Raw genomic sequence first — 288,358 nt, 5'->3', positions numbered from 1 at the left:
TGTTCCAAGCTGCTGAAGTGATATGTATATCCTGTTTAAAAAACAGCACAGACATTTAGAGGTTTTGAGTGGAAACTGATGTGCTGGTCAGTGGTCACCAACAACTCCAGCAAGTCTACTGAGTACCAGTCACAAGCGCTACAGTGTTTTTCGTGACTAGCTAAAACAACATTAGACTAGCATAAGCCAGTTACAGGCTATTTTTCAGAATACACTTAATACAAATTTAAAGCAGTATCTCAACCTAGTATCAGATAAAAACTTGACTAGACAAGGTGTGAAGGAAAGGTGTTCATTTAACTAACTTGCTAATTAGTGCAGCTATATTAGCTTCCACTGCTTGTATGCTAAACTAGCTTTGTAGCTCCAGTGTAAAACTAAATAAACAAACTTGATATGAAGCATGTCTTGGCTGACCAACTACATTTTAAGTAAAGGGAAACAATTATATTAATTTCACAACTTTTGCAGTTACTTTAGCTGTTTTTAATAACTCAAAGGCAAGCACACTAAAGTAGTAGCCCACAGTTAGCATGTGAGAGAAGGTTTCAGAGACATTCCAAACTGATGCACACACCGTTTTGATCTGATCATCATTTATTGTTCAAACTACATTGACTGGAAACCTTAACGTGTACGGATGCTTCCATTCTGACCAAATGAACACAAGTATCACCACTACCATGAGTGTCAGAACTGCCCTGGTAAAGGTTTAATCACTAGTCACTGCCATGCTGTGGGTTATTGCGATAATGAGTTACTGATGTTATATCTTGTAGATATATAGAGGCTTACTGAATATGATACTGAGGGTAGTAAAACACCTACATGAGTTATCATACAGCATCTTTCAACAGGACCTCTCTATAGTTACACTGCTGTACTTTACTGTAAATCCTCAAGTAGTGCTAAGCGCTTCTATTAGACCTAATAGGTTCCACCTAGTCAGGAGGAAAGGTGGACTAGGTCTGATACATATGCTCATATAAAAAAAAATCAAATCATAGTGATGCAACATTTCAGGTATTTTTAAAATTAAAAAAGGAAAACAAATCTTTTTTCAAATTTTTGATGCATTTTTTTATATAGGTTCAGAAGTTATGTAATACTTGCAGATTGTAATAGTAAAATAAGTGGCCATGTAGTGTATGAATCTAGGTCTAAACAACTACAGTGGCTACACTGCGTATTTTGAGACGATGAGCATTTTATGAATTCCTGAATCTACTGTACTCGATAGTATTTGAAGTCTTAAAAAACTACAGTAGAGTTACTTAGCACTGTACATGTAGGGCTTGTTTCCTTTTGTATGTCTCTCTTTCACATTACTACTGTAAGTGATGTTTCAAGGCTGACAAACTATGTTGCTCCTTTGGCAGTCATAAAATGTTTTGTTTTTGTAATTGGCATTTCAGTAACTTCTACCGTCCATGGACTCAGTTCCTGTTGAATGACACTGTGACTTTTGCGCTGCAGTGTAAAAAAAAGGAACTGTGCGTTTCAGACCAGATCACAGTCGCTGTCGATTCATGGGTCTTTTTCTCCTTGTCTTCTAGGTTCACAAACCTCTTTGATATTCAAACAGTGTATTCCTAACCACAGTACATGTTTCCAGCCAGTTTCAGTGCTTGAAAAGTCTGCTCTAGCTGCGTTCCATTGAAAGGCCATTTCACAGTTTATTGCTCCTTCTTTGTCTACGGAAGTTCCATTTCACAGTTTAACGCTCCTTCTCCGTAGGCTTCCCGGTCCTGGTCTTGGATAAGCGAGTTGTGTCCAGGGTTTTGGCTCCAGCCTGGGATTAAACACCTGATTCAGCAGATCAAAATCAGCTCCTGCCTTAATACTAGACGCCAATCAAGAGGTTTAGTGCCAGGCAGCAGTCAGACCGAGAGCACGGTGCAGTCATCCAGAATCAGGAGAGGCAACCCTCTGTCCTCTAGTCCTTCCTGGTCTTTCGCAGGTCCGTGGCTGACCCATAGGTGGCACCGCCATTTGCCTCCCCTACAGACTGTTCTTGTCAGGCAGCTCGGCCTCGGGTGTGCGTGGAAAGTAGACAGTAGTCTTGTGCTCCTCGTAACGGTCGATGTGCTTCAGATGGACCACCATGTGCAGGGCGTAGGCCAGCACCAGCAGCAGAATGAGAGATGTGATGAGTCCCATCAGGATGGCTGGTGTGAAGAAGGTGGCACAGTCACTAGCTGAGGCAAATTTGTTAGACTGCACGTTGAAGGCCTGAATCTGAGGACAAGAGATAGAGAGTTCTATTTTTAGCTCAATCACATTTAGTCACACATATCCTGTACAAAAAAAATCTTTCAGCAAGACATTTTTCCCAAATTCCAAATAAAAATATTGTCATTTAGAGCATTTATTTGCAGAAAATGAGAAATGGCTGAAATAACAAAAAGATACAGAACCTTCAGACCTCAAATAAAGCAAAGAAAACAAGTACATATATAAGAGTTCAGAAATCAATATTTGGTGGAATAACCCTGGCAAAAATTCAAGCAGTTCAGTTTGGTTTTATGGCTTGTGATCATCAATCATCCTCTTAATTATATTCCAGAGGTTTTGAATTTGGTAAACTCAAAGAAACTCATTTTTTCACAGAATTGTATATATATATATATATATATATATATATATATATATATATATATATATATATATATATATATATATATATATACACATATATATATATATGTGTATATACACATAATTGCCAGGTTTCTGCCAATACACAACCCTACTATTCAGTGCACTCAATAATGATTAATTCAATTCTCAATTCTCAAACTTAACACATTTGAATCATCTTTACCTCAAACAAATCAATGCCACAATAAATTTGTGTGTTTTGACATCCCTGTTCAACTCCTCTGAAATGTCTTTTCTTAGAACCCTGTAGCACGCAATAGCCAGTTCAGCACTTACCTGGAAGTCAGTAAAAGTGATGTGCCAGTTTGCAGAGCTGTCGGTGTGCGAGCTGGGCACCAGTAGGGTGTCATATTTCTGTAAGCTGCTGACATGCTGGCAGTGATAAGAATAGGTGGCAGGGGCGTACACCTCTGTGGCATTGAACGTGGCTTCGTGGGACCAGTTGTAGTGGATGTGAACGCTGTCGAGTGTGAACCAGTTTTGGCCTGCCGACTCGTAGAACGTGTTGGACATCTGGAGCCTGTGGGAAAGATATGGGATGTGGGTGGACATGAGAAGGAGTGAGTGAGTGAGTGAATGAGTGACATTCAGTGAGATTCAGCCTTTAGCTTTGTCAAGATATGAGACAAACAACACAAACATTCACCTGATGACAAGTCCCTTGATATCCTCTACATCTCCCAAACGTAGAGAAAGGCTATTGAGAAGAAACAACATTTCAATACAGTTTTCATTGTGTAAAAAAGGCTAAACACAGAATCACACCGTGTTACATAATATGAAGCACATTATCTAATGTAGGCTAAGTCATCAAAAGCGGCTGAGACATAATTTCCATAAAAATCTCTAAATAAAAAAGTGCCAAACAAGGTTTTTGGAGGGAACATAATGCTGTACATTGTACCAACTCTGGATATGGATTCTAATTCAAATATATATAAATCAAATACGATACAGACAATGCCTATCCTTCTATCCTCTTATCCTAAAACTGTACATCCAAGAACCTCAGAGGAACCCTTCACCTTCTTCCACTACGCCCACTTTTAAGATTTGAACCCCTTCACTCCCTTCCAAAGAAGAGGTCCTGAGCCAATGGTCAAAGGCGTTAAATTAAAACTTAAAAAAGCTAATTTAAAACATGCACACAAACACCCACATGTCTTAGAAGCGTCTGCTTCAGCAGAGCTGAATGCCACCCTTTTGTGGGGAGGACACTCTGTAATGAAGCTCTGCTGAAGCAGATGTTTGTGAGGTTGTCAGATACAACATTAGCCTAAGAGCACTTAAGCTCCCGATGCGTCTACATCATTAGAGCTTTATAACTGAGACATTTCTCTAGGTAAGGTTTCCCTTCCACAAAATTATAAGAACACGTGTATGTACATTTGATAGGGTATTTTACATTTAATGCATTCAGCCACAGCTGCAGCTCTTTCTTTAAAAGGGAGTGGATATAAGCATTTATAATTGCTGTGGTTTGAATCTATATCAACACATCTTCTGTCTCAGCAGACTTTCTAACACAAAGTAGATAAAAATGGTTTCATACTTGTTGCCATGTTATATATGCTGAATATTTTGAAACTTAAATGTAAAATATAAAAAGTTTATGGTCTATTTATTGTAGGAAAAGAAGAACTCAACATACGTGGCTTTCTCTTTGGTGCATACTGATCCTTTGGTGTCCACAGGGGCATTGGGTCCGAACACCCTTTCAGTGAGGTCCAGAAAGGTGTTGTTTCTGTAGCGAATGGCCAGCCTCTTGGCCTTGAATAGGATGCATATCTTGCCATTGTAAGCTACATTCAGAGGAGAGTATGGCCCCGAGCTTGTAGACTGAAGTAGCTTCCTTTTAGTTCTGGGCTGAGCGTGCAAATGCCATCCATAGGGCTGTTTGCAATAAAGTCCAGGAAAGAAGAAGTAGTAGTGATTAATATTGAATAGAACATTAACTGCATATATTATTCATATGATGTTCCATCCTGTGTGGCTTTTTTTCCTTGCAAAACAGGGCAGTCACATGAACACATTACACTCGTTCACCTTTTCTCTACTTTGCCTGCTATTTTTAAACCTGCATGTGTGTTGGATGAGTGTCTAGTAGGATGGTGCTGGATGGATTTTGGGCAGAGATAGTATTCTTGGTGCGCAAGGTCACTTTGGCGATCAGAGAAAATGCAATACCTGCAGTATTCTTCGGAGTGGATTTTCAGCTGCAGGCGAGTAACTCTCCTCGTGTGAGGCACTTGGACTCTCAACGCCTACTCCATCTGCATCACAAAATGTGGAAACAGAACGAGAGGGGAGATAATACGGTGAGGTCATCCAGCAGTTCCAATCACTGCCTACTTTGTTTTATTTTTTCTATTTTGATCAGGTAATCTACAGGCACTAAAAAAAAACATTGCACCGGCTTACATCATGCACTTATACAGTATATGGAGCTGTTAATGGTAAAAAAAAAAAAAAAAAACTATAAGTTATACAGCTGCATTTTGCATGAGAGCAGCTTCAACTCAATAAACACTGAATCTGAAATTCAATAAACGGTGCATTTGCATCTGTGCAAAAAATCTATTGTCCTTAGGGAGATTTTTAAATGAAAGCAGCAAATATTTCTAATTAGACATGTGCATTATGATTATAATGTTTGTTACAAGCTCACTGTTTCAGTAACAAACCTAATCAAATGAAAGCTTCCGATCAATACTGACCTGATCTAATTCTGATGGCTGGATATGGGGGGACCTCCGAGCTTTAGTTGGCACAAGAAAGAAGAATAGAAGGAAAAAGAAAAAAATTAAGTAACAGATCATGCCTTAGTCAGAGTTAGAAGAAAGAAATGGAAAATAATATATATTTATTGAGGAAAAAATTGCCCAATACTAGATACAGCTCTGGAAATAAATAAGAAACCATCTCAGTTTCTCAGATTTTGCTATTTATAGGTATATTTTTGAATAAAATGAACATTGTTGTTTTATTCTATAAACAACGGACAACATTTTTCCTAAATTCCAAATAAAAATATTGTCATTTAGAGAATTTATTAGCAGAAAATGAAAAATGGCCTTCAGACCTCCAATAATTCAAAGAAAACAAGTTCATATTCATAAAGTTTTAAGAGTCCGGAGATCAATATTTGGTGGAATAACCACAGTTTTCCTCCACCAGTCTTACACACTGCTTTTGGATAACTTTATGCCACTCCTGGTGCAAACATTCAAGCAGTTTAGCTTGGTTTGATGGCTTGTGATCATCCATCTTCCTCTTGATAATATTCCAGAGGTTTTCTTTGGTAAAATAAAAAAAAATCATCATTTTTAAGTAGTCTCTTATTTTTTGCAGAGCTGTATCTGCAAGTGCCAAACATATATGAACCTTTAGGATTATCAGATAATTTGAGAGTGAAATCAGAATCTGATTTTTTTCATTTAGTGTGATCAGAATCACAAGTGTGTAGGATGAGCCATGTTTTATTAAAAGAAAGTTGACCATTTAAGATCAATACTACCCTCTCCAGGCGTGTCCGACCAACATCATTCCAGGAACAAGGTGTGTAATAGCACATGAGATCAAAAAAGGATCACAAGGTAACTTCTAAGCAACTAAAGGCCTTTCTGCCATTGGCTAATGTTAATGTTCGCCAGGTTCAACAATGGTGTGCATGGCAGGACAACACGTACAAAGCATTTGCTCACCTAAAAGAATGGACAATCCAATAAAGGCTATTGGAACAATGCTATTAGAACAAAATAGATCTTTTTGGTTTAATGAGAAACATTGTATTTTGAGAAAGGACAACAATGAAATGTTTAATTGCAGTTATTGCTCACAGCAAATGCTGAAATTTTATGCAAAAGTATGTAGAAAACTAAAAAAATCCAGCAGCACTGAAAGCAGTAGCTCACATATCAATCTTGACTGCAAATCCAGTGAAAGAAATCCAATTGATCCAGTCCGCTAGATCCAACAGCGATTTCTCAGAAGTCTAGATTAGAGCGTCTGATAGGACGCCGCACTTTTTCTGTTGTTCTTCAGCCACCACATGCTTAACACCTCACCTCTGTCAGGGTGAGAATGGCTTTAAGCTTGTCTTGGGTTGGTGTGAGCGCGAGTCTCTTCCTAGCGCCACCTTGTCCCTTTCTGACCGTCCCTGCAGCACTGCTACCTGCAGGATTATCCTAAGACGAACCATATAAACATCTAATCACCGCTATAATGAGCTTGGCGGAGGATCTTCTTAAACCCTATTAGGAATCTGCTGCCCTACATGGCGGGAATCTTTCCCTGTATGTGGGTAAGTAGGGGACTCCAGGGTCTGTTTCAAAATAACAAAAGGTCTGATAGCAAATAATGAAATTCTTATGTACAAACACACAGTATAAATGTAATCTTATATGTGTCTTTATATTTGTCTTTATTCTTATATTTGTCTAATCTTACATTGTGTGGATAAAAAAGTACTAGTACAAATGGTCTAAAATAGCTTGGAAATGAAACGTTGCTACAAAAGCCTTAAGACAAAAGCCCTATCTGGATGGGATTAGTTTCTCAGGAGGATGTCTGTAAAAAATATTTCTCACTTCTACTCAGTGATAAAACTCTTGCATATGGACTACAAATGAGAAAACAGGAGGACTAGTGAGTTTTTTGGCTTTCTCTGTCACATGACATCGCGTTCAGTAGCTCCTCCATTTCCACTCTCTGTTGGGTTTACATGGATCTCTGTGGAAACGTGGGCCTGAAGTGTAATTACAGTGAGTGTCAGTGCACAAATAGCTATTTTTTAAACACGAGGTGACGAAACTCAGATATGTGCATCCAGACGGGACTAAAATGATCGGAAGACCACAGAGTTACAGGCAATTCATCCTGTAATTTTCTCAGAGCACATCTGAGAAAAACACGTACATGGTCCTTCTGGACGGGAATAAAATAACAGAGGACTAATGCCGTCCGGATAGGGCTAAGGACAACCAAAATCTGATTTGGAGAAAGCAGTGGGCAGCCTTCACTGTGGCACTCTGGGAGCAGAGAGGGTTTGGGTCCTCAATCAAGGATCTAACATTGACAGCTTGATAAAGGTGGGTTTCAAACCCACAACCCTGTCATTAATAATCTAATGATTTAAAGGATCTACTGCTTTTTTGCAAAAGATAGATGCATCTATATGCATTTTTTAAAAGTCTTGTTTTCTGGACAATAATGGTTATCTGAGCCATATTTACCGCATGTAAGGAGGTGTGTTTCTCTGAAGCTCAAGTTGTTCACCTCATTGGTTGCACTTATATGGTTTGTGTGGGAAATAAAAAAAATAATTTATTTTTTGCTTAATAACATATGTTGTTTGTAGATGTTTAAAAATTGTATAGAAAGTAGGACTGCAACTATTTGTCGACATATTCAACAGTGCTGATTATAAAAATGAGCAAACTCCAAATTTCAGCATCAACTAATCATTCATTTGTAATAGCACTGCACTACACACAGTGATGGGGACAGAAACTTACTTATTTACTTACTTGAGAATGTCTTCTAAGCATTTATAGGGCATTTAAATCCCACGTTCAGCTATATTTATCTATTCTATCGTTTTGAAGCAATAGAGAAAATTAGGAACAGGAGCTACTGACTAAAAGTAATCAGTTTAGTTGACTACAAAACAAATCATTCGTTGCAGCTCTAATAAAAAGTACATTATATTTGATATTTACATTCATATTTATAATATAACGGTTATTATTGTTTACATGTTCAGCCATGTTGAAAAGCATTTTAATCACAACTTGTTCAGTTCGTGCTGCATCCAAATGTTTGATGCGTCTGACATGAGGATCATACTTTAGAGGGTGTTCAGGTGGTGCTTTGAGGTGGGAAACTCGTTTTTTCTGATAAAACCAACACCATGTAAATGCAGCATTAGTAACATAAGTACAAAGGTTTAGGTTTTAGACCTCAAACCCTTTTAACATGTTTACATTAACCTACATAAAGCAGGTACTAATGGGCTGCCAGAAGGAGTTGGGAAACTTCTTGAGTTAGGATAGCTGGATGAGGCAGCGGTGGCTCAGTGGTTAAGTTCTTGCACGTTGTGACGTGGATCTTCATGGATTACAACAATGAGATCTAGGTGCCAATGACCCTGTCGGGAGTTCACGGTTTCCTTTCTTGGACAACGTTTGGTAGATACTGACCACTAAATACAATAAAAATCCCACAAGATCTCCATGAATTTATTTGCCTGATATTTTGACCCCTGTCGTCTGAAAATAACAGTTTGGCCCTAGCGATTCAGATACTAATACTTGCTCATTTTTCTAGCTTCCAACAAATCACTTTTTGAAATACTGACTGTTTACTCGCTGCCTAATATATAGATTCCCCTTAAGATTTTTCATTCTTCTCTTTGTTTTTCTCTGCCTGTCTTCCTCTGCCTGGACCAAACCTGGGTTAAATTACAACAAATCCGGCAGAGATGAAGTCACCGGACTGTGCGTGTGAGTGTGCGACGTGAATGAGAGCACTGAGTGACCCTGGGTTTCTATTCGGCACTGTGGGATTCATCCTCAATCGCCTCTTATCTTGTGGAGGTGGAATGTAAACAGTACTCTTAGCTTTCTCAACCAGACTGTGTACTGTGTGCCTCAGTGTGACAGAGTTCCACAACATACCAGAACATACACTTTTTTCAGAAAATAAAGCACATCTGTATGTCACAGTTCATCTCCTGAGAGAGAGAGAGAGAGAGAGAGAGAGAGAGAGAGACTGAACCAGTGACCACGCAGCAACTTGATTCAGTAAATAAACTGAAGTGAAACAAGGCATCTGTGAAATACATGGATCACATCTGTAAATGTACAAAAAAGGACTGAAGGCGTTATATAAAATTACTTTTAAAACTATTGAGGTAGCAGTCTTATATATATATATATATATATATATATATATATATATATATAATTGAAACAATAGGGCTATGACTAATTACTGTATTAGGCATTGAGTAACTTAATGGTTATTTAATGAATCAGAGTTTAAAATGAATCAAAACTATTAAAACATACTTTACTAAACACTAATAAAACTGTTTCAAAGACTTTACAAGTATCTCCATTTGTGTTGATTTGTAGGTTACTACATCATTTAAACCCAGCAGCTGTCCTTCACATTGTGTCAGAATTTTATGATGACTCGACCAATAGAAATGCTCCAAAATGGCTTATTGTGAATAATTAACTTCCACTGAAAGTTAAGAAAGACTGTAACTTCTACTGCAAGACATTTTTGCTTTGGACAGCTACAATATTAAAATAAAAGTATAGAAAACCTAAAAAATGCATTTAAATGCATTAAATCGTCACAAAATCAGTAATTCATGTAATTGTGGTCAATTACCAACAAGTTACATTTTAAACAATGTGTTTTATAGCCCAGTAATCATGTTTCATTAAGCCTTATACACTTATATGTAGACTGAATTTGTGTGAGGGTGTGTGGGTTGTGTGTGTTTGTGTGCGTGAAGAAGCTCCTGCCTTTGTTCTAATGCCAGTTTACCGAGGTCAGCAGCTGAGCGCTGTGCTGCTGTCATTGGTTATGGCTGGACAGAGTGGCCTAAGTGCTGAACTGGGCATTTATGTAATGAAAAGCAGCGTTCCCCACCACATCTTCACCTCACCGCTCACAAACATGTCAGCCTATTTTTCTCTCCCTCTCCTTCTGTCCCTCTCTCTCTCTCTCTCTAAGGATGCAGCATTGCACCAACTCATGATATCTAATAATAGATTACTTCATTAGATCGGATTAAGATTAAAGGTTCCAGTTTAGTTCCTCTCGCTGCCATTCTGGTCCATCTGTTTTGGTGGTGATGCGCTCGCTCTGAGTAACCTGAGGAGAGCTGCGCACTAGTGAACCAGTTTTACTCCCAAGACATATTCCTGCTCTAATAAATGCCAGAGCAGTGCTTACAGGGCCACGCAGTGACGCTCTATCCCATGCGGGTGGAGATCCAGTGACATCACTCCTTACTGATGTTGTTTTGGAGTTGCATGGTCTAGTCCACAGTAAAAAAAAAAAAAAATCTCGGACACAAGCTGCTTTAAAAACGCTAACGCTAATGCAAATAACGTATTTAAATCTGACAGCATTACAGTATGTCTGTTGAGTTGTGATGTTATCAGAGGCATATCGTCATTGTCAAATTTGACTTTTTTGAATAATTTAAATCACTGCTTGTTTCTCTGGTGAGAGAGAGGATCTAGTATTAAAGGTATTATATCAAAAAAAGTAAGAAATATGTCCCAATCTCTTTATTCTTAGACTTATATAAAGCAAATGCTATTCAAAGGATTCTCATGAACATCTTCTGTCTTCTGGAAAAAACTATGACTGCATTTAATTGGGGAAAAAAAGTGTTGTGACTACTTTACAGTAGCTGGGAAACTTTTATATATTTTAGGCATAGGAAACAAATCAATGATAACTAATTTAAGTAAGTAATTGAAGTATTTGTAATTATTGTATATATTAATTGTGCTTTTTAATCATCTTTTATTTTTTGTGTAGCGAAATGCAGACAGAGGTCTGTTGACTGTGTTTTGCAGTCTAAGTCAGAGGTCTTAACAAACATTCTATTTCTCCAGGCTGCTGCAGGAGGATGTAGTGCCAATTTGTTACACTGAATAAATCTTTATTTAATTGGGATCTACACAAACATAAATAAAGGGCATTTGCCTACAATTCTCATTTTATCAATGACTAAAACACTGTAGTAATATCTTGTTTTAATAGGAGTTGGAACTCCTGATGGTTTATCGCTGCATAATTAAATACCACCATCATGCTCTACATCCCAAATGGTGATTCTTTTAGTTACGAAACAAAGCACTGAAACGCACCTGGACCCTGAGCCCAGTTTCATCAAAACACTTGTCCCATGAGACCTCATGCTCTCAAAAACAACTCAAAAATAACACTGATTGCAAATGGCAAAAGGTAAGCCTGTCATGATAATTATGTTATACATTTATTGTACAATATTTGAACATGACCTCATCACCACCATCATCATTGTTGTTTTCATTTATTGTTTTCCTTAATATTGTCAATTGTATTTTTCTTTTCTTTGGATATTGCGTTTAAAAAAATGTTGTAAAGAGTTTAATTGACAAGTTGCTCTTTAAAATGTTGCCACTATATTTTTAGGGATAATATATAGTCTAATTAAACCAGATAATGTGACAAGACTGCAAAAGTGTGGATGGGTTTGCCTGAAACTTCTCACTAGTCAGGTACTTTAACCAAATCAAACTAAGTCTATATTCTAGGCCTATATCTGACTTACTGTTTCACACTGTTTTCATTTTTAGAATTTTGTATATTTATTAAATATACATTATTCAACTTCCAGTTTTAAAATTAGGCAATATTGTACAACACAATGTGCCAGTTCAACAGTGTGAATTAATGTTGACGTTCAAAACTGTGTGCTAATCAGTTTTGTTGAGTAAAGGAATGCTAGGCAAACATGTAAACAATGCCGCAGTAGAAGTCTATGGAGGAGGCTCTGATTCAGTGTGTTTATATGGCTGCTTGTCCTGCCTGGCCTGCCTTATAGTCTGGGCCCCTTTCTCCCCAGCACAGCTCCACACAGTCCTTCAGCATCTGTAGACTGATCCCTTCAGACATAACACTAGACTGGGTCTGCCTCATGCCCCGTTTAGTCATGGCCATGTTTGAATATCTTGCTGTTATTAGTGAGAGTGAGAGAGAGAGAGAGAGAGAGAGAGAGAGATGGATGGGGGACCAGAAAAAGAGGGGGAAAGCTGCACCGCAGTGAGGAGAGGAAGCAGACCCTGAGCACAGGCTACTCCTCTTCACTGTTACACAGAGCTGCATTATTAGCTCAGGCAGAAAAGCCTCCAGAAAAGCTGCTCCAACAATTTCTCCTTATTACAGAGGGGAGGTAGGTAGAGCATCAGCTGCACAGCATCACCCCCCACCCCGCACACAGTACCTACACCCACCCACCCCACACAGCACTGCCCAGCACAGCACGCTGAAGCTCAAAACCCTGCCCGCACTCTTACCTCCTGTCCAGGATGGCAGGCACTTGGTTGAAGGGCGAGGACGGCTGCACGAGCGCAAACACAAACAGCGAGAAAAGCGTGGAGAGCCTGCGTTCAGCCATGGAGACGAGCAGAGCGGGACCGCCGGAGACGAGGCTTGCTTCATAATCTGCCCCTGATGGCATATCCCTAAACCTGAGCTCAGTGACGGGCGGGCCCGCCAGCCAATGACCGAGCAGAGAGGAGACAATCGTGCGTCACTATCCTCGCAGCAGCCTTCATTCTTGCAGCCTTGCTCTGCCACCACACACACTATCTCTCTCTCTCTCTCTCTCTCTCTCTCTCTCTCTCACTCTGTCCCACACCTCTCTCCCTCTTTCACCATTGTTTCTCTCCCACACCTCTCTCTCTCTTCCCCCCTCTCTCTTCCTCTTCTCTCTCTCCTCCACCACTCTCTCTCTCTCACCTCTTTCTCTCTCTGTCTCCCACCTTTCTATTACTCTCTCTTTTTTCCCCACTCTCTCTTCTATCTCCCTTATTCTCTCTGTCCATCTTCCAACTCTCTCTCTCTCTTTCTCCTCATCTTTCTCTCTTACTCTCTCCTACCCCTCCTCTCTCTCTGTCCCACACTTCACTGTCTCTCTCCTCCACCTTCCACTGTTTCTCTCCCACACCTATCTCTCTCTTCCACTTCTCCCTTTTCTCTTTCACTCTGTTCTTTCCTCTCTTTCTCTCTATTATCTATCTCTTGTTTCTTTATTTTTTCTCATGCCTTTCTTTTATTTATATGTTTTATGTTGTCTGTCTTTATCACTTCCCTCTCTTTCTCTCCTTTCTCTTTATTTTCCCTTAATATCTTTCCCTCTCCGTCTATTTCCTTCTCTTCTCTTCTCTTCTCTTCTCTTTCTATCTTTCTTTCTTCTCTGTTTCCATAAGTCAATGTTTTTCTCTCATTGTTTTGCTTTACTTGTATTTTTTATTCTTTACCTTTCTTCTTTTAATTGCCTTTCCCTCCATCTCTTCTTTCTTCCCCTCTCTCTCTCTCTCCCTCTCTCTCTCTCTCTCTTTCACCCTCTCAAACAAAGCTGCCCTGGTAAATCTGAAACACATGGGGCTTATGCATTTAAACCCTTATCCCAAGAACACAGCTTTACTCTATAAGCACTTCAGATGTGTAATAATCTGCAGATCTGTTTATGGGCTGGGAAAATTGACAGAAAAAAACTAGGTCTAAAAGCCATCACAGGCCTAACAACATGACCTAGATTTACACTGTGTAATCTTGTCATTTAGTGTGTACACTCATGAGATGTGCGTGTCACATATAGGAAAACCCCCTAAGCACACAGAACCGTTTAATGAAGCTAAATCGTGAATGAGGTCAAGAATATATTATGTAAAATGTCTTCCAGTGTATCCCACTTAATGAAAATACAGAAGCACATACATGATTATGATAATATTCAAAGCCCTAATCTGCAAAACAATAATTATAACTTTAAAGTATAGGTAGCATTAAATGGGTAATAGAAAAAAACATTTTTTGAAAGATATAAAATACAGAGTCCAGGGTATCTTCATAACATAAGCTGTGAGTGTGTATAAACAGGAATATGAAGAGCACGTCAGTAAAAATTTTACACATCAACTAAAACCTCATTAGTGTGACCCAATCTGCAGATAAAAGTGCAGTAAATTGCCATAATCCAGGTTCAGACAGCACTAATGTGCAGCTGTACTGTGAATTTGGTGAGCCAAGTAGGTCAGTGCCTCTTGCCAAGAACTTGCTTGCTGTGAATGACTGACAAGCTGGGTGACAGCTATCATTCAGCTGGTTACGGCAGTTTTATTATGATGTACAGTAGCTTATATTTCCATTAATATTAAAACAAATAAACAATATGGTCTTATCCTTACACTAACAATACAGAAAATATCTGAATGCTGTAATAAGATCTGATCGTGTTTGCCACCCCTTCAACTAATGGCAGAACTAAAACATACATTGGTTGAAACATTATTTTTAAGATGAGTATAGTGTATATTATAATTGTAAGGGTTTTCTTTTATTTTTAATATTTGTATTTGTATATTGTTTCTAGATTTTCAGTACTCGTTCCATGACAAACACTGCTCTTTGGCTCTTTGTCCCCCATAACTTTTTTACATTTAAATAATATGTAAAAAGAAAAAAAAAACACAACTTGAACTGAAAACAAGAAAAAACGTGGGCTGTCTGGTTAAAAAATATATATATAAAAAAAACTACTTCACCTTTAATAAATATTTTAATGAAATATCTCCCCCTCGTGGCTTCTTACATGCACAACATTAAACATCTACCCCTGTACCTGCGCTTTACACATAAAAAAATAGGGAAGATAATAAATAGAAGTTTGTTTGTTTGTTTACTTGCCTAACTAATAAAATATATATACTAAAAATATATATAATGATAACAACATAGATTATAGTAATTCATTTTATGGTAGGAAAATATATTTTTTTTTAATCCAAAAATGAAGAATGTTTCTAGTTTAGCTGAAGTTATCTTAACATTTCAGATTTTTTGCGTGGTTGATTCTAGAGCCATTTATTTGCCAGTATTTTCAAGTGTTACATCAGCAAGCAGCAAAAACAAATACGATGTATTCAACGTGTTATTATCACAGAGGAACTCCAAATAAATGTTTAAAACTTAATGAAAAGTTTTAGAAAAGTTCACATTACAAAAAATAATAATAAGAAGAAAACATCAATCATCTTTGTCATGTATATCATTTATAATGCATGTGTGTAATATAAGTATGATACACATTTTGTCTGTACTACAAAACCATGCATCCTTACAGGTAATGTTAAATTGTTGTAAAACATTAAGGTTTCTGCATCATCATATGTTGTTAAGTGTGTAATGTTATTAAAGCAGTGCGTTACATTTGGTGTACCAAATAATGAAAAAGCAGTTGAAAAGCAGTAGATGAGGTCTAAAGTGTGGAGGCCACATCTAACCTACTGTATGTAAGTGTGTGTTCCTGTGAAATGGCTTGTAGGTGGTACTTAAAAGTTGTAATTTTATTTTGGGTGGTACATTGCATCTAAAGTTTAAAAAACATTGGATTAAACGATTTAAAGTAGAGTGAGTATTTTTTTTACATTATTTCTGTTTTTTATTGTTTCCTTTTTTCTGTTTGTACTTCCTATTACTGTTTAACGTTAATAATAAATTATTAATAACAAAAAAAAAAAAAAAAACACACAACAATAAACTAAAAAATCCATAAGAGTGTAAACAGCGCCCCCATCAGTATCAGGTGCTGTTCCTCTACTACCGCCTCTTTCTGTTTCTAATGGCAACCAACAGTGTTAGTGTTAACTTCAGCCGGGGAGACATGTAGCGCTGACTGTCAAAACAAACGGTAAGAAGACATGTATTTCACACACTTATTTACAATATGACTAAAGTGGTTATCCAGCGTTAGCTAATTTAGTTTGCTAGGTTTGTTGTGCTTGTTGTCAAGAGGCGAGCAGTTTATACAGTTAGTTTATTACTTAACCTAGCTACTTTTACCTGAGGTATTACCCTTACACCCCTTTTAGCTCGCTGGAATTGCAACTGTCTTAGCTGTCTTAGCTGGAATTGTAATTGTCTTAGCTAGCTAACTAGCTAACTTATTAGCTAACCTAGCTAATGCTAATTCATTAATTGGCCAACTTAATTATACATTTAAAGTAACTTATAAAACTTATAAATACAGTATACATGTAACAATGTTTAGCATTTAGAAATATAATTAGGTTATATAAAAAATACAACTGAAGCCCTTTAAATGCATCCAAAATTCAAATAATGCTACAGCGTTCTTGTGAATCCTTGTTGATGAGAATTTGAGTAGGAGAGAACAAATACTACACTGGGTTAGTAGAAAAATAGCTAATAGCCTAAATCAGCTTACTCTTTCCATATCTTTCTGACTTTTACGGAGTTTGAGAATGTGTAGTCACACTATTTAGTAACCTAGTTAACTAGTTTTCACAACATCTTGGTTCTCCAGAAAAGTTTGTTAACTAACATTGTAACCCAATCGATCAGATTTACACACTCTGTCTGCACTGTATATTCATTAACCTGCCCATTCTTTTGTTGCTGACAAGCTACCAAGCTAGCCACAAAGCACACTGCTAATTGTAACTGCCAGACAAACACAATGAAAAAACAATACTCTCTTTTTTCTTTAGCTAGAAGTCTCCAATGGAAGACGCATTGAAAAAGTACAGGGCTCTGCCCCCGATACCAAGTTTACCAGTTCAGGCCAGTGACTCCAGCCTACCTGAACACATACGAACAGTGCGGAGAAAACTTCTGAATCATAGAAGGAGCAAACTGCAGCAGAAGGAGGTGCAAAATATCATGTGAGTGTTTGTCTTTGCTTCAAGCTTTTTTTTTAGGTTTTTGGTTAAGGAGGTTTGATCTTTTAAGCAAGACCCTTAATTGTATTTGCTCTAGTGGTTCTATAGCATGACAGAGGCTAGCTATCTAAGTTGGGATATATAAATAATACAATTTCATTGTACTGTACATATATTGTATAAATGACAATAAAAGCAAAAAAGTTACTGCAGACAACTATTACAGTAATTACTGCACTCTCATTAAGGTGACCATAATTACCTTGTTTAATCAAAAAGTCAATCATTAAAATCACTGGCTTTCACAATCTTTCCTACCTTGAATTTACACGCATGATCTTTGTGTCTTATGTTACTAAGCTGCAGTGCTCTTTCAAGTTATCTCCTTTAAGTCATCACTCTTTTTGCCCATTTTTAGTATCTCTAGAGCTTTGCAAGCTCACAAGAAGGCCAAGGATGCAACCCCAGTGGCTCCTCCATTTCCTGAAACTGAACAACCCTCTATGGTATTAACTCCTAATAAATGTTAAATGTCTTAACAATATTGCATGCTTATGAAGTTTTACCAGTATATTTTAATTTCTGCAAATATTGTTATACCTAGCTTTGCACTTCAGTTGATTTCAGTGCTGTCTAACCAAGCGTTTTTTTAACCTGTTCTTCACAGAGTGAAGAAAGGAAACGGCATGTAAGTGCTTTTTCCCCCTTTAAAAATCACACACCACACTACCTTGCTTTCATCACATGTTAACAGTTCTCTCTGTGCTGTTCTGTATAGATGAACTACATGTTTCTGAAGGAATGTGTAGAAAGGAGACCCATCGTTCCTATTCAGCAGAGTTGGCTGGATGACATGTTGACTCGTGTGTCACCACAGCTCCGACAGGGCAGGCAGGAACTGCTGGAGAATCTGTGTGATGAGGTCAGGGAGAGCTTCCATAGTTGCATACTCAAACACACAGGTAAGCACACTGTCAGTCCAGCTTTTTGCTGAAAAGTAAGCAAACACACCTATCACACCTTGTTTTAACTTTAACAAGTATGTTTTGTCCAAGGAAACCCAGCCCAGCTCATTTACATCAAATAGCCCATAACTGAATTTGGTTTATCCCAGCAATACAGCTATTTGTAGATTAACTGCACTGTATTAAAAACTATACTAGTCTAGAGACAATAAAATGTGGAGATCTGGGCATTCTCGAAACATTAACATGGCATCTGTTTACTGAGAAACTCTCATCCCTTAATAAGAAGCAACTACAAATGGAGAAAAGGACAATTGAGCCAAACTGATTATAATGCTTTTGTCATATTTTACCAAAATGACCAAAAATATTTTATGAAATTATAATTTGACCTTTATTTTGATTGTTTTGGTCAGTCCGCATTCATACAATAGAAACCTGTTCTGTATGACTAGAAATAACTGGCCAGTGGTATTGCAAAGATGACCAGTGAAAAAAAAGACCAAAAACACCCGAATTCAGCTTATTCACGTCTTGCACCACACTTATCCCAACTCCCAGCTCATTAGTACAGTTCTGAATATTGACATCATTTTTTCTTTGCTCAAACATTGTTAAAAAAAAAGCATGAGAAAATCTAAATGTTTATCAAATATCATGAATCAAATAAAATTGCTACACCCCTCTGCCTAGAATTCCCTTAAATGACAGAAAATAAAGTAAGAAGTGCCTAAATAAGAGGCTGCATGACATGTGGGTTTATGAAGGACAAAAGCAAATGGTGTGATTTGTTTTGTTTAGCTTTTAAACATTTTTTACTGTAATTTATAAATCAGGCATTAATCTTCTAATGCATTTGATAAAACACAATACTAAACCAAAATGGTTTTTTTTAGTTAACAGTTTTCTCAGAAATCCAGAAATGGAGCACACGCTTCCCGTCCCACGAGGGTCGTCTTCTGCAAAGTGAGTGCACAGTGAGCCTACAGTTCCTCCAGACTCATAATACCTGAATATAGAGTGTAGATTTTATATCACCCCGAGTTTTCTCTCTTGTCAGGACTCTTGACTTCGCCAGGCCTTGGCATGACAGTTTCATCAGGAGTCGCAAGCTGATAAAAAAGAATTTGCACATCTTGCATCCAGTGATGAAAATCATTTTGGATATCTGTTACGTCACATTCTCAGATCTGCTCCTGGTTGATCTCTCTGCATGCAGGTACTGACTTTTTACTTTTCTGTGATTCATTGGCATGGTATTTTGTATTAAGTAATGGTCATAAGTACCATGTTAATTAGTGTATTTATGATCAGGTTACTGTAGGTTGAATGCCATCGGATACTGTGTGAATGATTCCGTATTTGCCAATCTAAGTTTTCTAGCCTGTTTTGAACTATAGCGCCAGAGTTTGTCTATTCAGTGTTTATTCCTATGTTTGTCCCTGAATTGTTTCTACTTTTTTATGTGACTCAATGTGACTGAATCCATGACATGAAGATCCTCTGGGCCTGTGTCCTGCGGGAGCTTGAAGAACAAAGTGGCTTTGGAGTGTGAGAGAGTCGAGACAAAGCTCATGAACACATGGTTCCCAAAAGTCATTCACCTGCTCACCAGCAAGGACACTGTGCAAGGAATCACTACAGAAAAACTAGACGCCTTTTACAACTGTGCCTCCACACTTCTCTCTAATCAGGTGGGCCTGATATCCTGAAGAGGGTTTGAACAGCAGACTGATTTCTGGGAGCTACAGATTCTGGTCTCCTACAGATTATCTACAGATTACAGAGTTCCCAGAGTTAAGGTTAACTAGGTTTAGGTTTGTGGTTAAAGTTAAGGTACAAATTAGATTGAAGGAAAGATTTTATTAAAATATATTTAATTCTTTTTTTTATTAGTTTAGTGGCATTCAATAGATATTTAAGCAAATTGTAATTTCAGATCTAACTTTCTGAACATTGGCTACTGTCTGCTTGTGTGTCCTGTAGCTAAAGGCTGTGGTTGAAAGGAGTGTAGTGGCGTTTGTCAACCTGTTTGATCCACTCAGTACACACAAGCTCCCCCTATTCAGGATGAATCTGACTTTTGAGGAAGAAAAGATGGACTTCTATCCTAGCTTTCAGGATATGGAAGAAGCTGTGCTGGAAATTTTTACCTCAATCTCCAATACCATGCAGGTGAGAAGAGGTTAACTGTAGTCTGGTTAGTCTTATTCATTCATCTTACAATATAGAGATTGTTTACACTTTGCATCAAAACACATTTAATGTTGCTTTGTACCTGGACATATTTTATATTTTGGCTAAATGGACCAAATTAGGTAATTAACATTTCTTTTAAAGGTCTAGTAGAGATTAAAAACAAATGTGAATATGAAATAAATCACTCAAGGACACATTTTGTAACATATATTATGCAAAAACAGAAAAACCCTAAGATACAGAACCTATTTAATGAGTTTTGCCATTCCACAGAAAGTGCAAACTGTTCAATCCTGGCTCTCAGAGACCAACAACTCAGTAATCGATGCTAAACTTGTCGATCATGTACGAGCATGGGCTGAGACCACTCTGAAAAATGCTGTCTGGAAAAACCTGGAGGCACCAAATCAACACTTTCAGAATTACTGTGAGTTTCACTTGTTGGTGAGATAAATAAAGCTCAATTTAATAAATACTTTATTCATTATAATCCCGATTTATTCACACTTGTTATTTCTGTAGCAAACAACTATGACTGGCTAGTGAATAGGACAGCACAGGACCTGGTAGAGAAATTTATCCAAGAGGAGCACAGTTTTGATCAGTATACTCAAGTAAGTTCCAGCATATAGTATCATTTTTAGAATGTGCAGTTCAGTTGTGTTTGTTTTATTATTGTACTGTTTCATTTTAGCAAGTAGAGAAATTCCAGGCTCTGTCTCGAGAGATCTCCAGCCTCCCCTCAGTGGCTCACTTTGACATGATCCGCTTGGACTGTGAGGAGCTGAAACAAGGACTGGCGAAGAAAGCTGAGACCTTCGCTCAGATCCTTTTGGAACAACTGATCAACACACAGCGCCAGCAATGTCTTGAGTAAGCCAAGCTGTACATGATCTCAGTGTTTTCTTTTTTTGGAATACATTTTTTTAGCATTCCACCAAAAGACAAACACATCCCCTGTCACTCGTGAAACCAGACACATACAAGTAAAGGCAGACCTTAATAAAATATGAAAAACTAAATAAAATAAGTAAATAAACAAATAAATAAAAAGCACCAATAAATAAATACATTGTAAAGGTTACCTCAACAAAAGTTTAAAAAGTGATTGCCAAATATCATTCAACTTTTCAGTTCCTCAAGGTTTATCTAATCTTTTCCAATTTAAGATAGTACAGGACGACCCTATTCCAGTGACTGTATGTATTCCAAAATATCTATTGTTTTGAACACATCTAGTGAAGTGGGATCCAATCAAAATCAGTGGTCATGGATGCAGTTAGGGGGGAAACTATGGACGTGCAGTATCAGTCAAAAGTTCGGACACCTTTATTCTGTGGACTTTTTTTTTTTCATTATTTTAAACAATCTGCATTGTAGATTAATGGAGAAACATATGGAACTATTTATTAAACAAAAAAAGTGCTAAACAACCCAGAATATATTTTAGATTTTATATTCTTCAAAGTAGGCATCTCTTGCTTAATTGACAGTTTTGAACATCTTAGCGTTTTCTTCAGTTAACAGCTGTGTCTTTTTAAGAATAAAACAAATAGAGCAAAGGCAAATACAGGATCTGGCATGAAAAGGGAAAAGCAGGACAAAAGTGTGACATGTCAGATTTAGGGTGCTAAACAACCTTGAACTAAATTTGGATTTGTGCTACATTGAAACATTGAAAAAATTATATTTAAGTCACTTTATCCTGGCAATATGAAAATAGCCTAAGCGTGCTGTAAAATTAAAGTGAAATAATGTTTTTTTTTTAAGAATCTGTGAAGAGTTTGAGACAATTCAGAAAAAGGCTATGAAAAAACCTGAGACAACTGAGGACATGATAGAGATGATTGCTTACATCAGCCATGCAAGAACCAAGGGACTAGAAGAGCTCCACAGTAAGATAATGGTAAGCCCTTAACAAGTGAGAACAACATTCAAGCTATATAACTCCATAACAGTGACATAAAAAAAATGAATGATATGTTCTTTCAGGAAACACATCAACGATTCACTTACCTGCTGCATGTGCACACATTCAGTGCAGAGGATTTGGAGCTTAATTCCAAAATGGTGCTGTGGCCACAAAATATCAATCCAATATTTGATCTCAACAATGAGGTAAGATCTGCCAGGCAAGGACAATCTAAGCATTATTCCCTATATATACTGTACATATCAAGCCCCTAAAGTGTGTTAAATCCTTTTTGGTCTTTTACAGTTGTTGGAACAAGCTAAGCAGAAAGGAGAGCAGGAGTTGCAGGGCAAGAGGGAGAAACTAATGCTGAAACTGGTGAAACTTGGCAGAAGGATGGAGGAATTTGCAGAGTGTTCAGAGCTGGATATGATGCAACAGGTAAAGAAAGAACACAAGCTGACGTGTGTCACAGACTCTTTAAAATACGGCTCTGGAAAAAAATATGAGACCATTTAAAAATGATGAGTTTCTTTGATTTTACATTCTTTGAGTTTCTTTGTTAATCACAAGCCATCAAATCAAGCTGAACTGTTTGAATTTTTGCACCAGGAGTGCTGTAAAGTTATCCAAAAGCAGTGTGTAAGACTGGTGGAGGAGATCAAGTCAAGATGCATAAATTTTGATAAAAAAAAAACACAGGGTTATTCCACCAAATATTGATTTCTGAACCCTTAAAACTTTATGAATATAACCTTGTTTTCTTTGCACTTTTTGAGGTCTGAAAGCTTTGCATCTTTTTTGTTCATTCCCATTTTTTACAAATAAATGCTCTAAATTACAATATTTTTATTCGGAATTTGGGAGAAATGTTGTCTGTAGTTTATGGAAAACAACAATGTTCTTTTTACTCAAACGTATAACTATTAATAGGAAAATGGGAGAAACTGATTTAGAAACTGAAGTGGTCTCTTAATTTTTTCCGGAGATGTATATGGAAAGTTCCATACAGCACTTAAGTGACATTATTTAGAGAATATTTATGTGTAGGGTAAGTGGATGAAAGAGCTTCTTTTATAAGTGTATTTCTGCTTCTACAGGTCTGTGGCAACATATTTTAGCAATTTAAATGAATTTGTGTTACAATATTTAGTCAGTTGTCCTCTCTATTGCAATAAAAAACATGAATGAGCTGCCCAATTAATTGAACTTTTTTCCCATTTCCCCGTTGCCTGTTCTCTGTGCAGTATGTGACAGAAATAAAAACTGTGCAGAAGTGGCTTCAGGAGTTTGAGGACTCCATTTCCTTCATCAACAAAGAAGAAGCTCTTTACAAATGGGATCAAACTGTTTATCCAGAGATTGATGTTATGAAGGAAAACATTGAGCCTTATCAGAAGGTTTTTGGGCTGGTGCTGAAATGGCAGCGCACTGAGAAGAGGTTTGTGGGATCCCTAGTATGCCTTCAAACGACATTCCTTGGTGTTTTATTGTTAAGAAGATATGAAATAAAGTAAAAACAATGTAAAAACAATTAATGATTGTAAAGCGTTGTCTTTCGTGTTTAGATGGATGGACGGGTCCTTCTTAGATTTGAATGGTGAGAGCATGGAAGCTGAGCTGGACGAGTTCTTTCGAGAAATCTACAAGATGCTGAAGTCCTTTCAGCAGAAACAGAAGAAGGCAGAGCAGGGGAGAGAGAGACAAGTAGCAATGAAGCGAAGACCTGGAGAAGGAGATGATGACCATCTAGAAAGTCCCACTGCTCTTATGTGTATCAAAGTCATAGAACAAATCAAGGAGTTTAAGGTACCTCATTAAGATTTAAGATTTACTTTCTATTCAGATAATTCAGATTCTAACAGATCAATAAAATGCTGCAATCATTGTGCTTGTCCAAGCACTAATTAGTTTTCTGAGACCTGTATAAGAATGAGATATTTTAAAGTGATTGTTTTTTTTCTGTTCACAGGAACATATCCCGATGGTGTCTATACTGTGTAATCCAGGTATCAGGGCGCGGCATTGGGAACAGATGTCTGAAATTGTGAACCACGACCTGACGCCTAACTCGGGCACAACTCTACGCAAAGTCCTCAAACAGAATCTCAGCGCTTATATGGAGCATTTTGAAACAATAAGTGCTGCTGCCAGCAAAGTAAGAAAACCTCAATAAAGCATTATAGCATAAATTGGAGCTAAGTTATAATTTGACATTGTTGGGTGAAATGCTTCCTGTTCATAAATGTGAACTGAAGGGGGCAATATAACAGTGCTGTAATTGTACTGTAACATGCTCATTTACAATAAGTGCCAACATTCAGCAATAAGAATTAATTTTCAACATGTTTTAAAGTAATTGCATTTTATTCAAGTTGCAGTTCACAATAATCCTTTTGTATATGCATTTTTATTTTCTTCAGAGAGTAAATACTCTTTTAGAAAGGCTCATTTACAGGGACTGGTCAAGTTATGTGTGCATTTGCACATCTGTATCAGGAATGGTTGCTTTGTAATCAAATGCATTTATTAGGAGTGTCAACAAACTTAGTTTGTGCAGTTGCACAACTTAAATGTTTGGGAATTAAGCCTCTCTTCCTAATGTAACATCTTAGAAATTTGATCTAACTCACTTTTGTGTTTCAATGAGTCTTTGCAAGCCTCCATCTCCCTGTCTCCTTTCTTTTACATCTTCTTTCCTTTGTCACGCCGTTCATGAGAGAGGTGGGACTGGCTTAAAAAAAAAAAGCTGCCCAAAATCTAGTTCACTGTTCTCTCCCTTCTATTCTGTCTCCTCCCAAATAATCACAAGATGATGGCATGTTCCAAACAAATCCATATTAAGCTTTTAATGCATCATGGTATAATCAATGTTTTTTGTGCTGTATCTGTTTTTGGTGTAATGAGATTGCTGATAAATTCCTCATCTTCATATGCAGGAATTCTCTCTGGAGAAAGCTTTGCAGAACATGGTGGAGACCTGGGATATCATATCATTCAGTCATCATGCGCACAGAGAGTCTGGCGTGTCCATACTGACAGCAGTGGATGAGATTCAGACTATGCTGGATGACCAGATAGTGAAGACCCAGACCATGAGGGGTTCCCCTTTTATCAAGCCTTTTGAAAAGGAGATCAAGGTCAGCCTTTTTACGTTGTTGATGACGATGCACTGTAAACAAATATGTCAGCATTTTGCTACTAGTTTTTGGGAATTTATTCATTGTCTGTATGCATTTTGTATATAATTAGTTATGTGCTAATAATAATAATTGGAGGTAATGATAATATGCTCAGGCCTGGGAGGAGCGTCTGATCCGTATCCAGGACACCATAGACGAGTGGCTAAAGGTGCAGGCCCAGTGGCTTTACCTGGAGCCCATCTTTAGCTCACAAGACATAATGCAGCAAATGCCTGAAGAGGGCCAACTATTTCAGACAGTGGACAAGCACTGGAGAGAAGTCATGAGACACTGTGTGAAAGACCCAAAGGTATGAACAACATGAATAATTAACTTTTTGTTTTTTAATATCTGAATTAAGCTCCGTTTTAAAACAAAAGTCTTTTTTGTATATTACAGGTTTTACCTGCAACTTCTCTGACTGGCTTACTTGAAAAGCTTCAGGAGTCAAATAACCTTCTGGAGCAAATCATGAAAGGACTTAATGCTTACCTTGAGAAGAAAAGACTATTCTTTCCACGGTAAAAAAAAGTTTTGTATTTTGTCTTATCTTGTCTTTATCTGTGTACTTATCTAATGGTCAAATAATCACCCTGATATTTACTGCCATTTGTTTCAGCTTCTTCTTCCTCTCGAATGATGAGATGCTGGAGATCCTCTCTGAAACCAAGGATCCTCTACGAGTGCAGCCCCACCTGAAGAAGTGTTTTGAGGGCATTGCCAAGCTGGACTTTCTGCCCAACCTGGACATCCAGGCCATGTACAGCAGCGAGGGGGAGCGAGTGGAACTGATCCAGCTGATCTCCACCTCGGAGGCACGGGGAGCTGTAGAGAAGTGGCTTGTGCAGGTGGAGGACGTGATGCTAAGCAGCATTAGAGATGTGATTAATCGCTCCAGACTGGTGAGACCATATTTTTTAGGTTAGGTTACAAAAAATACGTATATTTCAGTTGTACATATTAATGTTGAGTAGAATGCTTATTGTCTTGTATTATACTTACATTTTGTTTACTGTTATTAAGAGTATACGTTAACAGTTGTGGCAGACTACAATAACCATAGTAATACAAGGTATCTTAGAAAACTAAGTGACAGTATTAAACTTAATACTGAATTTTAAATACTAGTTTTAAAGGAGGATTAGTGTTTCCTGTGCACATCTGCATGTCTGAGAAAATGAAATTTGAGACGTTTTAAGACTTTTCATACGACTCGGAGACCAAACTCTGAAGACACTTTCGCAATAACACAATAGAAAAATCAATTCCTTTATTTTCTGACAAAGTGATATTCTAAACAAACATAAATATTTTTGCAGTTTTGCACACAAAAAAGTATAGGGTTCTAGTCCGTAGGATCTAACCTTTAAACTTACAGAGTACTGTCTATGCTAGCTAAAAACAAGTAATGAAAGTACCTGACAATAGTTTCCTTTAGAGCCATAAATAATGCTGCTAATCACATGTGGACCAGCTAGCCTTGTTTCCTGTTTCTTTCACAGGCCTACCCAGAGACCAAGAGGAGTCAGTGGGTTCGTGAGTGGCCTGGCCAGGTGGTTCTCTGTACCTCTCAAATGTACTGGACTCAAGAAGTACATGAAGCTATCAGGAGTGGAGTTGGTGTAAGGAAGTACTCGCAGTATCAGATATGATCATTACTAGTCTTACATTATTGGTTTTCTCTAGCAGCAGTTATGAAAACAGGGATTTGGTTTGATTGGCAGGGTCTGAAGAACTACTACAATCAGCTGCAGAGCCAGCTGAAGGACATCGTTGAGCTGGTCAGAGGAAAACTGCCCAAACAGACTCGCACTACTCTAGGAGCGCTGGTCACTATAGATGTACATGCCCGTGATGTGGTGATGGAGATGATTGAGAAAGGTCTTTTGATTGAGTTATAGAGTTTTCTCATAGTCATTTTTTGGTACTTTTCCATTTAATGCATTTAGTATGGTCCTAATGCTATAAGTTTCCTTAGGTTAACTTTTAAGTCATAATGCAGCAATATGGTCTGTTTGGATGGTTTATTGTCTTGTCTTTTACTCTCAGGTGTTTCTCATGAGACTGATTTCCAGTGGCTGGCCCAACTGCGTTATTACTGGAACAATGACAATGTTCGTGTCTGCATAATAAACTGTGATGTCAAGTACGCTTATGAGTACTTGGGGAATTCTCCTCGCCTGGTCATCACACCTTTAACAGATCGATGCTATCGAACTTTGGTAAACAGACATGCCTAGACTGATTTTACTTCTCTAGTATTACACTGACATGCCACATGTCATGGGACAAAAAATAATATTATGTCCCATGGGAGCTAAATAATGCTGCACTGACCTTTGAGATATGTGGGGTCTCATGCACTGAATGTGTATAATCATGATCATTATGCTCACTGCACTGTACACTATGTGTGGTACGGTAATTCTGTTTACAGTGTATTCGCAGTACACACGTGACATAGTGGATTAAGGAATGTTAAATATGTCTGCACAACTTTGGAAATAGAATGTTACGTTTATATAACATCTGGCATACTGTCATATCTCGCGTAATAACTAACATCAACTTTCCATGAGCACACTGGCCGGTGTTCAGCCTAACTTAAAAGATAACACCTCACAACTTATATCATGGCCATTCATGATCAGTTTTCATACTGCTACCACATGACTTTTGGCGTGTCAGTGTACTTTGTCAAAAACTGACCACAAGCAGTAATATAACCTTTTGATTACATTTATTATGTCCATCTCCATCACAGATTGGAGCATTTTATCTGAATTTAGGTGGCGCTCCTGAAGGACCTGCAGGAACTGGCAAGACGGAGACCACTAAAGACCTGGCCAAAGCCCTTGCTGTGCAGTGTGTAGTGTTCAACTGTTCTGATGGACTTGACTACCTAGCCATGGGGAAGGTAAAGAGACTAACCCTTAAAATGAACCCTTTACGGCCCAAAGGGAATTTTTTTTTGAGTCAGGTTTAGTGATATGATATGAAACAAATATGAACAAATCATTAAACTAAACCAGATTTGGACTCATTTCTAAAGTGACTTCTCGGAGATGGTTAATTAACATTAACAGGTTGGTTAATGTGCTCAGAGATATCGTCAAATAAGCACATGAAATGGATTCCATTGATCTGGTCAAAACATCACTAGTGCAAGACCAAGCTTTTCAGAAAAAAAACTGTAGTTCTTACATCATATGCTACATTTTCAACTGTCCCCAGCAAACTAAATTTTAAAAACAGTTGCAAAATGAGGAAAGAGAAAACATGTGCCTTAAAGGGTTAAAACATAAGAAGAGTAGTTATTAAGATGGTTATCATTGCAGGCACTTTGATTTATCTCATCATATCATGTCTGTTATCTGTATCAGTTCTTTAAGGGCCTGGCCTCTTCCGGTGCGTGGGCGTGCTTTGATGAATTCAACCGCATTGAGCTGGAGGTGCTGTCTGTGGTGGCCCAGCAAATCCTGTGCATTCAGAGAGCCATTGAGATGAAGCTGGAGTTTTTCGACTTTGAGGGTACTGAGCTTCGCCTCAACCCAAACTGCTTTGTAGCCATCACCATGAACCCTGGATATGCTGGCAGATCTGAGCTTCCTGATAATCTTAAGGTGACAATAAATTAGATTAATTTACAGTATGGCTTTAAATACACCCATCGTCCAAGAAATACACTGCTTGAATTTTTGCACCAGGCGTGGCATAAATTATCTGAAAGCAGTGTGCAAGACTGGTGGAGGACAACATGCCAAGATGCATGAAAACTGTGATTAAAAACTATGGTTATTTCACTAAATATTGATTTCTGAACACTTAAAACTTTATGTATATGAACTTGTTTTGTTTGCATTATTTAAGGTCTGAAGTCTCTGCATCTTTTTTGTTATTTCAGCCATTCCTCATTTTCTGCAAATAAACGCTCTAAATGACAATATTTTTATTTGTAATTTGGGAGAAGTTTCCGTAGTTTATAAAATAAAACAACAAAGTTTATTTTACTCAAACATTTACCTATCAATCCATCCATGTATAAATGTATCCATCCATCTATCTATGGAGCTGTAGAGGTTCCTAATGGTGTCCTGCAATCCTTTCTCTTTTGCAGCTTAAATATTTACATAGTTCTGCACATTTTGTGCAATTGGTGGATTGTTAATAGCACGCCAAATAGCATTGTCCTGTTGGAACAGCGCATCAGAGTGTGGCAGTTACCCACTAAGTTTAATTTCTGTCGGTTGATTATTTCTGGGTGCAACTATTGTTTAATGATTAATGAAAGGGCACACTTCAAATAATGTTCTTAATTTATTTTATGATCACTATTATGTGTTCAAATAAGAATGAATCTGCAAACTTCTAAATATTTTATGTTGTATGTTTTTTTTTTTTAGGTTTTGTTCAGAACTGTTGCAATGATGGTCCCCAACTATGCTCTGATCGCAGAGATCTCCCTGTATTCTTATGGCTTCTTGAACGCCAAGCCACTTTCAGTGAAGATAGTGATGACCTACAGGCTTTGCTCTGAGCAGTTGTCCTCCCAGTTCCACTATGACTATGGCATGAGAGCTGTCAAAGCTGTACTAGTAGCAGCAGGAAACCTCAAGCTCAAGTTCCCAGATGAGAATGAAGATATTCTTGTAAGGGAAACGAACATTTTTTTATCTTCAAGCATTTTAATTGTGAATTTGTGTTATTTTTGACACTCATACTTTCGTCTTATCATTTTAGCTTCTCCGGTCCATCAAGGATGTGAATGAGCCCAAGTTTCTCTCACACGACATCCCTCTCTTTAATGGAATTACTAGTGATCTCTTCCCTGGCATCTCTCTCCCTGCAGCTGACTATCAGGTGAGGACTCAATCGTTTGGTTTGCTAATATATAATTGAAGTATAACACTATAAAAATACTATAAAAACACATTGTTATGTTTTTTTGTTGTTTTATTTTGTTTTGTGTAGCTTTTCCTGGACTGTGCTCAAGAATGCTGTAAGAAACACAATGTTCAGCCTGTGAAGGTTTTCTTGGACAAAATGATCCAGACCTATGAGATGATGATTGTGCGTCATGGGTAGGTGTACATTCTCTCACAAAACAGATACAGATTCATTTACATTTAATCTTTCACTAAATGATGCTTATACTACTCAACTTGTATATGCTCAACTTTATTGCTTTTAACCTGGAACTAGGTACTTTTAAGTACTTATTCACGTATGGTTTCAAGTAGAGTCTAATTTGTAATGTGCAAACCTTGCAGAGCACTGATTGGCCTGAGAGAAAACATCACTTATGCAGTGCAATGTTGACATTTAGCAAGAATTAGCCATTTGTAAAATTTTAAGCTACAGTAGCGATCATTGATACAGTGGTCTTTTAAAGAGGTACAAACTTTCCTTGGATTGGTGACCAACAAAAGAATTCAGAATAAGATAGCTGGATGGTGCAACTAAGCACAAAAAACTGTGTGAGAATGAGAACTATGGTGTGCTGTCATAGTGAAAAATTAACTAGGTAACAAAAGGTGAGTAGAGATGAGTACACAGCTCTGGAAAAAATTAAGACCACTTCAGTTTCTAAATCAGTTTCTCTGATTTTGCTATTTATAGGTATATGTTTGAGTAAAATTAACATTTTTGTTTTAATCTATAAACTATGCACAGTATTTCTCCCAAATTCCAAATAAGAATATTGTCATTTAGAGCATTTATTTGCAGAAAGTGAGAATTGGCTGAAATAACAAAAAAAATGTAGAGCTTTCAGACCTCAAATAATGCAAAGAAATTGCATTGGTGGAATAACCCTGGTTTTTAATCACAGCTTTAATGCATCTTGGCATGTTCTCCTCCGCCAGTCTTACACACTGCTTTTGGATAACTTTATGCCCCTCCTGTTGCAAAATTTCAAGCAGTTCAGCTTGATTTGAAAGCTTGTAATCATCCATCTTCCTCTTGGTTATATTCCAGAGGTTTTCAATTTGGTAAAATCAAAGAAACTTCAGAGCTGTAGATAGAACTGAGCAGAACTACGTTAACATTCCTTTGGACGGAAAAGACAAAACACATAAAAGCTTTTATCCCTGGTTTTACAGCTGCTGTGTCGTGTTGAGTAACCTTGCTATTCCTATTGCACTTTCTTTAGGTTTATGCTTGTTGGTGAACCATTTGCTGGAAAGACGAAAGTGCTCCATGTTTTAGCTGACACCCTCACACTCATGAATGAGAGAGGATATAACGATGAGGAGAAAGTGCAGTACCGCACTGTCAACCCCAAATCCATAACCATGGGCCAGCTTTTTGGCCAATTTGACCCTGTATCACATGAGGTGGGTGTAAGCAGGCTGTTCCAGTGCCAGACTTGTTAATTTCCTGCATGCAGCATGTGTTACTTGATGGTTGCTAGTTTGTAAGTGAACAGTTCAAATGTTTCTTCTACCTAAGTGGACCGACGGAATTGTGGCGAACACTTTTCGGGAGTTTGCCTCAGCAGAGACACCAGACAGGAAGTGGGTGGTGTTTGATGGACCCATTGACACACTCTGGATTGAGAGCATGAACACTGTGCTTGATGATAACAAAAAGGTAAGCTTCAGACCTGTCTACAGTTCATTTGTTTGAAGTATTCTGGTGTTTTCTTACAATTTATTAGTGTAAAGATGACTGTTTGTTAAGTTTACAAATAGAAAAGTTTCTACATCTGTTTTTTTTATACCTATCACTGTGTTTCTTTCACAGCTGTGCCTAATGAGTGGAGAAATTATCCAGATGTCCAATCAGATGAGTTTGATTTTTGAGGCCATGGACCTGTCACAGGCCTCAGTAAGACAATTAGTCTGTGAATCTAATCTTACTCTTTAGTAAAAACACGTATTTCCCCTACCCCTATACCCTAATTGTTTTTCATATGCCCATGGTTTGGCATATATGGACAGCAGTACTAGGACAACTACATGTTACGCCTACATCTGCTCTATAATGTTATGTGGTCTTTCATGTGATCTGTAGTTTGTAAATGCTTTAATTTTTCAGTATTACCACAAGAGAAAAGAAAATTACAGTTTTTACTGTGATAATACACTATTACAGTACCACGATTAAATTCAAATTCAGTAAGCTCTTTAGAACCACCCGTTCTTTCACTAATGCAAGTAAATCGTAAACTGTATCTCTAGGTTCTCAGTTTTATACATCTGTGGCAATAGGACTGAAAGAAAGTGTGTATTATATATGTAAATGTTCTGCTGTAATAGTGCTTTTCTTTTTTTTTAGCCAGCAACAGTGAGCCGCTGTGGAATGATCTACATGGAGCCTTCTCAACTTGGGTGGCTTCCTCTCGTGACGTCCTGGTTAAACACTCTACCTCAACCTCTTCAGACGCAGGAGAATTCCACATTACTGTTGGAGCTGTTTAATTGGCTAATCCCGCCGGCACTCAGAATGTTACGAAAAAACTGTAGAGTAGGTATATCTCTACTGACCTGCCTGCTTTTGGAAACATGTATCAAATACTCACAATTGTATTTATTGTTAGCGGGGTTTTCATTCATATGTTACAAAAATTATGTAAAGAAATTTACAGAACAAGAACAAGCATCTTTACTGCAATTTGTCATCTTTTTATGGCAGTCCACCATACATGTGGGAGTGCAAACACACTAGACAGTGAGAAGAGCTATTTAGAGCCATTTTTTCAGACAAACGTTGGATTCTCCATTTAATTTCACCAACCACCTGTGCCAACTTTTGAAGGAATCAGTATTGCTTTATACAAGCTGGACACTTGTGAGTAGTATATGGTAGTCGGGACATGGTTGAATTAATTCGAACAACATTCAACATATGTCATTAAGAGCAATAATATTGAGACAACTAAAAGGTGTGTTGATGCCTACTGAATATGCCAGAGACTTCATCCTCGAAAACAAATGTTTTCCATCACTTTCTTACAATTTCATATATAAATTCCAATATTTTAAATTTCTCATCTCCTCCTTGTATAAAAATCTGTTTTGTGATGTTTACATGTTTTTTTTTTACAATTTACAATTTAAAAAAAAAAACACAAAACTGATGGAAAACCAGCTAGAATTAATACTGATACAAATTTGTAGATGTTGATTTTAATAGCAGGTGCTTAAAGAAATGCTGGATAACATAAAAAAAACATATTCTGCTTTCAGCATTACTTACCTTCTTCTGTCACAGGAAGTTGTCTCCACCACCAACAGCAATACAGTCGTGTCTCTGACTCGACTGTTTGAAATGCTGCTCACTGAACCCGTAACTGAAGAACCTGGAAACAAGAATATACGCACATGGATCATGGTAAGTGTACTGTATTTAGAATTCATTTTTTTTATATATTGTAAACTTTACACATAGCACAAACACCTTTTTATTTGAGTTGAGTTCTTAAAAGTAATTGTAATTTGAATATTGGTTTCCCAAACTTATCTTTGATTACATTTAGATTGTTTGTATCTGAAATGTGTTTTTTTTCCATTATTCAGGCTGCTTTCGCCTTTTCCTTGGTGTGGTCTATTGGTGGGAGCTGTGATAGAGACAGTCGTGAAAGATTTGATCAGTTTCTGAGGGAAATATTGTCTGGAAAATTAGAGGAGCACCCCATTCCTGCTGCTGTTTCAAAGTGGGAATGTCCTTTTAATGACAAGGGTCTCGTTTATGACTACTCTTATGAGGTTAATACTTCAATAATATGTCATATACATTCTGTTTTTGATATCACCCTCTATTCTGTTTTAAACACTGTAATGATAAATGAATTAATTGTGCTTTCAGTGAATTAATTATGAATTAATTGTGTGATTTTCAGTTCAAAGGAAAAGGCTGTTGGATTCACTGGAATGAATCAATAAAGAACGTCACTTTAGGAGATAAGAACACCAAAGTGCAGGACATTATTGTTCCTACAATAGACACAGTGCGCTACACCTACCTTATGGATCTTTGTATCAGTTATGGAGTGTAAGTTATTATAATCCTGAAAGAAAAATGGTAGTTTGTTATATATAAGTGACAAAAATGCATTCATTTAGTGTTTTTTTTTTTGTTTTTTTTTTTTTTTTTACAGTGTTTTGAATTGTTTCTTGAAGTAGAAAATAGCTCGTAGGCAACTTAGGTTGGGGTGAAAAATTCTCTAAAGCTGTTTAACAACATTAATAACAACATTATTTAAATATTTTACCTCAGATTGATACTTGCATTTATGGCTATGTAGCATAGCAAAGTTCTCACACAGCATAGCTTATTGTCGCTGTCCAGTAAAAAACATGTATCTTCAAAACATCAACATTACAGGAGAGAGACAACATCTGCTTTATTTTTAATGGAAGAATTTCTAATACTCATCAAGAAAATTTGGAACTGTTGTACTGTTGGAAAGAAGAGATGGTAAAAGCCAGTCTGTTAACACTAGCTTTTAGCCTAGAACAGAAACCTGCTAGCTTCCTTAGCTTTCTATTTGTCGCAAGTCTGTCGGTAATGCGCTGCTCTTCAGTGTCAACTATCAACAATATCCTGTTCTCCTAAATTGCTGTTCATTTTACAGCATTTAAGCTTCAGTTGTGAAAAGCGTTTTGCTAATGGGCTGGGTTTATGTAAATGTGTGCAGAATCATAGAATAAGGCAAGACTGTTTGCATTTACAGCTCAGTTTGGAACATACTTTATTTTTATTTCAATAAAAAAAGAGAACAGTGTTTGACACATCCAGTATTTCACCTTCATGTACTAAATTAATTTAAGGTAAAATACAGTTTTCCCATTCTGTGGCACCTTTAAATGGAATTTTATAGATAGTCTTTCATAGATCTTTTGTACACTTTTCACTACCTTGATCATATTTGTCTCTCCATTTAGGCCTCTCCTTTTTGTTGGTCCGACTGGCACTGGCAAATCTGTTTATGTGAAGGAGAAACTCATGAACAATCTTAACAAGGAGCGCTACCTTCCCTTCTTTATCAACTTCTCTGCTCGAACAAGCGCCAACCAGAGCCAGGTCATTAAAGAGATACACTTTTTAAAAAAGCTTCTTCCAGATATTCCAGAGCCCAGTTTGGTGAAAATCTGCTGTAAATATAGAAAAGAATAGTTCTCTAACAATTTGTTGTTGTCTCCTGTGTAGAACATTATTATGGCCAGGCTGGACAAGCGAAGAAAGGGGGTATTTGGACCTCCAATGGGAAAGAAATGCATCATTTTTGTGGATGACATGAACATGCCAGCAATGGAAGTGTTTGGTGCTCAGCCTCCCATTGAGCTGCTTCGTCAGTACTTCGACCATGGGAACTGGTAAGTTTTTGAAATGTATGCATTTCTGTATATCGTTACTGTCCAATCAAAAACAAAGCATTTTGACAGGAGAGAGATAAAACCTTCTTAACTTTTGAAGAAAAGGTCCATTTATTAAGTAATGTTGACACACTGAAGGGGCAGTTTGTGCCTTTTTTAATTATGTAGTAAACTAAAAATGGAGATGATTTCAATGTATTTCATTGGACAGTGACGATATGTTTATTAACATTTACCTATCCAAGCTATTAATCTATTCTCATTTGGCTCTAATCGAATTATTGCTAAATAATCTGGGTATTGTAAACATTTTTCTAGGTATGACCTAAAAGACACATCCAAAATCACTCTGGTTGACGTGCAACTGATCTCAGCCATGGGACCCCCTGGTGGTGGGAGGAATGCAGTGACCCCTCGGTTCCTGCGGCACTTTAACATCTGTAGTATGAATGCGTTCAGTGATGACACCATGTCACGAATCTTCTCTAATGTGGTAGCCTTTTACCTTCGCAACAATGACTTCCCAAACGACTGCTTCTCCATTGGCAACCAGATAGTTGCTGCTACTTTGGAGGTAAGCCATAAATGAGAGGCTCCTCAGTTATGGCAGTTATATATCTCAATTGTTCCAAATCAAAACTGCATTTTATTATTATTAATTATTTATATTTTTTGATAACATTCTACGTATGTGTCTGTGATGCAATTAGGTTTATAAAAAGGCTATGGAGAACCTACTTCCCACACCGGCTAAGTCTCACTACACGTTCAACCTGCGGGATTTTTCTCGAGTGGTGCAGGGATGCCTACTTTTAAAGAAGGAATCTCTGGAGAACAAGCGCACCATGATCCGACTGTTTGTTCACGAAGTGTTCAGAGTCTTCTACGATCGTCTGGTGGATGACCAAGACCGAGACTGGCTTTACAAACTCATGAAGAACATTGTGAAGGAGCATTTCAAGGAGAGTTTTGACACTGTCTTTGAGCATTTAAAAGCTGGGAAAAATAGTGTAAGTACCCAAATATAATAAAGAATACATAAGAATTTACAGTTTAAAAAACATCCCTAGAAACCTTTCTTCTTCTGTCTCAGCTCTGTGAAGAAGACATGAGGAGCCTGTTGTTTGGAGACTACATGACCCCTGATGTGGAAGCCAGTGAGAGGTTGTATGCAGAGGTTCCTAGCATGGAAAGCTTCAGTCAGGTGGTGGAGTCTTATTTGACGGAGTACAACCAGACACACAAGAACCGCATGAACCTGGTCATCTTTCGGTAACTACTACTGTGCTTCTGTGCTCATTGCCATGTGTGTTGCCTCAGACAACATTATACACAAATGCACTGTTGTAGTCTTAAAAGAGCTTTATTGTCTGTGGCAGCTATGTCCTGGAGCACCTGTCCAGGATCAGCCGTGTTCTGAAGCAGCCGGGGGGAAATGCTCTGCTGGTGGGTGTTGGGGGAAGTGGTCGTCAGTCCATCACCAGGCTGGCTACGTTCATGGCTGACATGACTCTGTTCCAGCCTGAGATTTCCAAGAATTATGGCATGAACGAGTGGAGAGAAGACCTAAAGGTACAAGGCAAAGGCAAACACAGAGAGAAATAATACTGTATTGTTATTGATTGGTTGATTGGTTGGTTGCTTGGTTTTACTCAATGAATGTAGAATATATGGAATATGGATGACATGGTTTGATTCTCTTCTAGTCTATAGATATAGAACCTGTGTTGTTCATGTTGTCAAATTTGCAATCAGAGTCTGCACAGTACAGATGACCCCCTTCTCATCAAACAAGGATCTTTTACATATTATTGGCTTAAAGGACCAGAAGCAAATCAGATTTCTTTCAGTGAGGTCTATTTTTTCTACTGTATTAAAAATGTATTAAATTCCTAAATGGTTAAATAGTTTGATACAAATATATTTTTAAACTACTGAATTAAAATAAAAAGTCTAAATTTCAATGACAAATTGATTGCTTTTTTCATATCTGATATTGTGCTGAACAGACTCAAAATTCCCCCAAAAAATTTACTGTCCAAATACTCATTTACCTGACTATGTAGACTTCCATTACATTTTGCATAGCTCCAGTTAAAAAACAAGCTAGCTTTAAACTGATTGAAAATGGGAAAAGAGTTGTATGTAGGCCTACTCTTCGTTACTGTTATAATTTGTGTATAATTTCCACTTTAATAAGCACTAAAATTGAACTCTGAGGCACTCCACATAGTCTGGTAAACTTTAATGATGTACAGTAGTATTCCCTTTAGAATTAACATAATGTTTAAATGGTTAAGGCAACTGAAATAAACAACAGAGCATGGCGTTTAAACAAGGTCTGTTTATCCCTTCTTCAGCTTCTGTTGAAGAAAGCAGGTGTGAAGGGCCAGAAGACAGTTTTCCTCCTCACAGATGCTCAGATAAAAGAAGAGGCCTTCTTAGAGGACGTAGACAGTGTCTTAAACACAGGGGAGGTCCCAAACCTGTTTGCTGTGGATGAAAAGCAAGAGATCATGGAGGTAATGCATGTTAAATGATATTGTTTTACTATTTACAGATACATATGTTATAATGTATTATTAAGTAGTAATAATAATTGTTTTGTCTTTCTTTTATCTTAGTGGCACATTAAGTAATTATATCAGTGTGGTGAAACCCTTTCTTACTTTCTGTCTCTTTCCTAGGCGGTGCGACCCATAGCTCAGGCTGGTAATAAGAGTTTGGAGTTCAGTCCACTGGCTTTGTTTGCCTTCTTTGTGAATCGCTGTAGAGAGAACCTGCACGTCGTAGTCGCTTTCAGCCCTATTGGAGACGCCTTCAGAAACCGTCTGAGGCAGTTCCCCTCTCTGATCAACTGCTGCACCATCAACTGGTTCCAGGTAAAACTGGCAATGTCTGGACAATTAAAAAATATACAGAATGTAAATCTTGGATACATTAACACAGCAAGTGAAAGTGGCCCAATCCGATTTTATCACCAGATCCTATGTTTATTTTATAGGCATATATCTTCCATATACAGCTCTACAATACAAATGAAGTGACCACAGACCATTTCTGAATCAGTTTCTCAGATTTTGCTATTTATAGGTATAAGTTTGAGTAAAATGACAACATTTCTCCCGAGTTCCAAATAAAAATATTTTCATTTAGAGCATTTATTTGCAGAAAATGAAAAATGGCTGAAATAACAAAAAAGATGCAGAGCTTTCAGACCTCAAATAGTGCAAAGAAAACAAGTTCATATTCATAAGAGTTTTAATATTTGGTGGAATAACCCTAGTTTCTCACAGTTTTCATGCATCTTGGCATATTCTCCTCCACCAGTCTTACACACTGCTTTTGGATAACTTTATGCCACTCCTGGTGCAAAAATTCAAGCAGTTAAGCTTGGGTTAATGGCTTGTGATCATGCATCTTCCTCTTAATTATATTCCAGATGTTTTCAATTTGGTAAAATCAAAGAAACTAATAATTTTTAGGTGGTCTCTAATTTTTTTTCAGAGCTGTATCTGAACTGTTTGATCTGTGTGATAAACACTTAACTTGAAGTTTTGGTTTCATCCTTGCCAGAATCACATGAGCTGTCAGTGTTTAAGTCTTCTGTTAAAAGGGCACATTTTTCACCCGTGAACACTGCTTTGTTTTTCTCAATTCTTAAGATTTTTTTAATCTTCTTTTAATGCTGTGACTCCATCCTGTCACACAGAATTGTATATGTATCAGATTTCAATTCCGCATATTGAAGTGTGGATTCAAATCTAAATAAAAAAAATCAGATTCAATGTTTTGTTTTTTGTTGTTTACACTGCCACACAAACAAAATATCTTAGACCAAAATAATACTTTGACCTTCTGTGTGAACATAGTCTACGTGAATCCGAATTGCTACAACCAGTCAGTCAGAACAGGTCAGAAACATGCTGTGTTTTGTGTTTTGACTGTCTGTCAATTTGTTGTTCTTCTCAGCCTTGGCCTGAAGAGGCACTGGAGCGAGTAGCCAACAAGTTTTTAGAGACGCTGGAGATGAGCGATCACGAGCGGCAAGAAGTTATGCTGATCTGCAAGACTTTCCACACGTCTGCAATTCATCTGTCCGAAAAGTATCAGATATAATATTTCTAAAGGCCATACTAATAAAACACTCGTGTATGAATCTACATCTGTGAAATATGAGGCATGCTGGAAACACATGTTGCTATTAATTCAATTGTGATCCTGTTCCAGGTTTCTGTCGGAGCTCGGTCGCCACAACTATGTGACTCCTACTTCCTATTTGGAGCTCATAGCTGCTTTTCGACTGCTGCTTACTAATAAACGAGACACAGTCATGAATGCTAAGAAAAGATATACAAATGGTCTGGACAAACTGGCTTTTGCTGAATCTCAGGTCCGTCTTCTCTATGCTTTTATCTTTTATGCCTAAATATGTCCAAGATAAGATTCTCTTGGTTTTTTGTTTGTTTTTTTGGTTACATTGTAAAGCGTACACTATATGGCTAAAGGTCTGTGGACACCTTTCTCATCCTCCATTTATTGTGAGATCAAGAGAATTTCTTGAAATTGCAGCCTCTTTGGCTGCATTAACAGTCCATACTCTGTGTAAAGGCTTTCCACTAAATTAAGGAACATTACTGTCAGGATTGGATTGCTGTTGTTTGCTGATTGCATTGTTGAGGCCAGGTTCTGACGTGTTTTAATTAGTTCTGAACCACGAGCAAACACTATACTGGAAAGAGCTGTATCACTCATGAGAACACAAATACACTGCACATAAAAACAGATATACCACCCCACCCCACCCCTTCCACCCCTCTTCTGATGCTTGGGATTGTGCATATTGACTATAAACTCATGTGTGGCTTCTCTACATTAGGGTATCCCCAAACTTAAAAACATAAAATGTATGGTAATGTTATTGTTTTTTTTTTTTTGTGAACATGGTAAATGATTTGCTGTCTTTGTCAAGGTGGGTGAAATGAAGAAGGAGCTTGTGGACCTGCAGCCCAAACTAGAGCAGGCCAAGATAGACAACATAAAAATGGTGCAGGTGAGAAATGCTAGTGATTGGATGTAGTAAAGGTAGGGCTGGACGATATGGTAAAAATTTATATCACAATATATTTCTTAATTTTGGTTGATATAGTACACTGAAAAAAATGATGCTTAAAATTTACTTTAAAAAAGTTTTGCAACTTTCTGCATTTGCTTTTTCAGTGTAATATATGTATATAGGTAATATAGGTAATATTGTATGCAGAAATTAAGTAAAGCTTACTAAAATAAAGGATTGACTGAAGTTTAGTTCACTTATTTACTCGATGTAATATTTAAGTCTCGAAACCGAGTTGAAGTTACTTAAATTTATCTGAAATTAAATTTACTTTAAAAAAGCAAGTTGCGAAACTTTTTTAAAGTAAGTTTTACTTCATTTTTTTCAGTGTATCAATAAGAGCAATATATAAGCTAGAAAACACTGACAAGGATGCCCACAGTGGATGTACTGTATGTACTACAAACGCTTAAGTAATTAGTCAGCCAGTAATAGATTCTGTAAATAATGTATACTGCAAAATATAGTACACAGGAAATTTGGTTAAATCAACACTGTTGGTGTTAAACTTTACACTCTCAGTGTTAAATCAACACTAACAGTGTTGATTTAACACTGCCAAATTGTTGAATTATTTAACCCTAAAAATACCCTAAAACTGTTGCTATATTTTGTAGGTAATAGAGGTGGAGTCAGTACAGGTTGAAGCTAAGAGTAAAGTAGTCCGTGTGGAGGAGGAGGCTGCCTCCCAGAAAGCAGCCGAAGCTCAGGCTCTGAAGAACGAGTGTGAGAGTGACCTTGCTGAAGCCATCCCTGCTCTGGAGGCTGCTCTTTCTGCTCTTGACACACTGAAGGTCAGAATTAAGGAGCTCCTGCTGAGCTCCGTCTGCATTATTTTGTATAATCTTAGCTGCACTTCCAGGTTTAAACCTTGTTTGCTATTGTTCTTTTCAGCCCTCTGATGTTACCATCGTAAAGTCTATGAAAAATCCCCCATCCGGAGTTAAACTAGTGATGGCAGCAGTATGCGTAATGAAGGACATTAAACCTGAGAAGATAAATGACCCTGCAGGAACTGGACAGAAGGTGAGACGATCAGTTCTGCGCATTAAATGGCTAAGCAAGTCCGTCACACACACTCACACAACTGCTAACTATATTGACTATCAACCCCATACCTACAGATTCTGGACTATTGGGGTCCAAGCAAGAAGCTGCTGGGGGACATGAATTTCCTGAGGGACTTGAAGGTTTATGACAAGGACAACATTCCCGTAAGTGTCTTTTACAGGTTAAGGTGGAGCCACTTGTCACGATGACTGAGATTTCATTATGAGCTGTTGCTAATCCATCATACTAATGTCTCTCTGTGACAGGCACCAGTCATGCACAAAATCCGTAGCGAGTATATGACCAACCCTGACTTTGACCCCACCAAAGTGGCCAAGGCCTCTTCTGCAGCTGAGGGTCTGTGCAAATGGATCACTGCCATGGAGGTTTATGACAGAGTGGCCAAGGTGGGCAGAGTTACATCATTTAATGAATCTTTCTTTTATTCCAACTGCCCAGTTTAAGTACTTGCCATACTTTATTAGAATTACAAATTAAGTTGATGAAGCTAAATCAAAAGAAAAGAGTCATGATATGCAGATACATTTATTTATTTATTTATTTATTTATTTATTTATTGATTGATTGATTGATTGATTGATTGATTGATTGGCAATTTGGCAAATTGGTTAATTTTTGTATAGTAAAAGTATATATAAAAGGCCATTACAGGTAATTTATCTTATATCAAACCGTAACAAAAACAGCCTGTTTAATTCTAAGGGATGATGATTATTGTATAAATTAATTTAAAAAAATAATTGAAGCATATATTCTTACAAAGTTAGTGGGCCACCAAAAATGATATAATGAGGTAAATCTGATGTAAGGACTACCCTAAAAAACAACCTTTTTTTTTTATTATTTTGACATCAAGTTTGATACAAATGCACCAGGAAAATAGTAGTGCCATATTTAAAATGTTAATAAAAAACAATATATAGAGTACAATATATTTGTATTTTTATTTAGATTTGCAATTGTTTAAATTTAAACAGTTTAAAAGGTACAAAACTAAACACCCAAACATGTACTCACATCCAGCGAGCTACCTGTTATTTTTTGTTGTTTTATTTTTAGTTTACAGGCTCTTTTTGATTGATGTAAATCTGTATTTTATACCTATTTTATTGCATAGAAGTCATTGTTTTTACGTACTGATGGCATGCACAATACAGTAAAAAAAACATATGGGGACTTCTAATCCTTACGTAACAGTGTTAACTTTAATTTGTGTCCTTCCTTTAGGTGGTGGCTCCTAAGAAGGCTAACCTGATTGTGGCGCAGCAGTCACTGGCTGCAACTATGGCTCTGCTGAACCAGAAAAGAGCTGAGCTGAAAGAAGTGGAGGACCGGCTGGCCGCCCTGAAAAAGACACTGGAGGAGAAAACTGAGGAGCAGGCTCAGTTACAATTCCAGGTGGACCTCTGTGCTCGCAAGCTGGAGAGAGCCGAGAAACTCATCGGGGGATTAGGAGGAGAAAAGACTAGGTCAGGATGATGATGATGAGATTTAGGGGAATTATTATGGGAGAATATGTTTTGTTCTTTTTATTTATGATCATATATTTGTATCCTACAGGTGGTCTAAAGCAGCAGATGACCTTCAGAATACGTATGACAATTTGACAGGTGACGTGCTGATATCTGCTGGTGTAATTGCTTACCTTGGAGCTTTCACTGCTGGCTTCCGTCAAAACTGCACTAAAGAATGGACCAAACTCTGCAAGGTACCTCTTTCCTTAATCGTTTTTTAAAACAATTTTCTTGTATTCTTGTGTGCAGTAAAGTATTTAACCATAACAGTAATATTATTATACTAATAATAATCATAATAATACAATTTATTATCATTTTAGTCCAAGAACATCCCTTCTTCAGATGATTTCTCTCTGAGTAAAACCCTTGGCGATCCAATCAAGATCAGGGCCTGGAATATCTCTGGCCTGCCCACTGACAGTTTCTCCATTGATAATGGTGTCATTGTGAGCAACTCCAGAAGATGGTACGTCTCCATAACCACAGCTTCATACACATCAGCTTTTCTGTTTCATTTGATCTGTATTACTGTAATGCTTTAACATCAGTGCATATTAAAATATATTTGCAGGCCTCTGATGATTGACCCCCAGGGTCAGGCCAACAAGTGGGTGAAAAACTCAGAAAGAGAGAATAACCTGAACGTGATAAAGCTTACTGATGCAGATTATATGAGGACCCTGGAGAACTGCATTCAGTTTGGCACTCCTCTACTGCTGGAGAATGTGGGAGAAGAACTGGACCCTTCCTTAGAGCCTCTACTGCTCAAACAGATATTTAAACAAGGTACAAGACAAGATTAAAAGGGTTCACTGATCTAAGTGTTGTAAATACTGCACATATTAGGCTGATTTCTCAGATATTAATCATGTTTAATCTAAGGTTTTTCTCTTTTACATTATATTCTGTGTGGCCAAAACCTTGCTAGCTGTCTTGGTATTTCTATTAATATCTTTGCAATATTTATTGATTGCACCTAATTGATTGCCTGACCAAAAAAGTCAGTTAAATTAGTTGCAATTAAAGTTCCACAAACGGTAACTTTTGCAATTTTCTGAATATACAGCTCTGGAAACCACTTCAGTTAGTTTCTGAATCAGTTTTTCATGTTATTTGCTATTTATAGGTATATATTTGAGTGAAATGAACATAGTTGTTTAATTCTATAAACTATAAATTTATAAACTACAGACATTTCTGATAAATTCCAAAAAATAAAATAATTAATTTAAATAAATTTAAAGCATTTATTTGCAGAAAATGAGAAATGGCTGAAATAAAAAAAAAAAAAAGATGCAGAGCTTTTAGACATCAAATAATGCAAAGAAAGTTCATATTCATAAAGTTTTAAGTCCAAATATCAATATTTGGTGGCATAACCCTGGTTTTTAATCACAGTTTTCATGCTCTTTCATGCTGTTCTCCTCCACCAGTCTTACACACTGCTTTTGGATAACTTTATGCCACTCCTGCTGCAAAAATTCAAGCAGTTCAGCTTGATTTGATCATCCATCTTCCTCTTAATTATATTCCAGAGGTTTTGGTAAAACAAAGAAACTCATCATTTTTTCCCCCCAGGGCTGTATATACATATATAGGAGGCAGATGATGAACACACACATCCACTAATTAGAGGCATGAGGCAGGATGCAAACTTTTCAACTGCTCTATATCATCGTAGTGGTAATAATAGGAACATATGGACACACTGAATTTGACATACCGGCGAGTTTGTGGACACAAAAGAGTTAAATATGTTTTTTACGAAACAAGATAATATGTGTAAACCAGCTTGAGTTCTTCTTAAAGGAAGAAGCCAATACAATGTTAAAATAATCTAAAAAAAAAAAAACAGAAAAGAATATGATTGTACATATTATTGTACTAAAGTACTACTTTTGAACATATATAAACATATATAACTTTCATTTATTGTGACTGATGCCTTACGTGAAAATTCATTTCTATTAATGACATATACTACATGAGTGTATTTTATTTGTTTAGTTATATTACCATATTACCCATCTTACAGTATTGTTTAAATAATGATAAAATGTCTATTTATTTAAATGTGGTTTTCATAGGGTGGCCTACATCTTTCACATGACTGTATATGTAGGCTTCTTTACATTTTAAAATAACAGAAAAATGTCCTCTTGCATTTTATATACTGCATTTATGTGTTGATTTGGTATCCAACTCAAGTCCTAAATAGTAACATAAGATTACAGGTCCAGTCCTCAGTTTAAGCTCTTATAAAGAGCTAATCATTTGTAGAGAAATTGAGGCCAGTAATTATATGAATGATTTCTGCTCTCTGTGTGTAGGAGGTATGGACTGTATCCGGCTGGGGGAGAGTGTGATTGAGTTCTCGAGTGATTTCCGCTTTTATATCACCACTAAGCTCAGAAACCCTCATTATCTGCCTGAGCTGGCCACTAAAGTGTCCCTGCTCAACTTCATGATCACCCCGGAGGGTCTGGAGGACCAGCTGTTGGGCATTGTGGTGGCAAAGGAGAGGTGATGACAGATACGCACACACGCACACTCACTTACACGCACACTCATACACTCATTCATGCAGGGGTGTGTCTGAAGCCTACCAGCATCAAGGCACCAAGCCCAGATTTGTGAAATAACAGGAATGACATTTTAGTCAATTCAATTTAATGTCCAAATGTTTGTGGACACCCCTTGTAATGAATCCCCTCAGCTACTTTAATTTAATGCACCCATTGCTGCTGACACATGTAGTCACTGTTTACCAGTTACTGGACAGTTAAACATGGCCCTCCTGGCACCGTGACTAACGCCAAGCAAGGTGTAGAGTGGGATAAAGCCCCCCAGCATTGAGCTTTAAACAATAGAACTAATGGTTCTCCAGCCAAAGCATTTTAGGAGATGGTAATGAAGTGAGGTGACATAATATGAGGTAAATATATAGTATATAATATATAATATAGCAAACAAACTCAGTGATATTTGAGAAGTAAAATGAAGTTTAAAGGGTTTACAGAAAGAGTGCAATAATTCTTTCAATTTAGGATTCTTTAAAATTAATTACTTACCTGATACTGTTACTGGAAGCATAAGATGCTAAAATGATCAAATGATAATTATATACAGTGTAATCAGTGCAGCCTCTAATAAAAGTGAGCCAACCCACCTTTAGCTTGGTTTAAAGCAGAAGTTTATACTTGTGCCTCATCTTCTAATTTTTTATTTTCGATTTTTTTTAGATGTTCCTTTGTCTTCTTACACGGTTTAAACACGAAGCTGATGAATAAGAAGCCAACTTTAACCTTATAAGCCAGGGGTGTCCAAACTTTTTTTGTTGGCGGCCAGAAGGAGAAATATATTTGAAGTTACAGGCCACAGACTCTGTAATAAAACAAATAATGAAATGTACCACTTTAAATAATACTTTTTTCCTGATTATTTCATTTACACACCATTTTACTTGACTTACTATCTTTATCTTTGACAGTGTTGTGTAAACTAAGATTTTAGTTTTTCTGCGCTAGAAATGCGCACTCTCTCCGCTTTTAGACTCTTTTGCTCCGTTTTTCTGCGCTAGAAATGCGCACCCTCTCCGCTTATAGACTCTTTTGCTCCGTTTTTCTGCGCTAGAAATGCGCACTCTCTCCTCTTTTAGACTCTTTGCCCCGTTTTTCTGCGCTAGAAATGCGCACTCTCTCCGCTTTTAGACTCTTTGGCCCGTTTCTGACACCTAGCGTTCAAACTGCGGGCCAACTTCCATTCTATTTCTAAAATACCTTGCCGCTCCAAAAAAGGAAACGGGCTGCAAATGGCCCGCGGGCCGTAGTTTAGACACCCCTGTTATAAGCCTAAAAGTTCAATAATAAGATTCCAAGCATTATTGTTCACATTTTCATTCTTCTTCTTTATATTCTTTTCCTCCGGTAAAACAAAAACGCAGACACCAAACCAAGTTATACAGACTTGGCACATTGTAAGCCTGGATGTCCCAGCCTATTACCTTTACCTGTTGCATGTTCTGACAGAAACTAGACTACTTTTCTGCTACTCACTACAGCGTATTATTGCAGTTGTATGTAGACACTTTTAAAAGTTAATTAAAACTTTTATGTATCCATATAAAGCATAGTAAATACTAAATATGGATACACTATCCCCCTGTTAAAAGCACTGTTGCCTAAACCTAGTTCTACCTCTTTGATAAGAAAATTAGTATAATAGTATAATAGTAAGTTTATTAGTATTTAAAGGTAATTCAAGATACATTTAATATGGAAATAAATGGGACCACTGCTCATTATTGTTTCTCCCAAAATCAAGGCTATAATAAGATTCATTCTGACCTCATTGGAATTGGAATAACTTTAATTATACCACAGGACTTGATTACAATGGGTGTAACTTAAAGTAGCTAAATGCATTCATTAGAATAACTCTAGTTATTTTATATAAAAATATATGTAGAAGTAGGTATTTGACATTGAAAGGCTGTTTTAAGAACCTCTAAAGAAAACCATTGTATCACCATTTTCCTCTTGCGTTCTTAAGCATCATTTGTGTGCTTAACATTTGTGTCCTGTGTTTAATAGGCCAGAGTTAGAAGAGGAGAGGAATGCCCTGATACTGCAATCTGCTGCCAATAAGAAGCAGCTGAAAGAAATTGAAGACAAAATTCTGGAGACTCTGCAATCCTCAGAGGGGAATATCCTGGAGGATGAGAGTGCTATCCAGATTCTGGACTCCGCCAAGATAATGTCTAATGAGATCTCCAAGAAACAGCAGGTCTGATGCTTGGAACAACTATTTTACAGTAAAGACAACAAGACACTGCAACAGAGTTGCACAAAGCATTACATTTTAAATGCTATAAATTGTTAATTCAGTATTCTGAACTCTGAACGTTCAGTAATTTTCAAAGTCTTTATTTAATGAGCTACAACAAAAAGAGAAAATAGGGAAATAGAATATAAGGGTACTTTTACACCTGACATTCTGGGCAACAGTCTGCACCAAGGATTATGTTTTTGTTAATTTATTGTACTTATACTTGTACATTGCTCTCTCTCTGAATCTGAGTCAGTTGGGCGAGTTTTTTTTTTAGGTATTGTGTTAAATTCTTCCTCTCTGCACAATTCAACTCCTCTTCGTGGACACAGACAGACTGTAACAGATTACCCTGAGATAATCTATAAATGTCTATAAATTAGGGTACAGTATGTACAGGAATCACCAGTGTAAGCATGTAAGCACATACACAGCAAGGGGATTCAGATTTCAGCACAGCACCTGTTCCTTTTCTTCTGTATAATTTTAATACGAATGATAGCTTGCCTTAAATTTCTGTAATTGGCCCAAACCATTGAGAAAAGTTTTTTATTTAATATATAAATTTAATAGATTTTTTGCCCATTTCCTTCCCAATTTACACGGTCAATTACCCAACCCACTCATTAGGACTCCCCCTATCACTATTGCCCCAACACCAGGAGGGTAAATATTAGCACATGCCTCCTCTGATACATGTAGAGTCAGCCACCACCTATTTTTCAACCTGCTGATGCAGCATTGCCGCGTAGCATCACAGCGCGCTCGGAGAAAAGCCCAGCGACTCAGTTCCAATACATCAGCTTACAGATGCCTTGTGCTGCGGACATCACCCTTTGGAGTGATGTGGGGAGAGAACTTCATCTACCCACCCAGAGAGAGCAAGAGGCCAATTGTGCTATCTCAGGGCTCCAGTAGCCGATGGCAAGCTACATGAACAGGATTTGAACCGAGGAAAGTGTTTTTTACATTGCTGATGAACCAGACCATGGTTCAGAAGGCCCTTTGGTCATACCAAACTGAAACTATGCCAAACAAGGTGTGAAAGCACCCTGAAACTGATGAAAGTGTGTTTTATTATTTGTCCTCTACAAAGTTTTTAGTTGAGTATTGTGATACTACACTTATCTGTATCTGTATTAAAACAAACTGTTCCTCTCTTTGAACTTTTAGATTGCAGAGAAGACTGAACTTAAGATAGCAGAATCAAGAGAAGGTTATAGACCCATCGCTAAACACTCCTCCATCTTGTTCTTCAGCATCGCAGACCTGGCCAATATTGACCCTATGTACCAGTACTCGCTCAACTGGTTTGTCAACCTGTACATCAACTCCATACAAGACAGGTAAAGATATATATGTATATATATGTGAATATATATACCCATTTATCAATGTACCTCCAGTGAATAGTCAAATGTTTTAAAAAGGAATGTTCCTTTTGTTTGCTGTGTAAGATGCTCATCACAGCATTTCATATGTTTCAGTAACAAGTCAAAGATTCTAGAGAAGAGACTGAGATATCTGATTAACCATTTTACCTACAACCTGTACTGCAATGTGTGCCGCTCTCTCTTTGAGAAGGACAAACTGCTGTTCTCCTTCCTCCTCTGCTCCAATTTACTGCTGTAAGTCTGCTCTATTTAAAACATTATGATCTGTTTTAATACACTATTCGTGTGGGATTGTTACCTCCTTTGGGAGTACTGCCATTTAATTGATTACTGATGATTGATTTCACTGAGAATTACCTGACAGTAAATTACCTTCTGTCGTGGTAGCTAGTGTGTTATATAATATAATTATTGTAATTGTTATTGTGTGTGCCACTTGATATGAACACCCAGGCTAGGACACATGCTGTCTTTCCGTGCTAATTTTGAAAAAAAAAAAAAAACTCAGATCACTTTATCTCATACCAATTAGGTACTCAAATTCCTTACAAATTACATTACAAAACCTCCCCTGATAAAACCAATCCAGAGCCAGTATGGCTTAGTTTTCACAGCATTAGGTTTCACTTCAAACTTGAATGAGACAAAAGCAGTTTCCCCACAAAACCACAATGTCTAACTGTTTCTTTTTTCCCTTTAGGGCTAAGAAAGAGATTGAGTACGCAGAGTTCATGTTCCTGCTCACAGGTGGAGTGGGTCTGCAGAATAACGTCCCCAATCCTGACCCTAACTGGCTACAAGACAAAAGCTGGGATGAGATCTGTCGAGCCAGTGACCTGCCTGGCCTACAGGGCCTCAGGTATCCTCCTTTTTGCCAGCCTGTATAAATTTAGTCACAATTGTGGCTTTCATATTTTTAATTTCATACACAAATAATAGTACAGATTCAATTCAGTACCCCTGTATGTAACAGTCTGTCCTATTTTGTCCTGTTCTCTTTTTGTAAGATGATATTAATCCTGTTGTTTTTTGTTATTCATCAGTTTTGCTATTAAATGTATTTTTTTGTTTGTCTGAGTATAGGCAAAGTTTCATCAAGAACCCTGAGAGCTTCCTGCCTATTTATGACAGTAAGGAGCCGTATAACACTCCACTCCCGAAACCCTGGTGTGACAAGCTCAGCGACTTTCAGAAAATGATCATTTACCGCTGCCTTAGGCCAGACAAAGTGAGCTGTCATTCATTTCTGCTCTTCTGCATGTCACAATGATAGTTGCTCAGATTTATTCATCTTTAAATGCACTGTTAACTTTTTTCTATTCTGTTATTTAAAAGATTGAACCAGCCATTAGTAATTACATTACTGGCAAACTGGGCAAAAAGTTTGTCGAACCACCACCGTTTGATCTGAGTAAGAGCTACAACGATTCCAACTCCACAATCCCACTAGTCTTTGTGCTCTCTCCTGGAGCAGACCCTATGGCTAGTAAGTTCTGTCCTCTATATTAAACTTCACAAATTTTTGTTTTAACTTATATCCATTTTTACACAAACCTGTTTTTTGTAAACCGCAGGTTTGCTGAAGTTTGCCAACGATAAGAACATGGGCGGTGCCAATTTCAAGTCAATCTCTCTGGGTCAGGGCCAGGGTCCTATAGCTGTGAAGATGATCCAATCAGCCATGAAAGAGGGCACCTGGGTGTGTCTGCAGAACTGCCATCTGGCCGTATCCTGGATGTCCACTTTGGAGAAGATCTGTGAGGATTTTAGCCCAGAAACCTGCCACCCAGATTTCCGTCTGTGGCTCACTAGCTACCCCTCCCCCATGGTATATATGCACAATGAAAAAAAACAAATCATATTCTAATTTAATTTACTTGATTGAAATGTGTACATGATCTATACATTTTTATATAAATGCATCACATTAACTAAATGCTGCAGAAAGCAAGTAAACAGTAGTAGGAATGTAAGAAATGTGAAAATGGTGTAAGCAAATTATCTAAATTAAGTACATTTACAGTGCTGACATTTCCTATAAATTAAATTTTAAGCTAAAAACATCTCTTTAGAACACATTTATGAAATATTTGACTAACTAGACTAACATATCTCGCTTAATAGCTGCCATTCTGTGCTCTATCAATGTGTTTACAGTTCATGATGTAATTTGTTTACAATGTCAGTTCCCAGTGACCATCCTGCAGAATGGGGTGAAGATGACGAATGAGCCGCCCACAGGCCTCAGGCTAAACCTGCTGCAGTCCTACCTCTCTGACCCTGTTTCTGATCCTCAGTTCTTCTCAGCATGCTCAAACAAAGAGCTGGTGAGTAAAAAATGCTTTTCTCTTAACTACACACCCCTTGTGTTTCAGCTTTCTGTTTCAGATGTGGTGATTTGCTGATGTCTTTATAGGTCTGGGAAAAGCTCCTGTATGGGGTTTGCTTCTTCCATGCCCTAGTCCAGGAGAGAAAGAAGTTTGGACCGCTGGGCTGGAACATTCCATATGGGTTCAATGAATCGGATTTGCGCATTAGCATCAGGCAGTTGCAGGTGAAGGTTCTGACATAATGTTTCTGTCAAAGCAAATGGCTATAGTTTAACCGTATAACTTCTACAATAAATCCATATATTGTATCTTTTTTGGAGCATTACCTTGAAACCACCAGCTAGCTGACTTTTACACAGTGTTAACATTTCGTGACACATGGACCAACAAAAGTGGTGTAATATTTCTTTCAGCTTCTATAAAGTCTCAGTTTTGGAGTTATACATAAAGAGAATAGCTGCAAAGTACAGGCCATGAAAAACATTCTTTATTGACATTTAAAAAACATTTTGGTGGGAATCTGTTTAAAAGTGGTCTGGTTAAAAGTAATGTGATGATGAATAACATCAGTATTATATATACTAGTGCACTGCCAAAACTACCAATTGGTCTTATATAATATTCTACTTTTCTGAGACACTGATTTTTGGAATTTTATAATCATCTATATATTAGTTTCACATTTTGAACTGAATTACTGAAATAAAGCAACTTTTCCATCATATTTACATTTTTTGAGATGCTATCTTTAATTCCGGTTGATATAGTCCCACTTTATATATTTTATACATACTAATGAATCTGTATTGGCAGATATAAAAAAAAAAAGATATTTGCCTACAACTCTGAAATCAGTGCATCCCTTCTAACTCTAACTCTATCACAGTCAACTCTAGTTCATTATTATATTGTTTTCTTAGAACAGTTTTGTAAAATATAATTTATACTATATAGTAATCCATTTGAAGCTATCTAAAATATTATAAACCAGTAGTTCTACATCTTGTTTCTGCTGTAAGGTAGAGTTTAACCTGCAGTGTTGTCATGTAGATGATCAAACATCCTGTTCTGACTGTTATTTATTGATATTTAATCCTGCTTGCAGCTGTTTGTGAACAGCTATGAAGAAGTCCCATTTGAGGCCATCACTTATCTGACAGGAGAGTGTAACTACGGTGGGCGAGTGACAGATGACTGGGACCGCCGTCTTCTATTGACAATCCTAGCAGACTTCTACAATAAAGACATTATAGAGAACCCTCGATACATGTTCTCTCCCAGCGGCAAATACTACTCACCTCCAAAGTCCATTTACGAAGACTATGTGGAGTTTATCAGGGTAAGACTTCATAATAATAATAGATGCTCAACAATAATACATCATACAAGTTTCAAGTTTTAGTGTTTAATTGTCTTTTGCATAACATGTCAAGACATTTGTGCATTAAAATGCTTGAGGTGAGGCTCAAGTAGGGTTACAGGGTTACACTAATATACATAACCAACTTTAAATCATCTGAGATTTAAAGTAAACTGAACATAATTTGTGTATTTATTCTATGCAGAACCTTCCTGCTACCCAACATCCAGAAGTGTTTGGTATGCACGAGAACGTGGACATCTCTAAAGACCTGCAGCAAACCAAACTTCTGTTTGATTCCCTGATTCTGACTCAGGGGGGAGGTTCAAAGGGAGGAGCTAGTTCTGGAGGAGATAGCACTCTGATGGATATTGCCAACAACATCCGTACTAAAGTAAATCCTACTATGCGTATACAGTGATTAAATGTAAATTAATCTATCTATCTATCATCTAAATTGTTTTGGTTTTAAACTCATTTCATGTGTTTAGCTTCCAGAAAACTTCAACATCGACTCTGCCCTCAACAAATTCCCAGTGCTGTATGAAGAGAGCATGAACACTGTGCTTGTGCAGGAGATGGAACGTTATAATAAGTGAGTTTAAAGATCAGATCGGGATCATATAAGAGCAAAAACATCAGATAGAGGCTTTGTATATAGATACAGTAGGTGTGCTATGCTACACAATATATTAATTCTCAATAAATGAATATAGCCACTGCCCATTTATAGGCATGTATCTGCAATTTTGTGCATTTTTAGTTTTCTCCACCATATTAACACTAGAAAGTGTAAATAATTATATATATATATAAATTATATATATTATATAAATTATATATATATATATATATAAATATACATATAAATATTACTAAAGTACTTAAAATAAACTTTAAAATAACATTCTATTTATTAAATATTTTTTTTTAGTATGGAAATCAGCTTTCATTGGACAGCGACAATATGGTGTAGCATTATTTACTATCAAAAAAACGTATATTTATGTCATAAAAAACAAAATTACTGGTAAACCAATTAAAACAAATTCAAGTGCAATAGTTCTCGTCCTGTTCTCTCTTCTGTCTTTCTGTATTTTTTCTGCACTTCTGTTTGTTGATTTACATTGCTCCTTAGCATATGGCCCTCTCTGTCTTCTCCTTGTCTCCGCCCTTGTCTTCAGTGCTCCCATCTGTGTTCATTTGTAACTCTGCCCCCTCGTTACCTGTCCCCAGGTGTTTTCTGTTTCCTGTTACTTCCGTGTATATAAATAGTCCCTTTGTTTCAGTGTCCCGTGTTGGTTTTTGTACATTTGTACGTCAGAATTTGTTGTCCTGTTATATTTTCATGTAGATGGATTTGCACTATTTGTTCTTATCCATGATCTTAGAAAACCCAATCCTTTCTTTATGTGCAATTTTCCCCTTGCAGCTAAACACCCATCTAATCAGCTACTTATTAAGCTTCTCCCAAGTTAAAGTGGGTTAAAGTTTCAGAGCTGGAAAACAGTAAACTATCCAATATATGCATTCCAATAAATATCATGCGTGTACTAGTATAAGTCTGTGTTTTTGTACAGTATTTATATATTATCTAAAGCTTATGTTTATATAGTTATAAATGTAATGTGTAATAGTGTGTATGTGTACAGTATAATGTTTATAATGTGTACATTCCTTCACTGCAGTTTGTGTAACACCATCCGAGTGAGCCTGCAGAATCTGCTGAAGGCCATTAAGGGGCTGGTGGTGATGGATGCAGAACTGGAGGCTATAGCAGGCAGTCTGCTAGTGGGGAAAGTGCCAGAGAAGTGGGCCAAGCGCTCCTACCCCAGCCTCAAGCCCCTGGGCAGCTACATCACTGACTTCCTCACCAGGCTCAAATTTCTCCAGGTTAGAGCTAAAAAAAAAAAACAACAAAAAAAAAAAAAAAACAGGATCTTTTGTTAATAATTACTGTTCAGCAATGTTTTCTGAGTTGTTTAACAATACGCTGGATTTGCACTTAATTTACTCATTATGTAAAATATGTGAGAAATGCTGCGAGGGAGCATTAGATGATATTAATGTCAGCTGCATCTGTTGTGAGGATGGTTTTTATTGCATTCTTTCAGGACTGGTATGACACCACGAAGCCCAACGTGTTCTGGCTGTCTGGCTTCTTCTTCACCCAAGCTTTCCTGACAGGAGCCATGCAGAACTATGCCAGGAAATACTCCATTCCAATTGATCTGCTCAGCTTCGACTATGAGGTATCCAGTACCGTTAGAGAAACTTATGAAAAGATCAATATGTGAAACAATACAGACAGTATCCACAGTATTCTCCAGTTTCTACATTGCTCTTCTGTTTAAGCTTGCTTGTACTTGATTTGTTGCCCTGAAATGCCATATAGTAAGTCATGGGACAGAAACAAGTAATGTGTCCCATGATAAAAACACTAAAAACACTGTGCTGACCTGCAGGATATGTGTGTGGGACCTGCTGGATTGAACATGGATGTGATTTCTGTCACTTGACTTTTTGTCAGGACAATTCTAGTAGACGTAGCTGGTTACTATCATTGCAAACCACTGTGCTGTCCACTGTGAATGGTAATGTCTTCTATAATGTATTCCTGTACACACAGTACCCACCTCACAACTTATTTTTTTATCATTTTATGTCCCATTTTTTCCTATTTTCTTCCCAATTTACACGACTAATTACCCAACCCACTCATTAGGGGTCCCCTATTACTTGTGTTGCCCAAACACCAGGAGAGTGAAAACTTACTCAAGCCTCCTCCGATACATGTGAAGTCAGCCACCGCCTCTTTTCCAACTGCTGCTGATGCAGCATTGCTGAGTAGCATCACAGCGCACTCGGAGGAAAGCACAGCGACTCTGTTCAGATACATAAGCTCACAGATGCCTCTTGCTGCAGACATCACCTTTTAGAGTGATGAGGGGAGGGAGTGCAATCTACCTACCCAGAGAGAGCAAGGGCAGTTGTGCTCCCCCAGGGCTCCAGTAGCTGATGGCAAGCAACAAAAACAGGATTCGAACCGGTGATCTCCTAATCATATTGGCAGCGCTTAGCCCGCTGGACCACTCAGAGCCACACAACACCTCACAACCTATCTTATGTGGTGAATCATTCTCATTCTCTGGCATGTGTGTTGTGCTGGTATGAGTGGATGTGACGCAGCAGTGCTGCTGGAGTTTTTAAACCCCTTATTGTCACTGCTGGACTGAGATGAGTGTTTGTCCACTCACTGGCTAACAAAGTAAGCAGAGAAACAGATGGACTATAGTCAGTAATTAAAGAACTACAACATGCTCCTAAATGCTCAGTGGAGGTAAAAAAAATTGATAAAAATGTAAATTTTTTGGCTAATCATAACATAAACAAAGTGCATCCGGTGGATCTTGATTTTGCTATGATTATATTACTTAGGTTCTGCCTTTTGACACTTCAGCCACTTCTCCTGAGGATGGAGTATACGTTCATGGCCTCTTTCTGGATGGAGCGAGATGGGATAAGAAAAGGTTTGTTCTGTGTGAAAAACAACTTGCACAGTAATGTATTCTGAAAAAATGTCTTTGTTTTTATTTTATTTAAATAAACATGACTTTTCCTAATGCAGTGGCGTCTTAGCTGAACAGCATCCCAAAGTCCTTTTCGATTCAGTCCCCATCATTTGGATAAAACCAAGTGAGTGAACATCAGAGCTTTACAGCACAGAGCATTGCTGTACATTTCTTTTACTGTCATGTGCCTCATGCTATTCTTCATTTACCTCTTAGCGGATAAACGGGCTGTGAAGGAATCCCAGAACATCTACGTGTGTCCTCTCTATAAGACCAGTGAGAGAAAAGGTACTCTGTCCACCACAGGCCACTCCACGAACTTCGTCATCTCCATTATGCTGCCCACCAGCAAGCGCCCACAACACTGGATCAAGAGAGGGGTGGCCATGCTCTGCCAGCTGGATAATTAATAACGGACTCCTTAGCAGCTTCTAAGGCTTGACATATAAATCACTATTGTTGAATCAGTTCTTTATTATATGATGATGCCCCAAATGTGAAATCTGCAGTTATTGAATGTAATTTAAAATAAATAAATATGGGCCATGCAAACAGCTCTTTTGCATTTTTTGTTGAAATGTTATGTAGGAGACCTTTTGGGTTAGTTCATCAATGTATTTTTTTGTTTTAACAAAATATACAGTGCCTATATAAAGTATTCACCCCCACCCTGAAAGTTTTTCCCTTTATAGCTTTAATAAATGCAATGATGGTTCTAAAACTGTTCAGTTAAGAAGTCTCTCCAGTTAAGGGGGAACAGGACCCCTTAATAAAAAAATAATAAAAGTAAAGCCAGTAAAACATACCACTTTGTGCATTTTATGTATTTAACCACATTATTGGTAACCACACCAGAACACCACAACAGATAATAACAAGCATGTAATGCAGAGCTCTCACAAAATTACCTGAATATTTTTATTACCAAAAACCTGTATTTATTTTTTTTTGTCCTGCACAGATTTAGCTTCTTTTATGTTTAAAAATTTATCAGCATTTTATCAGCTCAGTATGTTTAAAAAAATCAAACATCCTGATGGAACAATCAAATTAAAGTACAAATTGCAGAAACTACAGCACAAGTGAAAAGATTTCAGTGGTATTTTTTTGTAGTATTTTTACAAAATTAAACTTGCCTTTTGAGGGCAGGGGGCATGACAATTCCTGTGTATTTTACAGCTTTTCCTGCGGTTCCTGCATCCCTGCTACAGCTCTGAAAAGGCTTGCTAATGAAACTGAAAGGATTAAGTAACAAGAACCACTAAAATCAAACACAGACAGCTTTACATTCAACTGACATTGTTCTGAATTCCCCACAAATGTCCATAATCTCTCAAAGCAGTTCCTTTTGCACTAACTGAGTGTGAATCTGATCTTCAGTTCTCATTTAAAGTATGATCAGGGCTGTTATTCATTACGACTGTTTCCTGTTACCAGCTTTGACACTCTAAATCTCCAATAGTGTGTTAACTGGGTTGTTGAGTAGCAGAGTTGAGATCTGAAGAGTGATCCAGGTTGGTGGGGGGTCGACTGGGCCTGTCCCATGATTGGATATTTATATCCCTCAGGATATTAATAGCTGTGTGGCTGGTAAGAGCCTGAAACACTCTGAGGTTACAAGTGCAACCAAAACAGCAGCTCCTGTTGCCTGAAGGTAAAGGGAAGATTTGCGTATGGGTTCTGCATATTTCAAAAGATTATACTTCCTTGATGAGCTTCAGAAAACAATGGAATGCTGCATGGAATGGAGTGGTGCATGTTTACCATGAAGCCAACTTAATCCAAGGCTCTCCATGCCATCAGTGGCGGTGTTGGTAAACACAGGCTCTTATACTCTTATACTAGCCAACATGTGTTTTAACCCTTTAATGCTAGAGCTGTGAGATGTGTTTTTTTCTCCTGTAATTGGAGATATTAATACACGCAGAAAGTGTAGAAGTTATTTTTAGCATTATTATTATTAGTGTATACTAACTGCATCCCATATATAACTTCAAGGTGAATACCAGTAAGACTTGCTGCATGAGTCATAATGAGTATCAAATATATTATTACACATCATTAAACTGTTAGCTATGATCTAAACGGCCCAATTACTGCCACCAGCTGTGTGTTTAGTGTGGAGAGTTCACTGCTTAACCTCTGGTGTTCCTCACTCATATTACTTCAGAATTACTAAGTCAGTTTCTATTGTTTTTCTGTGCTAATACAACCTACTATTGGGGTATATAATATTTAATAAATTCAGCTCAATTATTTATGTAATATTATATCTGTTATAATGTTACTTCCATGATACACAGCCAATAAAGTATTAACTCTTTAAATTGTACTTTAGAACAGGATGTTTTTAATTTTAGTAATTTTAGCAAATTATTAGTATTTACACACGTGGATATGGTAATTGGAAATTGTTGTTACCCCTTGGTTAATGAAAGAAAAACCCACAATAAATCTGACAAAAATACAAATGCTATGAAAATGAACAAATGTATGAACAACATTGCTTCAACAGAATTATTTAAAAATAAAAATGAATTGTACAGGCATGGACAGAAATGTTTCAGCTCCTTCCTCAGATGCTCAGTAGGATTTAGGTCAGGGCTCATAGAAGGCCACTTCAGAGTAGTCTAATGTTTTACTCTTAGCCATTCTTTGGTGTTTTTAGCTGTATGTTTTGGGTCATTATCCTGTTGCAAGATCCATGACTTGTGTCTTAGACCAAGCTTTCTGACACAGGGCAGCACAGTTTTCTATAGAATCCCTTAATAGTCTTGAGATTTCATTGTACTCGGCACAGATTCAAGACAGTGCCAGATGTAGCAAAGCAGCCGCTTCCTCAGGTCCATATTAAGCGTGGTTAACACCATGTCACCAAACAGCACAGTGACTACCTGTAGCTCTATATATAGGCCCACTGACTGATTACAAGATTGTAGACACCTGTGATTCTAATTAGTGGACATACCTTGATTTAACATGTCGCTTTGGTCACATTATTTTCAGGGGTAACATCATTTTTGTCCAGGCCTGTTTAATGAGTTTACTTTTTAAAATAATTATGTTGAACCATTATTCAAAATCAATGTCAGATTTTTATTTATTATTAAAAGTCTTCCAATTGTATACCCAGGCTAAATAGCTACCAGATATATTGGCAATGTCAGGATATATTTTTTATTTTGATTGGATACAGAGCCCTTTGTTCTTGACACAAAATTTCTTGTGTTTCAGACACATAAATTAGTAACTAACAGATGTCTTGGATGTCTAGCATTATCCTGAATGATAGAAAAGGTTAATGAATGATAAAAAAACAGGTTAGCACATTACTATTTTGTGTACTAACCTTCCAAACCTGCACAATTAAGATAAGTGCAGTACCTTAATATATATATATATATATATATATATATATATATATGTATATATATATATATATATGTATATATATATATACATATATATATATATATATACATATATATATATATATATATATATATATATATATATATATATATATATATATATATATATTAAGGTATATATATATATCTGTCTAGAACTAGTGGCTAGTTGGTTTCTATCTTTGAATCACTTTTAGAAAATGCTTTAAACATCAAAGCACAAAACAAGTAAATTAAGAAAAAAGTGAATCTATTCTAAACAAAATCACTGGAATTCCTCTTTAAACAACATTCAGTTTTTGTGATTTACTGGATAACAAAAACAAAACTGACAACGATGGAAGAAGTGTATGACACTCTGGAGGAAGACTGGGATGATGAAGATGAGGCCACACAATACATGATTGAGCAGAGTCTACTGGAATGTGGCAAGTGCAGCAGTCAAACCCCCAGGTATGAGTCTAGAGTCTGTCTGTCTGTCTGAACAAGATTACTATTTATTCACAAGATAGATATACTCACTTGTGTTTTTTTTTCATAGTGATCCTGCACTGGAAAATATTGACCATGAGGAGATTTTTACAGCCATACAGGCGGGTAAGAGTCACTGAGTCACTGTCACTGTTCTATTAGCACAGCTCTGAATCCTGTGTGCTGATCTGCTCATCCACACGTTTGGCCACAGGAAATGAAGATGCCCTGCGGTTGCTGGTGCAGCACAGGGAAGCGATGTCCATGGCTGACAGCAGGGGCTGGATCCCACTGCACGAGGCGGCCATACAGCAGAAGAGGAGCATTCTGGAGATCACTTTCTCAGGTCTGCTTTAGTTCTAGACCTAGATTTTTTATTCTAACCCTAGTCTAGTCTTAGACTTTACTTTACTACTTGTTTCTGAAAACCCCTGATTCATACACTTTACATTGACTTTACATTGACAGAAGCCACTAGGCAGTTGCTAAATCCTGTGAATAAATATTCAAAATAGATTGATTATACACTGACATGCCAGATTATAAAACACATTAGCATGTTTAACCTTACTCTTCAATTTAGCAATTCAAGCAACTGTGAATTTTTCATTGTCTAAATGGTGGCCATGTCCCAGGCATAGCCTAAAACACTGATTCTCAACTGGTGATTAGGGACACAAAAGTGGCTGACACCTTCTGGGTGGGTCACGGACAGCTTGTAAAAAATAAATACAGCTCTGGAAAAAAAAAAGACCATTTCAAAATGTTAATTTTCTTTGATTTTACCAAATTAAAAACCTCTGGAATATAATCAAGAGGAAGATGGATTATCACAAGCCACCAAACCAAGTTGAACAGCTTGATTTTTTTTTACCAGCAGTGGCATAAATTTATCCAAAAACAGTGTGTAAGACTGGTGGAGGAGAACATGCCAAGGTGCACAAAAACTGTGATTAAAACAAGGATTATTCCACCAAATATTGATTTCTGAACTCGTAAAACTTTATGAATATGAACTTTTCTTTGCATTATTTGAGGTCTGAAAGCTCTGCATCTAATTTTTTTTAATTCAGCCATTTCTCACTGCAAATAAATGCTCTAAATGGCAATATTTTATTTGGAATTTGGGACAAATGTTGTTCGTAGTTTATAGAATAAAACAACAATGTTCATTTTACTCAAACATATATCTATAAATAATATTTTAAAAAATCTGAGAAACTTATTCAGAAACTGAAGTGGTCATTTAATTTTTTCCAGAGCTGTACATTTGGAAAAAAAAAGAAAATAAATAATGCTCATCTGAGTGTATGCTCAACTTTTATATTGGAAAAAAGACAGGGTTTGTTACTAATGTATTCTGAATGCAAAGATATGCAGAGAGGTTTTGTGGACTTATATATTTTGTACATTTTTTAAATTAAATTTTATTGTAGTAACTTTTATACATGCAGTTGTTTTTTTCCTCCTGAGTTTCTTAAAATAATTGCTCTTAAATTCACTTTGCATGCATGTGTGTTTTAACTGGGTTTTTAAAGGCTTTTTCTTTTCAAAAATACATTTGTTTGAATTGTATTCTATAAAAGTGGGTCGTGACTTAATGAACATAAGAAACCTGTTGTCCCCGGTCCGAGACCAGTTGAGAACCCCTGGCCTAAAAGAGAGGACTTACTCCCATTACTTACTGTGGGTTCAGATTCAGTCATTTTCCCTTCTGTTTTGTTTCTTGCTTTTGTTTCTGAAATAAAAGGGTGTTCTGCGACTTTTGACTGGATTATAATGTATACATTTTATATTTCTAAGATTGGGGAACTTCTAGAGCCTTAATACTTGTGAATTAAAAACAGAACAGAGTTTTCAGAGTGTCAGAGCTTGAACATGTGTTGGATGTTCAGCATCTCCTCAGGGCTCGGGTCAGTGCCGCACTCTGAAAGGGGAGACTCCTCTCTTTCTTGCTGTTGTGAATGGTCTCAGGGAAAACGCTACATTCCTGCTCCAGAACGGCTGCAGCCCCGACTGTACAAACGAGGACGAGGACTCTCCATTACTTGCAGGTGTGTAATAACACAGTGGATGATATGGTTGGATTGAAGTTAATTAAAACTGTTTGGAGAGAGAAAACATTTTGTTTTAAGAATGGTAGTTAAAGACTGCAAGTGCATTTATACTGTAAAATTATATATACAGCTCTGGAAAAAATTAAGAGACCACTTCAGTTTCTGAATCAGTTTATCTGATTTTGCTATTTATAGGTTTATGTTTGAGTAAAATGAACATTGTTATTTTATTCTATAAACTACGGACAACATTCCTCCCAAATTCCAAATAAAAATATTGTCATTTAGAGCATTTATTTGCAGAAAATGAGAAATGGCTGGTTGAAATTGAGTTTTCAGACCTCAAATAATGCAAAGAAAACAAGTTTATATTCATAGGATTTAGGAGTTCAAAAATCAATATTTGGTGGAATAACCATGTTTTTTATCACAGTTTTGGCATGTTCCCCTCCACCAGTCTTATACACTGCTTTTGGATAACTTTATGCCACTCCTGGTGCAAAAATTCAAGCAGTTCAGCTTGAATTGATGGCTTGTGATCATTCATCTTTTTCTTCTTTATATTCCAGAGGTTTTTTTAATCTGGCAAAATCAAATAAATGTTTTAGGGGTCTCTTGTTTTTTTCAGAGCTGTACACTACCTGCACTGTAAACCCAGAAGTTGTTTGAACTCAAATAAATTAAGTCTGTTTTACATAAAATTGGAGATTTCTAAACATTCGTGGGCACATATACACTTAAACTGAGATATTTGAGTTGAATCAACTTATAATAACTGAGTTTAGTCTGTTGCCATTAACAGCTTATTTTCCATTGGCTTCTGTCACAATCTATTTGCATACTGGGTGTGTCCAACAGTTTCTGACTAACACTCACCATCAGTGTGTAGTGATTCACCCGGGGCTACCTTAGGTAAACTTGTAGATCACATATTATGATTAAATACTTGGCCTCCGTGATGTAGGCTGTAGAACAAGCATCAATTACTGAGCTGCAGTAACTCTGTGTTCTCGCTGTGCTCTCAGTACTTTTAATTCTTTACTGTTTTTTACTGTTTCTTTTTCATCTACTTTTCTATGAGTATTTAAAAAAATAGTTGAATGAAACCAGAAAGAAGACTAAATACAAGTTCAGGAAAATATTAATTTTAAATATATGTATATGTATATGTTAAGTTCACTGTACTTAAAAATTATATTACATGAACTTAAAATTTATTAGGTAATCGGTTACAACAAAAGTTTTGAGTTTAGTCAACTTATTGGGTTTTACAGTGTGTAACTTTGTAATTACGAGAATTTACAGTATTCATCCTTATGATATACCTTCTTTTGGACTGGTGTCCATGCATGATTCATCTAACACAGTAAATGGATCTTCTGTGTTTCTTTTCTTTCCAAACAGCCATAAAGAATGACCAGTATGACCTGGCTTCTCTCCTGCTGCGCTTTAATGCTACTGTGGACCAAACAGGCAGTCTTCAGAGAACTGCTCTGCATGAAGCTTCTCTGCTTGGTTTGGAAGACTATGTGTACCTGCTCCTTCAGTCTGGTGCCAACCCAAACGCCTGTGATGCTAGTCACCATACTCCTTTGGGATTGGCAGCCCAAGCTGGGCATTTGAATGTTGTGGAAGTTCTACTACAGAAAGGTGATTTTAACTGTTATTCGCTTGGGATTTCTTTGCATTGAATCTGACTTAATATTGTGCCCTGTTAGTAATCTCAATTTGATTATAGTTGGAAAGAAAGCTCTAGCAACTTATGGTAACCATAATTCTCTCCTGGGCTTTTCTAGGAGCCCACCCACACACACAAAAATATGCCTTCTGAAGGTCTTTAGGAACACAAGTGACCCTTGAAGCATGGCTCTTAGGCATCTCAAGGCAGTCGACACTTGAGCTGTGTAGCTGGAAGTTTGAAAAGATTCCAAGCTTGGTGGAAGTCTTTCCTCACTCATGCTGAAGGATGGAAAGTGCTTGATTAATTGCCTCCCATTTCTGTGTTTAAAAAATATTGTGTACTTTACTTTTGCAATGTATTTATTAGATTAAATCACTGCATTAGTAATTAGTACCGTATACTAGTCATCTAACATTGTGGGACTCAAGGGTTAATTTCCCAAACAGCCTAGTTGTTGACAATATTCTTCTTTCAATGGACAATCTCCATTCAAAACTAGGCATAGTTCCTGTCTGGAAAACTGCCCCATAGAGTTGTAACAGCTTAACTAAACTGGCATATAATTTGTTAGACTTGCATTAATGTTCAAGCTTTATGCATAATCACATCCTCCTCACTCTTAGGTGCCAGGATATGGTCAAACCCTCAAAGTCCAGAAGCTCCATCAGTGTTATTCGAGGCAGCAGCGTCTGGAAACCCTGACATCATCTCTGTGCTGTTAGAATATGGAGCTGACCCCAACGCGCCAACACATACAGGCCATCTACCCATCCACCGTGCAGCTTACCGTGGACATCTTCTGTGAGTAATGGACAGTCAAATCTATAGCATAGATAATGCTATAGTCTGAATATTGTGGACAGCCTACACAGAGTCAACCGCTCAGATCAAAATGATAACTTGATTATTTTACAGCTATGATATCAAGGCCAGGTAGCTAATCATAATATATATATATATATGGTCTACAAGTTTACCTAGGATAGCCTGTGGGGAATGACTACACACTGATGGTAAGTGTCAGAAACTGGTGCTAGTAGTCAAACGAAAGAAAATGGTTCCCATTTGAATGTATATGTGGCCACAAATGTTCAGACGTGTTTTACAAACCAGATTTAATTTAGTTCAAAAACTAATTGTAGGTTTACAGTATAGGGTTACCACCATGACAGTGGACTGGAGAAAAGACAACCTGGCTTTTGCTGTAGCTCCCCTTGCGGCAGTGCTTATACTGCAGCTTATACTTCTGTTGTGTATGAAATGTGTTGTGACACATTTCTGAACACAACTATGCACAAAGCCCAGTCTGCGTAGCTCACAGCGTCTGCATTCCCATCCATGCATGAAATGTGTTTCTGGTCTAATTTGTCTCATTTGTTCATAGCTAGCTAAAGTTTACTTCACCTTGAGTTCATTTCCTTCACTCACTCTCTCTCTCTCTCTCTCTCTCTGTCTCTCATGCACTATTCTCCATTCTGTGCTTGCTCTTGATCTTTTCTTTGTAGAGCACTAGAGAATCTGATTCCAGTAACCAAAAAAGAGGCAATAAAAGAGAGTGGGATGAGCCCTCTGCATTCTGCGGCTGCAGGCGGTCACTTCCAGTGCTTGGAGCTGCTCCTGGATGCCGGTTTTGACCCCAATTTCATGCTGCACCCGCGCGTCCGCCGCAACTACGATGATGAACGCAGGTCAGCTCTCTACTTTGCGGTGTCCAACAACGACGTGCAGTCTGCACGCATGCTGCTGGAGGCCGGAGCCATGGCCAACCAGGACCCGGTCAGCTGCCTGCAGGTTGCTGTTCGCTTGGGCAACTATGAGCTCATCCACACACTGCTGCGTTATGGCGCCAATGTCAACTACTACTCCCGCGTAAACACCACACACTTCCCATCGGCCCTGCAGTACGCGCTTAAAGATGAAGTAATGCTGCGCATGCTCCTCAACCATGGCTACGATGTGCAGCGCTGCTTCGAGTGCCCTTACGGTCAGGGCTTGCACTTGCCAGCAGGCTACGAGGGCTGGAGCCCCTCAGTCATTAAGGATGTGGTGGTAAGTATGAAGGCCCAGTAATTACCAAGGGGTCTGTTTTATAGTCTTATAAGTTTTTATTCATATGATCTATTGTCCCTGAAACACATCTTTAAACAGTTTATACATTTCTGCCTGCAGTTCTGTGAAGTGATCACAGTGTCTTGGCTCCAGCACATCGCAGGCCATGTGGTGAGAATCATGCTGGATTATGTTGACCATGTCACCTTCTGCTCCAAACTGAAGAGCATCCTGGTACAACAGAAACAATGGCCAGATATCTGCAGTATTCAAGGTGAGGAAACAGTATTAACAAATAGCGGATGGATGCTGTGATCTTTAATATAGTATGTTGTACTGTTGCTGTATTTGATTGTTTTATTATCAGCAGTATGGATAGTTACATAAATGCAGGTTTGCGTAGCTAAAAAAGTTTTGACATATTCATCAGAAAACATTGTTGAAGAGCAAATATTAAACAAGTTTTATGTTAACTGATATATAATTATAATTTTGCAATTCCTGTCTCTGCAGAAAACACTCGGAGCCTGAAGCATTTGTGTCGACTTAAGATCCGGGAGAGCCTCGGTCGCTTGCGTCTGAGGGCTCCAGTTTTTATCAGTTTCTTGCCACTACCAAACAGCCTGAAGGACTATATCCGCTTCAAAGAGTACGACATTTACAGCCGAGGAAGTGGTGGAGAGTTTGAGTAAAATTAGATGTATTTTTTGTATTAAATTGATTGTACTTTTGTATTCTTTTTTTATTTTTTTAATTGACAGGATTACAGTTTCCAAATGAGCTGTCTTTAGTTACTCTGGCTTTGTTTACACCTGGTCATTTCATTCGTTAAAAACAAGCCACATAAAACAAATGTGAATGCATCCAAGCCACATAGCTCAGGAGGTTTAAAAGCATTTGAGCCACATTATAGCAGTGTAAATGCATCCACTTCTCTAGATGCATTCCACAACTAAAACTCCTTTCAATACCACATATGTTATGCTGCAAAAAAGCTTCTAATTTTTTTTTATCCTGATGGCAAAAGTAAGGAAATGATTGACACACTAACAACAAAGATGATAAAGTACTTTTTTTTGTGGCTTGTGTGGCTCTTTGTTTTTGGTGTGTGAGTCATTTGCTTTTTGACAAACTATTTGATATAGTTTTTTTGACCTAAGCCCACAAAAAGACTTTTTGCATTTAAGGTTATGTAATGTTCATTTTTATACAATATAATATTAAATGTATTAATTATGTTCATTTCACTTTGTAGTGTGTGATTTTATTTGTGTGTTTAATCATGGTTTTCATAACTTTTGATATATCTAACCCTGTTGTCGTAAAGTTTAGAAAGTTAAATAGAATTTGATCGTATAACACTGTGCTTTATTAAAAGAGAACTTGACTAATGTGGATTTAACCTGAGAGATTAACCTGAGGCAAACTGTAAATGTAGCAAATATTGAGACCTTAAACCAATGCTATTCAAGGCTGTTGAATCTCCACAGTCATGCTCTAGTGTTTTATTAACACTTATTTACAGTCTGATATTCCCCTCCACAACAATCTGCATATATGTACTTGACTACTGATGAAGCTTTCTAAAGCTGCTGTTTCTGGGTTTTATAGATTAAAATTGTGTTTAAAACTGCGGATTAATAAAATACTAGATATAATACACATTCCTTACAGTATTAAAATATCGCAAAGGGGTAGTTTGGGAGGGGCACTGGGTGATGTATGGGTTTAGAGAGGCAGGGCAGGAGGGAGAGCTGATTGGCTGTGTGCCTCTGACAGCTGTGAGGCACAGATGGTTGGACGTCAGCAGGGAGGCGCTGCAGAGGCGGACATTACCACAATAAAAAGTTTTTTTAAAGGTTAGGAAATTTTTATTAAAAAACATTAAGTAAGACTGGTATGTTTCATCATACTTCAAATGAATACATTTCAGATATTAATGAACAAAATATGGTTTAGGCCTTAGTGGTTCTTTAAACCATTGCTCTTTCATTTTTATGTTTTTTTTTCATATGTTTCCTAAAAAATTATATTTTTATGTTTTGTATTTTAGAACGGTGTTGAAAATCCTAAATGAAAAAAATAATTAGAATGAAGGTTTACACTCAATTTGTTTTTGTTGTTTTGTTTCGGATTTAATGTTAAATTATAATATAATGATAAGCCTCTGAACCCTGAATTGAACGGATTACAGTGAAAAGTAGCGGGAGCTGCTGAGACGCTCTGGCCGCTGAGAGACCCCGCGTGCGGCCTTTGGGTGGCGCGCGGCCGCCTGTAAACAGTGTCGGTAGTTGTTTTTTTTTTTTTTTTGCAGCGGTTGGGGAAGCATTACGTCAGAGGCATAATGGCGGAGGAGGCTGGTTGAGAAGGAGAATTACTCCGTGAAGCGGCGCTGAAACCAACTTCATCGCCCGTGGACGAGGAGATCGGCGGTCCCCTCCCCCCACCTCCCCCCTCCCCGGAAAAAAATGGCCTGCAATTTCAACGAAGACAGAAAACTCGACAAGGACGGCGTGAAAGCGGCGGGCGGCGGCGGCTTGTCCGCGGACAGCGGCGGCGGAGAGAGCCAGAAACTATTGTCAGCCTCCGCCGCGACCACATCCAGGCAAAATGGCGATCAGGCTGGATGTGAAGACGAGCAAATGTCTGAACAAGACGCTGCTGAGCGGCGGAGGAGCTCGCTGTCAGACGCCAGGCACGGCGGCGGCTCTCCCTCCACCCTGCAGAAGCCCGCCGAGGAACTGCCACGGAAGAATTTCCAGATTCCTCGGAAGATTAAAGAACGGAAAGGTTGTGTCCCCTTTTTACTGGCGTTCCTCGGGCTCTCTAGCCTGTCCGTTCGGCATGTCTGCTGTCCCGCCTTCCACATGAACCACAGTAACCTGTCTGTTTGCTCCCGGCTGTGTGTTTAGCTAGCTAGCCGGGCTCTTCGTGGGTCAGGAGGGGCCGTGGTTTTCCGTGGGTTCTGGGGCTTGTGGAAAGCAGTATGTTGTGTTATTTAGTTACGTTAGCCGCCACATGAACGGCATTTAGCTTGCCAAACGTTAGTGAGCGTTTAGCTGGCTAACGCTGGCTAAGCTAACTAGCTAAGTAACTGGCTGGCTAATGTAGCTAGTTAACATATCGAGAACCACTTAAAACGCTGAGCTTTGGGCGATGAGGTCTTACATCTATGCATAAATACTGGTGTTAATGTGTCTGCCTACAAGTTAACGTGTCAATACTGTTCAGTGTTTTGATCCTGGAGCTAGCTAGCTTAGCTTACCTAACTAGCTGAGTGGTTGCTATGCTGCAAGCTAGCTAGAGGTTACCTGTTAACTAGCAAAGCTAAGATAGCTAGCTAGCTAACTAGCTCCCAGAGTTCACCACTACAGTGCTGTCTTCACATGACACATATTTGCTGCCTCTTTCCTCATTCCCTGAAAAATGCAGTTAGCTAACCTAGCTAGCCACATCAACACACAAACACTGTTCAAGCTAGCTAACGCCAAATGTCTAACGTCCTCAGGCACAGTAGCTAGCGTTAGCTTAGCTTTAGAACTTTGTAAGACACTTCAATTCAAAACACTTCAGAGGCCCTGTGAACTCTCAGTTTCACGTCAAGTGACCATTCAGTCCAGTTTTACATCCTAAATAAACCCAGTTTAAGATAGTTAATCTACAATATCTTTACTGTCCAGCTAGTAACTTGCCCTGTACTCTAACTTAGCCAATTTCCCCTGTTTCTCAAGCATACACTACAGTCAAACTCAGTGAGAATTCCTCACTATTTTTAAACTGATGCATTGCCCACACAAGTTTTTAATAAGCTTTTACTATTTTGCCATATAAGACAATGTCTGTCTTAATGCCACTCCACCTGTAAACAGACCTGAAGCTTCAAATTAGAGTTACACTGAGCTTCATGGTGCTGTCCTGTACGCTGCCTCATACATCATACAAGCTGTTGATTTTCAGACGCTTGTCTTCTGATGCATTTGTGAATTGGAGACCTTTTGAGAACAGACCTTTTCAGTTTCTCCAGTTTTCTTTTAGAGTGATTTAATGGTATAGGAAACTGTACTCACTACACTTTAGCTTTAACTTTGTGTAATTTATTTAAAAAGAACTCCACTTTTAAAAGCTATAATTAGGGTTCATACAGTTATGAAAAACCTGGTAAAGTCATGGAATTTGAAAATAGAAATTTCCAGGCCTGGATAAGTTTTGGAAAAAATACCCAGAAAGTTTTGGTAAAGTCATGGAAACACGCAATTCATAAACATGTGTTTCTATTTATCGACTGAGAAAAGCTATTTTGAGTTAACAAATACATCAGCTCAGAGTTACTTCAGTAATATAATTAGTAATATAGCCCTACGTAATGGAGCTCTCAGAATCTGACACACATTTTATTATTGAATATTGTCAGCATTGTATATGCAGATTATATATTTAAGTATTCTAGATATTTTTCATGTCTGCACTGATGTTTTAAAGATTGTATGGTCATGAAAATTTGCACAGATTATTAACTATTGCTTATGGTCTGTACAGTGTGCCTACTGAGACACCTGAGAAAACATGATACCGAGGAAAATAACAGGATTGCAACCAATTGAACCCCAGGTTAATTAATCAGCTACTGTGTTAATTCTAATGCAGGGACTATTGGGAATTAGGGAGTTCCACATGGTTCTATGGTAAGGTGTGTGAAGCTGATGATAATTATAGAAGTGTACTTATTCACCCTGTAATTAAGAGGGAAGAACTGAAGTGTGGTCTTACATACTAAACACAAATAAATCTGAAATGATAAAAACAACAGATGAAAGCTTAATAGACCTAATGCTTATTAGTTTTGTGGAGTACCAACCTGGAATGTTTTGGGTACCACCAGTGAAACATGTACCGGAGTTTGAGAAACACTGTTCTAGAAAAATAGTAATTATTGTATTGGTATTTATCTTGACTTGTTCTTTAAAATGCCCACTCCTTTCTTTTCTATGCAGTTTGCAATATTACATTTTGATTTAGTAGTATGTCCTCAAAAGCTCTGTCTTTATTGCTTACTTATATTCATCTGGCAGTCAGTGGATTTTGTACCACTTCAGATCATTTACTAGAGTAGAAGTGAAGCATAAAAGTCAACAAAAACTGGAAAGATTGTTGTTCTAAATCTTTTGACTGGTAGTGTGTAGCTAGCTATTTGTCGGCTTGTATGTTATACCGTCAGTAGGGTTGTTATGTGCCTAATAATCAAGCACTGCATTGTCTTTTTTATTAATAGTTTATGGAATGATTATATTTGTTATATGCCTGTGGATGGGATGTAGTTATTGTTACATGTGCAAGTAATTTTCAGACAATTCTGTAGGCTGTAGTTATGCCTCACAAGCTTGTTGAACAGCCCACCATAGTAACTGTGATAGAGTTGGACAGTGACTTTTCTCTGCTGCTGCTTTCTCCTTCACTAAAGAGCTCTTCAAAGCTTTTATTTTTAAATAGCTGCTCATGTAGCTGTAGTGCCTCATGGTTCACCTGTCAGGAAATGCTATATTTAATTTGCCAGCTTTGCTTACACTGATTTGGATGTTACTAGCATTTTTAGTTGAGTTGTGTTTGTATGTGTGTGTGTGTGTGTGTGCTCATTCTTCTAACACCACTTTTCTTGCTTTGTTTCTCCAGGACTCCTCCAGATGTTGCCTCCAGATTCACGGGAGTTTGAGGAGCTTGTAAAGGTCCTCTCATCCTTCTATCTGGATGCACCTTCTCGAGGAGCTTTCACCTACACCAAAGCATGTCTCATTCATAATGAGCTCCTGGAAAAAGAGGTATGTTTGTTGCAATTGTTTTGTGATACTAAGACTTTAGACTAAATGTAGGTGTACTTTTGCATTGAAGAATAAGGTGTGGACATTAATAGTATTAATCATGATATCTAATGTATCTGCATGTTTTTGAACACCAGAAGTTTGCAAACAGCCAGCTCCGATTAATACCCCTGTCCAACATGCTCCTCACACTACCACACTCTAGACCCATGAGTATATTATACAATGGTTCATAGTTTTTAAATTCAACATTTGGATTAGGTTGTGTAAGTACACACCTAATTTACATCTGGAATAAAAAATGATCTGTGCCTTTTCATCAAAATGTATTGTAAATTTTTCAGTTTGTCATCATGTTGTTACAGTAGTGTTTTCTGATAATAGTTAATGATTTTACACAAATATAAGTATTAAATTAAGATACGATAAGAGATACATTACTGATCATGTCCTCAAAGCCTCACTCCTGCTTAATGTGCTTGTGTTTGTTGTTGCAGTTTGTTGAGAAGAAAAGGGAACTCAAACAGGCTGGACGGACCGAAGCTGAGCTCACAGAATCCTATGCCTTTCTGCTGCCTGATACAAACAAGGTAAGACTCACAGCTGTATGTGTTTCTCAACTGATAATTTGTTTATTTTCTTGTCTGGGAGGTTCTGTGACACTGTTTGAATCAGAGTAGCATAATGCTTTCTCAGATTCTCACAAAACTGTGGGACTGTGGTGTAGGGAAAATGAGCAAGATAACACTGTGTTTCTGTTGTTGCAGACTCACTGGATCTGTGAAAAGGGCCTGTCAGTGGGACATGCACGGCTTAGCAATTTGGGAAATCCTGCTAAAGGTGAACATATAATTTCCCTTTAAAATAAGTGATACTCCACATTATCAAATTTATTCTGACGTTGTCTGTAAATGTAAATGTCATAGGCTCAGCATGTTACAGTGTGTCAAAACACTCCTAACACTCATGACAAATGACCCCCTAGTACTGATGGGTGTTAATTTGTGATACGAATATCGAATAGGATCAGATTGCATTCATTACATTTATAAACCTGAGTTTCCTGCTTTGCCAAAACAGCATCTTTTCAGAAGAAATAGTTCAAACAGGACACTATATGTATTTCTAGAGGTTAACAAACATTTTGCATTTTTTCAAATTTCCTTTCACCACAGTGTTAAGGGGACATGTAGATCAATCCCTTTTGTATTTTAACTTTACACTGTAAACAAAAATTTTTAGGTAATGTTTTGCATTCAGAGTTATTTGAGCTCATTATTTTAGTTACTTTTTGCATTTGTATGTACAATTGCCTCTGTTGGCTGGCTGAAAAATGTTCCGCAAATATTTGATATTCATTTGAGTAAACTCTGCACTGCACCTTCTACAAAAACAACACCGGTACACATCACTGGAATCCTGTCTGATTAAGAAATGCTGAAATAATTGTTTGTTTTTGTCTGTTTTTTTTTTTAGGGGTTTACCTTTCAAAATACTCAGATTTGTTGCAGATAAATCCATTTGATGCAGGTGCATCTGGGGATATTATTATATTTAAAGTCATGAAGGTAATTTTTTCTTTTAATTTAATCTAAATATAAAAATCTTATGTATCTTGTGTGTTTTTAGTTTAATGTTTGACTAATTTGAAAGAATTTGTGATTTAATTCTACAGGGTAGATTGAAGAGCATATTTGAAAACATGCCCAAGAGTAATTTGGAACCAGCACCTAAGTTTGACTGCCATGTACACAAAAATGCCAGCAAAGTGACCTCACTGTTATCATATAGGGCCTTTGAGCTCACTCAGGTATGTGGATCAGTCATAACTATTATTGTATTATATAATGCTGAACGATTTGACTAAGGTTTCTTATCATCTATCAACATTTTACCTTGATTACGATAATAATGAGTATTTTTATTAGAGACAGAGTTTTTGTCCTTGTAGATCGGTCAGGGAGGAGTCATGTGATTTACACTGCTGTTGTGTCTTCCTAAGGGGACAATACATAAACACAATATATATATATATATATATATATATATATATATATATATATATATATATATATATATATATATATATATATATATATGAAATAACAGACCAGATTATGAGTTATTTGGATAATTCAAGAGTAATCTGGTTAGAGGGTCTAAAAGATGCTTTTAATTCATTTTTAGTTCATTGCTCACATAAACTTTCTAACTTTATGCCTGATATTATTATTATTATTATTATTATTATTATTATTATTATTGTTATACTTATTATTATGGGGATTTGGTGACTGATATGTTTCTTGTTTATGATCTACAGCAATACTTTTATGAGTTTGCGTTTGACGAGCTGAAGTCCCGGCCCAGGCATGTGTGTCCGTATGCTGTGGTGTCTTTCCAGTACAAAGGCAAAGAATCAGCCACTGCTGCTCACAGGTACAGGATATCTGTCATATTATACTGCTCTTAATCCCTTAGAATCAGGTTAATTGTGGCTTCAGTTACCAGTGTCAGCTTATCACTGAGCTGTGAAAAGCTGGGAAAGAGAAGAAGGGGGAGAGTTTAGTTTTTATTTATTGTTTATGAGCAAAGATAAATATCTCAAAATTAGCATGATACTATGAGGTGCATTTATGGATGTTGCCAAAAAGATGGCAACATATTAGTGTTCTGTCTTCTGCTTTGGATACTGTACTCTTACAATTAAAGAAACCCTAAAACACACTAAAACAACTTACTTTAAGCTTTAAATTATTCTGTACGCACACATTTTACACATCTGTTACAAGCATGGATCTCCTGTTGCATTGCTCAAAGAACCATTTAAAGCAAGAGTGTATCCAGTCTATCCAGAAAGGGTTGGAATTAAGCTTATTGGTGCTGTAATTAGTGTATTAGTGTTGTTTTTGTGAATAATAATGTGCAGGTGTTTATTTGTTACAAGCCAGTTATGTGGGTCTAGTGTGTCTGTATATTATTCATTATTCAAGTGTGTATTCTTTATGATGCAATTAGTGGTTATTGTAACCCACCCCTGGTGTTGTGTATAGGCCTGTCACAATAACCTATTTTGTTTGGACTTATTATTTTATTATTGTTATAAACAATATTGCCATTTTAAGACCGTTTGAATTATTATATTAAATGATAATATAACATATGTTAATGTCTTTTACAAAGTGGGTATTGCATAATTATGACACGCCTAGTTGCATACATGGTTTTTATACTTTTTTAAATTATGTTTCTTTGTTTGTATTTTAGATTAAGCAGTTCTATGTATGAAGGAAATCGAGGTAAGTCATTATGCTATTGGTTTGTTCTCAATAGACATCCCCAATCAGTGTTATCTGAAATAGAAGTGAATCGTGTTTGTTTTTGGCAGTACGGCGAAGGTACACAGTGTGGAGTGGCCCGCTGGTTAACAAGGGGGAAGAGCTGTATCAAGTGTGCATCCGTTCCCCCAGTCTCCCTTTCCTTCCCCTCAAACTGTAAGTGACCTTCTTAACCCCACTTCTCACGTGCATCAGCGCTGACCTGAGCTTACGCTGGGCTTTCTTTATCCCCTGCTGAATTTTTCATTTTATATGTAGGCCCATTTTACATGTTGCATCCTGTTTGCATATCTTTGTTGTAAAAAATAATGTGCTGTATGCCACCCGTGGTGGCAGTAACATTTTTATTTATTTGTGTATTTATTTTTTACCTTTTGATTTTTAGTCCTGATAAAATAGACATAAGCATGGTAATGCACCTCGACCAAGTGAAGAGGAAAATTCCTTCCACGCTGCTTTCATGGGACACCTACAGTGGAACACGAGAGGGTAAAACAAGTGCTTTAAAATCAGTGCTAAAATTTCTGTTTGACATATTTTATGCATCTAACAAAAACGTCAGTTTCTAGTTTGCTGCAATATTTATGTATGTAGACTTTTTTCCCCTCTAAATCCTAATTATTTTTCTCTGGCAGCACTGAAGTGTGGGATGTATGCTAGTCTATTTGAAGTCATGGGGAAGACCAAACAAGGCAACTGCCTGTCTGGACTTCTTCAAAGAATGGAGAGGGAAAAAATGGTGAGTTGTGTTTAATTTTTTTAATTATTATTTTTCTTTTTTCTTTTTTGTATTTATTATGCCACATAAATTTTCAGTTTTATCTTTGACAGCAAGCATTACAGGAGGTATCAAGGAGTTTTAATCACTAAAAATGCATATGTGCTTGATGTAAAAAGAGCACGCAATTCGGCATCAATCCCATCTTTGCTTTCGTGTCCTTGGTTTCTTTAAACTTCATGTTTAAACATTTTTATTTCTTTTGACTCTGCAGCCACTTCAACCTGTGGCTGAATTTTGCCATTTCTTTATATATATTTTCAAAATTTGTTAACTAAACTGAGATTTATAACAATTATGATGTCTGTTACCTCACTATTCCACCACTGAAATCCTTCGTCAATCTTGTCCATTTGTCGTGTTAGATAAAAAAAAAAAAAAAACAGGATTTTCAGAAAAAGATTTCTCGTTTTTTTTTACGTACTTTGTGAATGCTGTCTAATATAGTTTGCTGACATAGTTTGATTGTGTTTAATCACTAGTTTACAATGCTTGTGATACTTTATTAGTAAAAAAAAAATATAACATGTTTATAAAGCACACTGTAAAATAAGTAAGTGTGTAAACTCTGTAAAACATGTATTTGTTATAAACTTTATAACAAATGATCTGAGGCTCGTCTGAAGCTGCATGCAAATGAGGACGTAAACTTCCTTGTTCTCGTCCTTTACCGAGTTTCATTATGTGAAAATGCAGATTATCAGAATGTCTCTAAGGGAGAAATTTTGGGCTGTTTGTCTGTGTCTTAATAATGTTTGTTTTTATCCTCCAGGTCCTTGTGAAGCCCCTGGTGGACAGAGGCTTTCTGTTTCTCTTATCGTCGTCTCACATGCACAGTTCTAATGGTATGCTTGTCCTGTAATCATTACTAGTCACTACTGGCAGCTGGCTACTTACATCTGGTGTCTGATTCTGTCACGCTTGTCTTTTTTCGAAACATGCAGAGAGGCGAGGGAGGAGTGATCGAGGATTACAGGCACTTTTTATTTTCCAAGAACCAAGAATCATGACACGGTTCTGTATGTATCATTGTGTTCATTCTATAGAATGTTTTATTGTTTACATTTTATTTTTTTTAAAAAATCACGTTGACTTTTTTTTTGTGTCTCCTCCTCTTCCAAAAGTCTCGAAGCACGCTGGCCATCATGAGGCAGTTCCTTTAGAGCCCAAAGACCCAATCACTGAGCATCTACACACCTTTGTCCCTGCACTGCACCATGCCTTCTTCAAGCTGCGCTCCAATCCCCCCAGAGACCTGGGAGCAGGCGTTAAAAACCAGGCTCTGGATTATCTGGGCGTCCAGGAGCAAGGAATGGGACGCCCCTTTTTGGTGCCCGAGTACCGGACAAGCATGGATGAGCGCCCCAACCTGCACCCTGCACCTCGACCCAAGGGTATGGACTCTGCTCTGAGTTCTTACATGTACGGACCCAGTAACTTTCAGCTGCCGGTGACGCGTCTGCAGCAAGGCCTGCTGGACAGCGGGCAGCGCGGGTCTGTGTCTCCACCTGGTGGAGGAGCTGAGGAGTACAGCCCTGTGTCGGACTGGGGAGGTTCGGACCGTGCCTCGAGCAGCGGCCGGGCGGGTCCGGCGCCGGCACAGTCTAACGGCAGTGCCCAAAGGGCGCAGAAGAGCCAGACTGATTACGAAAAGGAAAAGATGGAGAAGCTGCTAAAACTGATCCAGCTGCACAAGCGTGCACGGGGTAAAGACGACGTCGGTGAGCCCGAGCGAAGTGATGAGTGGGACGCTGCTGGCCTTAAGAGGAGACTGGAGGGGGATATGCCTAGCAGTGTCAGCAAGTACCTGAACACGGGCCTTCTGAGCAACGGAGAGCAAGGGAGAGGTGAGCAAGGCTAAAAAATATTTTTAAAAATTTTTGTTATTCACTTGTACTACATGATTATGATTACTTAAATAAGTAAATTGTCATCTGATACTTAATTTAGTGTACTGCAAACATTCTCTCTAAAATGGTCAATTTACTGGCAAACCCTTTAAACTTTAAACATGATGCAAGGAGATTTTATTTAGTAAGTAATTTTATAACATTTCTAGCTTTTAAAAAAATTTATTCAAAGTAACTTTTCCTTTACTTTGTCAGCCAGTCATTGCAGCTCTAGGAGTAAGCAGAGTTGCCAAGTGTTCTGGAGATTTTAGTTACAGATGCTTCATTCCTTTAAGATTATAATGCTGCAGTTTTAATGGGAACATTTCCTCTCCCCCCGTATGTACACATGTTTCGTACAAGAGGCTTCCCGTCACTTCATGCGTCTTAAACAGTTGTGAATTTTGAGACTGCAAAAGGAAAAGACTGAATAGATAACGAACAGGTTGCAATGTAGTGAGCTGATTTGCATATTCCATTCCACAGAACGATCAGATTTTACAGAGACACATTTGTCTAAATGAATTGGGCTAAAATCTTATCTGGATACAATACAGATACAGGATGTGACCAGGTGTAAACAGGATTTATTTATATATAGTAATATGTATAAAACTGGTTTGATATTGAAAGACTTTTGTTTTTGCTTACTGGATGTATGTGTTCATTTGTGGATTTTTTTTATTTTACTGTGGTACCTGTTCTTTTAGATAAGGAATCAGTTTTGATGGGATGTTTACATTTGTATGTTTATTCAGATTAGTTATTTACACATTTTGTTCATTTATTGCTCTTTGATAATCAAGCACCACCTAGTTAAAGATTTATTGTGGAGTGGTTAAAAACACACGTGTATCCTTGAAAACCTCCAAAACCACTAATATGGCAATAGTTTGTAACATTGTATTACTGGGTGGTTTAAAAAAAGCTGCTTTAACAGGATTTAAAAAAGATCTGTTTGTTTCTGATGCCACAAAGCAGAACCAGCCTGCAGATGCAAAGGCCTAAAAAAAGTCCATTAAGTCTGATATAAAGTCTCTGTGGTTTAAGGGAGGCCTGAGGCGCAGGGGAGGCTGCGCTGTCGGTTAAAGTGGTGAACTATACAGTGGGGTCTCTGTTTGCATGCACAGCTTTTAGAAAACCACTTGTTTGTTGCTGATTCTCTGTTAATGTGCTGAATAAAAGATGGCATGTTTGTTTAAGTTACATCTTCCCTCATTATCTCCCTACGTTCTCCTGGCTTTTCCTTCAGTTCCTCAGGGCGACAAGCCTCTCTCACTGTCGACGGTGATGGACGACATGGGGCTGTGCGACACGGACCTCCGGGAACAAGTCACCAACAGCGCCTCCCTCCAGGACACGCAGGCCCTCCTCAAGCTTTTCCTCAGCGCCTTAAACAAGGTTGCCCAGGGCTCCACTGCTGCTGCCGCTGCTGTTGCTGCTGCGGCTGATGCCATAACCGCCACACCTGCTGCTTCCACACAGCACCAAGACAGCTCGGGCCCCCCAGAGCCCACCACACACTGTGACCGTGACCTTCGCCCCAAACCTGCTGAGCAGGACCAGACCACACAGGACTACCTAGAGGTTTGGAGCTTCTCTCGTTTTTATGCAGTGTTCTCGTGCTTACATGTTGGTTTATTTGAGGTGAGGTAAAGGTGCGCAACTTATAGAGATTGTTTGCAGGAGCTAGTGTCAAGTTTATATATATTTAGTTTATTTTTATGTGTTTATATGCCAATAGTCTAATGTAAAATCTTCTCTATAGAACACATTTGTTTAAATAAGCAAATAGAAGTGATGCATTACAATTTGGACATTTTGCATATGTTACATTTTGACTATAATTGGGAGTTCTAAAATCTGCAGGAAAATGCCATATTGAACGTTGTTTTCTGTAGTGGCTTGTAGTGAAGTGAAGGGATGCCCAAACTTGGGTGTGTGTTTATTTACATGCAAACAGTCTTATGTAAAATCTTCTTCATATAACACACTTGTTCAAATTCTAATGCATAATTTATTTTAATTTAACAGTAATAAACTAGTGTTTGCAAAAGAAATGGCACTTTTATTTGCCTTTTTTGTAGTGTTATTTATATTTATATTGAACTTGCATAGATCCACCTAGAAAACTCAAACCTCTCGTATGAAAAGAAAAGGCACAATTTTCTATCAGGAGCACATATATGTTTTACTTGCATTTTGTTTATACAACAAATGTCAGTTTTGCAGTGTTTTTTTTTTTAGTATCATGCAGCCTTAAGTTAAGTTTTTTTCCTCTTGATGTGGAGGTACAAGGTTTTGTGTGACCACAACAAAATGCTGGTAAATTAATAAATTGCATGTATTTAGCTTGGTAGCCTTAGCATTTTTTTTGTTCTGGCGTACAATGAGTGTGTGTTCAAATATCATATCATTTATCAGATATAACAAAACTTTACTATATTAAATAAACATTTGTGTTCATGTTTTTCATGTTTTCTAATGTTATGTAATGTTTTATTTAAAGAGCATGAAAATATTTTTTATTTTAGTGTTTTATAATGTTTAAAGAAAGCTTTATGCTAAACTGTAAGACAGTAAAAGTAATTAATCAATGTCTGATTCAAATTGTTAAAGTAAAAAATGTCTAAGAAAAAAACTGAAAAAAATCTTTTTGTAACTGGTACAAAGTGAGTACACCCTAAGCCTGGGTTCTTTTTGGGATTATCTATTTTAATAGTGATACATTTGATTTATTTGTAGGCATGCAGTATTAGCAGTATGGACCTGTGCAGTCCATCATCCAGTATTGAGCAGCAGCCGTCCCGCACATCTGAACCTCCCAGCAGCCATAACCGCTTACAGTGGAGAGCAGGCTCCACAGGTACTTACTATTCTTACCTTTAAAAAATTAAGCTTAAATATATTTATAAATGAAATCATTGTGATTTAAACTCATACTGTTTCAGCATTGCATGTGGTATTTCAAATAATTTTAATAGTACCCAGGTGTGTTGAATCTGTGGCCAGTTTATAACGTTCTCTATTTCTGTCCACAGTTTCTGACTCTGGGGTTGATGTATTGGTGGCGAACAAATCTGGGCAAGCAGGCGGTAAAATGCTAGACACTATCCTCGACCAGGAGTTCCAGAACCTCTGCACGGGAATTCAAAAAGTGATGGACAGCCATCAAATACTGTATGTTCCCCAGCCCCAGCCACCTTGGCACAAGGGTAAAGTCAATGGGTTGGACTCCACCTTCTCTTCGTACGTGTCAAACTACGTCTCGCCACCAACTGTGCAAACTTACATCAACTCTCTGTGTGAAAAAATGAACCGCATGATTCGCTCACCTGGTGCTCCTTCAAACTCACTGGCCAATCCTGCTGCTCCTACTGTTACTGCCCCTCTTCCTGCTCCAGTCCCTTCTTCTCAAGCAGCAGCGGCTCCTCCTTCTACAATTCCTGCACCTCCTCCTGCTCTTCCCTCCAAACCACCAGCCCCTAAGCTTAAATCAAATGAATCTTTACACAAACCCACACCACCTGAACACAAGCCTCATACCCCCTCTTCAACTCCTTCTCCTACCCCTGCCCCCAAGAAACACCCGTCCCCTACCAGCAAGCCCCCCCGGCTCGGCACTGTCAAAGAGGTGCATATGGCCATACCAGGGAAAAAGACTGACCCTAAGGTCCCCAACATTGCAGAGAGTCCAGTGTGTCTGCCTTCAGCAGGCATCCCAGCTCTCCCACTCATACCCGAGCTGCCGCCTGACCCAGCCCAGGTGGGGGGAAGTAACGTGATTGGTCAGATCAAGCCGGAGGTGTTATGCACTCTGATGGAAATCATGCAGATGAACGCAGTAAGGTTTTATATCAAGCGAGGGGATCAGGATGAGAACGAGCTCTGCACTGAGATTAAGGTACAATTTCTTTGTTGGATGAAGACTTGCATATTGCATATTATTGCTTTCCAAAGAAGAAAATGCATCTCCTAGGGGTGCCCCAAAATGCATGTTTTTACGAGAGCAGTGCTATTCTAATCATTCATTTACCTCAGAAAATACTAGTATCTCTAAAATATCAACTATACACGAGAAAGAAAAAATAATTGATGTAGCGAATATTAAAAAATGGAGATGCATGCTTTTCTTTGGACAGCGTTAACTTCAGCAGTCATATTCTGACGTTCTCTTTAGTTCACTGTTTTCTGAGCCAGATGTTTTCTCGATTCACCACAGGTGTATTTGCAAAGCCTCGGCAATATTGAATGCGACCCTCAGACGTATCTGGAAAACAACTGCCAGCAAAAGTTTATGGTCATTATTCAGAATGAGGACATAGCAACTCATGTTCACAAGGTACCAACTGGTCTGTGTTTCTGTTTTTGTTTTGTTTTTTTTCTCCCTGGAATATGTTTGAACATTTATGAGCTACTTGTATATGACGTTTTAGCAGACATTTTTGTTTACGCTGTGGACAGAGCTAGTAAACTTATAGAATATGTGTTGAGAACACAGAAGAAATGTTGGCTGAGATGTGAAAGTGTGACCTCTGTGTGAACTGAAACTTTGTTGAACTGTTTTTCATACTTCTCTCATGTCTTATGTCTCTAGATTCCAGCCCTAGTGTCATTAAAGAAGCTATCTACGGTGTACTTTGCTGGAGTGGACAGTCTAGATGATGTAAAAAACCGCACTTATAATGAGCTTTTTGTTTCTGGAGGCCTCATCGTTTCAGATGAGCTCATCCTCAGCCCTGACTACATCACTCTAGGTGAGTAAAAGTCACTGATTTAAAGACAGCTGTTGAATCTTATTAGAGTTTTCACACACTAGGCCAGTGCCTGTGTAGCTTATGCAGAAGACATATCACGACCCAGTGGGCACTCTCTGAAAAATTACCTGCTTTATGAGCTCTTAGAAATACCTGGACTTTGTATTAGGTTGCTGAAGGTATAATCTTTGAACTGTCTGGTACCTAGGGCTGAACAATGTATCACTTTTAATATAAATTGTGATTTGAATGGACATGATATTTCGATCACAGGAGCTGTGATTTGAATTAGTCACGACATCACCACATCGTCACGACATCACCACATTTGTATTCCATAGAGTTGAGGATTGTCGTTTTGGGCTTAAAGTTACTCCCATGCTCAGCGGGAATGACAGGAGGCGCAGAATGAGCCGTGGCCGGCGTGACAATGTCTTCATATTTATGTCTTATCATTCAGTTCTGCTCAATAATAAATAAAAGCTGTGCTGTGACACTTTAATAAATGTGTTTTGAAAAGAAAGAAAATAAAGATGAATACATAAATGTATATACACATACACACGAAAAATCGCAATTAGATATTAATCGTGCAGCCCTACTGATAAATTATACATATTTGGGGTGATGTCTCATAATTAGAAGATGCATATTGCAACAACTCTCTTTAAACCAAAGAAGTGCCTCATATGTTTTGGAGTGTAAACTGTTCAGGCAAATGTCGGATATAGGTCTCACACACACACACACAAAAAGTAAACAGCTTAAAAAAACATTGGATTTGGGCCACTTTACACCATTTTTTTAACCAATAAGGTGTCATTGACCCAGCAGGTAATCTCAATCCTTCATTAATAGCATTAGGCGTAATGTAATACTTTTTGTCTGGGTTGCAGAAAAGATGCAGATGTTCCTTCAGTTTCTGGAGAGTCAGAACTTGTCGTGGAAATGGAAGGTACACTGCAAGACGCAGAAGAAGCTGAAAGAGCTCAGCAGGTGAGTGTATGACCAGACAACTTTTAAAAGTGGTAAAGTGTTTTATTTTCAAATATCTTAAGAGAGCAGTCTCCCTGTCTTATTGCTGTAGGCTGTTCTGTTTGAATTCTGTTTGATTTTTTTGCAGGTTAAACTCTGAAGCTCTGGATTTGTTGAACCTGCTGACAATCTATCAGAAGAAGCACCTAGTTGAGTTTTTGCCTTACCATGAGTGTGATGCTCCCTCCAGGCAAGCTCCAGATCTTGACTGCCTGGTGAAGTTACAGGCTCAGCACTCACAACTCCGACACATCATTTTCCTCACAGGTACAATGTGCCTAATTGACTGTCTACTCTAAGTCTGCTCTAACTCTTCCAGTTTAAATTTACATCTCTTTTGTGAGCAATATCTGATCTTAGCAAAGAAGATAAATATGGAGTTAATATTATTTAGCATTTTAGTGGAATTGATGGAATTGAATATTTTTGCATCGTTTCTATGAATGCTTCTTGTATTGATTATTTGTCATGTGTTACTTACAGATAAACCATTTGATGTTCCCAAGTTCTCAAGTAATGGCATCATGATTGCTAGTATAACCGACATCATGACTAACTTTGAGAGTCTGATAAGCAGTACTAAATCTGAGGTGCCTGCTCTCCTGGCTCCAGGTACAGTAATGGTGGATATGCGGTGTGTTACAATGCTTCGAATTAAACAAACCAAATTTAGTATACTCACTCACTTTTTTGCATTTCCTGTAGCGGAAACTGATGCATGCGTGGGTGAGGAGGACATGTCCTTGGACTCGGATGAGGACGCAACTTCGGCAGCTGTTGTCTCTAAGAACACAGAGGAAGAGAGAACCTCGCTCCCTCCTCTGCCTCAGAGTGAAGAGTTTCGGCCCCCTCTCCCTGAACTCCCTGTTCAGGACCCTCTGTCGTCTTTCCCCGTTGACTACAACGTTCTGAAGTTGGCCATCTCAGAATACAAGGCGTCCAGGCAAAGCAGCACATCCTCAGCTGATTTAGAGGACAGCTTGACCAGTTTCGGGGTTAATCCTCACCAGAGTTACCTGTACCCCAGCTCGGCACAGTGGAGTCCGTACTCTGGCTCTCCCGGCTACCATGTGGGCTCAGCCTATTCTTCTCCCGCCTGCTCGACCTCTCAAGGGCAGGAGCTCAGCCAGGCCAGCACCATGAGCATAACTCAGGGCAGTGCTGCTGCTGCTGCTGTTCCACTTTCTCAAACTTCTTCTCTGCTCCAGGCTATCCCTAGCACTCTCCCTCCTCTTAACCCTTCCACATTACACCCTGCTAACTCAGCTCTACTGCCCCCTGCCAGCAACTCTCCCCTGCCTGTGCCCCAGGCCTCTACCGGCAGCATAGCAGAGGCCCTACCTGTTCCACAGGCAACATCCTGTCCTCAGGCCCAGGCTGATGATGCTATGGTAGCCTTAACCAGTAGCATCAGTCAGGTTGTACAGAATAAAGCCATCGAATCCACAGCCCTCACGTCCTCTTCAAGCTCGTCCTCCTCATCTCTACCCACTTACCCAGAACCTTCAATGTTCCCTGCACTCACACCCATCCCCCCAGTACCCCCAATGCCCATTCTTAACTGGGCAGCTGCACCAGGTCCACATCAGAGCTATCCACCAGGAGTAAACAGGGGGGCTTTCGGTCCTCTCCCCTCATTGCAGAACGAAGCTGCGAGGACACCATCTTCTTCAGCTGCCGTAAATCCGTTGTGGGCAGGAGCTGGTGACTGTGCGACCCCTAACAGTAAAGTTGAGGGAAGCACACCTGGGTCAGCATCTTCTACAGTCCCACTGCAGGAAGCGGGGCTGGAGAAGGGCAGCACTCCCGAAAGCCTCATGCCCGGCAGCCAAGGCAGCAGGACTCCACTGAACTCTTGCTCAGAGAGCCATGGTGTTGGTCCTCCTCAGCCTCACGCTGGAGGTCTTGCATCTGGAAGGGGGGGTGGGGGTGGTGCTGCTGCTGCTGCCATCCCAAGAGGACTTCTTCCCCTCCCAGGAGCCGTGTGCCGAGGGGGACCACAAGGGATGGGCTCCCATGGTAGTGGCGGCGGCGGCACATATGGCCCTCGAGGGCCCATGCCGGGGCTCATGGACATGATGCGCGGAGGCTACCGAGGGAGAGGTCCCCCTCCCATGCCCATGAGGTCCAGACCAAGTCGGGGGCCTATGAGGGGCAGCTGTAACTGGGGCTACCCTTCTGGCAGGGGAGGGGGCGGAGTTCCAGATTACTACTCGGACCATCCATACCCCTAAAATGCCACGGGGAGCAGTAAATTCTCACGGACTACTTTGCGTAGAGAATGTATATATTTAACATGAAGAGCACATTGAACCATGATGTGGGTTTAAAAAAAAATTAAATTCTGGTTTTGTATCAGTTAGATCAACAATTCACACAGCGGCCGATGTTTTGCTGTTGCTCCAAAATGCTCTTCCTTAACAAGATGTTTGAAACCTTGTCCAGACCACTATATTTATATTGCCAAGAAATGTTAATGCCTTTCAATGTTACGGCTTTTGTTTTGTCCCCCTCCTTCCTCCCAGTTTTCAAAAACGGTTTGTGATCAAGGGTCAAAGTACAGACAATATTTTTTTAAAAAGAAAGTGAGTCACTCTTCATTTTAGCTGGTTTTTGTTTTGAGTTTTTTTTTTTTTACATTCTTGGTTGTACAAAACGTTCTATTAAACAAGGTTGTATCAAACATAGAATTGCGTTGAGTACATTGCCTAAGGTCGACACTGTATGTGGTTTTAATGCTTTATGAATGATTTTAAGTATGATCACGCAAAAGAGGTGCTGAGTATCAGAGGTTGTTTCTGGTCAAACTTAATGAGACTCAGACTCACTTAACCCTCTATTGCATGAACAACTTTTTAAACATCATATATTTTTTTAATTGTGTTTTTGTGACTTCAAATTGGTTAAATAATTCAAATTAAAACAAAAATCATAAAAAAATTTTTTTGGGGGGGTACTTGGTAATTTGTTGCCATATGGCAACAACGCGGGTTCGGTGAACATGCTCTAAGGATGAAAATGAAGAAGTTTTAGCTGACTGATACAATACATGCAGAAAAACAGCTATTGAACTATCACTTTCCATAACAAACCATTTGCAAAAAATATTTTTTCTGATCAGGAAATTAATATATTTGTTAATATATCATATGAAAATGTGAAAATAGCATAATGTTAAGAAATTAAATATGTTTTCAAGTTAAAATCATATACCTATCTGCAAATACAGTGCCAGGTAACTCAATGGGAGCCCATTAGGATACATGTATAGAATGAATGTCACTGTATGCATGTTGTTGCCATATGGCAACAAATTCATTTTTGCCTTTTACAGAGAAAGTATAACTTTATATTTGGATTAAATGATAAAAAATGAAAGCTTACTTTCCCCAGATTTATGTTGAATTTTTTTATGATCAAAATATGTCTTGAAGTTTGAAAACTAGCAATGTATAGGTTCCCACTTTGACGTGACCTTCACAGTGTCGCGCATCCACATGGAAAGGGTTGGCAAACAGGATTTCCTGATTAACTGATGTCATCAAACTGATAAATATTTCAAAAGTAAAGTCCCATTTTCACACACAATGGGAAAAGTGGTGGATATTATGTCATTCTCTATTGAAAATACTCATAAAAAGAATTTGTTGCCATATGGCAACAACATGCAATAGAGGGTTAATGCCTGACCAACAGAGGGCAGCATTCTCTTATTTTGGAGAGAATAAAGTAAAAATCACTGTAGTTAACAAACCAGAAATCATTTAAAATTCAGAACGTTCTGATGCACATGCAATTTTAAAATGGTAAGAAATGTAAATAATGTGTATAATATATTTTTTACTCAAGGGAATAATTATTTTCTTTGTTGTTTAAATACAGTTTATTATATTTAAGAACACTTTGAATGTTCAGCTCTCTTTATATACCCCAAAAAACCTAATCAACCTTAACAGGAGATACAAATTTTGCTGTATAATTTAAAACACACATTTGTAATAGAATTAAGTAATAGTGTGAACATTAGGAAGCCACTGTGAGTGCAGCACTACATCATTGTTACAGTATGAGTAATATGAAACAGATCAATTCTTCATTTTTCACACGACAGGCTTCTAATTAATCATAATAACAGCTACTACTGTTCCACTCTAGGGGCTTCAGCTTCATTTTAGTGTTTTTTTTTTTAATTTGTGGTTTCATACATAATTATTACTAAAGTAGGACAGCAGTTCTGCTTTCAGACGTCATTTGGCGCAGCGTAATCCCCTTCCAGATGCTTAAAAATAAATCTGACATCATTAACTATAGAATTTAAGACTTTTTTTTAGGGCAGCAGCAAACATTGGAATAGTGTAGACACATTTATAATACATGTAATGAGCTTGATATTAAATGCTAGTTCTGTTTTGTGTTCATTATTTTCCCTACAAATTACTGCACCATGTTGGGTGCATTTAAAAAGAAACAGTGTGATAATATATAAAGCCACATGCTTTTTCAGAAATTTAAAACATTTTTTTTTTTTAAGTAATTCAGAAATAGATTTTTTGCTTGATACAAAAAAGTATCAGATTATGTCTGCCCCAAATTATTATTTTTAATGCACAGTGAGTTTTGTTGATATTGTGCCTTTTAAAACATTGATTTCTAGAGAAATCTGGTCAACATTCCTGTTTTTTTTTTTTTTACCATGAAAATATATTGCAGAATAAATTATTACAGTATCAGTTTTTACTCAAAAATAATGCAGCCTTAATTATTGGCTGACTTTTTATTTATTTGTATTTATTTTTTCATATTCGTTTGTGTTGAACATCAGCAGCCAGAGTCCGAGAGAGCACAATTGGCCTTGCTCTGTCCTCACATCACTCTTAATATGATGTCGGTCAGCACATGCATCTGTTTGCTGAAAAATGTAAATATTTTTAAAAAGTTACACAAAATCAATTTCTGAGTGTATCAAACAGTATTTATAGTATTGAAGTCTTCCATTTTCCAGATTTAAACTAATCTTGCATTATATATGCTCACAAAGCAAAGGAAGACTTGAATACCTACTTATTTAAGTAATAATTTAATTGGCCAACCCTGAGGTAACAGTGTATTGCATAAATATATGCAAAAGCTGGCCAGCAGCTCCAGGTAATGTTTATATCAATAATCAGATTGCAGAAAAAATGAAAATGAAAATGTGAAAGTGTTTTTTTTATCCCTAGCAGTATTTGAAGGGCTCTGTGGAACCCTGTGCCATGTTAAAAAAGAGTAGCCTTGCTAGATGGAGCTAACAAAAATGCTACTGTAATTTAGATAACTTTCTGTACAAGCATAATACCACAATAAAAGAGTTTTTTATGGTTAAGAAAGGTTTATAAAATTTTAAGCAGCAGTGGTAAATTTCATTACTTCATATGAACCAATTTCAGCTATTATTGGGAAAAAATATGGTTCAGTGTTTAGTGTCTACAGCTACATGTTCTCAAAGCACAGCAGCAGAAGACCACATCTGGGTTCTACTTCTTTTAGCCCCAGGCTGCAGTGGGCACAGGCCAACATCAATCTACTTTATGCAAACGCTACAGGTTACAGCGTTTTCTTTACTTTGGCTTACTTTGGGAACGTTCATAGCAATCAATCATCGCTTAATTCCCACAGTTTGTTTGATTATTGTTGCTGGTCATGTACCTCCCTTTATGACCACAGCTTATCCATCTGCTAATGGCCACTCAGTTTTCTGTATAACAAATCATAAAACAAGAAAACCTAAAACAAGAAACTGGTTAATGCCTGTGATTGTGTGCCAGATATATTAATGAGGAGGCCAGCCACTGCTTAAAATATAAACGGAGGTTCTCGCAAGGAGCTAATCAGCTTGCAGCTTACAGTGGAGGTTGCGAGTGGAGAAGGGTCATTATGCTTTCCGGCCAATTTATACTTAAACATCGAACCTACGAAGCATGTTTATTCTTCTGTGCATATCAACGGCTCCGCGTCACTCTGCAGTTTAATCCGCTAAGGCGGTAATGTGTGGGCGGGAACGCGAGGCCTGGTGGACCAATCACAGCTTCGGCTGTTCGCGTTGCACGACACGTAGTTACATTTCCAAGAAGGTGCGCAAAGGTGAAGCAAAAGTATAAATTGGGCTTTGGAGCGATTTGGGGATCTGTGCAAGCGCAGTTGCCATAACAAGTGAAAAAATCACATTTTGTGCATTACTCATACAAAAGCTGCAAAGCTACAGTTCGATTTTTTTTGTCAGATTTCATAAGTGATTTAAAATGTTTTTTTTTAACAGTAATTTTGACCTTTAGGTTTCAGTATTTTGCTCTTTCTTAAATACCCTTTTCTAAGAAATAGAAGAGAAGTCTTTTATGACTGGAGATGGGCACTGAACAGTGAACAGTCTTGCTGATAAGAAAGTTCACCAGTTCTGAGTCCAGATAAAAATCTCACAAACAGAGTTTCAAAAACATTTGAAATCACTGATCAAATCTGTTAAAAACCTCATGAATATTTTGTAGTGTTTGGCAAATGAATAAACATAAAACGTGACTTTTTTTCTGCACTTTCATAAATCTTCATGCTCCTCTACTCACAACTTAGCTTCTCAACTCTTTTTGTTTAAAGTTAAGACTTCTGTGAACAGACACCATGATGGGAATTAGAACAACTCTCTTCCATGTTTCCAACAGTGACTGGCCTCCTCTTAGTAACATCTCTGGCTCATTATTATGGGCATTAAACTAATTTGAGACATTAGCTTTGTAGGGTGGTGCATCGTTAAGTGTGAGTTGTGCATACCAGTGGCTTAATTTAAAACGAGAGGAGTGGAAAAAGCATGCCCAGCTCACTTTCCATCTTTCCTTTCATTTTGCGACATTTGAGGGGAAAGAAAGCTTAGGGGATTAAGCAAAGGCTGCAAATTGTCAAAGCACCTGGCTTTATCCCCAGAGTAATCTGCTAAAACCTGACCCTGGCTCATGTCTCCACTCATGTGATGTGGTCATCCCTGCAAACAACTGCCAGCTCTAATACACGGGGACACTTTGCATGCGGAGAGGAGCTTTGATGAGTGTTATATAATCAGCTTGCTTGCTGTTATGAGTATATGTAATATACTGGGGTTGGAGCAAGTGGTTATCCTGGTGGCACATATTTGTGCATGCGTGTGTGTTTAGGGGATTGTGTTGCATTGCATTGGTTGCTGATGAAAAGAGCAATGCAATCAATTGTATGCGGAACTGCATGCGGAAATGAGATTGACCGCGTCAGTAATCCCTATTCTGTACATAGATGACGTGTTCATATATTCTGGATGGGGGTTGCTGCAATTAATCTGATTGTATCTGGTGGTTGGCAGTATGGATTTTGTCTCTGTTTTTGCTTGTATGTGCACTTCCAGTTCCTTGCTTTGCTTTTACTGCACACTGTCCCTAGTGGTGTAGGAGGGGCTATTCTTCACCAGTTCTTCAGGAATGTTTCATCCTTTGCCATAGCCTATTCACAAAATTGCCATGGCTTAATTAGGTTAATGCACAGCGCTAGGCATGAATGGTATCGCACAGAAGCAGCCGTTGCAGCTCCGTCACTGCGGTTTCTTTTGTGCCTGCTTTCGCCTTCTAGAAAATCTTATTTATTAAAAAAAATAGACCCAGAACCTTCTGCATCTGTTTTCAATGCACGGGGTCTGGAACGCCCATAGCCGCCAATGCTCGCTCTCAATTTGCCTTGACACAAGGGATTAAATGTCATGTTGAACAGATTGTGGAGCTTGATTTCCCACTCTGCAACCCACCCTCATCTGCTTACAGCAACATCTCATATGTTCAAATGCACAGATATAAAGGCTATTGACCTAATTTGTTCCCAAGGCATCAGACCATGACATTATTCCTCCTCTCATTTTATCCTCCCACCTCTGTTGTCACGGCTCCTCAGCTTAGAACCAAGCGCTCATGTTGGCAAGAGCATTGCTGCATTCATGCCGTCTTGGTTTCCAAACCTTTCAAAGCATGTGATCAAAAGGATTATCCTCAGTGATCTTTTAGTTTGCCACATTTAACCGAGCTAGTACTCCCACACTAACACGTGCCTGTCAAAGACAACGCAAGAAAATCTGTAAGCCATAGATGTCCCGGAGCTTGGAAAGCTCATAAGAGATGCTGGTTGTTTGTGAATTTTGAAGCAAGACTTTATTGGAAAATCCACACCTGGGGAAATGTGTTGAGCTGCTTATGCGAAGCTGAGGAACACAATGCCTACTAATTTTAACGTTGTCTTCTTTTGTATTGACAGTTCACTGCCACTCATTTCTGTTTATTTAAATTTATACTATACTATAACATTGGGAAATATGTATATAAAAGGACTCTACTTAAAAAAAATTACTTAATTTGCTTCCAGCACACACAGTACATATCTCTGTAAATTCCACAAACCCTTTGCCAAAAATTCAGCCAAACAGATGTGAAACAAATACGTTGATACATGCTACATGATTTCATCACATCCTTTAACTCTGCTCATCTGCGGCGAGTCCCACAGCAGCGTTGGCTGCCCAGGTGTAATGGCCGATGTCAAGTGTCCGTTCTTGTCTTGCATGAGTGGCTCAAGGAAGACCACGTGCCTTTCAGGGTTGGATTTGCCCTTCAGTCTCAGCTCTTCACTAGGCGGAGCTCCAAAGATGGATGCCAGAGTACAGCGGTCGTCTCCGTGGCCAGATATGGTTGGTGAGGGTGGTGGGGGTTTACAGCACCCACAGCGACATGGAGTTAGATATAGGTACATGAGTATAACCACCAGAGTGATTGCACAGCCCAGAAGGGTGGTGTAACCTGTGCTGAAAGGTTCATCTGTTATGCGTTGGGGAACCACTGTCAGGTTCACCTCACGGGATTCATTAATCATCCTGACTGTGTCCACAGCTACACACTGGTAGATCCCTGAGTCCCCTGACTGGACAGCTATGATCTCCAAGCTGCCATCTTGGTTCAACCGCAGGGAGCCATTCTGGATCAACAGTGTTAGGTTTTCCTGGTGAGGAATGACCCATGAATAAGAGAGGACCACACTACTGAGAGTACCAGTGCAGTCCAGTCTGACTTGTTCCCCCTCATGTACCATCATATCGGCCTTGGGCGAGATTAGAGAAATCATCTTTTCAATAGTGCAGTTGTCGAAGAATCGTGGGCTGCGAAGGAAACGGATGGCAGTGAGAGGTTCTCCGTACATCCGGCACGTATAGTCATCTTTAAAGTCTCTGATTGCTTTGTAACCTTCCTTATCCCAGTGCCAGAACATGCGATACGTAGAACAGTCACACACCAGGCTGTTGTTATGGATGAACAAGCCTCGTTGCAAAGCCACAGGCAACAGCACAACATCGTCCAGTGGTAGCCGGGACATGCGGTTGGACGAGAGGTCCAGGGTTTCCAGCTTGGGATGGCTGTGTTTGCGAATAGAGAAGAAGGGGAAGTCTGTGATCTGGTTGAGGCTTAAGTAGACTTTACGGAGGTTGTTCAGTCCCATAAGGGCATTGCTTTCTACACGGGTGATGCGGTTGTTGTAGAGCAGAAGTTCCTCCAGCCCAGGGAGGTCTTGGAAGTGATGCCTCGCCACTACCTGTAGGCGGTTAGACGAGAGGTCCACATGGCGCAAGTTGCTGGCATTGTGGAAGGCTGCCGGGCTGAGCAGAGAGATTTGGTTATGGGACATACGCAGAAAGCTCAGCCTGGACAGTCCATGGAAACTGCCGGCTGCCAACCATGTGAGCCGATTATGGCTCAGATCCAGGATGGAAGTAGTGGGCGGCAGCACAGGGGGAAATCTGTCCATACCCAGAGAACCGCACTCCACTATGTCCGAGGGGCACAGGCACCCTGGAGGACAGTTAGCCTCCAAGAAGCCGAGCCAGAAAAAGACCAAGACTAAGAAAAGTGTAGAGGTCATTCTGCTGGTATGGAAACGCATGAAACAAGACTCGGCCCCCCAGAACTAGAGCCGCTGAAATCCAGAAGAACTGCTGATATATGCAAATGTTTTTTAATCCAGTTGTGTCCTATTTCTTTTTTTTTTTGTGCAGATGGTTATGACATGTCGGTTGCGCAGTAATGGAACGTTTAAAGCCACACAGAAAATATTAAAAGTTGCATGAGCTATTTATGCACTGCACATTATAAACAGAATGTATTTTATCACGTACCATTAAATACAAAGGAATCTTCCATCAGGGAAGTTTTGTCTGCCTTTGAAGGGTCAAAGGCTCATCAATTTAGTCTTTTACTTACAAGGTGTTTTCTTAGACCAAGTTGCAGGATTTGTTACTGAACTTTTCCAAGGAACGTTTACAGATAGATGCTCCAATTTGAACAAATTCAAACAAACTTTTCTTGCCTTGATTCTCTATTCCAGTCGTAGTCCAAAAAATTAGTAACAGGAAAGATGTTCCTTAATGTCCATCGTCCTCTTCAGCCTGAAATTCTTAATGTCTGAGACGAGGTGAGTATCCGTCCTCCATCTGAGAACTTCTCTCCAGAAAAAACGTGATCTCTGCCTTTCTTCCCTCTTTTACCTTTTTAGAGCACAGCTCTGTCTCCCTCTCTTGCTCAGTCCAAGTGATAATTCCTGATTTGCTCACTCCCCCTCTCCCACCCCCTCTCTCTCTCTCTCTCTCTCTCTCTCTCTCCCTCTCTCTCTCTTTTTCCGTCTCCGCTAGACTCTATATCTTTTTTTTTTGCACTGTTTGTCTTTAATCCCCCCGGCACTGCATGTTTATCTCCACATCCCCTTCACTCCGGGTTTATGAATTTTAACTCTTTACCCAACTCGCTGTCATCCTTTTAAAGAGATGAGTTTTCCAAGGTAACCTAGTTCATTACAAACCTTTTTTTTTTTTTTTTGCTTAAACTGTCCTGATAGTTTTTGGTGTGGGATGAAAACGAATTTGTCTGTTTAATACACTTTGATATTTCAGCCTTGACTCCCACTCCTTTTCCCTCCTGCTCATCTCCAAGTTGTTGGCAGCTGTTGTCTGAGTCTTGGTCATGGTGGCCCTGAGGCTCATCTCTGCTGTCACAGTGCATCGGTCTTGCTTTGATTGTACCTCACCACGAGCCGCTGGCATGGTGTGATGCTGTCACCCACACACAATTAGATTACCTTCCTCAGAGCTCCAGTGCCGAAGAAACATTCCTAACCTATTCACAGTAGTTAATGTGTATCGATCCATGTTCTTGTTGGCTGCTCTCTTGTGTTAAACCCTGTGAAGATTTGGATAAGATGTTAAAGGAGCATCTTAACAGATTTTTAAATTCTGATCAGAAGTCACATCTGACACATTTGTGAAGGAATAGGAAACTGTGAAGAAAAGAAATTAGAATGTTGGTTTAATTACAGTATCATGCTGTAACAGGGATGTTGGACACCCAGCTTTACAACTTGAACTTTTGTTATGGAGGCTTCTACAACTTGCAGGTGGACATTTTTTTACCTGGACAGAAGCTCTCAAGTTGGTTCAGCAGCAATGAAACCCTAAAGCCTTGACTGCAGCTGAGGTGGGCTGGATTTCTTAGCCTGTACATCATAGATGGCTGTTTCAAAGTGAAGGACTCCTTATTTTTTTAGTAAAAAAAATGCAGTAAATGGAGCCATTTTCAGAGCCATTTCGAGATTGTTATGTTTGCCTCACAGCATTGGGGTCTTGGGTTCAAGTCCCAAGCTGGGTAAAGTTTTCATGTTTTCCTTGTGTTCACATGGGTTTACACAAACAGTCCAAAAATATGGATATTAGGAGAATTGGGCACCCAAAATTGCACTTGTCCTTGGTCAGTGCCTTTAGTGCCTGATGCAGTCCTCCATTTAGATAGACATTTCTGGTTGAGAGTATTCTGTGTGCCATTGGCTGCCACTTCTCAGTGGTGAACATTTGGTGTGCAACTGTTCCCACTACTGGGGGGGGGGGGGGGGGGGGCACATTTGCTAATATGAATCAAAGCCCACCCTATAGACTTAGGACAACACTTCTGAAATTACTTTTTAATCACAAATAATACATTTTACATAATATTTTTTTCTGTGTTTGTTTATTATTAGTTAAATCCAATTAAAGGCCACTTTACAACCGGAATGTGTGGTTCCACATTACATTTACTGTGTACTTATGCGTGCACTGTCTAAATGATATACATACACGTCCCATCCATCCCCCCCGGTTTCTACACCAATGGTCAGAAATGTTGGACTCTGAGCCTCAGTCAAACTACAGACTAGTTAATGTATTGCTTGACATAAATGTTAACATAACGGACGTATAGTAGTGTGTATAGAGTTGTAGTTACAACTTTTGAACTTTTTGAAACATATATTCATTGTTGTATTAATCATGTTAACTATAAATGAGTTTTTATCTATCAGACATTGCTTGTCACACATTTTAGAAATTGATAAATCTTTGTTTAAAATAGAAATCCTGTTAAATTCTTTTCGAAAATACCAGTGTGAGATCTAGCACTGGCTCACTACTAGTGCTGGATATTGAAATTTGATACCAAAAAGGCAAAGACCAAAATGTCTTGGTACTATAGAGTTCCGAAAAGTAAAAAAAAAATTGTGCCTGTTTCTTTTCAATACTTTTATGCATAAAACACATAAAACGTGTGTCAAACACTCCTGCTTTATACAAATCTAATTTAATTTTGTCAATCTAATACTGATATTTCTTAAAATAACTTGTTTTTGTTCTTAATAAAGCGCCCCAAAAATGCTTATTGTTTGTTCCAACAAGATCCAAAAGTATGGTAGCCTCTCATGGTGACAGTATGAGATTTGATTACTCATGTCAGCTGTTAAATAAATACACAGTGTGAGATTAATTATTATTATTATTATTTTTTTTGGTTGCAATTTAGACAAATGTATTAGAAAAAGTATTGTTCAGGTATCGTTATTGAAATCAAGGTTTTTTTTAATACATACATTTTTAAAACGATACCCAGCCCTACTCACCACAACAGAATAAAAGTGAATTTCTTTATTAAACCTATTTACTTTATTACTGTACATCTACTGTGTATCTACTTTCCATTAGCAGATGAGGAAGAATCTTACAGAGTAGAGTAGTCCCTTATGTATCTGTGAGTATTATCTGATAAAAGGGAAGTATGATTTAGTAAAAAGTTCACAAACCTGCTTATAAGCATCTTACAATGCTGAAGATTTTATTTTCTATTTTTATGAAAACATTAGTAAATGCAGCAAAAGAAAAGTACAAATATCATGGCTTAACATTACTTGAAAGCATCTTATTTTGCTTTAAGGTCACATTTTTGTTTCCTAAAAAAGAACCCATTTTACACCAAGTATAATGAACAGTTTAGTTTATTTGAAATGTTTTTTAAATATTCAGGCCTTAGACAATTGGATTAAAATGAATTCAGCTGATTGTTTCAGTTACTGTATGTTTAGTTTGTTACAGTATGAAGACTTTGTTTAGAGAAGAATGCCCTCTAGTGGTTGCTGATTGGATGGACCTGTGTCTCTTTATGCACTTTGTTATATCATGCAAATTATATTATGTTAATGCTTCAAGCCAAACCAGTTGATCTGTTTTATTTATTTCTATTAATATAATTGAGATTTTAGTGGTATTTTGTTATAAATTATAAAGTTTTTGCTATTTACTGAATATTTAAAGCTAAATCAAGCTGGACTTATTTTTTTTGTATTATTTTGTAGACGTTTCACTTCTTAAAAGAAGTCCAATATGCAGTCCAATTTTCCTGTGGATTACTCTCCCACTCTCTCTGAAGGAACACATTAAGTAGAGATTTGGTGAACAGGTGGTGGGTCCTGGTATTTGATAAACTATAAGCCTCCTTCATCCCATTCCCTAAATAATGCCAGGATTTCTCTCAAAATCCCTCAGTTAATAAGCGCTTTCTTACTGAGGACAGTTCAGAGGAATTTATTATATATTCCCTAAAGCACATTCTATCAGGATTAGCTGTCAATAGTGGTGGTATCAAATACCCTTAAAAAAAAACATAAAAATCCATCCCATCTCCTTTTATTACCATAGGGGATGTGCCTGCACTTTTTCGCAACTAAGTGCATCTTAAAAAGAGAGAAATGGAAAACCTGCGGGGATTTCTGGCACAAGGAAATGACTGCTTCTTCCCCAACATAGAATGATGGAGATGAAAGAACAGAAAGCCTGGTTTAATCACCCCTTAGGTAACTTGAGATGTAGATTCAGCTCATCAGATAATTGCTTTTTATGAAATGAATGCTTTACTTCATTATCAGGCTCAAATGATTCTTTTGAATTTTAGGGAATTTCAGTAAAAACACATTTGTTAATGTGTTTATTGTTCCAAACAAAAAGCATGATAAATTCCAAATTAATTAAGTTAATTAAATTAATTATCTGTATTTTATTATATCAGAATGAGGAATTGACCAGTAGTGTTGCTGCAAGATTACTTCAAAAGAGCCTAAACAAAAAAAAGCCTAAACAATATCCAGATTAAGAGCACAGGAATTATAGACAGAAAAATGACAGAAAATGTACAAAACTAAATAAATAGATCCAACACAGAATTGGGTGTTCCTCCCCCTTTTCTTCCTTCCTTCTCCTTACTTCCTCTTTTTCTCCTCCCCCTCATCTTCCCTTATTCTTCTTTCTTTTCTTTATCGCATCAGATCATTCTTAACAGAACAGTTTACTAGAACTATTAAATGCATTCTACCAGTGATAACAGTACTAAGTTGAAGATGAATTGTATTATAACCCTAAATCAGAAAAGGTTTAGGAGACAGTATAGAACAGCTAAAAATTGTTTAAACACATTTATTACATTCACAATGACTTTAATTCAATACAGACAGAAAGAACTCAAGATAATGTATTGTGTTTTACACAAAAATTACACAAATAGGAACAGAGACATTTAGAGCTAGTAAAGAGGTGAAATAAAAATAAATAATCGTGATAATAAATTATAGATTGTAATTATAGTTTGGTACAAAAGCAGTTTTGTTCATTGTCTCTATAAGAAATGGTGATTGTCAATAAAAACATCAAATACATTAATGTTCCACGATTAAAGACTTGAATAGGTGTTCATATTGATCCCTTGCTGCTTATTGAAGCTGCACTGTGTGCAACCTTTAAATAGACAGAGAAAAATTACTTTGCCACAGTGTAGTAAATGTTATAAATGCTGGAAATGCTTGAAATTTCTGTCACACTAGTTGCTGCTGAGGTAGTAAACAGCTGTGGCCCCACTGCTCCTCTCTGAGTGTCCTTTTGGGCATCGCCAAGTATCCTTTTGGGCATATCCAAGTGTCCTTTTGGGCATCTCCGAGTGTCCTTTTGGGGATCTCAGAGTGTCCTTTTGGCATCTCTGAGTATCCTTTTGGGCATATCCAAGTGTCCTTTTGGGCATCTCCAAGTGTCCTTTTGGCATCTCCGAGTGTGTCTCCGAGTGTCCTTTTGGGGATCTCCGAGTGTCCATTTGGGCATCTCCGAGTGTCCTTTTGGGCATCTCCAAGTGTCCTTTTGGCATCTCCGAGTGTCCTTTTGGGCATCTCCGAGTGTCCTTTTGGGCATCTCCGAGTGTCCTTTTGGGCATCTCCGAGTGTCCTTTTGGGATCTCGGAGTGTCCTTTTGGGATCTCGGAGTGTCCTTTTGGGTATCTTCGAGTGTCCTTTTGGGCATCTCCAAATGTGTCTTTTGGCATCTCCAAGTGTCCTTTTGGCATCTCCGAGTGTCCTTTTGGGCATCTCTGAGTGTCCTTTTGGGCATCTCCAAGTGTCCTTTTGGGCATCTCCGAGTGTCCTTTTGGCATCTCCGAGTGTCCTTTTGGCATCTCCGAGTGTCCTTTTGGGCATCTCCGAGTGTCCTTTTGGGATCTCGGAGTGTCCTTTTGGGTATCTTCGAGTGTCCTTTTGGGCATCTCCAAATGTGTCTTTTGGCATCTCCGAGTGTCCTTTTGGCATCTCCGAGTGTCCTTTTGGGATCTCGGAGTGTCCTTTTGGGCATCTCCGAGTGTCCTTTTGGGCATCTCCGAGTGTCCTTTTGGGCATCTCCGAGTGTCCTTTTGGGTATCTTCGAGTGTCCTTTTGGGCATCTCCAAATGTGTCTTTTGGCATCTCCGAGTGTCCTTTTGGGTATCTTCGAGTGTCCTTTTGGGCATCTCCAAATGTGTCTTTTGGCATCTCCGAGTGTCCTTTTGGGATCTCCGAGTGTCCTTTTGGCATCTCCGAGTGTCCTTTTGGGCATCTCTGAGTGTCCTTTTGGGCATCTCCGAGTGTCCTTTTGGGCATCTCCGAGTGTGTCTCCGAGTGTCCTTTTGGGCATCTCCGAGTGTCCTTTTGGCATCTCCGAGTGTCCTTTTGGGCATCTCCGCGTGTCCTTTTGGGCATCTCCGAGTGTCCTTTTGGCATCTCCGAGTGTCCTTTTGGGCATCTCCGAGTGTCCATTTGGGCATCTCCGAGTGTCCTTTTGGGCATCTCCGAGTGTCCATTTGGGCATCTCCGAGTGTCCATTTGGGCATCTCCGAGTGTCCTTTTGGGCATCTCCGAGTGTCCTTTTGGCATCTCCGAGTGTCCTTTTGGGCATCTCCGAGTGTCCTTTTGGGCATCTCCGAGTGTGTCTCCGAGTGTCCTTTTGGGGATCTCCGAGTGTCCATTTGGGCATCTCCGAGTGTCCTTTTGGGCATCTCCGAGTGTCCTTTTGGGCATCTCCGAGTGTCCTTTTGGGCATCTCCGAGTGTCCTTTTGGGCATCTCCGAGTGTCCTTTTGGTCATCTCCGAGTGTCCTTTTGGGCATCTCCGAGTGTCCTTTTGGGCATCTCCGAGTGTCCTTTTGGGCATCTCCGAGTGTGTCTCCGAGTGTCCTTTTGGGGATCTCCGAGTGTCCATTTGGGCATCTCCGAGTGTCCATTTGGGCATCTCCGAGTGTCCTTTTGGGCATCTCCGAGTGTCCTTTTGGGCATCTCCGAGTGTCCTTTTGGTCATCTCCGAGTGTCCTTTTGGGCATCTCCGAGTGTCCTTTTGGGCATCTCCGAGTGTCCTTTTGGGCATCTCCGAGTGTCCTTTTGGGCATCTCCGAGTGTCCTTTTGGGCATCTCCGAGTGTCCTTTTGGGCATCTCCGAGTGTCCTTTTGGGCATCTCCGAGTGTCCTTTTGGCATCTCCGAGTGTCCTTTTGGCATCTCCGAGTGTCCTTTTGGGCATCTCCAAGTGTCCTTTTGGGCATCTCCAAGTATCCTTTTGGGCATCTCCAAGTATCCTTTTGGGCATCTCCGAGTGTCCTTTTGGGCATCTCCAAGTGTGTCTTTGGGCATCTTTAAATCTCTCTTTAGATATCTCTAGTTATCTAAGTGTTCCAAGTGTCCCTTCTCCAGGTCAAAGATCTTGATGCATTATTTTTAGCTGACTGCTCTCAGTGTCCTTTTGAGAATTTATAGGTGTCCTTTGGGCAGGAGTGTTCTGTTGGGCTCCTCTATTTGAAATGTTTAAATGTTGTGTATGTAAACAGCCACTAAGATATTTCATAAACATATTTTAGAGACTCACCCTTTTGCTTAAATTCGTGAAATGCATTAAGCTTGATAAGAAGTAAAAAACATCGTAAAACGGGCATCTTGATTTACCAAGATATTTGCTATATTTCCTAAAATATGCTAATTAAATTAGTGACATTGTAACCAGAAACAAAAAACAGCAACTTAACTAAAAAGCAACTTCGGCTTTTATCCAGATTCTTTTTTCGTGAACAGATAATTGTATGCTTTTTTTAAATATAAAAATATTACTGTTAAAAATAAATCATATAAAAGTAAAGTAAATAATATAAATAATTGCTAATAAGCAGTAAAATTAGACCATTAGACAATTATTAACAATTTGAGAAAGCTTAAGTGAAAAGTATGTTTATATATTCCCAACAGAAAGCTTTCTAAACTGCAGCTGGTAGACTAACTCTAATTTACCTGCATCACGAGCTTCTAATGCAAAGTTTATCAGCACTGCATTTCCACCCCCTGCCTGAGTCTCTCACACAGAGTCTCATTCAACTCTGTCACAGCTGCCAAATCTCTTTCTCCTGAATGCGTGTGTGTTTTGCTTGATGATGGCCTCTACAGCAATTTGAGCTTTCTCATTACAGCCTAAATGAGGTGCTGTGGCATAATTAGTCTGCAGTTGGAGCACGAGCTGTCTTGCTTACAGCATGGAGGAGTGTGTTGTGCTCATGCCTAATGACTCGAGGACAATACGAAGGTTTATGTTCATGCTCAATTTTCAGGAATTGTGATGCACAAGGCATTCATCTCTCTCTTGTTAGCATGTCGGTAATTTTCCCTCTTTCACCTGTGTGTAAAATGCTCTCGCCTTTTGTCATCACATCAACTCGTCGCCGTTGTGATCAAAACAAAACTGTGGCGATGTTGGAAGCAGATGGCAACACATTCTGTTAGATTCATTTTAAATGGGGAAAGACTGCTGGCTCTTGGTCCTCCTTCATTAGGTTCATTAGGTTACATCACTTGAAGATTTCAAACCATTTATGCTCACATCAAGGACATGTGGGTAGCAGAACACTTTACTATCTAGTTCATTACAGTTTTTAAACTATATTAAATTGGCCATATAATCCTTGCATTTAAAGTTTCTTTGCATTTTTAATTACTGTTTATCACACTGTTCCATATTACCGTAAAGCACACTGCTTTATATTACTACAGCATAACACACTATCCTTTATCGCTGTTTATCACACTTACCCATATTGCAATTTAACACATTGCAGTACAGAGGAATTCACTTACAAGTGAATTAGAAATCAAAGTTTGGACACACATTGTTATGCAATGATTTTCTTTATTTCATTTGTTTTCTACATTGCAGAATAATATTAAAAATAAAATAAAAACAGTTAAGGGACATATGGAATTACGTAGTAAGCAAATGTGCAAAACTGTTTGGCTTCCACAATCCCCTGACCTAAACCCAACTGAGTTGGGAGATTTGGGATGAGCTGGAGCTTCACCACGTGAAAGAAAAGCAGTAAATATTGTTCTGCACCTTCAGGAACTCCTTTAAGAACTCATAAATCCACTGTGTAAATACCAAGAGTGTGAAAATCTGTGATCAAAGCTACTTAGCTACTTGGCTACTTAGAAGAATCTAAAGTATAAAATATATTCTGTTTTGTTTACCACTTTTACCACTGATTAAAAATTAATCCTGTATGTGTTCCTGTATGTATTTAATGTTTTCAGTAACACATCTACAATGTAAAAAAAAAAAAAATCACACAAAAGCTCTATCTGGATGGGATTAATTTCACACATCTACTCCGTGATAAAACTCTTGCATCCGGATTGCAATTAAAAAGATATGAGGACCTGGGTCTTGGCTTTCTCGGTCAAATGACATCACGTTCAGTAGCTCCTTGTTTCCCACTGTTCGCTGTTGTGTTTAGGTGGATCTTCCTTAATCAGGGTGTGTCCAAACCTTTGACTGGTACTGTATATTTCTTTTCCTTTTTTCTTTTTTTGTGATCACACAATATTGTAATAATTAAAGTGATTTCCCTTCAGAAGTAGGATGATTTCCCGGCATTATGTCTGTAAATCTAGTTTATACAGTACTGAATTATCTGCACTCAGACTGCACGGCTTAATGGCAGTAGCGGACACAAGAGGGCAGCAGAGCTGGGTAAATGGCCGGGGCGCGCTGTGCCGCTGTTGTGTGTCTGAAGCAGAACAGATGCAGCTCTGGAGGAACCCCGAGGGCAGCGGCGGCGGCTCTGTCGTGGAAATGAAAGAAGAATTCCGTCGTGTCTGTTCGTTGTTTCAGGGACGGGAATAGAGACTTGCATTATTATGCATTCCACGACGCTCCGCCGGTGTGAGCCCTGACAATCAGGGAAGGCAAATATCGATTAATCTTTCGGCCTGCTGGTGATAGTCCAGACATTCCTTCAATTATTGGAGGCTTCCGTTTAGTGAAAGCACTGTCCTGCGGTCAATAAGCCAGCAAATGCTGCAGTGCAGCAGCGTGGTGGTGTGTTTACACGCCTCTGCTTGTTATTATTATTGTTTAACTACAAAAACAAACATCAAAGTCCACCTTATAACTGACTTGACTTGTATAGCTTGCTAGATGGATAAAGTTTCTACAAGAGACTAATTAATTTTATATGTTTATAAATATATACACACAATAGGCATTCATTTGTTATGAAACGTGAGTACAAAACACACAAATGTACAAACAATAGTGTTTGTCTGTCCGTCACTACATAATGTATGGCCGTGCCGCATTCAGTCTACACCATGTGCGCATCCGTCCAGCGCACCGAGAGCGACGTGAGGATGTTTTTTTAAATTCCACCTGTTTTAAGACAAGCCCCGCATACCGCGCTGTGATTGGCCAGTTGTCCTTTTACCCGCTTCTAGGATTGGCTGTTAATATACTCAGCGCTCGTGTTTGTGAATTACTACCCAATAACACTGTAAGAGGCGGGGCTTGTACGAATACAGGCGGGAAAGGAACGCTTGAGCCAATAGAAATATTCACACAGCTGAGCGTCTTTTTATGTTTTGAGAAAGCTAAAAAACGAGCCACTCCACCGCGGCGGACACGAGCCCAAACATCCAAACACACAACCAGTGCCCGGCGTGGGACGAGGATGACAGACTGTAAGTCTGAGTGAAGTTTGCTGGACGTTACATGTATTCTTGTGGACGCTGCCGTGGATGTTTTCGCCCGGACTGCGAAGAATTAGAGGTAAATGTGGACACGGGGAGCTGCGGGTTTGAAGTTTTGAGTTAACAAGCTAGCTTATACCCAGCTAGCGTTGGGTTAGTTTGCCAGCTAAGTGCTGTATTTATCTGACATATATGTTAGCTAATTAACCTAGTTATCGTAACTAACCCAACTACACTAGCGCAGAAATGGGCGTTTAGCTGTATTATTTTATCTGTAGCTAGCAAAGAGCTTTAGACACGACAAGCTAACTTAATTACGAAAAACTCGTTATTTTCTGCTGTCAAAGGAATTGACGGGTTTAATGCGGCAGATTTTTTCCAATCACGACATATAAGTTATTATTATTTTCGTCCAAAACGGCCACTGTTTTTAAGTTTAATGCTTTTAAAAAAGTGCATATTAGCTGGTTAAGCTAACCTAGTTAACGTTAGCTAACCTAGTTAGCTTAGCTTGTATAAGTACAGTGGTCAGGAACCGTAACGGTTTTTGCGCGTGGACTCCATTCATCGCCAGTGCGCGCGAGAGCCATTCTAAACAGAGGGGGGCTGTTGTGAAGAGAGAGTGATGATAGAGATATATCTGTAGCTTAGCTAGACATATAGAATGAGATAGGGAAAGCGAGAGAGAAAGAAAGAGGCGAGCTTGGAGTTTTATCCGTATTACAAAAAACTTAGATATATTTTAAATCCATATAGTAAGTGTACGCTGCTGTCAGCGTTGCAGCTACTTTTTGTCCATTTAAATCCCACCAGTCACACAGGCTTTCCATAATTGCATAACTAACCTGTTGCATTGATTATTTCCTGCTGTCCTCCTTTGATAATCCATTTGCGTTCTATAATTTAAGTTAATTTAAGCTTCTGTTAATTACAAAATACCACCGCTTTATTCATTTTTTAACTCGTACCTTATTTAAATGTTTCAGTTAGTGATGGGCAATATAACAATATTTTATCACATTGTGATGAATTTTCTTATCTTAATTCACAATATTACTTTCCTGATCATATTGTGGATATTGCCAAGTCTTAAAGAACAAAGATCAACTGCTCATTTAATTGTGCAGAGAGTGTAATAAGTGCTGTTTAATTGGGTTGAGTGCAGCAAACTGAAATTTAAAACAAAATTCAGTATCCTAGGAGACTATTGAAATAGTAGGTTTTGTAGGAATCTGACGCAATTATTGCATTTCTTCAAAATCTGTGATTACTTGCATTATAATAAATATTGTGTCAACAAAATGTCTTTAAAATTTGTAACTATAATATTTACCATATCACACAGCCCTAGCTCCAGTTTATATCCCATTGTGGAAGTTATACCCACAATTCTGCTCAACAGCTTGTGTATCTTCTGTGCATCCCTCTCGTTCCTAAAAAAAGCAACAGGGCTCTGAATATCATTAAAGCAAATATAACCTACCAAACCCCTCAGCAAGAGCTCATGGAGCAGCTTTCTTGTGAACTCTTGTTGCATAACCAGGGCTCCATCTCTCCATCTAGTCTGAATTGTGCTTTTAACTAGGTGTACAACTGTGCTGAATGTTTACTGATGATTTGGTCTTGTGTCTCTCTTCAATAGTACACCCTGGGGGCAGTAATTACTGCCTTATGCATAGAAGTGATAACCCGTGCTTCTTTGGCAGTCATTTGCATAATCACTTGAAGTGTTGACACACAGTCTCATCTATTTAGAGCAGATGCTGAAGTGTGTTTAGAAGTGTTCACTTCTGGTAATAAATGTGTTTTTTTAGGAGATTCATTCTAAATATAGACTAAGGTTTTAACATTAAGTATATGAAACTTGTATCATGCTAAAGAATATTTCTGCATAATTTCTGTAATGTTAACAAAGTAATTTATGTTATTAACACAACATTTTTAATTCTGGTATGAACCAAACGATATCTATAGCGTTTTGAAATTTTACATGGAATTTTTAGTAATGGGTTGGCAGGGTGGTGCCGCAGGCCGTGCATGTATAGCACAGGGTTGTAGATTTATTCTTGGTTCCAATTACTGTTAGTGGGGTGCGTTCTCTTGTTGTGTTGGCTCTTTCTGACCACTCCAGTTTCATTACACCTTCCAATAAATTACAGGTAAGTGGAATGACTATGCTAATTTGACCAATTTAATTTGGTACCTTGTGGCTGGAACTATGTTTTTAGCACCTGCTCCCCTCATGGTTTCAAACAAGCAGAGTAGGCACTAAAATGATTTGTGAACCTTGCAGAGAGCTGAAATATCACTATACTGATAACAAAAAGTGAGTACAGTTTAATAGCCTATTTGCCATGCCAGAAAGTGCATAATAGGTTTCTCTGTTATGGACTGTTATGGACTGCCAACATGTGGCATGAAATGAATAAGCAGTTGGTTGGAGAATGGAGTGAACAGATTCCAGAGATTCCATTAGCAACATGTTGTCTAATATTAAGGAACTGCAGTTTCGCTGTCAGCCAAATTTGTCAAAGCCTCTACCCTGATCAGTTAAATACAATAAAAGAATAAATGACAAAATGTAAATTAGAAAAGCTCCATCAGAGGAGCGCTGATGCTGACCGTTTCTTTGTTATTTATTCAGATGCAATTCTGTGTCCGAGCACTTGCCAATTAATTGCTTTATCCAGTGACTGGATTTAATTAATTTCCATTGAGTGGCCGGAAGATTCATGGAGGCAGATAGGAGCAGCGGCGCGGGCTGTCAGTTGGTTCGGGTTTTATCTCTCCTCTTGCAGACGCTCACTATGGGGTTGAATTTGTGGGTGATTAAAAAGCTGGACACACTCTTACCAATTACAAAAGAGGAAAAAATGAGAGTAGTGGAAAAGGGTCAAAGCTTTTTATAAGACAAGCTTTACAACCCTTACTGGAACAATTAAAGACGGCAGACAGTAATTACTGCCAAGCGTCTGCAGGCATGGAGGCATTACAAATTGGTTGATGCTGTTAAATGCAGGCCAACCTTATTATGTCTTTATTTACCTAATAGATTATTGTACTTATTTACCTATTGTATGCAGGAGAATAGGGAAGTTGGGACTCGTCTGGGTCTGATCTCCATAAATGAATATGTAAGCAGGGTGAAGTGTGAGCGCAGTCCGAATGGGCTCTAGTGACTCACTGCTTATTTGATTATATCATGTAAGCGAGGGCTTCCTGTGGGGTGAGTTCTCTTCCTGCCAAACAGTGGCTTCTATAGCAGTATGCAGTTGTTGAGGATGATGGATAGCCTATCAGCATACTCACTTAACCCTGCAACACCCCAACCCCGCCCAGCCTCCATGGCCCTCTTTACTTTATTAAGTGTGCAACATTAATTAACACGGCGTTAGGGTTACCAAGAGAGCATTATATACTGAAGCACACGTATCAAGTGCCCTTAAGAGCACTAGACATGTGGGTGTGAATAACAAATATCACAAACTAGAAACTAGGAAACAAATGCTTCTGATATGTAGCTTATACGCCGTATGTACATATGTACAAATGTTTGTGGACACCTCATTTAATTAATGCATTTAGCTACCTTTAGTTGCAAATATTTCTGGCACAGATGTGTAAATGAACATACAGATTGTCTAGTCCCTGTAGAGACAGACTGCCAATACAAATGGAATCTCTGGAGCAGATTTTTGGCATCATGTCTAATGCCAGGCATTGGCCAGAGGAACTAAAGTGTCACAGCATTCACCTGTGGAGCATAGGTACTGTATTATCTGGAATGATGGAGCTCTATACAAAATATTTGGGATTGATTTGGGAAGCTAGGGATGGGGTAGGGCAGTGATCATCCTGATATATATCCTGATCTTACTAAAGCTTCTGTGGGTGAATGCATTTCAATTCTAACAGCAGTACTCCAAAATCTATTTTCTAATTCCCTGAACAGTAGAGACAGTTATTTCAACAAAAGCATGATATGTGTATTTCCATCTCCATTGATTTTAAAGAAACGATGAATGAACAGGTGTCCCAATACTTTTGTCCATATAGTGTATGTTAACATATTACCCATAGTTTGTTTTGCGTTTGTGATCCATTCAGCTCTTATCTAGTATGAACAGTGTAAGTACATGTTTAGGCATATTTAGACATATTTGTTAAACCTGTTCTGATTTTTGTATTCCAACTACATGGCCGGAGTGAGCATCACATAAACACTCTTTCATTAATATGATTTTAATAATACAGAGTTGTTTGGGATCAGTTGTCTGCTCTATATCTGGTCATTGCAGACAACATGGATTATTGCTATTATAATTAAAATAATTGCTATTATTATTAAACATGGACACATCACTTGTGTGTTCATTTGATCACCCTTGGGCGGTCCACATGATGAGATGGGAAGTGTGCTAAATATTTTCCAGGTGAAACTTTCCTGTAAAATTTGGTTCCACATTATGCTCATTAATGTTCTCACACACCTGTAGACTATGTGCACTGTGTATTTTGTGTATGACTGCACAAGTGTGACACTTGTATAGTTGTTTTCCACGTCAATAATAACTACAAAGCTGCATGATTTTAACTCATATATATTACTCTGTATGAATACACAGTGTGATGTGGGCCTGCACTGCAGGATGCCACTGCTATAAACAAATATACATTGACAGGTTCATAAAGGCTCCTTGCACTGCATAACTGCACTCCTTGGTTTGATGAGATATTAATATTAGAGCAGAATACATTAATAATAATAATAATAATAATATTTTATTTATATAGCGCCTTTCCTGAAAACTCAAAGCGCTTAACAACACAGCCATAGACAAAAAGCATAGTGAATAAAAACAAGCATGCAAGCACTTACACGTAACAGTGCAAGTATTTATACATAAAAAAAAGAGACCATTAAAAAAAACAGACAATAAAATAAAAAATAAAATAAAGTATGCAGGTAAAAATATATTAACAGCAATAAGCTTTCCTAAAAAGATGAGTTTTAAGTAAAGATTTAAAAGAGTTTAGGCTGTCTGCAGCACGAATATTACTGGGGAGCTGATTCCACAATCGTGGGGCAGCAGAGGAGAAAGCAGGCTGGATTTTGGTACAGTGAGTAAACCAGAGCTCGCTGATCACAGGCAGCGGGACGGGCAGTATGGGATTAAAAGTTCAGCAAGGTAAACCGGAGCAGTGTTATGTAGAGCTTTGTATGTGAGTAGTAGTACCTTATATGTGATTCGATATGACACAGGCAGCCAGTGTAGGTTTTTGAGTATGGGTGTGATATGTTGGTGCAGACGAGTTGAGGTTAGTAAGCGGGCAGCTGCATTCTGCACAGTCTGCAGTTTGTTTAAGGTACATGATTGTAAACCATTTAGAAGAGCATTACAGTAATCAAGACGTGACGTGATAAATGTATGTATAAGGCGCTCAGCATGAGTGAATGAGAGATATGACCGAATACGTGCAATGTTTCTGAGGTGAAAGAAGGCAGACTGCCTGATTTTACTGACATAGGGTTCAAAAGATAATTTTGTGTCCAAGATAACACCAAGATTTTTAACATGTGCAGATGGAGAGACATTTGAACTATCGATCGTAACTGTAAAATTGTCAGCAGACTCAATAGTGGACTTGGGCCCAATTAAAAGTACTTCTGTTTTAGTTAAGTTTTAGTTAGTTTGAGTTAAGCTTCAGGAAATTGTTGTGCATCCAATTTTTAATGTCTTGTAAACAGTGGTTTAAGGAGATCAGAGTGGATGGAATATCAGAACTAGTGCAAATATAAATCTGGGTGTCGTCTGCATAAAGGTGATAGCTCAGACTATGCTGGCGGATAATGTAACCAAGTGGAAGCAAATAGGTACTAAACAGAAGTGGTCCAAGTACAGAACCTTGCGGAACACCCCAGGCAGGATTGGTACAGGAGGACTGTGTATCGTTAACTCTCACATACTGTTGTCTACATTACTGCATCATTCCACCAATTTAGTCCTAGTTGGAAGCAGCAGCACACACACATGTAGATGTCCCTGTCTCTGTGTCAAAATAGAACCAGAGAATAGTGTAAGAACAGTTTTAGAGGGACGCTTCATTAAATGTACTGTCACTAGAAGTGATGCTCATTTCCATTAGACCCCTGATCATTTGAGTGATAATTCTTTTCTCATTACTTTTCCTCTTTGCAAACCCTGTTACACAGCTTTAGCGGAGATATTATACAAGAGAAGATAAGCCCCAACACTGACATTTTCACCCGCTTACTTACTCCCCTATACACACATTCACACATTAATGTAAGCTTTGTGCGATATAATGTTACTATAGTTTAACCAGCGATGTTCACACAATTATATATTTTTCTTTTCAGCATATAGATTTTTTAAATTCCAAGTATAGCCATACTATGTTGCTATACCAAGATAGAAATAAAATGAAACAACATGCCAGGCAAAACAAGCTTTGTCAGGTTTGTAGCCTATCATTTGTTTGCTTCCTATTTAGCTAAGCTTCTTAAACCAGTTATTTCAGAATACAGTTAAGGTAGTATTTAAAGTTACTGTTTATTTTTAATTGCTTTAACCAGTGTAAAGACTCATTAATACTCCCTTTACCATGGAAATCTGGCTGGTTGACGAATATAAACAGTGCCTGGAGTCTTACATTACACAACAGTTAAAAATGTCCCAAAGCTGTTTGTTTCTATATCTGACATCTATTTGAATGTTTCGCGCTTTGTATGTGGCACACATGCGTGATATAGCAATGCTTTATGTTAAGTTGTTTTAATCGCTGTCAGAATCTCAAGAATGATGAGTGAGTTCAGAATTCAGCTAAACTTATCACTGATAATTTACACCAGCTCGTAGAAAAGGAAACATTTTTCTGTCACAGTCTGTTTTTTATTATTTAGCCACATTTGGCCAACTAATTACAAACAAGCCATATAATATTATTGTAAGTAATACATTAGCACAAATATTTATGAGGCCTGTTTTCTTGTTTTTCTGCACCAAAAGTCCTCAAGTCTTTGCTGCTGTCCATTGCTTTTCTCTGCACTGTTTAAACAAAAACAGCACAACTGTTTGGATTGGATTTGGGCAACATTTACATGCTGTGAGAACGTAGCCATTGTGAAAGTACTTTAAATTGTATAACCTATCGATCTAACTTAAAATAAACATAGCTTAATCTCTTATCTTTTATCACTGTCTTCCTCCTCCATCCCTTATTACAAATTAAAAGCCCTCTGCAGATTAGCATAGTTAATGGCTACAAAAGATGTGTTTCTTTTCTGCCAGAGAAATTGTGCAGAGCCTGCACAATTTCCAGGGGTATTGCTTCATTCTCCCCAAATCTGTACACTTTCAGAGAAAAGCTTAATATATGGACAAATTTCCCTCATTTTCAGAGGGAGTTATAAGCTGTCCCAGATATAGAAGGAGTATGACATTGTACTGAAATGGTTATTTGAACAGAAAAGTCAATTCAAACAGTATCTCCTCTAACTTTACCTCAAGACGTCCTTATAGCTGAAGAGTGATGTTAGCATGATGGAGGTTCCTGTAAGAGCAAATCAAGTAGAACTGTGACAGAATTACTGTGACATGAGTGCTGTGGGTTCTTTTAAGGATTTCTAGTTGAGCCGGAAGCTGTGTTGGCTCTGCAAATATAAGTGCTGTTTCACAGAGCTCTTTGATACGCTGTCCTTCTCGTCAGAGACATTTATTTGGTCTGTCATTGCGTTTTTGAAGAGGGCTGAGAGTCTTTGGCTCTGTAAGGAGGAGTGTCACTGTGTCTGGTTCCACTGAAGGAGCTGTCAGGATTATAACGCTGAGTTAAAGGCCGAAAGAAGCCGCCTGCACACTTGGCCCGGGCCTGAATGAGGCCAGTGTACAAAACGTGCTCTGTCTCTCCATGAGTGTCCCTGCAGCTTAGAAATGAAGTTTAGCAGAGACGGCCACAACGAACGACATGACAGACTTTGTTTCCGCTTCCTGGCTAACTTTCTGTCACTCGCTTTTTTTTCTCTCTCGCTTTGCTGACCCCTCTTGCTTAGGCCTGCGGCAACAGCTTCAAATTCTTCCACCTGAATCTCTGAGAAGCAGAAGCAAAGAGGCAGTGCAGAAGGTGCAGTGTGCATAAAGCTGAGGATGTTGTTTTTTTGGTATTGTGTGCACATGCCTGTGTTTGCCTGTGTGTATTATGATTGTGGTGTTTGTAAAGACTTGGGAGAAGTGATGATAGCATTAATTTTATTTATCATAAGAGACTGAGAGTCGATGTGCCTGTGAGTGGTGTTTGAAAGTTCTGCATGCTGATGTACACTGGTTCACCTACAATGCTTCTCTAAGGCAAGGCAAGGCAAGGCAAGTTTATTTATATAGCACCTTTCATACACAACGGTCATTCAAAGTGCTTTACAAATTAGAAAATACACAGAGAAATCAAATAAAAAATAAAAATAAAAAAAACATGTAAAAGATTAACAGTAAAAATGGAAATAAAAACTAAAATAAGAATAAAGCATGATTGATTAAAACATGATTAAAACAAAGAGAATTAAATTAAAAACATGTAAAAGAACAACAAGGAATTAATAAGAATAAAGCATGAATAAAACATAATATAAAAGTGCCGTTACAGAATAAAAGTGGGCGGAGCTGCAGTGTTTTAAGCTGAGCTAAAGGCCTGATCAAACATGTAGGTTTTCAGTCTGGATTTAAACATGTTTATTGTTGGGGCTCTTCTAATGCTCTCTGTTAACTGGTTCCATTTAAGAGCAGCGTAGTAGCTAAACGCTGCCTCTCCATGTTTAGTTTTTACTTTAGGCGGCTCTAACTGAGCAGTTCCTGATGATCTGAGAGTTCTGCTCGGCTCATACTGCTGGAGCACATCAGATAAATATGCTGGTCCTGCACCATTAACACATTTATAGACCAGTAACAGAACCTTAAAGTCTATTCTGTAACATACTGGTATCCAGTGTAGGGATTTAAGGATGGGGGTGATGTGCTCCCTTCTTTTCCTCCTAGTCAGAACTCTGGCTGCTGAATTCTGAATCAGCTGAAGCTGTTTGATGGTCTTTTTTGGGAGTCCAGTTAGGAGTCCATTACAGTAATCAATCCTACTAGAAATAAAGGTGTGGATGAGTTTCTCCAGGTCTGCTTTAGACAGAAAATCTCTGATCTTATTGATGTTCTTGAGGTGATAAAATGCTGATTTGGTGACGGCTTTGACGTGACTGTTAAAAGTGAGATCAGAGTCCATTTGTACACCAAGATTACGCACTAGTTCTTTAGATTTCAGGCTTTTTGAATCCAGATAGGCAGCTAGTCTGTGCCTCTCATTAATATTCCCAAATAAAATAATCTCTGTTTTATCTTTATTTAACTGCAGAAAGTTCTGTCCCATCCATTTATTTATCTGCTCAAGGCATTTACACAGTGAGTCAATGGGACCGAAATTGTTTGGGCAGAGGGCCATGTAGATCTGAGTGTCATCTGCATAGATGTGGTAAGATATCCCATAGTCACGCATGATTTCACCCAGAGGAATCATATATAAATTAAATAAGAGTGGCCCAAGAATTGAACCCTGGGGTACACCACAGGTCACTGGCACAGTCTCAGAAACATTATTTTCCATTTCCACAAAGTATTTCCTTCCTTGAAGGTATGAACTGAACCATTTTAGGACAGTTCCAGAAATTCCAACCCGGTTCTCAAGTCTATCTATGAGAATGTTGTGGTCAATGGTGTCAAAAGCAGCACTTAGATCAAGCAGTAGTAGAATAGACATTTTTCCTGAGTCTGTGTTTAAGCGAATGTCATTGATAACCTTAATAAGCGCAGTCTCAGTACTATGATTGGGCCGGAAACCTGACTGAAATTGGTCTAGACAGTTATTTATGGACAGGAAGTGCATAACTTGCTTGAAGACATTTTTTTCAATTATTTTTCCAATGAATGGTAGATTAGAGATTGGTCTGTAATTGTTCAATAAGTTTGTATCTAAATTTTTCTTTTTTAAGAGAGGCTTCACAACAGCAGTTTTTAATGCATTTGGGAAAACACCTGACATGAGTGAGGTATTTACAATTTGAAGAATGTCTGCTGATATTGAATAAAAACATTCTTTAAAAACTTGGTTGGTAATGTATCAAGACTGCAGGTGGATGATTTGAGGTGACTCACTGTGGCACATGTTGACTATGATGCTTTTGCATGGTTTTGGAGAGCACATGGGCTCCTTGGTGGATAGAGATGTACTGATGGCTTGTCTGATATTGTGGATTTTAGTATTAAAAAATTTAGCAAACTCATTACATCTCTCAGTTGAAACTAGCTCAGGGGTCATATATATAGGTGAGTTAGTTAGTCTGTCAACCACAGTGAAAAGAACTTTGCTATTGTTAATATTATTGTTAATAATGCTGGAGAAGTAGGTTTGTCTACATGTGCACATTATTTTATTGTAATCACGCAATCTATCTTTAAAAATTTCTTTGTGAATGTGAAGCTTGGTTTTACGCCATCTGCGCTCAGCTTTTCTGCATTCTTTCTTTTGGAGCTGAACTGCAGCATCATTTCTCCATGGTGCTTTATGCTTGCATGGCATGGTTTTAACTCTAACTGGTGCAATCTCATCTAAAACTCTAGCAGTTTTTGAGTTAAAACTATCCAGCAGAGTATCTACAGAGTCTGATGGTTTGCATGGTGCAGAGCACACTTTGCTCACAAAAAGTTCAGCTGTCATGTCATTTATCTGTCTCTTCTTGTACCTAATCTGTCTGGCTTCACTGTGTATTGAAGTCCACATTTCTAAGAAGACACAGTAGTGATCTGACAGTGCAACATCCTTAATAGAGGTTGATATGTTGAGACCCTTCGAAATAACCAAATCCAGGGTGTGACCATGACAGTGTGTGCTTCCAGTCACATGCTGAGAGAGTTCAAAAGAGTCAAATACATCATAGAGTTCTCTGGCATAATTATCCTTGGGATTATCAATGTGAATGTTAAAATCACCAGCAATAATAAAATGATCAAATTCAGTAGAAATAAAAGACAGCATATCTGTAAAATCATCAATAAAATCAGCATTGTACCTTGGAGGCCTGTAGACAATTATTAGTAATATTCTTGGTGTCCCTTTTAAAACTGCACCTAAATATTCAAAAGATGTGAAATCACCAAGTGATAACTGCTTGCATTGGAAAGTATCATCAAACAGCATAGCTACACCTCCACCTTTCTTGCCGGTACGTGAGACATTTAAAAAGTTAAAGTTTGGTGGAGCCGACTCAATTAATACACTTTCAGCACTACAAGAATTTAACCATGTCTCTGTTAAAAACAGAAAATCAAGCCCATAATTTGTAATAAAATCATTAATTACATAGGACTTGTTTGTAAGAGATCTGATATTTAGTAGAGCTAACTTAATAACCTGTGCATTTTGTTCCAAAGACTGTGGGTTACAATTTATATACTGCAAGTTGGATATATTCACATTATCTGACCTATACTCCCTGTTCTTTCTGCTTCTGATAAGAACTGGAATGGGGGAGATAACTGGCACACAGGGTCCGCACTTGTTTTGAAAACATGTACTGCTGACTTCACCATTGTAGCAGCACGGACCCAAAATATATCAGTTTGCTGGATTACTTGTGGCGGCCTCTTCCCTTATGGTGGAGGGAGGTGGGAGGGGCTCCTGCTGGTGAAGAAGTCGAGAGCGGAGCTGTCTGTCCGGTGGTTTAGGAGCTTGTCTCTTCTTTTTGGGTTGTGGGGGGGGGGGGGGGGGGCGGTTGTTTAATACTTCCTCATGTTCATGTTCACTGGGCTTCATTTTGGTCCCCATTTTCACACCTAAAATCCAGACCAGAGTCTGAACCAAAGTTCATGTACTTGTTACATGGTTTGTCCAGTTAGTTTGGTCTTCACACTAGTGAGTGCCCTAAAGAACAGTGCTACGTACAATAATGTCATCACCTACATGAACTGTGTTTCTTTAAATTTTACACTGATTGGTTTGTAGAGTGATGTCAGTTCAGCGTTTTGTGCCAAAATCTTTGTCCCAGCCACAATTCGACGCCTCACCATTCACCATTGTCACATAGTGAAATGCTTGTAAAAGATTATCCTTGTTTTTTTTTCATTTCTATTTATACTTAGGGCTTAATCTACAATTACAATATGTAAAGCAATTTGTTGCTCCCATAGTTCTGAGTGTGAAGCATGTGCACGTTGTTTATCACAACACAGGTTCTTTTTGATTTTCTGAATTATCTAGAGAAGTGTATGGTTCAGTTAAGTGTTGCACCAATAACAATACTGTATTGCCATCGCCACCAGTACTAACAATTACACACAGTATCTTATCAGTAGTAGAGAGCACTGTTCCATGAAGCAATTGCTGATTTGCATTTGCGCCACTAGATGACACTTGACTGAATTCCCTTTTCACATGTGCAGTTACTCAACCAGTAAATGCTGTGCTTTCAAGCTTACTCTATGTAACACTGTCTTTTTCAAAATAAAACCTATTAAAAATGGAACACTTCAAATATCAGGATTTATAGGCACCTGTCAAGTAGTTCAAAGTCAAAGTTTGTATTGGAATCTGGCACTGGTATCAGAAAGGGAAAAGTGGTATCAGTAGTTTACCTGATCTGGACTGAGACCACTTCTTTTGCTCAGAACATATTTTGGTCTTTTGGATTGTGGTTCTTGGCACCTTTAAAACCAAAAAATTTGGTTTGGTTCAAACTGAAAACTAAACAAGATAGATATGAAAGGTAGAAGTTTGTAAAACTGTGGAGTTGAGTTAGACCAGACATTAACTTTCTTGCAGTTTTAGTGTCACAACCCCATTCCAGTCCTACACCTGGGTTCCCTCAACTGGTCTGCCGCCTGAGACAGATTGTGTGTATCATTCTCTAATCCGTGCAATCATTCACTAGAGCTATTTTCTTCTTGTGTCCTGTTCCCATGTCTGGCCTAGTTTATGTGGTTTGCCCTGAGGTTGTCCTTTCCCAGGAGGGGTCAGGGGGAGCAAAAAAGGGGGTAGAGAGTGGGTACTGTAAGTGTATCTGAGACTGTAAGAGGACATTAGAAAAAATATATCTGCATCTGTTTCTTTGTGGTTGCTTACCAAGAGAGTGTGTTCTAGTTGCATCTGTGCAGTTATTACTTTGACGTAAAGATGTGGTCCAGTGTATCTGGATCAGGGACATAGTTTAATAGATTATATACTTGTTGCAATGCTTTGTTTTTTCCATTCAGGCACCCCCTGCCATACGTTTATATTGTTGGTTAGAAAGGAGACTACTGTGCAAACACTGTTTTATTGGGAGCAGTGCTGCATGCCTTTTGTTGGTTTTAAACCAGCACTGAAGAGTGCATTTAAAGGTGTAGGGCAATGCATGCAGGTCATAGAAAGCCAAATTATTTAATATTTCAGTTCTGGTCCTGGTGCCCCCCTGCCCTGCATATTTTAGATGTTTTCCTGTTTTAACACACAATGCAGCTCTAAAAGGGCTTGGTAACGGGCAGACTCATTGAGTAAGGTGTGTTGGGAACAGGGAAAGGAATAAATGTCCATTGCAGAGTGGGGAGGAAGGGGGAGGGGCTGTTTCAGTGCAAGGACTGAGAAATTGTGCTGTATTATTGTACATAATAAATCTAAAAAAATATATATATATATATAAAATATCTGTTCATGACAAGCATTGACAGTCCATTTAACAAGGGCTGAAAGATCATCATACATCTGGGAGCACAAACACACTAGACAGTTTGTATTGGACTTTGCTTTGGATTCAGCTTTTCACAATCTTTAAAGCAACAAAAATGGTGTGTCAAGAAATTACCAACATATACAGTTCATATACATTTCGTATATTAAGCAATATGAACAAATCTAATAAAATAGAACATACCACAGACCTTCACTGAATGTGCTGCAGGTGCTTATTTCTCGATATAGGCCTAATGTTTATTCAAAAAAACCTTTTTCAATCCTCCTTGTCTCAATTTGGCTTTTGTGATACTCTAATTTGAATCATTTTTCACCTTGTTCTTGCTAAAAAAAAATTAAATTGGCCCTTTTTCATTCAGGTTTTTGTATGCACATTTTATTACATTGAGAAAAAAAACTTGTTTGATGGAAAACTCTCCATCAATGTTCAGTCATTCACTCCATGTTCAATAATTTTTTTAACTTAGCATAAGCCTTTTAACGACTGATGATCCATGTAATGACAAAAAAGAAATAGAGTGTGAATATTTTTCAAACTGTTGTATTGATTTAGAAAAGTTTCAGTATCATGACCATAAAAAGTGAACTTTAAATGGAACCATTTTGGTGGTAAAAGTGGGGAGTACAACACTGAGCACTTTGCTCAAAACATGCTGAGGTAAACGTAAGGGACAACCCAGTATAAGAGTAAAAAGTCAAATGCACAGTAAAAGCACAGTAAGTAGAATCCATTACAGTACAGTGCTGTGTGCTTTCATAGTGTTACATCTAATGCAGTGGATGGATTTTGGGGCATGTGGGTTGAGAGGGGTTCTGGCTACTGTAAGTGCTGTTTCATGATACTGGTCCTTCGGACAGAATATTATATTTATCACAGGTGTACAGCGCCAGGGCTGTTTTGTATGAGTGTGCTTGGGGTGTCTGTTGTCAGGAAAGAGAGAGTGTGGGTCTGTGTGTGCAAAAGGTTTCTTTTTAACCTCTTTTGTTGGTGCAATGGTTGGGTAAAGGTGATGTGGACCATCTGTTTGGGCAGTGCACCTGGCCACACCAACTTCAAATGATAAAGTAACTGATTATAGACAGATGGTTTTAAGTTAACTCAACATATCTTAGTCACAACTTCTCATAAATACTCATACATTTTTAATTCTTCATCTTAATTTGGACAGCAATACATTTGAAGGTGAGCTGTATAAGCATTAGGAAATGAGACGCAGCTGAAATTTCTTAAATACCCAGCCATGTCAAAAGTCATAGTATTTAGCTTTCAGTGGACAAGACACAAGCAAGAGTGAGGAGATTATAGGTTCAACTTCCAGGAAGAACTCAAAATATTGAAACAATTTCAATTTCAGGGGCAGCACATTTAATCATGTTTATTTTACAGTCCCCATCTGTCTTAACCCTGTTCTCCTTCTACTGATTTTAGAGGGCATCTTTGTGATTGTGTGGTGATGAAAATTAATATACAGTATGAAAATACACTGTTATTTCCACATGAAAACCTGCCATGCCCTTTGGGATTTATTTGTTGAAGGCTTATTGGAAGCTTGCCTTCTATGTAAATGGATATAACCATCCACACACATAACTCACAATGTCTGTCAACCTTCTTTCTTTCATCCCTCTCTGATCTGTGTTGCTTCAGTGAAATTATTGGCACATTGCAGGCATGGAGTGATTTGAACGCTGATCACACACATGAATCCTTGTTTGAATTCATGTGAATGCCTGTGGATAACAGCATTGATGCACATACTGTATGTAGTGTATATATACATATAATTTGTGTAAGAGTTTTTGAGCAGTCTTATGAAATCTTGCAATAGGTATAGTTAACTTGTTCTCCTTTCCCAGCTCCACCCTTTCTTCCTCTGGGACGCTCTCCGTGAGATGTAATCATGTTTTTGCACTGCAGGCTAAATGCACAGAAATATGGGGGCCTTCGTGAGTTGACTGTCAAAGAGCGAAGGAAAAAGAGGAGGACTCAGGGACCGACATGATGCCTGCACAGCAGAGAGGAAACAGTGTACAAGACGTTAGCTGGGATAAATTATAAATGACAGCCAGCATCAAAATTTCAGATTGAATTTGTGGTTGGTAGCAGTGGAGAGGAAGCGTTCAGAGGGTTGAGGGCTTCGTTCAGAAAAATAGATTATGGAGCGCTCCAGGATATAGATTTACCAGCCTGTCCAGTGTGATCTGGAGGCCAGACAGAGAGATAGCAGAGCGAGGGATCATGGTTTTCGGATGGGGGATCTAGAGAAAACTTCACTGTAATGTGTTTGATCTTCTCTAAATATTAAAGGTCCTCTCAAAGGTACTGCTTGAGATGTGAAACCTTTGCAGCAATTTTGATTTCAGCAACATCTTTTTTTTTCTATAATCAGATTACTCATTTAACAAAATTACTACTGAAAGATTATGTCTGTTGTTATATTTTATTAATTGTTTTTCAGAACACAAATCTACCAGCATAAAAGCGTATACATGGCCAGAACTGAGGTCTTCCTTCTTTATAACTCTCACAAGGACATAAATGTTGTTTGATTAGCAGTAAATGTCTTGCAAGATTAAAATGGCACAGTATTTCTCGTCAGGTTTTAAATATGTTGCACGGGATGTACGCACAGGAAACCAAAATAAATATTTGGTCATTTTGGGCGGCAAACGGCAGTACTGGTCTGCTCGAGTGAGCCACTGTGCACACACGCGCACACGCACACACACACACACACCTGCATCTCTGTATCTGCTGACTTTAACACATTGTGACGGTTTAAACTACAGAGCAATGTGGAATTGCAGACACACACGGAGGCAACATGTTGAGATTTGGTTATAGGTTGCCAGATCTGTGTAGAACCCTCAAGAGGATTGTTAGTTGAAGATAGTACCCTCACTGGGAGGATTCTGACAATAGTTCTAAGCTCTAAATATTCAGCATAATAAAAGTATATATATATATATATATATATATATATATATATATATATATATATATATATATATATATATATATATATATCACGTTAAATTACGACTCGTCACTTTCTTGTAATCCTAGCCTTGTCAGATGAGTGTCTGTCTTATCACACCCCTATTTCAAAGTAAATTCAGACACGTGGGGCTAATAATGTAATGAAAACTGCAATTACTTTTATCTCAGATTACAAGCATTGTAGTTTTACCACCATTTTCAGTGTAGAAATAACCTGCTTCTTCTTAATAATGTAATACACTCATTTAGTTGTGCTTCAGTAGTCACTGTTTTTACTAAATACCGGTGTATTAATGCAGCACTTTGTCACAGAATACTGAATTTATAATAGATTGCCTGCACCTCTAAAATCTAAATTCCTGCTTTTCTGTTTTGCAATTCTAATGTTTTCCACTGATTAAGTGTGATTAACTGAATACCACAAGTTTCTGTTAGGTTCCCTGCAGGTATGCCCTCTCACTGGAGACCATAATCAGGCCTACAGATTATTAATAACAAAGCTGTGTTGTCAATCACATTGTCTTCTTTCTCTATTTTGTTCTACATTATTTTATTTTCTGATCAGTAACTTTGGATCAGAACATTTTAATAAAGCTCAACTTTAGAAAGAAAGCTTGGGGCTTAGATGCCTCCTTGCCTCATTCTCTCTCTGACACACAAACACACTTTCTCTCTCATGCCCCCTGGTGTTTTCCCCCTGAGGGTCTGTGAGCATGCCAGGTCTGTCATATTGAGGAAATCGCTGCTTCTTAAGGTGACATTCACAATACAGCTTTAAACTGTGGTGCTTCAGGGAGCCATATTTCTGTGCTGTCCATACACGCAAAGGACACAGAGGGAATTTCAGAATGAGAATACCATTAACCAGGCGGCTCTGAAAGGGCAGCAGACACGAATAACAAACAAATAAAGGAAGAGTAGAAAAGAAATACAGATTTTAAAAAGATAATGCCTAATCAGACCTTATACAGTATACCAGTTCTGCACTGGAGCTTAGTTTATTTGATCTTATTGTTATTTCATTTTTAGTTGTGCATGTTTTTTTTTTTCATTTTGCAAAAAGTTTGGATACCCAACATACACCAATCAAACATAATATACTCACTATATCAACAGATTTCTGATTATGTTTAGGTTAGCAGACTCTTGAGGTTGTTCACTATAGATATTGATCTGTTAAGGATTATTTGATCTCATGTATGAATCATCATCTTTTCTCTTTTGCCTTTTTACATACTGTGTGATGCTTGCATCTAGATTTTGCTGGTATTTATTTAACCATTCTTCTAAATGCCAGTGAAATGTTCCCTATATCATTGGCTGCAGCTCAAGCTGAAAAGCACAATTCATCCACCTCTGCTTAACAGTTGGAGAAGTGTTCTTTTCATAAAAAGCTGCACCCTATTTTCTAAGCACATCCTTGTCTATTGCTCATGTCTTTTTAAACTGTATCAGCACACAGAATTAGGTACTTTTTTACTTTTTTTTCTGATGCTAAATCTTGTTTTTTGAAAATTTGTAAAAGTGGAGACCACACTACAAAAAATCCACTGGCAAAAACTAGACAAAATATGTGTAAATTTAAATGTTGTGCTCATGTTAAGCAAAAACAATTGCCAGTGGGGTAAGCAATTTTTTCTTAGTAAGTTTTATTATAATAAGCAATCGCAAAGTGTCAAAATGAATGAAGTAAGACCTAAATCAAGCAAATATCACTGTTTTTTGGCTTACATTTGGACACAAGAAAGAGAATAACTTGCCTTTTTGTGCTTAGTTTACTAGTACTTAAAATAAGGTGAAAATTCTAAGTGAGTCTGATTAAGATAATTATTCAAAGTGTTAATCAACCCATAAACCAGTTGATTAACACTAACAAATTTCCTATGTTGTTGTGCCTAAATGTTTGCATGCCGCTGTATCACTTTAAGTAGTTATGGTTGCACATTACAAATATAATATAATAATATATATTATAATTTTTCCGCTGGATTTTCTGTAGTTTTTGAGAGATCAATACTGATCCAACTCAAGATTGTGTGATACAGAATTGAATACAATTTCTTTAGAAACACTTCTTTCACACAGCAGAATGTTGTTTTCTATGGGGTTGAATGTGTGTTTGAATTTCTGATGAAATAATGATACTAAGTCACTTATAAAACCTGACCATCAAAATGAAGTACCGCAGCAACCACTAAGCAACAACTGAGCAAACACCTGAGATATCATAGCACCACCCTGGCAACCCGTAAGTAACCCCTGAAGTATCAAAGCAATCCTGTTGCCACACTATGGGACCCATCTAGCATCCACTTAGAAACATCTTTGCAGGCACCAGGGATATCACAGCAAAGAGCTAGCAAGCACTTAACAACACCGTTGCACTAACTGGGATAACATTGCCACCACCTATCAACCTCTTGGTAACTTATGGACACCACTTAAAATGCCTTAGCAACCATGTCGTGACTATGTGACATATGATTTATGCCCTAATTAAGATTACATACCTACAGAAACTTGTGAGTTACAGTGAGTTAACTGTGAAGAGTTTTGACAGTATTTCCCCCCTGAGATCATATAAAACTTACAAAACATCAGCTGTGTAGGTTATGATTACAAGAGTGTGGTGCCAGACAGGACTTTGAAAATCAAGCTGACATCCATGAACTTTCTCATCACACAAGTGAATCATCTCAGGAACAGTTGGTGCAGATGATATTCTGGGGAAAAAAAGATTGTTGAGACTTTAGGTTGCTTTCTGCGTAAGGCAATTAAGTTTTGTTGTTGTCTAGAGATTCAACTGTGGTCTGTTTTGTTCTCCCACAGTACGTCATTAAGGCTGTTCCTAATTAGTGGCTGATACAGATTACCAAAAGACAGTACAGGAAATTGGGCAGCAGAGGCTTATTGCAGAGCTCTCCATCTCCACCATCTCCACCTCTACTAGACTGGACAAGAGTATTACTTCTTTGTTTTTTTTTTAATGCCTTTCACATTTTATCCACAGTCATAAAGTACAAAGGCATAATCTGCTTCCAACTCTTGCAACTATGTAGGGTGGCGTGTTAGGGCTACATGGCCTCCAAACCTTTTGGAGGCACAATCCTGTAAGGTATAAAAGAGAAGTAAAACAAGAAGCTAGCAAATAACTAACAGCTCCCTTTCATTGAAGAAGTATTTTGGATAAAAATAATTGCCTGCACCTTTACTACAGTCCAGGAGCAAGGTTGCTGAACTTTACCACCCTTCTGCTATCACAACAGAATGGCAGGGTCACCTACTGAGTAGCACAAGATACCTGTAAATGAAGCAGTATTTTTATTTATTTATTTATTTATTAGGACAATGTATCAGGTTCTAGAAGCGTTCTCATATTTCTTAGGGGTAGGATTTCACCCACAAGGGTGACACCTAAAAACAAGGAATAGGGTTACAAATAAGAAATGAAATTAGGCCACAGAGTTGGGCTCTGTCCTTTATACACACTGGCCAGTCTGTGCAGAAAGTTGCCGCATTGCCTCGTCACCAGAGACAACTTAATTAGATTCATAACCCTTTTAAAATGAAGTGAGAACAAGTTTTCAATGTGGACACTGATATTCATACTCACACACACACACACACACACACCTAAATATATCTGACTCAGCACCATTAGCCTCCATCAGTGCTGTTGTCTCTAAGGGGGAGGGTGTCCATCTGTTAATTCTCTAGACAGACAGACCACACACACACTCACACACACATATACACACACGTTCCCTCTAACCATTACAGTCCTGCAAGCCGTTGTATGCTGGATTTTCCTCGTCAACATATTGGCTGTTCCCATGCTCATGGTTTGCTTCACACCTCTCCGCTCTCACACCCCTCACTCCTTCCACCCTGTCCTCCTGCACCTCAGCCCCAGGCAGCTGTTTCCATCACACACCTTGTCTTAATAAGGCTGCTAATTAGTGATGCCCAGGTCCCAAGTAGGCTGCCGCAATCGCCGCTGCAGTGGCTGCCCCTAGCTGCGATTCTCTCTACACACACTGACCTTTGGAGAAAGCCAGACTCCTGCTCTTTGAACTTCAGCACTTTTCTCTCACTCTGTCATACACACGAACACACACACAGATACACACGCACACACACACTCACTCACTCACATCCTTACCACTCTTGTCCTTCGTTCCAGATCCGAGGCAGTAAATGGTAAATGTCAGTGCTTTGGCCATCGAATCATGTGGGTGACTGAGTTTGTTTGACACAGTGCTATGGATGGCTGTCTCACAGGGAAGATAGCTTTGGCCCCACAGGGACCTGGAGCTCATGCTCTGCTCATAATTAGCCCATTGCAGTGGCCAACTCTGCACTTTTAATTAATGGCATTACACTGCTTTCTCTTTCTCACTGTTTTAGTAAGTATTTTTCTCTCTCTGTTTCTCTGACTTACTCTCTGCCAGGTTGCCTGTTTTTAGAGTTTTTTCTAGCAGTGGAATAAAGGACAGTATAATCATGTGAGAAGTTAAAAAACACCGTTTTGTACGTTCATGCCTAGGGGTAATGTGTTCGGATTATTTTTGGAATAGAGGGGTAGGGTGAAGTTTTAGGGTTAAATGGTGAATATCTTGGTGTCAGCTTTTTCTTTCTCACTCTTTTAATTTTGTTTGTTCTCTTTCTGTTTCTCTGCCTCACTCTCTGCCAGGTTGCCAGTTTCACAAATCTTTTCTGGCTGCGGAACAGAGGAAATTAGCATCATGCGAAAAGTTAAAAGCCGTTGATGATCGCTTTCCCTGAGGCTCAAATTGACGAGACCAGAACCTGCTATTACCATCATCTATGGGAACTCTGAAGGGAATTACACCTGAAACCCAGCTCACTGATCAAGTTGCTGAAGTTCATTGACAAGCATCCATTATCCCGTTGGATTTATACTTTTGTGGTGATTGCTTTATCTTTGTTTTCCACGCTTGTATTTGAACCGCCCTGCTCTCCTTTTCAAGGAGTAAAAGGAGGTGGAAAATGTATATACATGGCCGGCTTGTAAAAAAGGCAACAAAATGAATAAAACATTAGAAGCGACTGAAGGCTATTTTTCCGCAGTTTACCGCAGTTGAATTCTTCCTCACCTCCTCTCTTTTTTCCGGAGTCTGACAAAAACAGCGCTGGCAAACTGACAGCATCTGCCACTCCAGAGACTCCGTTTGCCCTGTTTGTTTATTGCCTGTTGTTTTGTTTGTCTTGTTTCTGCGCTCCTCATTCCCTGTGCTCCTGTGATGCCCCGTTGCCCCTGTGCTCGTGTGGAGCCATGCCCGTGCCCGAGATGGCTCTGAGCCCTGTGAAATCTTTGTACTGGGAGGCGTTCCCCCCGATGTCCGCAGGCCGGGTCTACTGCTCGGCTGCGCTCTGGGCTGAGCGCCTCTATGTGCTGGGGGGCTGCAGTGAGAGTGGCGTTCCACTGGACTCGGTTGAAGTCCTGGATCTGGAGACCCAGACATGGTGCCAGCTGCCTCCATTGCCCACCGCTCGAGCGGGAGCCTCGGCTGTGGCTTTGGGGGACCAGTTAGTAGTGATGGGAGGCATGGATGCCCAGCAGAGTCCACTGGCATCGGTGGAGGTCTATCACCACGATGAGGGCAAATGGGAGAGGAAAGCTGGACTGGGCCAGGCGTCCATGGGTATAACCGCGCTGGAGATAGGTAAGAACAGTGGTTTATTTTTTATATTTATTTTAGAAATGTTTATGGAAGTTGTGTACATCTTTTGTCGGTCACATATGCTCTGAATTCTTTTAGAAGGAGTAGAACTAAAGTCAGACATACCAGATGTTTTTTTTGTCAGAATAATAAAAAATGCCTCTATAGAATGTTCTCTATAATGCTTGACAGTTGTACAATTAAAAAAAACAGAATTTTGTAATTTTATAGTTTTTTATATATCTTTTGGTATTATCTGGGCTTAGGACTTGTAATTGCAGCCCTTCTCCTGACGACTCTTACTCAGAATCAGTTGCTCTCATCGGCTCTTTCTACAGTATTGCTTTAAAAAGGCAAAACAGAATATGCCCAGATGAGATATAAAACAGAAATGTGTGAATATTTAGTCAGTAAACCTGTAATCTGTCACGTTCGGGCACTTATATAGATGCAAGGGCCGAGCTGCCTGAACTGTTTAAGTGAAGGGGAGGCACCCCTCCCGTGCTTCTCTGAGTAAACATGCAGCCTGTATTGTGCAGACAAGGAGAGATAAGTTAACTTTTGCCAGCTGGATTACTTACTGTTAGTTGATAACAGTTAATGGCACTGTGCTGGTTAAAAAGGTAAAGTCTAGACCTGTAGACCAAAAGCTGCATCCTACAAATTTTCCTTACACCCCTAATAGTGTTGTACCACAAGTTAGCACATGTAAACCACTTGAGCACCAGACTAATGCACTTCAGCTAAACAAGGTGCACAAAAAAATCATAGTCTAAAGAGAGAGCTGAGCAGATTGACATGCCACCAGAGGTGCAGCCTTGTTTTTCAGTTAGCCAACTCAACAACTCAAGCTGAATTCTTCTTATCCTGAGCATTATGCTTTATGAGCTGAGCACTTTGATGAGTTTCCAGGAACAGCCTTACATGGAGAGCAGAGAAAAAAAGATTGGGGAAAATCACAGTTGTACTCATCTCTTCCTCTCTCAGCTGGCTGTGTGTGATTAACTGTGTTATCTCCACCCAATCACTCCTGCTGTAATGACTGCCTCTCGCACACTAGTCTGCTGGAGAGCAGTGGATTCACGAGCTCCCAATCAGAGCCCATTAGTCATTGTGCTGCACACACACACACCTCTGTGCTAAGTTGAGAGTGAGCATTTAGGTTTGTTTCAGTGATGTGGTGAGGTGAGATGGATGAGTGTTTTGTTTAGGAATCACCTCACCGGTTTTCACTTCCTGTCTGTCCTTTTGCTGCATTATTCCAAGTGTTCTCCCACTGGGCTGCTGCATTCATTATTTGTGAAAGTATACATTTTCAACACAAGCCCAGGAAATCAGGGTAATAATGCTGCATTCACTGTACAGCTCTTGAGCAAATGGGCTGTTTCTGTTCTTTCTACATCTCTCTGCTTTTGATTATCTGCCGCTCTACATGGCTTCACTCTCAGCTGCTTTTTTAGGGTTGATGAGTGACAGACAGAAAAAGAGAGAGAACAGAGAGAGAGCAGAGTAACCACTACATTGGTGTGAGGCTGAACAACGGGTTTGCTTCTTCCAGCAGGCGGTCAGCTGCTGCAGCATGACCCGTACCAAACACAGCAACCTCTGGCCCACTCACAACCATGCTGAGATGCTTCTGTCATATTTATAGAAGTATGAATAATCTTCTCTCGTCATCGGGGGAGACTAGCAGGGGTGGGCTTGTTATTAGCATCAGGGATTCAATGCAGAGCTTTTGTCATAAAGATAATCCTTTTGACAGAGTATGACAGCCATGACATTTGAACTGAGGTGGAGAGAAGTTGGGACAGGGTCTTCTGAGGTAAATGTGTGGGTTCTTATGCGTCGTAAGCAGAGTTAGCACAGCTTAAATGTGCTAGTGTGTGAGTGTGTGTTAATTGCCTATTACTCATCTTTAGGAGCAACTTTGAGCCTCTGCTCTCAGATGGCTGCTTTGTACTCCGTCAGAGCCTATAAGTCAAAAAAGTATACAAATCCCAGCCTGACCCACTTCTTCTCTTGCTTAAACGAGGGCATTCTAATTACCGTGTGCCAATGGCTGGCCTTTGATGACTAAACTTCTTGTGGGTTAGAAGTTTTAATTCACTGTGCAGCATAAAAGAAACTCTTTTTTCCTTGTGATCCCAGGTTCATCTGTATTTGAAGTACAAGTTGAGGTATTGATATGAAATACTGTGTTTTTCATCTGATAAGTATGTATTATTTGACAATATTCCTTTTATCATAAACATTTACGGCTCTGATCTGATATAATACAGGAGGACCTTGATCCTTTAGCCATAGTCAAATCTTACAGAAACTGGATTTTAAAGATGATAAAGTGCTCTTTTTAAATCTAAAGCAGAATGTGTCTGCATGCTACAGAAGAATGCAGTAGTTATATTATCAGAGTTATGTTTTATTTGAAAGTCTCTCTTGAGAGATTTAGAGAGAAAAAAACAACTTCTAAGGAATCAAACAGCTTATTTATATTTTAGTGTTTAGTTAGTGACTTAGTCTGCAAGTTTTAGGGGTAAAAAGATCTCTATTTTAAGAGTGAGGTCATGTATAAAGGTATATTTAATACCTGTGTTGTGGTGTGGTCTGATTTAGAGCAGATGAATCTGGCGAATTTAGCAAGGACTCAAGTCACTCTCTTTCAGTTTGCCAGCTTTGAAGACGTAGTTTGCCATTCTGATGTCACCATGTTTGCAATAGTTCTGGTTTCAGTGCAATTAGCAGCACTGTAGTTGCTCAGGTATCCAGCAAAAGCTGTTGTAAATAGATGTGACATGGCCAAAAAACTCCAGAGAAAACCTTCTAAACTGCTCTATATTTAGAATGAATATATCTGACTTTGCAGGAATTATCGCAGAAGAAGAATAGTAGAAAAAATGCGGCTCAGGCCAATTTCTGTATTGTACTCTGCAACCGGGGCGCTGGTACTAGCAGCACTGCAACTTAGGCTCAGTGGGTGATATTCAGCCCGGAAATGGCCCTGAGTGATTTTTGCTGTGATTGCAAATGATACGCTAAGTGGCATGTTAGTGTTTATTTGTTGATTTAGGCTTGCTAGATAAAACATTTTGAGTAAATTTGCAGTCTTGCACAATCAAGGAGGAAAGAACAGCTCTATTAAGAAATAGTCCTTCAAAGCGACTAGGACGATTTTAGCTATTTTTATCACGATTTTGCCCTTCTGACAAATAGTTCAACTAGAAACAATTTCCTGGTTGGTATGTGAATCAGATTTGATTGTCACATGAATAATCGGTGGTCCTCTATTATTTTCATGTTATTATTGTATTATATATTATCAAACATGTTTGATTTTTGATCAGCCCTTCTAGATTGACATGATCTGCGATACATTCTTTAAGTGGACATGCTTCTGCCAATAGCAGCCTAGCTTTGAGACATACGAGTGACAATATCTGTAGTGTTCAGATTATTGTTTTTAGTTTTTGATGTTTTTAAAAACATTTAAATGATAAAAAGGACAACCAGGTGCTTAGTTTAATCTCACTGTTTGCATGTATGTGTGGGATCACACTGATTTGTGCAATATTTAGAGTGTGGTAGACTTTTTTCATGTTCGTGTCATTTGGTTACAGGAGACCAAGCGTTAAGTCTGAGATGTGCTCTGAATTTTATACCGGTTATGATTGCAAAACTCCAATAGTACATGCTTAGAGATGTCTCTAGAGACCTGACTTAAAGTGCGACATGTGCACTGTTTTTAAATCCTGTTAGAACTGTTAGAATGAAGAAGCATAAGTTAACCCCAAAACATTTTTTGTTAATTAACCTCATAGGATAAGTTGACAATTTGTGTAAATATTTTTTTTTTGCATTTGCTAAACCTCTCTATTAATAAGATTGACACATGTATGATCTGTTTATCTGGCATTGTCTTGTCTCCTATGAAGTGGTGGATGACATCCTGATTCCCCTGAATTCCCCTTTTATATCATATATGAACATTTTCTCCCTGCAGTGTTTCAGCAATGAGCTGCTAGTGTGAAAGGGTAAATTTGCCAGCATTACTGGAAAGTTAATCCTTCAGTGTTCTGGGTTTTATATCTGAAAGGGGCTTAAGACTTTGCTCATCTGAGATTTAAAATCTGCAGCAGTCATAAATGGTGCAGGATTCATCTATTTTGCTGCTGGATAATCCTGGAATGTAGTGCACTATACATTAAAGCCATCTGGAAAATGTTGACTAAATGTAAAAAAAAAAAAGTAAAGTTTGGTTATTTGATTTTTACCTGTGTTTACTTGTACCTTTCTGGTGAATACTTGGAAACATAGGATCTGTAATAGAGGCCTGTCTGCTTGATGTAATATGTTGTAACAAGTTGTTGGAAGATAATTACATTTAGGTGCTTAGTTGTTTACTGTTTAAAAGCCCTCACAGTCAGTAAACTCTCACTGACCGTTACAGATCAGACTGGCATGATTTGTTTTGGTTGATTTTGTGAAAAGCATGATCACTCCTTAGTAATGCGCTACAAGTGGTCACTGCAAAGAGCAAGAGACAGCAGTGTGCCCAGTTAGTCAGTTAACCTTTTAAAGAAATAATACATATTATATCTGAAAAAATCCATTGTAGAATATCAGCTCAAGTGAATAGTATCAACAGATAGTCATGAGACTTATTGTTGACATCTACACTGATCAGATATAATTTAGACCCAGCAGTGCTGCTGAAGTTTTTAAACACTATACACTATTGCACAGTACATGTTGGTCATCTTCTAGTTCTTTATCAGTTTTCACAGGACATTGTCCACAGGACGCTGATTGTAGAATGCTGTTGGATTGAAATGTATGGTTGCTGGACTATACTCAGTCCAGCATTGATATTAAGGTGTTTAAAAACTCCAGCAGCACTTCTGTATCTGATCCACTTGTACCAGATCAACACACACGAACACAGCACCACCATATCAGTGTTTGTATTAAAAGAGAGACTACATACAACGGTCGATTAGATAACCAGTGGATGTTATATTTAATTAAATGTGGTGCCTATAAATGATTTTGAATTGTATTTATATATTAATACAACTCTTTTAATAACAGACATTCATAAACTTGCTAAACATATTGGCAGAGATCTGTATGTATGAGCAGTAGCTGATCGAGCCAGTCGTAACAGTGACAAGGAAAACTTCCCCTAGATCAAATGGAAGAAACCTTAAAGGGAACCAAGACTCAACTCAAACATTGACAGCGAACCTCTCCTGTTTGGGTTGACGGCAGATAGAACAGCTAAAAACAGCAAAAACACGAACAACTAATGAAATACCTTATGAATACACAGTAAGAAAATGAAAAAAAAAAAGACTTATATAAGAGTAACAAAGATATGCTTCGTTTAAGTTGCTGTTCTGCATTTTAGGATTTACTCACTACAGGATGAAAACCTGTAGAATATAAACCTAAAGAATAGCATTTAAAAATATAAATCAGGTTTGTGTTTTCACTGCTAAGTCTGATGTAGTGTTATGGTGCAATGTGTGTAAATTACCTCTCTGTGCTGTATTCTTGGTTCGGGTCGATAAAAAGAGAAGACTACCCTAATGAATATTGTATTCTCTCAAAACTCCTAATGCATTTCCCCTTCTCCTCTCTGTCTCTCTGTTTCTCTCTCTTTCTGTTTCTCTCTCTTTCTCTCTCCCTTTCTTCCTCTGTGCTCTGTTGCCTTCCATACCTTGCATCATCTTAGGGAGCAAATTGCTTTGAGGATCTCATCATATCTGCATGTCTTTGAAATCTATTGAACTTTACAGTCCCTTGGCTTATCAGGCGTATTTCTACGTTATGATTTTGATCAGTGGTTTGAGGGACCAGAGGAGGGATTTTTTGAGTTTTTTTTAGATAATCAAATTCAGTGGAGTGGGAAGAGCTCCAAGAAGGCAGAAAATAGACAAACATTATTAGCTGCCATTGCTGATTAGGAGAGTGCATAGCAGAGGCAGAACACAGCAAAACACAAGATAAGGCCACATTAATAGTCACAGTTTTCTAGCAGTAAAAGGTGATTTTACATTGATTACATTAAAAACTATATGTGGTCAAACAGAAGATACCATTGCATGACATTGCCTTAGAAATGCCCAATTAATCAATTTTTTAAAATAAATTATTTTCTGACAGAATATTTATATTTATGTACCCATACAACAGCCAGTAACAGATAGTGTGGAGTGGTTCTTTTGGCACAGGTTCTTCTCTGTTTGTTTAAAACTGCTATCAATTTTCAGCCAGAGCTTCACTGTCAAGATAACAGCATATAAATACTATATAGATAAAGATACAGCAGGAAAATATTTATCATTTATTTAAATGGGATAATATTAATCTCAATATTATAATTCTCAGACAAAATGCAGACTTTACAAGCTATCAAATTACTATCCCATGTATAGTGTACTTATTATTGTATGATGGTCTTTACTGCTCAGAATAGATCCCCTCATAAGATCACACGTCGGCAAATTAGATGGAAATCAAGGACTTTATTCATTGTTCTTGAGATCAAGTACTTTTCCGGACAGGGGAATTGTCGTGATGTTGTATTGCTTGTTAGAAATTTGGCTAGAACTGTCCTAAACTTTGAAAAAGTTTGCCTTACAGAAACAAGGAATATGATATAAAAAGGCACTGAAGGTTCCTAGAGATACTTTTCAAACCATAATTCACAAGTTCAAAATCATATTAATATGCCACTGACACTTTCAGATTCTGTTCTGTGGAGCAATTAAACAAAACTGGAATTTTTCATGCTTAAAACTTGGAAATAACACCCTGAAGGGTTGCGGTGGCTCAGTGATGATCTGGGGCTCTGCTCTACTTTCCTTGGCACTGCAGCGTGTGTGGGGCAACAGGGTTTCAATTAAGTATCAGTAAATTCTAGGAGAAAATATGATGCTTTCTGTAAACCTTGCAATAGGAAAATGATCTGAATAATATATCAAATAGAACAACCAAGGCCTGATTTCAAGTCCAAGAAGATTCTGGCTTGGTCATTATTGACTGACTATCTCCTATGAAAAAGTTTGGTAGGATTTGAAAAAAATGTTCTCAGCAATCAAACTCTGGAATATGAGTGGATTGTAGGCCAGACTCCACAGGAACACTGTCAGATACTGTTGTCTGGCTTTATTTATAAATAAATAAAGCTTAAAAACGAACTTTGTCTTAATTTAATCTGACACTGACACTTAATATTTGTGAGTCTAAAATAAAAATTTCGCCAGAATTACAACTTAATTTTGTAGTTTGTGATTTTTGTTATTTTGTTATTGCAAAAGTGGACTTAATTTTATCTGGTAGAAAAAGTCTAAAAAATCTACTATACTATACTAATTTCTCCATGAGAAATGTGATAAAACATGGTCATATTGCGTAACATGAACTAGTTTTATTAAATTCTTTTTTTTTTTTTCATTCTGTCTATGATGACAACAAACAAGCAAAAGTTTTCATTATAGAAGTTTTGTTATCGATCTGCGGTTTCTGAAGATTTTGTAGAGTTTTGTAGATGATCTGAGTACTCTGGGGAGGCTGTTTTGAGTGTGTAGCGCTCGTTGTCAGCATGCTGACACCTGGAACACTTAGGTAAGTACCTTACCATTTAGGCCCGCACTATCTTTCTTATCACTCACCTGCCTTTGATTGGCAGGACTCTCCAGCCGGCTGGCAGCCTGAAGCTCAGGACTACTCTCAACACCCCATTTACTCTCTGGCTCAACCTTACTCTTTTATTTCCCTTCTATCTCTCTCTTCTTCTACTTCTTTTACTGTTCGTTCTACTCCTCTCTCTTGTATCCCTCTCACTTCCTGATCAAGAGAGCATTGCTGTTGCCTAGCAACAGGTGTGTGTGTGTATGTGTGTGCATGTATTTGTGTGTGTCTGTTTGACCCAAAGACATTTTTAGAACGAGGCAGGCTGAGTCGCTGTGCCAACCAATGACTCCCTCCATTTTTGTTGTTGCTGTTGTCAGTTCTTTGTTTGTGTGTGTGTGTCTGTGTGTGAGAGAGAGAGAGCAAGACATAGTACTTATTACTGAGTCTCTATCACCCCCATACCATTAGCTTTGCTTTCTCAAACAAACTCCAGCTGCACGTCAGATGTTGGCTAGCATGATAAGTGATCGGAGGAGAGAGCGGGCCGTCCTGTCTACCCAATTATACTTTCTAACTTTCTTAACATGAATAAAAACAGGACCAGAACTGCTTACTGTTTTATCTTTAGTACAATTGTGATTAAGATTTTTTTGTTAAAATATTTTAAGCTCTTTCAGGGGCATTCTTTCCCTGTTCTTCACTTTTGTCATCCTTCCAGAGCCATTTTAGTACATGGCCTTTCTCCATTCCCTTTTTTCACTGTAACTTTATCTAACCTTTAGCCTTTTCCTAAAATACCCTTTAGCTAATGAGCCTGATCTGTAAATGTTACTGGGAGGTGCTCTAGCCATGGGAAAAGCCTGCTTTAAAATATGCCTCTGAATATCCTCTTTCTTGTATCTGCCGCTGCAGAGGTTTAACTGCCGCCTAATGTCTTCATTTTGTCCTCCTTTACCAGGAGGGAACCTGCGATAGTTGCCTCTAGGGCTCTCCATACAGTGAATTATGCAAACCAGCGAGGACTTCTTCTCTCTGAGAGATTGGTTTTATCAGCAGCCGACTGCATAATGTGTCTGAATCGAGGTCAGCGGGAACGGTGTTCCTCATAAGTGAGCCGCTCTGAGATTTTCTCTAATGAAGCGCCAAGTACTGGCAGCCACCCTAAGAAGAATTCTGTCCACAATGCAACTATGAGATATGGATGGGGGGAAAAAAGAGAAAGAAGGGAGAAATGACATGGCTTACTGACAGGTGCTCTCTGAAAAAAAGCTTTTCTATTTGAGTTTAGTGACTCCAGGTATTGACTGAGAACTACTTTTTCTCACGCAGAATAAACGACTGTAGATGCAGCTAAATTAAAGGGGCCAGGATTTTTTTTTTAAATGGGAGAACAATATGATAATATTAAATTATATAGTGATACGTTTTTGTTAGTCTAATTAAGAATGTTAAGAATCTGCCATGAATGATGCATTTTGTCTATCTGTCAAAATACAATCACGAAAATTGTTCATTGTGAAAAGTGTCTTTAGATATAATGATACAACATTTTTACTACATTTAATTTGAAAAAAAAAGCTCAAATGCAGTGGACATGTATATTTGCAAATCTGTTTTTGGTATCAGAAAGAAACATTGTATTTTCAAATTGTGCTTTTATTGGCTGGTTTTCATTACCATGACTAATAACTTCGTCAACTCTTTGTTTTGTTTAGCATTAGCTTTTAGCCTTTCCAGTCTAGCCTTGAAATGCTTTCACTTGAGGCCTGGGTACATGCACATTTTAGGGGCGTAAATAAGATGGGAAGAGCCTGTTATGTAACAGTTGTAGTTGTTGGAATTGGCTAGTTTTTTATAGCCCATTTTACTTGGATTTTGCCTTTGAATCAAGAACCAACAGTTTTTACAGTATGTCAGTTTCATGTACTGTACTCTTATAGTTTAACTTTACTGAAATATACAAAGTTTTCCATTCTGCGGCCTCTTTTAGTTGATCTGCAAAACTATATTTCACTTTATAATGAACTTAGAAACTGGGCATGTTTCTTAGAAGCCTTTTCTGTTCACTAATACTAATTGTCCTTGTATTTTTGGCCCTGTTGGAACGACACAGTGTATCCTGCGTAGGTAGGTGAGCATTAGGCAAGTCGTGAAATGTTTCCCAGTCTGAAATGTGTATTTTGGGCTGTATTTTGAACTGCGTAAGTGGTGTCTATATGGATGTTAGTGCTTGGGTGTGCTCATTATATGCATGTGCCAGAAGAGATTGAAAGCTTGCCCCATCAGGGATGGTAGAGACGCAGATCTCTATGGTAACACATCCATATTTACTTTATGAACTGAAGAGACAGGAGTAAAAACAAAAAAAACTCCTATAGCACTCTGAGTTTAGTTTTTTGCTTTCATACTGCTTTATAAAGTTGGGTTGTGTATTGGCAAGAACTGAATCACAGAACAGGGCTTACAATTCAGTATATCGCCAAATTTATTATAAGGTTATTAAATACACTATTTTTAAATAAAGGTGACAAATGAGCTTAAACATGTTAATGGGATCTCAGTGTTTAGAAAGAATTCTGGTTGTGGAGACATGGATTGGATTTTTTTTGACTGGTTAAAAGTAATGTCCCTGTGAAAATACATGGAAGTAAACACAACAATCAATATGGAGGCCTGGACAATTTATTGACCTCATGTATATTTATCATATAATAATTGTAATAGTGCAATAGTGTAATACTTAGAATAGTTAAAATTTGATACTGTGTTTTTGAAAGTAAATACAGTATCGACCATCAAAATATATGCATATAACATATGCACCTTTACCTTGCAGTAATTGCCCACTCTTTGCACAAACCTAAACCCAAACAGAATACTAATGCTTGTGAAAGTGTTCACTTGCACTCACATGCAAATTCACTGTGACGTGAGCTACTTACAAACCCCCTTGTCGCTTCTGAACATGTAAGCACTCTCTTTCACAACCTAGAATGAATAGAGCTGCAACCATTAGTCTTTTCCCCCTACCACGTCACTGTATAAGGCCCGTTTGATCTTTGTCTTCAACCGAGCGTGTATGAGTGCATTTGATTGGTATGAAAAAAGTGCACACCACCAGCTTCTAAAGGGACACTGAAGAATAGGGAACGAATACGCAAGCACTTTTTTCCTCTCGTTATATTTTTCACACTCTCTTTTTCTCTTGCTCTCTGTCTCGCTCAGTCTTTGACGTTCATAGACACTTAAATATGATGTGTAATTAAGCGGGTCTAGTGTCTTCAATAATTAACACAGAGTTCCTTACTCCACAACTCAGTCAACCTGTTGTAGTGTGTTTATGTGGTTTTTATAGCGCAGTAGTTCATTCTGTTTTTTTTTAACGTCCTGTCCATCAGTCTTCATTGATATTTGTCTTTGTGTTTAGTTTCAATTATTAAATATTTTTTCTTTAAGTTTCTTACATACAGCAGATACTGTTATTCAGAGACTATTCAGTGTGAAAATTCAAGTGAATTCAAAGTGACAGTCTGTAAGTTTGTAATTGCACACAGCATGCTAAACAATACTTATAAAACATTCTTTGTGGTGCTGTCTCTTATCAGAGTAAATTCATCAGGTGATATACCTAGGATTCTGTTGCTTTTTCTTTTTGCTCACTTCTAATTGTGCATTTCTCTGGTTCACTGATGCATGCCTACGCAAATAAAAAATGAGTTAAATTTCTGATTAACACCACCATGGTTGCTAAGGTATCCAGCAGAAGTTGGATATAGGCAGGAGAAGGACCCAGGACATACCAGACACACTGTTTTTAGAATGAATATATTTGGTATACATGGTTAGCGGGTAATGCTAATGCTGCTCCAGCAGGGTTAGCAGCAGACTACAGGCCGATAATACTCAACACTGAACGGGGAAATAGCGGTTAGCGGCTAATACTACTGCTAATACTACTAATAATACTACTACTGCTACTTCAGCCCCAGTGCTGGAGAACTTAACTAAAGCTCCTGTAGTGGCTTTACTGCTCCTTACAACCTGACTGGATAAAAGGCGCACTGACAATATTTAAATATTTTAAGTGCGCCTTATAGTGCAAAAAATAAGGTAGAAGAAAAAAATCTTTAAAAAACTGCTGCTTTAAACAGTACAGAAGAAAAAGAACCAGTGTTTTGTCAATATCCAACTCCCCTTAACATTCATTTGTGTCCCGTGTGCTGTAACTGTAAGGTGTGAAACTCCAACATGTTTTGAAGTGAACTAGGATAAGGCTCTGCTCCCCATTCAGAAGTTTTTTTAGTGATGCCAAAGCTGAATGGAGAGGATTTCTTTTTTGGAATATTGTTCGTTTCAATCCAGTTTGATATTACAAAAGTGAAATGATTTTTTTATTGTTCATATCAGAATTGGAAGTGTCCTGAAACTGACAGCACAAACTCTATATCTCCATTTGTTTTTTTTAGCTTAGAACTTTATTTCTGGCTCAGGAGAGCTTTAGGAGGATTGTGCTTTCCTCACAGCCTTTGCTTTTTGCCTCTGCCTGAGGCATAGTCCACCGCTGAATTGCTCAACGTACTTTGTGGGAACACTATGTTATCGCCACTGTTACTCATCCCATTTCTCTACATCTGGTTCCTGTGCCAAAAAAAGTCAGTGCGTCATTATTGCTGTTTTTCTAGTATGCGTATTTATTGTCACTTAATTCAACTTAAGGCTCTTTTACATTGTGCACTTGTTATTATATGTGAAAGACATTATACACGGACACGTGTCCTTTAAAAAAAATAAGGCCTTTAATTACATCAAGGAACCTTTATATAATATTCTAACACTAAGTGGGTCACAATTTATTAATGAATGAAGTTCAGTGAATGAATTTAAACTTATATAGCGCCTTTCTAGAAACCCAAGGACGCTTTACAATTTACACGTTTTACACACAAGCACATTACACATCAACACTCATCCACACACTGGTGAGAAGCGGCAGCCAATAGTGCACAGCATACTCTCAACCGGAAACAACCGTCCACCTGGAGGACTGCATCGGGCACAACAGCATTTACCCAGGACAGAGTGCCAATCCATATCTGGGCTCACAGTCATAAATACATTTACACACACACAAACTTACATACCACACACTTTAAACATACACACAGATCAGTTTAGAGTATCCAATTTACCAGATACATTTAGAGTATTCAATTTTCTGGGCAATTTAGTGTATTCAATTTACCAGATCAATTTAGAGCATTCTATTTTTCTGGGCAATTTAGAAAATCCGATTTACCTGATCTCCAGTTAGTATTTGAGAAAAATGACCTCTGCTGCAAAGTTAGTGTCCTAGAGGGAAAATAGGCAGAATATGCTGTTATTTACTGGAAGACTAGATGGTGTGTGAAAGTCATTTCTAGGAGTTTGTTGATGCTTTGAGCTCTGTCTGTGCTTCTCCAGCTCATGCTGAGCTGACAGCACCTGAGCATGGAGGGCAGACATAGGTCACGTATTTTCCCCCTGCTATGTCTAACCCAGAGGCTGTTCTTTACAGCAATCCCTGTCCAGTTTCCTGGGAAGTAGTAGAGGTCAGTTGATTTTGAAATGGCAGCTTTCTTAATGCTACACACGCTGCTGTGGTTATTAGTTGTCTGACGCTGAACAGTCTGACAGAACGTGGCAGGCAAAGTCTTGTGAGATAGCTGCTACTCTAAAAGCTCTGTAATGACTTGAGTGTGCGTTTTTTAATACACAAGCGGCTTGTTCATACACACTGGCTCTCCAGTCAGCAATGCCCCACATGAATGCCTGTCAGATCGAGTGGTTCATTAATGTATGTATGGTGGAGCTGCACCACTAATGGCTGAGTTATGGGTGCTCTGATCACAAAGCATTAGTAACAAACTTGTGTTGAAGCTAGTGCAGCCTCTTATGCATGGTAACGAGAGGCACTGACTCCTTTGAGGCGTAGATGTTTATTCTGAGAGACATGGTTCTAACGATCCACACTGACAAAGCAATCACACCAGGGCTAATTTTAATTGAACCGAACCTGCCATAATTTAGCAAGATCAGACCTTAATGCTGAATGTAATGCCTAACATCAGAGTGATACACAGTGGGAGCAATTCTAATATTGATTTTCCAATTCATTCCCCACTATATTAAAATCTCTGGGAAGATAAAGGATGTAGCAAATGCTGTGAGACACAATGACGTTGTTTTTCTTGAACAGCTGCTAATGCTGCATCATTGCTAACGCTACTGATTATGCTTGGAGTTGAACATTAACAGTCAAGTCTGTTCCGTGAACCAGGAATCAAACCTACATCCTTCTGATGACTACCAGGCATTGAACCAGCAATCCTTTAATAATAGGGATAACACTAAGAGTAGACGTCATGATAACATAATATATTGTACCACAAAAAATGGTATTAAACAGTTTTATTTTCACTCTTATTAAAGGAACATGTTATGACTCTGATATGACTATAATCTACCAGCAATGCATTTATTGCCATTTAAAGTTCAAAGTCATCAAAATTATTTAGGGTGCTTTCACACCTGAAAGTCCGGACCGTGGTCCGAACCAATGTTCATGTGTTTGCTACACTGTGTATATTTGGTCCGCCTATTCACACTGCAGTTTAGGGAGCGCACCATAGTCCTTTGTGTGATACTCCTACATCCTTTCGTCATCACTTATGTATCGATGCGTTTTTCTTAACTTGACGCTGATTGGTTTTAGAAGGACATGCATCTGATGTTGGCGTGTTGATAATTCAGCGGGTGGTTCATTCGGCAGGAAGCCTTTCCAGGATAAGGATAAAATGAATGAACAGATTCATTTACCGTATTTTTCGGACTATAAGGCGCACCGTATTATAAGACGCACTATCAAAGAACGCCTATTATCTGCTATTTTTCCATACATAGGGCGCATCGCATTATAAGGCGCGTTAAGTGACACTAGAAAGGGTGCCTATATCAAAGTGAACAGGGGTGGCGCCATGTTTCCCTTCCCCCACCGGGGGTGGTCGCTTGCCGGTGGAGCGTCTCAGTATACAAATCTAACGTTAGCTCTTTCAAAGTCAAACGAGTGCTGGATATTAATCTACACAGATTCCTCTCCTGAAAACTGTTTATTTGGGTGAGTAACGTGCTTCAGTTTATTTACAGTAAGCTTAGATTTCCAGATGTCCACTAAGGCTTGCTGCACCAGCGTTAGCATAGCTATCCGCTAGCACGCTAGCTAGTCACCTAAACTAGTAAAGTTAACCCAAACTTAAACGACAGCGTTACACTGAGTAATCCTGCGTGTTCTGGTAAGACAGTGAGATATTAGCTAGCGATTCGTCCCCCGTAGCTTGTTTTAACACGGTAAACAAGCAGATTACAGGCTGATAAAACTCACCTCTGAGAGAGTTAGCGCTTAGCATCTAGCTAATGCTAGCCAGGCAAAGCAGCACAGACTTACAGGCCGATAACTCACCTCTGAACGGTGAACGCTTAGCGATTAGCATCTAACTCTAATAATACTGCTCCAGCAGTATTAAAAGTGCTAAATTTAGAAAATACTGATCTCTGAACAGTGAAAAAGCTAGCTAGCTAAGCGGTTAGCATCTAGCTAATGCTATTGCTGCTCCAGCCTCGGAGCGGCACGGCTCTGCACGGAGTGTGTGTTTACTGCTCCTTACACCTGACGGGTAAAATTTAGATAATACTGATCTCTGAACAGTGAATAAGCTAGCTAATGCTATTGCTGCTCAGCCTCGGAGCTGCACGGCTCTGGACTCTGTATAGCACTGAAACTCTCTATAACGCTGCACGGAGTGTGTGTTTACTGCTCCTTACAACCTGACGAGTAAAATTTAGATAATACTGATCTCTGAACAGTGAATAAGCTAGCTAGCTTAGCGGTTAGCATCTAGCTAATGCTATTGCTGCTCCAGCCTCGGAGCTGCACGGCTCTGGACTCTGTATAGCACTGAAACTCTCTATAACGCTGCATGGAGTGTGTGTTTACTGCTCCTTACAACCTGACGAGTAAAATCCATACAAAAGGCGCACCGTATTATAAGACGCACTGTCAATTTTTGTGAAAATTAAAAGTTTTTAAGTGCGCCTTATAGTCCGAAAAATACGGTAGTCTTCATAGTAGTGCTGCTATTGTGTTTTTTATACCAGCAGCAGCAACTTCAGGCACAGTACTCTAGGTTAGTTCAACTTTGCCGTGTGAACATCAGGAAAAAAAAAAGAATAAAAAAAATGAAAAATTCCTTTTTGATCTACTTATATATGTTGAATTGAAACTCAATACATATCTGGTACACAGAAATGGAACTCAGTCTGAACATCAAGACTGGGTTTTATGCCAAACCAACTCAACAACAGCCCTCATATATATTTGAGGTGAAGTCTTTTCTTCAGTAAACATATCGCAACCACTCTGTGTTTGAAGAAATTCTTTAAAAATGTTGAAAGTTAGCCACAGGAGGATGTGGCAGAGTGTCAAAGGAAAATAAAAAGCTTAAAAGCAAAGTTTAAAGAAACCAAGGACACATACGAGACGTGGCCTTGGCCAAATTACATGGCATTTGTACAGTAAGATCAGACAAATTCTTGTTGCTAAGCCCAGCTGTCAACCACTAGGAGATAGTGAACATTAAAGGGAGACCTCAGTTGAAGCATTGCTGTTTTGAGCACTGTTTAGACAAATGTTAGACATAGGTCACTTTAGGAAGACGGTGATGTTAGGAAGATAGTGTGAATAGCCTGAAAGAAAAAAAAAACCTAGGGTTTCTTGAGAAAACCAGACTTTTCCACTTTACCTTGTGTGTGAACAGGGAACTAGGTTTCAGCATCATCACAAAATGTGTATGCACAATACTCATAACACAAAATGTGCAATGTCATGCCATGCAAATCAAATTAGACTTCAGACAACCATTTTGCTGTTTGATGCAAAAGAAAACATTCATACTGTTCTTATTTCCCATTATGTACATTATAGTGTGGAAAGTAATTGCTCTCCTTCCTTTGCACAGTTATGAACTTGATGAACTTATGAACTATGATGTCTGACCACACTTTGCAGCTTCTGCTTTAGCTCTTCTATAAAAGGTTTCCACAAGGAAAGAGTGTGTTTACGGGAATGTTTGACCATTCTTCCAGAAGCACATTTGTGATTTAGGAAAAGAAGGCCTGGCTTACAGTCTTGATTCAAATTCATCCCAAAGGTATTCTGTTGGGTTGAGGTCAGTCAAGTTGTTTTATATCAAACTTACCCATCTATCTCTTTCTTGATCTTGTTTTGTGCTTAGGTCCTGCAAAGTTGTGAGTGTGTATTTGTCCAAAATCTCTTGGTATGCTGGTGCTTTAGGAGTTTTTACTAAAAACACTGAAACTAAGGGGATGAGTCCAACTCCTATAAAGCAACCCCACACCTAAATCCCCCCTCCACTGCTCTATAGTCCAGTGTTGGCACTCTGCATTGGAACCCCATTCCATGAAGCTCTCTATGCACGGTTCTTGAGCTAATCTGACATCTGCATGATGTTTAAAGGTCTGTAGCGAATGATTCTTCAGAAAGATGGCAACTTCTGCAAACTATGTGCCTTATTATCCGCTGACCCTGCTCTTTCATTTTACGTGACCTCCTACTTCATGGCTTAGTTTCTGTTATTCCCAGTCGCTTCCACTTTGTTGTAAGAGCGTTGATAATATTTAGTTTCACGACTGGATTTTGTTGCACAGGTGGCATCCTATCCTGGTATCCTGGATGGGTGATTGAATGCTTTTGGCACTATAACATTTGTAATAACTAATAACTATAATAAGTTTATATTTATCCTATCTTTATCTTTAAATTATTTTTTAAACCCTCAGTGCAATATTAATGTTGTAACATGTTGGAACATTGACTTTTCAGATTGCAAAATATATTGCAGAAAAAAAAATATAGCAAGGTAAATTCCAATACTGTGCAAACCTAGTGTGAATCTAACCATTAATAATACCACTGTCCCCAAACTCTCAGCCGTTATAACATATTAAGCTAGCAAGCTTGAAAGACCAGTGTCTTTTTGAGATCACACTTGTTTTTCTTAAACAGAATAGACTAACTTGTTTCTCAGTGGAGAAACAGAGCATAGTGCATTATATATTCATGGGGTATTGTCAGCATGACAGGATACACTGAAAACTACTGCTGTTTCTCACAGTTCAGTCCTGAATGAATATTCAGTGACATCCCCATTGACAACTCAGTGTGTGCTCATGCACCATGATCTAACCGCTCTCCACCCCTCTCCAGCTGCATCTGAGAGGTTGCTCCACTGAGCAGTAATTGTAACTAGTGAGCAAATTCCAGTAAGAGCCAGGTTCTCCTCAAAAAATTCGAGCGAGGGGAGAGAACTCTCCAAATAAGCACTCTTGCTGAGTTGTTGTCCTCAGCATGCTTTAGTGTTCAGGAGACAGGTCAAGAAGCCCTCAAGCACACAGAAAATATGACATAAACAAAAAGCCTCTCTTCGGCCTGCAGTTTGATTTACAGTGTGTGTTTTTGGAGATAAAGGCTTTAGTCAGGGTCAGGATAGATGTGAGTCACTGAAGATGCTCATGGCCACAGGTGCCTCTCAGGGATAGATCAATAAACATGAAGGACTGGAGCTAAGCCCTGCCTTAGGTCAGCGTAGAGCTGCAAAATATAGAATGACATTTTGTATGCAGCACTCAGACTATGGAAGGATCTGCTGTTGTTTTTTTTATAGACCTATTTCTGGGTCTCACTTTGTTTGCATTGCATAATATTTTGTTATAATGGAAGTTAAGCCTTTATATCTATTATCATGTAGGTCATATTGTCCTTGCAAGTATTTGTTGTTCTACAACCCCAACCAAATATATAACTAAAAAAGAACTTGTTTTTTGTTTCTTACATTTACTTGTTGTTGATTTTTTTTTAATTGCAAACAATATGAACCCAATATATTTCATGCTCTGTCTGGTCTACATCATTTAATTTGTTAATATACATTAGGGGTGGGCAATATTATATCGTATACAATATATTGTGACACAGAAATATCATGATATTAAAAATCCATATTGTGACAATAGGGCTGTTCTGTTTTAAAAGTAGTCTATTATTTACTGTGAAGCTTTAGGTGTATTTTTTGTATAATTGTTTTAGTTTGCAGTTTATATGCATGCACTAAATATTCTGCAATATTATTTGCTGCATTATATTATTTTATGCTATATTATTTATTTTGCCACATTATGATTATACTGTTATACTATTATGCTATATTCCTGAAATGAATGGATTATTTTAGTTTTCCTATATCGCCAAGTATATCGTTATCGCAAAAATACCCTGAAATATCGTGATATTATTTTAGAGCCATATCGCCCACCCCTAATATACATCCATTTCTGCCTTTCAAGCCTGTAACACGTTTCAAAAAAGTTGTACAACTAAAGCGTTTACAATTTTGTATTGCTGCCATAACTTCACTTACCATACCACTTCCATACCAAGGAAAGTGTTTCAGGTGGTATTTTGTCCCATTATTTCCACAAAGATGTTTTAAGGGGACAATCAGGAGTAAAGGCAGGCTGATCCAGTCTCTGTGCTGTATTCTTATATTGCACCATGCCCTAATAATGTCTGCAGCAGGTGGCTTTGCATTGTGTTTGTTAAACAATGCAAGGACATACCTTAAACAGGTATTTTCTTGAAGGCAGCATTTGTTTACTTCATTACTAATCCTTAAATGCTCCGAATGCCAACTTTATTTGGAATGTGTTGCAGGCCTGGAAAGCAGGAATGGGGGGTATATTAACATATGAAATGAAGAATGTAATAAAAATTTCAAATAAATAAAGTAAATAAGCAAGAAACATTACATTTTCCATACATTCCCAACTCTTTTCTAATTTGAGGTTGTATAATTTTTCAAGTCTATTTCTCCACCATTAATTACGCTGATAGAGAGGGCACTGACGTTTGGCCTACTAATTAGCATAAATTTGCTCTTCTCACTGGAATAAAAGGTCAATATTTGACATATCTAATTATCATTTAACACAGACACTGGCTCGATCACACAGCTTCTCTCCCTAGTGGACATCGATCATGTTGAGATCTCTGTAACTCTGCAGTGTATGAATTCTCTTTCATTTCGTAATATGTCTTCCGAGCACAGGGCATGAGATGTCATTTTTCCAGCAAACAATCAGTGGTTCAGAAAACATCAGCTAGCAAAACATGAGCATAACCATTTGGAAGCTATTACATTACTTTTGCCCGAGCCTTCACATCTTCCAAATGACTTTCTCTGAATTTCTGGCTCATTTCCTCCTCATTCCTACACAACGTGATAAACTGTACACGTCAGATGCACTTGCCTAATTACGTTCCCGTGCTTCTACAGCTTCGTCTTTAAGTTTTTCCTCTCCTTTCGTTTCCAGTGCTGTTTTCCCTCACTCCTCTCCAAATCTCTCCACTCTGTTCTTCCATTTGGCTGAGCCATGGAGACGACTGCAGGCCGTCTGAGGGGAGCTTTATTAGCAATTCAGCTAATGCTTTTGCTGGCACTGCACCCGCTCTCGCAAATCGGCTGTTAAGTGATGGGGGGCGTGAGAGGGCCAACGAGGACACGTTTCCTCCCTTTGTGCTTTTTTTTCTTTCCTTTATTTAGTCATCTTCTCACTTTCTCCCACTTCTTCATTCCAAACCACTCATCAGAACACCTTGCATTTAAATATTATGCCCGGACCACTTCTTAGTGTAAGACCTGTCTATCATGCAGCTCCTTCAAGGACTTTTATCATGCTCTGAGCTGGATGGCTCCAGCGCTCTGCTGTACGCTGCCGTCTGACAGGGTTAGGATTTGCTGCTTGCGCTAAATAGGCTGGAGGCAAGCCAGGCTTTAGCTATGAATCATAACCAAATAGGGATGCTGCGGGCGGCTGGACACACACATGCATAAACTCAGTTTTATATACACCTCTCTTCCTCTCCATCGCTCTTTCTGATAGAAACAAGCACACCCATGCTCCATTTGCACTTCTGACAGTGCCATCTCTCAGGCGTTCAACATCAAAAATAAAAAAAACAACAGCAGCCGTAGCATGTGTTTCTCATTTTTGTTACTATGGCAATGCATGTTTCCATGGGAAAGGCTGGCAGGTAATTAACCCCTCTATGTGTCCTAGTTTGTTATTGAATGGAAAATGCAGTCCCATTACATTGTGTGATTATACGCACTGAGAGACTGCTAGAGACAGTTCAGTCTCTGTTAGGGTCAGTCATATCTTGTGTCAGATGCTTGTGTTCATTTGCAATTGATGCTGAATGCAACATAAAAATTGTTGTGATACCACAGCTAGGGCTGTAAAATAAGTCAGTAATAAACTGTATTCGCAGCAATAGAGGGCGCTGTTCCTGCTGCAGTCTGTGATTGGGTGATATAAATAGGCTGGAGGTAGTGCAAGATGGAACAAGGTAAAGGTCCACAGTAAGCTTCAAGCTACTACTTAGCCTGGGAAAAATGAGTGCAGCCAAGTCAAGTGCAGAAAAAATGAATTGTACTTTTATCGTTATTGCGATATTATTTTCATGAAATGAATCAAAACAGCTGCAATATTAGCGTGACTAACAGCAAACTCTAATTGTATTGCCCGTGTGCAGCAACAGAGGGAGCTCTTCACCCTGCAGTCTGTGATCATGTGACATAATAAGGCTGGAGGCAGAGTGAGGTCCACAGTAAATTCCACACCAAATTTCTTCTTAAGCACATTTTATGCTTCTGTTTTTGAATCTACATATTATGATGTTACGGAGACAGCAGCTGTGATTGGCCCGCGTAGCCTTGTTCCTGCCTATACATTTGTGCCTTTGTGGTTACACTGCCAAGCAATGCAAACAAACAAAAAGACAAGTATGAACGCACACAACAGTGTAGGCCACTAATGCAGGCTATGTCGATTCACAATATGAACAAACATCAGCTAGAAGATGAAAATTATTTAAACCTTTAGTTTCAGCGTCTCTCCATACGTGTTCTATTGCCGACTCGTAGGTGCGGTGTTAAATGCTACTTGCCTATTTGCAGTCTGTTTTAACATATGCAACAACTGAGAAATCTGAGAATATAAGATAAGGCTAAGGATGAGAAATATAGTAACAGAGCTAAAATCCAGATGTCAGTATCAGATTTGTAACTGATTTTCTAGACTTTACTCCAGTCTGGGAAATCAGTGTAAGTATGTTTTTTTAAATGACTTCTTGAATAACCAGATAACTGCAATAATGAAGAGAATGTAAACTCATTCATATAATCTTGTACATTTAGTAGAGTATGTCTTTGAGCAAATCTTGTTTTGATGTGTTGAATTAGTGTGATTTTAATATTAATTAATTAGGAAAAGACAGACATTTCCAGGTAATTTAAATGAATGAATTTGTCAGTATCGCCCCAGACCACCATGTCTTCCATGTGTGAAACACATTTGAATCAGTTATCAATAATGAAATATGATTTGCTTGGCAGGACTGTAGTGCAATCTGGTGTTGCAGTTTTGATGATTCATGCTGTTGGATAGATAATGATGGATAATGAAGTCATACTTAGGTTAGAATTAAAAAACACTCAGATCATTGCTGTCCAAAAAGAAATGCTCCATTTATCTCCATTTATTTTGTCAAGTGTTCATTTTTGTTCAGAATTCAAACGCTGCACCAATAGATACGTTCCAATTACATTAACATACATGATATGTCCAAATGTTTGTGGACACCCCTTCTAACTAGCACAGTCAGTAAAGGTTTAAGCTTCATCTATACACACATTTGTTGCATCATATTACACAGGGCAGTCAGAATATGCTTATTGTCCATTGTGCATATGTTTATTGCTCCACTGACCAAATAAAAGCATATTGTGTTTTTTGAATCTGTTTCTCTGCATACTTTATTATCCTCCTTTCTCCCTGTTATTCAATGATCAGCACCCCACAGGACCACCACAGAGCAGCCATTATTTGGGTAGTGGATCATTCTGAGCACTGCAGTGACACTGACATGGTACTGGTGTGTTAGTGTATGTTGTGCTAAGAGGATCAGACAGAACAGTGCAGCTGGAGTCTGGTGTTGTTGTTCACCTCATTCATGAGAAAATGGGCTTGAATAGCCCCTTTAGAATTGGTTAGAATTTGAAGATGCCTAATCTGCTATGAAAAACATGGTAGATTTTATCGTCCAATTGTATGTAATAGTTAGTCCTAATTCTGCAGTATTTCTGAACATTAGCTGTGTCTGATGAGCATGAATAGGAAATGTCATCTTTTTTCGTTGGTGGAGGTCTGCAGAAGTCTATGCTAATGCAGTTTAGATAGATACTGCACAGTGATCTATGCGAAGTGAAACTTGCAGCATTTTAATTTGCCCTGGAGAAACTAATCAGATGAATAATGTAGGAGTATCTCTGTGTGTCTGTGAGGGAGAGAGAGAGTTTGTGAGAGAAAGGAAGAGAGAAAGACTTCACTGCAGCATATCTGTGAAGAGGCATACAAGACTGTTTGAATGCCCTCAGCTTGGTACCACTACCCAGGATGCCTTGCCTCTTATCTCTTGCCAAGACAGCATTCAGCTATTTTAGTGACTAGCTCTCTGTTTGTTAAATTTGCTGTTTGCTGTTTAGGCTTGGCTTAAGAAGAGGAATGGGATGTTTTGTAAAATGTGAAATTTTATTTCCTAAAACACGATCAGCAAGATCAGACAAAAAATACGGGTTGAGAGCAATCCATCATAGTGCTGGAGACAATTTCGAGTGCCGGTTCTGAACTGAACCAATTCCTCTCATTAACATAAACATTGTGCAGTGCCTCCTGCAGGTGTGAAAAGTAGCAGCATTCTCCTGAGTGTTTGTTCTCCACTGCTGCATTCCCTCTTCTGCACACCTGGTTCATAAACAACCTAATAATCAGCTGGTAAATTGAAACAGGTGTGCTAGAACAGAGGAAAGAAAAGAGTGCACTGTGCTGTTTTTTTTTCAAATTCTAAAGTGCTAGTAATCTTTAAATGTATATGAATAATATAAATATTTCTTATTGCGCTTGGTATCAGTTTATTTAAATATATAAGCTGTACAGAGCTAGGATAGTTATTTTAGCTGTGCTAACTCAGCCTTAGCATTTGTTTGAGCCATTGCCCGTTGTCCTCATCCAATCATATGTAGCATAAAAGCCTGTCTGGAATGGACATACACATGTACGCTTCTATATGATTTTGTTTGATGAGTTTGTGCCCCTGCATACTCCCTCTGTGATCAAACTCTGCTCAAAAGGAGTGGGACACTTTGCAGAGTTATTGCCATAGTAACCAGGTATGAATGGCTCAGAGTTTTCACCTCTGGATAATGGATGTGTGATACGGCTGACCAGAGTGTTATGCTGCGTACTTCTGGGATAGATATGTGGGCTGCTGGAACATGTCTCCATGAGTCGGTGAGCCTCCCCTGGTGGAAGAGCTTTTAAAGATGTTCTCTCTGATATGTGAGGGCTGTGTGAGAATCAAGTGTAACGTTGGCAAGAGTTCATATATTAACTGCAGTGAAAGCTGTTGTGTTTGTGTGTGTACTTGCTGAAATAGTCCAGGCCAATGATATAGTCTCATTTTTTAGGTTTTGGTTTAGTTTAGGGTCAGACGTAGTCATGCCTTTAGATATTAGTCACATGATATTGATATGATTAATGTGATTATTTTTTTAATCAATTGATACCACTAAATAAAAAACTGGTCTGTCTTAGTAACTGTCTGGATGTGAAGGAGGAGTAAGCTAAATCTACTACAGAAAGAATAAGATTCAACAGTCTGAACCCTAGGGAGATTCTTTCCTTCATTCTTTTTAATGTTTGGCACCAATTTTTTTTTTTGCCTTTTTGGAAATTCAACTGGTATTTAAACATAGTTCACAAATGACAAGCTGTGTTCAAATTTAAAATAATAGAATTAAACATACATATTTCAATATAAATAAAATTCCATTGAGGTGATGTAAGATTGAGTCTTTTATTTTATATTTAAATATTAATTATAAAAAGAAGTTGCAGTGTTAAGAAGGAAAATACAATTCATTGTGAATAATCACAGCAAACTGTGTGATTAATTAGTATTTTTTACTCGACCAACACACATACATGTATAGAACTCAACTTAGTTTACAACAAAAACACAGTTATTTCTTAGAGGACTGTCTGCTTAGAAAAACAGGGGTGAACAAATGCATTTGGAACATTCTAGCATTGTAGAGAGAGAAAGCTGTTTACTGTGTGTGATCTGGATGTCAGGTCTTTTAAACCCTGTTTAGTGGAGCACCCTCACACTCGACTAACTGAGCCAGAGGCTCCATGAGTACCCTCAGAGCCTTCTCTCAGAGCACACACACACACACACCTACACCAATACATGCTGAGCCAATCGACAGCATGGAAAGCAGCTTATTGTGACACAAGTGGAAAGGCACTGCCACACACACAAACACACACACACACACACACACACACACACTCACACATTCACACCCTTCAACCATGTGTCATCCGTTTTCTCATCAGACCCATTTTCTATGCCACCACCCAGAAACCCAGACACTGTTCTGTAAGCTGATTATTGGAAGAAAGGACTCGATTCTCATCATTACAATAATAATTGTTAGTATAATATGAGCTGAATTTTGTATTTGAGATGCTGGAATTTTTAAGACGGCGCATGTTTGTGTGTGAGCAGCTTTTGAGTTGTGCGCAAGATATGTGTGTGTGTATGTGTTTGTATGTGTGGAACTGTGTGTTACTGTGCGTGTGTGTGTGTGTGTGTGTCTGTGTGTGTGTGTGTGAGTGAGTGAGAGAGAAAAACAGAGAATGAGCAGACAGACTCTTCTCACTTTGTCAGTATTTCTCTACACTGAGCTGAGAGGTGGATTGCTCCTCAGCTCATCTCAGATTAGTAGATTAGTCTCATTCATGCCGCTTTGCTCATTTACTGTGTATGTGTGTGTGTGTGTGTATTAGGGGTGTGCCATGTTGTATTGTAAATAATAATATTGCCACTTGTAAAATTATAAAAACATACTTTGATAATATCAGTATTCTATCTTAAGTATGCAGTATATTTTGTAAAAGTTTTAAGGTGTTCATTCTTTGATGCCAATAAATAATTTGACCAATTTTGACCCAAACGTCCTGCCATAAGCAATTGTTTTTACAGAGACTGGTGACATATTGACATTTTAATTAGTATTTATGTCGCCTCTGAAGGTAGGTGGTTCAAAAGGTAGATGACGCTTTCACTATTTGGAAATACTGAATAAATCTCATAACTAACTCTCTCCGTCTTACCACCCCCACCTCTCTCTTTCTCTCTCTCTCTCTCTCTCTCTCTCTCTCTCACACACACACACACACATACACACACACACACACTTACACACACACACACAAACACAGAGTGAAGCATTTTAATAAATAAAATCCCATTGTGATGATCATTAGTTAGTTTATCATCATTTGTTTTTTTATATTATTTTTGGTTATATTACATTCTTTTTGTGCTACATTATATATTTAGTTTTTATTATTATTTACATAAAATAAAAGTCTTGGTGAGTTACTGTTCCTTGCAAAATAGACAAAAGTTTAAAGATTTATTTTTGACACTGTCATGCATTCAGAACATTTGTTGCAGTAGTATATATTTTAAATTCATACATTTTTGTCAGTGTTTTGGCATATCATTATCACAAGAGTACCCTAAAATATAATGATATGAATATTTTAGGGTCATATTGCCCACCCTTAGTGTGTATATTTTACTGTATATATGTGTAAATGTGTCTGTATGACTTGTATGATCTTTAGGTAAAGAATTAGCAGTGTCTCTCCTGATTTGCCAGTCAAAATGTATTCTATTATTTTAGGTATTATTTTTCTCTCTTTCCATCTCTATCTCTCTCCATCCCTCTCTCTCTCTGGCTCGTCACTCTGTGACATGTCATTAGTGAGGCTGACAGACCAGCAGCTCTGACTCCCTCTGACTCCATCTCCCATGGTGCCAATTTACACGCTGCTGGCTGACCAGAGAGCATGCTCAGTGTCGCCTCTGCCATGCCCCCTCAATCCCACTAGACTTGTCTGGCTGTTTCGGACTGAGCCCATGTCTCCCTTTCATTTTTCTCATTTTTTTCTCTCTGACAGAACGGACCGCATTACCCATATTCCTCAGGTGCTGTTCACACAGGTGCAGCCGGTGCTCAGAGAGAGTGAGGGTAAAAATAGAGCACATATACACACACACACATCACATTCTTACAAACTCTACTTGTTAACTCTAGGCCCTTAACACCCTTATTCACTTAAACTTGTTGCTTTTTCCACTTTATTTGTACACCGCGTGTCTAGAAAAAGTGAATTTTGAATTTTCCTTCTTTACATTTGGAGATGCATGTATGTCCAAAATATAGGGAGTTAAGGCCAAGTTATACTTCTGTGTCAATTCTACAACGTAGCCTACGCATTCCCCGTGGATAGACACGGACATGGCACAATACGCCATAGCCCGACATGCACTTCTCCAGATATGTAACTACACATCGCACAACGCAGACAGCCGCAGCTGTGATTGGTCGAGCCTTGCATTTCCGCCCACACATTTCCACATTTTGGTTTTCCTTCATCTGCAGGACATTTCACTACTTTTTTCACCATTTCCATTATGTTAATACACTTTACGCACTTTAAGCACTTTACTCTCTATAGCCTTGTATTTGCAGGATAATAATATTGTCTCAAATCAAGCTTATCAGATGTATCAATAACAAAATTTTGATTTTAATATCAATACCAATTGTATTACATCAGTAAAGTATACAGTGTAGTGGCCTTTTGTTTTGACCCTTCTATCCATTACATACAGTTGCATGGCAAAAATCATGGGACTGGAACTAGTATTATGTTCAACAAATATTGTCATGTCCAATGGAAGCTATAGAACATTTAACTGAGTCCTAAATATAGTATAGAAAGTGTGTACCACTGTGGGTGGTAATACCTTCCATAATGTGTATTCCCTTCCCTTTCCTTCTACAGGCGTGTAGCTGAGAGAACATAATGCTTCATAATAAATGTACATGCTTCTATCCCATGACTTTTGGCATGCCTCTGTGTTCCAGACTGTACAATGATGTACAACATCCTCTTTCAATTCACAGTGGGAACTCACTAATTGCACTGGAAGTGGCTAGCACCCTTATGAAGTTAGAACTTGTGAATGCAGATTTGAGATTCTGGCATCACCCCCTGTTCCCTCCCTCCTGTGTTCACTCAGTGTCTTCCCCCACCCCCCACTCGTCTTTCTGCAGTGCGTCAGCCCCAGCACGCTCAGCTCGCCGGCCTGTTTAATAGCGCTTTATTCTCAGTGGTAGACTCTGGCTTTGCACAACATCACTGGTGTGTTTGTTTTAGGCAAATTCACTGGAATCAGAGAACGATGTTAAGCCTGTCTGGTTTGGAGAAATAATACCATTTACACAAAGATCAATGCAAGAGAGAGAGAAAGAGAGAGCACACACAAAGACAATGTACACAAATACATTGATCATTACACAATCTAAACAAAACAGCAGTGTGTGATCAGCCCACCAGTGGATAAATCCAGACGCGTGCACAAACACACACACACACACACACACACCAATTAACAGACACACTGAATAAAGCATTCGATCCAAGCACGCTGTGTAGCTTTGGCCAAGTGTTTCCAAATATACCCATGAGCTGAGCGTAACGCTATGTACTGCCAGAGATGGGCTCTGCTGCAGCGTGACTCTGACGTCTGTATATAAAGAGTCCCTCACTCACTGTGTTTGGCTGCCCAATCCCAGCGTCAGAAACCTGCCAGCACTTACACACACACACACACATGCACACACACACAGATACAAGTAGACACTGCAGCTGATGTCTCTGTTTGTGTAGAAGATATCATCTTGTTCACTGCTATTCCTCAAAGTTGCACTGAGTAGCATTTTGCTGCTAAAATAGCAACACAGCAGACTGACCTTTATCATGCAATTTATCATCTTTTAAAGTGCTTTTTAAATAAGAGAATACACACACACTCACTTACACTATGACTGAAAAAACACTTCAGCTTTTCAAGAACCATTTGTTTTCTCCACCTTGATAATTAGCTTTGTTTGATGTGATGAAAAAATGCATGCATTGCTGTTTTGTACGACCTAATGTAGTTCATTATAGTGTTTACATTCCTTCAGGCAAACCATGCCCCTGGGGTTACTGTTATGCTGAAGCTGCCCTTTTTTGGGCAACTCTTACTTTGGTGCAGTTTTTCACAAAGTGTGGGTCATAGTTTTACTGGAAAGAAACCTATTACTACTGGGAAGTTCTGATACATTCGTATGTTACAGTACTGTACATGTACACACTAACTGTTTAATAATACGGGATTTAAGCTTGCTTATGTAATTTTTAAACGATTTGCAAAAAAGCTATGACTATTCAAAAGGCATCAAACAACAGTATTTACATTAAGCATGAGGAGTTTCCTCAGTGGATGGTTGAAGAATGCCCACACCTTAAAAGGTTTTGAGGTGTTATCATGCTCAGGGCAAGGCGATGTGAGTTAGAGTATGAGATTGAGTTTGAGCCTCTTCTCATTCTCAGAAATCATCAAAACAGTACACCAAGATTTTATAATAAAATGTAAAAAGCTTTACATATTTATTTTTTCACCGAATAGCATTGTGAGAGTAATGTAATTGTGTTTTTTTTATTTTTAGTGGTGCAATTGACACCACCAGTAGAATTATATTGTATGTCATAACTTTTCATTCTGAATTCTGATGGTTATCTGTTTAACTTTTGTGTGAAAATGCTGGAAGAAGGCTCTGCTCCATATCAGCGGTGGGTAAAATTGCTGCTGCTGCAAGAACCACCCAATCAATTGCCTGGATTTCCACATTACTGAAAATGTGATTACCTTTTGTGTTCCGCGCTAATTGTTCCTGTATGCTGTGAAAGTGGGTGTGAACACAGGTTATTCTCCTATGAGTGAAAGGACTCGACCAGCTGCACATCCGCCTCACTCATCCACGACCCAGTAAATGTGACTACTTGTAGGTTGCTTTTTTTCTACGCACATGCGCTAATGTGAGAAAGTAGGGAGCGATTTGGCGGTAAAAGTGGGTCACAAGCCTCAAAAGGTTGAGCTTTTCTGCATTAGTCAATGGGTTTATCCTGCGGGATTGTGGGCAGGCTCTGCAGCTTTCTTCAGTTCCTCTACAGTGAAGTATTTAGGAGCCCACTTTGGGATTGCGTCTGCACTGGGGAAATTGTCCAAGATTAGAAAACAACATAGACCTTTTCCAATTTGCTGCTCAAGCTGTGGCAGTAATGAAACGTTCAGATAGGGTACCGCTAACTTGTTAGCATCTTATTACTGTTTCTCTCTCTTTCGGTTTCTCTCTCTCTCACAATCTATTTCTCTCCCACATGTTTATATGCACATATACAGTAATATTAATTTCATACCTGTCTTTCCTATTGTTTGACTCATGTTACTGGAGGTTTAGCATTCATACTGAGTAAGGCTCTAGGCACATTTGGAAATGAAGGCATCAAGAACAGTTTGGTAGAGTAATGCTACAGCAGATCCAAGACACTTTTGGTTCCCTAAAAAAACCTTAAGATGTGTTCAGATTTGGTAAGTTAGGTTATATTTAAAGGAACTTATTTCTTATAGTGGAACTATCAGTTGAAAAAAGCAAGAAAGAAAGCTGCCATGCCTAACCTAAGGTAGAAGAATCTGACTGAACAAGATAAGCAGGTGGGTTTCAGTTCTGCGACTGCAAATGCATCTTGTTTGAAGACCAAAGTAGATGAAACAGGATGGCATATTCTCTGAGTTTTTGACATAGACAGGAAATAGATTGGACATGTGGATATTTATCAACCCTTCATCAGCTCTTAGTCAGATTTAATATTTTTGGTATTAAAATAAGGCTAAGATGATTATAGCACCAGTTTAAAAGGGGCAATATCTACATATCAGTTAATGAACAGTATAAGAAATTAATAATACATGAATTCAAAATGTTTTCCAAAAGCCAGGTTGGCATACTGTCACCCACCCCATGGCACACTACCATTTTAGGAAAACTTAATATTATTGTTTAATATCAACTATTGTTAATTGCATTTAAGTAAAAGAAAAGTTACATTTTATAATCAGTCAGAACAGTGGGATCTTAGTACAACACTGTTATGTAGTAGTCGTGGTTTAAACACAACACAAAATAAACCACTGTCTGCCCTTAATCTTTACATGTGAACTTCATTAAAATGATTAAAAATCGCTAATGTGTTGTTGAGAATTAGTGCAGTATTGAAAAAACAAAAAAATAATCGCCAAACTTTGATATAGCAACATTTTTGTACCCCCCTACTCAAAATCAGCTTTTGCTCATAGCTGGCTTTGGATAGTCTAAGCTGGTCTTTAATGGTTAGTTGATCTACTTGAGAAGCTGGTCATCCAGGTGAAAACATACTATACTGAAACACATAGTAAATACTTAATTTGAGTTTAGTTGTGTATTTAGTTGTGCATGCTGGTCGTTCTCCATTTTCATGCTGGGCTTGCTGATTGACCAGCTTTGTGATGGCTGGACATTCTGGTTGATGAGCTTGGTGATTTTGGTCATGCTGGTTGACCATTTTGGACTTGCTGTTGATTGTGGGTGATGCTAGCCAACCAGCTTGGTGAAGATGGTTGTGATGGCTGACAACCAATGATCAAGCTCATACCGAGTGTCTTGGTCAGATTGACAATACAGTGCCTGGCCAAAAAAGAAGTGTCCACCTGAATGTAACTAAGCAAATGATCTGGGGTTGCTGCAGTTGTTCTGGTCTAGGTTCACCAACAGTATGTGCTGAAAGAATGAGGTCAGCTGACTACCTGAATATACTGAATATAGACCAGATTATTCCATCAATGGAGTCCAGACCTTAACTCCATTGAGAATTTTGGGATTTGTGCAGTGGTCAGGCTCTACTATCATCAATGAAAGATCTTAATGAAATATTGATGCAGATTGAAAAAAATCTTGTGACATTCCAGAAGCTTATCCAAACAATGCCACAGAATTTTAGAGTGTGTGATCTTTATTTTTTTTTAAGGACCAGATTTTTTTATTTGTAGACCAGATAAAGATTCCCACTTCCCACTCAACCAGCTTAACCAGCATGACTGGCTTGAGCTAGTTAGCCTTTTTTAGTTGTAAACATACTACGCCTATTTAAGTACTTGGGCAATACTCCTAAACTTACTATTCTGAACTTTTACATAAGAATACCAGCACTTGGTATAGGGTTGAAGGCCAGCACAAGCTTCCACCAGCTCATGTGAAGCTCCCCTACATCACTATATAAGTTGTAGAGGTAAATGTGGAGATTAATGCTGACTGCATTTGTATTTTGTTACATGAGATAACAGATGTTTGACTATCACCTTGACATTGGCTAGCATCAGTTTTAGTGATGGGAGAGAGGGAGAGCCATCTTACCTACTTGATCGATCTAGACCAGTTATGCTCTTTTTGACTCCCCGCCATAACTGGCTGTAGCATCACTGGGGATCTTTTTGCCACTTAAGAGTGTAACAGTCCCAAGAGTCTTTATAATACTTCAGATCTCTTTTTTTCTATACCTCCTCTGCTCTGGAGCATATATAGGTCTCAGCTGGTCTGCCTGCAGTGTGTGTGCTCTCTGCAGAGTTCACTGCTGATGTATATTTCATGTACTTATTCATCCTGCCTCGCTGAGTGTGATGGTGGGTGTGCGGAAAGCCTTTTTAGTGTGCCACATACACACACACACACACACAAGGTATTTTAATCTAACTTATTTTAATACAGAATAAGGATCATTTATATTGTTTTTGTGTGTATAAGTGGGTGAATATAAGATACAAGCCAGTACGCTCACAGACACTCTCACACATAGACACACAGCTGTGCTTGTAGTGCAGCCCCTCTTCCCCCTGCTTTGCCAGTTCCTATATTTAGATTCGCTTTTAATTGGTGCACAGAGCTCTATACAAACACAGCCCGCGGAAGGAAGAAGGAGGTCTCAGCAGATCAAACGAGCAAAGAGATTCAACCTAATGATCCATGTTTAAGAATTAGTCTCCACAAATGGCCACAAAACATTTAACCACACGCTTAAACATTATGTCTTCATGCTTTTATCGCTGTAGGTGCCTACCGTGTTCTGTACGGACATCTCACCTCTCGCCAGTGCTTTGAAACAGTAGACACAGTACTGAGACGTGACATAAAGTGTGTGTGTTTGTGTATGTGTGTGTAACAGGTGCAGAGGAGGTTGTGGAGTGGGATGGTGAATATCTGCTGAAATGCATTGTGAAAGAGTGGCGCTCGGACGGACCGCAGCAAGCACTCTTTGGAGGCATAGTGCTCAACTTTTGAATGAGTGCCAAAGCTGCTGATTGGTTTCTATGCCCAGTGGTGTTTACTGGGTTTGGGCTTTGGCCCAAAAACAGGTTGACATTACCAGTTGTTTTTAGATGTGGACAAATTACAAATACACTTTGCAGCAGTTGTACAGCAGGACAACAGAATTCTGCCTCCGTATTTAATCTGTCCAACACGCTAGTGAATAGGGCAGTGAGAACATGCAACCAGAGTGTTGGGTTCAGATACACTCTGTGACCCCTATTTTAGATTTCAAAATATTTAGCAGTCTCATTCAGTGAAAGAAAGACTCTGGGTAATGTCAACATGTAATTCTCCATGCATTTCACAGAGAAAACTCCCTTAATTAGCATCATTCTACCGACCCCCCCAAAGACTATGTCAGGGGTCCTCCGGTGAGAAGTGGACTTTATAGTAAAACATGACATAAAATATAACCTATTGTAAATATCCTACTTTCTTTTGCCCTGCATCCTGAAATACAACACTTTATCTGATACTGCCAACAGTCTTACAGTGCTTCCGATAGGGGCATAGCATTACCTGTGCAAAGTATTTGCTATTTATACACTATTAACAAGCTCAGATATTGTTGGTATCTCTGGTAGGTTGAAGATGAAGGTTTTCCTTCTCCTGCAAAGTTGATTTTTTGATTTGTGTGACAGTTACTTTTTACAGCTTAGTAGCAAAGAGTTTAAGCAAGTGAATGGGAATTTCACACAACTAAACAGAAATAGATTTTTTTTTTTTGGGATACATCTTGTGTTTATTTACTAAAAAAAAAAAAATATATATATATATATATATATATATATATATATATATATATATTTAGTCTATAAAAACAAATCTATCCAACACATAATGCACATTTTATTCTACATACAGTTGTATGAAAATAGAGATGATTTTCATTACCTGCAGGCATACTGGGATTACTACCTGCATCAGAAACAACAACATAAGATAAACTTTCCTTCACCTCTGCTTCTTTTCTATTGAATGGTTTACGTAATTATTCCCCACTTGGAGTTTAGGCTGTGAGACTGCGTTCTACAAGCAGTGACTAACTCTCATAGAGTTCTGGAAGCAGCTTAAATCCACTGTGTCATCTTGTCTGTATTGTATCCTGGCCTAACCTATCAAAAATATGTTCTGAATCAGCTCTGCAGATCTTTGGATATGTAAAAGGCAGATGAACATAGAATGGCAATCAGGATTTTGTTTAATGTGGGCATGTGTATATATAGGAGCACTGTGTAGTTCTATAAACATGAACTGTAGTCCTTTCTCTTTTTCTCTCCTTTTATTGTCCTCCTTACACCCTGTTTTTCAATGATAAGGACCCCACAGGACCACCACAGAACATGTGTTATTGGTTGGTGGTGGTTCATTTTTAGTGCTGTATTGATACTGGCATGGTGGTAGTGTGTTGGTGTGTGTTGTTCTAGTGCAAGAGAATTAGACACAGCAGTGCTGCTGGAGTTTTTTAACACTCACTGTCCACTCTATTCGACACTTCTATCTAGCTGTTCAACCATATAGATGTAAAGCCAAGAGACAGAAGCTCATGTGTTGTTGCTCAGTTTGTGTTGGTCATCCTCTAGTCCTTTATCAGTGACCATAGGACACTACCCACAGGATGGTGCTCACAGGATGCTTATATTGGACTATTCCTAGTCCAGCAATGACTATGAGGTGATTGTCAGTGTTACTACAGTGCTGACATTGAATCACCCATCCAAAAACAATTGAAGAACCACTGAAGAACAGGGAGAAAGAACCATTAAAGAACATGGTGAAAGAAGAGTAGTAAAAAGTGAGTCTACAATCTGTTATTATAGAGCCAAAAGTTCAGAGTGCAGAAAACCTTAACTTAATTCATTGCTTGTTGCTCTGTCCTACCAAATCTTGGCTACATATTGCATTCTTTCATAGAAAATGACTGCTTGCTTGTTGCTTTGTCGACACCTATTGTGGATGCTAGGTTAGGTTTTTATTTTGTGTGTCTGAACTTCTTAATTAGAAGAGAGAGGATCCCTTTGGCGAACTGGTACTCAGTGAAGTCCATAATGGGCCTTAGGGTCCGAGAGCTCCCAGGAGGATAGAGTCCATTAGGTGCAGATAGCAGTTTTACCTCTGATATAGATTTCAGCTTAAAGCCAATCATTTAATCCAAAACATCTTATGAGCTTGACACACTTTCTCTGAGTGTATCAGGAATAGAGCTTAGATTGGGCTCCCAAAAAATCCAGTATGTTGAGTGTGACCGTACCTCCTGTTTTTTGCCTCCAAAGTTTTCATTGTTTTGCCTGGCGGCCTTGTCACAGTGGTTGAGCGACGTGCAAAGCTTTAAATTTAACCTTGGGTTTAACTGCAGCAGCAGACAAGTGGAGGAGCTTGTATGTGAAGACCAGTGCTTATAAATGTTATGATTATAAGATTTTAACTTTTTTTTATCTCTGTGTGATTTGTTACTTCTCTATATTGTGGTTATCACGGAATAGCTTTTTCATCCCATAATATCAAAAAGATACTTTTGAGACAAAGCTACATGTTCCAAATGTTATATTGATACTTTTATAATTTAGTGCCGTATCCTGTAAATTAGAGTAGCCTATCAGTTCTAGCAGCATTTTATATAATCAACTGAAAGTCATTTCAAATAATACTTATTATATACATATATATTAAACAATTCCTCAAATTAATTTTTTTTTACATAAAGTAGCCTAAAAACAAAGGATATATAAAAAAAAGTTCTCAATAGTTTATCAGGTCTGCCTATTACTGACCCCCGCTCTACAAAATACCTTATTCTGCTGCTTATCTGACTCGCTGAATCCAAACCATCTGGAAATGAGCTGTAACATTAGCTTTCTCTGTCTCCTGCTCTCTCTCTTGCTGACTGCGGTGGGGGAGGGGTAGTGTGTTTAGTGAGTGAGTAAGGGAGGCGGGGCTAGGTGACAGTGTTGCCAACTTAGCGACTTTGTCGCTATATTTAGCGACTTTTCAGACCCTCCAGCGACTTTTTTTGTAAAAAAGCGAGTAGCGACAAAACTAGCGACTTTTTATCGTGTTATTGGAGACTTTTGGCGACTCTGAGATGAACACGCGCTCTTTAGTTACTGTCCTCCGCGCTGTGAGCCCCGCCCCACACCACTCACAGTGCAGTCTGACTGTCAGAGCACACACACACCGCTCCACCAACACAATGCAAATGAATCGCGCGTGCACACAGCCGCCGCTGACTGACCCCGCTCTGTATTTACAGAGCAGAAGTATACATATTAATGTGTCTTCAGTGTGACACGAACAGAAATCACTGAATTTAACTCACACAGTCATTCACCACATAGCCTGTCACTCACCTCCTCCACAGTGTCTGCCTCTTTATAAAAAGCTAAATATCTATTGAACCATTGAACAATTTGTCTATGATAGGTTTAAAAATAAAGAAAACTTAAGAAAACGTAAAAAATAAAAATAAAATAAAACAAACAAACTAAAAAACGTAGAACAACAGTTCCGGCTAACTGCTGCTCTTATAATAACATTTAAGAACATGGCAAAAAACTAATTTATGTAATTCACATAAAAATGAAGTTACTGTAAAAAAGTGACCTCCTATTTAAAAAGCAACAGAAGTTGTTCATTTGTAACATTTCTAACACATTTATGGTGTTTTTTACACACTTTTTTCTCTCCCACAACCCTAATCCTTTACAGCTTCAAAAACATGTATTATGCAAATTAAGCGATGACGTCATTTAGCGACTTCTAGCGGCTTTTAGGACAGCCAATAGCTACTTTCCTTACTGAGGAGTTGGCAACACTGCTAGGTGAAGCTGTACAGAGATACAGCGGGAGAACTGACGGGGCTCACTGTAACGCAGCATAGTCTATATCAATTTACACAATATTGTCTTGTCTGATATCGCATATGAAAAATATCGACATTTTTTTAATCTCGATATATCGCCCAGCCCTGGTCACAGGCCATGTTCTTTAGCCTGACCTGAGTTCGAGTTGGGCATTGGATTGGTCTAGACAACCTGAACTCTAATCAGGATTGTGGATTCTGCTTCCGAAAATGATTAAAACGTCAGCATGTATGGTTTAAACTCAGCACTGACTGAAAAATGAGAATTATGCCAAAAAACAGTAAAATGCTCAAACAGACAAAGAGGTACTGAGGGAAATATGAAAGTGTGACTATTAGCATGTGTTAATGAAGGTCTCACAGGCAGCACTGCACAGCATCTGATTACCACTGGGCTTATTGTGAAAATTTCACTGGCAAGGTTTCAGAATCCCTGCTGCAATAAATCATGCTGTGGTATTACAATTTTGGCCAGGGTTTGTGTTAGTGTGTGTGTGTGTGCGTCTGGGTGTTTTTGGGTATAAAAGGTATAGTGCAGTTTTATATATATACATATGTCTTTGTCCTTTTTGAATGCTAATGCTAAGTACCATATCCTTCCAGCCCACCTAGAATCACTTGTAGCCAACAAAAGGCATCAGATTGGCTCGATACAGCTTGCCTGACTGATCACCATTCATATAAAAGCATCTCTCTCTTCCCTCTTTCTCTTTCTCTTTCTCTAACACTCACTATCTTTCATTGTTTCTCTCCGTGTAACATAACACATATCCCTCTCACTGCTTCTGCACGGAGAAAGCGCAAGCTAAATTGGCGGGTCTGATGTTAGAAATGCACAATGTGGTGGAGTGCTCTATAATGGATTTAACCTTTCAGCCTGCTGGCTCTTTTCATTGTGCTAATGCTCAGCCAGGCAAAAGTCATGGGATAGCAGCATGTAAATTTATTATACAATGTTATCTGAGGAGATGCCTGTGTACGTTTTGAGGTCTTATCTTGTGAATGAGGTTGATCACTGTTAATACACACATACATTTATGACACCCAGAAATTGAGACTTTTTATTGTCATGGTAAGTTTATTTATTGAGGGTTACAAATGAAGAATAAAAACCAAAATCACAACACATTTACCTTATAACTGCAGTTCTAATCATGGGTTTACTTTTGCAGTTTTATTTTATTTATAGGTGTATCTTAGTAATGCTATTCTAATCATAAATGCACTTAATTAGTGCTACTGGCTTACTAAAATGAAATAAATGAAATGAAGATATTATATAGCAGCCTAGTGTTTTCTACAATTAATGGTCTTCTGCTTTATTCCGGACAATTGCACAGAACACAACTCCACAGCTCAGTGCTTGGTTCTACAGAAATACGGAAACAAAGTTATCTGGTCAAATGAGTCATCCTTCACCAAAAACAAACTCAAGAACACAAGGGCAGAGAATTCATGCACACAAATTTAGGATTGTGTTTTTATACAAAGCCAGCTCATTTAACCATTAATAGGGCAATATTTCTAATTTTATACATGTAAAATATTATACATAAAATGCTAAAATGCTTTTGCACCAGTAAAAACATTGACAGCACAAGACATGGGGTCTTCTTCCTTTTCCAGGATGGCAGTGGTCCAATTCACAGTCCATGAGGGGTCACTGAATGGTTTGATTTTTTTGAAACAGCAATACAATTATGTAAAACTATATAGATGAGATATTTTTACCAGTGTTAAGCAAAATCCTTCACCACAGTGGAAACACCAGAGAAAATATCTATTTGCTATTTTTAAACTGCCACTCTAATGCAATGTCAGTGGGCAGCTTGATGTTCTTGGACACATTCTGTCTGTGAGTCCTCAGGCTTTACCTACCCATTTACCCACGCCTGTGGCATCGCTGGTAATTTAACCTGCAGCTCCCAGTTCTACTTTTAGATGACTGCAAGAATCTGTCCTCTAGTTCAGGATTCTGCCAGTGCCTCTGCAAAAAATCTCTTATAGGAAACTCTTCATTATGACTTAAAATTAACAAGTCATTGTTTAGTCTTTTCACTCATTTGGAACACCGCCATTTTTGGGAGCCATATTATTTCAGTTGCCAAATATTCTCAGTTGCCAAATATTCTGTGCATCTCCAGTTAGCAGTTTTGTCCACAGAAGATTGGTATAGTATGGTGTGCTTGCCTGGTTGGAGAATTGATGTTGTTCTGTACACTACAAAAATATTAGACCTGTTCCAGCAGCAATAGAGGTTCTAATTTGGTCTTTTCATTAATTCCACAGAAAAAGAAAAGCAAATTTAATCTGGTTACAGTTTCATTAAAACTTTAAATGGGTCATTTTGGTTAACTGTAGACAGAACAAGTAAATGATGTTCTGAAATGTTCAGACTGACCTCCTTTCTAATACTAAGAGGAGGTTATTACAGCTTCCTGTTCTGGCAGTTTATGTCCCAGGGCCTTTCTAAAACATTTTGTTTGCTTGTGCTTAAAGGCAGAATGAGTCCTACTGTACTTCTCACAGATTGTAGGTCGAAGCACACATTTCTAGCTTTGTGTGTTGCTGCGCAGGGAACAGCAGGGCAGCCTGCGCTGGTCAGCACTAATTGGCCTGTCCGTGTCCTACATTCTTTTGTAGCAACTGTTGCTAGGTTTTACAGAATGCTGGTCCCATTCGGCATAATGAGAAATTGTAAAGAATCTCATTAGTTTCAAGAGTTTCAAGATTCTTTTGAAATACTTTTTATTCAGTGTGTGGATCAAAAGTCAAACTTGTTGCATTAGATTAACTGTATTTTTGTTGTTTAACCAAGGCTTTTGGCAGTGTCTGGTGGGTAGGCTAAACAGGGTAATGGATTAATGGGTAAATTTGTATTGTGGTCAACTGGTCATATTATTCAGTATTCCTGATTTTTTGGAGGAATTGGGTTTTGTGAGCTCAGGACCAAAGATTAAAAAAAAGACCAGAACCAAAAGCCAAGGTCTGTCATGGTAAAAGTTTGTATCAGTAAGCTTTTGTGATAGCAGCATTAATGTGGAAAAGCAGATTGTACAACAACATATCCTGCCTTCAGGACCACATCTTTTACAGGGACATCCATGCAGTTTTCAACAAGACAATGCAAACCCACAATCTTCACACATTACAAAGGCATGGCTGTGTGAGAAGAAGATATGGTTCTATACCTGCCTGTCTTGACCTGTTTTCAATAAAGAATGTGTGGAGGAATTTAAAAGACAGGAGTTTACAGCAAGAATAGGAAAAAAATTACATCTGAAATGACTTACTTAAGTGTTAAGTGAGAAGAAATGGCAGCATAAGAAAGTGGTAAATGCTTTACCGTCCCAACTTTTTTGGAATGTGTTCATATAGTCTGTAATTAATCAGATTAAAAGTAAATGCAAGAAGCTTTTCTGATATGGGGTTGTACCTTGATTGTCAAATAGCTGTTTAACACATTCTAAATAGAGTAAACCAATCCTATGCATTTCCATCTGTAAGCTTCTGTGACCCATGATAAGGTTGAATGACCCCATAGTCTAGAAACTATGAGGTCTACAACTCAGAATCTATGGAAAAGGCTGTTCTGAACTCCAGCACAAGTACTCAGAGTTCACTCTTCCTTCAGTCATGCAGTACATTCTGAACCTGCAAGATGTGGGTATTTTGGGAACAGCTCTATCCTGCAGTTTAATAGGATTTCACTTAATATCATGCTTTTGTGGGTGGAGCACTGAAAGGTCAGTTGCCAGTCTCTAACCTGTGTGCTGGACTGAAATTGTCAGCAAGTGAGCCCCACGTTCTGCCAGGTTTTGAGCTTTTCAGAAGTGATTATCCCTATCTTGAGTAGAAACGTGCATTTCTTGTAAAATGAAATCTTTTATCCTTGCCACAAGATTTCCAACCATCTGTCTGTTTCTGCTTGACTGACTCTGCTATCCCCCCTTCATGCTACTGGAAAATATTGTTAATGACTTACTCAAGACTCAGATTAGCCTGCATTCCCTCATGGAATTGCTCTTGCAGGGTTCAGAGCACTAGCACTCGGAAACGTTTTGGATGGGGAGACTGCTAGATGAAGTAAGGCATTAGTATGAAGTGATGTGAGAGAGGGGTGTTATTTCTACGTGTTTGAAATGAGGTCACGCCGGCATGTTGTTTAAGATGAATAGTAGAATTTCACTCCTATACTCACAGGAAAACATATTGTTGCTCTGCTGCAAAAACCTTGTTCTCCATTGTTTCAGTTTTATTTGTTACTCTTTTTGCAATAATGTGAACCTATGTGTTCTTTACATTATATCAAGTTCTATGATGAATCGTCAAATATCATTTTTATCATTTATGTACATTGACTTCAATTAAAAATGAAAAGGCTTTTTTTACCCCAGGTAAAGTGGCTGTTTTGAAGATACAAGTTTATTTCCAGTAAAAATATGCAGACATACACACAGTTAGCTCTGTGGATTGGCAAGAAGCTGGATTGTGATGTATTGTGGTAAATGTGGCAAGTTGATGAATTGTGATTGTGACAGAAAATAAGAAACACACCATCAGACAGATGTAATATAATATGTGATTAAAAGAAAAGTTACTTTTTAAGCAATCATAATAGTGGGTTCTGAAGCAGTCATGGTTTCATAATCCAGTGTCTTACACTGTTTTTTAATGTAAACTAGGGCCCTCCTTCAGTTTTTTAAATGGTTTAATAGTTTGATGTACCTTTATTTAAAAAAAAATATATATATATTAAGCATTTTTAGTAGACAGACATGCCAGATTTGTTTTCTGAAGATCCTAGGGTACCTAATTATGTCTTTACTTTATGTCTGCCATCATTTTTAGGTTGATTATCTAGTGTTGTACTGCATTGAAAATGCAGTACCTTTAATGTAATTGATTATATTTAGCTTGAAAGTGATTTTTTTTTTTCAATTTCTAGTTTTTTCCCATTTTCTCCCCAATTTACATGGCCAAATACGCAACCCACTCGTTAGGACTCCCCCTATCACTAGTGATGCCCCAACACACCAAGAGGGTGAAGACAAGCACATGTCTCCTCTGATACATGTGAAGCCAGCCACCGCTTTTTTTTTAACTGCTGCTGATGCAGCTTTGCTGAGTAGCATCACAGCACGCTCGGAGGAAAGCGCAGTGACTTGGCTCTAATACATCAGCTCACAGATGCCTTTTGCTGACTGACATCACCCTTCAGAGTGATGTGAGGAGAGAGCGCCATCAGAGAGAGCAAGACCAATTGTGCTCTCTCAGGGCTCCGGTAGCCGATGGCCAGCTACAAGAACAGGATTCGAACTAGCGATCTCCTGATCATAGTGGCAGCGCTTACCCCACTGGACCACTCAGAGCCCAGGGGCTTATGACTTTATACCAAAAGTTTAACTCTCATAGAGTGCAGAGCACCAGCAGCCCCTCTGTTTGCTCTAAAATGACAAAAACATCAAAACAGAACAATTAATCGCCCAGATAACCTAAATCAGTATTGCAAAACATTAGGGCTGGACCCGAATATTCGGGTATTCGGATATTCGTTCGTTGAGTAGGTATTCGGTTTTTAATTTTGGTATTCGGATATTCGTTTTTTTTCTCCTTTCCAGAGTTCCACCTCACTCTAACCACTTCTGTTTTCGCGGGTCCCGTCAGAATATCTTGCGCGCGGGACAGAACTGAACTGTTATTGGCTGGAGCGGGAGTTTAATCCAGACGATGCGGGAGCAAATTAATAAATAGTTAAGAAAACTGTAATAATTGTAAAAAAAAAAAAACCTAAAGAAAACTCAACACGCAGGATGGACCGACACACACACGCACACACCGATGGTGTTTGGACTGGGGTAAGGAACGGGACCGCACTATGTGGCGGGCGGGCGCGGGATTAAAAGAAGCAATTTTTTGCGGAGCGGTAACGAGACAGAAACGCGGGAGCGTGGAAGAGTGGGTTTAAAAATCAGTCTCGCGCAGACCTCTATTATACATGATAAAAAAAAATGCAGGCTCTTCGAAACTGATTTATATAATAAAACGTAAGGGGTAATGTGGCAACAGTAGGGGCTAAATCGGTTACAAAAGCCTGGCCTACAAAAATGATGTCTGAACGAATTTCCTCTTATCTAATATAATTTAAAATGGTTTAAAAATATAAAATAATTTCTAAGCAAACGAAATATTTAATATTGAGCTTATAGCCCAAGTGCAAAAATACAAAATCAGTAATACGGCTATGCCCTGCACAATGCTTAAACCGAAATAGACCAAGTACAATAACGTCATTAACAATGACTTTCCTCTACTCTAATATAATTTAACATGGTTTAAAATATAAAATAATTTCTAAACAAACGAAATATTTAATATTGAGCTTATAGCCCAAGTGCAAAAATACAAAATCAGTAATATGCCCTGCACAATCCTTTAACCGAAATAGACCAAGTACAGTTTACAATGACTGTCCTCTAATATAATTACCAATGTTTAAGAATATAAAATACTTCCTGAACAAACGTTTTTTTTGTTTGTTTTTTTAAGCAAATAGCCTAAGTGTGAAAACACAAACAGCAATTTACTGGGCTGGCTTGCGCAGCGGAGAAACCGTGCAGCAGCAGCCTCCTAGCCTGCTTACGCAGCGGATAAGCCGCGTGTAGGGCAGCAGAAATTCCGGGATGAAAACACAAAGAAATCTGAGCTAAAAACACAGAAAAAATATGGGGGATAAAAACACCAAAAATCCGGGGTGAATATGTCTCGTCGGTCAGAGCAAATTGAACATTTTTCAGTGGATTAAAGGGGCCGTGATTTGCTTTTTTTATTTATTTTTTTTACCTCTTTTTTTAAAAACGAATATTCGAATATTCGCTTCGAATCAGTGCCGAATATCCGGAGCTCAAAAAACGCTATTCGGGCCAGCCCTACAAAACATTGGGGTATTCAAGTGTATGGATATTTTCTTATACCCCTACGCATAGTAATACTAGCTCTCCCTTACTCTTTCTTTTTCATACATGCATGCCCAGGAGAGATTATTATTTCTACCTGGTACGTGCTTCTTCACTAAAGCTTTGTCCTCTGATTTAAGGCTTTGTTTTTTATGTGTGTGTGTGTGTGAGAGAGAGAGAGGGAGAGGGAGAGAGAGAGAGGGAAAGAGAGTAAACTATACAGATATAAAGCTCCTGTTTGAAGTTATTCTTTACTTTCACCAGTCTGAAGTATCAGACACTATAGCTCAGCCTCTCTCTCTGTAGGTGCTGCTATTCTGTTTGACGTGCAGCAAATATTTGTCTTGGACTTCCTGTAGCCCAGTTCTGAGCGTATCTGTGGCCTGGCAGGTCTCTCTGCAGGTCTGAGGAGGACTAATGAAAGCAGTGAGAGTCTGCATTTGAAATTCAGGACAGAAAGCACTGATCTGATTTCTGTTGGACTCTGTGTTTGTGTGTGTTGAAATCAGTGTATATAATAATGATGGAGCTGGAAAGTACTGGAGTTTGGAGTGTGGAGAAAAAGCAGGTATTTTCTGTCTCTTTTCTTTTTTCTCTCTCTCTTTCTTCCTGTGTTCCTCCTCTCTCCTGTGTCTGTCTCTGTGTGATTAATCAGACATGTCACGACTGCTGCACCAGCGTCAGTACAGGCAGCCCCCCCGCCAGCATGCGCACTTCTGCACAACATACAGAAATGAGCAGAGCGGACAGACCTTCCCTTTTTTTTCCTGTTCTCTCTGTTTTTTCCCCTCCTTCCCTCTTACTTACCCTACTGTATTCCTGATTCTGTTTCTCTTTTCATTGCATGTTCTTTACTCTCCCTTTTCTCTTTCTCTTATATTTTGGCATTTTCTTCATTTGTTTTTTATCTTCTGTTATCTTTTCCATTTATCTTTATCGTTCTTACTCTCCTTTCTCTTTTTCTGTCATTTTTTTCTGTAATTTAGTTTCTTCTCTCTCTCTGCCTCTCTTTATTATTTCTCTCTATTATTTTTCTCTCTCTATCTTGTGTTCCCGTTTCTTTGTTTTTCTATTTCTTTCCCTTTTTCATCCCATCTTCATTTCTGTATCCCATTTCTCTTAATCTCTTACTCTCCTTTCTCTCTGGCTGTCATCTTCTTCTTCTGCTTAGTTTGCTCTCCCCTCTCACCCATACACTCCTTTTCTCATTCTCTCTCTCTTTCTCTCTCTCCATCCCTTTCTCTTTTTCTTTCTTCATTTATCTTCATATCATCATGTCTTATCTCCCTTATCTTCATTTGCTGTTTTATTTCTCTTCTTACCTTTAGTTTTATTTCTCATTCTCTCTCTGTTGTTGTTTTTTTATTATCTGTTTTTTCCTTCCCATTTTTCTTTTGTTTCTCTCACTCTGCCTCTCTCTACTTTTCTCTCTACTTGTTTTTATTGTATTCTTTTTCTTATTTCTCTTTTTTTTCGCTTCTTTTATGTACTTTGCTTTCATTTCTCTTTCTCTTGTCTTCTTTTCTCATTTTCTGTTTTTTCATGTTCTCTACCCCTCTCTGTCTTTATCTCTTTTTGATTTGTCTCTCATTTTATCAATTTTCCTTTTTTTCTATCTTCCTTTCTCTCTCACATTTCCTTAAATCTCTCTCACTCTCATTTCTCTCTTACATTAGATTTGTTTCTGTATTTTGTTTTTTTCGTTTTCTGTTCTTTCCCCTTTCTCTTGTTTTTCTGTTTATTTCTTTGTTTATTTCTCTTTTTTCTTTACCTACAATTTTTCTGCTTTTCTGATCATTCCTCTTTCTCTTTCTCCTTGTTTACTGCCTCTCTCTCCATCTCTTTTCCTCTTTTGTCTGATTTTCATTTTTCTATTTAATTTTTTTTTCCTCTGTGATTCTTACTCTCCCATATCTCTCAATCTCTCATTCCCGAGATTTCATCCCCCTCTCTCTTTTATGTGCTTCTCTCTCTCTCTCTCTCTCTCTCTCTCTCTCTCTCTCTCTCTCTCTCTGTAAAGCACATGCCAGTTCAGTTCAGATTCATGATTAATGATTGGCCGTTACCAATGACTGTACGGATGCATGTTCATATGCAGTGCGTTGGTGGGTGAGAATGTGTGTGTGTGTGTGTGTATGTGTGTGTGTGTGTCTTCATGTGTTCAGCCCCCTGGCTGCTGTTGTTTATCATCAGTCTGTCAGTTTAGATTTACATATTTACTCAGTGTTTGACATCCAGACCTGAGTGCACACACACATCACACACATATCCCCTTTGCATGGGCGTGTGTCTGGTTGAGTATCTCACACTGATCTGAGACGGGATGTGTTAGTATTCTTGGTGCACCTTCTATCCAGTGGGCTGGCAGGCTGTGAATCAGCACTAATGAGAAAGAGAGAAAGCACTGGTAAATGTTTCCTCTGTTATAGACTCAAGAAAATCTCCTAAAGGAAATACTCTAATAACAAGCTGCTTATGATTTAAGACATTCTGTATACTCTCAGTGTGTGCAGCGCTGATGAATATTAGGTATAACACAGAATTAGTTTCACTGTTAGTCTGTAAGCTGACCACTGAGTTGTTCAGTCTATACAAAGCACTTTTACATCATGCACCAGCACATTTGTAACAGCGTACAACACCATTACATTACTGGATTTTTCACACTATAAACTATAAATATTAATGCAATTCGTCAGTGTGCCTATTAATCCAGTAAGTCTTGTGTATGAATTTTACCAGTCAGGTTGTAAGGAGCAGTAATGCCACTCCACTGAAGTACAGCATTATACAGGAGTTTCAGTTTAGTGTCTCCAGCACCAGGGATGGAGTAGCATTAGCATTAGCCACTTACCGCTATTTCGCTGCTCAGAGGTGACTATTATCGGCCTGTAGCCTACTGCTAACCCCGTCTAGCACTGCTGGAGCAGCATTAGCATTACCCGCTAAGCGCTAGCTTTTTATGTGTTTAGAGACGAGTTTTATCGGCCTGTAGCCTGTTGCTACCCCTGGCTAACACTGCTGGAGCAGCGTTAGCATTAGCCCCTGACTGCACTAACTTTTTCATCGTTCAGAGGTAAGTATTATCGAACCTGTAGCATGCGTCCTTAGTGTGTCAATACAAGCGGGGAACAAGTGGGGAAAAAACGACAAAAAAAAGTATTTTTTTTTATTACAGGTTTGTTTACTTAGCTCAGCTTTACTTAACTTATTTAGTAAATAAAAAGTAAATAAAAAGTCTTTAAAAATGAAGATACCTGAAGATACCCTGTAAAATAACTGATAGTGACAACCCAGATAACATGATAAATTAGTAAAATAATCTATATTGGGAAAATACTGTGAAAGGTGGGATATGTATTTATGATATTCTTTTAGTACAGAATGCTCTTTATCCTGATGCATGTGCAATTAAAAAATAGCTTTAAAGCTTCAGTGTATTAGTCAAAAAGTAACTGTAATTTCAGGAAGAGGCTGCAGTGTTTAGTCGTGGGATATGGACTAACCTGCCTGCCAGCTGTCAGCTCTAATTTTCAGGCGAAGGCATATCTGAAAGTAGCTACATATTCTTTGTTTGTAGGCAAATCAGATATTCAGTTATTTAATGAAATGAATCCAGTATAAAACAGTCACATATCTGGATGAAAATATTGGTGGGAATAACCTGGAGCAAAGATAAGTTAAAATATCAAAATATCAATAGGCTGTTATCTTGAATTCTGTCTGGGAACTTTTAAATAGATTAATATTGCAGTAAAGATTAAATATTACAGGAGATATTACATGCTTTTTTAAATTCGTGTCATCTTTTGGCTAAAAGATGAGATTTTGAAAAGTCTTTTGTTCTCTGAAGTCTCAGAAGACTCTGTGCTGATCTCACCTTGCAGAGGGAGAGTGGGAGGAGAGGCAGGGGAACAGAGGAGAGCTGGTGAAGGAGTTGGAGTGTGATGGGGAGGGGTAGATGAGAAAAGGTGAGAATTAGTGTCATGGGAAGAGATGGACTGCAGAGGAGAGGCGGGGATGAGCATTTCTGGGAGAATGATTAGACTGGAAGCAAGGGGAGTTTGGGTGATGTACAGTGGAGGATGAGATTTGTATGGAACGCTGCTCTTTGGTTATTTGTCCGAAAGAGAGAGAGAGAGTGAAGGAGGAGGAGTGGGCGAGCTGATGGTGGCTGTGATAAAGTACTTTGAATTTATTAGGATGTAAAAGTGGTAGAGCGAAGGACAGTCAGAGGTCATGAGTTACTCCTCCTGGGTCCCACATTTACTTGTACATCGTGAATCGCCTCGTCTTACTTTTCTGTTTTATTATCTCTCACTCATGATTCTGTTCAACTAGCAGAGAAACTGTTAAGAGGTGTGGATTCTATGAGTGTACCTTTACTTTTTCAATGTATTATATTGTCATATATTGTGCATCTTCTGATACACAACAAATGTAATTGCTTTCATTATTCACAATCAACACAGAATAATATGACAACTTACTTTTTCCACACTCATTGTCCATTTTGGCAGCTCCACTGGCCAATTCCAAATTCTGTCACTGACTTTACATCTACATGGTGTATCAGCTAAGTAGAGTGGACACATGTTAAAAAACTCCAGCAGCAGTGTCTGCTGTATCTGATCCACTCATACCAGCACAACACACACTCAAAACCTCATACACTACCATCATCATTTTATGTATTTTGGTATTCTATTAATATTAGCCAATTTGACAATCCACTGCACTACAATTCCCATCATACACTGCAATGTAATGCCCTAACCTCATTCCCTTAATAAGTTTTATTTTAATGAATGAACTTGCACCACATATTAGATGTCAGGTGTCTATTTCAAACACAATTAAAAAGACCTATTTCCAGATGACATTGGACATTTATCTGTAGGTATTGTAAATGTAGTCATTTAATGTGTCTATATTTTGCTGTTGCAGTTTTTGGCAGGTTTTGAAATTGATAATGAGCTTGACTTATATAGATAAATCTCATTTAAAAGAAAATAAAACATACCTGTTTTCTGGCTCACTGTGATTTCTTTATGTGACCTGTCCAACAGAAAACAGCATCCTTAGTTTCACCTCTTGTTAAATCTATCCAACTTCTTTCTGCTCCTTTTCTGTTTTTCTTTTCTTTCTTTCTTTTTTTCAACAGTGCAAGCAGGTTTGGGTATCTGTGTATCTCTCACTGCGATTGTTACGAAGCCAGCTTGTTAACTTACAGCTGTAATATGTAAATGTGTGTGTAGAGTTCTATGATGAAACGAAATGTAACAAAAAAATAATTCAATCCACTTTTAAAACACTAAACAAATAACGCGTAATGTTTTATCGGGTAGGCAAGATCATTTGTATATAGCACTTTTCACAGACATAAAAAAAAGAAACTGTATAGTCCTAAGATCTAGCATTGCAGGGATAATTACTATTACAAACAACAAACAAACAAAACAATACAACATCTAAGCTGTTAATCAACCCCTGGGATATCTGTACTGAATAACTATGCCTTATCAAAGCCCTAGCAACAAATCTCCTCCATCATTGCTCATGTGAAAAAATGCTGTTTTCTAATTTAGAGAAATAATAAAAAAATAAAGCCAAGTACCAATATGGAGTATGCTTGTTTTACAAGAACTTTGCATATATATATAAATAATTCCTCCTCTAGTTATAAACAAATAGTACATTGAATATATCAAATAGTGTGTAGTTGTCTCACATCATGAAAGCACGTTTGATGTTACCACCTCAAACTGAAACAGCCTGTATGTTAAAAAAAACTCCCACCACTTTTATTAACATTTTATTAAAGCACATTGCAGTATGCCTTGCAAAATAATAAATCGCCCATAATTCCTTGGTGTGACATAAATGATAAATGGTCTGCCTTTGCTATGTAGACTTTAGTACTTTTCTCGACCCCTGATTTATCCAATCTGCCACAGACACTCATCTGCAACATCTGGGATCAGTGAGGATACTTGTGCTGTATTCCATTTGTGCTCAAATATTGGAATTTCTATGATGTTTATTTTAATGCAAAATAAAGTATAATGTGTTGTTGCTAACCTAAAACAATACTAATAATGATTGCTGATATCTGAACTGGAACAAAGTCAACTTGGGTGTGATGTCACTCCCAATTCCGACCTCAAAGGTAAATGAAACACAGCATTAGACTACAGCACGGAACAAACAATTTATTAATTGTATTAGAGCTCATTTAAATAATGACATCTTAAATGTTTGTATTGAATCAGTGGTTTATTGTGCACCTCTAGTGTACACAGTACTAAGACACAAGTAAAGGTCAATGTGAAATTGTCACTTCCACAGCTCTAAGCACAGGCTCAGCTATCGCTGGAATCCGTCATTGCCTATTTTCTTTTTTACTTTTTTATTTGTGCTGTAAAAAACCAAAGACAGGGGACACAGTAAAGGAAAAAAAGACAAATGAAAGAAAGAAAAGTGATGCTGGAGCCTTAAAGCGTGAGAGATGAAGAAATGTGGAATAGTCAGAGAGGCAGAAAAGGAATCAGACAGAAGGAGATTGGGAGGAGCGGCAGTGAAAGAAGGAAATGGGAGTTTAAACACTGTTGTGCAGTGTGGTTACAGGCTTCTTGGTCGATCAGAGAGAGCTATAAATGTTGCCCTTTCAGCGTCTCTAGTATTTACAGCTCTGTTGTGTCCTGCTGATTTGCCCTGTCAAAGTCTGAAAAAGCAGTCCCAGAAATACTGCAAAGACACTTCTGTCTTTCTGCCCATATACTCCTCTTTACTCCCCAGCACAGATCAATGCTGGCCACTGGCCTTCAGTATTGATGACCTACACTAAATCCCCCCCAGCCGCTCTGCAGTTTTTACTGTCTGTCTTGGAAGAAATTCAGCGAGATGTGGTTATGAGTAGAAGAAGATTGGAGTGTTTTTCTAGTTTTTGGCAACGTGATTACAATCTAAACATAGATTTCGAAAAATGTGCTTCAAATGGTGAAGAGAAAACAACACATTCATGTAGGTTTTCCCTTATTCAGACTGCAACAATTTAGCCCTATATTTCTGAGGTTTAAAGAGAGGTTTAAAGAGTGTTTGGAAATGGCAAAGCAGGACTAAAGTCTGAATGTTTTAGAACAAGAAGAAGACGTACTATAATAACCACACTTGTGCTGGGAACAGATGGATTTTAGACTCCGCTTTTAACCCATCTGCGCAGTAAACACACACATAGACACTCAGTAGACACACACAATAAGACAGTGAGCACATATGCCCAGAGCGGTGATCAGTGTCATTTAAGCAAACCCTCAAGAAAAACCTAAAACACAATTAATTGTTGGATATTGGCCCTTTAAAATTGTTTTTCGGTATCAACAAAGATCTATTGGCCCTGCTATGGAAAACCCTTATTACTGTACTACTGTATTATTTTGGAATGGTGTAATTTACTAATTTACTTAAATCTTAATGTTAAAGAGATCTTCAACAGATTTTCTTTATTTTTCTCTTTATTTTAACTATCAATTCACCACATTACAGCTTATATCCAAGTATCAGTCAAAAATGGAACTGCCCATTCTATAATTGTGACAGTATCATAATTTAACTTAAACTTATGTGTAGTTGCACTGTGTAATATGAATGATCTGACTTTAAGCGATGCCTAATGGGCATTACCCCCCAATGTAGACAGTGCAGTGGGTGGGAATGATCGTGACTGGTGGCATCTGGCTAGAATTGTCCATGCAAGCCGACAAATAATGAGCACTTTTGTCAGGTTTGCCACAAAACTCATTTGAACTATGCTACACAAAATGCTACAATAAGCCAGTGAAATTTAAAAGCGGATCTAAAAGGAAATATACATTTTGTGGAACAGGAACATCATTCTGAAGTATGATTGTGAAGTGGATCTACCATGTCTTGGGATTTTGTTGCTGCCAGTGGCACTAGGGGTTGAATGAATTCCATATAATACCAGCAAATCCTGGGTGCCAATTCATACTCCTTTACAAAAATGCTTTTTTAAAGGATTATTCACAGAGAGAGAGACAAAATTGGGTTCTCTATATTTCTCTATTCACTCCAGCGTACACTTCTTGCACCCATGTTTTGAGAGTGTGAAGAGCCTAGTCACTTGTAACTAAAGAGCTCATCCTCGTACTTGATTTCAGTGAGCTGTCCATCCATCCTTTATGGTTTAGGTTGAAAGTGCTAAGAACTAAATGGATGTGCTCACCTCTCAGCACTCTGTGCACTATTGAAGGGCAAGGATTTGAAAGCTCTTAACTCGGCTCTCTAAATGCCATGTATTGTGATGTTGACCAATCGACTTTGCTTTGTTCTTCACTTCAGCCTGCTTCTGTTTTCCCACGCTCCCGTCCTTCAGCGCTTATCGATGCTGCCTCGTCCTCTTCGGTCTCAGCAGTCATCAGATCCATGTGCTCAGTGCTACTAATGACGGAGATTATTGATCAGGTCTGCTGAAGTACAGAGCAAAGTAATGCTGAAATGCCAGCGCAAGAGCGCCGGCGCGAAGGCCAAGGTGGAGGAGACAGACACCGTCCCGCAGCCGCTTATTAAAAACCACACCTGTCTGCTTCCCTAGATCTCTACGCAAATATCAGCCGGCTCATAAAATCCACTTTGTCGGCGTGTGTGTGGGTGTGTGTATGTGTGTGTTAAGGAAAGATGGCATCTAGGCTGGTAACATGGATTATGATTCACTTCTGTTCAGTGGTTGACTGATCTCTCTACATCATTAACTCAAAACAACAGCTCTTGATCTGCTTTATGATCTTTCTGTTTTCGTGATGTTTTAGAGAAAAAAGCGACAGACATTTGGTGCTGTTTCTGAAGTACATTTGTCTTATCATAACATTATTGCTGCCAGTAGTAAAATTATATTTTATAAAGTTAAGATTTAAAAATGGCAAAATATTTAAATGGTGAAAGATGCATTAAAATAGGAATGATTTTTAAAGTAAAGTTAAGGGCACTTGTACCCTGCACAAGGCATGTCCCAATGCTCATTGCTATCTTACACCCTGCCAGCAGTCTATTTTCACGTCTTCATCCTGCATCGTTTAAATAGCATAGGAGTATGTGAGTATATTTATGCAGATAGACAACGAGCTCTGGAAATGGTGTGTGTGTAGGTAAATTTCTGGTGTATTGCTATCTTGGCAAAAGAAAACACAGGTGAAATGAACAGTCAGATGTTTATTCCTTTCTTGGCAATGAATTTTCAACACAGGCATGTGCTTAATGCACGTACACGTGCGTGTTAAACGCACATGAACACAGTGCACAAACCCATAGCACGTGCCCTCTGGCAGCTATGGAAACTTTTAGATAAACAGAATATAAAATAAAATAACATGATTGTACATCAGCACAAAATATAGGTAATTGCTATACAGTATTAGTTAAATGACCTGCTTGCAACTTGAACAAGCAGGTAAGTTTCCTCTGCTGAGACGTATTGGACACGAACAGGAAGCTCAGCAATTAAAATAGCTATCTGCCAAAGTCAGACCACATCTGGGTCTTAAGGGAATGGCAAGTGACACTCTGATTGGTTTACTGTATGTTCCGACCAAGACACACATTATGAATTAAGAAAATTAGTACATGCATTTTGCACGTTTCGAGCCGTGCAAGGCATACTTTTCCTATCGTTACAGTAGCAAAGACACATTATAAAGACACACCCTAAATCACCTAAATTAGGGCCCTGAATGTTATTAAATGGATTTATGAACTCTGACAGTTATGTTGTGTGGGACTTCTGCATTAGTTAATATAATTAACTAATAATAATTTTCTGAAAACCAACACTAACACTCCATATTGCCAAGACTATTGGTATAGGAAAGGTACCCTGAAAATTTGATATATTATTTTAGGGCAATATCGTCCATCCTAGTTGTGACTTAAATAATAAACTGACCACGTTTCATTATTATTCAGTGCAGAAATCTTTTTGTACATTTAAAGAAAAGTGCATTTCTTATTGCAGGAGAGACCATCAGCATTGCATTTAAATACTGTATTATTAGATAATTATTGTCAATTCATATTTTTTAACTGAGAAATCAGATATATTCAGCAATCATTATACCCCTACTCTGATTGTGTCTCATTACTCAGTACATCTGTCTGGTCTACACTGATCTGAATGGTCCAATATGAGTATTATTATCTTCACAGTGATGAGAATGGTCATTGTGAGCACTGCAGTATGATGACTTGTGTATGTAATGTATGTATGTAAATGTGTGTGTGTGTGTGTGTGTGTGTGTGTGTGTTTGTGTCTTTGTGGGTAAGAGAGGGAGAGGAAAGCTGAAATGAAGACAATATTTCTGATTGCAACTGGCCACTGGAGAGGACAGCCAGCAGCAGGTGGTCTGTATAATAAGCGGCTTCTCTTCAATATGGTACACTTCGCAGCAGCTGTGTGTTTGAGCGTGTGTGAAATAGAGTGTGTGTGTGGTTTGTGTGTCTGAAAATTAACTGAGAGAGATGGTAAGATAAGCTGTGTGTGTGTGTATTATATATATTTTTACTTGTATAACTTGTATTTTGCTGTACGTTCTTTATGTTGCATCACCGATCAAAGCAGTACTTTCTAATTGTGTGGAGGTGCGTGTGCGGTTGCTATGCAATCACCCAGAGAGACGAGCAGCGATCAGAGCTGAGGCCCTAATTGGAAGTGACCGTACATGATTGGGCTGTGCAGTCTGCAGGGGGTGATAGACCTCGATGTGTGATAGGGGATTGTGTAAGAAGTATTGATCTTTAGAAGCAACAGGACCAGTGAAGAATGCTGGGAACAAGGTAAAGCTTCCTTTACACACCCCATGGACAATCCATGACCTGCTGAGCCTTCAGTCTCAAATTCCCAGAACTTCACTGTGTCTTCAGTCTTGTTATTGAGTGGCTACCTGCCATCACCTTTTGCTGATTGAACTATGCTGCCTTTGATTGCACTTAAATATTTTTTTAATAAGAGGTGCTTCACAGGACTGAGAGAAGCAGGATGGATGCCTTGATAATTTGCTTGCCATTTATATACATTTTGACCTGATAAACAATTCTGTGGTTGGAGGAAAAAGAAAACTGCGGATCAACACAAAAACCTCATCTCAGCTGTGAAGCATAGTGTAGGAAGCACCAAAACCCTGTGGTTGGTTGCAGGTTTGCTTCCCCAGGACCTGAAAGCCTTGTGATCTTTGAGGGAACAATGAATTGAAAGGTGTATTGAAACATTTTTCCTGGAGAAGAGTGAAAGGGCAACAGTCTGTGACCTTTTCTTCTAAGGGTTAATGGCAAAGCTTCTTATGTGGTCACTGACATTACTGATGCAGTAGGCTAGAGGATATTGCCTGACATTTACTCCATTTCTATCCATATGTGAAAGCATCTGACGTTAATCCTGTCCTCAATCCTAGCCTTAGTCATTCACACAATTTGTTTACGTCACAGGATGCATTATTCTATATGTGCTGGAACAGCTCCAGCTGTTGTTTAGGTATGGATTAATGTTCATCTCCATCAGCTCTGTATGTTCAGTGCATTTTACTTAAGAGCAATCTGCTCTCTCAGGCTATGTGATGGGTAGGGTCGTGAAAGGGTCATTGAAAGCATTTTAAAAGCACCTTTTGAAGCTACAGAAAGCTCTGCTGCAAGATTTAAAAACCAAGGGGGATCCTTATTTGTCACACCTGTAAATCATTTGCTTTGATTTCTCTCGCTATGAGAGAAAGCCCAGTTCTGTTCTCTCTTCTTTTCATGAACAAACAAACAAGCTTAAAAAGATGGAACAGACAAACATAATTATGCCTACAAGTGATGATAAGACAGTAGTGTCCTTTGAGGCTCTTTTTAAACATACAGTGTAGTACTTCATTATAAAAATAATCTTTCTCTCTGTCTCTCTTTTTGTCTCGCTCTCTCTGTGTGTTTGGAAAAGCCTACAACTGAATAATATAACCATCCTACATGGATTCAGTATATTGTAAACTGATAAGAAGTTAATTATGAACTATAACAGAAACATTGTATTAGTGTAATAAAAACAGTGTTCCTCAAAAGTTCCAGGTATTTTTGAGGATGTATTTGAGTTAGTTTAGATAGTTTAGTTCTACAGATTAGTTCTCCAGCACCGAGACTGGAGCAGTATTAGCATTAGCTGCTAACCGCGCTAAGTGCTATCTCTTTTGCCATTCAGAGGTGAGTATTATCGGCCTGTAGCCTGCTGCTAACCCCGGCTAGCAATAGCATTACCCGCTTACCACACTAAAAGCTAGTTAGCTCCTTCACAGTTCAGAGACGAGTATATCAGACTATAGCCCGTGCGTTTACTGTGTTAAAACAAGCTATGTGGGATGAACTGCTAGCTGATATCGCCCTGGGAAATCTAAGCTCATTATAAATAAACTGAAGCGCGTTACTCACTTAAATAAACAGTTTTCAGGAGGGAAATCAGTGTATATTAACATCCAGTGCTCGTTTGAACTTTAAAATAATGCACCTTATAATTCAGTGCGCTAGAAAATAGACGTTTATTGATAGTGCGCCTTATAATGCGAAAAATACGGTAATAATGACAGAAGTTCTCGATTTCAATAAAGCTTCATTGCAACTGAAACTTTCCTCTTTCTCCTTTTTTTTTTAAATGAATTTACATTCATTAACAATAGGTTATGAAAAGCAGCTACATTCATATATGCATTTATTATCACAAGACCCTGCAGACTGTGATAGGAGCGTTCACTAGAAGTGCAGATAGGAGAAAACTAGGGCTGTGTATTTGCAAGAACTTGTTGTATCATGCTATACAGGGATTACAGTTCAGTTTAATGCAAAATACACTGATCAAGCATTAAATGACGACCCCAGCCTTGTTTCTACCATCATTCATTTTCTCACTCTCAGATCCACCTCACATAATATGGGAGAAATGTAGTCCGTAGTTTATAGAATAAAACAACAATGTTTATTTTACAAACATATACCTATAAGAAGCAAAATCAGAGAAACTGATTCAGAAACTGAAGTGGTCTGTATGTTTGTATCCTCGATATGCATCTTAATGCCAACTGTAAACAGTTCTGCAAAGACTGTAGTTTAACACACTGGCCGCCCACACATAAAACAGACAGCTTTGTCTGTGTTGGTGTAAGCAGGGTCAAAATATCAAGGTGTGATCATGAGAAATCCCTCTCGACATGCGTCCTGTGGCGTGATGACTGTCGAGGAGGAGCACACGTCTGTTCTGCAGGAGAGCTGCACCACACTGAGAACGTGCCTCATAACTGATGGAGATAGCGTGGCTCCAGCTGAGCTGCTGACAGCAGTGTGGGAGTTTCATTGCAGTTTGCTGGTCTCTTTGCTCCCGCCCTGTCTACGCCCCCATGCGCTTCCCTTTCGTTCATTTGTTCACTGCTGAGCTGTGATCACAGACTGCTGTCCCAGGTTAGAGAAGACACCTGAGTCAGCAGCAGCAACTGCCACTTCCACTGCCATGCTGGAGTGTGTGTGTGTGTGTGTGTGTGTGTGTGTGTGTGAGAGAGAGAGAAAGGGTGGCAAAAAGAATGAAACAAATGTGGTGGTGTCTCTTAAAAGATGAAGGGGTTCACAAGTGCAGGGCAGTAGTGCTGTCTTCACCTCCTGCTGAGTCTCCTGTTTCTCCTGTAATGTGATATATGTTTCTCCTGTGATATATTGTCCCTGACATTAAAGTGAGATATGATATTCTATATTATTGCCTTTTTTGATCAGTTTATTTCATTGACATAATAATAACAGCAACATAATCGCATTATAATGCAGTCACACACTTTTAAACAGCAGCAAACCTTTGATTATAAAGAATATTCAGACATTTGAATTGGGAAAATACACCACCAAGCATACTGTTATGGGTATAGAAACACCTCCTTGTTTCTACACCCATTATCCATAAATTATTTTTCAGCCCCACTGAGCATATAGAAGAACTTTGTGGTTCCGCAGTATAATTATAGATTGTAGTCTTATATCTGTTTCTCCGCATACTTAATTATCCTCTTTTTACTATTTTCTTCCATGTTTAGGACCCCATAGGACAACCACAGAGCAGCTTTTGTTTGCATGGTAGATCATTCTCAGCACTACAGTGACACTGACAGCAATGATGTAAATGTATTATTGTGTGTGTGTTGTGCTGGTATGAGTGGATTTAGATTAGACCCAGCAGTGCTGCTGAAGTTTTTAAACACTGTGTTCACCTACTGTGTACTTTTTTAGACACTCCTGCGCTGTGGCTGTTCCATCTTGTAGATGTAAACTCAGACACAGAAGCTTTGAATCTGTTGCTGCACAGCTTGTGTTGGGCATCATGTAGTCTTTCGTCAAAGCACTGTTTATGGAATATTGTCAGTCCACCAGTGAGACGAAATGTTTAAAAACACCAGCAGCACTGCTGTGTCTGATCCACTCATACCAACACAACACATACTAACACATCGCCACTTTGTCAGTGGCACTGCAGATAAAAACATTCAGCTCACACACAGACATGCACAATACACAATTAGGCACTAGGTCTGCACGACATTGAAAAAAAAATTACATTGCAAATGTTCTTTTTTTTTCACGATGTATCGCGATATTAAACAACGATCAAGAGCTGAGTCACCGCCGAGCACTCAAAACCCGAGGAAAACAATAAAACAACACTAATTGGCCCTTTTACTCAGGCATTTTAATGGCTTTTTAAAAGGTAAATAAGAGCATTTTTCTGGGATTAAAAGCGTGAATTCAGCTACAAGTGGAAGTATCTGCGCAAAACTGTGGCGGACTAAGGTGCACAGCTTTCGACACGTGCATTAACAAGCATGTGCCCAACCATATGGATGGAGGCCATGTGGTTACCTTGTGTTTACTCTTGCCCCCCTCATCACGCTCCCCCTCCCCCTCGTGCTTCTCAGGCAGCAGCAGCCTGTCACTTACACAGACACAGAGACAACGCTGTGTATCAACTTCTTGTGTCAGGAATCATAACATTGCAACATGACGTGCTTGATTGCCTTAAGTGACATTGCACGTCCTGATGATGCTTAAATGATATATTGTGCAACCCTATTTGGCACCATATGCATTTTTACAAGTTCAACGATTCTTTCACTGGTTTGAAGAATAAATATGTAATGGTAAATAATGTATTGCACTAACATTTCTGATGAGAATGTGATGTCATTTATTGTTAATAAGTTAATAACGTAATTATCATGACAGGCCTAGCTGAGTGCAAGATTCCTCCCTTCTTTTCCCTTTTTTCTCTATCACTCTGTCTATACCTCATACAAACACACTCTCACACACACACATATGATGTACTGCCGGTTATGGAAACTGCAGGCCTGCTGCAGGGTAGCACTGTGTGTGTCTGCTGAGGTAGCATTTTCTCCCTTCCCTTATTCATATTCTAATACCACTACTGGGCTGCATTCAACTTTCTCCTTAAGGAGTTTTTCCAAGGACAGGCTTAAGAGTCTCTGTCAGCATCTTTTCACCATCGATTCTTTTTTGGCCTGCTCACATCCCCCCTCAGGCATGATATTTGTCACGTATCTTACAGCCGAATGTCGAGGGATATGACACTCTCTTTGATTGGGCCAGTCTCTGTTGAATTATATAACCTGTGTAGGCTGCCACTCACATATTACTGATATATTAAATCAGTAAACATTGGGATGGTATGAAAAATGCTAATTAAAAAAAAGAAACACAGCTTCATACATTTACTTTTAGTTTATTCAGTTGCAGACAGTATGAACCTTAGATATTTCATATTTTATCTGGTCAACTTCATATTATTTTTTAAACTACATCCATAGCTTCAGGAAAGGCCTATAACACATTCCAAACAAAAAGTGATAAAAAACAATGTAGGGCTAAATATGAGGCTTAATTGAATTATGATGTGATTTCATACAAGTGATCCCAACATGTAAATAGAATTATTGGTACAAAAGCAGTATTCACCAAAGGCTGAGTCTTTGAGAAGCAAAATTGGCATATTGTCACCAAATGCATGAGAACATTTTTGAAGGTTTTAAAAACAAAATTGAAAGAGATTTTAACAAGTCTCCTTCTACAGTGCTTAATATCATTAAACCATTTAAGGAATCAGGAGGAATTTAGGGCACAAGCCTAAGCTAAACACCCGTGATCTCTGATCTCTCAGATGGCACTGCATTAATAATTAATAACCATCATCTGAAATGGCCATCACACAGTAGTCAAACAAATTAGTATTTCATATCCTTTTTTGAAAGAGCTTTGGACCAAAGAAGAAAAAAAATCCAGACTGTTATCAGCAATAGGTTCAAAGGCCAGGGTTTGTCATGATATAGGATTGTGTCAGTGCACTTCTGTAAAGCAGTGTTAATGCAAAAAGGTACATTAAGATCTTACATTGAGCAACTTTTACAGCCTTTAATATACATTTTTCCAAGCATTTTTTAACATGACAATGACAAAAACAAAACCCTGTGCTGCGTACATTACAAAGGCATTGCCATTAAAGAAGTGGGTGCAGGTACTGAAATGACCTGCCTGCAGTTCTGACCTGTTCCCAAAAATAGAGTGTGTGGACAATTGTGAAATAAAAAAGCACAACAACAACTCTGCATTTTCTGTAAAGACAACCAAAACAGGCATTGGTTAACCAGAGTCGGAAAAAATGGTTAAAGAGGTCGGTTGGCAATACTTCGCAAACTGAGACAGATTACGGTATTGACATTTGCTTTATAATATCACCCCACTTCAGACACTTCAGACTTCAGTGATTTTGTATTTTTTCCAGTTTTACTAATTATGAGACTGTTTGACCAGTTGCCTGGACTTCTGTTTAATTAGGTCAATCCCTTTAAATGTGGTGAATATAATCATGTTTTTTAACATTTAATTTAAATGACATGATTTTGTAGAAATCTGATGTACTTTGTAAAAAAGCTATATTATATTGACCATAACTTCATTTATAAAAGTAATAATAGGGAAAAACATCCAAACAGCCATGCTATTTATGGCACTGTGGGGGTAACTTTTCTATTTAGATCCCCCATTGATTTTCATATATTACTGATAACACAGTGTTGTTTTTGTAGGAGAAACTCTACAAAAGACCTCATGAGCAGAGGAAACAGAGAGAGGGAACACTTTCATTGTAGACAAAGTGACTCACATCCATCTGCTCTGTCATCTACAGTGTCGTTTATTTGTTTACCAACTGTGAAGAAATCACATTTCAGAAGATTACAGCAACAACTGAATCATTGTCTCTCTGTTTTTTTTTCTCAGATGGAAAGGTGTATGCACTGGGTGGTATGGGATCAGACACCAGCCCTCAGGCTCTAGTGAGGGTCTATGAGCCTCTGAAGGACCAGTGGTTGTCTCTGGCCTCCATGCCCACGCCTCGGTACGGAGCCTCCTCCTTCCTGCGCGGAAACAAGATCTTTGTTCTCGGTAAGCCCTTTCATTTTCTCTCTTTCAGCCAATCAGATCACTGAGAGTCAGTCATCAACCAATCAAGCTACTTAACCAGCTTGTTCCTGTGCCTATGAGACAATCGTCCACCCACACTGAGTCTGAAGTGTACGTTCCTCGCTTGCTTCCCCTGCTGTGGGAGAGTGTTTACATATAGAAATGAAGATATGGAGGCCTGGTTCTCAGACAGCATGCAGTACTCAGTAATTACAGCGTGTCTGATTTCCTGTGTTAGATGGTGTCACAATATTCAGGCGCTGTGGCAGACGGGGTAATAACACCTGGTAATTGTTCGTGCCTCACCACGGCTGATTGCCGGCTCTAGGGACCCGCTGATCCTGTGAGGATGTAAAATGTGATTCTGAGGAGAGGGACTGTATTGTCACTGTCACGCAAAAACCCTGTCTCTCCAAAATGGCAACCTCTTACAAAAGGAGGAAATAACCTTCTTAACTTTTAACGGAAGTCAGGGTGAAATATTTTACTCCAGGTCATGCTGAAGCATTCGTCCATTAGCCATTAAATGTTGATACAAACATTAAGAGTTTTTGTAAGCTACTAAACAGTAGATTTTTTACCCTTTGTCTGGCATCACTGCTGCTGGATTTTAGTTTTAAAAGGTTTTTATTAGTAACATTAGATCAAAAAGCCCAAGTGTAATTTAAAATTTAGAAGTGTTTTTTTTTTTTTTGCTGTAGCAGTGCCTGAAAAAATGTAAATTACAAAAATGTAAGTTACAAAATGGTGAACGAAAACCTCCCCAAAACGTCTCTTACAGCATTAAATAACACAAAATACAATGCTTAACAAAACTACTACTTTTAATTTTTTTTTTCCAAAACTTTTACCATTTTCTCCCAGTTTAGCTAGGCCAATCTACCCACACAAAGAGAGCAAGGCCAGTTGTGCTCTCTCAGGGCTCCGGCAGCTGATGATAAGCTACATGACCGGGATTCGAACCAGCGATCTCCCAATCAAAGTGGCAACGCTTAGCCCGCTGGACCACTCGGTCCCCCCAAGTCCTTTCTTTCTTGCTAAATGTAAATATCCTGAACAAGACCCAAAGCATCATGCAATTGCTCGATTGTCACAATACTGTTAAATTATAAAATATAACAGGACTTCTCTGTTTGTTGTTAGAAAATGTAAAATAACAGAAAATGTTCCTAGAAAATGTTCCTAACAACTTTTTTTTATTTCCCAGTTAATATTCCTAAAATTACCAGATAAAAGCCGTTAAAACAGGTAATTTTACTGGAAAAAGGCCTGTGAAAACCTTCAGTTTTTTTTTTACAGTGTGTAAAGTTCTACTATTAGATTTAAATTCAGTCTAAACATGAAACAAGAAGAGCAAAATCAGAGATGAAATGAGGATTTTGTGTGACAGTGATAATATATTTGTTCATGGCTGTCCCTGGTGAATGAAACCATATGATTCCATTAGAGAGAAATGTCAGCTGGTATTATAGGTCTTGCCAGATACACGAAATGTCCTTTAGAAGACTAAAGCCTCGTAGTGGAGGTTAATTGCCACTCATGTCTCTTTGTGACTCTGTGAGTATGTGTGTGAGATGTGTAAGTAAAAGAGAGAGAAATAGAAAGAGGGAGAGAGCTGGAGAGACAGAGTTAATGAGTAAGTCCCATTTAAGCGGTTTTAATATTAGAGCATGTGTTTTAAGCCAATCTTTGTCAAGGTCTAGTTAAAAAAATATCTTTTAATTAATTTAACTTTATATTTGATTTTATTTCAAGGAAGTTGTAGGGTATTTGACTACTAGAGAAAAAAATAAAATTTTAATGAAATATGAATATGAATGAAATAAATGGTAAAAATTCAATTGCCCGTACAGAAACAGGTTGTCATGGTATTGATTTTATTTATGTAAGCCATAGCAGACACTAGTGTTCCCACACATGTACGTATGTCATGTTTGTAGACAAGCTGTCTACTTATATTCCATACTTAATACATTTGTGACCAATGATATTAAAACCACAATTGCAGCGCTAGAATTCTTACTAGTGATGACATATAAGGTAAAAACTTATATATCTTATATAGTTATACCACTTACTTGAACAGGTAATTCAAGTAAACTTAAGATAAACACAAACATAAGATAAACTGAGGAGTAGTTAAGAGAAACTGCAAAGATCATTTGCAATCATATCTGTTGGGTGACATGTATCAGGGCTCCAGACTAACACCGTCTCAGGAAACCATAAACAAAGCACAGGATTAAAGCTCTTTTAAGAAGCTTTTTGGACTGAGAAATTGCATGCAGTACAAATGGTTATAGGCAGTTTATGCTGGTTGACATAGGAATGTGAGTTGTTGTATTTCTTAGCATATAGTCTGCTTATAGATGAAGTAAGCACACAAAAGTCGGAGGGTCAAAGTAGTGATAGTGGAGAAAAGCGCCAAAAGAAATAGTTGTGGTTGGTGGCTCGCCATGTCAGTCACCTGTGGAGCTTCAAAAGTGGCAACGGAATCAGGAAAACTTTCCAACTTACTGGCTTACTTTACTCTCATTTTGTTCCACTTTAGACCTGTTGTGAATGAGTGTGAGTCTACGTAAATTCGAAATACAGCATTTAAAATAAAACCAGGGTATAGGAACAGCTTTAAATTAATTTAGAATGACATTAAGGCTGTAGGAAAATAAATAAATATATAAATAAATATATACTGAGGTAAGTATACATGGAAACTCATAATAATAGATATCAGTATTTTTATATTCCTGCAATCATTTGTGTTATTAGCCACAAAACGGTATCAGTAGAAGCTATGTTCACTTCAGATTTTTAATGTTTTCATTATTAAATTCGTTCCACACTGCAGATATTTAAACCTTTGGTCTCTCTCTAAAATGGTAAGCTCTGTGTAATGTCTGTTTATGACCCTTTACGACGTGTTTAAAACTGAGAGTAGCTGTATTGGATCAAATTTACATCAGGTTTAGATCAGCAGATATCAGTGAACATTTCTGGATCATCTCTGTTTATCATATTTTAGAATGGTGAGCCAGGCATACATTCAGAGCTGTCAGTATGTGGGGATTTTTCTCCACTGCAGAAGAAGATTGTAGATTGTAGATGCCCGAGGGAGAGAGAGAAAGAGAGAGAGAGAGGAAGAGAGAGATGAAAATAAACTGTAGGCACTGTATGCACAAACATATGCGTCTATAAACTATTTCTGAGTTTCTCCGTCAGACCTGGTACATTCCTTTCCCTCCGAGAGCTGTTCTGCTCAGCACCTGAGTGATGTGCTCCGAGCCTAGAGCCCAGCCTAACCCTCAGATCAGATGGAATAGGGGAAGATTAGAAGAGGGATGATGGAGGGAGCAGAGTGAATGGAGTGATTACATAGTCTTCATCTTGATGCTCGAGACACTTAACCTGCTTTTGTCTCACTGATTGGAACATAGGACACATCTCACACATCACATCTCATTATTCATAGTGCATATTGCCCAGCCTGTAATCAAATACCTCTCCTCCTCCTTCTTCTTTTCTCTCCCTCCCTCTCTTTCTCTCTTTCATGGACTATTCCAAGGTAATTATATGTAATTTAAGTAATATATTTAATTACATTGTGAGTTGCGCAGTAATTTACTTGTATATTCTCTATCAACAAATTGGAGTCTATTCTTTCGTTTTTGAATTAGTGAATGGACAAAAGGTGCTTTCTGCTAAACAAGCCTGTATGATAGTAACCTTCCATCAAATTTAGGGGAATGCAGCAGTAGGGGTGGGCGATATGACCCTAAAATAATATCACAATATTTTAACGATACTCTTGGCGATATGACAAAACACATTTAAAAAAATATATTTCAAAAATACACTCTACTCTGCAAGAAAATAAAAAATATATATTTTATTATTACATATATTATAATACTGTACACACCTAACTGAGATATTTAAAAAATACAATAATTGTATTAGATTTGTAACAGAAGTCAATAATCCAGAATGTCACGATACTACTAATAATGCACTCCAAATATGTCCATACATCCAGAATTACAGTAAAATAAATTATACTGGACAGATATAATCTGTCTCCAGTATGTATATAATGGGAAATGAGATGGGTGATATATCACAATATTTTAGGGTATAATATTGTTAACGATATAAAATTTTTTTGACTATATTATCATGTACGATACGATATGGCACACCCCTATGCAGCAGTTCCTAAGGCTGCAGAAAAGTCTATCAACCTTAATATATAATGCATGCAGTTATTTGGAAAATGTTAATGTCTAGGCCTGTCACAATAATTGCAATATCGATTTATCGTACAATAAATGAACATGACCTCAATCATTTTTGAAAATCGTGATATCGTCTATTGTGTTTATTTGTATGTTTGTTCACATATATAACAATGAACAGTATTTTAGCCAGTCATTCTTTAAAAACTGTAACTCCATACACAGTGTGGACTAAAGTAGATAAAGAAATAAGTATATAATTTCCAAACAAATTATAAGAAATAATTCATTTAAATTTTGTTGTCTTTAAAAAGTCTACAATTGCTTTTTTACGTTATTCTGTTATCATTATGTCAGTGGCATTTAATAGTCTTAAAATTACAAAAATATTGTGTATCGCAATAATTGCCAGGACAATATATCGTCCACAAAAAATCGTATTGTGACAGGCCTATTAACATCTTACTTTTTTACGCAAATTAATTATTTTGCCAAGTTTGGCCCCAACTTCATCCCATAATTCAGTCTGTGTATAGAAACTATTTATGATTAGTAGTTTTATTTCGAGAAATACTATATATATGTCGTCACTACTTTTGAGTTCAGAAGGTAGATAATTTTTTATGTAATCTGAAATATGGATTAAATCTCATAACTAACTCTCATTCTCTTACCTGTCCCTACTCCTCTCATTCTTCTGCCTCTTTCTTTTTCTCTCCTCCTGTATGTCTCTCATAGGTTTGCCATGTTTTCTTTCCTAGCTGCTCAATCCACACATTTATCTGTTAAAGTAGTGTTTAACAGTAGAGCTTGTTTTGTAGATATTGAGACAAAGTCTGAGTGGATTAGCTCTACAGAGAAATATACTATGTAGTAATAGGGTTAAAAATGCAGTAAAAAAATAAAATACTGATATTTCAATGCAGTAATATGCGCTGTATAAACATTCTGCTTTTCCAGAGTATGATACATACATAAAATATCAAGGGATGCATACTGATCTAATTCCTCCCTGGTCGTCAGATGTTGATCCAATTCAGTATGTGGGTTTTCTTTCATAGTACAGCCGAAGCAGTTTAGGCCATGCTACCAGTTATTACTGATGTAAAATCCCTTTTTTTTTAGAACAATGTCATTTATGTGACATGGCATATTTTGGTTTATAACCTAAATAATGAATGCGCTATTGTTTTAGTTTTTGGTTTTCCACACTTTTGCTTAGTTTAGTGAGTCCGATTGTTTCTATGGTAGTTTAATTGATAACCAGCTATAATTTAAGAGTGAAAGATGTTGTGGTACTGCGATTTCTACACAGCAAAAACAGAGCTAACACATATTTTCAAGAAGCCCCATACTGTATGTCTAGAGGCTTAAATGCAGTAAAAACAATAGAGTACTAGATGTATTTTTTCTTGTTCTTTTCTAAAACCATTCCACAGGGAAGAGAAATAAACAACTTAGTTTTTTTATACACAGTGGTAGAGTAGTAAAAACAAAGGATCAGATGTAGTTTAGGATTAAAATATGCAGTTCCTGATCCATTAAAACATGCCTGGATTGGCCCTGGTTCCTTAAAAATCCCCATTTCTAAAAATATGCTTGTAAAATGCTTGTTAGAAATAGATGTGTCCTATGCCATATACACCAATATACCATATATTGCTATGCTTGTTTAGTCGGATGGACAGTTCTAGCTAGACACCACCGGCCATGCTGTCCACTGTGGGTGGTAATACCTACCTTTTATGGCATATTCCTGCTACACGCACAACCCTTTGGATTGAGGAATGATAAATGCCTGCTAGGGGTGGGCGAAATGGCCATAAAATTATCTCACAATATTTCATGGTATTTTTGCGAAAACGATACTCTTGATATGACAAATCACTGAATTAAAACTAGAATACACTACTGCAACAAAATGAAAATAATTTATTTTTATTGCATACACCCCTAACTGACATATTAAAAAACACAATAATTTTATCAGATTTGTAACAGAAGTCCATGATCCACTACATATATCCATATATCTCCATATATCCAGGACTGAAGTAAAATAAATTATACGGGACAGATATAATCTAGTCTCTAGTAGATATATAATGGGAAATGAGAACAGTGTAAATTCTTCTTTTGCTAAAAACCGAAAAAAGTAGTATCCTGATGTGATAGAGTTGAGTGATATGGCACGATATTTCAGGATATAATATCATTCACGATATTGTGATAAAATGTTGGCGAAATTATTGTGTACGATACGATTTGTTACACTCTGCACAATTTCGCAAATGAAATATCTCTTCTATCCTGCATCCATTGCACGCCTTGCCAGGAGCATGTTGGCCAGTATTTAACTGCTCAAGATAACACCTTCATGCATCTTTACCCTACTTGATGTTATTGATAACTGTAACTTCTGGTGTTTATCTAACCTAATTCTGAGAGTCAGACAGTGAAAAAAAAGAACTAAAGTTTGTGCTAAGTTGTTCAGCAGGTGGGAATCTGCAGACAGGTAAAGTGAGTCTAATTCGGTTGTGTCTGTGGGGGTCTGTCGGGCTGCGGATATAGCAATAGCACAATCACATTATACCTGTGCATGAGGGATGAGTCTGGATGGGAGCGTGCTCTATTTATGGAGATGCGGTTTGGGATGCGACCCGCAGGTTCTGTCTGCACCCCGTCTGCATGGGCTCAATAACAAATCATCCTGTACCTCCTCAACACCACCACCAGCACTCATGCTCCACCCTCCTCCCTTCATCCATACTGACACACACACATGCCGTCTCCCAAAATAGGATCCCCAGCGCGAGTCTGGAGGAGGCAGGCTTTCTGTCTCTGTACGGTGGGGAACTGAGCAATGACCTTATTTACACCCAAGCTTTTCGATAAAATTTATTAGCAGTTTTTTTAGAGAGAGTCTGAACAGCATGGGGTATAATTTGTATTATGTTGTTTTGTGCCTTGGGAATAAGACTGGGTAGCCATTAGGGCTGTGTATTGGAGAGAACCTTGCAATAGCTTATAAGTATCATGATTTAAAATGTTGCACAAGTCAGAATAAAATATGTGTTTACGCTTTATGAAATCAGAACAATTCTGGCTAGTGATCGAAGTTTAAACACAACATAAAATAAAAAAATATCATTCGCAAAAGTTTTTGCATGTAAACTATTGATGTCAGAGTTAATGCGTTAACACACACAATTAATCTGGAAACCAGTTGGAATACCACACTAATTTATTTGTACACAAATTAATCATATTACAAAGTTTTCTCTCATAATTTACTTTTTTGATGTATTAGATATGTAAACTGATAATTAAAGTTCTCTTTTTTGTTTCTGAGAATTAATATAATTTAGTAATTTTGCAAATAATATAATATTGTGGTTGGTGTGGTGCAGTGGATAACCACCGCCTGCCAGGGAGCTACCATGTGGGAGACTGGGGGTTCAATTGCCAGTCTGGTTGACTATACTACTCTCCACCAATAAGAGTCCTTGGGCAAGACTCCTAACAATACAGTGGTTCTTCCTCTGTAATAGGAATAACCTTGTAAGTCGCTCTAGATAAGAGCATCAGCTAAATGCCTGAAATGTGTAGATAAATATATATAACTGCAAAACATACACTGATAAGTCCTGGAACAGTATCAAGTGATGCAACTTGATGTGGCATGGATTCCAAAATCTGGGATGTTGAACCACTGTGTCTAGACTGCCACACAGCTTTATATGATATGATATTCCATAATTTCAGTTGGACAAACATGCAGTCCTCTCCATTTGTCATAGTTCATTAATTTCACGGATGGATTTAAATGGTCACCAAGCAGGAAAGCATAGCGGGCACCGCTAAAAAATGTTTAGACGGACCAGTAAACTTAACATTTACACAAGTATAGTACCACCACCACCCTGTATTATAGCTTATTGACAGTTATTGAAAGTCAGTTGCTTCATGCTGTCTGCATCACACACACACCCTACCATCAACCTGTAGCATTTGGTACTGTGACTCATCGGACCATGACACATGTTGTCAGTCCTCCAGGGTTCACTTAGCAAGCTCACAAGCACAGGTGAAGTGCTGTATCTGGTATTGTGGTGTTTACAGAGGCACTCTGGTGGGTCAGATGTCCACTGTGAGTGGCAATGCCCTTTATGATGTATTTCTGGTACACTCAAGACACTACACTTCGAGGAATGTTAAAAACACCACATGAACTTCGGAAATGAAATGGCTCTTACATCTGGCTCCCACTATATGGCCCTACTTAAACACATTCATACATTAATTCACAAACTGGCCAATGTTCTACCTCACTCACAAGATAACAATGCACAACGTATACAGGAAAAACAACAACAAGAAAAAAAAAGAAAAAATACAACATGAAAAAAAGGACGTCATAAAAGAAACCCAAGACCGGGATAAAGCTAATGGAGGGTTTGTAAGAATCCATAATTTCTAATTAAATTTCAAATTTCTAATTTAAATTAAGTTAAAACAAGAAAAGAGAGAGATAACTGAGCTATGCTCAGCTGTGCTCAGTCTGTTTTAAGTTGTGTTATGTTTTAACTTTGGTTCCTTGTTGAGAAAGCTGTCTTTTGTTTGTACCTGCCAGGAGTGACATTTCCTTTGTTCTGCGTCCCGACTTTTTTTTTTTACACCTCTTTTGATATATTTGTTTTTCCACCATTTTCCTCCTCTGTTTCCTCTGTGAAGATTCAATTCCACAAAGTTCCACAAACACACAATTTTTCTGTTCTTAATAACTGTTAAAAGAAATGAAAAATACCATAAGTAATATTAAAGCATATTTTTAAATAATTAATCAAATAAACAAATACTTATAAATATACCCGAGTTAACATATAGACTTAAAATAAAACCTTTCATTTTGTTCCTCCGTCTCCTTTCCCTGTCATAATAAAATACATTTTCATACTGCAGTCTCATGTCTTTGGCATGTTAAATGTACATCAAACACACACTGTATTACACTGCCTGGCCAAAAAGAGGTCGCCACCTGGATTAAATGTAGTTGCTGCAGTTGGTCAGGTCTAGGTCCAGCAACAGTATGTGCTGAAAGAATGAGGTCAGCTCACTACCTGAATGAACTGAATATAGAACAGGTTATTCCATCAGTGGATTTTTTTTTCTTCTCTGATGGCACAAGCAGATTCCAAGATGACAAAAAGGCGGTTCAACAAAATATTAGTGTGTGTATTGCTTTGCTTCCTGATCAATTTGTTGGTGATTTTGAGAGCCAGAAAGAGTGAATGTGCGTGAAATGTACGAATGGTGCCTCCTACATTTAATGTGGATGTAATTTCGTCCAGAGCTGGTTGCCTGTTGCAAGGACAATTCTAGCCAGAAGCCACCAGCCTCAATCATTACTACCCATGGTGCTGTCCAATGTGGGAGATAATGCCTTATTTGGCGTAGTTCATATTCGCTTAAGGAATGTTAAAAACCTGACACAGCTTCAGAAATGTAATGTCCCGTACATCTATCACCCACAATCAGACATTACTTTAAGAATAATTCACATCACCTAGCCATAAACATGATCAGATCTAGAGTTCAGCTTCACTTACTGGATAACACCTCACAACTTATACAGGTCTGGCTGTTCTCAATATGTTATTCATAATCAGTGGACATACTAATATATTGACATATGCCCATGATTTGAGTGTATCAAATGTACATTGAAACACACACTGTATTCTGTAATGAATTCAAGCACTCTGGGCAGCTTTCATCCTAATGAATTTGTTGGTGACTTTGACAGTTTGGCATCCAGAAAGAGTGTGTGTGCATGTTCTACACTTGGCCAAGTGTGCATACGGCTCTCTGCGCTCTGCCCGTCTGTCCGCGGAGCTGTTAGACTCGAGACTCGGCCAAGACCAGATGCACTTGAGCTTACTCGTCCTCTCCTCATCCACTGGCCTTGCGCCTCTCTTTTTTTGATGCTTCCTTTAATGACGGAAGAAGCTTTAATGACTGAAGCCGGGCGGCGGAGAGACTTGAAAGAGTTTAATTAGAGAAGAGCTGAAGAGGTCATGAATATTAAGTCCACTTTGACCAGACTGCTTGTGCCTGTCTCTCTCACCCACTCTCTTGCTCTCTCTCTCTCTCTCTCTCGCTTAGCCTTTTTCTCTCTGCTTTTTTTTTTTCATAGCTCAGACAGGGCTCGTGTCTCCTCCACCACCTCCTCCTCTTCTCTGCCACACTCCTGCTTTTGTTTTTCCCCTGTGTGTGTTTTTTCAACGCTCCCCCTGCCCTCTGTCCCAGTGGGATCTGAACAGTGCCAGAGCTGGATGGGGATCAGACGCACAGCACATTCGGGGAGAGAGAGGGAAAGGGAGAGAGAGATAAAGCAAGATGAGAATAATGCAGCGAGAGGGAGAGAGAGAGTATAGAATGAGTAGAGGAGGATAGAAAATAGAAACGTGTAGGAAATGTCACAGGGTTTGCTCGCATTAGGCAGCAGCTCATTGTGCTGTGTGGCGGCCTCCAGATCTGGATTCTGTCATGCTCCCAAACTTGGCCAGCCATACAGCGACAGGGAGACGCACTTACACACACACACACACTCACACACTCACAGATACACACACTAAACACAGCACGCTCACATACACACTAGGGCTGCACAATATCTTTTTTAGTTGCTTCATAGCACTGGCCTTTGTAATGCTAATATCGCAGAAGGTCACACTATGCAAATAAGCCTGGTTGCCAATCAACATACATTCTATAGTGTGCACTCAGTGAGTATTCTGATCAACAGTTTTACACAAGTTTCTAAGGTCTAAGGATGGTTGGATAAGGCCAGATATTCACATGAAGCAACACACACAGAGCAGTGATGCACATTCAGTTTTAACCATAGCCAATAAATGCTCTAAAACCAGGTAAAAAACAATTTGAGCATTTTTTTTAATTGTTATCCTATCTCTATAGGACCATTGATTTATTTTCACTGGAGGGAAGTTACCTTATTTTCATTGCACAGCAGTACAACAGAATTTAAACTCAGCATGTAACTGTGGCATTGAACACCCACTCTAGAATGAATAAGGCTTTGAGAAGAACCCACTCCCAGAGCAGTGGGCAGCCTCCTCAATGCCCAGAGAGAAATTGGGGCCTGGTGCCGTGGTCGAGGACACCTTAGCTGTGAATGTTAATGCTTCTTCACCCCCTTGACCCACCTTCCTTCCTGCTAGTCCAAGGAATTGAACTGAAAACCTTCCGAACCCAAATCCACTTCTCTAAACTGTAGCTCTTAGTTGCCCATTTTACTGAAGAACTTGCAGGAGTAGATTTTAATTAATTAATTTAAGGATGAATATATATATATATATAAACAGATCAATAGTATTCACTAACAATATTGCTGTAAAAACAAATGCAGTAATGCATCTTCTCATAAACATGCATTACCAGTGGGTTTAATTGTTGCATAACAGGGATGGGACAATATATCAGTATTGCTCTCTATTGTATTGTTTTTATTATATTTTAACAACATTTGGCGTCAAAAATCGATATTTTAATTTAAACATAGGTGCTCTGCTGCCAATATGAGCGGGAGGTCACAGGTTCGAACTCATGCAGGTTTACCATCAGCTGCCAGTGCTCAGAGGGAGCACAATTGGCTCTGCTCCCTCCAGGTGGGTAGATGGCGCTCTCTCTGCTCATCGCTCATAGGGTGATGTCCACAGCACAGGGCATCTGTGAGCTGATGTATCGGAACCGAGTTGCTGCGCTTTCTTCCAAGCATGCTGACTGCTCGGCAAAGAAGCGGTGGCTGGCTTCACATGTATCGAAATATTCATATGTTAATCTTAGCTCTCCTAGTGTGTTGGGATCATCACTAGTGATAGGGGGAGTCCTAACGAGTGGGTTGGGAAATTGGCCGTGTAAATTAGGAGAAAATGAAAAAAAAAAAAAAAAAAACATAGGTGCATTAATCTCCCCAAGACTTCCCCAAATGATGCATGTTTTGACATACAGTTGATGAACAGCTGATTATTAAGAGTATTAGTGAGGTTAGGATGTTGGCTTATTGCATCTAATCAAAGTAGTGGATAGAGCACCAGCGTTAAACACAGTTTTACAGGTCCACGGCTCTCTAGCCAGTGGTCTAGAGGGGAGAGAGATAGACTGTTGAAAATGATGCATCACTGCTACTAAATGTGTAAATAAAGAGAACACGCCCCCTACAGTCTGCTCTGCACGTACAAGTGGCTTTTACTTTGTGGAGGCAACATGTCTTACTTAGATTCCAGATTATTGATTGGAAGTGCGTTTGTGTGTGTGTGTGTGTGTGTGTGTGTGTATGTGTGTGTGCGTACACATTCAATGCTCGGCAAAACCTAGAACATTTTTATGCAGATAACCATATTCAATTCTTTTGACAATCTGTCTGTTACCATAAAACCAGTTTAAAGCTCAATATAAGCTTCAACTGCACAATAATAACTGCTAATACTATAGTGCCATGCTGGCTCTTTATATTATTATATTAAGCATTCTCTGCCCCTAATAGGTATCATTATGTTCCTCACAATTATCGGCTTATCAGTGTGTGAGATCACACTGGGGAATATATAACATATAGCCTGATATATAAAATGTGCACATGCCACATTTAGGGTATGTTTCTCAGACAGAGATTAAGTCTAGTCGAAAAGACCATATTTTCCTTTTACTGGGAAATCTCCATTCAAAATATGGTGTAGTCCAAGACCAATTTTTTTTAAGGCTGAAGTCTCATTGTTATTTAGAAAATCAACTAAACTAAAAGTCATATGTTTGTGCTGCTGGTATGATTAGAGCATTGGACTAAACACCTCAGAGTCCAGGCCTCAAGGTCATTCATTGTGTTTGGGATTACTTAGATGGAGAGCTCTGGAAGTGTAGAAAAATATTTCCTGTTATTTTAACAGAATAATAAAGTGAAATATACTAAATGAACCTGAAACTAACAAACTTGATATATTTATTTGTTGCAGCTTCTGTGTAATGTCCTGTTAAATATTGTTTACCTTTTTCTTTTTTTTTAAACATATACCTAAAAGTTATTAGGTTACTTTTAAGACAATTATTATTATAGTATATGCTACATTCTTTCCAAGTCTTCTGTGGAAGGAACACTGGTTCATATAGAATGAAGAATTAAACATCTCAATATACGCCACACACACTACAACCTAATCTATATTCCTCTGCATCAGTGCTGACTGTAACTCATAACCCTATTTATATTCAAACATATACCTAAAAGTTATTTGTGTGTTTGTGGGTGTGTGAAATAGAGAGAGAGAGAGTGAATATGTGATAAAACAGGACTTCAAAATTGTCACTGAAGACAAAAGAGGCTTCCATGAACTCTGACATTTTGGTAATCGCACTCTCACACACACAGTCAGCATCAGCATAGGAGATACAGAGTCATATTAATCTTCAGTGTCACACACACCCACACACACACACACATAAATACAGTATACGCTAGATTCTTTCCGAGTCTATTGTGGAAGGAACACTGGTTCAAATAGAATGAAGAAATGAACATCTCAATATAGGACAAACACTACAACCTGATCTATGTTCCTCTGCATCAGTGCTGACTGTTCCTCATGAACCCATTCAGCACTGAACCAGTTTCATTTCTTACATTTCTGTTGTGTTTTCTATCTCTCTGTTAGCACTCACTGAACCTGAAAACACACTTTACAAACAGCATAATGTTGTTGCCTGGAGTGTGAAAGGGGAGGGGGGATTGTGCTTTATACACGTTCTCTGCTGTAGGGATGATTGATATGGTGGTAAAAATATTATTACAATATTGTTAATTGACATTTTAATGATTCTTATTATTTGTCATGATATAAAATTAGTCACTAGTGACAAATCCTTAGAAAATGCTTTTTAAATACCTTTCCATATTGAGTACAGTGACTTTAATTCAAAATATAGTGCAGTTCATCAGTTAAATAAGACTAATTATGCTCCTGTTTTGTCTTGTTTAGGCACTGATGATACTTGAAATGCATAATAATGTATCACAATACGATAACATACCGTCAAATTGCTCATCTCTACTCTGCAGTTTGTATGCATCACAATTTTCACATAAAAAATAAAATAATTCTGATTCCACTGGTGCCATTTTGTTATGCTATTAAGATGTAGATTTAATAATTATGTGCTTGATTGCAATGCTAGTTATGCAGTTATTTACATTTATTTTACTGTATGAAAAGGTTACTGACTTTAAAAGTGACAAAATGTCAAAAGCATGACAGGAAAATCTTTCATTTTTTTAATAAAATAAAATTACCTCTTATTCATGTATTTCTTTCATATACAATATTTGGCATGAAAGTTCTCAGTCTCAGTCTCAAATCATTATTATATAAATTATATAATAATGAAAAATAGTTGATTAGTTTGACTCTTGACCTAAATGGTTTAGCTGGTCTACCTGTATTTGCCAACTTAAGCTATTAAGTGATTAAGCTAGTCAACTAGTATGTCCAAACTGGTCCACTATAATAACCAGATTGGCCAAACTCATCACAAACTCGACACTAAACTCAAAACTTCACCAAAGTACTCAATCTATACAACCAGTTAGTTCATCAAAATCAAAGAAAAACATGCTGATCCAGTTGAACTGATTTTTACCTAGATAACCATCTGCCTAACCACCATTACCATTAAGGACCAGTTTAGACAATCTAAAACCAGCTCTCAGCAAAAGATAGTTTTAAACTGGATTTTTCAGCAGGGATGCCGTGCTTGTGATACGGCCAATAACAAATGAGTTCAAAGAGTTCCTCTTCTCTGCCTCAGGTGGCCGTCAGGGCAAGCTACCGGTGACTGCATTTGAGGCCTTTGACCTGGAGATGAAGAGCTGGACTCGGTACCCGTGCATCCCCAGCCGCAGGGCCTTCTCCTGCTGTGCAGCTAATGATCGATCCTTCTTCAGTCTTGGGGGCCTGCAGCAGCCTGGACCACACAACTTCTACTCCAGACCACATTTCGTCTCCACAGTGGAGGAATACGACTCTGAACAGGGTGAGTACTGGACACTGGACACACACACACATCCTGTTTTATTTTATTTATTATAACAACAGCAATTTTAGTACAACAGATTATAATCAAGCTGAAAAAAGTAGGATTTGTAGAATATGATTTTAAATTTAAGTTGTTTGTGGAGCTGTGTTCAGTGTGTACAAACAAACATTTATGAGATGTGCAAGATATAAAAGTGAGATGGAGCACACCACTTAAAACTGCATTTCATGGACCATTACCTCAGTTGTGTCAAATCAAGCAGCGTCCTTCCACCTTTTCACGCCTTCTCTTTTTGCCCCTGACCATGCAGTTAGTCATGGCTGCACCAGTTCTATTCTGTATTCCTTCTCTCTTATAAATAAAGATGCTTTAAATGCTTATTTGAGCAGTGCCATAGAAGAGTTACATTTGGTTCCATAAAGATATAGAATATTTCTATAAAAAAGATGGTTAAAGAATATTTAACATCAGATGATGGTTCTTTAAACCAAAGCCCAATCCCATTTACTCCTTGTCTGTTTTACATGTTCACACCCAGGGGGTAGGGTGTCCCAAATTGTGCTTGGATAGTGGCCATTGTCCTCATAACAAGCATATAAATTTTCTGGTATTGCATCTCGGTAGCTAACAAGCTAGTTAAGTCTCCCCTTCCACCTTAAGTGGTTTAAGGTGGAACAGAAACATTTGAAAAATGTTACAAAACAATGGTACAAAAAGCCTAATGTAGCTCCCTATTACTGAGGAATTGGGATGGATAGTAATAAATGTTGCATCAGATGTATAGTATCGAATTTGCTGAATTTTCTGACTGTTTTGTTGTTATGACTACAGAACACAGCTAGTAGTGTGTTAATCAAGCAGGGTTCTTGTTTATTTATTTATTTATTTATAATTGCTTAGGATTGACACTTTTGCACCTATAGTTGGTTTGCTCTGGTCTGAAACCGGTCTGTAACCTTGGACCTTTTTTCTTGTGGTTTGTTTTTTTTTTAAACACAGAGAAAAGCTCACCAAATTACATCATGTGAAAACATTTTCTCAGCTTATTGGACAGATATGTCTGTGATGGTTGAAAGAAAGTAAATACGGGAAGAATGTCCTGTGTTCTCAACAACAGCAGAGATAGTGTTTGTTCATAGCTGTAGTTAAACAGTTGATGGCTGGGTTGTGTGGAGGTTGGATCTTGTTCTCAACACAAACTAATCTCTCCAGATTTGGGACTGGATGATAGACCATCTCCTATAAAGGCTTTAAGTGTGGTTGGTTTGGTCCATATTCAAGTGTAACTAGTGTATGTACACCTGAGCAAAAAAATTTAACCAGACTGAAAAGTGCAAGTGTGAAAAAGCCCTGAAGAATCATTTAAGGAACACTTATTTTTAACAGTATAGACCACATTTTTCATACAGATTACCGATTATGTTTGCTCTCCAGTTCTCTCCAGTTCTGACTTCTGCTGCACTCCAGTCATGTTAAGCTTTATCTGCATTTAGAGAACTAAATCTCTGCGTAGCCTTGTCATGCTTAAACATGTGTGAGTGCCTCACATTAATTCCACTGACTGTGTTCATCTCAGCGCTGCCTGCTCGCTCCTGCTCTCCGCTGTTATCCTGAATCCTGTGCAGCATTTAATTAAATTGTCATTTCATCCCGCACGGAAGCTGCGGTGGTTGTCGTTATCCTTCAGGGAGTCAGCTGGGCCTTCACTGCACTACAAGCCCCTCAGCTTTCGGAAGTTAGGAGAAAGACCCCCCCTACGGACCGTCAGTCCTTATCAGAGGAAAGTGTGTGCTGGATTTCTCATCTCTTATCACTGCCTTTTCATTTCTTTTTCAGTCGCCGGATGTGCACGCTGCGTGTGTGCACTGGCAATGGGCATTGTGGAGGACGATCTCCTCTGTTGATACGAAGCTCAACCTAAACCCTCGACTCATACCCCGGCTCCACTCTGCTTATATTAAGCTTTTCCGAGTCCTCCGGGGCACCATTATCCAGGAAACTCATTCAGATGGTAGAATAGAAATGGCTGGGGATGAATGGCAGTGAAGAAAATCAATACAGCAACAAAAAGCTGCACAGATTTGGAAATCCATGTCAACGCTTTTGTGCTTTTTATCATATCGAACTTTTCCAGTGACATGTTGCAGAGAAAGTTTCTGCATTTAAATTGAAGCAACACATTCTTTGCCTGTCAGAGTGTGACCTAAGAGTCAGCTGCAGCGTGAAGCACAGGCTGTAACCTGCTCCGTTTTATGTTTTAATAAGGAACATTTGCATTTATATGCCCTATTATAAAAAAAAACACTGCTGCAATTTTTTGTGCAGTTAATGGAAGGCTTTGTGTTTAAAAAAAGCAATTACAAATTTATCACAGCTATTGCAATTTCTTAATTGTAAAATCTTACATCACACTTATAATGAAAACAGTACAATTAACCGCACAGACCTACTTAACACATTATTTAAAAGCCTTTTTCTCAGGATTACAGTGAACGCACAACACATTAGATGAAAGTTAACATACATACAGTAAATAGTAGCAAGATTTTATGACCTGAGAGTCACAGAGAGCTGCTTTCTGGTGAATAGGAAAGGTTACAGGGTGCATTCCAGGTTTTAATTTGCTCCTTTTTATGTTTTAATAAGGAGCATTTGCATTTAACAAAAAAAAAAAATCAATGGTTTGATTTGTGAAGTCAATGGAAGCTGACTTGTGTCTGTACTCTGTACTTTGTGTGTGTGTGTGGGTGTGTGTGTTTGGGGTTAATACATGTTAGCGTGAGGGACCTGTGTATGTGTAAGTGGCAATCAGTAATTTCATTATCATTTACCTATTACTGTGCAGGCTCTGGAGATGTAGCCGAGTGTAATTACTAACCCGCAGACACAGGCCAGCTCAATTACATATTCCTGTTCAGTAATCTGCCCATTCACCACGCCACCAAACATGGACAATACAGTGTGTGTGTGTGTGTGGTGTGTGTGTGTGTGTTTTCTTATGTATATAAGCCAGTTTATCAGTGAATACTGCTTGAACCACAAGTCTTAGATTCCCTGCCAGCCCATATATTTCAAGCAAAATCAGTAATATTGCATCAAGCGTGTCACATATATAAGAGCACAGTGAGTGCACAAATATGAGACATACTGTACTGTGCTGAGGTTGTAGGCAGCTAAGCATGTTATTTAAAAGCATTTACAGTGCTTTTGCTTGTTTAATCTACAGCTCACAGTAGAACAGATTTGGAATTCAATGCATTAAAACCAATCATTTAGATTTTTTTGCAGCATAGATCCAGGCATTTTTTTAATGGGTAGTGTATCAGTTTTTAAAGACCAATCAATTTGTGATCTTTTGTTTGCTTTTGTTGTAGCACAGTGTCATCTACCATCCTTTAGCCACCATTAACAGACGTAATTCTGAGGAATTAAAAAAAAATCATTTTAAAAACATTTAAAAAATTTTTTTACCAAATAATATATAGCTTTATTTTATCTGATAAATCTGTGTTGACATATCTAACTCTTCTTTTTACCTTAAATACTGCAACAGTTATATTGCGTACATTTCAGGCTCCTACACACTAGAAGCTGACAGAGCAACAAAAACATTCTCCCAGTGTATTTCATATGGACACTACTTCAGCTCTGTTAGAAACGTGTCTAAAGATGCTTTTTCAAGTTTTTAAAAAGTTTAAATCATTTTAACTTTTGCCACGATATCAGCCAATAGAAAGGAATATGGGTGTGCATACGCAGACGATGGATGAAAATCCAGCATGGTCAGTGGGCTGTATTCTTTCCCATTCTCTTCCAAGTCTTTGAAAGTCAGGCTATCCTGTCACCCACTATAGATCAGCTGCCCATCTTCCAGTGGTCTAATTGCTTTCATTCCTTTCGTGACTGTTCACATGAATGTATTAGACCTACAGTATGTGGATATATAATGACTTTTTATAATTCACTCATTAGTAATCTGACCAAAAGAGGGAAGTTTCCCCCCTTAAACATGAGCCTTGGCTCCTCTCAAAGTTTCTTCCTCTAGCTCTAAGGGGGTTTCAGTCACTCAATGAAGAGTCTGTGTTTTATGTTCTATATGTTCTAAACTTTGGCTGATTTTCTGTTCTGCTATCAGATTTCTGTAAAGCTGCTTTGCAATATCAGTTGTAAAAGGCACTATATATATAAATTAGATTTGACATTTTTGCTGTCTAGGACTGATTTATGAAGTTTAATAGAGTCATTTTAAAAAGATAGTACCAAATAAAATAAATCTGTCAGACGGATCGGGCAAGACAGAGACAAATGCAGATGTGGTGCTAAATGGGATTTATTTACACTATTTACAAATATACACAAAGTTAACAGGGACCAGAGGCTCAAAACAAACATACCAGTAATCCAAGGTCTAACACCACAGCAAGGTTTAAACCAAGAAACAACACAGTCCAAAAGGTAATCCAAAAATCGAGGTCAAAAAACACAAAATGGGTCAAAAACACGCAAAATACGGAGAATAATCACTAGAATAATGCTTTGTATGCACAGAGGGCAATATGTGGCGAGAAACAAAGAAGAATCGAGTCCTTAAGTAGGCTGAAGCCCAGGTGATTAGAATCACCATTCAGGTGATGTATCATGTCGCGCCGGCATGTGATCCGTGGCGTCACCGCATTTGTTGTTCATAGCATTCTGGGAGTTGTAGTCTTTTTGCACCAAATCACTACCAGGCTCACCGGATGACAGAATGAGCCATGGCTGGCGTGACAAAATCAGTTTAGAAGGACTGATTATTTAAACTGATTTGAGTTTATCAGTGTTAATTTACATCTTACCTGTGTTGTGGGGATGTATTTTGTACAGAAAATCAAAGATCAGATCAGTATCAGCTGACAGTCAGTTTTAAGTAACTCTGACAAAAATACTTGATTGGAATGTTAAGAATGAAGAGAAAACATCCTGTAGACTTTGAATCCTGATCTAATCCAGTGCACAAGCTTTAGCACAAATTCTGAGCCAATAGTTATTCTGACATTATTTCTGATCCATCTGCTCCTGTTCACTAGGTGGGTCTCCTGGTCTCAGCTCAGGTTATTTGGTTAATTACGAGTTTCTCTCAGAAGAAAGCAGCCCTGGGCTCTAGGGCTGACTCAGGATCATCTCCCTGCAACTGCCTTAAAGCAGTGATGCTTAAAGGTCTACAAAGAGCTTCGTTAGAGGGAGAGTCATTAACGTTGGAGACCTCCTGCTGCCTCTCCTGCTGCTCTGCGTGTTTTCCTTTCACATTGCCGTTGTCAGGCAGAAGCTCTTCAAGAGATCGCTCCTTTTTATTTATGACATCCAAGGCACTAAAAATAAGCCTCTCTGCCTTATCTCGGTTATTTTTACCCGCATACCCCGCTCTCTCTCCTCTCCCATTTGTGATTTTCATTCCCTTCTTCATTTTTTTTGTTCCTCTGTAGCTCTTCATCTCCTTCAATGCTGAGTTCTTCTTTTTTTCTTTCTTTTTTCACCCCAATCCTACCCTGCCTCACCCCCTTAATCTCATCTGTCCCATCTCTGCCACTTTGCTGTATCTGTCATTGACTTTTTAGTTCATCAGGCTAATCTGCTCCTGCAGGGTTGGGTGAGCTCTGCCTTTGCAGTACCAATGACTCAGTCAGGCATTTACTCTACCTTTCAGGCTGGTTTTTCTTCAGGGCTTCTGAGTTGCTTCAAACCTCCTATATCCCATAAATCCCTTCTCTCCGGACTCAGGCTGATCCCCACGATTCACTGCTAAAAGCTCTCCGCTCCATGTGAAGCTCCATTTCAGCTGATGTATTTCACTCGGTTTCATTTACAAACAAGAGGGGCATGGAGTAATCTCTGGCAAGATTTGAAATCGTGGGTGTGTGTGTGATAGAAGAGAGAAGATATCCCTCATCAATGCTGCACCCTGAGTATACAATCAGCATACACAAAGAAATGGCCTCAAGGAATGGTTGGGATGCTATTTGGAAAGAAGATAAAAGTTTCCAGAAGCAATAAATGGTAAAAAATTACAAATATAGACAACTCTTGGTCATATTTATTGAGCTGCACATACAGAAGTAGTTTGTGATGCATGCTAAACGCATATGTAATGCAACATCCCAGACGTCTCAGCATGTAGCTGTAGATGTTCCTATTGGTGTCTTGCAATATGCCATCTAAAGCATCTTGAATATTCTTTTTTTTATATATAATTTTCTCCCCAATTTAAAAAGCAAGTAAAAACCCACTCATTAGGACTCCCCCTACTCCTCACTAATGATGCCCCAACACCAGGAGGGTGAAGACAAGCACATGCCTCCTCCGATACGTGTAAAGTCAGCCACCGCTTTATTTTGAACTGCTGCTGATGTATCACTGTCGAGTAGCATCACAGCTCATTTAGAGGAAGGTGCAGCGACTCGATACGGATACATCAGCTTACAGATGCCTCGTGCTGCGGACATCACCCTTTGGAGCCAAGGAAATCTTCATGAACAGGATTCGAACCAGCGATCTCTTGATCATACTGGCAGCGCTTAGCCCACTGGACAATTTAGAGCACCAAGCATCTTGAATATTCTTATTTTAATGATAGTGACAGAGTGTTGATAGTACATCCAATAGCAATCCTTCCATGTGGACTATATTTTGATGGTGTCTGTATGCCTATAGACTAACACAATGCCAGCAGTAAAGGCTGCTCCACCAGTGTCAATCTCGTAGATGCAGTTCAGTATAAAAACGGCTCTCAATAAACCTGAAAAATCCAAGGCCTCACACTTTTCCCAGAGCACAGAAGAGAATGAAATATTTATACCAGCTATTAATTCTAGTGCTAGTGCTTTATGGTAATGTTTTCTGTGGCAGTGTATTACACACAGCTCATTTTATTTTAGATGAAAGAGAGCCTTATCTTAGTTAAATGTCTCAAAGCTCTGAAGCCCCTCGCAAAAATCAGTCCACTTAGTCTTCCTGAGCCAAAAGCAAGCTTCGCATTCAGGGTATATTTACTCTTTAGTGTAAGAGGCTCCCTGAAATGTATGTCGCTGTAATTCACTCATCTCTCATGAATTAATTTGTTCACATTAAACTCAGGAATATGTCATGCCATAATAACCCTGTCAAAGCAATTTTCAAATCATGTGTGCTTGTTGTTTACCAATGTCATAGTGAATCGGCTCTGTGGGAGGACAGGCTATTAACAGGCGGCAGGGGTGCTAGGCTGCTCCTGTGTTTAAAGGTGCTTGTGGTTGCGTCCAACAAGGAGCTTCTTTTTCCTGTCAGTGTTACACCTTTACAAAAGAACTGCATGAATTTCACATGTGCATAAACAGATAAAATTCTGAGTATTATATTTTTGACACATAATATTTTTACATAATACATTTGAAGCATGTAATTCTCACATCAGGGGTGTGGAAAAATGCCATATCGTAACATGTTGCGATATTATGCAATAATATGTTATGCAATACTGTATAGATTTTCAAATAAACATGAGTTGTTAATTATTAGTTAACGTTATGTTAGGAGGGGTAGCAGATAATGGTTTGTTTTGTGTTGTGTTAAAACCCCACCCACTAGATACAAGCATTGTATTCTATGGTTAGATCCAGTGACGTGCAGACGCTATGGCCCAATGTGCTTGGGCAACTGCCCTTTTGCCGTCCTTGGCTGATATTGCCCTTCCGAGGGAGGGGAAAAAATAATATAGGCAAATATGATTTCATATTTCAACTAGGGTTGTACCGATGGACGATATCACGCCCACTTTTTTGTTTTTCCAGAAACATGCACTGACCTTCTTTAGGTCTCCTTCACCTAAAACTTTAGCAGGGATTGTACGGAAAAAGATCAAATCAGGTATATGACTTAAATTAATTAGAGTCAGGGATGATAATTAAAATACCCTACTGCTACAAATATGCCTAATTGGCATATTATTATATTATTTCTTATTATTCTATTATTATTAAGATATTATTATTTATATCTAGGTTACAGCTTGTCTTGCTCATTGTCAACCAGTGTTGGCCACCTTACTTTGAAAAAGTAATTAGTTATATTTACTAGTTACTTCTCCAAAAAAGTAACTGAGGTACTAACGGAGTTACCCCACTATAAAAGTAACTAGTTACCAGTAAAAGGAACTATTGACTTACTTTAAATTATGTAATTTCTATTATTATTAGAAAAATAACAAACGAAAATAAACCCAAAATGTTGACAAAAATATAATCTAACGAATTTCAAAACATAGAAACGAAAAACGTTATGTAACGAGGAGGAGGAGGCAGGATGCAAATGCAAGTCTTTATTTTCCATTATATTTAACTAACAAAAACAACACACTAAAAAACAGAGTATAAACTAAAAGACTGAAACAAACAAACAAGCAAAAATAACAAACAAAGAAACAAACTACAAAAAGCAAACCTGAAACATTGAAGACAAAAACACAGCTGGTCTGAGCTTAAACAAAACAGATAAACTAGATCTGGACAGAGTAACAAGACAGGTTCAGACAAAAAGCGCGACACACAACAAAGGAGCACATGGGGTATTTATACACAGGCACACATAAGGGACACCTGTGGGAGCTAACAAGTGGGCGGGGTTACAAATGAGACACAAGGTGAGAACACTGATGGCTAGGGCGGGGCTAGGGTGGAGACAGGGACCAAAACACAACAGAAGCACATGGCTGGGAACATGACAGGAGCACAAGGGAACAACTGAGGGGAAAAAACACAGGACAGACACAGGCTAAACTGTGACACGTTAAAATGGTATTGATATAACATAATATAATATAACAGCTGGATCAACAGTTTAGCGTCAGTCATAAGGAAAGCGCGCGGCATTGCGATTTAACAAAAAAAAAAACGTTTTAATAAATAAGGTCCTATCAAGTGAAGTAAAATATATGGTATTAAAAGGTATTAAATTCACATATTTATTGATATTTTAATCAAGAGAAATCAGGCAAAATGCGCCGCGCTGCGCGTTCGCTCTCTCTCTCTTTCTCTCTTTCGTCCGCAGTGCGGAGCTGAATTCAGCACGAGGCTAGAAATAATTTGTTAATGCAGAAAATTCGAAATGCCCATGGAAAAGAGAGGAATACAGGAGAGAGGGCCCTTCAAGATTCTGCCCTTCAAGATTCCTGTGCACGTCCCTGGTTTTTGTATTTTTTTTAAACAAATGTGACATATCACTTTGCTTACAGTATCATAATATATTGTGACATATTAAATTGTATGCTCTGCATATTAAATTGCCAAGCTCTTTCTAGTACACAGCCCTACTCTGTAGAGCTGTTCTATATTTTACAGCTGCCTTTACTGAAGGACTGTTAAAGATCTTTCTTATAATTTAAATAAAGTAGTCACTACTAGATGGCATGCACATACTTCAGAGTAAACTTGTGTGCAGCAATTCTGAAAGGATCACCTTTTAATTTGGTGTAAATCCTTTATTGGCTGTTTTAATTAAAGATTATTTTTGTTTGTGTGTGATATGTACACAGACATGCCAAAGATTATAGGACAGGAGTATTTAAACTGATCATGAAGTGTTTCCTCAGGGGACAGCTTGGGACTGCCCACAACTTTATATGTAGTGAGGTCTTTTCTTGTGAGTAATGTTAAAGCCAGCATGATTTTGGGTGAGGCCTGATAGTGGGCGCCAGATGGATGGGACATTTAATTTCAAGTTAATTTAAGTTGTGCATGCTTTTTTTCATTATTCCTCTGTACCACCTACAGTGGAAAGTAGGGATGTGCCATATCATATCGTAAGCAATGAGATCGCCAACATGTTTGAATATCGTAAACGACATTATACCCTGAAATATCATGCCATATAACCCACGCAAATTATCACATCAGGGTACTCCTTTTTTTAAACTGTTTTTAGCAAAAGAAAAAATAACACTGTTCTCATTTCCCATTATATATCTACTAGAGACAGATTATATCTGTCCAGTATCATTAATTTTACTTCAATCCTGGATATATAGAGATATTTGGAGTTCATCATTAGTATCATGACATTCTGCATCACAAATTGATAAAATTATAAAATTCTTGTATATTTTTAATATCTCAGTTAGGGATGTGACATAACATAATTTACTTTTCATGTTGTTGCAGTAGTGTATTCCTAAAATATATATATTTTTTAATTCAGTGTTTTGTCATATCGCCAAGAGTATCATTATTGCAAAAATACCTATTATTATTATTATTATTTTAGGGCCATATCGCCCACCTCTAGTGGACAGTGCAGTGGGTGGTAATGATTGTGACCAGCATAACCAGTCCATCCGAATAGAGAAGCAATTCTGGCAGAATTCTGAGAATAAATGCTGGAAAACCACATGCATATCCTGGAGGTCAGTGCAGTGTTCTTTATCTTTCATGGGATATGGGAGCAGAAGACTCACCACAACACCAGACACCTAACAGTGAACAGCGCATCAACTGGGCTTGTAAGGTTGCTAACCAGATTCTGAAAGATTTGGTAACATGTGACGTGGTCCGATTAGTCACATTATCAATTGTTTCATGTTGATGGTAGGGTTTGTGTGGCATAAGGCATGGTAAATAAATAAAATAAAAAAATAAAGAAAAAATAGCACCAAAAGAAAGGTATGCATTGTTGCTGTAAGCACCCAACAGCATTATGTTTTAAACACAGGCCAAACACAGTGCACTGTGCAGTGTTTCTGTCTTTTTAGCCTGTACATCATTGTCTGTGTGTCTGTCTTTCTCTGCTAGTGCTGTGGAAGGATCAGAAGGAATTCTTTGATATATTACTTGCGAATTCACAGAACCCTGATCATTATCTGTCAGTCAGTCTGTCTGTCCGCCTTTCTGATTTAACCCTGTGTTACTGTTTCTCCACACTTAATTCCCTCATTGTATATTAACATCTGACCATTTTTCTCCGTTTTCTTGTGTTTATTTGTGTTTGCTTGTGTGTGTGTGTGTGTGTGTGCTTGTGAGAGATAGAAATTGTGTGAACGCCTGAGTCGCATCTACAGGCGCATGCGTAAGGCTGTCCGTCATGAGTCAAGCCTAGCGTGAGTCAGAATAAGCGAAAGTATTGCAGTGCTGCCCTCTCCCCTCCACATCCATCTGCTCACACTGATACCACACTCTGCGTTCACACGCCACTCTAATAGCATGAATCACACAATAATCCACAACAATGAATCACAGACACTTAGCAATGCAAGAACTAGCCATATTTACTGACTGGCAGCGAAAACAATTAGCTAGTCACTCCTTCCAAACTGTAACATTAAAACACTCTCAATTCGAGACCTTCTTGCATTGACTCAAACATGGGGTGTGATTTATAATGATAGTATTTTACAGATGGTGCAGTTCCATGATTAACTTCTCGAGCATCTTGTATTTAGCATAGCAAAATCCGCTAATGCCGTTCAATGGCTAACTCAGCAGGCATTCGTTAGAGATGTTTATACATATTTAACTACCCTGTAGTGCATCACACAGTTTTTGGGCTGCAATTATACATAAATAGGCATATTTTGCATCACAGAGTGTCTCAGCTTAATCAAAAGCGTCTGATTAAACTAAATGAAAGCTGAAAGTACATGAATGTTTCCACAAATAAGTTCCGAATACATGCTGCTTGGCAGCAAGAGCCAGACAATTTTCATGATGATGAACTTCGCATAACTGTGCTTCTATACTCTTTGTAAAGTATAAAATAGTTGCACCCAGAAGGAAACCATCGACAGGAAATAAAAACTAGGAGGGTAGTTTAATAATACCACATTATCTCAGTGTGGCAGTGGGTCATCTTTAGTGACCTATTTACCTTTTTTTTCTTTGTGAAGAGGACCAGCGAGTGTGTGTGGAGGCACAATGTCAGCACCAGTATTAACAGTTTGTTGTCATGCATCACACATGCAGAAAGTCTGTTGTCAGATCACCTTCATTGTTTTTGTTACAGGCCCACTAACAGCTCAAACTTATGCTAATGAGGTCCTGCAACCAGTAGTTTCTTAAAGGTGTCATTTCTCGAAAATCCACTTTTTCTCGTTCTTTGTGAAATATTGTAGGTCTCTCTGAGTTGTATATGCAAGCTGCACTTGAAACTCTTTCTCAGCCTTCACTGTTTGCAGTAGCTAGTAAAAGAACCCATGAATTAGCATTCATGGCCTCGTCCACCTTGGCTCGCGACCACCCACAGGCAGTGCATGATTTGTCTATGGAACACCACTAGCGAAGTACAGTTAAGCTAGGTTGGTGCGTATGTTTAGAAACAGGTCTGTTTCCATTTGTTAAAAGTAAAAATCCACCCTAGTGGATTTTTACTTTCTGGACCTGGACTACCCACCTCTGTGTAAGTAACTAGGTTTACATAGGATCTCCGGTGGATTTGGCATTTTACAGAAACTCTAAGACTAGGTCAGTGGCTGAACTACACTAAGCAGGGCATTGGCCATCTGCTTTGCCAGACCTATCCCTGATTAAAAATGTGTGGAATGCTATTGGATGCGATTAGACTATCAGCAATCCACCCCACACATGCGTTTTTACATGTATTACACACTGAATATATTTGTGTAGCTCTATAAATATGCCAAGAGTTCCTAAGACCATTGCTGAAGCCATCAACACTGGACTTGCGTAGACAAAGCAGTTTCATTCCTTTAAGGAAACCATTGCCTTTGTCAGGAAGGAGCAGGCAGCTCTTATCAGAAGATCACCAGCAGGCATTATGACCTCTGGTAGAGACTGGCAGATATTGATGGACCTTGAACGGCAGCTGAAATTCTCTAGCCACATAGCTGTCACCACCCTTAGCCAGACATTGTACTTGAGTCGACCAAACAAGCTGTGCTGCTGGAGCTGACTGTCTCATGGGAAGATAGCTTGAAAGAAGCGTTTGAGAGATAGCTTTCCAAGTATACAGGTCTGGTCTGCGCTGGATTGAAAGCAAGGTGTCTCCCAGTGGAGGTTGGATGCAGAGGTTTCTTGACCTGGTCCTTGGCTAAAGCCTTAAGTAGTTTAAGCATCGAGGGAGGAATCGAATAAGGAGAGCCCATCGGAGACTGTGGTCAGTAGCACTGGAGCACCACAGGGGACTGTGCTCTCCCCCTTCCTCTTCACTCTCTACACATCAGACTTCCAGTACAACTCTGAGATGTGCCACCTGCAGAAATTCTCGGATGACACTGCCATCGTTGGGTGTGTGAAGGGTGGTCAGGAGGAGGAGTACAAGAGACAGGTGGATGACTTTGTTGCTTGGTGCCGACTGAACCAACTGCAGTTGAACATATCCAAGACCAAGGAGATGGTGGTGGACTTCCGTAGGTCTGGACCACCCTTGCAGCCAGTCTCCATCGAGGGGGTTGATGTGGAGACAGTAAAGACCTACAAGTACAAGGTCTGCAGCTGGACAACAAACTGGATTGGTCAACAAATACAGACACCCTGTACAGGAAGGGACAGAGCCGGCTCTATTTCTTGAGGAGACTGCGGTCCTTTAACATCTGTAAGAAGCTTCTGCAGATGTTCTACCAATCAATCGTGGCCAGCATTCTCTTCTACGCTGTGGTGTGCTGGGGAGGCAACATGAAGAGGAGAGATGCATCACGGCTGGACAAGCTGGTCAGGAGGGCCGGGGCAGTGGTTGGAATGGAGCTGGACTCTCTGGTTACAATAGCTGAGAGAAGGACTTTGGATAAACTGCTTTCTATCATGAACAATGATAGTCACCCACTTCACACCACCATCATGAAGCAGAGGAGTGTGTTCAGTGGCAGACTGCTGTCACAGAGCTGCACAACAGACAGACTCAGAAAATCCTTCATTCCGAGAGCCATCAGACGCTTTAACTCCTCCCATCGGGGACGGGATGCTGCTGACGACTGAGTTAATCCAGGCACACCACTTGGACATTATTCAACAACTTAATTATTTATGTTAACACTTCCCCAACCTCGCTTACATTAAAGTATACTTTACTCATGATTGGGTATTCACATTGTCACATTCTCTTTTTAGAACTGTCTTGTAACATATGCATACTTATATTATATTATATTTCTATGTCACATCAGTCACTTTCGTAATCGATGTCATTGCACTTTACTCTGTTAATTAACTCTGTTTTTTTTATAGCCTTATATATTTTCTATTCTTCTGTGTTTTGATTTGTCTGAGTATGTTTCTTATTGTATTGTGTTGTTGCTGCTGGATGCCTAAATTTCCTTCGGGATAAATAAAGTATCCTATCTATCTATCTATCTATCTATCTATCTATCTATCTATCTATCTATCTATCTATCTATCTATCTATCTATCTATCTATCTATCTATCTATCTATCTATCTATCTATCTATCTATCTATCTATCTATCTATCTATCTATCTATCTATCTATCTATCTATCTATCTATCTATCTATCTATCTATCTATCTATCTATCTATCTATCTATCTATCTATCTATCTATCTATCTATCTATCTATCTATCTATCTATCTATCTATCTATCTATCTATCTATCTATCTATCTATCTATCTATCTATCTATCTATCTATCTATCTATCCATCTGCAATGTCACCAAAGTTGCAAAAAGAGGGCCTCAAGGTGGCTGTAGCTCAAGAGAAAAAAAACCTGTAGTCGTGGTAACATGCTAGCCATCTTAACACAAGCTGGGGTCTAATCCACCTCGCTGCATCACTTGTAACTGTAAACTTTCTCTTTGTTCTAAATAGCTATGCAATCCAACACTTCCTTCTGGGAGCAACTATTTTTGCAACCATTTGTTTGACAATAAATATATACTTTAAACTCAAAGCAGCAGCATCTGATAAAAGGCTCGTGCCGTTTGCCTTAGGAACATTAAAGCAAAGGCTCGGGGGAAAGATGACCTCAGGCATAGAATAATTTATTAACCCGCAGTGGAGCAGGAGTCTAACTAGCAAGAATTACATCAGGATAAATAGCAGGCAGTAACTCAAGGTGTCTGAGAGTGTCTGCAACAGACTGGGAGTGGCGATAAGTGGATTAGAATGCTAAATTTGCCCCATCAGCTAATGGCTCCAGGTTATCGTGATTCAGCATCGTAATTTCAGCCAGCACCCTGCAGTAGAGCAGCTGCCTGTGTGGCCCCTGCTGCCGTGCTCTATTGAAACCAGGCATGACGGCAGGATTAAACAGGCAAAGGAATTTTCTAAATGGCCACAACAACATTCACTCAATGAGATATAGTTGGGGCTATGAAATATGTCATAACCTGTTATATAGGGCTGGGAGGTTATTCAAATTAATTTAATTTAATGTTGTAATGTTGTTTTTTAAAAAAATGAGATAAGGTCAAGATAGGACATCTTTACATATAGAAGCTGCCAGAGGGAATCTCAGTAAATCTCAGTAAATATACAACCAAAAAGGACTCTATGTGGCTGTTATTTTCCTATTTTACACATTTTCTTAACTAATGTTTATGTTTGCAACATGTTTAATATAAAATCTGCATGTAAGGTTGAAGAGGGGCTGCTAAATAAATAAATAAATCAAAATAAAAAAGTATAATTAAATGTAAAGGAACAGTAGCTTGTGTATTATTTCAAATGGTGTTGTTTGTTGAAAAGAACTGAAGTTATGTAAGAACTAACAATCTAAATTGTAATCGAGAAACGCTTACATATTTTATTTTTTTAAACTATAGAGCAGCCCTACTTTGATGTAATCAAAACTATTTTCTATAAAATGATGTAATATTCTGTGCGTAATATATGTATACAGTTTAGTTGCTAAGATGAATGTGCAGGGACCATTTTGTTTTTGGAGAGATTTTGCTTAACAGTGTCTTAAAAGCCTTGTGCAAATTAAGCTGTAGAAGCATTATAATTAAACCATCTCAAACAACATAATCCAGTGCAGTCTGTTGAGTCATTGAAAGAATACCATATATATATTGCCCAGCATTATAAAGAGTTATCTGTTTTTAGAGCCAATGATAACTGCCTTTCTGAATCAATACCATTACTGCAACACTATAGGAAGTTAATAAGCCTTGCTGTATCATTGCCTAGCATAACATCACATAGTTAATCAAATAATAATTATATTAACAGAGCATGTTAATAAAGCCAGTACAGTTTGTAAACATAGAACTATGAGGGCCATTAGGCAACAAATTGAGCATGACCAAACATCTGCAAGGACATAACACTGAGTATAGTACGCAGAGTTATATTAGTGTGAAAAAATGGAAATAGAAAATGTTAATAGAAAATGAACCAAACTGAAAGTGGTAGCAGATTGCTGTCTGTATATGTAGAAGCTGCTGAAAGTCTGTGTTTTTGTTTGCATGGCATGCTGATGTTAGCGCTGATAGTCATGTTCTGCTTTATTAGCTGCTCCTGTGTCTCTGTAAGTAGAGAGCGCATCCTCATTAACGTGCTACTCCTTGTAGTGGGGCTGCTGGTGTTGGAGTGTGCTGGTGACAGGCCGTGTTCAGCTGTGACAGGTGCTATTGTAATGATGTGTTCTTGGGTCTTGTTTACACCGGTGCATCAATGCAAATGAAGTTCTATCTATAGTCAGAAGACTAATTGAAACATGTTGGTTCTCTGTAAAAAACAAAACATTTTCTGTGCTGATTTATATTTGTTTTAATTTGAGAATTCTATTTTATATTCTGGACCTTGTTGTTTTCTATGTAAAACACACTGGTATGGAAAATGTCATGGGAGAACCGTATATAAGCTGATCATGAAGTGTTTTCTTAAGGGATGGTTTGGGAAAGCCTACACTTTTATAAGCTGTGAGGTGTTATCTTGTAAGGCAGGATGAATGCTGGACAGCAAGCTACAGGCATGGCGACGTGAATTATCGGAGCTTGAGTGAGACCTGACAGTGAGTGTCAGGCATTTGACATTCCTCGATCCACAGTGTCGCATGTGTGTACTAGGACATATGCCATGTTTTAGTATGTGGTAATGATTGTGATCAGCGGTATCTGGCTTTAATTGTTCTAATAAAACACAATCACAAAAATGTTTTGACTTTTGACCTCATGTCAAAGTATTTTGTATTTTGTCCTGTGATGTTATGTATCCAATCACATTTCAGTTATTTTTCCATTCTGCCTTATTAAAACATACAGCTCTGAAAAAAATAAGAGACCAATTAAAAATGAAGTTTCTTATAACCTCTGGAATATAATCAAGAGGAAGATGGATGATCACAAGCCACCAAACCAAGCTGAACTGCTTGAATTTAGTTATCCAAAAGCAGTGCGTAAGACTGGTGGAGGAGAACATGCCAAGATGCATAAAAAAGCTGTGATTAAAAACCAGGGTTATTCCACCAAATATTGATTTCTGCACTCTTTACATTATTTGAGGTCTGAAAGCTCTGCATTCTTTTTGGTATTTCAGCCACTTCTCATTTTCTGCAAATAAATGCTCTAAATGACAATATTTTTATTTTGAATTTGGAAGAAATGTTACTTAAACATATTATAAACAGCAAAATCAGAGAAACTGATTCAGAAACTGAAGTGGTCTCTTAATTGTTTCCAGAGCTGTATTTCTTCAATTATAAATGCCATTTATAACTTACAACAATAAAGAAATGGTTGATAAATGTGTTTTCATTGGAATGGCTGAATTAATTTATATTTTTTCTGGTTTGTTCCATCATAAAACATTGAATGAGTCATGTGCTTGGCATTAAGGCAAGTCTACTGCAAAGGGTTCAGCATCTGGGTATAGTAAGAAAGCCTATTTTGAACATTTGAAACCTGGAGTTTAGCTGGCTTCTGCTTTAGGCAAGAAGCAAGATTTGTTCATTTTCTGATTTTGTGTGGTACCAGATTTACTGTGCTCTGTTTTTCACGATCTGCACATCCGGAGAGATAGTACAGTAGATGCTTTTTCTTTCCAAGGTTTTTAGGGGAATATTTATGGCAGGCTTTTAGAGAGGCTGTGAAATTGTTGGGTATATTTTATGAATGTCAAAATGTTTGAAATGTTTTTCATTCCAGCAGATAAACTGTTTGTGGACACCTGAAATATGGAGATCTTTTGGGGATGAATAACACAGTGAGTGAAAGGCAGAGAGAAAGAGGAGGAGAGAGAGATGCCAATCTGTGCACTTCTTCTGCAGGACACTACAGGCAATTTCCTGTTGTTTTAAAGGTGACAACACTGTACATAAAAGTGACAGAGTGTGTGTGTTGTGTGTGTGTCACAGTATGTTCTTTCTCCTTCTCTCCTCTCACTGAGACCCTCTCTCTCTTCTCTTCTTTTTTCTTCTCTGACAACCTTCTATCACTCCCTCTTCTTAATGTACACTCCTCACACTCTTCCCCAACCACTCTGCTTCCATGCAGTCCAGTGTGGTCCACTGGGTTTTTGAGCATTTCTAACCCAAACTCTGCTGCCTAGCACTTAGCGCTTAGCACAGCTCACTGCAGCGTTAGCCCAGTGCAGAGCTCTAACTGAGCTGGCCATGCATTAGCCCATTGATCCACTCAAATCAATCCCAGAGTGCATCTCCGCTGGGGAAGGAGAGAACATGAAGATTTATTAGGGAGTAGCTCATTCCCATGAGTTTTGAGGGTGATAGAACAAGCACTTTTTGGCTTTTATTGGATAGCTATAATTGTGAGCTAACAGTTTACAGCAATATGAGGTGATATGAGCGGAGGTCAAACGAGGCTTGTTGTGAGTTTGTTTTTCAGTGTGTGTTCAGTAGTATAGGGCACATACAATAATCGAGGATAAGACTCTGACCACCTCTTTGTTTCTAAACTCATTATCCATTTTTTTCCAACTTCACTGAGCATATACAGTACCAGTACCAGTCAAAAGTAAATGAATACAAACGTCATCCAGACTATGAAGAAACATAAGGAATCATGTGGTAAAGTATTAAAAGTGTGTGAAGCATCTTTGTCAACTCCATGAAGCATTTAGTTGTCTCTTATCTGGGATGCTGTTAACTTGCGTTTTCTGAGGCTGGTAACTAGTACTGGGCGATTTTCACAATTAATTCGGTTCATTCGAATTACAGTTTTAATATGATTTCCAAAACAGAGTAATCGCAATTTCACATACAGACATTTTATCTTTTAACACAAACACCTGGTAGAATAAAGCATATATTTAGCTAGAAATAAACCCTACCGTTCTAAAAACTGCAGCGTCAACGCTCTCCGATGAGGATCCGTGATGTATTGTGGAAACAATAATAAAATAATAATAAATAATTAAATCTCTTTTTCAAAGTTTCTTCTGTGACTCGTTTAGTGCGTTATTTCACAATTTTCAGTCACAAACCTGCATTCTCTCTTCTGCATACTCTTTTTTTTTTATTTTTTTTTTTTAATAATTTTATTTCTAATTTTTCCCATTTTCTCCCGAATTTACATGGCCAATTACCCAACCCACTCATTAGGACTCCCCCTATCACTAGTAATGCCCCAACACACCAGCAGGTTGAAGACTAGCACATGCTTTCTCCGATACATGTGAATCCAGCCACCGCTTCTTTTTGAGCAGCTACTGATGCAGCATTGCCAAACAGCCAGCGCACTCGGAGGAAAGCACAGCGGCTCGGTTTAGATACATCAGCTCACAGACGCCCTGTGCTGCAGACATCACCCTAAATTCAAATAGTTAAATCTTAAGTTCAGCACAGCTGTTAACTGAAAGCCTGAATTCCAGGTGACACTACCTCATAAAACTGACTGAGAAAATCCAGCCAAGATGTCCAGCCAAGATGTCATCTGAGCAAGAGGCTTAGTGTCAAAAATATAAAATGTATTCTATAAAATAACAAAAAAGCACAACATTAATGCTGTTTCCAAACTTTTGACTGATACTGTATGTAGAAGTACTTCATAGTTCAAATGACAGACAGTATTCCAGTATCTGTTTCTCTGCAGACATTATCTTTATCATACGTTCACCCTGTTCTTCAATTACTGGGACCACCAGAGCAGGTATTATTTGTGTGGTGGGTTATTCTCAGTACTGCAGTGACACTGAAATGGTGCTGGTGTGTTAGTGTGTGTGTTGTTGTTGTACGAGTGGATCAGACACATTGAAAGCTAAGAAGGTTTTTCATGCTCCCATAGAATTGCCATTTTTGGTAACACAATATGTTGTGTAAAAGCTGTGATATCTTAATGTGAGGGTGTCTATAGAGCTTGAATGTGGGTGTGAGTACAGTAAGCTGGTGTGTGTCTGTCTGTGTGTGTGTGTGTCAGAGATGATTGATTTTTGGGCTTTAAATAAACACAGGTTCTCATTTCCTGCTGGGGTCATTGTTCTGAGCCTACAGACCTGTCAATCAACACACACCTCCTGCTCCACACAGAAAGGAGCACAGCTGCGCATCAGCTGAGAGTGAGTGCGAGCAAGAGCAGGGAATAATGCATCTGTCATGACTGTAATGACATATAGCTAATTATGTGTGCTTTTGTGGTGTGCGTGCAGGGCCTTTGCAGATGCTGCCTTTTCAGCTTTGCGAGTGCAGCACAGCTTGGTCGCTAATCATCCGGATTGGGGTCGTTTCCGTTTTTTTAGGAAAGCTGTTGAATTTGATTAAAATGAAGCTGCCAGCACTCGCTGCCAGTTTGTATGATCTCATATTATAACAGAAGCGAGTTGTGGTGGCCTTTTGGGGGTTTTAGAGATTCACACGCAATTTGATGGGCTGAGTAATGCATGGTCCACACTACTCCAACCAATGTAACCAATGTAGTTTTTACTGATTTTTCTTTTTTTTTTAATTCTTGTTATTCATCAAGCCCCACAGTACTTGATCTGCCCTGAATAAAACACCACATACTTTAAGAGTATACACGCCCAGCTGACAGCGGCGGTCCTCAAACCCTTGCAGGAATTTCTCGCAAAGTGAATCTAAACAATCACAGCAATAACAGCGAAACCTATGTTAGTTATGAGTACTTTCTGCTCAGAAAACTAATGTGAACTGTCTTTTAAGATTAAATGTACTTTACTTTTTGGAATCAACCACATTTAAAATGCTGCTGAACTCCAAGCACCAGCTGCGAGAACCTGTAAATAGAACCTCTGTACAAACCTCTGTGTCTTTAGCTGTTTGCTAACTCTGCCGTGTTCTGATACTCGCTGTACTGGTCTGACTGGTGTAGGGGTGGGCGATATGGCTCTAAAATAATATCACGATATTTTAGGGTATTTTTGCGATAACGATATACTTGGCGATATAGGAAATCTAAAATAATTAATTTATTTCAGGAATATAGTATAATAGTATAACAGTATAATCATAATGTGGCAAAATAAATAATATAGCATAAATTTATATAATGCAGCAAATAATATTGCAGAATATTTAGTGCATGCAAATAAACTGCAAACTAAAACAATTATACAATAAATAAACCTAAAGCTTCACAGTAAATAATAGACTACTTTTAAGACAGAACAGCCCTATTATCATTATATGGATTTTTAATATCATGATATTTCTGTGTCACGATATATTGTATACGATATAATATTGCCCACCCCTAGTGCCCTGCACCATTTGATGTTTTGTGTTTAGTGGGGCTTGTTAACTTTGCTGTGTTTCCTTGTTTTGTTAATACTCTGTACTGCGCTGAATGATGCACTCTTTAGAGGGATATCCAGTTATGTGAGTATGTGTAAGATATGGTTAAAAAATACACATTACTTGGAGCAAGGGTTTCTGAACTGGCTTTAATAGGGTTATCCATATGTTGAATGAGGTCTGTATTGCCGTCTATCATTTGAACAAGGAACTACAGGGTTCTGTGTGCTTGGTCAATATTATAGCAACTTGGAAAATATCGATCACTGACCGGATTGGCTAAAATATCAGACAGAAAATAAGCCAAAACTGATACATACACCAAAAAAAAACTTTATAGAGGCAGCCACAATGGCATCATGATAACTGGTGGCTTTTAGCTTTTAGCTTTTTGTTGGCTAAATAATATTTTATGTACATTTATGTTTAGTAAAACTGTCTTTAAAAAAAGATTCTCTTTAAGAACCTCTTTAATGGTTTCCTGGGGTTTTTTACAGTCTGTATAAGGAACATTAATACATACATTAACGGTAGGTCTAGCAGTTGTTTCATAACCGTGAGGTTGTCAGTTTAATTCCCATCTTTGCATCTCAATGAGATACAGTTAAATGAGACCTGCAGGCTGTAATATTCTTGTAATTGTGTGAAGAATTTATGTCTCCAAGTTATTACAACATAATAACAGCCATTCCAGTTGATTGAGAGAACTCTTCAGTGTCATGTGAAAGCATTCCTCTTTTATTATTGAATTTTTATGAAATGGCTCCCCTGAAGGGACAGTCTGAAACCCTGAATAGTTCTGTCTGGTTCTTTTAAGAGTACTGCTGCTGTAGGTGCTGTATCTGTGTGCGTGTATCTCTCCCACCTTTCCACAGACACTGTGCACACACAGAGATAGAGCAGGAGAGCGCACACACACACAGCATAGAGGCAGTGGCAATTTCAGCCAATTTATCTGGAGATTCTAGCAAGGGAAGAGGATGGAAATTGTGTATGGCTGCTTAACCCTGTCTCTCCTCTTTTCTCTTTCTCTCTCTCACTCTCTCTCTCTCTCTCTCTCTCTCTTTGCTGTTCACTCTTTTTTCATTTACATGTTATCAGCAGCTCGTTTCAGTCCCAATAAGCTTCTCTGCAACCGAGGTGCTGGACACTTTTCACGGGTCAAACCAGCCATAATGTGTTTGCTGTGCTTCATGAGCTCCCTGTAGCCTGTATTTGTGTGTGTGTGTGTGTGTGTGTGTGTGTGATTGTGTGTGATCCTGTTTATGAGGAAGTGTAAAAGTCTTACAATTGTTTGCTCTTTCTCTCAGCATCACTAAGTTTACAGAGAATCTGCTGTCAAATGCCAGGGGTTCATTAACGCTGTTCAGCGAGATGAGGAGGACACAATTAGAGGCATGAATCTTTCTCTCTCTTTTTTTTTTTTCTTTCAATATTTATTTTTTTCCTACACAGCCTCATTCAGTTTGTGGTGTTTTTATGGAAATGCACTGGTTTTATCTGATAATTTGAAAGAGCGCAGATATACATGATGGTAAATCACCAAATCAAATGGGGAGAGAAGCTGATACTAGAGAAAATATTATCATGAATATTATGAATATTATGCTTCAGAAGCAGTTTTAGAAACACTATTATACTATGGTACTCGTAACTCATTGTCTTGTGGCTGTGATAAGATGTTAAACTCATTGCCATCTTCATAAAACAAATTTAAGATGACTTTTGCTTTTGACATGGTGCATTATCATGTTGGATACTGTAGAAAACATAAAGATTGTGATTCAGTTTTGTTCTGTTGTATTGTAATTAAGCAAACATTGTGTGCCATGTTGTTAAATTTTTCGACCAAAGTCTCTGGGTTTAAAGCCTAAAGCCTTGGGTATCCTATTCTCTTTCATTTGTTTAAGTGGGTATCTCACACTTCCCAACTGACTTTTCCTGTTTTTCATGGCAAATGAACACAATGTCAGTTGCACACTAGGGGTTAGGGATTAGGGATATTACAATACACAACTCTGCTGAAGTGAAACAATCAGTCCCCCAAAACACATGCCTTACACTCCTGAAGAGATGTTGAGTAAACATGGAATAACAACAGTCAGCTGCAGTAGTCATTTGTGCCACCATTTGTGCTGATAAAAAGCAAAAGAAACGTGGGTAAGAAAACGAGGCTCAGCAGGTTCTTTAAAGCTGATGTCCGTAAGTTTTGGGATTTAGGGCCCTCTCTGGTGAGAATGGGTAATTTCATGAGCATGTGGAAGAATAATTTTAAACTGGGCGGGTGTGATGCGGTCTCCTTTCAGAGCGAATGAATCCGATTCCAGGTTATGTTCAGTCAGAGAGAGAGAGAGAGAGAGAGAGAGAGAGAAAGAGAGAGAGAACGCTCAGTCAGAAACTTCACTCCTTAGTATCTTTGGTTTTACTATGAGTAAAAGAGCTACTGAGCTCTGAGTTTCCCCTTCTGAAGTCTTCAATGCTCCACTAGCCGCTCACATTTAGTAAAACTGAGCTGGATCCTCTTTTAGAGGCTGTACGTGTGTCGTAAGTACTTAAAGACTCGTAACGTGGAAAGAAGAACTCCAGCTAAGAGCGACCCGACACCCCAGTTAGTACCAGACTGAGCAGTCACTGACCAGAACACACTACAAGATTACGTTCTCGCTGTGTTGAAAAAAAAATATGTTTGATATGCTCTAAATAGTCTAATATTCCAGACTGAGAATCAGGGCTAAAATTATGTAGTGTTACACCAGCTTAAAGGACCAGAATCATGTGTATTTTAGGGTGTTTTTACACCAGCACTACACCACCTCCACTAGCAGGTCTCGGTCAGGTTGTTTTGATACAACCCCAGAGTGCGTTACTGTTTTCACACCTGCTCAAACAAACCCAAACAAACTCCGGAGCGATTCGCTTGTGGTGAGAATGTGATCTGGTCTCAATCCGACCCAGCTGTCAAATATACTTCTTTTATTTAGGCTAAACTGCTGATAAGGTGCAGTTTAATCTGATACATTAGCCAGACAACACTAATTACCACAGCTATAAACAAACGCCGTCTCTGCTTTCTATGCTAGGCAGTTTCACACTGAACTCCACATGTGCAGCGTTCATTACATGTACATCCATGTGCACATCTGCGCTGCACGTCCTGTTAAAAACTGTTTGAAAAAGCAGTGTTTCAGCGTTCTGTGTTCAGCTTCACACTGCACTGATATACACGAAACACAGAATCTTTTAGCTATATTTACTTTCTTGCTCCCTTGCAAGAGAGTTCTGACCAATCAGAGAAGACAATGTGCTTGCGTGGTTTATTGGTGCGCACTTTGGTGTGTTTAGGTTTATGCCCGTGTGAAACCAAACCAAACAGAGGGAGAAAACCTTCCAAATAAACAAATTCATCAACTGATCTGGACCAAAGAAACAAACTGCAACAAACTTCAAATCAGTCTTTTTGGCCCTGAGAAGATCCACTGATCAACAACGGTCCATTTTAGGCTCCAAGCTGCTGTGAAAATGCCAGCACACTCCAGAGGAGATTGTTAGGTTAGAAATAAATGTCTTTCTCCTGGGAAACGGAATGTTTTGTACCTTTAAGGTACATTGTGTCACCGCAAGGACTATGTTGCACCATTCCGTACAGCATCATGGTTTCTAAACTGGATTAGAAGAGGAGATAAGTATGGAGCTGAGAGTTTTAAAATAACTGCTCCTGCAATAGAGCAACAGGTCAGACAGCCACCTGCACTCACATGAGACACAACTGTCTGGCTACTGCTGCAGGCTGTTCTCCCTCAGACTAATCCACCACACCTGAGAGGATCAGCATTGTTGATTTTCAGACTCTGTCTAGCTCACAGATTTCATTAACAGTGGCACGCTAAGTGTTTACCCTGGGTCTGCTTCCTAGGGTACAGTGGAATATTGAGGTTGACTTTTCTGATTATTGTACTGTCAGACTTCTCTAATGAGCATGGTGGTTAAATACACTTTATGGAGAAACGTGTTGGGACACATGCTCATTCATCCAGTGTTTCTTCTTAAATCAATGGAGTAACTACATCTACTGTCCAGGGAAGCCTTTCTACTGGAGTGTGGATCATTGCTGTGAGGAGTTACAGAGTGTTCAGAATGTTGGATGATCATCACCTCACTTGACCTCCAAATCCCCAGCTCATCCTAAATGTGCCAGATAGAGCACCATCATTTCAGAGGAAACAGTTTCACTGCTCCCCAGCTCAGTGCTGGTGGGCTTAATTCCCCTCTAGTCCATGTCTTGCAATAGGCATAGCGCTAATAGGTTTATTGATTGGTTAATTTTCTCCAGAGAGTCATATTCTATTGGATGTACTTCTCTACAGGGACTATAAAAAGGATTCTTCATCTTAACAGAAAAGATTTACATATAGTAATAGGTATTGAATAGTAGTGTGTAAAGCCTATCTATATTAAGAGGCTTTTAATACTCTTTTAAGTTTAGTGCTGAGTGACAGTACAGGAACACACACAATGGGCAAAGTATCGTATTTTTTCACTATAAGGCGTAGTATGAATACATTTCTATTTTCTGGTCTTTTTAAACATAAGGCTACTATAGTGAGAAACAGGGTTTTCGCCATGTTTTTCTTCTAATTCAGCAGATCTCACCACTGGGTAGCAAGACCTGTAAAGCTAAGCTACGTTAAGTAAACAAAACTGTAATTCTTAAAAAAAACATTTCAAACAAAATCTCTCCTCAAAAATGTTTATTTGGGTGGGTAAAGTGCTTCCGTTTATTAACAGTAAGTTTAGATTTCCATATTTCCACTGATCTGAACCATTAGCATTAGCACTGCTAGCCTGGGTTAGCAGCAGGCTACAGGCCCATAATACTCACCTCTGACTGGCCAATGAGCTAACTAGCGCGTTTAGAAGGTAATGCTAATGTTGCTCCAGCAGTGCGAGCTGGGGTTAGGAGCAGGCTACAGGCCAAAAATACCCACCTCTGAACGGCCAAAGAGCTAGCACTTAGCACGGTTTGTGGCTAATGCTAATTCTGCTGGAGGACTAAACTGAAACTCCTGTATAATGCTGTACTTCAGCAAAGTGGCTTTACTGTAAAATTCATATATACTGTAAGGCACACCAGATTATAAGGCGCACTGTCGTTTTTTAGGAAAATTAAAGGATTTTAAATGCGCCTCATAGTGCGAAAATACAGTAACATAATGCCTTCATTAGAAGGGGTGCCCTGAAATATTTGGACATATAGTGTATATTGTCATGTATTGAAAGTCATAGAAAAAGTTGTGCAAATGTCCAGGAAAAAATATAACCCTCAGAAAAGCAACGTTTTGCTGTATTGCACATCTCTAATCAGAGATTTTACAGGACTTATTTCTCACACTGGACAAATCGCAGCCTTCCCCACTCGTCGTACTGCAGATGAAAGCATGCTGTACGTTTTGATAAATACTCTGATGCTTTTCCAGCTTTTTCCTGCTTGGATATATGTGTCCAAGTACATCTAACATAAGCTGGGAATTGCTATGAATTTTTTATTAAGTCATCTTTAATGCAGGCCAGGGAACTGGTGTTTCCAGAGCATTAAAAAGTAAAACGTTCCTATAAATACCAGGACTTTAGTAGAGCAGTATATTCCTGTGGGTGTGCCTCCACTACCAAGTTATTAATTTTATTTGAAATTAAATAACATCCTAAATAATTACATTTACAATTAATCAACTTTTAGCTGCAACATTTAACACATTTAGTGTTTTAGGTTGTGTATGCTAGCATGCATTTTATTACAATTTACTGGATTGTGAAATATGAAAGTGAAACGAAGTGTAAAAGAATTATCGTATACAGTATATACTTCTCTACAGCATACAGAGTTATTTATAAATGTATTTTGGCATGACTTGTTTGGTGCTGGGTTGTATATATTATATATTTGTACATTTCTTTTATGAATAATTCAGAAGCCCTGATGCTCTCCCCTGAGTGTTACACAGCACAGTATTGTAATGTGATCATGCATGCAGTTCTGTATACGTACATACATACACTCCCGGTCAAAGGAATGGTTGCAAAAGTAGTTGTACCCAGAAGGAAGGATTGGGTAACATTGCTATTCAGAGGGAAGGTAAAGGTTACCAGGGACAAAAAATGATGAAATATTTAGATTTATATGGGCAGCTCTTGGTCATATTTATTGAGCTACACAAACAGAAATAGTTTGTAATACATGTGTAATGCATGTGTAATGCATGTGTAATGCAACATCCGAGACATTTTATATTTATTCACACAGTTCCTGCTCATTTTGCTGTGGGGGTTGTGTATTGATCCCATGTAAAAGCATCCTACACATGCACACATGTTACATCTGGCCATGGCATAGTATCTGTGTCTGTAAGGCAAGCCCTTGAGACAGCAGCATTTTGCATGCTTTCATATCAGAATCCTTTTTCATCCAACCATAGAGCTCACCTGTGATGATATTTTATTGCATATATTGCATATTGTTATTAAAGTGCAGCTCTGTGAAAACACTTTGTGTTTTGCAGAGATGGAGAATTAAATCTTTAGATTTGTTAATGGCCCATAGCCATTATGATTAACTAAAATACACAGTTTGTTGCGAGATAAGGAATCTCCTAGTGCTTGTTTCAGTGACCATAACATCCCTGGGGTAGCACAGCCTAACTACAGATGAGAAACACCAACCAACGATTTGCTTTCAGAGCCCTCGGATCCCGAGAACAATTTGCCATGTAATTGAGCGTGTCTGCTCAACTAAATCTTCTGCATCTACTTACTTTTGTGATAAACAATAAACGTAGAAAAGGAAAAGAACTGTCCAGGCCTGAAACAGCTGTGTTTAAACACATTTCCCAGTGGCATAGAGAAAGAAAGCGAGACAAAGATTGGGCACACCATGGTTCCACAGATTGTGCTGTCTGACGGGGGTCTTGTCTCGGGGGGCTGTTGACTCATCTCACCCATGTGGAGCGCATCAACCACAGCCATGACTCTCGGCTCTCCTACCCCTGTTACCATGGAGAGCCTGTAGATCAGCCCGGATATACAGAGAGAGAGAGAGAGACGCAGAGAAAGAGAAAAGGGCATGATGTTCCAGATGTAGCTCATTTGATGTTTTGTGACAAACAGCATCTGGGAAGACCTTATTGAGTTTTAGAACTTAGTCCCTGATGTTACTTGGCTTTCCAAAGCGAGAGGCAGCCTCTAGTTAGCAGATGAAGGAGGAGAGAGGGAAGAGGCTTGACATTTATAGAGAAAGCAAAGGAATAGAGATGTTTTGGCCCTGTGTAATACATTCGCATGCTAGGATTGGAACTAGCACAAACCCAACTTTTTACTCAACAATAAACAGAATAAAGAATAAAATAACATTGCTGTGACCTTAAATGAGCTTCTGGCACACCTTCAAAGCGTAAAAGTGTAGGTAAATATCATTTGCTGGGATGCACAAAGTGCCATGATGTTAAGATATCAATGTGCCAAAGTGCACCAACAATTTGTCCTCTTTTGACCTTTGGTATGTCACCCATAATGTTGTGTGCATTGTAATATTTTGAGCAGAACTGTGCTCTTACCCTGATAATTGAACCTTCACCCTTTGCTCTTACTGGTGCAATGTGCAATTAATAAAGATTGGCCACCAGGCTGCTCCAATTTAGCCATGAAACCTCCCACACTAAAATGACAGGTGTTTCAGTTTCATTGTCCAACCCCTGTACATGACAATGACTGGGCATATATCAATATATCATATATCAAGTGTTTAAAGTACAGGCCATGATTGTCTTGGAATTAAAAAATTTGAAACTAGATGTTTTCGAATTAATCTAGATGGCAAATTGTGAAAGCACAGCCACACAGAAGAGCTGACAAAACCCAAGCAATTTTCTCAGAGAACCAGACAGTGCTGGACACAGCTTACTACTCTTCAAAGAGAATATCTTACAGTTAAGCCAGTATTAGAGCCAGTTCAGGCATGTTTTAAAGGACAGAGTGTGGGCTATATTAAAAACAGTGTTAAGCCTGTTTTATACCTGACAAGCCAGTGTGGGAAGCAGAAAACAGCATTTAGTTGTAACAGCATGTTCAAAACCAAGGAACCTGGCTACACCTCACAGAGCAACATGATATCATAGAACATTCACAACACTATGACCTGGTTATTTTGCAGCAGTCAGGCTGAAATACGTTTGCTTGTTGTGTGGCAGTTCTTACTGTTGTTTTGCTTGTACTAGGAGGAGATTTAGTTATTGCATGAGTCTTAGACAGATGGATGTGTTTACACTGCAATTTCATGGCTCAAATGCATTAAATACAAACCAGTGAGAATTTGTATTGTTTTAAATGTGTATTGTGTGTATTTACACTTGGCTTCATCCAAATATAATCCTGATACTCATGTTGCATTAAGTGACTAGATGTAAACTGTGTTTTAGGCCCTGTCCACATGAATCTGGATATTTTTAACCCTAGTTTTTATTTTAAAACATATTTTCAAGCATTTTCAAACATATCCTTGTCTACACGGAAATGCCATACCACTCAAAAATGCTAAGATTAACATGCAAGTGTGAAGCATTTCAAGGTTTCTAGATATTTAAAAGTCTTTTTGCCACTCCTCAGCAACTACTACTTCATTTTTAAAATTGTCTCAGGTGCTTTTTCATCCAGGCCTGGTCCAGAATCTCTAAGGTTTGTACCTCCAGACAGGAGGATTGGAAAAAACAGCTAATTTTGGTGCCTCTGCTGTGTTAGGTAATGTAAGAGTTACATTAAATTAGGGTGTAAACATGTTATTAATCTGCAAATTGCAGAGAGAACAGAACCAGTCCAGGTGCTGCATCCATGATTCAGGCTCATTTTGAACAGGCTATGTTAATGTAAACAAAAACAACACATGCACAGACTCAATGTGTGACTTCAGCGTTTTCAGAAAGCTTTGTTTTTCCCATCCACATGGCTTTACTTGTAGCAGAGTTTTCAAAAATCTCCACCTTGGAAGGCATTTTCGTGTGATGGAAGGCCAAAACGAAGGCAAAAACCTTTGTAAAAATGTGCATATTCACAGGGCCGTAGTATAAACTGTTCTATATTTAGCAGAATTGGCAGTGGGGCCTGTCTCAGTTTTGGAACACAAGAAGAAGATGAAACAGGGTGCAAAGTTTCATGTTGTTCAAATGTGCTTGGCTACATACAAGCATTATCTGACAGTGTTGCTGGAAGACTGGTGTGGGGTGTTTGAGCGAGATGGATGCATTCCACACTTTTCCGTCTGATGAGAGATTAGGAGAGGAGGAGGCCATTCTGAGCCACCACTTGGAGAGTCTGGGTGAACACAGTATGTCCTTTGGCAATGAATCTCTAGGATTTTAGATGCGGACAAAAGATCCACTTTGGAAAGTAGGAGTTCTTGCACCATGCCACTGGTCTCTGTGTTGTTTCATTTTTTTGTTGTTTGTTTTGGATAGTCTGTTTCTCATTCGCTTGCAGCTTTATTAGTCGACCATGTAGTGGCTGTGCAGGAGACACTGGTCACAGTGGCTCTGTATGTATAAGAAAATCCTCCCATTGTTTTCCTTCAATGTTAGCAGGCTGTAAACTGTCCTTGAAGATTCTGTTGAGCCGCTTGATGCACCCATTTGATTGTGGATAATAGAAAGAGCTCCTGTAGTGATTTATATCTCTGTCGCAAACTCAGCTGAGACAAACTGAGGGTCATTGTCAGTGAGCAGTTCAAGTGGATTGCCCTCCAGACTGAACACAGTGGCAAGTTCTTTCCAGCCATTGAGGTAAAAGTGGAATAGAAGGTGTGGTAGGCCCCTGGGGTTAGGGGCGTGACCACTGTGACTCGGAAGGAGGAAGCACACAGAGAACACAGACACGGGGAGTAAATGAAACTCAAAACATACCTTTATTCGGCTTTTAAACGCCCTCCACCACACCCAAAACAAACTTAAACCATAACTCAGCCCAATGGGGCTCTAGAGTCTGTAGAATGAACTTTAGTTTAGTTCTAAAGGTCCGTGCAGCCTCAGCCCTCAGCTCCCCAGTCAAGAGTCTCCCAAATGATGGCTGAGGCTGAGTATATATGCCTGTCTCAACTGGCGGCTCAATCAGCCCTCATGCGGGCCAGCTGAGACAGGCATGGCTTTGCGCTCTGGCGTGGGGCGGACCCACAACTCCCCCGCCTCCTCACGCCACAAAGGCTATCTCAGTCCAACGACTGTAGTAGCCAGTGAACATTATAGCAAAAAGCTGTAGCAGTCAGGTGGTGCAGTGTGGAAAGGTCTGATAATGTCAACAGCTTTTGCCATGCAGCTGATGTGGTGCAACATGGGTGATGGCGGTTTTATCATGCTGGAGGCAAGTGGAACACGCTCAACTCTACAACCAGTACAAATCTCTCAGTTTTTTTTTGGCCGAAACATTTCTTGGTGTGTGGCATGGGATAGCTGGATGAGTTTTGACCCCATAGCCATGGGGCATGATATCGAGGTCCAAGCCTTTTAAACTGCAGAGCCATTCTTTGTTAATGTAATCCATAACTTTCCATAGCACAAGGCATGCAGTGCAGGACCCTCAGGGCTCTTCTAAAGTAATTGCAGCAAAGTCAGTTAACACTGTAGCCATCATCTCCATTTTCCAGTAGTAATTAGCTGAAACATTCAGTTTGTGTTAGTCGTGACAGCAGTTGACAAAGAAGGATCAAATAGGGCAAGGGCAGAGCTGGCAGCAATAAGTTTTTTTGTAACTTGGCTGAAGTTTTCTTTGGATCTTCTCTATCCAATGGAATCCATCTACTTTTTTTTCTAAGCAAAGCATGGAGATTTTTAACAAGTATAGCATAATTAGGAAAGAAATTTAGTTTATATTACACTTTGCAAAGTATTGCCAACAGTCCTGATGTTGCAGACCAAGCTTTGTAGGCTGTGTTTTGCCTCTCTGTTTCTGATCTCTGTCTGGGTTGATTGCCTGTTGCTTGGTTTCCAATGTGGTTTTGACGCAGCTTATGACCCTCCTTTATGCCTCTATCTAGCCCATGTCTGCTTTAATAGCTAGCAAATTGTTACTTACTATTAACATACTTTTATATCTCTGAACATCTGGTCAGTGCTTCACAGATCACATCTAGAAAGTAGTACAACAAGTGTAATAAATGGAAAAATAAATGTCAAATATGTGATTTTTATAATTAGAAATAACCAGGTGACTCCATTGCAGTTAATCTTTTCTCCAGCTGCTACTATACAATGTTTGTAATACTGTATTTTCTCCCAGATTTCCCACAATGCAGCGTTATTAATGCCTGAATATTTTTTTTTATTATTTAAAACACATCCCTCCAGAAGAATGACATGTTCTAATTAAGATCTCCTCATAATCTTAATCAATTCTTCTGCAAGAAAAATTTCCTGGTTAAAATCCGTGTAAGACTTTTTGTGAATAATATACGTATGAGAAAATTGTAAGATCTTTTTCTTTTAATGTTTAGTGTTTTCTTTTAAAGATCTCTTTCACTTCCCAGAAGTCTGTTAGGTGCTTATTAGTGCAGAAAGCCCCCATGCTTTTTCTTATTTGTGTTGAGTTTCCCCTACAGATAAATGCTTCAGGGTTTAGGAAAAGGATGTTTTAATAACACAATATTAAGATCTTCAGAAAATCAAAAGAAAAGTCTTTAATCCTTTGCACAAGCACTTGGACCAGTAACTGAGTATTTAAAACCATATCAAGCACTCATTTTACACACGCACGCTAATGTTTTTAGTTAAAAATTGTCTTGAAAGGAAGATGGACTGATATTGGGTGAGAGAGTGGGTTTAGTGAGCTTGCCAGTGAAAATTGAGTGTTGGATCAATTCATCTAAAAGTGATGGTGTAGTGTCTGTGCCACAGGGCCGTAAAAGACATTTGCAGCTTTCCACACAAGCTAGGATGCTGAGGGTCTCACTGAGACGGGCAGATGGACAGGCAGCCCTCAGGGCTCTTATGCATTTCCTGTACGTGGTCATCCAGTGGGCATCATGGCTGAGAGCAGATTTAGGGCGCTCATCTGAACTCGTTTTGACTCCTCTGCGTCCGCTGCCCCTTCTGCTTGTTTTGTTTTATGACCATCATTATTAGACCATTCTGCAGATGTACACACCCCTGTCAGCACAGTGCACTCCACATGCACACACTGACAGATGCAATCATACAAGCAGAAGTGACATTCTCCTGCTGGATGGCTAAATCACACACAGATCACTCATCGAACTATTCGCCTCCGCTCTTGTCTGAGCAACGTTGCCAATAAAGAATGTTGAAGGAGTCGTTTGGTGAAAAATCAAATGTAGACACATTTCCTGCAAGTGGACTGAGTCATTCTCAGGAATAGGTGCCCTTTGTGAAGACAGTGAAGTGACATTCAAGTCATTCAACAACCATTCAAGCCCATCACATTAGAAAATGTTATGAGTGATTGAATGTGTCACAGTTGAAGGTTTTGCGTTAAAATGGCGAAAGCCTTTCTGTGCTAGCAAATACTCTGGAATAAAATATTAAAATGTTGAGTTTTTCACAGAAGATATTTCTATCCTTGATCCTATGTCACATTTTTTTAACTGAAAGTTTGTTTTGTAAGGTTTAAATTTGTTAGGAACTTTGAGCTTTACAAACTTGAGTATTTTTTAATATATGGATATGAGAAGAAGCAAATATTCTTACCTTCATTTTAAACCAGGGCTGTTTATTGGCAAGAACTTGTCAATATGATACAAGGTGAAGATTCAGTATACTGTAAGCAAAGCGATATATTGCACTTGTTTACAACCTAAAAAAAATAGAATATCATCGGAAAGTTACTTATTATTATTATTTTAATTCCAAAATTGAATCTAATATTATATAGATTAATTATACACAGAGTTTTTAAATGTTTATTTATTTTAATGTTGATAATTATGGCTTACAGCTAATAAAAAAAAATAGAAAACCAGAAAATTAGAATAAAAAATTATTTTTTATTAGAAAATTTGAATTTTAAATACTCTATTATATATTCTACAGTATATGCTATTATTATTAAGTCATCTGGTAGAATGTCTATTGAATCTTTCACTTATGAGGTTAATATAGTAAAGCAATAGAAACGTATGCCACCACAATTGGCATTTTGCAGGGTTACTTATTAAATATTCACACACTTACTCTTTCAATTGCAAGTTAATCGTAACAGTAGGTGAAAGTATATACAAATGTCACGCTTCGTAATGGCTGTCTTTTTTAGATATGCAACTTATTTTTGTTCTTTTTATAGGTAACAATATGTCACACAGTGTAAGAGAACACATAGGCAAGTCTGCTTAAGCTTATCCAGTGACTCAGGGTGGTTTAAAATTAGTGCAGGATCATTCAGGCAGGTGTTTTGCACAGTTCATGGTTTTTGTGCTTGCTATTTTAAGCCTGAAAATCATTTTCTAAGCCGATTTCAAGTCATTCTAGTCATTTTGCAACCTTTAACTGTCACCTCCCAAATGACCTGTGCCCTGATCCCAACATGCTCTTTTGTCCCTTTGTGTAGGTGTTTGGCTGAAGCCCACGCGAAGCTCTCGGATGAGGGAGAAAAGGGCAGACTTTGTTGCTGGCTGTCTTGGCGGAAGGGTGATTGTTGCCGGAGGGCTGGGTAAGTCCTAATGGAGTGCACTTATATTGCGGGAATAACTCAGCTCCGGCTACTGCAAGCAATGACTTAACTCTCATTACACCCACGTACAAATTACTGCGTGATAAAATGCTTTTCCAAATAATTCTGTTTACTACGTCAACTTAAACTTTGCGCAGAAGCCATTAGGTAAATGCCACATGGCAGTAAATAACAGCTGCACAATAGACTCCCGCATTCTTTTCCCTTGCTTTTAAACCTTTAATAATGGCTGCTTCTCAGTGATTTGTACACATACAAAATGTGATTTTGACAGCTGATATAAGAGTTAAAATCTAGTTAAAATGATATAGGAGGAGTTTAATAATCACCCATAACATCAATATACTGTCTGCTTTAAAGGGTCAGACTTTCATTTCTAAGCTGGATATTCACACTAATAATATAAACACATTTAGATGTAAAGTTTAAGGTGGAACTATTTAAGGAAATTAAATAAGCTGCTGGATAACACTAATTATGCAATGGCTGCAACACTTAAGGTGGATTTCTCTAGCTAGCGTTCATCTTTTTGCCACCTGAAGTGGTGCAGTGATTTAGTTCAGCATTAAAATTGCATTTAGATTAGCATTTAAGTTGTTTAGTTAGTCTGATTGTGTGAATATATGATACAGGCAGCATTAAGGGTGGAACTAGTGTGATTGTAGCGGCGTTTAAGGTGAAACTGGTGTGTGATTGTGTGATTATGACTGCAGCTTTTAAGGTGGAACAGAAATACAGGGGAGAGAGGGAGGCCCTCAATCATTTGCTGGGCCCTACAGAGCCAGCAAAGTGAACCTATTGGGTGGTTTGGCTCTGGAAAACTCGTTGCATGTTGTTTTAACTGTGTTTCTCATAGGGTGGTAGCACTAAAAGAAAAAGCTGAAAAAAACAGTTGGCACTTCAATTAGAGTGTGAAAGTAGTGAACTGACGCTGTTGTACACATGAGCAGGACTAAACACTTCCACCACTTACAGTTAGTGAAGGTTCAGGAAGACCTAGACCCAGGAAGGAAGGCTTTTCCACACTGCTGAAGGAAGGCTTTTCCACACTGCTGCATTGCAGTTACTTTCCATGCCACCCTCATCCTTCCTGCATGCTGTTACTCTACATTCACACACTAGCTGTAAACACAGCTGTTTCTCCAGCAAGAGAAAGTGCTGAAGCAGCCACACCTCAGCTCCAGTGTTTAGTGACCCAGCAAATTTGACTTCCTACAGCTCATTTTCCCCCATATGCTGTAAAGTTTGAGAGAGGGTGTGGTTTGCTGTCAAACTGCAGAAGCACAACTGAAATACAACCTTTATTTTACTAGCACATTGTCTCTCCTTTTGAAGATGAAAAGAAGATGACAGTATACCAACTAAATAACTAAAATAAAAATTCAGTTTGTTTAAATTTCTTATTTTTTTATGAAAGTGCTAATAAGATGTTGTTTAGGAGATGTTTTACAATTCCTGTACCACAAAAATATGTAGCATGATCTTATTCATAAAGCTGCAGCTTAGTGCACCAGAGTTATACATTCTGATATTTGATAGGATACAGCAACAAAAAAAGTAGCAAGATAGTAAAACATATTTATGTACATGTGATAATAAATGATAAATAGAGTCAATCTTTACACCCTCAGATTAGCTGAAGAACACTACAGTTTCTATGGCTGAGCATTCATCTATCTTACCCCCTGTGCAAAGCGCATCATGTTGCTCATTGTTATCTTACACCACACCAACAGTCTATTTTCACACCTTGTGCCTGCGCCCATAAAATAGTGGAGTTTAGAAATATATCTTTGCTGATGGGCTTGCAGGTCTGGAAGTGAGGCGTGTTCAGGTACATTTCTGCCGTGTCGCTTTCTTGGCAACAGAAAACAGGTTTGTCACTGACTGATTTAAACCCTGACAACAGTCACCCATCAGACATCCATACCATACATCTTAGCTATATAGGTGCGCTATGTACGCTCAGTGCACGTACACCCCTGCTCGTTACACACACACGATCACGTGTACAGCATGCAAACCTTGATAACATTGCTAGTTCTCGTGAATGATCTGCTCATGCACCTTTACATAGAGTGAATGAGCAGGTCAGTTTCCTCTGCTGAGAAGCTCAGAAGCACTGCACCATTAAAATACCAATACACCAGCGCACATATATGGACATAAAAGGAAGGTAACTAACCATGTAAACTGTGATAGCTGGTTAAAAAGACTTGTCTCTGAATCAAAACACACAGATCAAACCCACTGTGTGCTTAATAAATTACAGCCTGTGACAGTCAGTTAGCTTAACTTTAATAATTAAGTTAATAATAATATCTAATAATAATATAATAAACATATTATCTAATAATATCTAAGCTAGCTTTGATAGATAGTCGAGAAACTACATATGTTTAACTTGCCTTGATGTATCTGATCAGCCAATAACTATTTCATTTTCAAATAGTTTTTATTAACTTAGGATTGCAGAATTTAGATAACCAGTTAGCTAGAAGCTAGATATTGTGGATATCCAAAATGTAGTACTATACTTAGTTTAAATGAGTTTCTTAACCCTGGTCTCTGCCCTAAAATTATGTTTTCCACTGGAGTAGTAGTACACTGATTTTTTTTTGTTATGCCCAAAAAAACCCATTAATTAAGAGATTTAGTATATGCCTTTTGCACGTTTCGAGCCATGCAAGGTGTATTTTTTTGCGTTCCCATGATACAAAAGACACACTGACACACTCTAAATCAGGCTGCATTTGTTGTAGTTGATAGCTCATCTATAGATCCCTAAAATAGGGCCCTTAATATAATGATTAACTCTTAATATAATGATAAATCTGCACTTTATGAATCTGGCCCATAGTAAAACATGATGATTACGAGGATGAATCATGAATCATGATTTATGCAAGGTCTCCACTGAGCATCAGTAGATCAGCATCACCATGTAATCGCTATAAAGGTTGAGAACCTCTCATCTAACATCAAGTTATTATTAGATGTTTTTTTATTCAGCTCAGTTTTATCACAGAACATACAGCAGTTTTTTTGGAAACGAGCTACAAGGCTGCTACTCCATTCAGAGAAAGAGTCTGATTGGCTCATCCACAGTGTGGTCCCCTGATGGCCGCACGTTGTGTCAATTAGCTAATTGATTTGTGCATTAGAGTTGTCACGCTGCAGCTGAAGCACACAATTCACATAGCGCAGAATCTCAAAAGAACACACCACCCCCTTCCTGCCTCTTCCTTTTATCTGTCGGAACATTCGCAAGAGAGGGAGGCAGATTTCTTCTTCAGTAAATGCCAGCTGACAGAGTGGATGAGAGAATTCTGCCACTTCCCAAAACAATAGATTTTGGGCAAATTGATGCATATTACACTTGACACGTTTTTATTTCTCTACTTTATACATTCACAAATAGAATCAAAAGCAGGCTGGGCTTTTAGGAGAAGCACAGGGCTGTGTAGAAGAGTAGTGTGTGTCCTTTTTTCAGATAGAGCAGCTCACTTCTTTATTATTCATGCTGTTGAATGTATGAGGGTCTTCCTTTAGTGTGTCATACCGAATTGGTACACGTCGTTCTTTTTTTTTTTTTTTTACACAGTCATTCATACATACACACAGTCACATTCACACAGACACATACGTGCACACATTTGCACACATACAGTGTGATACTTCATTTGCTCCAGGACCTCATATCTTCTTCCCAGAATTAATGTCCGCCATTAACATTGAGATGGAGCTCATATTCCTGAAATTGCACTCCATCCCTAATGCCTCTGCTCAGCCTTAATCAGATCTCCTTGTACTTCATTTAGACCCCAGATAACCAGTGGTTCAAGTATAAAACGGCCTATCAAAGTCATTGTAAGGTCTTAGATTGCAGCTTATACGCCACTGAGCCTCAAGTACTCAATTACTATTGTCAAGAATGTTGCAGACATTCAAAGTAATGAGGCACTTCATAGCTGCAGCTTTGAATAGTAACTAAATCTGTAATCAAAATAAACAAAAACATAATCAAATCAGAAATGCTCCTGGCATACCAGTAAAAGCATGACTCATAAAAATTAGTAGGATTCATGCTGTTTAAATTATTTGTTATTTCCTATGATAGAGGCTGTTTTTGTTTGTGTAGTCTCCATAAAGGTGCATAAGCTCTTTTATTCCATAGGATACAAAGGTTCTGGGAGAGATTTTTTACCAGATTTTAAATGCAAATCATGTCTTCAGTTGAGTTTTTCCTCAGTGGATGCTTTCCCAAATTGATTCCACTTTATGGTGGTTCATATGCTGATCAAATTAACAGGCCATATAAAGCACAGGTCATGTGAATAAGCTCTGCCTACTCTATTTACTGCTGAAATGAACCAAAGCTACTAGAATCTAGTTTAACCCTCAAGCTGATACAAGAGATTTATCACCCATCAATCACCCATCATGTAAACTGTATTTAGACTTACGGTGCGCGTCCACTGGCACTTAAGCCCCAGCGCATCCCATTCATTTTAATGGAGAGAAGTGTTAGACCTGCTTTCAAAAGAATAATGCGCTCAATTCCTGTTATCAACAACGTCGCAGTTATAAGTAATAAGCTTAAATTCTGCTTATGCTGAGATCTGTTAAATCTGTAATCAAAATACACAGCTGTAATCGTTTAAGAACTCCTATGTAAAATGTAATTATGGCTAATTAAAAATTATGAAATGTATGCTTTTTGAATTAGAAGTTGATGCAGGGGCTGTTTATGTGTCTCTTAAGTGCCTCTATACAGACACTAAAGCTCTGAAATGTGTAGAACATAATTCCTCAGTGAATGTTTTCTTTAAAGTAATTGAGCCTTTGCAAATACAGTCTGTGGCTTTAGTTAAACCATTGCTGCATGAGGGGTGAATAAACATAAAACAACCTGCTTGGTTTTCTTCTGCTTTGCAATAGAAGGCCCTACATCTCCCACAGTCTACCTGCTGTAAATGCAAGAGTGGAGTATATGAGCCATGGAGAACAGAGAGGAGACTGAGGAAAGGTGTAAATGTGGGGAAAAAAATGAACAGCAGGAAAACTTGTACTGCTGAAACATGGAAGCTTCTTTAATGAGTTCACCCTTCCACAACACTCGCCTCAACCTTCGTTCTCTGTAGCCTGACTGCCCCCTACTGGCAGGGAGACATGTCTGTGAACTCTACTATACTTTTCTTCTTAAATAGCGTCCCCTTCTAGAATCAAATCCAAACCCTCAAAAACATTTTGAAGGAAAAATCTTTTTGAAGAGTCTGAATAAACAGACATGCCAAATGTCATGGGATAGCAGTAAATTAATCAAGTAAATTAATCTAAATTAATCAAGAAGTGTTACCTCAGGGGACAGCTTGGGATCACTTACACCTGCCAGCTCCATTCCACATTCTGGAGGAGCAGTGGGCTCAGAGGACTGGTGAATTTTGATAAATAGTTGCATGATCAGTGTGAGAAACTGCTATGGGGTCTGCTCATCCTGGAACTTGGCTGTTCAACAGAAGGCTTCAGTCTGCACTGCTCTCTCAGAACTGTCTGGTGTATTTGCACTCCCAGACTTATGGTGGACATTGCTGGGATGGCAGAGATATTTTAGCATATTTAGTATATGGGCCACTGTTTGTCCTGCCTAGTGACAGCCTACTAAAAAGATAGCAAATGGTTATATAGATTAAATAATTTCCTATTTTGCTTCTTTTGACACAGCTGCTAATCTCAGTAGCCTCTAAAGTTTCTTCGTTCAACTGTATTGGTGGAAACACAATGTATTTTGCTTATTTTGTGAATGCTGCAGTTACCACAATGCATGTGTTGTATAGCACTTACTTTTGTTTGCTTGATTATTTTTTTTTTTTTTCAGATTGCTTTTGATTTAAGGGTGAGGCGTCCCTCTACAGAGAACAGATTCACACATAATAGTAGTGGTGATTAGGGAATATATTAGCTACAAGGAGTGGGTTACAACTGATGTCTTAAATCCCAGACTATATTTACACAGCCATTTATTCAGCACAGCATGTAGAGTAAGAGCTGCTGGGAGTGGGGCTGTCAAGAGAGAAGCATGCATATGAAATGTACAGCCCAAAAGAAAATACAAATACACTGTTGTATGTTGTCATTGTATTCCAAAGTATAAACAGTATAAATTGCTAAACATTTTCAGTTGCAGATAGAGATTATTATCAGCAAGGTTTCCTGTAAGCCTGTGTACATAATGAGCCTACCTGCTATTGTGATGATAAACATATTCAATAATGAGAAATGCATTTTGTCCTGTAAACAACCATCTTCTTTGTTTGTTACAGTTATTTTAGCGATATCTGTGTCCATATGGGAAGCATTATCTGCAACACCTCATAGTAACAATAATGACGGTTTGCATTAAAAGATATTTTATACACACTATGATAGTGTTAATTATATTTATATAATACATACAAATTAGTGACAAAACATACAAAATATATCTGTCACAGGAGCCAAACACAGGACAGACAAGCGCGAATATAAAATAGATAATTTGTTAAATGAGGGATAAGACAGATAAGAATGGTCAGGGGAGGCAGAGCCAGAAACAAAATGGCAGCATAAATAAACAACACACCAGTGTGCACAGGCACTCTGATGCTCCTGAAACAAACTCCATTTCCCATGATACACCTGCACTCAATTCTCTGGACATCCCAGATCACGTAACTCATCAGTGTTCCGGTTCACCCCCCTACTGATTGCACACACCTGGACATACACAGGAAATCCAAAACAGAATAAAAAGGCAAGGCAAAGGGATGGTCAATATAAAAAATAGGTCAGAACCGAAAAAACTACCAAACAAGCTTTGAGTAGTCTAATGAGTAGTCTAAAAGGCAAAAAGGGTCGGCAAAAAAAGGGTCCAGGTGTGTGCAATCAGTAGGAGGGTGAACCAGAACTCCAATGAGTTATTTGATCTGGCATGTCTGGGGAGTTGATTGCAGGTGTATCATGGGAAATGGAGTTTCAGGAGCATTAAAATCCGTGGCAGGCAGACAGACAGTGACAGGACTGAAAATATTAACACTATAAAACAAAAATGTTGTATTCTAAAAATGGCAGCTTTATGTCAAATATAAAAATCTATTTTTGTTTTTATTTAGCATTACTATTAGATCTTTCATCATGACATTTTTGACAGTGTAAAAAACATCTAAGAGATTAAAATCATGTTTGATGCTCAAGAGTTGGAGGTCACAATTGGTTAAATAAAAGTGTTTTTCTTTTCTCTTCAGACAATTATTAGCTACACTGTTAGCTGCTTAGTTCAATAAAAAACATTGAAATTTGTTTCTAATTTAAGTTTGTTATCTGTTACTAATTAGTTTGCATTTATTTAATGACGATTAGTTTAATTAAAATTTGTATTTTTATCATTTTATCATGTTGTGCAGTTTAATTGTAAAAAGTATGTCCTATGAATTTAATCTCTACCATCTTTACGTGTCCATGGCAAGTCTTTACAACACTTCACCACCCGTCTCTTCCCTTATCTCTCAGTTATCTCTCCTGCTAGCTCCACATGCTAATCAGAGGGGGGGTCTGGGTTCATACTACCTGAACTCCAGCTCAAAAAGCCCTCTGTGTTCTCTCCCCTCTCGTCAGTGTCCTCCCGAATAATCACAAGCTGATAGCATGTTTTTAACTAGAAAAATGCCTGTCAAGCGTTGTTCTTAAAATAGTGCTTCTATTGTCTTGTCATTAATTTTGGAGGGCTTTTCTATTAAATTTTAATATGGTAACTTTGCAGAATATAAGGATCTGAGCCCATGGTCCAGAGTGCGCAGATCACAGATACCCGTTTGCCTGACTTCTTCTGATTATCTCTGTGAGAAGCGACTGTGGCACTGCGTTTGTTCTCCCGAGAAATTATGATAACAAAAGTCACCCCCAGCGTTGCTCACACATTCATATCATCTCCGCTTCAATTTGAGTCTCCATGGAAACTGGTACAACTTAGTGGCGGGTGATGCGTAATGATGTTGGTCTCGCCACCAGAGGCAAGGCAAACCTCAGGGAGGGGGAGAGAGAGAAAGAGAGAGAGAGAACGTTTCGCTCAGCCTTATCAAACCTCGGGAGACAGGAGAGAATATATTCTGGCTGTGAGACAGCCAGCCTCTACTGTAGAGCACAGAGAAAAGTACAGTGACATGCAAACGTTTGGGAAGCCCTGGTCAGTTAAACGAGTAAAAAAAAAAGATGGACTGATTTCCAAAATATAAAGTTAAAGGTGAAACAAGATATAATTCTTTAATATTTTAGCCATTAAATGTTCCCTGTACTACTGGCTGCAACAAAAGCCCAAAGTTTGATTGATCCACCCCTATGCTTAGTAGTTTTAGAGGTGTTCTTTTCATAAAACTCTGCACTGTTTATTTGACCAAAAATAAAATTTTTTCATTGCAGCCAAAACAATGTTTATTGGGGGGCATTTGTAAAATGTGTAAAACTGACATGTCTTGTGGGGGAAGCAGAGTGAAGAGTTATAACACCACTAAATGGATACCCCTCTCAAGAGTTTGTCTAAACACAGCAGTGATAGCAAACACAGCTACTAACACTGAACCTCACAATACAGTTTTGTACAGAAATTCACAAACTCTGAACTGTTGCTCAGAGGTTGACAGCATTTTAAATGTAATTGATTGCAAAAAGAAAATACATCTACTCATGAAAGATAATGTACAGAATATTACAGAAGCCCAGTATGGTGATGTATTACCAGGTGTGCCCGGAAAGGTCAATGTGACAATCAGTAATTGGTGATCAGCTGATTGTACTAAAAAGCATGAAATGACACGCTGTCTCCTGATAGCTTTCTCCTTCTTGTGGGAATCAGTTTTCATATTTTTTGGGGTGCTCAGGAGAGGCTTGGCAGAGCCTATGGGCTGCTGATTGCTGGGACAAGGTGTGAGATTTGAAATTTCCAACACGATTGTAAAAAACAACAAAAGGCCGCAGGTCTAACAAGCTAAAACATGTTTGAGGCATGTCTGAGTATTCTGAGAGCTTAAATCTCTTGGGGTGCCCAAACTTATGCATGTTTTTTTATTTCTTTTTAAAGTCTAAATTCTATTTAAATAAATAAATAAACATATAAAAATTGCTTTTTATGATACAAAAATGCAAAATTTATATGCAAATAAAAAATAAAAAATGCAGAAACCGTATACAATTTATAAAATATATAAATTAATAATAAATCAACATTAAGACATTCAAGACATTAAGACATTAAAAAACATACAAAAAGTGGACTTAAAAAAGAAACAACTTTAAGGCATTAGAAAAAGATGAGAGCTTTAAAAAAATGAAAGTATTACATATTAAGTTAAAAAAAAGATCTGAAATGTGAGTTTTAAGAAGTCACGTGAAGATTGACAGCACAGGAGCGAGGATGCAGCTATAGAAATGGCTCTATCACCCTAGGCAGGAAGACTGCTGAGCAGGTAGGTATTAAGGTAAGTAGGCAGGTAGACAGTTAGGTAGGTAGGTAGGTAGCTTGGTAGGTAGGTATGTAGGCAGGTGGACAGACAGGTAGGCAGATAGGTAGGCAAGCAGGTAGGTAGCTGGGTTAACCAGTTGGTAGAAAGAAAGACAGACACTTTATTGATCATGAAGGAAATCTTAAATCTGGTGCGTAATCCTAGAGAGTAGGTTTTGCTGTCAGCCCAGCCTCTTCCTGTCTGACCGACTTTGTTTTTCCTGACACAAACTACATTTCCCAGAATTCACCTGTGCTCTCTCCCCAGGACTCTCATGTGCCACTCAGTCGCTCTGATTCCCCGTCCTACTAATCAGTGTTAATTGCTCACATCTGTCCCAGTGCGTATAAAAGTCCATGTTTCCTGTTTCCCAGTCTTCTTTGCCTTTCGTGGATGACCTCTTCCTGTTTCTTTACTGACTACTGATTTAGCTTAGCCCCTCTGTTTGTTATAGTGTTCTGGTTTAGACACTTGCCTGCTTTTGGACCTTCCTCTCTGCCTTGCCCATGGTTTTTGTTGTTAATCCTCTGTGTGTGACCTTCGGCTTCAAACATTCTCAAACTTGTTTGTTTATGCTGCCTTACTTTTGTTAGCCACACCTGTGCTTGGTGTTTTCTCTGTAGTACTGTTACCCTCTTTAATAAATTATCTGATTCTAATCCACATATGTCTCACCCATGTCTGGCATTCGTGACATTTGCATATTTAGGAGTATGATGAATCAATCTTCAATATCTTTGTCTGTTGAAGATCAGTTTTTCTTAGCTTAGCTCTTTTTATGAATATTAACAAACTAGAAACTATATTTTACGTAAGAATGCCAAAACCTTTGCACACCACTATAAGATCTAGTAGCTTGGCTTACAAATATAGGTATCTGTTTTCCACATGATGAAATATCTGTATCGCACTGCCCAGATTCTGGGCTTCGCTCTATCAAAGAGGTTTTGAAGCAGAATCTCAGTGTGTGCATATGCTGCATAATTTGTACAGATATCTGCAAGGTGCCACCTGTCGAAATCCGCATTAGCCCCAAAACTCACCAGGTGGCAGGTGCTCCTTCTGCAAGAGACATCCGTTTCACTGTGTGTGTGAGTGTGTGTGTGTGTGTGTGCACGTGTTTGTGAGTGCAGTGGGGGGGTGTTGTGATGTCAGGGTGCTGTTGTGTTGATTGAGGAGCTGGAGAGGGAGTCTAATGATGCGGCTGTTCTGGCTGCTCTGCACACCTGCCTAAGAGTGACTCATAAAGCTTCACTTTGAAAGCTCCCTCCTGCTTCCTCCAAATCATCTGAAATATTAAACACTTTAAATGCTATTTCACACGCTGTGATTCCTCCACTCTTGTACAGAAGAAGATGGATTGTGTTAAAGCATCCTGAGGGTTTTAACTACTGCCTTCTCCAAAGCTACATGACAACAGATGAGTCCAATTTCTAGAAATGATTTTTAAAGCTTACACGGATACACTAAAACAGTCCTGTTTCAGTTCCTCACTCTAATAACTGCCATAATTCCATACAAGTTTTAGAGTGCTTTCTGAATAACTTAGTGTTTCCGAAATTAGTATCTGCATAGTTAGCCTGTAGAGTCAGTGACCTGGGGGATATCTTGGAAAACCTAATTTTATTCACCATTTTGTAATGCAATATTTTGACTTACGCTCAGAAAATAAAGTGCTTTCTACAGAGGAACCAGTTTTGGTTCAATAAAAAATAACTTTTTGGAAAAGAGATGTGTGTTGGCTAGCAATTTTTTGCTAGTTTGAAATGCCATCAGCGTATAATGATTTGGAAAAAATGGGGAGAGAACTTTGTGGTTGGATAAGAGAAGCCAGAGTTAAAAAGGAAGAGACAGGGTGGTAAAGGGTTGTGAAAATGTGTTAGAAAATTTTAGACCCTGGTTACACCTGGTCTCCTCATGCATCTGGAGTAACAGGATTATATCTAGATAAGACAATGACTCATAGAAATGCAAGAATAAACACCCAAGTTACATTTAAAACAGATACAAAGCCCAGCACTTAACCCACTTCAGGAAGTGGTCTGAGTCGTGTTTTTGACACATTATAGCAATGAAAATGTTGTACATTTGACACACCAAACTCCTCATAGTATACTTGTAATACTTGCCACGCAATAACAGAATTTAAATATGTTATGCATATTCTACACAGCACTAAGATTTAAATCAGAAGAATGAGACACATATTTGACAATTGTAATATCCATTCCAGATTTTAGTCACATGAACCAGTGTAAACAAGGTCATAGAATAAAGGCAAGCAAGGTAAAGATTGTATTTATAGGATGTCAGATTGAGAAAACGGACTTAAGCCATGTTTCCCCACGTAGCTTTTTCTTAATGCCATGAACACAATATAAGAAAAATGATAGATTGACATTGATTTTTAAGCAGTGCATATGGTGTTGCTACACTCTACGGACAAAAGCACTGGGACACCTGCTTATTCACTGTTTTATCCAAAATCAAGGATAATATTAAGCTTTGTTTTAGTAACTGTCTCTACTGTCCAAGAAAGGCTTTCTACTAGATTTTGGAGAATTGCTGTGAGGATTTGATTGCATTCACTAACTTAAGTGAGATTCAAGAGCTTTAGTGAGATGCCTACTGTGTGACCTGGCACAGTCCAAGCAATTACTGATAAGTTTCAGAGCTCTACATGGTGCGTTTATGACCATTATACCTTCTAAATGAGCAGTTGGCATGGTAACTGATAGAGTCAGGATCTGATTGGTAACTGGCTTCACTGTCCAAGGAAGAGTTTTACTAGATGTTGAAGCAATGTTGGTTGGGTTGATTGCAATCAGTGTTTGCAGACAGGAGTGTTATTGAGTTCAGAATTGTGGATGATCCCCATCCCACCTCATTGCCAACCCCCCAACTCATCCGAGAAGTAGTGGATGGACCACCATCACTTTCACTGCTCCACAGCTCAATGCTTGGAGGCTTCATAGGTTCCAATATAGCTAGTAGGTGCATGTTTATCTGCCCAGAGGGTCCTATTGTGTTGGCAGAACTTCTTCACTTTGTGTGTGTGTGTGTGTCAGGAAAAAGATTGCAGCTTATCCCTTCTGAGTCCACGATTGCTGGTGAGATACACTGAGCTTCCACCAAAACATGCAGAGTCTTTGTTTTTGAGTTAATTTCATAAAAAAAATAGATTATTGACACATTTTCAACATTCAATTTGCTGTAGCTGAGTTTGTACAAAATAAAAGCATGTGTAACACCTTAAGAACAAACAAAAAATTAAAAAGGCATGTCAGACTAACTCGGAAGTGTCTGACATGTCTCAGAGTCCATGTGGCTAAAGTATCTGAATTAATTTATTAAAAGGGGTGTCCACAAACATTTACGCATGTAGTGTATTAGTAAATCCCAGAGACTGTAAAAAAGATGGACGCCGTGTCGCCGTTCCCATTCATTCAATAAAAATGAAGCCAAAATCTTCCGCCATGTTGGCGATCCTGAAACCCGAGACCAGAGGAGAGAGAAAGACTGTGGAGAGACAGCCTACTCATTTAAATAACCCCGCCACTGAGGGCTGCCTCTACAGAGCTCACACAGTCTATGGTCCCACCCATACAGTCATTGGTCCCACCCCGGCTAGGTGTAACCCAGCCCTTCTACAATAACCACACCGGTTTTAAATAGACCTGAATAATGTTTTTAAAAAATGAATTTGTGGGATATAAAAATTGTACAATATAAGCAGAGGTACACTAGCTGTTGCATTTAAATAATGGAGGTAGAATTACAGTATATTGGAAAACGTGATTGAAAGTTGTCTGTTTTGCCATTGAAACCTATGGGGATGGGTGGAGTTACACAGCTTTCTGCAACCGAACAGAAGGGAGAGACTTTTGAAAGACGATGTCTATGGTAAATCCAGTAAACTTGTTCATATTTGAATGTATGTTTTTTGTGTGTTGATTCAGGTAATCAGCCATCGCCGCTGGGAACAGTAGAGAGCTACAATCATGTGAAGAGAAAATGGGAGGCTCTGGCTCCGCTTTCCAGCCCACGCTGCTCTTCTACTTCTCTGCAGACCTCCAACATGCTGTTTGTCATTGGAGGAGTATCCCAGGGACCCAGCAATGCAGTGGAGGCCCTATGTCTGCAAGAAAGTGTCTGACACACATATGGGCGTGCACTCTTTCACACCTTGGTACAGACATAAATGCACTCAATGCTGGACTCTCCTGGACAAAAGACACAGACCGAAACCACAGTCTGGCCAATGGCTCAAAACACAGGCTCAGACACAGGCTCTAGTGCAGGAGTCTACAGGAGTCACAGATCTCTGGATGGACCATAGACTTTGAAAGCTGGAGGTCTCAGATAAACAAGCAAAGCAAAAAAAGTAAAAGAAAAAATATCTGTTATCTACAAACAAACCTTCACAGACAGAGGTTCAGTGGTGCAGACGCCTTTGATCTGTGCTGTGTCTTTTCACAATCAAAGCAGGGTACTTTTCTGGCTAAACTCAAAAGGAACATAGGGCCATATCCACCACGCTGCCGCAGAGTTTGCCTGCAGTAGCACATTTAGCACTTTTTCTATTACCTTGAAGGAAAAGCAGAGATGATGTGTGAGGATTGTTTTATTTTATTATTTTCTTTTTTTTTTCTTTTGCGGGAGTGGAGGCGTATGCCTGCGTGTGTTTTTGTACCTTCACAGCCATGCATGTGTGAAATTCAGCACTGTTATTCTTAGAGCAGAGACGAGCACTCCGCTAATGGTTAATAACCGATGCCTGCGCTGTAGCATGGGGTTCGGGGATTAGGGCAACTTGTGGAGACGGATCGAGACAAAATTAGCCAGCAAGAGTGCGACCCGGCTCAGTCCAGTCGATTACTGATCAGTGTCAGAACACTACAGAGTGCGTTTATGACTTTCGAGTCACCATATATAGAACAACCATTACACCTGCTAAATGAGCAGTTGGCATGACAACTGATGGAGTCAGGATCTGATTGGAGGTTGAACTTGTTGGAAGGAAGGGTGGGTTTGCCGTAAGTGTTGCTGCTGTTAGGCAACTCTAATAAAAAGAAAATGCTGGAGAAGCATTTGTGGAGGTAAATGACAGCAGAACTGATGACTAAGCTTGCTGTCAAGGGGTTGCCAGCAACTTAATTTCAGAACAGGGCGAAATTATGTTATGCTTAGCCCATACTACAGGATTTTTAAAATCCTAACCAAGAGCCCACAAGACATTTTTCACTAATTTTGCATTACACTGATTTAAGTGTTGTTAGCATCCAATTCCCCACATTAAATGATCAGCCCTTAAAGAAGAATTTTAATATTCTGCACACCTAGCTGATGCCTCACATCCTCAAAACCTTGCGGGAGTTTTTTGCAAACTGGTTGTAAACGGTCATGGTAGATGACTTGGAAACTGAGTGCTTTTTGCTTAGAAAAAGCCAAGAAAAAGATAGGGAATGCTAAAAATATGAAGTCAGCAGGCCTGACCACCACCAGAAAAGCCACCAGGATGGTTACCCCCTGTGACTGAGTAATCTGCTTAATGGCTAGCTGGGCGGCCGCCATAATGACGTTGGATTCTGGAGTCTGGTTGCCAGCATGCTAACCTGGTGTTAGCAAATTTATATGAGCTAATTGGCAGCATTGCTTATGCAGCGATGGTCAAGTTGGACAGTGCAAGTAGTAATGTTTAAAGAGGCTGGTAGTTGGCATAAAAACACAGTTCTCAAGTTTATATTCAGTTGGCTTTATATTAAGTATTTTAAGTTACATACTCTTTAAGGTAGTGATTATTCAACGCTGCAAATGGGCAAAGAAATAGTAATCGGGCTAATAGGTCTGCACCGGCATGGAACGGTACAGCACAGCCTTAGTGACTTTTTCCCCTTGAGTGAAAAGTGGCCATACATTCATAATTAAGTATGTTGCATACATAATGGTACTTCTCCACTTGCACTTAAGCTCTCAGCACATCCTGTTAATTTCAATAAAACCCAGCATGCACTGCATTGTTGCGTTGCATTGAATGCAGCTTCACCCTTTGGCGAAAAAGTTCAGCAGAGCTCAACTTTATTTAAATGAACCTGTATTCAGCCAATCATGAAAACAGCAGACTGTGACTTCAGACACATACAAACCTCACAAGCACAAAACAGGCACCTTTTAACCACAAAAGAGAAGCTGAAAATGGTGGAATATGGATTTATAGAACTATTCATTATAGTGAGATTAATTAAAATTTACAAAAAAACTTAATTATGATTCTATACTTCTTTTGCTTCATTTGAATTCAAAAACGGCACGGACACTCCTACATGTGACAAGCAGAGAAATACTGCACATGGAAATGCGTTGAAGAAAACTGCTAGTGGACACATACCATAAGTTAAAGACATACTTAAAAAAATTAGGCTATAATGTTGTACAGAAGCTACAATAAGTAAGTAATTTTTCCCACCAGAGAATCAGCATCCACCACTAAGTAAAGGATACTGATTCATAAATATTAAACCTGCATAATATTTACAACTGCTCTGGGAGAAATTTGGAGTGCTAAAGATTGAATTGTAGGGATCAGACCGTGTTTACGCTCAGCATGAAATCGGTAGATATTTTGCGATTGTTGGGAAGAGCAAATTCGACCCGATTATCCTGTAGTGTGGGCCAGGCGTTAGGTAATCTTCACATGCACATGCCCATGTTTTCAAATCCCCTCACCCTGTACGCCTACACACATGCACACGCATAACACATGTTGTACCAGCCAGCACTCTCCACCATCGATGAATCAACAATGACAAGGGGTCAGGAGGCTCATTACGGCTCTGCAATCAGAAACTAAATGACAGGGTTCTGAGTTTCAGGGTCACAGGTGGAGCCCCAGAGGACTCATCATGGTTGTAGGTTGTGTCTGCCATATTGTTTGCACTCCCAGCACGCTGGTCATCTTGATTAAATGCTGGCCCGCTCTCTGATGGTCTCACGGCCTGCCATTAACAAGAGGCCCAGTGCCTGACTCGATAATAAGACACTTATACATATTCATGCCCTCATATTTAGCCTGTCTCCAGGGTGCACTGCTGCCTCTTAGTCATCTGTGCGCCTAAGGGGTGACTATCTGTGATGAATGCTGTGCGAATGGCAAAGCCGTTCATTTACCTCCAGCATTTGAACGACACATGCCTTGCCTGCGAACACAGTGATCAAAGAGACACACTCTTACATGGGGTCCTGCGCAAATGCAAACGCACACACACACATACACGCACATACGCACGCCCACCCTTGTCCTTCAGCATGTCTTGTTTGTTATGATTTACACCTCCCTAATGATACAACTGTGATACTCCGCTGGCTGCCAGCAGTCTTTTGCAGCACGTCACAGCTGAAGCGTTAGCGGCTGATCTGATCGCCGGAGGTTTATGGCTGTGTGCAGCCGTGACAGGCTCGCTCGTTCAGAGACGGTGCAGAACAAGGGGAAAGCTCATGGGGACCGGGAGCGATTGCTTATTTCCGCCGTCCCGCTGTATACAAACACAAGCTTTGCTGAAATTCAAAGGCACTGAAAATGCAAAAAGCGCATTTCCAACATAGCTTGTGGTTTCAGTAATGGGTTATATGGTTTAGCTGGGAGCTGCTTCCAGGCTGTGGGAGCTCACAGGTGATGTGTGAGTAGATTAGCTGTGATGATTCTGAAAACAATATACCTCTTTTTTTTATACCTGTTCTGCTACATGATGAGGCTCATGAGCCCAGCGCACTGTAGAGTGAGCGATTCTCAACTTGCATAAATCATGCATAAATCATCTCGCCCTAGCCAAGGTGGGTTCTTTGGATCTGCCAGCAATCTGTTTTTTGGAAGAGATGTTTTGATAGACCTGCAGATTCAGAGTAGGAGCAATATGAATATTTATGTTTATGTTTTTTTGAGAAGCAAAGAACTTCTCAAGTACAAACCCAAATCAGAAAAAGTTGGCACAGAAAACAAGTGTTTCTTACATTTATATATATTTCATGTTTTATCTGATCAGTCACATTTAATGTATTAGCATACATCCATCCCTGAATTTCAGGCCTGCAACATAAAAAAAGTTGAGACAGAGGAATATTAAAATGTTAGAAACAATGTTCCTTAAAGAAAGATCGCAAGGTATTATCTTTAATATAATTAAACAAATGGCAAAGGTGCAAACATAAGGTAAATCTCTGATCACTCAGATCTAGATGCATCATTCAAAACCCTAGTTGATAGAACCACAGAACAGAGGATTACTTTGACAAGCACAACAATACACAGTTACACATACATGCCACTTAAAATTAAAAAAAAAGGCAAAAGCCTTATGCTAACCATATCCATAAGCAGTGTCAAACAGTGTCAACTTCTCTAGGCTTGGAGGCATCTGGCATAGACCATTACTTAGTGGAAGCATGTATTGTGGTCAGTTGAATCGAAATATATTGGGGAAATATCTTGGATTAAATGTAACATGACACATTTTCCATATTGTCCAAACTTTTTTCTCATTTGGGGTTGTAGGTTGTTTTAGACAAAATATAGGCAATCAATTATTGTTTTTTTTGTTGTTGTTTTTGTTTAGTTTTTTCTTGATTTTACTAGTTGATGACACAAAGATTAGAAGTCTATATATCCCAGCCCCCTCCCCTCTCCTTACACAAGTTTGTTTGTGAATTTCTAGTAGGAAACACAGAGTGTGATGAACACCTGGACCTTCAGTAGCAGTTGTGTTGCTGTGATTTTGATCATGTTTCTCTATGTCATGGTATATTTCTCTGTGGTGAACCTCTCTAGTTTGGATCAGTGAATTAACCCAGCTTTTCCCAGTGCTTCGTGTTTGGTTGGTCTACATGTTTGTTTTGATCTTGTTCATGTGTGTGAGGTGAAAGGTTGTCATTGTTCACCTTTTCTTTCTTTTCTTTTTTTTTTCTTTTGTTTTTTGAAGAGCTGAGATGCTGGGGTCTGTCCTTTCTATATGATGCTGTGTTTTGACCTTTGTAATTGGTGTGTAAGTGCAGATCGTGCTAGCTTGATGGATCGATGTCCAGGGCTGGTACTATGTTCCAGAGCATAGCTGAGTCTGTGCCTCCAATTTAGAGAAGAAAAAAAAAAAACACAAAACCTGCCAAAGAGGAGCTTCATCAAAGAAACACAACAACAAAAACACACCACTGTTAAAGTTGTTAAAGTGTCTAGAGGTTACCATTCATACTGGTTCAAACCTTGAATGGAATATATGGAATACTGTGTGTGAAAACATTTGGTGACACATGTCATTGCAATCCAACAGAACAGAACAGTTTTGTAGTTGCAGATTTTGTGCCTGTGGCACGTTTTGCCACGTTCACATCCTTCACGTCAGAAGTAATGTCGGAGGCTATGGTACACAGGAGAATCACTTGAAGTGAATGAGCTGAGACAGTGCGCATAGCCACAGCCAGCCGTGGGGAGCCAGCAGCGTCCTTTGGCGCTATTCTAGTCCCTTCAGCAGAATGAGAACAGTTATCCCTGTAGGTTAAGTCTGAACTTTATTGTAACAGATCTAATAATGGTGAAGTGTTCCTTTGCTAGCTTTTGTAATATACCTTTTTTTTTTAATAAGATCAGAATTGATGGTGAGAGAGCTGACAACAGTTTTCTCTCTCTTTTAGTATCATATTTATTACCAAGCCAGATTCCAGCATGCTCATGCTCCTCTGACAATCAATTTGAAGCAATTTTTAAAATGTAATGGTGGTCTAATATGGCGTCACTTGACTTTTTTCAAGATCTTAGAACTTCTTTAGCCAGAGGCATTGATTTGTACTTGTAAAAAAAAAAACTCAACATTTTACAATCTTTCTATGCTGGAGCTGTTTATGAAGATCACCACTTTGGGGCTGTGGCACGTTTTGCTGATAAGATTCATCAGAATACACAAAACACACTCACTTTAAAGCAGAGCTAAAAGCTGTAAAAACCTCATCATAGAGGCTTTGTAATGATGTCATGAATCAGAACCATATGGAATGTGGAGGGTGAGCTTGTGTAGCAAATTCATATCATAATAAAGAATCCTAGTGTTAGATGCTCATCTTCCGGTAATAGATTGATGTACATTCCCTGTCATGGACCCTTTGGAACATTTTCTTGTCATTTTTCATTTATGTTTATATCAAAACTGTAAGACAGTTACATTAGCAGGTAGGAAGCGTGAATGTATGAAGCAAGTACAGCACAGTATTACAGTCATGTATAAAAATTGGGACACAATGAAAACCTTTCTTTTTGAACATATTTAAACATATGGACATGTTTTTTTTCATTTAAACAGTAGTTAGAGATGGAGCTTAAACCATATGCCCAAATTGCTGTTTTTCTCCCTTTAGCTGAAATAACCTCAATTAGGTGTTTCTTATAAGATTTCCCACTCCTCCATGCAGTATTCTTTCAGTTGCATAGCCAGTTTCAAATCACCCTACAGCATCTCAATAAGATTAAGATCCAGGCTTTGACTGCTAATTCTGGAATGTTTTTGGTCACTGCCATGTTGCACGGTCCACCTCCCTCTATTTCAGCCTATTTCATTTTGGAAGCATGGTCCCACATATTTCTTAAGCACCCCCTCATACAGTAAATAATTTAAAGTGGATTCTATAAAGAAGAGCTTGCCAGGCTCAGCTACAGGAAAGAAAGCCCAAAACCATGACATGGTATAAACATTTTGCTAGCGTGTCGATAAGTTTGAATATGTTCAGAAAAAAACAAATGTTTTCATGGAGTGTCCTCATTTTTTTTACCTGACCTGTAAATTATATGAACACACCACATGCTACAGTCCACAAACCTCTGCACCCAGTGAGTTCCTCTATTCTTAAGTGCAGATTATTATAAAACAAAAGCATATCACATGGAAACCTTCACTCAGACTGGCATGGTTGCTGACAGTGCTCTGGGATAACACAGGTTCACGCAGGTTCGTGCCAGCGGCTCCAGTCCAGTAGTTCAGTGCCTATATATGTGAGGTAGTGCCTCTACTATGACTTCTCTAATAAAAAGATTTGATCATTGCTGTCCAGTGCTGTTTTGCTTGTGTGTCTTTTCTTCTCCTCATCGTTCTCTCTCTAATTTAAGTGGAGTGTGACAGCAGCTCCAGACTGCACCGCACCGCACCGCACCCTGGACCATGAGTGTATGTGGCCAGCTCGGAGGAAAAATGACAAATGGATCCTGCTCAAATGTCACCGCCATTCATTATAGATGAAGTAGATGCCAACAGAACATCTTCAAATGTCGCAGTGGGCCCTAACAGGCAAAGTGATTTACTTGCTTGTTGCCTTTCCCTGTTATGTCTGTGATTTATGAACAACTGGACAGACTAGCAGTTGTTCAAATGAAGAAAACATTCAGAATTAAACATAACTTGAATAAAGCATAACTTTGCTATTTACAGTGGACCTTAAAAATTAGTGGTATTTTACATATTTATGTATAAATTTGGGCTAAAACATCAGATTCTCACACAAGTCCTAAAAGAGGAGAACCAATTCAAACAAATGAGAGGAAGATGTTAGACTTACTTATGTGTTTATTGAAGAAAATTGTTCAATATTACATATTTGTGGCAAAAGTATGTGAACCTTAGCTTTCAGTATCTGGTTCAGGAATAACTACTTCAAAATGTTTAGGGCAAGTGTTGGTCAGTCCTGCACATCAGCTTTGAGGAATTATGTGTGGCGGAAAAGTAATACTGATCATCATCCTGAACACACTATCCGCACTGTGAAACATGGCAGTGGCAGCATCATAGTATGAGGATGTTTTTCTTCAGCAGAGATGGGGAAGTTGGTCAGAGTTGATAGAAAGATGGAGTGAGCTAAAAACAGGGCAAATCTAAAAGAAAATCTGTTGGATGCTGCAAAAGACTTAAGACTGGGAAGGACATTCACCATCCAACAAGACAATGACCCTAAACATACAGCCAGAGCTACAGTAGAATGGTTTAGATCAAAGAATATTCATTTATAAGATTGGCTCAGTCAAAGGACATGAAAATTGCTGTTATCATGCTCTCCATCCAACCTGGCTGAGCCTGAGCTATTTTGCAAAGAAGAATGGGCAAAAATCTCAATCTCTAGATGCGCAAAGCTGGTAGAGACATACCCCAAAATACTTGCAGCGAAAGGTGGCTTAAATACTAAGTATTGAAATACTAAATACTTTTGCACCTCACGCATTTTAGATTCTTATTTGATTTCAGAAGGGTTCACACACCACCCACTGTACATTACTATACACATTTCAGAGGTCAGATTGTGTGTATGGTGGGGGAGGGCTAAACAGTGCACAAAGCTGGAAATGTCAAATTCTTAGAAAGCAGGCCTTCTTTCAGTTCAGTGACATCAATATGTAATAAAACACACACACACACACACACACACACTAAGCCAAGCCAGTGAAGCTTGAGCTTTTACGACTGTTTTATCTTTCAAGTGCATCACATCACATAGATCACAGAAGAACCATGTTTAGTTTATTGATTTGGGATTAAATGTTTGTCTTGTATTTGATGCATTTTTTATTTCTTTTATCAGACTTTGACCTTTTAGGCCAGTTAGCTCCATTGCACATAAAAAGGCCAGTAATAACTAGATTGATTTCATCCTTTTCTAAATTTCTCTCTTCATTAGACAGTGACAGGCCATGTGATCCAGACCATTATAACTCGTACGTTCACGGTCAGCTAACTGCCTTTATTAAAACACTGTGATATCCTTGTTCTGTGTGTAAGAGAAAGAGAGAAAAGGAGAGAGAGAGATAGCAGAGGGTATTTTTATTCGCTGCCCTGGCAACTGGCTCTGACATTTTGGGAGATTTCAAAATCCTGAGCAATGGAAAGAACAGCCTACCACTGGGCTTTTGTCATGACTGATTGCACACTTCAGCCACCCGGGGTCTTGCTTCATGCACACTGACTGACTTTCTGCGAGAACTGACAAGTTAAGTGTTGCCTTTTAAGGAGCGAGGTTAGGGGGGCATTTAGCCTCACTGTTAGATCATTATTCTTTTCTTACAGGTTAATAGTTCTGCTGCAAACTGTTGCAGATCTTTATTTTAAATACATTATTCCTGATGAGCATTACATTCACCATTCTTATTATTTCTTTGCTTATAATAAAACATACTGAAATCACCCATGCCACCCACCCATACCTGCTGGATTACAACAAACCCTGTAAAGCACTGACATCTAGGGACATTTTCAGGTATTACCTATAAAAGTGGGAAATGTTTGATGAAACTTGCTGAAAACAAGGACAAGATTTACATGAGAATTTTTTCTGATATCTAATATTTAGATTTTAGCCTTTGCTTTCAGTGTCTGGTGTGACCTGGTGTGATCAGTCTTGCACAGGACGGTTTGGAGGAATTTAAATTTGTTCCTCAGTGCTAAAAAGTAAAGTACTGAGGATTTAGGTCAAATTTATGCATGTAAAAAATGTAAAGGGTTAACAAATGTTCAAACAGCACCGTGTGACTATGAACCATCAAGAGGCAAATCTATTTAAGACAAAAAAAAGAAATTAATAATGAGTCTTGTAATGTGAACTAAACCCCAGTCACAGTGGAATAAAACACTTTTGAACTACTGCTAAATAATCATACAATGTACAGCTCAAAACAAGAGTTTTGAGCTGATGAGTTTCTTTGAGCTTACTAAATTAAAAACCTCTGGAATATAATCAAGAGGAAGATGGATGATCACAGGCCATCAAACCAAGCTGAACTGCTTGAATGTTTGCACCAGGAGCGGCATAAAGTTATCCAAAAGCAGTGCGTAAGACTGGTGGAGGAGAACATGCTAAGGTGCATGAAAACTCTGATTAAAAAACAGGGTTATTCCACCAAATATTGATTTCTGTACTCTTAAAAATGTATGAATATGAACTTCTTTTCTTTTTATTATTTAAGGTCTGAAAGCTCTGCATATTTTTTGTTATTTCAGCCATTTCTAATTTTTGCAAATAATTGCTCTAACTGATGATGAATTTGGGAGAAATTATGTCCGTAGTTTATAGAATAAAACAACAATGTTCATGGTCTCTTAATACTTGAAATAAAAATTCATATTTAGACTATTTAGACAGTAATATAAATAATATTACATATTATTGATTGCTTCATTGATATTACATTTAATGTAGCTTGCAGTCTGTTTTAGATCTGACTGTAACAGCACTGCCAGAACTGACCCTCCACTTAACCACAGATGTAGTTTAACAACTAGACCTAGTTTAAAATGTCAAGCAACCGCATCTAGATGACTGTTGGATCATCATTACAGGTGGTATGTGGGTCGCTAGAAAATGACAGATGGCTTAGACCACATTACCTGTTGTTATTGTGGTGAGTGGGATAGTTAGAGACTGTGCATAAATACTAGTAAAAAAGTTTACCTTTATTTAAAATACAAAGTGAAACAAGTAAAGAGTAGTGGCAGATAATGCTGAAGATTAGGCCATGAATGAACAGAACACATGACTATGTATACAGAGATGTGGGAGGTAGAGGGGTGCTTAAGGGGCCTATGGACACATGAAGTGAATAATGAGGCAACAGCCTACAGACTTGTAACTGCTGGAAACACTGGCCATGTCCCATTATTCACACTGCTTGTTTTAGTGTGTCTAATACAGTATGTGTGCAAGACTGTTGATTTTCCCATTTTTTTCCATTTATTTACCAAGTGTGTTTAGAGATGCTCCCTCCCTCCCCTTCTAGGAAATGCTTAAGGCATAAGCTTACTGCTTCGGGCAAGAATTGGGACAGGGCCTCCGGGGAGCAGATATGTCTGAAAGTGATGACATAAAAAAACAATAACACACTAAAATACATGAGGAAGAAAGTACATTCCCAGCATAAAAAAGAATGGTTGCTCTAAGCTATAAATGACAATGCTCTAGAATTTTTTCTAGAGTGACTACCACATCATCATTTAATAATTAAGTTTTAATTAAGTTATTGTATCACTTTTATTTCAGTGGCCTCACATTTCCAACTCTTTATTTAGAAAATACATGCACTGTACAATATTGAGGATATTAATAATTAGACTTTAGTCTTTCTTTATTATCATTTCTGAATTGATGATCAGATCAGACCACAATTAAGAGGCTTTCAAGCAGAACCAAATTACATCTAATTTACTCACAAACTTTTTTTTTCTCTCACAGCTGTGCACGTTAATGGTTTTGGCAGCTTATATTTATATCACTGTAATTAATTTAGTGTAGAATGAGATGACAGGGTTGATTTTGTTTATCAGTCTTCTGTTTGTGGCTTATCTGCAGAGATTAACTGCTCTGAGACCCTTAACATCACTGATATTAAAAACCACTTATGAGTGAATTATTCATCAGGGCTGTTTCAGGAGGGAAACACACAGAGCAATTAATCAGTCCAGCATGATTAATGCTGGGGGCCCCTGACGGTAGTATTTAAAAGTCACTGAATTGTTTTTCCGCTCCACTTTATTTAAGGGCTATTCACATAATTATGTTTAAAATAATATTTTACAATGGCATATCACTTTCACACAAAGAGAAAAATCTGTATTGACAGTAGAACAATCTAACAGGTAAAATTACTGCAGTTTCTCAGGGATTCTATTTCTGCCACTGCACTGCATCCTAATCCAATAAGAACATTGCTTAATGATATCATGGATGGCCTTGACACTTCTAGGGTAAGAGAGCTTATCCCCGTGAAGCACACAGTCAGCATATTAGAAAAGGCCTCAGACTGCACTCACCTCAGGGTGCATTTATTTCCTCACAAACAGGAAACTTTCAGAAGAAAAGCTTAAACATTATGGGAGAAGAAACTATCTGTCTTGGTTGGAAAGTACTTTAATTGTTGGATAATTAAGCCCTTCCCACAATAATAATATATGGGTAATTTCTCACTTTTGGGATTCTTTCTTTTTTGTATAACACTAATCAGAAAAAGTTATGAAAGTATGTGAAATGCATTTTTTTACATTTACTTTACTTTAATTATGCATTGCATAAATACATACATACAAATAAATACATTTTTGTATTACAAAAAATGTCTTTAAATTTACACTGCAGACAATATTAACACACAATATTTAATGTGTGGTCTGGTCAGTTTTTATGTCATTTGTTAACATACCTTTGTGCATTTCAGGCCTGCAAAACATACCAAAAAATAAAGAGAGTAAAGCATTTACCACTTTGTACTCCTGCCGTTTCGTATCACAACATTTAAAAGACATTTGGCGTGTAATTGATCTTTTCCATACTCATGCCCCAACTTTTTCCTTATTTGTACTTCATTTGTTGGATAATTGAGCCCTTCTAACATTTGGAGAAATTCTTTTTAGGTTAATAGTGCTTTATTCAGACCTATATTCCTTCTTTCTTAAATGCACCTAAAATAGAACAACTATCTGGCATCGCTGCACTTGGTATTAAGCTAGAATTTGGTCAAGTTGAAAGGCAGTGACATATTTCCAAAACGTTGGACGTCAGTCAATAGTGTGCGGCCTACCTCTGTCCTGCTGTCTTCCTGTTTGAAATAAATTGCATTGATGAGCTTATGCAATGCCCTGTACAGCAGTGAGAAACACTGTATTGATAACAATGTCTGGCTGATGAAATAAACTGCAAAAAATGTTGCGTTTTTATTGGCTATAAAATTATTTCTGTTAATTGACACCCAAAAAAAATCTATTTTTTATATATATATAGAGGAATCAACTGACAAGAATGAAACTTGGTGGGTTGCGCTGTTCCAGAAGGACAATGCTTGTCCACCTGCTGCTGCAATTAAGAGCTTGCCTTAAAAACTTTGTGCTATGACAAGTCCGGGATGCATTACCAGGTCTAGCTCTGATTCATCAACATTTCATCCCTAATGCAAAATCACCAGGAACTGTCCTACTTCTGTATACATAGACCAACAAATATTAAACATATATGTCTAGATTGAATATCATTTATTGTTCCTGGTAACCAACACTTACTTCTGGATGCAACTGTTCATTTGATGTATCTTTTTAAAGATAGGGAAAGAAGGGAAAGGTTCTATGTACACAAAGACAAGGCAAATGCCTATATTGACCTCTAAATGGTTCTTTACCTCCTGAAAGCCTTCTTTAATTTGGTATAACTATTTATTTGGTTCTGCACAGCACTAAATGACCTCCAATATTGAAAAACTGCCACCTGTGAAAAACATGATTGATTGCTTGCTCCATTACACTAACAAACCCATTGTGACTGTCCCTCTGCACAGTGTCAGTATTTACAGAACTGCTTATGAAAGAAGAAGTACTGCTTCTTACTTTATTTCAGTAATTCAGCAAAAAAATGTCACACTTATATAATATATATAGATGTATTACACACAGAGTGATCTATTTTAAGCATTTATGTTATGTTATTGATGATTATTATGGCTTACAGCAAGTGAAAACCCAAAAATCAGTGTCTCAGTAAATTAGAATATTGTATAAGACAAATTTGTACTTTTGGCAGTGTGTGCTGTGTGCCAAGTCCTGCTGGAAAATGAAATCTGCATCTCCATAAGAATTGTCAGCAGAGGGAAAACACTGCACTGACTTTGGAGTTGATTTAACACAGTGGATCAACACCAGCAGATGACATGGTTCTTCAAACCATCCCTATAAATTCAGTAAATTTAGCATTTCATTTGGGAATCAAGAGATCAGAGTCTGGAGGAAGAGAGGAGAGACACACAGTCCAAACTGCTGGAGGTCTAGTGTGAAGTTTACACAATCAGTGATGGTTTGGAGAGACGTGTCATCTGCTGGTGTTGATCCACTGTGTTTTATCAAGTGCAAAGTCAGTACAGTGTTTTCCAGAAAATCTTACAGCACTTCATGCTTCCCTCTGCTGACATCTTTTATGGAGATGCGGATTTCATTTTCCAGCAGGACTTGGCACACTGCCCACACTGCCAAAAGTACTAATTAGTCTTTTATAATATTCTAATTTTCTGAGACACTTATTTTTGGCTGCCATAATCATCAACAATTTCAGAAATAAACACTTGAAACAGATCACTTTGCTTTTAATACATCTATATAATATATGAGTTTCACATTTTAAACGGAATTACATAAATATATTTTTAAATAAACTTTTTATTAATATTAACATTTTTTGAGATGCACCTGTAGTTCGTTCTTTTTGTATTGAGGGCAGTGCTTCTTCCAGTGTCCAAAATCAATGCAGTGTTTTCAATCTTACAGCACTTCCCACTGCTGACAACTTTTATGGAGATGCGGATTTCATTTTCCAGCAAGACTTGAAACACTGCCCACACTGCCAAAATTATTTAAATAAATTAACTTTTCAATGACATTATATATTTTTAAATGCACCTGTATAATTAGTAATCACTGGAGATTAGAACAGGAGTCTTGTGGATGTTTTATTGGACTGGCTGTTAAAGGCTGCGGTTTTCATATATATTAAGTGCTCTGCCCTTTTCTCATATTGTATATCCAAGATAAACACTCCTCAACCCTGAGAATTCTCTGACCACGAACTGACACTTGGATCAATTCATCATGTTCAAAGAATAGCCCTCAAAGCTCTGATTTAGTATTCATGAAACCACAATCATTAGATCTGACCCTCCCCAGAGGGCCCTGGACCTGCTGCTCCTGGAATACAGTGTTCTGCATTCTAAATGAGGAACTACAGTAAAGCAAAGCCTCTCTTTATCTGCTTGTGGGCTAATTGAGTGAGACATGTTGATATGAATAATCCTCACAGTCATGTGACTCAAAACAGACCCAGTTCTGGATCTCGGGCCAGTAGGGCATCGGCACGACGAGGTTAAGGGAACGTTTTCGGCGTTTTTAAGACAAACCGGCATTTTTAAGTTTGGGTTTGTTCGTATTTTTGCGCTTAGAAAACTGCTGTTACAGTTGTAGTTACACTTGTTATCATTTTATCACCAGTCCAAGGCTTTGAGGGATGTTTTGTCTGCAGAAGTGAAGAACAACAAAAAGCTTTTCGATATGCTTGTGAATATTTTCGGGTAAAAGTCGTCATCTGAGTATTTTAAACCCTCTTTCGGGATGGGTCAGCGTCTCAGCGACGATTCAGACGATAAGGAGATCGATGTAGCCGAGCTGCAGGAGTGGTATAAGAAATTTGTGGTGGAATGCCCAAGCGGGACCCTCTTCAAACACGAGTTCAAGAGCTTCTTTGGTGTGACCGACAACCAAGAGGCAGCGGATTACATCGAGAACATGTTCCGAGCTTTTGATAAAAATGGGGTGAGTGATGCACTTTATTCTTGTGCCAACAACTGACTGATTGCATGTTAATGACAAAAGCTCAGTAGTGAATTTGATATGAATTAAAGATTTGATGCCGTGCTGAGACTTAATTAATTGGCTCTTGTGTTCCAGTAAGATACACAAAGACAAAGTTTGGCTTCCTGCATAATTATTATTAATATTAGTTGTGTTCCTTGTCAAACTGTGCTACCCTAGTGTGTATTTAACCCCTAGAACCCCTAGATTTAGTTATTATTCAGTTTTTAATCCTAATGGAGAAACAATAGTGATTTTTTGCAACTATTTAGTTTAGCATATCTGATTCATATTCATATCTTATGGCATAGCTTAATCTTGATTTTGTGGAGTCCCACAGGGTTCAATTTTGGTGTCTATAAAACTTCCACATTATCATATGTTTGGGCTTGCATACAGGATTTAAGGGGCTTAAATATAAATAAGATAAAAATACACCATATTGGAAAATGTTTTTTTCCCCCTTTATGTCCAACAATTGTGACAATGTTAAAACTTAAATATAGATAATGTTACCATTTACATTTTATATTCTACACTCTTAAAAGTATGGTTCTTTGAAGGGTTAATAAGGAAAGTGGTTCTATACAGAACATTTGCAGCCGGAAAGGATTTTATCACCTAAATATTTAAAACAAAAAATAATGATGATCATATTTATAAAACAAAGACATCATGTGGATTTCAGGCAAAAAGTTTGTATTTATGTGTTTTAACATTGAAACTACAGCTGACATTATTTCCACCACATTTCTATGTTAAAGGGTGTCATGTTCTCCATTTTTTTTCCTAGGACAACACTATTGATTTCCTGGAATACGTCGCAGCCCTGAATCTGGTACTGCGAGGCAAACTGGAGCATAAACTCAAATGGACTTTTAAAATGTACGATAAGGACGGCAGCGGCTGTATCGACAAAACAGAGCTCAAGGAGATTGTGGAGGTAATCATCTTCACCCTGCTTCCTTATCATTCAGCTAATCACACTGACTCACACATCTCACCCCAAACCTGCAGCTGTTTGTGTTTGTGTCTTTGTGTTTTGCATTACAAAACCAGAGAAACAGGAGCAAATATTGGAGATCTGAATCTGGTTTGGATTAAAGTCGTGACCCAGCTTATGTCACAGACACTCTGACATTGACATTTTAAAGAGTCACGGGAGATGATTATCCATTTGACCTCTATGATTTCACAGCCTGTTACCTGCAGCAGTTAAGCCACTGAGTCACTCACTCGTGAGCAGCGTCACGTGCACACACACACTCACATGCAATTAAACACACAATCAAGAAAAGGCAATATATTCACCACTTTTTTTAAATTGCAAAAGTAATTTTTTTTTTTCATTTGTTCTTAGTATTCTGATTAGGTAATATCAGGTATAAAAATGAGTGTCTGGTAGTTAGACCCTGTTCACACCTGGTTACTAGTATCTGGATTGTAGTCTGTAAAAATGAATGTGTTGAAAAACATGCATTTACACTTGCTATTCAAATGCATCTGATTGCCATGTGAAACGGAATATGTAAATTCCCTGGTTGCACAGTGGTTATGACTGATGTTTTAGTTGTTCTGGGAGGAGTTTTAGTTGTTAATTTTGTCTTGGAGAGACAGATGTTTTTACACTGCTATAATATGTGTCTTGAATGTAATAATACTTTTTTATGCATTTTTATGTGTCTTATGCAGATATAATTTTGAAACCCAAGGTCCAGTGTAAATTTAAGTCAGTTATTTCATAAAATTCTTCTCACTTTGTGTTATTTGGCCTGTTTTTAAGTCAATCTACCGAATGAAGAAGGCGTGTCATGGAGAGCTGGACGAGGAGTGTAACCTACTGACCCCAGACCAGGTGGTGGACCGGATATTTGAGCTGGTGGATGAGAACGGAGATGGTAAGCTCATGATTGTTTTGATATTTCTGCCACATCTCTACCATACAGTCAGTTGCTACATAACCCTGTACGCCTCTCTCTTGTACACATTTGATGTTTTTCACTTTTTGATATTAATTAAATGTGGCAGTTGTCAAATGGATCAGTGAATGAATGAATGAATGAATGAATGAAGGAAACGTCCAAGAGAAATGCTTCAGGATGACTTGGAATTAGAGCTTAGACTTGAGGTTTTTAAAAACATTTTTGGGCTGTTTTAATGAGCGAAATCTGTTCAGAATGAATTAACATTGCAACACTGAAGAAGCATAGACCTATTATTTAAGACAAATGTTTATTAAGAACCAAACTCTGCATCTACTCCAATATAATCAACTATGTTTAAGAATATAAAACATTCTGAACAAGCAATTTTTTTATTTTAAGCATATAGCCTTAGTGCTAAACACATAAAACAACAATAAGACTTTGCGCGGACAAGCAGAGGAGCTGTGTGCAGTGCTCACTGCAAAGTTCCAGAGCTACGTGATTATAATCGTATAACTTGTGCAAAAAATATTAGACACAGTTTGTTTTGTTACTTTACTATATTGTGATTATCACGCCATAAGTTTATATAAGAAGGGGTTTATATAAGTAGAGTTTAGATTCTCTGGCCGAATCTGATCCGACCTGAGGCCCGACCCAACCCGGCCTGAGGAAAGTGGTGGTAAATCTCGGCCCGGGTCGGGTCGGGCCTCAGGTCGGATCAGATTCGGCCAGAGAATCTAAACTCTACTTGGAATCAAATCTATATACCGAACAATTTGACTTACAATGAAATTTGTTGGAAGATTTTTTTCCTTCTAAAAATTGCTTCACCAGGTCCAGGCATTATCTAACCCAATTTGTCTGGAACAGGAAGTAGTCCCATGACTTTTGCCATGTCCCACTGAAGCTAAAGAACACTGCACCGACCTGCTGGATATTCTTGTAGGGCCTTCTGCATTAAATGTTGATGTGATTTCTTGTCTATGAGTCAGTTGTCTGATTGTATGGACAGTTCTAGCCAGACATGTCAGCCAGTCATTATCATTGAACACCCACTGTGCTGTCCACTGTTGGCGGTAATGCCATCTATGACGCATTTCATGTACACACGTGAAACTGAGTCAAAGGAGCGCAACTTTAGAAATTAGTGGTGTGCTGTGGTCAGTGTCCAACCTTACTCAGAAGATATTACCTCAAAGGGTATACAAGAGTGTGGGTTCCTGAGACGTACACTGAGGTAACATTTAGTGATCAATATACTTTTACATACCGATGATTAATTGGACTGCCAGACAGGTGCAAAAGCAGCTGCCTTTGGCCTTCTAATACAACTAGTCCTACTAATTCACATTCCAAACAGCTGTGAAACTTCAAAGTCTCAAACAGTTCCAGCCCTGCTTAAAGAAGCGAGTGATGCTGAGCTTGTTTCCTGTGTTCACAGGGGAACTCTCTCTGGATGAGTTCATTGATGGCGCGCGGCGTGACAAGTGGGTCATGAAGATGCTGCAGATGGATGTGAACCCAGGAGACTGGATCAACGAGCAGCGGCGGAGGAGCGCCAATTTCTAAAACGCCTCCAACACCCCAATTCCCAAATCTTCACCCAGTCCATCAGCATCTTACGATTGACCAAAAACACCATTAGCTGTGGGGAAGTGCACTGAGTGATGGTAGCAGGAGAACACAGAGGGAACCTGAAGCCTTTTTTCTTGAGTGAAAAATGACTTTTTTAAAGGGTAGAGCCAGATAGAGGAATAGGAGGAATGAAAAGGAAATTAACTTTTAGGATCCTTATCCCCTTTCCTCATCTGTACAACTTCAAACGCGACAGCCCCTTCACTCTCTTTAAAATTTTATGTGATTTCTGTTTAATTCCATTTGTTCTGATATGAGACTGAAAACTACTGCTACTCTGCTATAACACATTTAGATTTCATTTAGATAAATTCTGTATGATATCACTGATTTTAGTCAGATTCAATAAGTTAATAAGTTAAACATTAACTTTAAATGAAACTGTCTCTAAATTGTTTTTTTTCTGTATATATTTACATTTATTTATGAAAAAATACTAAATGTTTGATTTGTTTGACTGCAGTATGAGATAATGATGTGTATTGATGTGTGTCAGCGGATTGAATAACAACTGATAAATAAAGTTATGAACCATATGGCTTAAAAGTGCATTTCAATCACTTAATTTATCCCATTAAAAGTCAGTTTTTGTTGCATGGGGCTGCTAATTTTTAACAAACATCAGGAAGTCCAAATACGATTTTGAATAAACACATGAAAATTAAATTTCAGAAGTGGCACGAGTGTGGTCGAGTGTTACCTGTGGGATGGAGAGCCAGTCACAGTGATTCAGCAGGGTAATTAGACTGCTGTCTGTGGGGTCAGCTGACAGCTTATTTATGTGTTTTTCTTTCTCATTAGTCTGTCAGAGACAGAAAGGGAGAGGGACTTGCCTCACCATGCAGAGCCAGACTAGAGACAAAGGATGGAAAGGTTAGATAAAGAGGTTTGTTGGCTCCTTTTTTTACAGTGTCAAGACTAAAACTTTTTTTATTTTCTCTAAAGCTTTTTGTTATACTTTATACATTAGTTACCCTAAGCAATAATTTAAAGGGTTTATTCGCCTCATAGTTGTTCATTCAAAAACTATTGTATAGATATATAGCTTGAGCTATGTCTTAGAACCTATTAAACTGATATCATGTCAGTAGTAAAGTAGAGGCTTACATACAGCGTTAAATGCGTTAATGACCCTTCATACGTGTGTTTTGACAAAGAAACAAAGACAATCTAGTGTTCTATCCAAGGATGGATGGATAGATGGGCACTGATAAATTCTCAATGAGGTTAAGATCTGGACTCTATGGTGAACAATCCATGTGTGAAAATGATGATCTCCACTCTTTCACAATTCCAGCCTTTCCACTAGGGGTGGGCGATATGGCTCTAAAATAATATCACGATATTTCATGGTATTTTCATGATAACGATACTTTTGCAATATGACAAAACAGTGAATTAGAAAAATTATTTAGAATTTTATTATTGCATGCAATATGATATGGCTAATTGAGATATTTAAAATAATAATTTTATCAGATTTGTAACAGAAGTCAATGATCCAAAATGTCATGATACTAATAATGCACTCAAAATATCTTCATATATCCAGGATTACAGTAAAATAAATGATACTGGACAGATATAATATGTCTCTTGTAGATATATAATGGGAAATGAGAAATGAGTGTGAATTTTTATTTCGCTAAAAATGGCAAAAAAGTAGTACTTTGATGTGCTAATAAGGGGTGGGTGATATGGCACGATATTTCAGGGTATAATATCGTTCACGATATTCAAAATATTTGGCGATATTATCACGTACAATACAATATGGCTCACTCCTACTTTCCACAATTCCTTAGTTAAATCCAGGTGGCGAATTTTTTTTTGCCTGGCAGTGTAGTTCCGCAAAAAAGAAAAATCACTGTGTAAATATGTGATTTTTTAATTAATATATATTGTAAAGCAGCTGCATGAATTCACTTATCAATGACTGTCCACTGATCTGTATTCTATCGGACAGGCAGGGTAAAGTAGGTCCTGTTGTTAGATATCCCTCCGCCAGGGGGCAGCGCTGCTCATCTGACAACACCAACACAAACATTCAGCGGCAGCTGCTGCTGTTAAGGAGGCTTTCCACCTTCCTCGATTAGACGGAAAACTCTGGAAGAACAGCCACATGTACAGAGTTAGATATGTACCACAGAAATGAGAAAGTAAGAGCTCTGTTTCTGTAGCAGAAACATTCTGTCAGGGTTCAGTAAACTCTGTGGAGACGCTCAGACAGACAGTGCTAACTAGTTAGCTAGCTCTTAGCTTAGCTTAATTTTAATATGCAGAGCTAGGTTAGCTAACTCTTACTAGACGCTGAAACCTGGAGCTATTGGTAACTTATTGAAACTCTAGGATGTGTTAAAATATAATTTTATAGTATTTCATTCAGTGAATTTATAGGTTATGAGTTTGCTAGGCTCAGGATTTAGAAGCTAACTAGCTAGGAGGTCTTTACTTTCTGTTTCTGTTTTCTGCTTTTTTTTACGTGTTTAATAATTAAAGCTAAAAATGAATATTAATAATAATTGATAATTAAGCTAATAATTATTAGCATGATTTGTAGTGCTTTTTATAAGTTTATTTATCTGGTTATATGGTTGTCAGATGGCTAAAGAACCCAAGAGCCAGCCTGGTGTTGCACTTCATAAGAATGAAGACAGAGAATATGTAAGTAGTAATATGTTGTCACAAAAAAATCCTATTTTCTAGACTGTCTTTAGGGATGATTTAGACAGGTTAAAAGTGACTTTGGGTGTAGTAAAACATGATAAACAGTACTAACCTTTTTTGAATAGTTGACCTCCACTCTCCTTTCTCTTTACAACTGGCGCTTCGGGGCATCCACTTGCTCCTGCAGATAAATTGCTTTTTACACCGTTATCCAGGCTCCCAGTAGCTCCACACCTCTTTGCTAGAACCCGGAGAGCTCTGACATTTAAAACGAGGCATTAATAACTTTAAAAGTGCACTTTTACGATTGACCAAAAACACCATTAGTTGTGGGGAAGTGCACTGAGTGATGGTAGCAGGAGAAACATTTTTTTAGTTGAAATTATGGACATTTTCAATATAATGTTCATAGTTCTTGTGTTTTTAGGAAGGTAATAACATTTTTTAAAACAATCTTACATTTGACAAACTGTTGATATATCATCATCAATAATCATTCTTGTTCCTGTTTTCCACAGGTTATATTTAACGAGACATATAATAGAATTCATAAAAATGCAATGCTACAGTACTATCAAATATTTCATACACAGTAGATTTTGGAGAGATATCTACTTTTAGCCCAAAGTCTTTTATTAATTTCCATACTTCACATGTTCTGTAACGTCCCATTAGAAAATAATCTAAAAACTTGTCTTCATTGCAATTTGGCACAGAACATTTAATGGTCTTAACAAAACAACTCCATTTTTTAAAAACAGCTCTCATGTGTAATCTTTTAACTACGATTAGAGTGGAGATATCCTTCATCTTTTTAAGTTTTTTTAAACAAATAATGTATTTTCATCACTTGAAAGAAGTTTAAAATTAAATTAATTCACATAAAATTAATTACATATTTTATAACAATATACATCTTTATTTAATGAATTTAAGTAATAAAATTACTCTTTCACAAAACTCAAAACAGTTTATAAATGGTGTGCTTGCCCAGCCTGGGAATCAAACTCTAGTCTGCCAGAAATAAGTTTGCATAAAACATGTACTGGTTTCCCTTAGAGCTGCAACGATTAGTCGATATAATCGCAATGTTGATTTTTTTTATTTGTTGACTACAATTTTTATTGTCGACTAATCGATCATTTGTAACAGTACTGCACTACACAAAGTGCTGGGGACAAAAACACAATAGGAGATGGGTAAATGTCTCACTCATTTATATTTAATCGCTAAATATCAGTAATATACACTATTTAACAACATGTAGACATTTTAATGGATCCCTTTTAAATCACTTTTCCAATTGTATTCTATTGTTTTTAAAGATGACATGGTGGACATGGTAAAAAATAATCGTTGAATAATTGACTAATCTAAATAATTATCATATGAGTCGACTACCAAAATAATCATTAGTTGCAGCCCTAGTTTTCCTGCTCCAGAAACACCTGAGAACACAAAGCTGTACAGGGCACAGGATGGTCCAGGTCCAGGGTTGTGAGTGTGTGCTTTTTCTAAGGTTAATTATGTTGCCTTACTGTGTTCAATAGAGGGACTTGTATCAGTAATCCTTATTTACACTTCTTATTTAGACTACATTGATGGTGACCCTTATTTACAATGTAACAGTGTATTTAAAGCTGGTAAAAATTTTTTAACATATATGATCTGAAAGAGTCCCTTTTTAATGGCCTTGTAGAACATTCCATGTAATGAGTAAGTGGCTGATGTCCTCCTCTCCTGGTCAGCACACAGCAGAGGGCAGTAAGCTGAAGTGTGTGAAGGGGGATCTGTTCTCCTGCCCTGCAACAGAAGCCCTCGCTCACTGTATCAGTGAAGACTGCCGCATGGGAGCAGGCATCGCGGTCCTCTTCAAAAAGAAGTTTGGTGGAGTGGATCAACTCCTAGCGCAGAGTAAGTAATCAAGACAACACATTGCTGCTATATTATAACCAGTCTTTACATTAAAACAAATCTTTAGTGCATACATTTATTTGTTAAAATAAAAAAGTAGATTGTCTGTGTGAAACCAGCTGCACAATAGTGTTGCTGCAAAAATCACAAGAGCTGCAGGAGAAAGCCTTCTTATCCCTCAGAAGCTAAATTAAAATTAAATTAAAAATGCATGTTGGTGAAAAGTGGCAATGGTATCTAGATTTAAGCACATTTTGTCTGAGCAATTTGAATTTTCTAGCATATATAAACATTTTGCTTGTAAAAACAGAATCAAGATACTTTAATATGATTATTAAAGTTTGAGAGGAAATTCTCATTTTGAAGGCAGTGGTGAATATCTTGTAAAATAGTTTAAATAACAAAGATTGGTTACAATCTGTACAGTTTGTACAGTTTCTTCACCAGCTCACCTGAGGTAACATAATTAAGGCACTGATTTACCAATAGATAGTATTAAAATGAATAAATAATACTAGAATATATAAGGGAATCTTTAGAAATGTTTAAATGTGAACAGTTATAATTCTCTAATGATTTAGTTTTTTTTATTACATTTATTGTAATATTGGTTTATTACTGAGTAAGTTTTGTGTCTACAGCATGTTCTGCAGTCTTAAACAGATTTAGTTTTTGACCATAGATGTCATGGTTTAACTGCTTCTACTTCCTGTTTATTTCCTGTTTCTGTTTATACAGAGAAGAAACCTGGGGAGTGTGCTGTACTTAAGCGATCGGGCCGATTTGTTTACTACCTGGTGAGATAATTATTGTGAATCCACCACTGGGCAGGATTATTTTCTCCATGTGAAACCCCTATGATGTTTCTGTAGGGGGTGTCGGAACATCCTTGGAAGTCAGACAGAAAAGTTAATCCAATAAGAACAGCTCTTGTGGGTTGTTAGATTTGTTTTATTAAAAGTCCACATGCATTTCTTTTCCTGTCCCCACTGTTTCAGATCACAAAGAAAAGGTACAGCCATAAGCCCACCTATGAAACACTCAGACAAAGCCTGGAGGCCATGAAAACACACTGCTTAGAGAATGGAGTGACCAGACTATCCATGCCTCGGTATGAAGCACTCATGTATCAAACATCTCCACATCTGTTTACAGATATGGTTCACCTTTAAAAATTAGTTTTTTTTATTTTGTGTTTAGAAGTAAATGAATATTTTGCAAAGTAATTGCAAAAGTACAGAGACATCAGTTCCATTACCACAGATGTATAAAAATGATCCACCTAGCCATGCAGTCTGCTTTTACAAGCCTTTGTGTCAGAATGGGTCGATTAAAAAAAAACAAGACAAGCATGCATACAAACACAAGAATAATGCAGGTAAAACTGCGAACAAAAATGACAAATGAAAATGAGTATACAATGAAATAAAATTTAAGAGAAATAAGAGACACAAAAAAAAGATTAAACGCTAGTGTGTATAGTTTTGGGTAAAATGATATAGTTTGAAGGCTGTAAGTATTTCACTTATTGCTGCATCACTGATTGCATTACTTTTTATCCATATTTTACTCATATAAAGTATAGCTTTTGCTGGTAACAAAATTACGATTGAAAGCCGCATTTATTGACAAATAATTTCACAGAAATTGACTATTGTTATAAAACTGCTGGCTATATTGTAATCACTATTTACCTGTTAATGTAGGATTGGCTGTGGACTGGATCGACTGAGATGGGACAGAGTGATTGTGATGATTGAAGAAGTCTTCCAGAACACAGATGTGACCATAACGGTATATTTACTGTAGCCAATATTTGTCTTCTGATCAGCAACAAAGAGCATTGAACAGAATTTAATAATTCAAAGTCTTTCTGACTTTAAACAAATATCTTTGGTATAAATGATCTAAGAGGTGTTCGGTTTCTAAATAGGAACAAGGTACTGTTTGTTTTTGTTTGTTTTTTGCTAATTCTGAAAGCTGTTTTGAGGTGTAAAGATGATGAGGCATGTTGACCACTAGATGGTGTCAATGCTAAGGATTCCTGTTGTCTGCCTTACAGCTGTTTGTTTATTTTCATTCCTTTAAGTGTTTGGTTTAATCAGCAATGTAAATAGAGAATAAATGAAAATCAATGTCTGATTTATAAAATAAATATTTAATTTTCATTACCATACCTCTGAAGGGTCATATCTTAAATTATTGATAATAAAAAAAAGTGATAATATAATGTATATGCAGTGCAGCAGTGCTGTGGCATTAAAAAGAGGGCATAATTACACTTTTCATTAAATATATACACATCTTTAAAAAGCAGAATATATTTGTTAAGTAAATGTCTTAATAAAAACACGGTTCATTACAAGGATATGTACTTCTTTAACAAAGTAGCAAAACACAAATAGTAATAATACATATTTATGATGATTGATAGAAGTTAAATATTTCTGTAGTATCAAAAGTACTAAATGTTAATGTGTATCTTAAAATATATATTAAATGTCTTACACCTATAGAAAATATGTGGTGAATAAGTGGTATTTTTCCCCATTACAAAGATACATTGTTAAAACAGCACAAAAGTGCTGAAATTGAGTAAAATTTAAATTTAAGTAAAATAGACCTTTTAATGTTAGTTCAAATTTTAACAATTACAAACATGTACTTGAAAATTGTGTTTAATTGTACCTTTACTGTATTCCCCCTTACCCTTTTAGAGATTTAGTTTTAAGGATAATTTAGTCACAAAAATGTTTTTACAAATTCAAGAGAAATAACATATTTATTCTTAATTATTTAGTTTAAAACAAATAATTTAAATATTCATTTGATTGTCCGTGTATATAGTATGTACTTGAGCTGTACTCTGGGTTACTTGCAAATGATCATTTAATAATGAACTGCTGTTTCATTTGTTTTTATTTGCCCAGTTAATTAGAATTCTAGAGTTCTGTTGCAGCATTGCAGTGTGCTCAAAAAGCATCCATGCATTTGATTCATATTTAAAAATGCATTAAGTTTATTGTGTTAGGAACGTGTCAAACCTAGTAGCATTACCTGAAACAAGACAATTCCAAAATTACTCATATGACAGTAAATTCTTCAGATCTTCAAAATCTAAATTATGAAATGGTGAGTTTTCAGTAAATTTAAACATAATTCAAATGCAAACTGTGTATTTGTGTTTGCACTTGTGTCTACAGTGGTTGCCAAATTAAAAAGGGAAAGCGTACATCTTTTTAACATCACATTTTTATGGTATTGAGTATAACTGACATACTAAACATAGAGTATTCATAAAAATGTCATATATTTGTAGTCTTGTTGAAGCAATTGCTATGCAAAACCAAACCCCTCCTATTTTTATTTATCAGTGTTGCAATAAGGAATTTATTTCTAATTCTACAAAGAAGTATAATAATAAAATAAAAATAAGCAAACAAAAAATCAGAACATTGTCAGGGTATTTGCAGCTCCTAAAATCTAAATTTGTTTGTTTGTTAATTAGTTTGTTTCAAAGTGTTTTATATTCATATTCTAAAGATGTTGCAGTAGAAACACAACATACAGTAAATACAATTATAGATTTTTTTATATAAATTTTATTTGCAGGTTCCAAATATATTATGAAATTTGATATTAAATTTTGATAGGTCTTAAGTTTAATTTCTCCATACATGCAGATACCTTGATTGTGGACAATAGGGTAAAACTGATTTTACCCTTCTTTTTCTCAGTCTTAAAGTATTGGAATTTGCCATTCTTCATCTATGCATCACTTAAAGTGGGCCAGAAAAATTTTACATAAGCATCCATGTTCTCCTAAATTAGTAATTTATTTGGTTAACTGGTTAACAGTCATTAATTTTCAGAGAATTCTAAATTTAAGTAATGATTTTCTTAGTATTGCTTAGAGTTTCCATCATTCTTTCTTCAGTAGTCTAGTCATGTGAAATTCCCTATCTGATGGTGAGGTGTACTATCAGCTGTAATCATTTGACACGCTATATTTTCATTATTTCATCACTGTGACCTGAACTATCTTAAGGAAGTGGATAAGCTGTGTTAGTTCTTGATATGTTCCTTATCAGCAACTCCTTCACCACCTCGGCTGATGTGTTTCAGATCTTTATCAAGTGCTTCTCTTGAACGCTTCTCAATCAACAACTGCAGCACTGTATTTCCACCTCTATGTTTTACAGCACTGAGAATCCTTCTCAACGCCTTCTCCCGATTGTCTAGCTGAGTGGAAGAATTTTTCTTTTTCTTAAACAAATATCGTCTGAATCAAGCTACTGTAAAATAGATATTAGCCTCCATGATACTGAATGGGTTATAGCAGTTTTTTGGACAATTGAAAATGAAACACTGCACTCCAGTTCCTTTACTTCAGTTATGATTTTAGTTCTGTTTTACAACATGTGTGTTGATCATAAGGGTGGGCGATATGATAAACAAACTCTATATAAACTATATTTAAAGGCAATTTCTTGATACACAGTTTTTTTATTGCAATACATTTGATCACAATCAACATGCCTCAGTAGTGACAGATCCTTAAACACCATTCAAATACAGTAACATTTACTCCAGATATACTGCAATTCATGTAATTCAACTAGACTAGCTATGCTGTTGGTAATTAAATTTACAGTAAGGTCAGTGTGCTTTAAGTTCTTAAAAAAGTATATTGTCAATGCGATAGGAAAATTGATCATATTATGATAAATATGGACATATTACCCACCTCTAGTTAAGAGCATGATTTTGTCTAGTTAATGTAAATATGTACATATCAACACCAATTAAGTCCTTCAATATTCCAGTTAGGACTGCACAGTATATATTCTTTCAGTTTGTGCAAGTCACATCGCAAGATTTATAATGTAACAAAAGGAAAAAATCTACGTTCTGCTATCAGACAGAGGCAGATTATATCTCCACAGTCTAATTTATTTTAGTCATCAATACACAGAGTGCATTATTAATATAATGACATGGTAGACTTCTGACTTTGGTATCTGGTGAAAATTCCTGTTTTTTTTTTTTTTAACATCACAATATATTTTTCAAAACAACAAAATATCACAGTCATTTTTGCCCAATATTTAATTAGTGTCCCACATCTACATTCTGTATTTGTGAAGCAGAGTTTTGACAACAACAATTAGGAACAAATTCAAGCCTTATATACTTAAGCCTTCTTGTTCAATTCTGATTTTATGCCATCAGTGATGTAAATAGATATAACCTGAATAACGTGAACAACAAAATAAAGAACATAATTCTCATTACAGTCATATCTGAATGTGTATCCAGTCCTGGTTTATATGTAAAAATGATTTAAATCTAATGTGAAATGTTTAGTATTTTGTGTTTGCATAGCACTAGGCAAAAAACCTAAACAAATCTATGACTGTAAAAGACTATAAAAGTCTGAATTCTATATTTGAGGCATTAGTAAGAGAAATGGAATTGCAGAAAAAAACACAATTTTCCAGGAATTAAATGGCAGATAAAAGCTGGCATGTTCCAAAACAGAAGAGCAGCTTCCATTACTGAAAAACCCTATGGGGAGAAAAGAAACATTAGTGTAGAATTTTAAACCAACATTGGACACATACAAACATTGTAGGTTCCTTCATATACAGTATATTAAACCGGTGTGAAAATATAATGATAAAAAATGGTGTGGTGGAAAATTATCTTTTGGATAAATACATGCCCACACTTGTTGTCTTACGTGGGTGCCTCCCAGCTTTCAGCTACACAGTGAAATGTATCTTTTTTTATAGTGCATCATAGGAAATCATACAGAAACCACAGTGACAAGATTGGTTTCAGTGAGGTGAGATACATGCGTGGGCATGTATTTATGGAAAATGCTTGGATGATTTTTGGCTTCCAGTATTTGTCAGGGACATTATCTTCATAGCTTCCGTATTAAACTAAAAGGGGAACACATGACTGACAAACATGACTGACAGCTGAATGACTAATCTTGGTTAAGTGGAAAAATGTGTAAACTTAATTTTATCACATATCAATCATAACATTATGACCACCTCCTCTTTCTACACCTATTATCCATTTTTTTCTCAGCTATACTGATCATTTAGGAACAATTTGTAGTTCTATAATTACAGACTGTAGTCCTATATCTGTTTTTCTGCATACTTAATTATCTTCTTTTCACCCTTTTTCACGTTCTTCTATGCTCAGGACCCCACAGGACCACCACGGAGCAGGCATTCTTTGGCTGGTGGATCATAATGTTATGCTTGATCTGTGTATATTTAATTAATTTGCACAGTCCAAAATTGACTTATTTTTAGACTAAATTTAACTACATGTGCAATTTATTTAACTAAGAGACTTTGCAACAGATTATCGGTAGTTGGTTGTAACGCTATGTTTATTTATAATAAGGAGTTCAGATATTGCAATCAGACTTGCCAAAAGTCATGGGATATCAGTATGTAAATAGACCATGTTAATTGATCAAGTGTTACTTCAGGGGTGGTTTCAAAACACCTACACCTGTATAACTTGTGCGATGTTATCTAATAAGTAGGATTGAACATTGGCCAACATGCTCATTAAAAGGTGATGTGAATTATCAGATAATTATTGAACTTGCTTCATTTCTGAAGTTGTGCAGACATTTAACATTCTCTGATCTGCTTCACACCACTGTAAGTGGTAATGATGCAGTTCAGTGGGTGGTAATGATTGTGACCAGCAACATCTGGCTAGAATTGTCCATGCAAACAAACAAGCGAGTTTAGCATTAAAGCATTGAAGTACTGAAACAAGTACATTTTATTCTGCATTCTTGGCCACCAATCTGATGCAATCAAATTGCAGAGTTGTTGAGTAAGTGCTATACTTACATTAATTACTCTACTGCAGAATGTTGGCGAGCTTCTCGTCGTAGTACTCATAGCTATCTTGACAGTCCTCCCAGGGAGCAAAACTCTCTTCCTCGTTCTCCACAAAAGTGGACCAAACATAAGTAAAGTCCACTGGCCTCATCATCCTCAGTTTGCACCCTGCCTGTACCAGTGCCTTTAACGCCGCTTGCACCTCAGGCTCCTCCCACAAGAAGAGGCGGGAGCAGTGGATGTTAAGACGGAGTGTCTTGCGGACTCTCAGGATTTCTCCTAGCTTGCTTGCACATGCTACACAGGGACTGGATGATGTGTACCAGGTGACCGTGTAGCGCAGAGATTTGTCATACTGGGGAAGCACCTGTTGAAAGAAGGCCACCTCAGCATGAGTGCCGGTGTGCTCATCCTCCAAGTAACCCCGGAGCCCATCAGGTTCTCCTGAGCTGCTCTGAATGTCCACCTGGTAACACAGGAAGGTCTTGTTTCGGCCACAGGAGTACTCCACGTTTTTGAACTGGAACTTGAAGAAAGTGGGGCAGAGTCGATCTCTGAGAAGAAGAAAAAAAAACATAGTTCCCAACATTCTGTTATTCCTTGATATCAAAGACATGATTGGTATCTGAAGAGCTCAACTACAATTGAGTCATGTCTAAATCAAAGTTCAGTCATGAAGCATTCTATGTTCTTGTAAAAATGCTTATAGATCATGAAAAAAAAATGAGGAAATGCTTATATCTCAGTGAATTATCGATAGTCTGGAACTATCTGGATGTATTATTGTCTACGTGATTCAGATAAAGAAACAGCCATTATTATACACTGCCTTTGGAGAGAAAGTGTGGATGGCAAGGCATTTAGGCATTTGTTAGAGTAGGAAAATCATTTAACTATGATGAAATGCAGCCTTCCAAGAACACCACTGGTCTGTACTTACATTGGCAGTTGGTGAAAGCTCAAAAGTCAAACCACTTTGACTTTTGACTTTGATAATGTATTCATAATCTTGCTACACTGCCACTTTTCTCATCTTTTCTATCACATTTCTGCATAGACCTCCCTAGTGTGATAAGATCTTCCAAAATAAGCAAATGCTATTATAGTTCATTGCTGGAAAAATGAGTCCTTTGCTTGGAAAAAGTGTGAACTGTTGCTTCTAGCGACTAGTGTAAGTCTCTTGAGCAGCAATCTCATCAACCAATGTTTTCAGAAATTGGTTCTTAGTCTCAGTTGTTGGTGAGCTTCCTTGTACAGAGGGGTCATTAAAGATCATTTCAGAACATTTCTCTTGGGTTAAAGTCTGGACTTTGATTGGGTATTGCTATTTATTTGTAGCACTACTTGTGTTACCGTTGTGGTTGTCTTGCTGTGTGACCCACTTTTGTTTAATGGTCAGTTCACAGAAAGAGAGGTTGACATTCTCTTAAAGAATTTGCTGGTACAGTTTTTAGGTCCATCAGTGAGGCCAAGCAACCCCAACCAAACAGATGAGATGAGGTTAATTATGATTAAATGTGGTGTTTAGGGTAAAACCAAACACAAAACCTTTTCTTCAAACCTCAGAGTTGGTCTAGGGTTAATCTGCTATTTACTCTATCCAGCACTATAAAGACTTAATAAAGCTTTCTTAGAAACTACATCACATTTGTGTTGAAGGGGAGAAGGTGTTTTTCTGCATATAGTTATGTTTAAAAGACATTTTTTGTTATTAAAGTTATTGAACTATGTTCAGCTACTTGGAAAAAACATCTTTTCACCTTTGACTTTTAATCAAAATAGGATGTGGTTCAACAAACCACAAACCATTATTTTTTAACCGCGTAGTGCTGGATAGACTCTTTGTCAACTTCAGATATATATCATACTTAAAAACTTTAGATCTGATTAGCTTTGACTTTGAAGGTCAAAATGAAAAGGAGTTTGAAGTATGTTTCTTATGTTGGTTATGTTATCTCCTGGAATACACTTTACTGCACAGTACCTGTTACTTTCAGACATAACGATGTATTAGGCTATAATACATCTCTAACTAAAACTAAAACTGTATAACAGTAATAAAATCTAACACACACACACCATTTATATGTCCTTACATACAAGCACAACAGATGTATCTGTTCACATAATAGTCATAAACCTTTGAGGTTAGTTTTCTTATTGAAGAACACGACAAAAGACACACAAGGGTAACCATGTAATTCTTACCCTATGATGATCTCAAATGGCGGAAGCTCTATAGGCTCATATTTGAACTCTCCATCCTCGGTACCTCCCTGTGCCCCTTCAGCTTCAGCTGCCTCCCCGTTTCCCTGTGGCTTCTGCTCTTCTACCTTTGGTTTTTCTGGGGCCTTCTCTGGCTTGTTTTTCATCTTCTCCTCCTTCTCTTTCCCTTTTTCTTTCTCCTTTTCAGGCTTGGTCTCCACTTTTTTCTCCTTCTCCTTTTCAGGCTTGTTCTCCACTTTCTTCTCTTTTCTTTTTATTATACTCACTTTGCCGACGGCCTTTTTGTCTGCCATGGCTGAGCTGGGTACTGAGCTGTGTTGGAGAACGCAGCGGTGTGATTTTTAGCTCATGTGTCAGAAAGCCGGTGACTGGGCGTATGGTCCTGAAGTGAGAGAGTGCGTTTGTAGAGATGATTTCAGTCTCGGGAGAATATGAAGGGAGTTGATCAGAGAACGGTGGTGGGAGAGGTGGGAGACAGCTGCTCTGTCCTATTTCCATGCTATTAAAAGACCCAAGGATAATATAGTGGGGAGGGGGGCAGCTTTGCATACATTTTGTTATTTTAGACCTGTAACATCATTGAGACAAATGCTGGCGACCCTATTGTTTATTTGTGACTCTAAATTCTCACACTTCTTGCTTTTTTATTACACTCTATATCAGAAATAGTTTTCATGCTTCTTAAAGGAGATTCTGTCTAGTCATTTGCCCTCCCCCTCCTTTCGTCTAGTTATTAATGTTGTCGGCACACCAACAACAGGCAGTTTATTAATAACCGTATTTTGGCCGGGGGTCTATAGTGAGTCATTCTCTTCAGATACTGCCACGGACCAGCTCAAGGCCGTAATGCCCCCACATCAAAGGTCACGATCAGCTCTGGCAATAAAATGTATTCCAGTGAGCCCAAAAGAAACCGGATACTTGGCTCTTACTCCTTTTTATATTTAAGATTGTATTTAATCTTTTCACATATGCACCAGAAGAAACTGACTTGTGCCTTGACTGCCTTGTACACCCCTCAGCAGGTCAGAGAGGTTTTACCTCAGTAAGTTCTGTAAATACTGTATAACATAAGATAAACCTCTAGGTTCCACCATGACAGTGGAGGATCTGCTTGGAATGTCATAATCTGGTGTTAATGGGAGATGATTCCCTGCTGTGTAGTGAGATGAACTCAGAGAGGCAGCATCTGACATTTCACTAAGCCTTTGTGGATCTATTTGCAACTTGACAGATTTAATATTTCACATGAGTCAGTTTTAGATTAAATGTTTCTAACAATAAAACTGAAAATTAAGTTTCATGTATTTATAGATACAACAGTTACTAAATACAGCTTTGAAAAAAAAATAAGAGACCACTTCAGTTTCTCTAATTTTGCTATTTATAGGTATATGTTTGAGTTTTGAGTAAAATGAACATTGTTTTTTTATTCTATAAATTACAGACATTTTTCTTAAATTCCAAATAAAAATATTGTCATTTAGAGCATTCATTTGCATAAAATCAGAAATGTCTGAAATAAAAAAGTTTTCAGACCTCAAATAATGCAAGACAAGTTTATATTTATAAAGTTTTAAGAGTTCACAAATCAATATTTGGTGGAATAACTCTGGTTTTAAATTACAGTTTTCATGCATTTTGGCATGTTCTCCTTTACCAGTCTTACACACTGCTTTTGGATAACTGTATGCCACTCCTGGTGCAAATATTCAAGCAGTTCAGCTTGGTTTGATGGCTTATAATCATTTATCTTCCTCTTGATTATATTCCAGAGGTTTTAAATTTGGTAAAATCAATCAAATCAAATTATTTTAAATGGTTTCATTTTTTTCCAGAGCTGTATATCTACATACATGTATATTATAGTTCTATAATATTCAGTGTACATACTTTTACTAACAAAGCAAAATATGTGAGATAATGTGAGATCATTTCTGCTTTTTATATCCATATTAAAGCATCTGCATTCAATGTGGAGAAATAAGCCAAGATCAGTATATACTTACCTGGAGGCAGTTTATATGAGAGATAATGGTGGGTTTCAGCAGCACTGTTACACCATATGATACAGCAGAAAGCATGTCTAACATCATTGCTGTTAAACTAAAATCTTGTATGTCAATATTTGCTGTTCTTCAGCTTTTGACATTTGGCAGTAGTTCTTAGGATAATGTCAGCAGGGATGGTCTTTACATTGTAGGTATGTGCTCAAACAAATCCGCAATATAATGATCTCCTTTTTTATTATTATTATTATTAATGTACTGTTCTGTATATCATTTATTAAGATAATGATGTGCTGATGATTTTCATTTTGGGGATTTCTGTCTTTGTAGAACACCACAGTAATACTGATGTGGGGTCTTGCACATTTAATGTATTTATTTATGTTTCCAGTATATTTATTTCCCAAGAATAGATGGAACCTAGTATGAAAGGGCAGTACTCAGGGAGTTTTTTTTAGATTAAAACATATATTTTCAACATAAAATAAATAAAACCTGGGATGACTGTGAGGTGGCCAGATTGAGAAAATTCTTCTTATCGGTGTTTTCCTCTAACTTA

At 38.3% G+C, this 288,358-nt stretch overlaps 9 protein-coding genes across 12 annotated transcripts; 6 read left to right on the top strand and 3 right to left on the bottom strand.

Annotated features, from left to right (window-relative positions):
* Positions 1-1,096: 1,096 nt before the first annotated feature.
* atp6ap1lb (ATPase H+ transporting accessory protein 1 like b) lies at positions 1,097-13,025 on the bottom strand. The gene is made up of 7 exons (XM_007249901.3): positions 12,753-13,025; positions 5,379-5,419; positions 4,849-4,934; positions 4,313-4,554; positions 3,308-3,358; positions 2,938-3,181; positions 1,097-2,238 (listed from the first exon to the last, which is right to left on the bottom strand). Exons 1-7 carry the CDS (start codon positions 12,914-12,916, stop codon positions 2,002-2,004), a joined length of 1,065 nt encoding a protein of 354 aa, XP_007249963.1. The 5' UTR covers positions 12,917-13,025; the 3' UTR covers positions 1,097-2,001.
* A 3,048-nt stretch (positions 13,026-16,073) lies between these two features.
* dnah12 (dynein, axonemal, heavy chain 12) lies at positions 16,074-57,459 on the top strand. The gene is made up of 74 exons (XM_022677399.2): positions 16,074-16,150; positions 16,975-17,144; positions 17,560-17,647; positions 17,809-17,829; positions 17,920-18,103; positions 19,003-19,072; positions 19,167-19,325; positions 19,605-19,800; positions 20,093-20,281; positions 20,579-20,732; positions 20,828-20,919; positions 21,000-21,178; positions 22,076-22,211; positions 22,298-22,423; positions 22,524-22,658; positions 23,465-23,658; positions 23,786-24,026; positions 24,190-24,375; positions 25,157-25,357; positions 25,515-25,709; positions 25,799-25,920; positions 26,019-26,301; positions 26,902-27,021; positions 27,124-27,280; positions 27,449-27,621; positions 28,164-28,316; positions 28,783-29,022; positions 29,803-30,048; positions 30,140-30,259; positions 30,371-30,480; positions 31,551-31,734; positions 31,850-31,990; positions 32,144-32,227; positions 32,678-32,866; positions 33,614-33,733; positions 33,919-34,107; positions 34,242-34,393; positions 35,287-35,425; positions 35,552-35,718; positions 36,037-36,292; positions 36,429-36,728; positions 36,812-36,990; positions 37,098-37,290; positions 38,079-38,240; positions 38,406-38,600; positions 39,691-39,824; positions 39,949-40,111; positions 40,691-40,771; positions 41,452-41,628; positions 41,729-41,860; positions 41,959-42,048; positions 42,151-42,291; positions 43,133-43,374; positions 43,466-43,613; positions 43,743-43,888; positions 43,994-44,208; positions 45,753-45,945; positions 48,015-48,207; positions 49,423-49,595; positions 49,737-49,877; positions 50,344-50,502; positions 50,727-50,871; positions 50,979-51,129; positions 51,218-51,471; positions 51,830-51,970; positions 52,060-52,197; positions 53,079-53,312; positions 53,539-53,727; positions 53,825-53,928; positions 55,022-55,226; positions 55,448-55,585; positions 56,772-56,863; positions 56,962-57,029; positions 57,122-57,459. Exons 2-74 carry the CDS (start codon positions 16,984-16,986, stop codon positions 57,313-57,315), a joined length of 11,862 nt encoding a protein of 3,953 aa, XP_022533120.2. The 5' UTR covers positions 16,074-16,150; positions 16,975-16,983; the 3' UTR covers positions 57,316-57,459.
* Positions 57,460-58,511: 1,052 nt separating this feature from the next.
* Positions 58,512-67,820, top strand: asb14b (ankyrin repeat and SOCS box containing 14b). Its single transcript, XM_022677398.2, has 10 exons — positions 58,512-58,559; positions 60,612-60,768; positions 60,857-60,912; positions 61,001-61,132; positions 62,682-62,840; positions 64,248-64,493; positions 65,148-65,325; positions 66,030-66,573; positions 66,694-66,847; positions 67,087-67,820. Exons 2-10 carry the CDS (start codon positions 60,653-60,655, stop codon positions 67,263-67,265), a joined length of 1,764 nt encoding a protein of 587 aa, XP_022533119.2. The 5' UTR covers positions 58,512-58,559; positions 60,612-60,652; the 3' UTR covers positions 67,266-67,820.
* Positions 67,821-68,887: 1,067 nt separating this feature from the next.
* tasorb (transcription activation suppressor b) lies at positions 68,888-86,873 on the top strand. Its single transcript, XM_007249905.4, has 23 exons — positions 68,888-69,363; positions 72,241-72,386; positions 72,884-72,976; positions 73,154-73,226; positions 73,863-73,954; positions 74,062-74,196; positions 74,710-74,825; positions 75,654-75,685; positions 75,775-75,880; positions 76,110-76,213; positions 76,360-76,463; positions 77,275-77,347; positions 77,447-77,521; positions 77,627-78,349; positions 79,644-79,978; positions 81,137-81,257; positions 81,433-82,295; positions 82,614-82,733; positions 82,989-83,148; positions 84,045-84,144; positions 84,272-84,450; positions 84,667-84,795; positions 84,889-86,873. The coding sequence occupies exons 1-23, from the start codon at positions 69,042-69,044 to the stop codon at positions 86,415-86,417; spliced, it is 5,730 nt and encodes a 1,909-aa protein (XP_007249967.3). The 5' UTR covers positions 68,888-69,041; the 3' UTR covers positions 86,418-86,873.
* Positions 86,874-92,464: 5,591 nt separating this feature from the next.
* On the bottom strand, positions 92,465-94,833 carry LOC103032751 (amphoterin-induced protein 3). Its single transcript, XM_007249906.4, has one exon. The coding sequence runs from the start codon at positions 94,150-94,152 to the stop codon at positions 92,674-92,676; it is 1,479 nt and encodes a 492-aa protein (XP_007249968.3). The 5' UTR covers positions 94,153-94,833; the 3' UTR covers positions 92,465-92,673.
* A 9,889-nt stretch (positions 94,834-104,722) lies between these two features.
* LOC103036463 (kelch domain-containing protein 8B) lies at positions 104,723-260,235 on the top strand. The gene is made up of 6 exons (XM_022677396.2): positions 104,723-104,978; positions 126,370-127,363; positions 188,767-188,931; positions 204,063-204,287; positions 239,496-239,597; positions 253,111-260,235. The coding sequence occupies exons 2-6, from the start codon at positions 126,973-126,975 to the stop codon at positions 253,305-253,307; spliced, it is 1,080 nt and encodes a 359-aa protein (XP_022533117.2). The 5' UTR covers positions 104,723-104,978; positions 126,370-126,972; the 3' UTR covers positions 253,308-260,235.
* Positions 260,236-268,003: 7,768 nt separating this feature from the next.
* guca1b (guanylate cyclase activator 1B) lies at positions 268,004-272,664 on the top strand. Its single transcript, XM_007249918.3, has 4 exons — positions 268,004-268,497; positions 269,330-269,479; positions 270,320-270,434; positions 271,906-272,664. The coding sequence occupies exons 1-4, from the start codon at positions 268,297-268,299 to the stop codon at positions 272,031-272,033; spliced, it is 594 nt and encodes a 197-aa protein (XP_007249980.1). The 5' UTR covers positions 268,004-268,296; the 3' UTR covers positions 272,034-272,664.
* Positions 272,665-274,103: 1,439 nt separating this feature from the next.
* Positions 274,104-278,856, top strand: oard1 (O-acyl-ADP-ribose deacylase 1). 4 transcript variants are annotated; one of them, XM_007249914.4, is made up of 6 exons: positions 274,104-274,258; positions 274,701-274,763; positions 276,515-276,680; positions 277,419-277,477; positions 277,679-277,791; positions 278,387-278,856. In XM_007249914.4, the coding sequence occupies exons 1-6, from the start codon at positions 274,238-274,240 to the stop codon at positions 278,487-278,489; spliced, it is 525 nt and encodes a 174-aa protein (XP_007249976.1). In that variant the 5' UTR covers positions 274,104-274,237; the 3' UTR covers positions 278,490-278,856. The 4 variants fall into 4 exon arrangements, with proteins under 4 accessions (XP_007249976.1, XP_007249975.3, XP_007249979.1 ...); XM_007249913.4 differs by having other exon boundaries at positions 276,466-276,680; XM_007249917.4 differs by having other exon boundaries at positions 274,108-274,231.
* A 2,310-nt stretch (positions 278,857-281,166) lies between these two features.
* Positions 281,167-287,041, bottom strand: apobec2b (apolipoprotein B mRNA editing enzyme, catalytic polypeptide-like 2b). Its single transcript, XM_007249912.4, has 3 exons — positions 285,773-287,041; positions 283,574-284,118; positions 281,167-282,248 (listed from the first exon to the last, which is right to left on the bottom strand). Exons 1-2 carry the CDS (start codon positions 286,081-286,083, stop codon positions 283,584-283,586), a joined length of 846 nt encoding a protein of 281 aa, XP_007249974.1. The 5' UTR covers positions 286,084-287,041; the 3' UTR covers positions 281,167-282,248; positions 283,574-283,583.
* Between the last annotated feature and the right edge of the window lie 1,317 nt (positions 287,042-288,358).

This window comes from Astyanax mexicanus, chromosome 13 (assembly GCF_023375975.1).
Source record: "Astyanax mexicanus isolate ESR-SI-001 chromosome 13, AstMex3_surface, whole genome shotgun sequence".
In the NCBI taxonomy this organism is placed as follows: Eukaryota; Metazoa; Chordata; class Actinopteri; order Characiformes; family Acestrorhamphidae; genus Astyanax; species Astyanax mexicanus.
The sequence above is the reverse complement of the archived record's forward strand: the minus strand, read 5'-3'. Positions and strand labels throughout refer to the sequence as shown.

What these genes read in the sequence shown, in the direction of transcription:
- atp6ap1lb (XM_007249901.3), bottom strand. Translation starts at nt 12,916, where the DNA reads ATGCCATCAGGGGCAGATTATGAAGCAAGCCTCGTCTCCGGCGGTCCC. An exon ending in CCTGCCATCCTGGACAGGAG is followed by an intron (nt 5,420 to 12,752) that starts GTAAGAGTGCGG and finishes TGCCAACTAAAG; the next exon opens with CTCGGAGGTCCCCCCATATC. An exon ending in TGCACCAAAGAGAAAGCCAC is followed by an intron (nt 3,359 to 4,312) that starts GTATGTTGAGTT and finishes TCTTCTCAATAG; the next exon opens with CCTTTCTCTACGTTTGGGAG.
- dnah12 (XM_022677399.2), top strand. Translation starts at nt 16,984, where the DNA reads ATGGAAGACGCATTGAAAAAGTACAGGGCTCTGCCCCCGATACCAAGT. An exon ending in AAAAGACTATTCTTTCCACG is followed by an intron (nt 25,921 to 26,018) that starts GTAAAAAAAAGT and finishes CATTTGTTTCAG; the next exon opens with CTTCTTCTTCCTCTCGAATG. An exon ending in ACTATGTGGAGTTTATCAGG is followed by an intron (nt 53,313 to 53,538) that starts GTAAGACTTCAT and finishes TATTCTATGCAG; the next exon opens with AACCTTCCTGCTACCCAACA.
- asb14b (XM_022677398.2), top strand. Translation starts at nt 60,653, where the DNA reads ATGGAAGAAGTGTATGACACTCTGGAGGAAGACTGGGATGATGAAGAT. An exon ending in TGCAGCAGTCAAACCCCCAG is followed by an intron (nt 60,769 to 60,856) that starts GTATGAGTCTAG and finishes TTTTTTTCATAG; the next exon opens with TGATCCTGCACTGGAAAATA. An exon ending in AGATATCTGCAGTATTCAAG is followed by an intron (nt 66,848 to 67,086) that starts GTGAGGAAACAG and finishes CTGTCTCTGCAG; the next exon opens with AAAACACTCGGAGCCTGAAG.
- tasorb (XM_007249905.4), top strand. Translation starts at nt 69,042, where the DNA reads ATGGCCTGCAATTTCAACGAAGACAGAAAACTCGACAAGGACGGCGTG. An exon ending in CCACACAGGACTACCTAGAG is followed by an intron (nt 79,979 to 81,136) that starts GTTTGGAGCTTC and finishes ATTTATTTGTAG; the next exon opens with GCATGCAGTATTAGCAGTAT. An exon ending in ACACATCATTTTCCTCACAG is followed by an intron (nt 84,451 to 84,666) that starts GTACAATGTGCC and finishes TGTTACTTACAG; the next exon opens with ATAAACCATTTGATGTTCCC.
- LOC103032751 (XM_007249906.4), bottom strand. Translation starts at nt 94,152, where the DNA reads ATGCGTTTCCATACCAGCAGAATGACCTCTACACTTTTCTTAGTCTTG.
- LOC103036463 (XM_022677396.2), top strand. Translation starts at nt 126,973, where the DNA reads ATGCCCGTGCCCGAGATGGCTCTGAGCCCTGTGAAATCTTTGTACTGG. An exon ending in AAACAAGATCTTTGTTCTCG is followed by an intron (nt 188,932 to 204,062) that starts GTAAGCCCTTTC and finishes TCTCTGCCTCAG; the next exon opens with GTGGCCGTCAGGGCAAGCTA. An exon ending in GATTGTTGCCGGAGGGCTGG is followed by an intron (nt 239,598 to 253,110) that starts GTAAGTCCTAAT and finishes GTGTTGATTCAG; the next exon opens with GTAATCAGCCATCGCCGCTG.
- guca1b (XM_007249918.3), top strand. Translation starts at nt 268,297, where the DNA reads ATGGGTCAGCGTCTCAGCGACGATTCAGACGATAAGGAGATCGATGTA. An exon ending in GAGCTTTTGATAAAAATGGG is followed by an intron (nt 268,498 to 269,329) that starts GTGAGTGATGCA and finishes TTTTTTTCCTAG; the next exon opens with GACAACACTATTGATTTCCT. An exon ending in AGCTCAAGGAGATTGTGGAG is followed by an intron (nt 269,480 to 270,319) that starts GTAATCATCTTC and finishes CCTGTTTTTAAG; the next exon opens with TCAATCTACCGAATGAAGAA.
- oard1 (XM_007249913.4), top strand. An exon ending in GGATCAACTCCTAGCGCAGA is followed by an intron (nt 276,681 to 277,418) that starts GTAAGTAATCAA and finishes CTGTTTATACAG; the next exon opens with AGAAGAAACCTGGGGAGTGT. An exon ending in GCCGATTTGTTTACTACCTG is followed by an intron (nt 277,478 to 277,678) that starts GTGAGATAATTA and finishes CCACTGTTTCAG; the next exon opens with ATCACAAAGAAAAGGTACAG.
- apobec2b (XM_007249912.4), bottom strand. Translation starts at nt 286,083, where the DNA reads ATGGCAGACAAAAAGGCCGTCGGCAAAGTGAGTATAATAAAAAGAAAA. An exon ending in CCATTTGAGATCATCATAGG is followed by an intron (nt 284,119 to 285,772) that starts GTAAGAATTACA and finishes TCTTCTTCTCAG; the next exon opens with AGATCGACTCTGCCCCACTT.